At 35.4% G+C, this 238875-nt stretch overlaps 4 protein-coding genes and 1 long non-coding RNA gene across 6 annotated transcripts in view; 4 read left to right on the top strand and 1 right to left on the bottom strand.

Annotated features, from left to right (window-relative positions):
- Positions 1-4514: 4514 nt before the first annotated feature.
- On the bottom strand, positions 4515-42268 carry LOC136043971 (uncharacterized). The gene is made up of 3 exons (XR_010621765.1): positions 42213-42268; positions 23523-23635; positions 4515-4593 (listed from the first exon to the last, which is right to left on the bottom strand). It is a non-coding gene; the product is annotated as an uncharacterized LOC136043971 (long non-coding RNA).
- Positions 13421-177979, top strand: LOC136043969 (ATP-binding cassette sub-family C member 4-like). The gene is made up of 25 exons (XM_065729052.1): positions 13421-13624; positions 30354-30464; positions 38351-38485; positions 42991-43195; positions 47620-47842; positions 64280-64436; positions 79254-79392; positions 86469-86579; positions 94938-95135; positions 97592-97765; positions 100253-100365; positions 115969-116152; positions 118840-119009; positions 128428-128530; positions 131924-132099; positions 138279-138607; positions 144788-144867; positions 155165-155315; positions 160242-160472; positions 165411-165578; positions 166224-166351; positions 170138-170383; positions 172899-173071; positions 174666-174795; positions 177576-177979. The coding sequence occupies exons 1-25, from the start codon at positions 13551-13553 to the stop codon at positions 177780-177782; spliced, it is 4116 nt and encodes a 1371-aa protein (XP_065585124.1). The 5' UTR covers positions 13421-13550; the 3' UTR covers positions 177783-177979.
- On the top strand, positions 56425-58921 carry LOC136043970 (uncharacterized). Its single transcript, XM_065729053.1, has 2 exons — positions 56425-56710; positions 58300-58921. The coding sequence occupies exons 1-2, from the start codon at positions 56664-56666 to the stop codon at positions 58919-58921; spliced, it is 669 nt and encodes a 222-aa protein (XP_065585125.1). The 5' UTR covers positions 56425-56663.
- Positions 177980-192183: 14204 nt separating the features above from the next.
- Positions 192184-208657, top strand: LOC136043966 (uncharacterized). Of its 2 annotated transcripts, none has more exons than XM_065729047.1 (2): positions 192184-192311; positions 207025-208657. In XM_065729047.1, exon 2 carries the CDS (start codon positions 207038-207040, stop codon positions 208565-208567), a length of 1530 nt encoding a protein of 509 aa, XP_065585119.1. In that variant the 5' UTR covers positions 192184-192311; positions 207025-207037; the 3' UTR covers positions 208568-208657. The 2 variants fall into 2 exon arrangements, with proteins under 2 accessions (XP_065585119.1, XP_065585120.1); XM_065729048.1 differs by lacking the exon at positions 192184-192311 and adding an exon at positions 199584-199653.
- A 12524-nt stretch (positions 208658-221181) lies between these two features.
- Positions 221182-238875, top strand: part of LOC136043967 (sodium/hydrogen exchanger 7-like) — a gene marked incomplete in the record, with an annotated part of 164858 nt that continues 147164 nt past the window's right edge. The window contains 2 exon segments of the mRNA XM_065729049.1: positions 221182-221312; positions 238630-238875. Of these exon segments, the coding sequence (XP_065585121.1) occupies positions 238716-238875 (160 nt within the window).

The following is a 238875-nucleotide window of genomic DNA, read 5'->3' as shown; positions in this document are numbered from 1 at the left end:
TCACCTCAAAAGGCCCTGTCAAGATTGTGGCCTCTATTAGGTTTTCCATTGTTTTTTTTACGGCAAGTCGAGTGCCATTGCAAAGCTTCGGTGGGTTTATTTTCTTAAAAGTATTATTGTTACGCCTATTTTTAGCTGTAGCATGTGTGGTGGAAACCCTGAAAGATCTATGGAATTTAAAAATTCAGATGGATAATTAACCGCTTCATTTGGTTCCAAAAATGTGTCGACTGACTTGTAAAGGACTGCCTGGTCTCGAATCTTGGTCAAAACAATATTGTTGATTTCGTGGACGTCTATATTTTTGGGTGCGAGAATCGCTCTTTCACTTAGCCATTTATTATTTTTATAATTTTTTAGAATATTCGGAAATACTTTTTCAATCAATTCATTTTTGGACGTCACTAAATTACAGAAATCAGCAGGTAGTTGTATACGTCCTGAAATTGAGTCTACTGGGAGCTTTCCGTTTCCCATTGCCAGAAATTGATCTGAAAATGTTTGACCAGAGTCATCGTTTTATAATCGGACACGCATATTTGTAGTTAATTTTAATGTTTTTACGTGTGCCCATAAATTAGAATTTTCAGGCAAGCATTCATTTCGTCTGCAGGAGTTGATCTAAGTATTATAGGTAATGTTTGCCTGAAATCTCCCGCAAGCAATATAATGTGCTGCCAAAGGGTTTCGACTTCCCTCGCAAATCTTTCAAGCATTGATCCAGAGCCTCGAGCGATTTTTTGTGTGCCATTGTGCACTCATCCCAAATAATAAGTTTGCATTGCTGCAATACTTTACCCATCCCAGATGATTTGGAAATATTGCACGTGGGAGTTTCTGTAGAATGCAAGTTCAGAGGCAATTTCAAAGCGGAATGAGCAGTTCTTCCACCAGGCAGCAATGTTGCGGCTATTCCGGACGACGCAATTGCCAACGCTATATCATTTTTGATCGAATTGATGCCAGAATCAGTTTTATCACAAACGTTTTACCAGTACCTCCTGGCACATCCAAAAAGAAAATTTCTCCAACGTTGTTATCGACACAATGCATTATCGTATCATAAATGTCTTTTTGTTCCGATGTTAACTTGGAAATGTTATTTTGTACATACGACAATAGATCACTCGTACTGTAACTTTGTTCACGATCCAATTCTACACATGTCGAAACAGCAGCGATACGGTTAGGTGAAGGCATTCCCAAATCCTGAAGAGGTTTGTTTGCCATACGTACGCACAAATCTTCTATAACAACTAAAGTGTAGTTATCAATTTCTGATGTAAAATCAAAAGTCATATCTGACGTCTCTAACTGTTTTCGATGGAGTATATCTTCGGACATTTATGACTTATATTTTTCCCATAACTCTGTAGGAGCTGATGGAGAGCAAGTTGTTAAAATGATGTCAAACAATGCACGAATTTGACTTGGGGTTGACGTTTCGCACGCGTCATTGATGCAGTTATCCCAGTGTTGGTCATTCTCCAATAAATTCAGAGCTTGGCATGCACTACGGTAAGTGTCATGTATAGTACCATTTACAGTCCTCAAATACTCAAAGGATGTCGGACCGGGTACATTCACCAAAAGCAGGCGTAGAAAGAAGCATTCATGTTGATTGGGGTGAACGGTGTAGAGTCTTCCTATCGTGGTATCTTTGAAGATGGTAGGTTGGCCGTCGACTGACTTACCCTGTTTTTGACGTTCAAATACTTTATTTTTAGTATTCCACGTGTAATACGAAGGCACTTCAGTATACAGCAGTTTTTTTGCAAAAGAATCATTTTTGCAAAGCGAAAAAAAAGCTGTTAATGTTGTATCCGGTGGATTCAGGACTCTTTGTTGCACGTTGGTTTCCGTGAAATAAACACGTTGACCTTTATGTAAATGTACCGCTAAGTGAACAACAGCTGGACTACGTTCATGTATCGGAAATGAAAGAATTCGCCAAACAGCTTCATTACTGCTTATGTATCTTCCAGCCTGATATTGTACGATTTCATCGAAATCTTTGATTTCGGGCTGCAAGCCAAAAACTGCCTTGTCACTGCCTTTGTTGACGTATTTACATATGTATTTGATTGCCTTTACGGAGTTACAGTATTCAACGTTTATATGTGCATTAAATGTTTTTGATAATAATGGGGAATATGGAACAACCCACTGGTTATCTACTTCGATGGTGGTACCGTTACGCTTCTTTATTATTGCTGTTTTACCGCCATCTTCAGTAGATCTTCTTCTATATTGTGTGTAACCATCATTGCCAGTAATTGTGTTTGATACTAAAAGTCGAGTATATTGCTTTGTGCACCTTCCTTTGGCCATGCATGGTGAATTTTCGTTCAGTGCACCGCAAGGTCCATGTATCATATTTTTTACAATAATATCATGTAACCCCTTATCGACATTTTTATCAGGTATTTCAGCGGAAATCACATCATCAATTTCGTTCGAAGTAATTTTTTTATGTAGCCAGATTAGTATATGTGCGTGTGGCAAACCTCGTTTTTGCCATTCTACTGAGTACATCCAGCATCGCACTGACCCAAACACTTCAAGTTTTACAATGTACTTTATCAGTGATTTCAACTTTTGCCGGAAGACACGGGCCGTAATGTCATGCCTATGAACCGCCGATTGTCCTTGAAGTAAAAGCTGTAGTATCTCGTCCCAAGATTGATTACATGTGAATGTAATAAATAAATCTGGACGACCATAGAGACGAACATAGGCAATAGCATCTTGAGCATATTCATGCATATGACTGGGACTGCCAGCATATGACGAAGGTAAAATTGTTAATCTTCCAACGTTTGTGGTATTACCGTCATTTATAACTGCATCTCGCAAATGAATGTATTGTTCAGAACGGAGCTTGGTCTGATTCAGGCAGATATATAGTAAACGTTCTGATTCAATTTTAGCACACATATCAACGACGAATTAGTGAAACAATTCACGGCATTTTAAAATATATTTTTCTTCATCCTGCCGAATCATTAGTCTATAGGAATAATAATGCATTGCACTGCATTTCTTATTCATTTCTTTGTTAGTGGCTGGATTCATCAATTTAATATTAAAGTGATAGCCGTCGGCTCCATCCCAAAAAATGATAGGATATTGTAGGGCATCGTAGCATCGATGAGTTTCAGCAATTCTTAACAACTGAGCGTTTCGCTTATGAAGAATAATATCTCGAGGTAAAAACTGATCACCGACCATAACGATTGCCACTTCGTCGATAGTTGGAGCATTGTATCTACGCACATGTTGGCCAGGAGGCGTTTTGTCAGCGGAAATAACAATTTTATGCGTATCAGTAGGCATCAAATCGATGGCTGTTTTGAACAGACGCACTAAATTATTATTTTCGTGGAAAAGATGTTGCAATTGGGAAACGATTGTCCTTTCAACGTTGGGAGAAATTTCGCAACGTGCATTCAATTCAGAATTTCTATCACTGATGAAGTACAATTGTAAAAATTTATGATTCTCGCCTGAGAATGGTAGAAGGGACCCTGCTCTATGATAAATTTGCCCTTTTACTTTGAAAGTAGACATAAATTGATCTGGATTTTCGATTTGGGCTCCAAACGACGTCATTTGGAAACATGAGTTGTATTTTCTGATTTTTGACAAAAAACGCTTAGATTCTGTAGTTCGTAGTTCCAGTAAGGAAAGTCTTCAATGGCTCTGGTGGTGCAGCCAATAGAGGAAGTTTAACTTTTCCTGAGTCGCAACACATTCCCATTGTTTCACCATTGAGTTTCAAGGCCTTGCAATAGGGACAAATTTTAGACATTGTCCCGATTTGAACACATCTACTCAAGCTATAATCATCGACTGGGTTGTACCTGAATGCGTTCTTGTAATTCCTCTGCACGCCTTCTTTTTTCACTTTCTCTTTTAGCAGCAAGTCTGCTTCCACGTTGCTCTGGTAGTTCCTCGGCACGCTTTCTGTTCTTTCTTTCTCTATCAGCCTCAAGCCTGTTTCCTTGCTGTTCTTTTGATTCCTCGGCACGTCTTCTTTTTTCACTTTCTCTTTTAGCAGTAAGTCTGCTTTCGCGTTGCTCTGGTAGTTCCTCGGCACGCTTTCTTTTCTGACTTTCTCTATCAGCAGCAAGTTTTTTGGCATAGACTCTTTGAGCATCTTCATCGGCTTTTGCCATGGTAAGTTCATCAGTCATTGTAAACTTAAGCATTAATAGATTTCTACGTGAACATATGTCTTAGATATCTTGAATGACGTCACCGTCAAAGCAAAAATGACGACAACTAATTTCATGACGTCAGTCAACACAGAAACATGACGTTACCTGATCCACAGACAGACACACAGACAGACAACTTATTTTTATATATATAGATATATATATATATATATATATATATATATATATATATATATATATATATATATATATATATATGCCTATACCTACTACATATTCTCATTCTATATACCTAGCCTAGAAGAGAGTAAAAACATATAATTGAATTATTTACCTGTATAATGCACTGGCTCTGGTGAAATTCCTGGCAGTGGTAGAATTCCTGGCTGATTTGTAATGACATCAGTCGGTTCTAAAAGCAAAGCAATAGCAATATCAAAATAACTAATGCCAATTGAACAAATCTATTATTATTTTAGAAACACAATGAAAACATAAATATGAAAGTTTTTCAACTGAAAGTAAGAAACAGCTTTAAAATTTAAAACAAAAAGAGATTATTACGCATATGAGGGGTTAATTTCTTTCTATATACCTTGCTCTTTACGCTAAAGTACTTTTAGTAATTTCAACAGTTTATTCTACGGCCTTTGTGATTTAGGGGTTATTCTTGAACAATTGGGACAAAATTTAAGCTTTAGTGTAAAGAGCAAAGTATTGACGAGGGGGCAAACCCCCTCATATACATAATAAGAATATATTGCCCTAAGTCTTAGATACGTTATTGACATAACCAAAACGGATCTGCTCTGTTTGGGGAGGGGGGGGGTTAATTCTGAAAAATAAGAAAAAAAGAGGTTTTTCTAACTTACGAAGGAGTGATCGGATCTTAATGAAATTTGAAGTTTGGAAGGATATCTTGTCTCAGAGTTCTTATTTTAAATCCCGGTGGGTTCCGGTGACACTGGGGGGAACTGAGGGGGGAGCCTTAAATCTTTTAAAAAGCAGTAAACTCCGCCATTCCTCTAATATCTTTCATCCATCCCTCGACAGTGCACCATATCTCTGTCGAATCTTGTGCAGAAGACGAATTGCCCCTATATCCAAAGCTTTTGTACTGTTAAGGATCTCACACAACGTAAACAGTTCGTCCTCAACGAGAATCGCTGCTTGATTTGCTTCACGGCCTCTACATATAACTTACGAGCACATTCACAGATGACTTTCACTTCACTTTGATCTGCTTTTGTACTCAGATTTTACAGCATGGTTTGAAGAAACTCATGAGCTGCCATCCCCAAGAACACATATTCAGCTGGAAGGTATTCACTTACTTTGTCAGGGTTGAGATTCAAAGGCGAGGTTGACCTAATGTAGCTAGTCTTCATGAAATTCATGGTCAGATATCTCAGAAGTTCCACCTCTAATTTTATTTTGTAAAACATCGGTTTTTCACATGGAGAAAGAAGATTAAAATCTGGAAAAAAACTCCAGCACATAGAGGTATAACTCAAGTTGAATCTGAAGCAGAGGATTTTTTAAGGCTTGCGATGCCCTGTCATTCGCATGAGTTAGATCATCAGCTGCTACTTCCTGAAAATAGCTACTAAGCGCATCCCAATTATGCAATAGTCGCACAACGCAGGTCCAAAGAGACAGCCAATATGTCTGACCTGGAGCAAGCATGTTCAGGACTGGGGTGTCTGTAAACTCCTGTTACAATTCGGATTTGACGCTTATGCTAAAGTGATTGTATACTCTGCGACACAGATCTTCGAATTGCTTTGACAATTGTTTGCAAGCTTAAGAAGCAACTTAATGAATTGAATGACCGCTGCACTTGAAATATATCACAGATGGGATTTGTCTTTGATTCTGCTACCAACCGAGTTATCACACCCAAATATAGTATTACGCGTGCCCGCAAAGAATCATATATATATATATATATATATATATATATATATATATATATATATACTAGCTGTTGGGGTGGCGCTTCGCGCCACCCCAACACCTAGTTGGTGGGGGCGCTTCGCGCCCCCCCCCGTGCGCGTAAGTCGTTACGCGCCATATTAGTTACGCGCCATTGTAGTTGTGTCCCTATGTCCCACCTGTGAATATAGATATATATATATATATATATATATATATATATATATATATATATATATATATATATATATATATATATATATATATATATATATATATATATATATATATATATATATGTTTTTAACTACGTAAAACTTGCGAATATACAACATTCTTTGCTGTCCCATTGTCTGTGCATATAAATAGATTGTCAGGTTTACTGACTCTTGAACATGCAACATATAATGGTCCATGGGAAAACAATCCGTATTCAGATCTATACCTCATGATTCTAATGATTGCCCTTGAGCTTTGTTGATGGTGATTGCTAATCGACCATTCCCTGAGTCGCCATCGTCATTTATGTATCCCCCTGTGCACCCCGGCGTCCCCTTTGTAGTTATGTCCCTGTGTCCCGGTCGTCATTTATATTCCCTGTGTCCCGGTCGTCATTTATGTCCCGGTGTTCCAGTCTGTGATTTCTCTTTGAGTGTCCCGGGCGTCATTTATATTCCTTGTGTCCCGGTGTCCCGGTCGTCATTTATATCCCCCTGTCCCCCCCGGCGTCCCCATTGTAGTTGTGTCCCTGTGTCCCGGTCGTCATTTATATTCCCTGTGTCCCGGTCGTCATTTGTATCCCGGTGTCCCGGTCTGTATATACATTCGTTTTTTAGTTTTGTTTTTCTCCTTTATTTTTTTCCTTTTTTCTTTTTTTCTTTTTTAGTTTATTTAGATTTTTAGATTTTTTAGTTTTTTTATTAGTTTTTAGTTTTTTTTGTAGTTTTTACCATTTTTTTAGTTTTTTTAGTTTTTTTTTTACTTATGTCCTGGTCGTCATTTATACTCCCTGTGTCCCGGTCGTCATTTGTGTCTCGGTGCTTTGTTGATTGCTAATTTATATTATATTTATATTTATATTTTTTATATTTATTAATATTTTTTTAGTTTTCTTTTTCTCTTATTTTTCAGTTTTTTCCTTTTTTTTAGTTTTTTCTTTTTTAGTTTTTAGTTTTTTTTTACCTTTTTTTAGTTTTTTTAGTTTTTTTAGTTTTTTAGCTTTTTTAGTTTTTTTATTAGTTTTTAGTTTTTTTTTAGTTTTTGCCTTTTTTTAGTTTTTTCAGTTTTCTTTTTCTCTTTTATTTTTCAGTTTTTTCCTTTTTTATAGTTTTTTTCTTTTTTAGTTTTTAGTTTTTTTTAGTTTTTTACCTTTTTTTAGTTTTTTTTAGTTTTTTTAGTTTTTTAGCTTTTTTAGTTTTTTTATTAGTTTTTATTTTTTTTGTAGTTTTTGCCTTTTTTTTATTTTTTTCAGTTTTTTTTAGTTATTAGATTTTTACCTTTTTTTAGTTTTTTTTTAGTTTTTTAGCTTTTTTAGTTTTTTTTTCTTTTTAGTTTTTTTTGTAGTTTTTACCTTTTTTAGTTTTTTTCTTCTTTTGTATTAGTGTGAAATAATTCAGACGTCATATGCGAACAAACATGACGTCACCTGATCCACACATCCACAGACAGACAGACAACTTATTTTTATATAGATAGATAGATAGATAGATATATGGTTTTAACTACGTAAAACTTGCGAATATACAACATTCTTTGCTGTCCCATTGTCTTTGCATATAAATAGATTGTCAGGTTTACCGACTCTTGAACATGCAAAATATAATGGTCCATGGGAAAACAATCTGTATTCAGATCTATACCTCATGATTCTAATGATTGCCCTTGAGCTTTGTTGATGGTGATTGCTAATCGACCATTCCCTGTCCCGGTGTCCCGGTCGTCATTTACATCCCCCTGTTTCCCCCGGTGTCCCCGTTGTAGTTGTGTCCCTGTGTCCCGGTCGTCATTTATATTCCCTGTGTCCCGGTCGTCATTTGTATCCCGGTGTCCCGGTCTGTATATACATTCGTTTTTTAGTTTTGTTTTTCTCCTTTATTTTTTTCCTTTTTTTTTCTTTTTTAGCTTATTTAGATTTTTAGATTTTTTAGTTTTTTATTAGTTTTTAGTTTTTTTTTTCTTTTTAGTTTTTTTGTCCCGGTCGTCATTTATATCCCCCTGTTTCTCCCGGTGTCCCCGTTGTAGTTGTGTCCCTGTGTCCCGGTCGTCATTTATATTCCCTGTGTCCCGGTCGTCATTTGTATCCCGGTGTACCGGTCTGTATATACATTCGTTTTTTAGTTTTGTTTTTCTCCTTTATTTTTTTCCTTTTTTTTTCTTTTTTAGTTTATTTAGATTTTTAGATTTTTTAGTTTTTTTATTAGTTTTTAGTTTTTTTTTTCTTTTTAGTTTTTTTGTAGTTTTTACCTTCTTTTTAGTTTTGTTAATTTTTTTTTTTACTTATGTCCTGGTCGTCATTTATACTCCCTGTGTCCCGGTGCTTTGTTGATTGCTAATCGAACATTCCTTTTGTCCTGGTCGCTTTCTCTTTGAGTGTCGTCATTTATTTTTTTTCTTTTTTAGTTCTTTTAGTTTTTACCTTTTTTAGTTTTTTTTAGTTTTTTAGATGAAAATTTTTTTTAGTTTTTTCCTTTTTTTCTTTTTAGTTTTTTATTGGTTTTTACCTTTATGTTAGCTTATTTTTCAGTTTTTTCCTTTTTTTTTAGTTTTTTTTTATTTTTTATTTTTTTTAGTTTTTTACCTTTTTTTAGTTTTTTTAGTTTTTTTAGTTTTTTTAGTTTTTTAGCTTTTTTACTTTTTTTATTAGTTTTTAGTTTTTTTGTAGTTTTTGCCTTTTTTTAGTTTTTTCAGTTTTTTTTTTGTAGTTTTTTATTGGCTTTTACCTTTATTTTAGCTTATTTTTCAGTTTTTTCCTTTTTTTTAGTTTTTTTTAGTTTTTAGTTTTTTTAGTTTTTTACCTTTTTTTAGTTTTTTTAGTTTTTTTAGTTTTTTAGCTTTTTTATTTTTTTTATTAGTTTTTAGTTTTTTTGTAGTTTTTGCCTTTTTTTTAGTTTTTTTAGTTTTTTAGCTTTTTTATTAGTTTTTAGTTTTTTTTGTAGTTTTTGCCTTTTTTTAGTTTTTTTAGTTTTTTAGCTTTTTTATTTTTTTTATTAGTTTTTAGTTTTTTTGTAGTTTTTGCCTTTTTTTAGTTTTTTCAGTTTTGACGTCACCTGATCCAGTTTTTTCAGGTGACGTCACCTGATCCACGATCCACAGATCCACAGACAACTTATTTTTATATATATAGATAGTTTTTTTTTTTTACTTATGTCCTGGTCGTCATTTATACTCCCTGTGTCCCGGTGCTTTGTTGATTGCTAATCGAACATTCCTTTTGTCCTGGTCGCTTTCTCTTTGAGTTTCGTCATTTATTTTTTTCTTTTTTAGTTCTTTTAGTTTTTACCTTTTTTAGTTTTTTTTAGTTTTTTAGATGAAAATTTTTTTTAGTTTTTTCCTTTTTTTCTTTTTAGTTTTTTATTGGTTTTTACCTTTATTTTAGCTTATTTTTCAGTTTTTTCCTTTTTTTTAGTTTTTTTTAATTTTTTATTTTGTTTAGTTTTTTACCTTTTTTTAGTTTTTTTAGTTTTTTTAGTTTTTTAGCTTTTTTACTTTTTTTATTAGTTTTTAGTTTTTTTTGTAGTTTTTGCCTTTTTTTAGTTTTTTCGGTTTTTTTTTAGTTTTTTATTGGTTTTTACCTTTATTTTAGCTTATTTTTCAGTTTTTTCCTTTTTTTTTAGTTTTTTAGTTTTTAGTTTTTTTAGTTTTTTACCTTTTTTTAGTTTTTTTAGTTTTTTTAGTTTTTTAGCTTTTTTATTTTTTTTATTAGTTTTAGTTTTTTTTGTAGTTTTTGCCTTTTTTTAGTTTTTTTAGTTTTTTAGCTTTTTTATTTTTTTTATTAGTTTTTAGTTTTTTTGTAGTTTTTGCCTTTTTTTAGTTTTTTCAGTTTTGACGTCACCTGATCCAGTTTTTTCAGGTGACGTCACCTGATCCATCCACAGACAGACAGACAACTTATTTTTATATATATAGATATATTTAATCACTAAGAGAGCTGTCCGCCCATTTCCCTAGTTTGAAAATCCTTCTCCAGTAAAAAAAAAAAAAAATAGAACAATTAAAAATCCGACAAATATATTTTATACTAAAAATCCGATAAAATTCCGACATCTGACACATTTTTTTTTGTCTGACAAGAGGTCTGAAAATCCGACATAGTGGAAGCCCTGGTTTATTTGTTTTCTTTTTTTTTTGTTTTTGTTCTTTTCCTAGGGGTGATCGTATCAAACCAGTGGTCCTAGAATCCCTCTCACGCTCATTCTTTTCCCGAAGTCACCAGATCAACACTTTGAGATAGCCATTTTGTCCAGCATAGTCGAAAAACCTAATAGCTATGTCTTTGGGGACGACATAATCCCCCACAGTCCCCGAGTGAGGGGCTGCAAGTTAAAAACTTTGATCATTATTTACATATAGTAATGGTTATTGCTAAGTGTACAGCCGTTTTTAGGGGGACTTATTCGCGTTGGGGTGGGGTGGCTCGGAGGAGGGGTTAGGCTACGTGGGAGGATCTTTCCATGGAGGAAATTTTCACGAGGGAAGAAAATTTCCATGAAGTGGGCGCAAAATTTTCTAACATTATTAAAAAAACAATGCGAAAATAAATAAATAAAAATTTATTTCAACTGGAAGTAAGGAGCAGCATTAAAATGTAAAACGAACAAAAAGTATTTTGCATATAAGGGGGTTCGTCTCTTCCACAATATCTTGCTCTTTACGCTAAAGTATTTTTAGTAATTTGAACTATTTATTCTATGGCCTTTGTGATTCAGGGGTCATTCTTAAAGAATTGGGATGGAATTCAAGCTTTAGCGTAAAGAGTGAGGTATTGACGAGGGGGCGAACCCCCTCATATACGTAATTAAAATATACAAATATTAAAGTTCGTTACGTTAGATAATTCGTAAGTTACGTATATTTATTACTAATAAAAACGTTCGTAAAAAAATGAAAAGTTCTAGTTGAATTTTTAAGTAACCAAAAATCAGTGGGTAACTAGGCTTCCTCCCCCACCCTTTTTTTCAAAATCGTCCGATCAAAACTATGAGAAAGCCATTTAGCCAAAAAAATATTAACATGCAAATTCCGTTTTAAACATTCATAAGCGGTGAGCCAAAATTAAAACATGCATTAATTTGAAAATGGTCAGGAATTAAATAAAACAAGAGCTAAGAGCTCATATGGAACTTTGATGAGGCTAGAAGAGCTAAAAGCCAAGAGCTCATATAGTCTGAGCTCTAACAAAATTCTAAGAATCAATCGAATGATTTAAAAGGAAAATCAGAGGCTTAATGCCGGTCAGGATTTAAAATAAGAGCTCTGAGTCACGATGTCCGTCTATATATCAAAAGTCATTAAGGTCCGATCACCCACTTGTAAGTTATAAATACCTCATTTTTTCTAATGTTTTCTCTCCCTTTATCCCCCCAGATGGTTGAATCTGGGAAAACGACTTTATCAAGTCAATTTGTGCAGAACCCTGACACGCCTACCAATTTTCATCGTCCTAGCACGTCCAGAAGCACCAAATTCGCCAATCACTGCACCCCCTCCCCTAACTCCCCAAAGAGAGTGAATCCAGTACGGTTAAGACAATCACGTATCAAGGACATTTGCTTATTCTTTCCACCAAGCTTCTTCTCGATTCCTCCACTCCAAGCGTTTTCCAAGATTTTCCACTCCAACTCCCCCCAATGTCAACAGATCTGGTCGGGATTTGAAATAAGAGCTCTGAGACATGAATTCCTTCTAAATATCAAATTTCATTAAGATCCGATCACCTATTCGTCAGATAAAAATACCCCAATTTTCACGTTTTCCAAGAATTCCGGTTTCCCCCTCCAACTCCCCCCAATATCACTGGATCTGATCGGAATTTAAAATTAGAGCTTTAAAGCACAAGCTCCTTCTAAATATCAAATTTTATTAAGATCGGATCTGGTCACCCTTTCGTAAGTTACAAATACCTTTATTTTTCCTAATTACCCCCCCTCAACTCAACCAAAGAGAGCAGATCCGGTCCGGTTATGTCAGTCACGTATCTTAGACAGTTTTTATTCTTCCCATCCAGTTTCATCCTGATCTCTCCGCTTTAAGTATTTTCTAAGATTTCCGTTCCTCCCCACTGCCCCCCGAATGACGCTGGATCCGGTTGAGATTTAAAATAAGAGATCTGAGTTACGATGTCCTTCTAAATATGGAGTTTCATGAAGATCCAATCATTCCTTCGTAAGTTAAAAATATGTCATTTTTTCTAATTTTTCAGAATTACCCCCCCCCCCCCCAAACAGAGCAGATCCGTTCCAATTATGAAACTTAAGTATCTAAGACTTCTGCTTATTCCCCCCCCAAGTTTCATCCCAATCCTTCCAATCTAAGCGTTTTCCATGATTTTAGGTCCCCCAAACTCCCCCCAGTGTCACCAGATCCGGTCAGGATTTAAAATAAGAGCTTTGAGACACGATATCCTTCTAAATATCAAATTTCAATGAAATCCGATCACCCGTTCGTAAGTTAAAAATACCTCATTTTTTTCTAATTTTCAGAATTGAGCCCCCCCCCCCAACTACCCTAAAGAGAGCGGATTCACCCCGGTTATGTCAATCATTTGTCTAGGACTTGTGCCTTTTTTTCCCACCGAGTTTCATCCCGATAACGTTTTAATTAGTAATAAATGTACGTAACTTACAAATTAATTAACGTAACTAACTTCTGTATTTGTATATTTTCATTACGTATATGAGGGGGTTCGCCCCCTCGTAAATACCTTGCTCTTTACGCTAAAGCTTGAATTTCATCCCAATTCTTTAAGAATGACCCCTGAATCACAAAGGCCATAGAATAAATAGTTGAAATTACTAAAAATACTTTAGCGTAAAGAGCACGAAAAAATACTTTAGCGTGGAGGAGACGAACTCCCTTATATCCAAAATATTTTTGTTTGTTTTACGTTTTAATGCTGCTCCTTACTTCCAGTTGAAAAAAAACTTTGTTCTATTTATTTTCTCATCATTTTTTTTCCAAGAAAAAGAATCAAATCCCGTTTTTATTACATGATAAATAATAATAAAATATTTTTAACGTTACATAATACTACTTTAATTGAAGACGCGCTTGCGCAGAACATAAACCATTCTAACAAACACATGGGAACAATGATTTTTCAGTATAGTCTCTGCTCCTGCAAGACTGACATCATTATATGGTTGAGACAAATTTACGTGAATTCAGTGTAAAGGCTCTTATTAGAAAAAGTGGTTCTTGGCTAATTTGCTATCAATAATGGATCAGGCAAAGCTGAATGTAAAAATTAATCCGCGAGAAAAGGCAGGAATTCTTTCAAGGATGTTTTTCGTGTATGTATTTGTTTTTGGTTGAAAAAATTCAAGGTGAGGGGCTTTTAAAAAGTTAGTTTGGTGAAGGAAAATCTCGAAAGTGGATCCAAATCCTCTGGCAAGGTATCCTGAAGTACCCTATCCCAGTGGCGGTTCCAAGCCCACGTAGGGGGGGGGGGAGCTGCCCTCCAGTTTTTCTCACATCAATTTCCTTTTATTTAATATTTGTGCACTACTATTAATGTACTTAATTGACTAAAAAATTTTCGTAATTTTTCGTGTGTCTTGCCCCACCCCTCAGTTCATGAGGCATGAAACTGTTACTGGCCTATCTACCCTTTCCTCCTTTACCCTAAAGGTCATTGACCTCTCAAAATCTTGGTGTGATTGAAGCGAAACGTTGAAAAAATAGAGTTGCGTTCAATTTAACAGAACTTACTTAACCAACAAGTCTACTGTCCTCACCTTTAGGGTTTTATTTGCAAAAAAAAGTGAACTAAGAAACTTTACTGGGCTTTTGGGAAATGGAAGGGAAAATTTGGCAGAAAATTCGAAGTTGCAATAACATAAGCCATACAAGAAATTAGGAACAGACCATCAGGCTTAGGAAGGGGAGGTCTGAAACAGTCAAAATAATGGAGATGTCCAAAATCGTCTTGGCTAACAAGAAATCAAACCTTTTGCGAAAATCTTCCACAACTTGTTTCATTTTACAAGAAAAAAAGTAAACTCCACATTAAAATTACAGCCCCTGAGTGAGCGCTGTTAATAAACAGCCACGTTATTTAATCTGTGTAATCCTGAGTGAATCATCATATTTTACAAAAGCCAAGCCTTTTACCTTAGAGGCTAGCATGAGCTGCCGATTTAGAGTTTTCGGCCAGGAATTCTTGGTAAAGATCTAACAACGAAAAATTCTTAATAGCCTAATAATTTCATAGTCAACTTTTCAATTAACTAAGAATCCGTTTGTTAAACAAAACGTTCAAAGTTAAGAATTAAAAAAAAACCGGCAAAATCTACTTATTAGTTAACTAATGAAGTAACACGATCAAGGCTTAGATTTATTGCTAAAACTAGGGACAATGAAAGAGCAAAAAGTGTTTTTAGGCTTAGACTTTTCCCGAGTCGTGATTGATAAGGTCTTAAAGATTTATAAATCTATTTTGGTAACAGTGGGAATATTTGAGGTTAATGTAAAGTAGCTGGCGTCTTCTGAAGGAAACATGCTAAACAAATTTATTTTATGCTATTTCCAAATATCAAGGTTGCTTTTCTGACTATGCTGCCCCCCCCTACTTCTGATAATCCCAGATATTCATCTAGAAAGATATTAGAAACTAAAATGAAGCGCGGCAAAGGTCAAGAATTGGGGTTATTGAGAAGGAAACATGTTAAGAAAACAATTTTTACTTCTTAATATGCAGAAATTATAGTTATAATGCGCTTCCACTGTACTTTACCCCTCCAATTTGCAAATAAATGGCCCAAGTTATATATTTCCCATGCGTCACTCTTGTTTCAATCTTTGTGGCAACAAGAATCGATGCTTAAGAAATCAAGAAACTGAAAACACATGAGAAATATATAATTTGGACTAGCCTATATATTTGTTCATTAGGGAAGGGGATTGGGTAAATGTTTCGCAGCTCATATAACTGACTTACCAATAAAGTGAACATACCATTCGATGCCTTTTTGTATGTTCTTTACGAATATAATAATTACTTCTATCGCAAATTCAAATTTAAGTGCTTTTTGAGCTCTTAAAAATGACCAAAATATGGGGTATAAAAAGGGTAAAAACATTGGTGTCAAACTTTGACCTTTGTTCTCAGCATGTTCACCTTATTGGTAAGTCAATTATATAAACTGCGAAATATTTACCGGGGATTGGGGTAAAATATAGTGACAGCGCTTTCAAAACTGCAATTTTTCTGCATATTATGAAGTAAGAATTGTTTTCTTAATATGTTTTCTTTTCAACCCGAAACAACCATAATCAGTGTTGCAGCTGCAGTAGGTGCAACCTATTGAAGAGCCAATCACAGCGCATAGTTACCAAAAACTGAAACACATTTTGAAAAAAAAATAACTAAAGAGAAAAAATTGCCATTTGACTGATTCAAGAATGGTAACCATTATTTCAGTTAATCTCAAAAGTAAAAGTTAATTACCATCTTTTGTATATTGATTTCGAAAAAGAGTCCGAAACCCCTCGAAAAAAAACGTCGGATGGAAATAAAGGTGGCACCATTGGAATCAGGATGGTCGAAAACATTGTGTAGGATAATTACAGTTATCCACCTTGAACAACAAGGATTCACTTTTTTACTTGTATAGCACTGATGTGCTATCTTTTTTTCTTCTACCAGGGTTATCCGGTTACCAGAGCATCATAGAGTGATGTTTAATGGCTTATTTAAAATCTAATTCTCATATTATGAAAAGAGAAATCACCAATGAGACAGCACAAACACATAAAAAAAAAAAAAAAAAAAAAAAGAGAGAGAAAAGGAAGACTGTTTTCCTAAATTAGTGATTAATATAGACCAGTATTTGAATGAGGCCTTAATCCTACTCATCCATACAATCACATAGGTCAAACAGCATAGCCATACACAATCAACCATAAAGAATAATCCATGGACAGGCAGTCATGTCGTCAATAAGTATAAGTCGTCATTTACCAAACAATAGAAACATCTAAGTTCTATTTGTAAACTTCACCATCTTCAAGTGTAACAGGGCACTAAAAATGACTTAGTACCATGTCTCATGTGGAAAACTAAGGGCTAGCGGCCTACCCGAACATCGTAGAGATGCTTAATATTTAAAAGCTAAAAGCTTGGGAGTATAAAAAGGGTACCATTTCAATACTTATGGTCCGAGTGTAACACCCTTAACTGGACGTTTACAATTATACTCTCCCTCCCAGCCCCATTAATAAATTTCATAAATCGTCTACTCATCAATAGGCTACTATAAATTAGCAGAGTTAGCAGGCAGCCCCCCAGTAATTGGAAAAAAAACTATAATTTTTAGTAATTTAAAAAACCGGTGCTCGTTTAAGTTTCAACTTTGATGTTTGCTTACCTGAAAAAACTTTTTTTTTATGAAAATTAAAAAGGTATCATTATATTCTCTATTTTACGCTCCTTTTGAACACAATAGTCCTTAACCTGAAAATGCACCACCCCCTTCCCCGATGGACACATGTAAAGTTCTGATTATATGCATGTTTTGTGTTTTTGTTTCTTGATTGTTCCGTTGTAAAATCAGTTGTACTGTGTAAACTAGGGTGACTACAAAAAATCGATGTCGGAATTTTGTTCATCTTGCCCCCCCCCCCAAAAAAAAGCGGTTTTCCTTTCTACATACTGAGATAGCCGGAATTTGAGCTTGATTAAACGACGTTAGCCCTTGCCACTAGTCACTCAAAGTTTTAAAAAAAATCCAGATTTTTTACGGAAAGCTGACATATGACATATGTCATATGTCTATATGCTGACATAGCCGCCCTATCATAATTCTTTTTATGAATTTTATAATTCTCTCACAATAATTTTGAACTTAAGTATTGTATTTTCATCATATTTTTGTGTATTTCATTAGGATTAACCTAACCTCACTTCTCGAATGTGTACCATATAATACAAAAGTACCGGACGGTGAATCTAATTTCTATTTAAGGGATGGTGATTTGTCTTCTGTGTACAACCGACCTTTACCTATTGGACTGTGAAATATCCTCCACATCAGGTGTTCAAATGATACAATATTTCTTATGGGCTATCCCATTCACCTAGTACCAAGTTGTAAACTAACCCTCAAATTCTCAAGTTCTATTTCATAATTTGCGTGATGTGCAATTCACTGTATGAAAATACTCCCAAACTGACTCCTAATGGTACCAGGTCACGTTTTTGGCGCTAAAGGCTGTCGTAACTCTGTGTGACTTAAAATAACAAAAACTATGTGTAGACTAAAAGTTTTGTAGAACAACAATAGTCCCGCTCTATACGCTAAAGTTTGACTCTTTCTCTCGATTCTACTTTATTAAACAGCAAAAAACTTTAGCGTAAAGAGCAGGGCGTTGAGAAGGGAACAGCCCCTTTCATACACGGTTTAATTTCTGTTCGTTTTAAGTTTTAATGTCGCTCCTTACTTTCAGTTAAAAAAAACTAGTTTTTTTTACTTAATTTCTGAACGTTTTTGAATTAATGCATGTTTGATTTTGGCTCTCCGCAAGTAAATTATTAAAATGAAATTTGCATATTAATTCTTTTTTTTTGGCTAAATGGCTTTCTCTTAGTTTTGATCAGACGATTTTGAGAAATAAGGGGTGGGGAAGGAGGCCTAGTTGCCCTCCAATTTTTTGGTTACTTAAAAAGGCAACTAGAACTTTTAATTTTTAACGAACGTTTTTATTAGTAAAAAATATACGTAACTTAAGAATTAACTTACGTAACAAACTTCTATATTCTTATATTTTTATTATATATATGTGGAGGTTTGTTCCCTCGTTAATACCTCGCTCTTTACACTAAAGCTCAAGTTTTGTCCCAATTCTTTAAGAATGACCCCTGAATCAGAAAGGCCGTTGAATAAATAGTTGAAATTACTAAAGATACTTTAGCATAAAGAGCGAGGTATTTGGGAGGAGAAGAACCCCTCATTTGCGTAATAATCTCTTTTCGTTTTAAGTTTTAATGCTACTCCTTACTTTCAATTGAAAAAACTTTTTCATATTTATTTTTTCATTGTTTTTTTTTTATGGTAATGCTAGATAACCCTGCGCCTTTTCATTGCATTTTTCTTCTCCCATGACATATTCCTCCAAGGAAAGATCCTCCCACGTAGCTCCCTCCCCTCAACCCCCCCCCAAACCCAAAGAATCCCCGTGAAAACGTCTGTACACTTCCCAATAACCATTACTGTATGTAAACAATGGTCAAAGTTTTTAACTTGCAGCCCCTCCCCCGGGGACTGTGAGGGAGTAAGTCATCCTCAAAGACATAGTTATTATGGTTTTTGACTATGCTGAACAAAATGGCTATCTCAAAATTTTGATCCGTTGACTTTGGGTAAAAAATGAGCGTGGGAGCGGGCCTAAGTGCCCTCCAATTTTTCGGTCACTTAAAAAAGGCACTAGAACTTTTCATTTCTGTTAGAATGAGCCCTCTTGCGACATTCTAGGACCACTTGGTCGATACGATGACCTCTGGGGAAAAAAACCCAAATAAACACGCACCCATGATCTGTCTTCTGGGAAAAATACGAAAATCCACATTTTTGTAGATAGGAGCTTCAAAGTTTTCCACTAGAAGTCTCTGATACACTGAATGCGATGGTGTGATTTTTGTTAAGATTGTATGACTTTTAGGGGGTGTTTCCCCCTATTTTCCAAAATAAGGCAAATTTTCTCAGGCTCGTAACTTTTGATGACAAAGACTAAATTTGATGAAACTTATATAATTAAAATCAGCATGAACATCCAATTCTTTTGATGTATCTTTTAGTATCAAAATTCTGTTTTTTAGAGTTTCGGTTACTATTGAGCCGGGTTGCTCCTTACTACAGTTCGTTACCACGAACTGTGGCTGGCTGGAACTTTTTGGCTGGAAATGAATTTTCACAAATGTGAATTTAACCACAAATAAAAAATGTTAGATAATTGACATAAAATACCATAGTAAGAAAACAAAATAATACATGATTCTTGCACACAAAGATGTCAAATAAATAGAAATTTTTGGAAACTGTTGGCCATTATAGGTTTTACCTCATATGTCACTTTAGCTTTACGACAAAAAATTTTACCATAAATTTTTTTTTGAGTATTTTGTAAACCAAAATCCCGTTTTTCAGAGTTTTGTTTACTATTGGGCCAATTCGCTAAGTGATTTCATGGCCTATGAAAGAGCCTTGAGAAAGAGAGCCTTTGAGAATTGAGAACCTTATAAATTTGTTTTGATACTTGTGTTTTATACGCCACTCAATCAAGTTTACGCTGTCTAAAACTCGAGAACGAACCGGTTTCTTTGTTAGTCTCTTTCAGCTTAGCGTGAGACAAGACAAGAATAGATGGGAAATATATATTTCTGGCTATATATTCGCACAATAGGGGTGGGGTGGGTGGTGGTAATGTTATTGGGCAGCTTGTAGTTAGAACACAATTTGCACTTCATAATTTGTAGATAAATGTGCCTAACAGATATTGCAGGCAGACCCTCTATACTTTACCCCAACCACACCCCCGTAATATTCAAATATGTAGCACAAATTTGTTTCTAAAGTAATATATTTTCATCATATTTTGTGATATTTTATTCGAATTGAGGGTCAAAGAAACAGGTTCCGAGTAAATCAAGCATGTGAGTGAGTAACGTATACTACACGAGTATCTTAGTTCTTTATTCTCTACGCGGTAATTAAGGATTTTTTTTTGCTCCTGATTGTGTCGTTGTGTCGTTGATTCTCGATTTTCAGTCTAACGCTAGCTTTTTAGAACTCTACGAATTTAGGTAAATTATTTTATTTTGAACCAATATTGCAGACTTGCATTGTATAAACGGCTAAAGAATAGCTTTGTTCGACTTTCATCTTCACTCTTTACTTACATCAGAAAACTTTTCTTTTTAACTAATCAGTCGTAAGAGTCCTCTTTATGGAATCAAGTTTAATACCCTTTTGAAATGTAACCATGGCTATTCTGCCTATTTCGTAGGATTAGGTAACTATAATTCTTATCTAAACTAACTGTTGCCATTTTATTTGTTTTCAGAAGGAATTCAGTCATATAACTATGCAAACATTGAGAAATTTTCAGGTGATTGGGACTATCTTGTGGCTCATATGTTGTTTTTGTGCCTATTAACTTGGCTCCATCTTTTGGGGGTCTAGGTATCCCCCCGGAAAATTCTCCCGCATTTTTTCCCAGGATAATTTTGGATGTTCATTGGAACGGAAATTGAAAACTATACTCACCTGTTTAAGTCAGAGGCAATGCTGTAGCGTTGACCATAGTAAAAAGGCATAAGGGTTCAATGTGTTATTATTTTTTTTCCCAGAGGAACTTCGTCGGAAGGGAGGGTCGTTTGGAGGGGTCTTATTCAATTCCAAATTAAAAGTTCTAGTGCCTCTTTCAATAGGGAAAAGTGATTAGAGGGCAACAAGCCCTCTCACTGTTTTTTCAAAAAATATATCGGATCAAAATTAGAGATAGTTATTTTGTTCAAAATAGTCCAAAATTCAAATAAACATGCCTTTGGGCAAGAGCTGTAAGCCGTGCAAGTTGCTCATTGTTAAGATATAAGGTTTTTTATGGGAAGGGTTGTCGCATAAAGTTTGAAGGGGGCTCATTCAACTGAAAATCTAAAGTTACAGTGCCATTTTTAAGGTTCAAAAGTGTTCGAGGCACTCATCCCCCACCCTCGTTCTTTTCTCTGTTGTTAGGGATGGGATAGATGCCTCAAAGGGTACATTTTAATGCCAAAACATCTTAACTCTCATTGAGTATTCAGGTGAATACACAGCTAGTTCTTAGTTGGGGGGGGGGTGCTTGGAGGTAGAAATCGATATTTAATTCCACTTGATTTCTTGGAACATTTCTGGTCTATACTGTTATTATGAAAGTGAAGAGGAATATTAACCCCCAAAATTAGCAAGATTTGTTCTCTATAGAAGGGGGGCTGCCCATTCCTCATCCACAACCTCCCCCTCGTCGCTGTATAAACTTTGGAGAATGCCCTTTTGGATTGGAAAACGAGAGTTCTAGTCGTTCTTTTTTTTGTAAACCGAGAGTGGTTGGGAACCAACCAGCCCCTGTCCTAAAACTGTTTTTGATATCTAATCCTTTTGTGACCCCTTAAGACATCTGACCGACATTCTGAGGTATCTATTTCGAACTTTCTCTGTGGGTGCTTAATTTTACGTGTGAGGAAATTTTTCATGGGGGAAATTATCCCAAGGGAATTTTCCCCGGGGGAAATTCTCTGGTGAGGGATTTTTTGCAAGGGGGTTTTCCAGTAGGACGCCGGCTCCCATCTCTTTGGTACCATGTCGTGCATGGTTTTGACAAGAACCAATATATACCCTATTAATGTCTAAAAATATTTCCGGGAAAAGGGGGGCTAGGTCTTGGTGAGTTTTCAGAAATGTGTGTGTTTTCCTGACAGAACTTCTCACTTTTTTTTAATACTTTTACTGGCCTGAGAATAGGCTGAACCGTTCAAAAAATTCCGTGATTCCATGTATAAATCATTATTTTTCAATTTCCTTACTCGTAGCCTATCATATAGGTCTTTTTTCGCCCCTTTTCCTGACAGCAAGATTTTTGTCTGTTTCAAACAGTTCGTTCTGTAAGTAAGGAGTGACCCGGCTCAATAGCAACCGAAACCCTAAAAAAACGGAATTTCGATACCAATAGGTATATCAAAATAATCGAGGTTTTATGCCGGTTTCAAATATATAAGTTTTAATAAATTTAATCTTTTCTATCAAAGGTAACGAGCCTGAGAAAATTTGTCTGCTTTTTTAAAGAGGAGGAAAATATCCCCTAAAAGTCATAGAATCTTAACGAAAATCACACCATCAGATTCAGTGTATCAGATAACCTTATTGTAGAAGTTTCAAGCACCTGTCTGAAAAAATGTGAAATTTTGTATTTTCTGCAAGAGGAAAGATCACTAATGCATGTTTATTTCTTTTTTTTTTTTCCTAGTGGTGATCCTATCAACCCAATGGTCCTAGAGCATCGTGAGAGGGCTAATGCTGTCTTTAATCGACCAAAAAATGGAGGGTAACTAGGCCTCCTCCCGCGCCCCTTTTTTCTCAAAATGGTCCGATCGAAATTTTGATAGCCAGTATGCACACATTTTTTTTTTGGGGGGGGGGTCTCCTGGTACTATTTTCCGCGGGGATAATTTTCAATGGGAGGGAAGTTTCTAGGGGTTGAATCTTTCAGGAGAAATTTTACGCCGGGGAATTAGTCAGAATTACCATACAAAATTCTTCCTATGTCTTGCTCTCTCCTTTCACTCTCAATTTTACGCGTGGAGATGTTCAGAATAATTGCCCGGGGTAAATTTTCATCAGGATTGAATTGTATAGAGAATAAATCCTTGAGGAGGAGGGATTTTTTCGTGGAGGAGCTGGTAGATTTGTTGGCATTATTAAAAAACGATCAGAAATTATATAAACAATAGGTTTTTTTCAACTGAAAGTAAGGAGCAACATTAAAACTTAAAACGAATAGAAATTATTACTTATATGAGGGGGTTACTCCCCCACAACACCTCGCTCTTTATGCTAAAGTTTGAATTCTATCCCAATCTTTTAAGAAGGAATCCTGAAACACAATGTTCGTTTAAACAGAAAAATAAGAAGCTTTTTTTAAGTACTAGAAACCTTTAGCGTAAAGAGCGACGTGTTGTGGAGGAGCAACCCCTTCATATACCTAATAATGTTTGTTCGTTTTAAGTTTTAATATTGCTCCTTGCTTTCAGTTGAAAAACTTGTTTTGTTTAATCTTAGGCAAAGATGGACTAAATTTTAGATTTCCAATGTCTGTTTGACATGTAATTATGTTGAACAAAACACGATGAAGTAACCTGGAAAAAGAATTTTATAAAAGCTAGCCAATTGAATCACCAAAAAGAGGAATTGCTCAGCTGGCAAGTATATATGCCCACCCTTTTGGTAAAAAGATATTAGTATGTGGTAAATCTTTAACACATATAATAAAGAAAAATATATAACACAGGCAAACCTAACCTGGAAATAAGACTTAAAAAGTTTGGTGATTGAATGTACACAAAGAAGAATCTTTTATGAAAAATGTTACTCTATCACATCCTTTAACGTGTTAGATTTTGATAAGCCATGATTATATTGATAAACATTGAATATTACTTACATTGTACAGAGCTTCAGCTATGGACGCTTAACAGTCTGTAGCTGCTGTCGAGGAGTTTACTCTTTTTGGTGATTACTGTTGTTAACTTGCAGCACTTATGACGTTACTGGTTTCTGCAATAGGGAGTTTCGCTCTTTTGAGAGATTGTTGATCATTAGTAGTAGTATAAACAGTTCCTGGTAACGAACTGCCGTAATGAACAACGCGGCACAATAATCACCGAATCTCTAAAAATTTGGATTTTTATATTAATAGATACATCAAAAGAATTAGCTTGTTATGCTGATTAAAATATATAAGATTCTTTAAGTTTAATGTTACCCATCAAAAGATACGAGCCTGGGAAAATCTGTCATATTTTTGAAATGGGGGGAAACACCCCCTAAAAGTCAAGGAATCCTTATGAAAGGACACCATAAGATTCAGCGTAGGAGAGGACCCTACTGTAGTGGTTTCAAACTGCTATCTACAAAAATATGGAATTTGGTATTTCGTGGATCACTGTCCTTGTTTTCCTTTTTTTCCCAGGGATGATTTCATCGAAGTAATGGTCCTAGAAGATCGGCAGTAGCTTTTGGTGGTGATGTGACCCTATTGTGATATAAGGGGAACACTATTGAACCAATTGTTCTTGAAGATTGGCAGACAGCTGATTCGGACTATAATTAAAAGTTCTAGTGCCCTTTTTAAGTGACCAAAAAGATTGGGAGCAGCCAGCCCCGGTCCCACCTCCCCCAATGTCGTCCGATCAAAATTTCGAGATTGCCATTTTGTTCAGAATAGCTGTTTGGTCCAATAAATATGCATTTGCTGATAGCATAACCCTCCACATCCCCTAGAGAAAGACCTTTAAGTTGAGAAATTTGCCGATATTTGTCCACTTACAATATTCGTAATTGTTAGCATAGCTCATAGCCTCCTGGTAAAGCATTTGACGACAAACCAATAGGTTACTAGTTCAGAAACCGATTCTTCTTCTTTTTTCTTCAGGAAAATGAGGAAGACCTGCCTTGTTGAGAATCAGAGAAAACCTGCCTTGAATGTTGAAGTAAGTAATGTACCGGGGGTGGTGGTATTTCCCGGGAATAAGTTGAAAAATTTGCCGATATTTGTCCACTTACAATATTCGTAATTGTTAGCATAGCTCATAGCCTCCTGGTAAAGCATTTGACGACAAACCAATAGGTTACTAGTTCAGAAACCGATTCTTCTTCTTTTTTCTTCAGGAAAATGAGGAAGACCTGCCTTGTTGAGAATCAGAGAAAACCTGCCATGAATGTTGAAGTAAGTAATGTACCGAGGGTGGTGGTATTTCCCGGGAAAAACTTTCAAGGAGGAGGATTTCCGATTTGATTTGACAACGTCCGTGAGAAATCTCCATAGAGAATTTTCAGCGAGAATAGAATTGTTTGGGTAGTATTCTCAACGTAGGGGTATTTTGCGTGAGAAGAACATTACTTTGAGGAATATTCTGTGGGGGAAAGAATTCTCCATGGAGGGAAGGGTGATTTCAAGGCACTATTAAAAAAAGGTCAGAAACTAAATAATAAAAAAACAAGTTTTTTCAACTGAAAGTTATGAGCAACATTAAAACTCAAAACGAACAGAAATTATTTTGTATATTTGGGAGGTTGCCCCCTTCTCAGCACCTCCTTTTTACGCTGAAATGTGACTTTTTGTCCCAATCCTTTAACAGTTACTCCAGAAACACAAAGGTCGTTTAATTACAATAGAAAACTGTTTTAGAAGTAATAATGAACTTGAGCATGAAGTCGGTGAAAAGTGAGGTTTTGAAGAGAGGACAACCCCCCTAATATACGAAATAACAGGTATGCATATGTTAGTCTAGCAACAGCAGGGATTAGGCCTACTATGTTTGAAAAAAAAAAACTAATTTTGCGAATCAAATGGTATATTTCTTTAACTTGTATCTAATTTATATCCTATAAATGTAAATAAATAACAAGGCCTAGATTATCCTTCCAATATGCTGCTATACCTTAGGCAACACGGTGATCTTGAATTAAGATCCCAAACATGAAATAAGCAGTGTGGTAACAAAGGTGTTGCTTTATTGATTCCTGATTTTACATTAAATAAAAAAAAACTAGTTTTTTAACTGAAAGTAAGGAGCGACATTAAAACTTAAAACGAACAGAAATTACTCCATATATGAAGGGGGCTTTTCCTCCTCAACGCCCCGCTCATTGCGTTTAAGTTTGACTCTTTCTCTTAACTCCACTTTTTGAAACAGTAAAAAACTTTAGCGTAAAGAGCGGGGCGTTGAGGAGGAAAAGCCCCTTTCATATACGGAGTAATTTCTGTTCGTTTTAAGTTTTGATATCGCTCCTTACTTTTAGTTAAAAAAACTTGTTTTTTCTTTTTAATTTCTGGACGTTTTTGAATTAATGCATGTTTTGATCTTGGCTCTCCGCACATAAATAATTAAAACGAAATTTGTATATTAATTTTTTTTTTGGCTAAATGGCTTTCTCATAGTTTTAATCGGAAGATTTTGAGAAAAAAGGAGTGGGAGAGGAAGCCTAGTTACTCTCCGATTTTTTGGTTACTTAAAAAGGCAACAAGAACTTTTAATTTTTTACGAACATTTTCACTAGTAAAAAATATAGGTAACTTACGAATTAACTTACGTAGAGAACTTCTATATTCGTATGTTTTTATTGCGCATATGAGGGGGTAGCCCTTCCCCATAAAATCGTCCATTGAAAAACACAGTTGTAGATGGTGTGCTGAAGACTAAGTAAGAGCAAATGATTGATTATAATTAATGACAGTAGAGTTCTGGAAGTTAAAAAACAGACAAATTATATTTCTCTGTGTTATACACCCCAAAAACTCTTCCCTTGTATAAGTTAAACTCGGTTAAACCTCGTCAATACCTCGCTCTTTACACTACAGCTTAAATTTTGTCCCACTTCCTTAAGAATGACCCCTGAATCACAAAGGCCGTAGATTAAATAGTTGAAATTACTAAAAATACTTTAGAGTAAAGAGCGAGGTATTACCAGGAGGTAAACCCCTCATATGCCTAATAATTTCTGTTCGTTTTAAGTTTTAATGATGCTTCTTACTTTCACTTGAAAAAAACTTTTCATATTTATTTTTTCATTGTTTTGTTTTTAAATAATGCTAGAAAATTCTGCGCCCCTTCATTGAAATTCTCTTCCCCCATGACAAACTCCTCCATGGAAAGGTCTTCCCACGTACCCTTCCCCCTCAACTTCTCCCCCCCAAACGAAAAAATCCCCCTGAAAACGTCTGTACACTTCCCAATAACCTTTACTATATGTAAAGACAGGTCAAGTTTGTAACTTGCAGCCCCTTCCACGGGGAGTGTAAGGGAGTAAGTCGTCCCCAAAGACATGGCTATTAGGTTTTTCGACTATGTTGAACAAAATGGATATCTCAGAATTTTGATCGAATGACTTTGGGGGGAAAATGAGCGTGGGAGGGGGCCTAAGTGCCCTCCAGTTTTTTTGTCACTTAAAAAGGACACTAGAACTTTTACTTTCAGTTAGAATGAGCCCTATCATGACATTCTAGGACCACTGAGCCGATACGATCACCCCTGGAAAAAAAAACAAAAAATAAATAAACACGCATCTGTGATCTGTCTTCTGGCAAAAAATGCGAAATAACCACATTTTTGCAGATAGGAGCTTGAAACTTCTACAAAAGGGTTCTCTAATACGCTGATCCCGATGGTTTGATTTTCGTTAAGATTTTATAATTTTTAGTGGGTGTTTCCCCCTATTTTTTATAATTAAGAACATTTTCTCAGGCTTGTAACTTTTGATGGGTAACACTAATCTCGATGAAACTTATATATTTAAAATTAGCATTAAAATGCAATCCTTTTGATGTAACTATTGGTATTAAAATTCTATTTTTTAGAGTTTCGTTACTATTGAGCCAGGTCGCTCCTTACTACAGTTCGTTGTAATTTCTGTTCGTTTAAACTTAAAACGAACAGAAATTACTCCGTATATGAAATGGGTTGTCCCCTCCGCAATCCCTCGCTCTCTACGCTAAAGCTTTTAATTGTTTTAAAAAGCAGAATTGTGGCAGAGTCAAACTTTAGCGTAAAGAGCGAGGGATTGCGGAGGGGACAACCCATTTCATATACGGAGTAATTTCTGTTCGTTTTAAGTTTTAATGTCGCTCCTTACTTTCAGTTAAAAAAACTAGTTTTTTTTATGTAATTTCTGAACGTTTTTGAATTAATGCATGTTTGATTTTGGCTCTCCACGCATAAATTATTAAAATGAAATTTGTATATTAATTCTTTTTTTGGCTAAATGGCTTTCTCTTAGTTTTGATCAGACGATTTTGAGAAATAAGGGATGGGGGAAGAGGTCTAGTTGCCATGCAATTTTTCGGTTACATAAAAAGGCAACTATAAATTTTAATTTTTAACGAATTTTTTTATTAGTAAAAAATATAAGTAACTTAAGAATTAACTTACGTAACAAACTTTTATATTCTTTAATTTTTATCATGTATATGAGAGGGTTTGTACCCTCGTTAACACCTCGTTCTTTACACTAAATCGTAAGTTTTGTCCCAATTCTTTAAGAATGACCCCTGAATCAGAAAGGCCGTAGAATAAATAGTTGAAATTACTAAAAATACTATAGCATAATGAGTGAGGTACCCCTCCTAAATACATCGCTCTTTATGCTAAAGCATTTTTAAAACCCCTCATATGCGTAATAATCTCTGTTCGTTTTAAGTTCCAATGCTACTCTTTACTTTCAATTGAAACAACTTTTCCATGTTTATTTTTTCATACTTTTTTTATAGTAATTTTATAAAATCCTGCGCCATTTTCATTGAATTTCTTTTCCCCCATGACATATCTCTCCAAGGAAAGATCCTCCCACATAGCCCCCTCCCCTCAACCCCACCTCCAAAACCAAAAAAAATCCCCTGAAAACGACTGTACACTTCCCAATAACCATTATTATATGTAAACACTGGTCGAAGTTTGTAACTTGCAGCTCCTCCCCCAGGGACTGTGGGAGAGTAAGTCATTCCCAAAGACATAGTTATTATGGTTTTTGAATATGTGGAAAAAATGGCTATTGCAAAATTTTGATCTGTTGACTTTGGAGAAAAAATGAGTGTAGGAGGGGGCCTAGGTGCCCTCAAATTTTTTTGGTCTCTTAAAAAGGGCACTAGAACTTTTCATTTCCGTTAGAATGAGCCCTCTTGCGACATTCTAGGACAACATGGTCGATACGATGACCCCTGGGAAAAAAAAAAACAAAAAAAAACAAACAAATAAACACGCACCCGTGATTTGTCTTCTGGCAAAAAATACGAAATTCCACATTTTTGTAGATAGGAGCTTGAAAATTATGCCATACGGTTCTCTGATACGCCGAATGCGATGGTGTGATTTTCGTTAAGATTCTATCACTTTTCAGGGGGTGTTTTCCCCTATTTTCCAAAATAAGGCAAATTTTTTCGGGCTTGTAACTTTTGATGACAGACTAAATTTGGTGAAACTTATATACTTAACATCAGCATGCGTGGGTGGTATGAGGCGCATATACTACAAAATGACACTAGTTGATGCTAATAATAAGGTTATAACCACTGGTAAAAAAATGTTGGGTTTGTATGGAAGAGATTTCTAAGGAAAGTAATGCTGTCAGAGACCTAGAAGGTACGCCAACTCGGGGGAGATAATCCCCATGTGGAATTTTAAAATTACTGAAAAATGTGAAAATAGTCATTGTCCCCCACCCCTTATATTTTGGTAAATCAGTGTCCCTTGGACCCAGTCTAATGAATCCCGATTCCACTGGGCATAATTTAGTAGATTAGCTCATAGCTTTTGAATTGAGAAATAACACAGCCACTCTTTTCCCCGTTTTCGCGGGGAATTTCATAATTCAAATTATGATTTCAAGTTTACACTGCCAGACCTTGTATGGTTATTCATGTGTCAGTGACGAATAATCATTTAACATCGTACCCAAGTCACTGGAAGAGCTACTTGCTATGAAGTTCCTCACTTGGTGATAATGAGAACGGGAAGGGAATTTCGAATAAAATTCGTTTTTTAGATTTGTTCAGTTTTTTGTGCAAATAACTGAGTGTTATTTTTCAAGTTCAAAAGGCATATCACTACATTAGCATCCCTTTCGTGCTTTTTTTTTCATTTTTTTTTTTTTCGTAAGACTCGGATTTTTGTACCAGTGGTTATAACCTTATTATTAGCATCAACTAGTGTCATTTTGTAGTATATGCGCCTCAAACCACCCCCGCCAACTCTAATTCAATAATAAAATGGTAAAGATCATTGGGTGAGTTACTTAATTTTGATCAAACATGTTTAGCTGTATTTAACCTAGTCACATTTTTTTTTTTTTAAGAAAATCTGAATTTTTTCCTCCGTTAATGTTGAAAAGGTAAAAAAGTAAAAAAACATGAAAATTATCAATTATAAATTAACAGAGTTCATACTAGAGGCCTACAGATTCAGGAGAACACCCGAATTTTCGGTACCAGGTTAGGCGTGAAAATACCTGGTCCTGCTAGAAGAACAAGAACTACACATAATGACCATACTGTCAACATATATTTAATTATACTGAATAAAAACAAAAACCGATTCGTAAGACTCGGATTTTTTTCGTAAGACTCGGGGCATTGCATTTCTGATGGACCAACTTTCGTTTATTACGGGCCGCTTGCATATTAAATTAGCTTACAGCTTAAAATTAGCTTACAGCTATTGCAGCAACCGTGATTTTATGTGCGATATGGACCATATTCTAAATTGGATTTGTTTTCTTATAGGTGGTTAAATCCTTTGTTCAAGCTTGGCTCCACAAACGATTTAGAGCTCCAGGATTTGTATCGAGTCCTCCCAAATGATCGGTCCTCTGCTCTTGGGAACAAGCTTCAAGAGTAAGTTCGTTGTATATATTCAGCCATCTGGTTACCTAGTTCTAAACCATCCAGGATGGAACTGCATTAGACTGACACTGGTGAACGCATCTCTTTACTTTCACCTCCTTTTAGAGCTTTCCCTTTTCCCCAGTCTCTTGTAATCTTTATAAATTTAAGGTATTTATCTAATCACATCGTAGCTCATCAAACGCTATGTGCAGGATTTTTAATTGGGAATATGGGAAGGAACGGGTGGGGTGAAACGGCAGTTACTTCTCAGGTTTTCTATAAATCTCATAATAACTAAATCCATCTTTTACGGACTTTGCATCGTTCGTTTTTTAGGGATAGAGCATGAAACCTGCCAATGCGTACAGCCTAGCTAAAGTTACTCTACTTTTCTCTGTTACCCTGATGGGGAACTTTACAAAATCACCTTTAAGACTCTATAATGGAGGTTTAGCCCTTCCGCACCTGTGGAGATACTCCCTGGGAAAACAAATTCTGGGCCCCTCCTCCTTGTCGTTGAATTTTGTGGCTTATATATCATTCAGATTCATCAAATGAGTTTCTATTTGAATTTATTTATTGCTTGCATCTCTCTTAATCTTTTTTGTTTTGAATTAGGGTCTAGTGTTGCAATTGTTGATCTTTGATAAAGAAATTTATTGGGGTGTTTATTCCCAGCCTTATGAACTATGGTCTTTGTTGACACAGTTTATTGTCTACGTGTTATATATTGTTTTTTTCATCAATTAATTAAAAAATAAAAAAAATTCTCGTTTTGTTTTTTACTGAAATAAACATCAAAATTGCAACTTAAAACGGAAACAAATTACTGGTTTGGAGATTGCTTGAGATACATATCTACAGTACTAGGGCAAATAAACCAACCAATAATATTTTTCAATATATGCGGGATTCTAAAACCTATTCCTTAACTTTGAACACGGGTTCTATTGCAACTGAACCTTCTTGTAACTGAACCTCGTGCAACTAAGCCCTCGTGTGACTGAACCCTTGTTCAACTGAACACCTGCGTAACTTACCCCGTGCAAATCAACCCTTGTGATACTGAACCGTCGTACAACTGAACCCCGTTCAACTCTAGCCTACTCAACTTAGCCATCATGCAACTTAACCCCTGTGTGACTAAATCTTTGTTTAACCGGACCCCGTTCAACTAATCCCTCGTGCACCTCAAACCCCGTTTAGTTGAAACCTTGTTTAATTACACCCCTTTTAAATTAATCATCGTGAAACTCAACCCCCGTGTATGGGTCTTATCTTTACCAGAATTTAAGAGATTAATTATTTTAAATTATTAGTAAAATCTACGTAAAGATTATTTTTTGTGCAAATATTTTTTTAATTTTCCTTTTGTCAATAAAATAATTAACCGTAGAATAAAAAGACATTCTTGTAAAATCGAAGAAGATATTTCACAATGTGAGGCTACTGATAAGCCCTCAAATATTGTCTATCTTCCGTAGCCTATATCCCAAGGATCACAACAAAATTAAAAAAAGATGTTCTGGTAGTTCTGGTAGCCCGCTAAACCCAGCTTTTCCACTTGAGACATGGCACCATAACTGTTGTTTCTAGTGCCATTTGCCAATTGCATAAGGTGGAATTTATAGGAAGAACTTAGATATGAACAATAGCTTCTATATGAGTTATTATAGGAGATGTCTAAGATTTTCTGGTAGCCTGCTAGCCCCACTCCTTAAAAAATTATCTGAAAATCGCCTGTTTTAGTGCCATATTTGCAGATGATGAAATTTATAAAAAGCACGTAGATGTGGGAAATAGCTTTAAATGAACCGTTAAGCATCTACTTTAAATGAACCGTTAAACATCTCTGTATGATGTTCTGGTAACCCACCAGCTCTCTAACAAAAAAGGAGGCATCATCGATGCCGATGCAAAAAAAGAAATGATTTTCCTTGCTGCTAAAGGAGGGGACTGTAATTGCCCAATTCAAGGTTTCAATCATGCTGACTCCAATGACACTTTGTTTATTTTGATCTGACGCCATTTCCAAGGGGTTTCGTTCCAGGCTTTTTTTTTAAATCAATAGTAACCGAAACTCTAAAAAAAATGGAATTCTGATACCAATAGTTACATCAAAAGAATCGCATTTTAATGCTGATTTTAAATATACGTTTCATCAAGATCAGTTATACCCAACAAAAGCTACGAGCCTGAGAAAATTTGCCTCATTTTAGAAAACAGGGGGAAACACCCCCTAAAAGTCATACAATCTTAACAAAAATCAAAAAATGAAAACGTTTGTAAAAAATTAAAGTTCTAGTTGCTTTTTTAAGTAATCAGAAAATTGGAGGGCAACTAGGCCTCCTCTCTCGCTCCTTTTTTCTCAAAATCTTCCGGATAATTGCAATTAATTAATATGCAAATTTCGTTTTAATCATTTATGTGCAGAGAGCCAAGATCAAAACATGCATTAATTTAAAAACGTCCAGAAATTAAACAAACAAAAAACAAGTTTTTTTAAATGAAAGTAAGGAGCGACATTAAAACTTAAAACGAACAGAAATTACTCTGTATATGAAAGGGGCTTTTCCTCCTCAACACCCCGCTCTTGACGCTAAAGTCTGACTCTTTCTCTCAACTCTACTTTTTAAAACAGTAAAAAACTTTAGCGTAAAGAGCGGGGCATTGAGGAGGAAAAGCCCCTTTCATATACAGAGTAATTTATGTTCGTTTTAAGTTTAATTTCTGGACGTTTTTGAATCATTGCATGTTTTGATGTTGGCTCTCGGACAATTTGCGTGGGAAGGGGCCTAGTTGCCCTCCAATTTTTTGGTCACTTAAAAAAGGCACTAGAACTTTTAATTTCCGTTAGAATGAGCCCTCTCGCGACATTCTAGGACCACTCAGTCGATACGATCTCCCATGGGAAAAAAACAAAACAAATAAACACGCACCCGTGATCTGTCCTCTGGCAAAAAATGCGAAAATCCACATTTTTGTAGATACGAGCTTGAAACTTCTACTATAAGTTTCTCTGATACGCTGAATCTGATGATGTGATTTTTGTTAAGATTGTATGACTTTTAGGGGGTGTTTCCCCCTATTTTCTAAAATTAGGCAAATTTTCTCAGGCTCGTAACTCTTGATGGGTATAACTGATCTTGATGAAACATATATATATATTTAAAATCAGCGTTAAAATGCGATTCTTTTGATGTAACTATTGGTATCAAAATTCCATTTTTTAGAGTTTCGGTTACTATTGAGCCGGGTCGCTCCTTACTACAGTTCGTTCCCACGAACTATTTGATTACCACAAATTACCTTTCGCAATAAACTTTTCAAACAGTTTGTAACGAACTGTAGTAAGGAGCGACCCGGCTCAATAGTAACCGAAACTCTAAAAAACAGAATTTTGATGCTAAAAGATACATAAAAAGAATCGGATTTTCATGCTGATGTTAAGTATATAAGTTTCACCAAATTTAGTCTGTCATCAAAAGTTACAAGCCCGAAAAAATTTGCCTTCTTTTGGAAAATAGGGGAAAACACCACCTGAAAAGTGATAGAATCTTAACGAAAATCACACCATCGCATTCAGCGTATCAGAAAACCCTACAGCATAAATTTCAAGCTCCTATGTACAAAAATGTGGAATTTCGTATTTTTTGCTAGAAGACAGATCACGGGTGCGTGTTTTTTTTTTTTTTTTTTTTTTTTTTTAAATCATTGTTTTGTGCCTTCTATATGAATTTTTATTAAAAATATGCAAAAATAAATATAAAAAAGCAATTTTCTGAGAGCAATAAAGAGCGGAGTTGAAAATTAAAACGAGCAAAAAATAAAACTTCACAGCTTATCGTACAAATATCGATAAAACTAGTGTAAATAAAATGGAGATATTTTCCTACGTTTGTAGGATTATAGAAAACAAGCACTACGCAAAACACAAAAGTTAAGTATAAAAAACAAGAATATCGATTTAGGGAGCTCATAGCGTCTCAACAACAAACTAATACGTTTTTCAGTTTTACACGAGCTTTGATATCAGTAACTTTTAGCATAGAATTAAAATTATCTTAAAAACCTGTGATTAGGAAAAACCTAGATAAAAATACAATACTTTAGAAAAAAATTGGGCTGTATATTGCATATTAGGGGGCGAGGGTTGAAGATAAAGTATTATGGGTCTGCCTGCATAATGTGTTAGGTACAATTATTCTGCATTTTATTTAGTAAGAATTTTTGTAACTTCAGACTGTCCAAATACTTCATCCCTCTCCTAATGGGCAAATATATAGCTCAAATTATATATTTTCCACCTATTCTGTCACTTCTCTTTGTCTTGTTTCACGCTAAGCTAAAAGATTCTAATGATAAAACTGGTTCTATAATGCGTCAGTAAATGAACAACTTGAGCGGTAGGGGGTTTATCATGCAAGTACTGTTCTTTTTCCGCTTTTCATTTTCTGTTGGTAAGGGCAGACCATGAACATTGGATTGGAGTGCGTCTTTTTTGCTGTTGCTCTTTTTGTGGAAAGATTAGTCTTTATTTATTTTTGTTTATAGTTTTCTAATTTTCAGTAACATTATTTTAACAATGAATTATATAAAATTGAAGTTGTTAAATTACGGTAATGTGAAGTTACATAAATATCTTGTACCAACAGACATTAATCTACATTAAAATCACAATCACTGTTTCCGCTCAAGTGCGCTGGCGTAAACCGGACTCGTTCCTCCGTTTATAGAGATGGTATAATAAAGTAATCTGGTCATCAACTCACAACAGCATGGTAACGGAACTAGTTTTAAGAGCCAACGTAATATTCTTTGTACGTCATGAAGACCGTATGTGGACTAGACAGCTGTCAGACATAATGGCAGCAATGAATATTTTGTCTTAGAAAGACAATTGCTTCTACTGGTGATTAATTGAAAATGTTCTGATGAAAATAGAGAGCAAAATTCAGACTTGGAATGTGCCTAAAGGTCAACGTCGCTGCATATGCGATATGTGCCTATCAAAGTAGCTCAAAGAAACCGACCCATAACTTTTTTCCATACTGGTTTATTTGGAAACCTTGTGCTTTACTGGAAACGTAATGTTTTACCGAATTTTTTTTAACATCTTTTTCCCATTTGGTGGTGTTTAGACTATATACTAATGAAACTTCGTTCCAATCATAGAAAAATGTCTTTAGAGGGGACCTAAATTTTGCTGGAAAGCAAAAACATGTTTAATTACGATGCTATTGTAAGAAGGTGTTGCTTCTGATAAAAGGTAATAGAAACACAATCTAGTTTTCACCTTTAGTGATAAAAAAACTAAAATTTTGAAACAAAATTACGTCTTAAACATTTATATGTGAAACAATAAGAGTTCAGCGATCCAAAGAGACGTTAACAAGAATTCAGCAATGTCCAGGTTTAGTGTCACTTGGCCTTTGATTTACATTCATCCAACACAAACGAAATTCTAATTTTCAGGTTATGTTTCTTTTCTATTTAATTATGTACTGCGAAGCTTTAGCTGGGTCAGACCCTAAGGCTTTTCAGGGCAACAAAGGTGCAGTTCCAGTCCCACGGTAAAGGCTGTTATGTTCATAAAGTGTGTTGAAGCGCAAAGTCTCGGGGAGGCCAACCGAGTGGGTGCCAATTTTGCACCACCTGGTATAGTCTTAGAATACCATGTGTATTGCACAATTCTGCCCTGCATGCCATTATTTCCACCATGTTTTTCACAGTTTCTGCTGCACTTGGCATACTTCCGCCACGCGTGGCACGCATTCCATGTTGTACCTGAACAATAAGTGTGCGTAGCCCTCCTGGCTGACTTTTACAATTTGGAGCTCAAATAGTAGGGGGGAGAGGGCAGTAATAGCCATGAATAGCCATATAGTTTGGTAGCATAGAGTATACACATACTTAAAACTAGCACATTGAGATGGTGGTATTGTGCCAAAACTGTAATATCCGTAAGAGGAAGTTTGTTGTTAACGGAATTTTCCTTATATTTCCAAAACTGATTTTTGGGGGTATGTTATAGGAGTATAATTGGAGAAGAGCTGTTTTTGGGTTTTCTTAGCCTTTCTCAAAAATTTTCATATGCCCTTTCTAAAGAAGAAATAGCTGTTTTAATTCCTTTTTTTTTATGCCAAATGACCATGAAAAATGCGAAAATTCCAATATAAAATGATGAAAAATTAGAACAAATCTTATCATCTTTTGATAGTTAAAAAATTGTAACCATCAACAGGCGTTTTGCTATCTTCCCTCGGCAATTATTGTAATTAATGTTTGTTTCTACGGTAATTTGTAAATAAGTTAGTCAATCTGTCACACTGACTCTACGGCACTCAACTTTTAATACGGTTTTTAGTCGGGGAATACCGGATAGTAAAAAACAAACCTCTTGTTTTTACTAACTACACAAAACAGAATTGGAAGTATTTTTTAATGTTTTTCAATAGATCACTCAGTCCAATTTTGTCTATGTGTTTTACAGTTGCTTTGGTACTCCCGTGCAATCCAGAATACATTCAAAAAGTTAGGTTAATCATAATGAAATATACCAAATATGATGAAAATATAATGCTTTAGCTTAAATAGTATTATATTTTTTGTTATATATTTGAATACTAGGGGGGGGGGTGACGCAACCTAACATAATCTTACCCCCTCTTCCTAATGTGCAAATATATATATTCCAAATTATACAAGTCCAATTGCATTCTGTCACCCGCCATTTGTCTTGCAAACTTCTCGAGTGTGATCTGGATTGTACGGCAGTAGGCCTACCGTTGCTTTTTATCCATTCTTTATAGTGGTTGGTCTCACTACATTCACTTTTGTACTTTCCTTTGTCAGAGGTAAAGGACGAAAACTAAAGCTTTGCGGACTTTGAAAAATGTCTATTCACAAAATAAGAAGAATTTGCGGTATTTTTTCCATGAAATTGTCTCGCTTAAAAATTATTTTTCACATTTTGGTTGCAAAGAGTCGCGATTGGCTCTTTACTAGGCTATCGCTACCGCTGATATTATGAAAAGAAAAGAAAGTTACCAATTAGTTTTTGGGTAACGGACTGTTAGCACTGAGCCAGTAGGTGAATGGCAAAGTATGCCACTTGCGTAGCAGTCTTTTTATTCCTGTAAATAGGGCTCTAGAATATATATTTTCCACTTGATTGAGCCCTCTCTCTATCTTTTAGGACTATTTGTTCGATATGATCTCTCCTGAAACAAAAAAAAAAAACAAAAACAAAAACAACAACAATAAAAAATATGCACCGTGATCTTTATTCTTGAAAAAAGGACATTTTTATAGACACGAGTTTGTACCCTCTACAGAAAAGTTCCCTGGTATGATGAATCTAATGGTGGGATTCCCATTGAAATAACTTAATTTCTGGGTATGTTTCACCCCTTGTTCGAAAACCACGCAAATTTTCTTTGGGCCTTAGCTTTTGATAGGTAACTTTAAACTTGATGAGTTGTATATAATTGAAATCAGCATACAAATTTAATTCTTTTGACTGAATATTTGCTATCAAAATTCCTTTTTAGATTTTTGGTTAATATTGGCCCAAGTTACTCTATACTTATAGTTTGTGACCACAAACTGTTTGATTCCCGTTCCTTTTGGGTTTCACTTGTTTATTGATAGTGACAGTATTTTACAATATGATTACGGTTTGACTTTATTTTCGCTCGTTTTAGGTTTTTCGTCTTTATTTTTCATTGAAAAACTTCATTTGCGGATTTTTAAAAATTAATATTGTCTGCAAAGACACTGACTCCAAAATTAGACACACAAAAAAAAGAAAGAAATAGGAAAGGTTAGTTAGAGGTTTTAAATGATGTGTTAAAATAATACTATGTTTACTTTTAATTACTATTTAATTTCAGGAAATGGGAAGAGGAACTCAAAAAGTCTAAATTAAAGAAAAGTAAACCAAGTTTAAGCCGTGTATTAGCCATTTGCTTCGGAGGACAATTTGCACTCTGTGGAATTTATGTATTTATTGAAGAGTGCTTTACTAGGTAATTTATTTAGTAAGTTTTTAACTGTCGTAAGGTTTTGGTTACTATTGCGTAGGCTACATACTTCTGTAACAAGACTGTCATATGATAATGAACTTACGCATAATATGAAATGGAACATCTTTATTTAATCGTCACACTCCATGCCAAGTCTTGGAAAAAATCCAGGATATTGACGAAAAGGATTTTTTATAGTTTTATCTCTCTTGATTGTTTATAGGATATTGACGGGAGAAGGTTGGGGGGGGGGTAATTGAATTATCGGATCTGAAAATGATAAAATAGTCCGCCAGTGAAAGTATGAAAATATGAGACTTATCACACTCTAATGATAATTTTTGCCAGTTTACTATAATTGGGCTCGACCATTCAACGCTGGGTGCTTTTTATATTGAACAGTGAATTACTTTTTTTTTAGCTAGTTACAAAATTTGAATTTTCTTCATATTGAGAATTAAATTCAGTTTAAGAACGAATTCAAAACAGAAGAGCCTTTTGACTAGTTTCCCCTCCTATTTTTTTACGTTGATTTACTAAGGCGCTTCCATAGAATTCTTTTACAGAAGATGGGAATGTAACGAAAATAGTATAAAAAAGATTTTTTAGATAATCAAATAAAAAGTAATGTTAAGTGAAAGTAAGGAGCAAGACTAAAAGTCAAACTGGGTAGAAATCATTCTGGAAATGACGGAGGCTAAACCCTCGTTCCTTACGCAGAAGTTTTTTATTATTGTAAAGTATCTTCTTATTCCGATTCAACAGCTGTTGTGTTTCAGTCGTTTTAAACAATTGAAACAAAATATGGTATCCCGCTTTTCAGCTGTTCTGCCTAAGAATAAAAATTTCGATTGTATGTAAGATTTGGGACAAAGTTTGGATTTTTGCGGAGCACGTATTTAATAATGTTTTTATTAAAGAATTTCAGGTGGATGGAGAGGGACGTCATTGTTCTTATGAATGGAAATTTGGCTTGACTTTTGATCTTATACGTGGGTGAAGCCATCGCGACCTCTACAATGGGGTTTTCTTATGTTTAAATACTTTGTATGCATATGTCTCAATACACTGAGAGAGTATATATGAATATTAAAAGAAAATTACTACATTTGAAGTCGCTGAAAACAAAGAATTTTCTTAGTAATTGGATATCACCTCGTGGCACCCATGTGCAAGCTTAGGCTTAAATGAAGAGAGATGAGAGATCAATCGGAACGCTCCTCCTCACACCCCTTTCTATATATATATATATATATATATATATATATATATATATATATATATATATATATATATAGAATACATCCTTAAGAACAGCTGATATAATACTACAATAGCTCATGAAATATAAGCGGATCAACTTAGTTAAATGTTAGTTCATAAAAATTAAATAAACCCTTTCGACAACCAGCATAGACATTGTGTGTTTTGATTGTGTTTGGTATTCCTCTCAACATTTCCTTAAAGTTTCACCCTAATATCCTAAATTGTTTGGAGAGCCAGGATCAAACATTCCTTCTTTTATCAATATAAAACCTTATTTATATTAACAATATGCAACTTGCTGAATTTACAGCCCTTGCCCAGGGGCTGTTGGAGGTTTGTCACCTCTGGAGGCATAGTTATTTGGCCTTTTGACTATATTGATTTTCTTTGTTTCTTTCTTTTTTTTTGTTGATGTCATGACAAATAAAACCTCACAGCTTGAAAAAGTGACGGTCTGGTCTTTAAAAGCCGCAGGTCCTGTTTGTGGTAGTTTCTGTTCGTTCCAAGTTTGACTTCATTATTTATTGAAATTAAATAAAAAAACAAGTTTTTAACTGTTTTAAAAAGTAGAGTTGAGAGAAAGAGTCAAACTTTAGCGTAAAGAGCGGGGCATTAAGGGTGGAACATTCCCTTTTATGTACGGAGTAATTTCTGTTCGTTTTAAGTTTTAATGTCACTCCTTAGTTTCAGTTAAAAAAACTTGTTTTCTTATATATTTTTTTTCTGAACGTTTTTTAATTAATGCATGTTTTTATTTTGGCTCTCCGCATTTGAATAATTAAAACGAAATTTGTGTATAATTTTTTTTTGGCTAAATGACTTTCTCGTAGGTTTGATCGGACAATTTCGAGAAAAAAGGAGCGGGGGAGGAGGCCTAGTTGCCCTCTAATTTTTTGGTTACTTAAAAAGGCAACTACAACTTTTAATTTTTTACGAACGTTTTTATTGGTGAAAAATATACATAACTTACGAATTAACTTACATAACGAACTTCTATATTCATGTGTTCTTATCACTCTTTTCTCTAAGCATAAATTTTGTCCTAATTCCTTAAGAATGACCCCTGAATCACAAAGGCCGTAGAATAAATTGTTGAAATTACTAGAAACACTTTAGCGTATTAGGTATTATTAGGAGGTGAACCCCTCATATGCGTTATAATTTCCGTTCGTTATAGTTTCCGTTCGTTAATGCTGCTTCTTACTTTCAGTTGAAAAAAACTTCTTCATATGTATTTTTTCATTGTTTTTTTTTTATGCTAGAAAATCCTGCGCCCCTTCACGGAAATTCTCTTCACCCATGACAAATTTCTCCATGGAAAGATCCCCCCACGTACCCCCCCCTCAAACCTTCCTCGCCCAACCCAAAACGTTTCCCTGAAAATGTCTGTACACTTCTCAATAACCACTACTATAAGTAAACACTGGTCAAAGTTTGTAACTTGCAGTTTCTCCCATGGGGACTATGGGGGACTATGTCGTCCCAACTCCCACAGACATTGGTTTTCGACTATGCTGAATAAAATGGCTATCTCAGAATTTTGATCCGGTGACTTTGGGAAAAAATGAGCGTGGGAGGGGGCCTAGGTGCCCTCCAATTTTTTGGTCACTTAAAAAGGGAACTAGAACTTTCAATTTCCGTTAGAATGATTCTTCTCGCGACATTCTAGGACCACTGGGTCGGTACGATCACCCCTAGAAAAAAAAAACAACAAATAAACACGAATCCGTGATCTGACTTCTAGCAAAAAATACAGAATTCCACATTTTTGTAGATAGGAGCTTGAAACTTCCACACCAGGCTTTTCTGATACGCTGAATTTGATGGTGTGATTTTTATTAAGATTCCATGACTTTTAGGGGGTGTTTTCCCGTATTTTCTAAAATATGGCAAATTTTCTCAGGCTCGTAACTGTTGATGGGTAAAACTAAAATTGATGAAACTTATATATTTAAGATCAGCAGTAAAATGCGATTTTTTTTATGTATAACTATTGGTATCATTTTTTTTTTTTAGCTTCGTTTACTATTGAGCCGGGTTGCTCCTTAACTTTCTGATTTTCTCTTCGTTTTGGATTACACATTTGTATATCTTTGGTTCATTTTTATTTCACGCTTGAATTGCTATTTGACTTTATCTCTTCTGTCTTAGACTTAACACAGCTCTTTACTTCTCCTTGAAAAACTTGTTTTTTTTATTATAATGAGGAAAGGGACGTAATTGAGCTAAGGTGAGAAGTAAAAGGACAGAAAAGAGAAGAGAAGCGAGGCATTGAAAATCGAAGAAATAAAACTAATAAATGTGGTTGAAAAATTAAATAAAGATGAGGGTACTTATCTGTTAGAGCAATAACACTCAAGCTCTTCATCTAAATAGAACCGGTTTTTTGACGCTCAATCCTAATGAAATATACTCAAAAATGATGAAAATATAATGCTTTATTAACAAAATTATGGAACCTCACCTGACCTAACATAACCGAATTTTCCTTTTAACATCCACGGTTAGACACTATTTTCTATCAATTCAGATCGCAAACTAAATGAATTTCATACATGGTCAGAAAAAGCGGTTCTACTTGATGAAGAATGTGAGTGTTGTAGCTATAACAGATAAGTACCAAGATGAGTACTAAATGCCTTAATCAATCTTAATGATATGCAAAACAATATTCTTATTTATTCTAAAGTCTTACTTTCTTTTCAAGTCCAACCCGTCACTCAAATTTGTTTTGATGCGAAAACTGACGGAAAAAATCCTTTTTTCCAGCCACCGTGATCCCATATCTGTCATATATTAGCTTTCCACGCTAAAGGTCAACGGTAGCTTCTTTGGCCCCAGCTATGCTAATTATCAATCGTGTACTTGTTTTGATTTCAACAGATTAGTGGATGAGGTTGGACAAAACTTTCTATTCATCGATGAATTTTTATCTTTCGTTTGATAGCAAAACATATTTTATCAGGAATTTAATCTTAGGTCATTGATTAAATAAATTAATCCTATTGTAGTCAATGGCAAATTATAATTTATTGCTTTATTCAGGAAAGTGTTAACCTAAATTTAATGAAATAGCATTTAGAAATAAACTTTATTGTATTTTATAATTATGAGCTTTTGAATTTAATCATTAATTAAATTTTGTACATTCATGCGCTCCTAGTAAGTTAAAAAAGAAATAAAAATACGATAGAGGTTGTTTAGCTGATTTCGGCGCTGAAAATGCTTCTTATATTTTCTAGGGTTGTGCAACCTTTACTTCTTGGCTTTTTGATTAGATGTTTAGAAGCGGACCAATCTTGTGAGCCCTGGGTACCTTACCTCTATGCTGCTGGAATTGTTTTCTGTTCTGCGTTTTATACAACCACTCATCATCCGTATTTTTTTGGTGTTCAACATGTTGGAATGAAACTGAGGGTATCCTGTTGTTCGTTAGTTTACAGAAAGGTTAGTGGAATATAAACTATTGTTATATGCTACTTATGTAGGTTATGCCCAAATAGGAAGAAAAGTATTGGTGTAATAAAGGAAGACATCTTTTTTATGGTCAGGGTGTATTCACAGACTCATTTATGTGCTGCAACTTATGATTTGCTTTGTGTTGTGAAAATAAAAAACAATTTATAATTCATTGAGATTAAATTCTAATAGCAACTTTTCTAACAAGTGATTTTATAAATTGTTATATTTAAAAACGTTAGAGACGTTCTAAAAGAAAGATAAATTAATTTAAATTCCAATTATTTTATACTCCTTTCAATACCCTTTACCTTAGCCTCTCGGATTGGTCAGATCCAGTCCGATCGGATTGGTCTTGTTATGTTTGATGGTATAGGTTCTTTATTTGTCCTCTAGGCATTATAATTGCTCTATTTACTTGTTCTTCTTTAGGCATTATGAAACTACTTAAAACGGTTTTTGCAAATAGACTAATTGCACTTGGTCTTTTATGCTTATCCATGTTCCTTTTGTAATGCCGTATGGGTCATAGATATAAAAACGATACGTTCACTCTTGGAGGGGGGGGGTGAATGATATAATTTATTGCCTTGAAATGTACTCATATATATGACGTCAATCAAAGTATTTTTCTTGTCAATCATTTGTTTCTTGTATAATTTTGTCTGTATCATAGACACTGAAAACGATACAACCTCTACTGAGGCAAATATGACGTTCGTATGCTTTTTGAGAGTATTCATAAATATGACGTCACTTACATAAATATTTTTTTTCCAAAATTGAGGCTTTTAACGAGTTTTCTCAAACTTCTGACCCATATAGATTGTTTTTTTAAAGCCAGAGAATCCCAGGATACCGATTTTCCCGAATAAATATGGAGCCGTTTTCGAGAAATTATTGCTCATTTATAAAGATAGTATTATGCGCTATTAAAAAAATAAAGATGTAACACTGAATTTTGCTAAAGATTGTATTGCTGCAACCTTTCGAAATATCGTCTAAATAGAAGTCACTGAAGCTTGTTACATCATTATGTAAGCGACACTACTAGACAAAAAAAAGCTGTACATTAGCCGGCACGATTTATGGGTTTGACCATACCTTCAACTTCAAAAATTCCAAACTGGTCTCTTTGGAATTTACTGTCTTTATTTGGTTACTTACCTCCTCTCATCAAATAAATGAATGAATGTATGTACGACCAGAAGCCAGGCCTATTAAGTTGTAATTCTATTAAGTGTGAATGCATTATATTAGATATATGTTTTTTGCCAGTTTCAGATTAAAATAGCTAATAAAAGGTCGAAAAATAAAGCCTAAATATTACATGATGTTTTCACTGGACTTGTGTAAAAATAATATAGGCCTATGGGGATTAGTGTCCTTTCCTCCGCTTAATTATTTATGATTACAATCTTATCTTGCATAAGTACTAGAACAAAACCATTTTTTAATGTAAAAATCAAATGTAAAACAGGCGATCACTTTTTTTATGGCACTTGGTATCTACCAATTGACATATAGCGATCGCAAATTCTGTCGGTCTGTCTGTCCCGGTTTTGCTACTTTAGGCACTTCCAGGTAAGCTAGGACGGTGAAATTTGGCAGGTGTATTAGGAATCAGACCAGATTAAATTAAAATTGTTGTTTCCCTGATTCAACCATCTGGGGAGGAGTGGGTAGGGGACGGTTAAATCGGAAAAATTAGAAAAAATGAGGTGTTTTCAACTTACGAACGAGTGATTGGATCTTAATGAAATTTGATGTTTGCAAGGATATAGTGTCCCAGAGCTCTTATTTTAAATCCCAACCGGATCTGGTGACATTGGGGGGATTAGGGGTGGGGGAACCTAAAATCTTGGAAAACGCTTCGAGTGGAAGGATCGGGATGAAACTTGTTGGTAAAAATAAGCACAAGTCCTAGATACGTCATCAATATAACCAGAACGGATCCGCTCTCTCTGGGAGAGTTTGGGGGGGGGGGTTAATTCTGAAAAATTAGAAAAAAAGGTTATTTTAACTTCCGAGGGAGTGATCGGATCTTAATGAAATTTGACGTTTGGAAGGATATCTTGTCTCAGATTTCTTATTTTAAATCCTGACCAGACCTGCTGACTTTGGGGGAGTTGGGGGGGAGCCTAGAATCTTGGAAAACGCTTAGAGCGGAGGGATCGGGATGAAACTTGGTGGAAAAAATAAGCACAAGTCCTAGATATGTGATTGACATAACTGAAACAGATCCGTTCTCTTTGGGGGAGTTGGGGGGGGGGGGAATTCTGAAAAATTAGAAAAAATGAGTTATTTTTAATTTAAGAAGGAGTGAACGGATCATAATAAAATTTGATGTTTGGAAAGATATCGTGTCTCAGAGCTCTTATTTGAAATTTTGACCAGATCTGGTGACACTGGGGGGAGTTGGGGGGCCTAAGATCTTTGAAAACGCTTAGAGTGGAGGGATCGGGATGGAACTTGGTGGGGAAAATAAGCAGAAGTCCTAGATGTGTGATTGACATAACCGGAATGGATCTGATCTGTTTAGGGGAGTTGGGGGGAGGATTAATTCTGGAAAATCCGGTGACACGGATCCGGAACCTAAAATCTTGGAAAACGCTTAGAGTGAAGGGATCGGGATGAAACTAGGTGGGAAAATAAGCACAAGTCCTAGGTACGTCATTGACATAACCGGAATGGATCTGTTCTCTTTGGGGGAGTTGGGGGGGGAGGGTTAATTCTAAAAAGTTAGAAAAATTAGGTATTTTTTTGTTACGAAGCAGTGATCGGATCTTAATGAAATTTCATATTTTGAAGGACCTCGTAACTCAGATCCCTTATTTTAAATCCCGACCGGATCCAGTGTCATTGGGGGGGGGGGACCGAAAATCTTGGAAAACGCTAAAACGGAGAGATCAGGATGAAACTTGGTGGAAGGATAAGCAAAAGTCCAAGCTACGTGACTAACATAACCAGACCGGATCTGCTCTCTTTGGTGCAGTTGGGGGGAGGGGGAGTAATGCCGAAAAATTAGAAAAATGAGGTATTTGTAACTCGCGAACGGGTGATCAGATCTTAGTGAAATTTGATATTTAGAAGGATCTTGTGATTTAGAACTCTTATTTTAAATTCCGACCAGATCCGGTGACATTGGGTGGAGTTGGAGGGGGAAACCGGAATTCTTGGAAAACATGAAAATCGAGGTATCTTAGGAATGGGTGATCGGATCTTAATGAAACTTGATATATAGATGAATCTTGTGTCTCAGATGCTGAATTTCAATTCGAATTGGATCCGGGGACATAAAGGGCTGGGGGGGACCAGAATTCTCGGAAACCAGAAATCTTGGAAAATGCTTTGAGTGGAGAGATCATATGAGCTCTTGGCTCTTCTGACCTCTTCACAAGTGCCATATGAGCTCTCTGCTCTTGGTTTATTTGTTAACCCTGGTCTTTTTAATAGGTTGATTATGATAGCATCATTAGAAAATCGTTTGTATTAGTTGTATCACTAATTCATTGTTCGAAATGATTTAAGATAAATTATTGCCTTATACAACAAAGCAGCGAAGGAAAATAAAAATAAGGCAACTTTTCCTCCTTAAGACAATAGAAACCTTCTTTTACTGTCTGCAATTACTGCCTCATATTTATCAAGAAGCATTCAAAGTTCTAAAAACTAAAACAAAATTTAATTCAAAATTCACTTCACCTGTTGATACTAATTTTAGCGTTTTCTCTATTTGTTAACAATAAAAAAATTATTTGTGTGATTACGATACAATTGTTGAAATCGTCGCTTCCAATTGGCCGCTACAAATAGATTGTCGAAAATGATTTCAGCAAAACTTTTCCTCCTGCTCCAAAGGAGTAAAGGAAGAAAAAAAAGACTTGCCGTTCCTAAGATACTATTCCATCTCGTGGAAACGAGAATTCCCTTTTGTTAGCTTTAAATACCGCCTCACATTCATTAAGAAGCATACAAAGCACTAAAATCACGTACCAAATGTAAAATTAAAGAAAGAATAGTTTTTCTTAACAACTTGAAGATAGATTGATTGGGATAGAATTTTAGGCTATAGGTATAGTTTCATCAAAACAACAAACAAGGTAAAGTATTCGAAAGTTGCTGCATAATAAAACTATAGCAGTTGAAAAATCTCTTGTTTGTAACGCTTGGCCTTTTCCCCATGGCTTCGTACATACACACCCAATCCCATCTACTTTGCTAATATTCTTCAGTTTCGGAGAAAATTTAAAACGCGTTGGGAACTTGCATTTATTATTCAAAATCTATATTTGTTTTGTTAATTTCTTATGAAACTGTAATTGTGAATTTCTTAGCCGAATTTCTGACTGGGAGTGTTAAGTAAAAACATTACCCATTATACTTATACAGTTCTTATTTATTCATTTCAGGCACTGAAACTAAGCAAAGCGGCTCTTGGAACAGCCACAATAGGTCAAATGGTAAACCTACTTTCAAACGATGTGAACAGATTCGACCAGTCTGTTTTGTTTATCCACTATTTATGGGTGGCTCCTCTACAGACAATAATTACGTTAGGCATTCTTTGGAACGAACTAGGACCCTCATGTCTTGCTGGGCTAATTCTCCTTGTCTTGTTCGTGCCTTTTCAAGGTGAGTTCTTTTTAAGTTTGTGACGGTTCGTTTTCAAATAGTTCGTGGTAACGAACTGTAGTAAGGAGCGACCCGGCTCAATAGTAACCGAAACTCAAAAAATGGAATTTTGATACCAATAGTTACATCAAAAGAATCGCATTTTATTGCTGATTTTAAATATATAAGTTTCATCAAGATCAGTTATACTCATCAAAAGTTACGAGCCTCAGAAAATTTGCCTCATTTTAGAAAATAGGGGGAAACACCTCCTAAAAGTCATACAATATTAACAAAATCACTACATCAGATTCAGCGTATCAGAGAACCTTATTCTAGAAGTTTCAAGCTCTTATCTACAAAAATGTGGAATTTCGCATTTTTTGCCAGAAGACAGATCACGGATGCGTGTTTATTTTTTTTATTTTCCCAAAAGTCACCGGATCAAAATTCTGAGATAGCCATTTTATTCACCATAGTCGAAAAACCTAATAACTATGTCTTTAGGGACGACTTACTTACCCGCAGTCCCCGTGGGAGGGGCTGCAAGTTACAAACTTTGACCTGTGTTTACATATGTAATGGTTACTGGGAAGTGTACAGACGTTTTCAGAGGGATTCTTTTGGTTTAGGAGGGAGAGTTGAGGGGGGGGGGGTTACGTGGGAGGATAGTTCCATGGATAAACTTCTCATAGGGGAAGAGAATTTCAATGAAGGGGGCGCAGGATTTTCTAGCATTATTTGAAAAAAACAATGAAAAAATAAATATGAAAAGTTTCTTCTACTGAAAGTAAGGAGCAGCATTAAAACTTAAAACGAAAAAAAAATTATTACGCATATGAGGGTTTACATCCTCGTTATACCTCACTCTTTACGCTAAAGTATTTTAAGTAATTTCAACTATTTATTCTACGGCCTTTGTGTTTCAGAGGTCATTCTTAAGGAATTGGGACAAAATCTAAGCTTTAGTGTAAAGAGTGAGGTATCGACGAGGGTTGAACCCCCTCATATACGCAATAAAAACATACGAATATAGAAGTTCGTTACGTAAGTTAATTTGTTAGTTACATATATTTTTTACCAATGAAAACGTTTGTAAAAAATTAAAAGTTCTAGTTGCTTTTTTAAGTAATCAAAAACTTGGAGGGCAACTAGGCCTCCTCCCTCGCTCCTTTTTTCTCAAAATCTTCCAATTAATTGCAATTAATTAATATGCAAATTTCGCTTTAATTATTTATGTGCGGAGAGCCAAGATCGAAACATGCATTAATTCAAAAACGTCCAGAAATTAAATAAAAAAAACAAGTTTTTTTAAATGAAAGTAAGGAGCAATATTAAAACTTAAAACGAACAGAAATTACTCCGTATATGAAAGGGGCTTTTCCTCCTCAACGCCCCGCTCTTTACGCTAAAGTTTCTTACTGTTTTAAAATAGAGTTAAGAGAAAGAGTCAAACTTTAGCGTAAAGAGCGAGGGGTTGAGGAGGAAAAGCCCGTTTCATATACGGAGTAATTTCTGTTCGTTTTAAGTTTTAACGTTGCTCCTTACTTTCATTTAAAAAAAACTTGTTTTTTTTATTTAATTTAAAAATTAAAACCAACATTGCACACAATGACACCATCTTTGAGCTGGTGGAAACAGTGTTGCCAGTTGCTTTGTCTAAAGTTGCGTTAATTCGGTTGCTGGTTAATTCGGAAAAAATAGAAAAAATGAAGTATTTTAACTTACGAACGGGTGATGGGATCTTAACGAAATTTGATGTTTGGAAGGATATTGCGTCTCAGAGCTCTTATTTTAAATCCCGACCAGATCTGGTGACATTGGGGGGGGAATTGGAGGGGGGAACCTAAAATCTTGGGAACGTTTAGAGAGGAGGGATCGGGATGAAACTTGGTGGGAAAAATAAGCAGAAGTCCTAGATACGTGATTGACATAACCGGAACGGATCTGCTCTGTTTGGGGGAGTTGGGAGGGGAGGTTAATTCTGAAAATCTAGGAAAAATGAGGTATTTTTAAAGTACGAAGGAGTTACTAGATCTTAATGAAATTTGAAGTTTTGAAGGATATCGTGTCTCAGAACTCTTATTTTAAATCCAGAACAGATCCGGTGACATTGGGGGGTTGATGGGGGGGAACCTAAAATCTTGGAAAACGCTTAGATTTGAGGGATCGGGTTTAAACTTGGTGGGAAAAATAAGCACAAGTCCTACATACGTGATTGACATAACTGGAACGGATCAGCTCTTTTGGGGTTGTTGGGGGGGAGGGTTGATTATGAAAAATTAGAAAAAATGAGGTATTTTTAACTGACGAACGGGTGATCGGATCTCAATGAAATTTGATATTTAGAAGGATATCGTGTCTCATAGCTTTTATTTTAAATCGCGACCGGATCCGGTGACGTTGGGGGAGTTAAGGGGGGACCTTAAATCTTGGAAAACGCTTAGAGTGGAGGGATCGGGATGAAACTTGGTAGGGAAAATAAGCAGAAGTCCTAGATACGTGATTGACGTAATCGGATTGGGTCCGTTCTATTTGGGGGAGTTGGGGGGGGGGGGTAATTCCGAAAAATTATAAAAAATGACGTATTTTTAACTTCCGAAGGAGTGATCGGATCTTAATGGAACTTCATATTTAGAAGGACCTCGTAACTCAGATCTCTTATTTTAAATTCCGACCGGATCCAGTGTCATTGGGGGGGGGGGTCAGTTGGGGGGGCGGAAATCTCGGTAAATACTTAAAGCGGAGAGATCAGGATGAAACTGGGTGGGAAGAATAAAAACAAGTCCAAGATACTTGATTGACATAACCGGACCGGATCCGCTCTCTTTGGTCGAGTTGGGGGTGGGGAATAATTCGAAAAAATTAGAGATCCTGTGACATTGATCCAGATCCTGTGACATTGGGGGGAGTTAGAGGGGGGAAACCGGAATTCTTGGAAAATGTCTCAGATGTCTCAAATGCTCAATTTTCGATTCAAATCGGATCCAGGGACTTGGGGATTGGAGGGGGGAAACAGAAATATTGGAAAACGCTTAGAGTGGAGAAATCGGGATGGAACTTGATCGGAAGAATAAGTAAAAGTTCTAGATACGTGATTGACATAATTGGAACGGATATGTTCGATTTGGAGGAGCTGGGGGGTGTTAATTTGGAAAATTAGAAAAATTGAGGTATTTTTAACTTAAGAATGGGTGACCCGATCTTAATGAAATGTGATATTTAGAAGGAACTCATCTCCTAGAGCTCTTATTTCAAATTCCGACCAGATCTGTTGGCATTGGGGGAGTTGGAGGGGGAAATCGGAAATCTGGGAAAACGCTTAGAGGGGGGGGGGGGGAATCGGGATGAAACTTGGTGGGTAGAATAAGCAAATGTTGTAGGTACATGATTGACGTAACCGTACTGGATTCGCTCTCTTTGGGGGCGTTAGGGGGCGGGGTTCAGTGCTTTGGCGAGTTTGGTGCTTCTGGACGTGCTCGGACGATGAAAATTTGTAGGCGTGTCAGGGAGCTGCACAAATTGACTTGATAAGGTCGTTTTCTCAATTTGACCATCTGGGGTGCTAAAGGGAGAGGAAAAATTAGAAAAAAATGAGGTATTTATAACTTACGAGTGGGTAATCGGATCTTAATGAATATTGATATTTAGAAGGACATCGTGACTAAGAGCTCTTATTTTAAATCCTGACCGGCATTAAGTCCCTGATTTTCCTTTTAAATTAATCTATTAATTCTTAGAAGTTTGCTAGAGCTTATACCATATAAGGTCTTGGCTCTTCCGGCCTCGTCACAAGTGCCATATGAGCTCTTAGCTCTTGTTTTATAGTAGTTTTGTAGATTACTTATTGTTTTCCGAAAAAAGGCGTATGCTTTTGTTAGTTAGAAAGTAAGAAAATTCTTCTTGTATTTTTCTCTGATGTTAGTATTTGTCCTTGCTTACTTTCTTCTTGAGAGGCATGGGAGACCAAGCATCATAATTTTTTTTTTACCTCAAGTTGTGGTGGACAACTTACTCTTGGTGCTTCTTCTACTATCGGGTGGTGCTGTAATCCAAGTATGGCATAGATGCATAACTGTTCTAGAGCACTTCTATTGGTGAGGATTGATATTAAGTTCTTCTGCTCCGTTACCCGAGAAATGTACTGGTTCTCTGAGTATCTTGTGAATTAACTTGTTTAGAATGGCCGCCCTGTATAGCTTTATACCTGGTTCCATAATCGCAACTGAATAAGTTCCCATAATCGCAACTGAATAAGTATGTGATCAGACTCACTGCTTCTAAATGACTTTCTACTTCTCTTCGAACTGCAAAGAGGAACCTCTGCAATAGAAAATCTTTGTCTTAAAAGAAACCTTCATTTGGTTCACAGGATCTAGCTTGTCAGAAAGGTGTTTGTCACTGAGGCTAACATCAAACGATGCTTACTAAATAATGATATTATCATTCATGAACACACAATTCTCAGGTTAGATAAAACACCGAGATGATAACATCTATTGTAGAGGATGAGTTACAGTTTACCTACAAAACCATATTCTTTATACTTGCTCAAATGTCCCAAACTCAGAGGGCCAGTAGGTGCTGTGGGTTAAACTAAACTTGAGTCTGTTAATATAATGTACAATCCCCCAAATTTTCAGTTTCCAGATACCTTGAAGCCTCCCTGGATTAAATAAGAGACATGTTCCCTGAAACAGACATTATTCTCTATATGGAATTCAGCGTCTACCACAAAATATGGTCTTGCAGGAAAATCGTAAGCTAACTCTCTCCTGGCCATATAGAACCAATGGGTTGACATGATCACTGCTGAGGGCGGGGGGGCAGATAAAAATGCATCCGCTATCTTTCTTCTGCAAAAGAAAAATATTCCACATTTTAGTAGATAGGAACTTAGAGCTTCTACATTTGTTCTCTGATATGCTGAATTCGATGGCTTGGTTTTCAGTTGGATAGTTTGAATTTTTAGGGGATTTCCCCCTTTTTTCAAAAATAAGGCAAATTTACTCAGCTTTGTAACTTTTGAATTCATTGTTAAAAAGATTCTGTTTTTTAGAGTTTTAGATTCTATTGGAACGAATCGCTTCTTTCTTTTAGTGCGTCACCATAGGCTGCTTGATTAGTCTAAGTCATGGTTAGGTCTAATCGTGCTTTTCTTCTTTTGTTTTTTCATGTTTTGACAAGCAAACCCACACTGTTTAAAATTCGCACGTTTTTGTAGTACAGAACTAATGACACTTCAGGTGTTTAGAGGGTTGGACGGGGGCAGAATAGCCCTGGGCTTCTTTGTGATAGCTTCTATTTACAAACTTTGATTAACTTTATGATTTGATTGTATTGCAGTTTATATTGATGCTATTAAAACAAGAAAAATGCTGCTTGAAATTATTTCGTTTCAGCAAATGAAACTCTGAAGACTGAACACTGAAGAGTGTTCAAGAGGGCGGTAGCCTTTTTGCTATTTATGATAATGTCTGTTTGTTTCAAATATATATTGATTTTTCATTAATTGTTTGATCGTTTTCCACTTTGGTCGGATCATCGACATAAGTTTTTGTTTTTTTAAAGTTTCATTCGTTTGCACGATCCACATATTAAATGGTGCTTTTGTATTGGGCCGTTTGTGTAAATCATTTTCGTAGAGCCTATCCCTGTTCTAATTAGTATCCTCATTTGTTTCATTAATCGTAACATTTAATCATTAATTTTTTTGTTGCATTTTTGATCTCTTTGATCCTGGCTACTTACTTTTTATGTTTTACTTTGTTTAGTGTCGCTTCATGTTATTTGGGAACAGATTAAATTAGAAATAGTCGTTTTCCCGATTTGACCATTGGGGGGGGGGCTGGTTAATTCGGAAAAAATAGAAAAAAATTAAGTATTATAACTTAAAAACGGGTGACGGGATCTTAATGAAATTTGATGTTTTGAAGGATATCGTGTCTCAGAGCTCTTATTTTAAATCCTGACCAGATCTGGTGACATTCGGGGGATTTGGAGGGGGGACCTAAAATCTTGGAAAACGTTTAGAGTGGAGGGATCGGGATGAAACTTGGTGGGAAAAATAAGCAGAAGTCCTAGATACGTGATTGACATAACCGGAACGGATCTGCTCTGTTTGGGGGAGTTGGGAGGGGAGGTTAATTCTGAAAAACTAGAAAAAATGAGGTATTTTTAACGTACGAAGGGGTTATCAGATGAAAACGTTATCAGAGAAAACGCTTAAAGTGGAGGGATCGGGATGAAACTTGGTAGGAAAAATAAGCAGAAGTCGATTTTTAACGTACGAAGGAGTTATCAGATATCAATGAAATTTGAAGTTTGGAAGGATATCGTGGTCTCATAGCTCTTATTTTAAATCATGAACGGATCCGGTGACATTGGGAGGAGTTGGGGAGGAGACCTAAAATCTTGGAAAACGCTTAGATTTGAGGGATCGGGTTGAGACTTGGTGGGAAAAATAAGCACAAGTCCTAGATACGTGATTGACATAACTGTAACGGATCAGCTCTCTTTGGGGTAGTTTTTTTATTCTGAAAAATTAGAAAAAATGAGGTATTTTTAACTGACGAACGGGTGGTCGGATCTCAATGAAATTTGATATTTAGAAGGTTATCGTGTCTCAGAGCTCTTATTTTAAATCACGACTGGATCCGATGACTATGGGGGAGTTGGGGGGACCTTAAATCTCGGAAAACGCGTAGAGTGGAGGGATCGGGATGAAACTTGGTAGACAAAATAAGCAGAAGTCCTAGATACATGATTTGCATAATCGGAACGAATCCGCACTATTTCGGGGAGTTGGGGGGGGGGTCTTAATGAAACTTCATATTTAGAAGGACTTCGTAACTCAGATCTCTTATTTTAAGCTCCGACCGGATCCAGCGTCATTGGGGGGGGACCAGAAATCTTGGAAAATACTTAAAGCGGAGAGATCAGGATGAAACTGGGTGGGAAGAATAAAAACAAGTCCAAGATACTTGACTTACATAACCGGACCGGATCCGCTCTCTTTGGTGGAGTTGGGGAGGGGGAATGATTCGGAAAAATTAAAAAAATTGAGGTATTTTTAAGGTACGAACGGGTGATCAGAACTTAATGAAATTTGATATTTAGAAGGATATTGTGCATTAGAGCTCATGTTTTAAATTCCGACCAGATCCTGTGACATTGGGGGGAGTTGGAGGAGGGAAACTGGAATTCTCGGAAAACTTCTGAGATGTCTCAGATGCTCCATTTTAGCTCAAATCGGATCCAGGGACATGGGGGCTGGAGGTGGGAAACAGAAATCTTGGAAAACGTTTAGAGTGGAGAAATTGGGATGGAACTTGGTTGGAAGAATAATTATTTGTTTTTGTTTTGTTTTAAATTTTGTTTTGTTTTAAAAATTTGTTTAAATATATATTGATTTTTCATTAATCGTTTGATCGTTTTTCACTTTGGTCGGATCATCCACATAAGTTTTTGTTTTTTTTAAGTTTCATTCGTTTGCACGATCCACATATTAAATGGTGCTTTTGTTTTGGGCCGTTTGTGTAAATCATTTTCGTAGAGCCTATCCCTGTTCTGATTAGTTTCCTCATTTGTTTCGTTAATCGTAACATTTAATCATTAATTTTTGTTGTTGCATTTTTGATCTCTTTGATCCTGACTACTTACTTTTTATTTTTTCTTTGATTAATGTCGCTTCATGTTATTTGGCTTATTCACCTAAGACAATAACAGGCAACTCTTTTCATTTTGCCATATTGATTGAATAAGATTGTATATTTTAGCGTTTACGCTTATTTTGTGCAATATCTAACTTGGAGACCATTTGCTGAAAATCAATTGGGCTCTAAGTCCAGTCCTCTGGGATTGTACCATCACTCCAATAAACACACTCGATAGACGAAGATGATAAACGGTTCCTCAAAAGATTGAATCATTAATTGATTCAACGATTGATCAAAAGATTGAATCAACCTAACCTAAGCTGGAGGATTCATGGAGGCACCCACTTTACTGGCATTAATGCAGTTTACTTTTGCTGATTCTTCGCTTAGGTTTATAGAATACAAAGTCAAGAAAAAAAAACAAAAGCTTTGCACAAATGTGCCACCGCACAAATATCCAATTTTCAGGCAATACGGTTGAAATTAAGTATCGCTTTTATAGATTATGGTGCAGAGACAGTTAAGGCTAATGGTCTTAATTTGTGTCCAATGCTATTTCTCCTATGATAGAAAATCATGAATAACTTCTGCGATTTAGGTGATTTTGAACTGATTTTTTTTTTGATGACTCTCGAGTTAAAAAGGAAAAAAATGTTGGTTTCACTTTTTCTGTATATGCTTTACCTATTGTGCAAAAAAAGAAATCAAGTTATTTTGGTTTGGTGAATAAAAATTTAGTGGATGGGAAATGACAGTAGATTTTTTTTTTAGTTCATCCTGCCAGTATTTAAAAAAAAATGTTGGTTGCAGAATTGTTATATTTTTATTTTTAACGGTGCAAAAAATTATTTTTAATTTTCAACATTTTTATTGCTAGAAGGTATGAAGTTGGCTCCAGAGGGTAGAATTTTGGATCATATGTAGATTTTATAATCTACAACCATTACAGAAAATTTCTGATGTCTATCATAAATAGTTTGAAAGCAAAATCAGAAAAATACAATTTCAAAATGTGCTTACTTTTTACTTATTTTACCCCTGTTTCCGGCTTAATAGCGTTCTTTATCAGCCAATAGAAAAAAAGGCGGGATTCTTATCCAATTTTAGACATTACGCCTAGAAGGCATTGTGTCTCTGATTAAAGCTGTTGACTTGTCAACTGAAGTCAATAAGACATTTGAGCTATGAGGAAGAAAATTATCAACAAAAGGTGGCTGAATTTAAAATACCGGTAAGTAAAAATTACATATACAAGTTTCATTCCCTCTTGTCCATTAAATAAAAAAACAAGTTTTTTTTAACTGCATGTAAGGAGCGACATTAAAACGAACAAAAATTATTCCGTTTATGAAAGGGGGTAGTCCCCTCCTCAATGTCCCGCTCTCTACGCTAAAGTTTGACTCTTTCTCACAACTATACTTTTTAAAACAATAAGAAACTTTAGCGTAAAGAGCGAGGCGTTGAGGAGGGGACTACCCCTTTCATATACGGAATAATTTCTGTTCGTTTTAAGTTTTAATGTCGCTCCTTACTTGAAGTTAAAAAACCTTTTTTTTTATGTAATTTTTGAACGTTTTTAAATTAATGCATGTTTTGATTTGGCTCACCGCACAACGAAATTAGCATATCTTTTTTTGTCTAAATGGCTTTCTCATATTTTTGTTCTGACGATTTTGAAGAAAATGGGGTGGGGGAGGAAGTCTAGTTGCCCTCCAATTTTTCGTAACTTATAAAAGCACCTAGAACTTTGTATATTTGTATTACATATATGAGGGGGTTTGCCCTTTCGTCAATACCTCGCTCTTTACACTAAAGCTTAAATTTTCTCCCGGTTCTTTAAGAATGACCCTAGAATCACCAAGTCCGTAGAATATATAGTTGAAATTACTTTAGCGGAAAGAGGAAAGAGCGAGGTATTTAGGAGGAGATGAACCCCTCATATGCGTAATAATTTCTGTTCGTTTTAAGTTTTAATGCTGCTCCTTACTTTCAGTTGAAAAACTTCTTCATTATTATTTTTTCAGTGTATTTTTTTAATAATGCTAGAAAATTCTATGCCCCTTCATTGAATTTCTTTCCCCCGTGACAAATTCCTCTAAGTAAAGATCCTTCAACGTAGCTCCCTCCCCTCTACCCCCCCCCCCTCAGCCAAAACCCCTCAACCGTTGACTTTTAATTAAAAGGAATACTTATGGGAAAAGTCAAGTCATGGCCAATTGTAGAAAAAGCCAAGACAGATTGTCCAATTGAGTGGGCATCAGGTCAAGGTAAACACTGGTCAAAGTTTATAACTTGTAGCCCCTCCCCCGGGAACTATGGGGGAGTAAGTCGTCCCCAAAGACATCTTATTATGTTTTTTGACTATGCTTAAGAAAATGGCTATCTCAAAATTTTGATCTGTTGACTTTGAGAAAAAAATGAAAGTGGGAGGGGGCCTAGATGCCCTCCAATTTTTGGTCGCTTAAAAAGGGCACTGGAACTTTTCATTTTCATTAAAATGAGCCCTCTTGCGACACCCTAGGACCAATGGGTCGATACGATCACCCCTGGGAAAAAGAAAACAAAAAACAAATAAACACACACCCTTGATCAGTCTTCTGGCAAAACAATTCTATGACTTTTAGGGCGTGTTTCCCCCTTTTTTCCAAAATAAGACAAATTTTCTCAGGCTCTTATCTTTTGATGGGTAGGACTAAATTTAATTAAAATCCGATTCTTTTGACGTATTTATTAGTATCAAAATTTCGTTTTTTAGACTTTCGTTTACTATTGAGCCGGGTCGCTGTTTTTTTTTTCTATGGTTCTTTTCATTTTTTTTAGAAAGGTGCTGCTTGGAGAACAAGATAAAGATAATTTGTCAAATGGATCAAAAATTTCAGAAGAATTTTCAGCAAATCCTCTCATAGACGATTCAAATAAATTGGGAAACGGTAGTGGTTCTTACTGTGTTGATTGCCCCGATACGAATACTGAGATAGACTTATCTGGAATTCCAGATGGAAACTGCATTGTGAATCTAAGGTATTTCCTTGCTGAAGTAATTTCAGCATTCAGACACAAAATCAGTTGCGATCACGGAAAATTGATTATAAAGCAATTAGAAAAGAAAGGCCTGAAAACTGAACTGAAAGTTAAGTGTAATAAGTGTAACTGGGAAAAGAGGATTAAAGGTGAACCAGAATGTCCAGCAACAAGCGTAAAAGAATATATTTCAAGTTTTACGGACCAGACACAGGTTGCTTTTTCCGAAAAAAAATCAAGTCTTAAAGGCTGCTTGAATTCGAAGGCTGTTTGGGGAGCCATGGGTAGTGGAGGAGGGTATTCTACACTGTGTGAATTCTTCGGGGTGCTTGGAGTGAAACCAATGTCACGAATAGTTTATTCCCGTATGGAAAGGCAGCTTGGTAATGCTTGGATGAATAGTTTATCGGAAATTTGCTAGAAAATGGACGAGAGGCCTTAAAATCAGCCATTCATGATGATAGGTATAAGGAGGACTCATACTGGACAAAAGTGATATGTGATGGAGGCTGGAATAAGCGTAGCAAAGGACACGATTATTCGGCCAAAGGATGTGTTGCAGTTATCATAGATGCATTTTCGAAAAAACTGTTATATGTTGGCATAAAAAATAAATACTGTTATATATGTTTTTCTTCTGCAAACGCCAAAGTAATTCCCAAAGATCATTTCTGCTTTCTGAATTATAACGGAAATTCAAGGAGCATGGAAACAGATATTCTAGTTGAAGGCTTTCGTTCCAGTGAGGAGATGCACGGATTACAGTTTTTAGAGTTTATCGGTGACGGTGATTCCAGTGTTTTTTATAAGCTAAAACAAAGTGTTTCCTACGGTTCCAACATACGGAAACATGAATGTGCAAATCACGTCACAAAAAACTATACCGCCCATCTATATAATTTGTGCAAAAATAAAAAAGGTTTGTACACAAAATGTCTTCCCCGAGGAATTATACAGCAACTGACAAAAAATTTAAGGGGCGCGATAAAAATAAATTCTGAAAATAATGGAACAGCAGAAGAATTGAAAATCTTGTTAAAAAGAGGTCCGTACCATGTTTTCGGAAACCACACAAAATGTGATTCTGGCTGTCCTAAGATTGCTGAATTGGCCGTGAATAGTAAAATAGAAGATCGGTGGAATAATTTTCCCCTGCAGGTGTTTGAAGATGTTATGACAGAGGTCGATATTGTGTGTCGAAAAGCAGAGCAGCTTCGAAATGACGCAACTACAAACTTAGCTGAAAGCTACATGTCAGTTGTTGCTAAATTCATCGGAGAAAAGCAAATAAGCCGGTCTAAACGAGGTTCATATCATGCAAGAGTTCATGGAGCAAGTCTTGCTTATAATTCAGGTCCAAAATGGCATCAATTAGCTTGGAAAAATATTTTTGGGCTTAGTCCTTCTAGCGTAACAAAAAAATATTGTAATAAAACGGCTAAGCTCCGTGTAATATCTAAACGTAATTTGACCAGTTATTATAGTGCTCTTGGAGGAAAACACGTTGCTAAGTTAAAAAATAGAAACTATAACTTTGGTAATCGTGACTATGGACCAAATTGCAATAAGCCAGACATGACTTCTGATGAAATGAATTTGGCTATACAAAAATATACTGACGAGAATTTAAAATTGGATTTTGCCAGTATAAGCTGTTTGTTCAACAGTACCAAGGGTCAATCCAAAAATGACACTTGGGTTGAAGAAAGATCTAAGAGAATAACTAGTAGTTACTTCCACAGAATTGCAACCAGAAAAAACAGCACCAGAGTTGCTCCAATTGTTAAGCAAATTCGAAACTTGGGACCTAGATTCTGCTCTGCCCTAATGAAAAAGGGCTTAGATTTAGAAGTAGTGGCACTAGAAGCATATGAAAACAAATTCAACTTAAAAGTCGTAAAGGGAGATCAAATAGGACTCAGTGTGCATCCACAGTATCAGTATCTTGCTGCATCTGTAGATGGACTGCTCCCTAATGGCACACCTATAGAGATAAAAACGGTGCATAATATACCAGAGTTCAAAACCATTTATGATGTGGCCCAGTCAAAAAATTTAGTTAAAGCATTTTTTCTTGAATTATCCAGTGAAGGTCTTCAGCTAAAAAAAAATCACAGGTATTTCGCCCAGATACAAGGCCAACTCGGGATACTGGATAAAATGGTACGCCACTTAATAGTTTATAACTCTATTGAGGATTGGGAAATAATTACAGTTCACCGATCGAAAGACTACTGGGAAAAAATATTTCCGAAGCTTGAAGCCTTCTGGAATGAATCCTTACTTCCTGAAATTTTAGACTCAAGGGTTGCAAGGAATATGGAAATCAGAGAACCTGTGTCTGTAAAATGTACAACAGCCCACCAACCGAAGGACTCAAGCTTGTCTCAAGAAATAAAAAGAGGAAAAAAAAGAAGGTTGAGTCGAGTTGAAGTGAAAAGCAAGAAAAAAAACGCACAGAAGGGATCGGGGGAGAACAGTGAATTTACCAGGAACTCAATGCATGAAAACAGTGATTTTGAAGAAATAATTTGGTCTGATTTGTAATAGATAAATCTTCGTGTTTGATAAAAAAAATGTGTTAAAAAATATTGGCAAGGAAAATTCTTTTTTCCTCCATAAATTTCTGTCTCATTCTTCGTCAATGTCCAAAAATAATGAAGTTTCTTATCTGGTCTGAAGTATATTAAATACATTTAATACAAACAATTTTAGTTTTTTTTATAAATTTCTTGTATGTTACTTGGGCTTAATATTTGTGATTTTTATAGTTTTTCCTACAATTATTACGTTTTCTGTACAATTCGTTCATTTTTGGTATTTAATTAAAGCGTCATTAAGTTTCTTTCCGAAATCTTGTGCATCTCGCCCTAACACAAAATAACGTTAACGCCCTAATCTTATTACAAGGAAAATAGCTTTCATTTTATTAATTCCAAAAAAATGACAAAAAAAAAACCCTATAAAAATCAAGGTGACTGGAAAGATATTGAAAATGAACTGAATGTGTAATGTATAATTATTTAGTGTTTAATATACTAATTACAGGAAGCGTCAACAATTAAGGTTTACAGATTCTATTTAGCGACAATTTTTTATTTTGTTTTACGATTAGAAGGGAACTCTAGCCCAACTCCTATGGGCAGTAATTTGTGTCCTTTTTGGTTTAACTTTAGCACTCATTTTAATTTTCAATCGTTTAGGATTTAATTATTTGTATATAGCAGTACCCATTTCTTTTATGTTTGGTATAATTATTTATTTTTATTTCTCTTCATTTTCAGTCAATTATGCATAGACAGTAATGTTTGACCGTTTCACATTTAGATCATTGATTTTATTTTCTGTCCGTCTGTTTCAAATGGCTCTTTAATTTTTGATTACTTAACTCACTAGCCTAATTGTATAATGTACATTCCCAGATTGCTATGAAATCACGATCTTGTATCAGACTTAGCAGACATCTGCCATGCTTGGGATACTTATGTCATGCTTGGCACAGATCATTCACTCTTAGTACTTTTCTCACAGTTCCGCTATGCTTGGCACACTTCTGCCATGCTTGGTACTAGCCACCTGAGGTATATGATTTCTGAGAGTGAAAAACCTGTCAAACATTCATCCTTTTTCTTTGGGTAGTTTACTTTTGCATGTGCGGACTGTTTGTTTTCGTTGTTGTATTTTAATGGGGGCAGATACGATGGACAAGGGTTTTTAAATTCCTTTTGGGAAATCCCGAACTTTTTCTTCTATTTTTATCGCTTTTATTCTATTTCAATAAAAATTATTTTTTATGTGCTTTAACCTGTATGCGCCTGAGAGGCTATATTTCTTCCAAAATAAGTTCATTAGTACGGGTATGCATTGAGTTTTTCGTTTTACACAAACTTTTCATCTTGTTATCTTCCCAATAAATTAGTTTTATTTCCATCAATTCTGTTTATATGCTACTTTTTCATAGTAAATTTATGATGGAATGGCGGATTAGTCTTCTTAGTTATTTAGCAGGATGAGATTGAGGAGCACAAAAACACAAACGTACGCAAACACAGGAACAAGTCTACACACACACATCAAATTACCAATTACGCCCTTATTGTTTGATGCAAGCTGTGCTAGAGTTTTGTTCGCAGGAATTCTTCAATTCAATTCAATCATATATATTTAAACAAAAAACACATAATTACATGTACATAATCTGCCAGGAAAGCACAAAAGTGCTTGACTAGGGCAGAAACTTCACTAAAGAATAATTAAACAATCAACTAACAGAAACAACGAATCAACTGGATTTATCAAAAAAGAAAAAAAAGAGAAAAAAGGGGAGTGACGAAGAGATAGAAAAGAAAAAAAAAGAAAAGAAAAGACCGAAAAGAGGAGGACCGCATATTCAAATCCAAACAGTATTTCTGTAACGACCCTTCACTGCTCGCTTGAAGGTAGTAAGGCTATTTGAGTTCCGGATTTCCAAGGGGATTGAATTCCAGATAGCTGGTGCATATCCGTAGAAAGTCCTTTGCGAAAGCCAAGTTGGGTATCGCACAGAAGATTCTACTCCTGGAGGTAATCATACATTCTTTCATGGACTACTTTCTCGTAAATCTTCGAAAAAAAAAGGTCAAATAGAAATGGATCGGTAATTACTCGGTTCATTTTTTTACTTCCCTTTGTGAAGGGGTAGCACTCGGGCTAATTTAAGTCTTTCTGGAAAAGTTCCCTCTTCAAGTGATAAATTAATCAGATGAGTCAAAATAGAAATAACAATTGTTTTTGTTGCTTTAACAACTTTTAACGATACTTCATCTACTCCACAGGATTGTTATTTCATACTCATAATTATTTCATTTTCATCACAATTTGTAAAAAGGAATTCAGAAGTAACATGACGAGGTTTAAGTTTGGGGACTGGTGGACTTCGAGAACTGAAGATTAAAAGAAAATAGCCAGGTGGGTGTTTCACCCACCTGGCTAACTGCTTGCAATTCTCAATACCCAAGGGTTCTCCCAATAGCCAAACAATTTTCATTTCCAAACGGACTCGGTCTCGGTTGAGGTTTGGGAGAGTTCACGCTTTACATTTCAAAACAGACACCCATCTCGAAAATAAAAGATTTGTCTACTTTTCGTACAAGTTCTACCATTTGCATTCAATGCACATCGAATCAAAATCTCTGAGCGAAAAAATATAGGATTACCCTTTAAATTGATGTGCAAAAGAAAACACTATTTTTAGCTCAGCAGTGGGTATATTTTCTTTTACATAGCCTGTTCATCTAAATTAATCTCCGTAGAATCTAACGTGCTTTTACTAAACAAACATCTTTTGTTTTTTTCTCCCACTGGTTTATGTTTTTGTCAAGTCTCATAAACGAGTTTGCTATCGAATAGATACTAGCAGTGGCGTTATTAAGATTCTTAGAATCTGTTTCAGAAATTGGGCGGGAACAAAAAAGACCATTAGCCTTAACGCAACTGATTCAAATTTATTATTTCCTGACAATTTTAGCTTTGGTATGCCACACAAAAATAGAAGGAAAGCGAAGCCCCCTTCCAAGCTAACCGAACTACTAAAAATCATTATAAAAGGATAAATAAGTTGTGATGCATCTATAAAATGCTAAAAATAAACTTTGTTTTATTCTTTTGTAGTTGCTTAACGTCAGTCGAAGTCAGTTTTACATTGCTTGCTCTTTTCTGTTTGTCCAGTTTTATCGAATTAGATTGGCATGTTTTAAAGATCAGTGATCTCATACGGTTTTTATTTTCTTCTTTCTTCAAGGTTGGATTGGAAAGGTTTTTTCAAAATACAGACTTGAAACTGCTGGTAAAACTGACCAACGGATACGACTTATGGGCGAAGTCCTCACGGGCATGCGAGTCATTAAAATGTACACCTGGGAGAAGCCCTTTGCCGCGCTCTTAGGAGGAGCAAGAAAGTAACATATAGTTTTTCTTCCTTCTTTTAGATACTGTCTGATTATTGCTCATTATTTGAAAAAGAAAACTTTCCATTAAAAAGAAGTTTTTCAAAGAAAAATATAGAGCCATTCTAAACTCAAGACCAGTCGAAATAAGAGCTTATGATAATTCAAAGTCGAAACGACTACAGATTACTTTTAAAGGATAAATGAAGCCCAAAATGAACCGAAATTGAAATGAATGATCATAGCAAACATAAAGATAACAGATACTAATATAGATTGATTAATAAATCTAAAAACCATTAAAATTTAAATCGAATATTCAATTCGAACTTAAAACAAACGAAAATCACTACAAACAGATGTTTGGCTACTGCCCCCTTCCCCTAACTTCGAAAATTCTAAAGCCTATTGCGGCATTTGTGTTTCGTTGAAAACTAAATGAATTTTAAACCTTGTGCTCTAGTTTTTCGAAGCATCGACTACAAATGACAAATACATCACTATAATGATCAAGATAATAGTAAAGAACTAACGAAAATAAATTGAATAATTAACGTGTGATTATATTAGTTCTTGGAAATCTCTCAGCATTTCAAGATTTTATTTCACTGTATTTTATTTTTCAATGTTATTGTATATTTCTTTTTTTTTGTTTAGCATTTCAGGAAAGTTTTAATTTATTACCCCTAGCAATTTCTGATGTCAATATATATAGACAAGTTGATATAAGCCTTTTGATAACTTGGATACACCTGATGTATTTTGATTTACTGCAAAACCTCCCTCAAAATTCAAAGAAATTTGCAATTAACCTTAGTCATTCCTGAAATCTTGCACATAAAATCTTTTGACAACCTCAATGCAATATGCTATTTTGGCAAGCAGGATTTAGTTAATCTTTTTTGATTTAGATCAATAATATTAGTTGTAATAGTAGAAATTCCTTTATTATTTATAGTGACAGTCGCTATTGCCGTAGCAGTACTAATAGTAGTAGTCACAGTCGAAAGCAGCAGCAGTTACAGTCACAAGTTATCGCACTCGCAGTTGCAAGCTGCCGCACTTGCAGTCGCAAGTAGTTGCAGTTGTAAGTATTAATAGTCGCAATTAGCTGCAGTAGCAGTCGAGTTGTAGTCGCTGCTATAAGTTTTTGCGATGGCAAATAGTCTCAGTCGCAAGTATTCGGAGCTTTAAGTACTCAAGAGTCACAATTAGTCAAATGGGAAGTAATAGCGGCCGCAAGTTGTGACAGTTGCAATACGCAAGCAATGTCGTAAATAAGATTTATGTAAATGGTCAATTCTAAGCTATTGATCAGTGTGTTTTTCCTGTTGATTTATGGTTTAAAAGGCCATTAAAAATCTATAAGGGCTGTCAAAAGCCAGAAACAGCAAAAAGTATAAAACAAAATTTAATACGAAAGGATCTATAGTCTTGCAGTAGCGGTAACAGGTCTGTCTTGTCGCGTCATCCGTCCGAATCTTGGATAAGACCATCTTCTTGAACTACGTAAGCGCCGATTCATTTCTTTTGATTAAATAAAAAAAAAACAAGTATTTTCAACGAAAATTAAGGAGCGACATTAAAACTTAAAACGAACAGAAATTACTTCGTATATGAAAGGGGCTGCTTCCTCATCAACGCCCCGCTCTTCACTAAAGTTTGACTCTTTCTCTCAACTCTTCTTTTTAAAACAGTAAAAAACTTTAGCGTAAAGAGCGGGGCGTTGATGAGGAAGCAGCCCCTTTCATATACGAAGTAATTTCTGTTCGTTTTAAGTTTTAATGTCGCTCCTTACTTTCAGTTGAAAAAACTTTTTTTTTATTTAATTTCTGAACGTTTTTGAATCAATACATGTTTTGAATTTGGTTCTCCGCAGAGGAATTTACATATTTTTTTTTTTTTTTTGGCTAAATGGCTTTCTCATAATTTTGATCGAATGATTTTGAGAAGAAAAGAGCGGTGAGGAAGCCTAGTTGCCCTCAAATTTTTTGGTTAATTAAAAAGGCAACTAGAACTTTTAATTTTTTATGTATCTTTTTATTAGTAAAAGGTATGCGTAACTTATAAATTAGCTTACGTAAAGAATTTTTTATTCTCATGTTTTTATTACACATATGAGAGGGTTCGCCCCCTCGTCAGTACCTCTCTCTTTACACCAAATCTTAAATTTTGTCCCAATTCATTAAGAATGACCCCTGAATCACAAAAGCCGTAGAAGAAATAGTTGACATTACTAAAAATACTTTAGCGTAGGGAGCGAGGTATTAGGAGGAAGTGAGTCCCTCATATGGGTAATAATTTCTTTTCGTTTTAAGTTTTAATGCTGCTCCTTACTTCCAGCTGAAAAAACTTTTTCATATTTATTTTTTCATTGTTTTTTTTTAAATAATGCTAGTAAATCCTGCGCTCCCTTCATGGAAATTTTCTTCCCCCATGACAAATTCCTCGAAGGAAAGTTCTCCCAGTATATCCCCCTCTTCTCAACCCCTCCCCCAACCAAATATCCTCCCGAAAACGCCTGTACACTTCCCAATAACCATTACTATATGTAAGCACTGGTCAAAGTTTATAACTTGTAGCCCCTCCCATGGGGACTGTGGAGGAGTAAGTCGTCTCCAAATTCATAGTTATAAAGTTTTTCGACTACGCTGAATAAAATGGCTATCTCAGAATTTTGATCCGTTGACTTTGGGAAAATAATTAGCGTCGGAGGGGGCCTAGGTGCCCTCCAATTTTTTTGGTCACTTAAAAAGGGCACTAGAACTTTTCATTTCCGTTAGAATGAGCCCTCTCGCAACATTCTAGGACAACTGGGTCGATACGATCACACCTGAAAAAAAAACAAACAAATAAACACGCCTCCGTGATCTGCCTTCTGGCAAAAAAAATACAAAATTCTACATTTTTGTAGATAGGAGCTTGAAACTTCTACAGTAGGGTTTTCTGATACGCTGAATCTGATGGTGTAATTTTCGTTAAGATTCTATGACTTTTAGGGGAAGGTTCCCCCTATTTTCTAAAATAACGCAAATTTTCTCAGGCTTGTAACTTTTGATTCGTAAGACTAAACTTGATGAAACTTATATATTTAAAATAAGCATTAAAATCAAATTCTTTTGATGTAGCTATTGGTATCAAAATTCCATTTTTTAAAGTTTTGGTTTCTATTGAGCCGGGTCGCTCCTTACTACAGTTCGTTACCACGAACTTTTTGAAAAGAAAATAATTCGGTATTTCGGGGCTTCTGACATTATTACTCCTTTGCGGAAGTTAGGCTCAAAATTGGAAAAGGATTATATTTTTTCTCTGGGCCCCTTCCACCTCTTAGTTCGTTTATATTCCCGTTAGTTTTCACCTGTTTTCGCTTTATAGTTGTGTTATCTCTTAGCAGTTCTTTCGTTAGTTGAGTTATGGTTATGGTATATATGTTTTATCGCTCGTATAGTTGTGTTATTTTCAAATTATACTCCATAATAGAGAGGCTCCGAACACCCAGCATTGTATATTAAGCTCTGAATTTGACGTTTTTTTCTAACGTGACCAGATTCGTCCTGCGGCCTGCGCCCTTTTCATTGAATTTTTTTCCCCCATGACATATTTCTCCAAGAAAAGATCCTCCCCCATAGCCCTCTCCCCTTAACCCTACCCCCAAAACCAAAAAATCCCCCTGAAAACGTCTGTACACTTCCCAATAACCATTATTATATGTATTAAATAAAAAAAAACAAGTCTTTTTAACTAAAAGTAAGGAGCGACATTAAAACTTAAAACGTCCAGAAATTACTTCGTATATGAAAGAGGCTGCTTCCTCATCAACGCCTCGCTCTTTACGCTAAAGTTTGACTCTTTCTCTCAATTCTTCTTTTTAAAACAGTAAAAAAACTTTAGCGTAAAGAGCTGGGCGTTGATGAGGAAGCAGCCTCTTTCATATACGAAGTAATTTCTGGTCGTTTTAAGTTTTAATGTCGCTCCTTACTTTTAGTTAAAAGAACTTGTTTTTTTTATTTAATTTCTGGACGTTTTTGAATCAATGCATGTTTTGATTTTGGCTCTCCGCAGAGGAATAATTAAAACAAAATTTGCATTTTTTTTTGGCTAAATGGCTTTTTCATAATTTTGATCGAATGATTTTGAGAAAAAAAAGAGCGGGGGAGGAAGCCTAGTTGCCCTCCAATTTTTTGGTTAATTAAAAAGGCAACTAGAATTTTTAATTTTTTACGAATATTTTTATTAGTAAAAGATCTACGTAACTTATAAATTAGCTTACGTAAAGAACTTTTGTATTCTCATATTTTTATTACATATATGAGGGGGTTCGCCCCCTTGTCAGATCCTCGCTCTTTACACTAAAGCTTAAATTTTGTCCCAATTCATTAAGAATGACCCCAGAATCACAAAAGCCGTAGAATAAATAGTTGAAATTACTAAAAATACTTTAGCATAAAGAGCGAGGTATTAGGAGGAGGTGAGCCCCTCAAATGGGTAATAATTTCTGTTTGTTTTAATTTTTAATGCTGCTCCTTACTTCCAGCTGAAAGAACTTTTTCATATTTATTTTTTCATTGTTATTTTTTTTAAATAATGCTAGTAAATCCTGCGCTCCCTTCATGGAGATTTCTTCCCCCATGACAAACTATCGATGGAAATTTCCCCCAGAATATCCCCCTCTTCTCAACCCCTCCCCCAACCAAAAAAAATCCTCCTGAAAACGCCTGTACACTTCCCAATAACCATTACTATATGTAAGCACTGGTCAAAGTTTGTAACTTGTTGCCCCTCCCACGGGGACTTTGGGGGAGTAAGTCGTCCCCAAAGACATAGTTATAAGGCTTTTCGACTACGCTGAATAAAATGGCTATCTCAGAATTTTGATCCGTTGACTTTGGTAAAATAATTAGCGTGGGAGGGGGTCTAGGTGCCCTCCAATTTTTTTGTTAACTTAAAAAGGGCACTAGAACTTTTCATTTCCGTTAGATTGAGCCCTCTTGGAACATTCTAGGACAACTGGGTCGATACGATCACCCCTGGGAAAAAAAAAACAAAACAAAAAAACAAATAAACACGCATCCGTGATCTGCCTTCTGGCAAAAAATACAAAATTCCACATTTTTGTAGATAGGAGCTTGAAACTTCTACAGTAGGGTTCTCTGATACGCTGAATCTGATGGTGTGATTTTCGTCAAGATTCTATGACTTCTAGGGGGCGTTTCCCCCTATTTTCTAAAATAACGCAAATTTTCTCAGGCTCGTTACTTTTGATGGGTAAGACTAAACTTGATGAAACTTATATATTTAAAATCAGCATTAAAATGCGATTCTTTTGATGTAGGTATTGGTATCAAAATTCCATTTTTTAGAGTTTTGGTTACTATTGAGCCGGGTCGCTCCTTACTACAGTTCGTTACCACGAACTGTATGAACACTGGTCTAAGTTTGTAACTTGCAGCCCTTCCCCCAGGGACTGTGGGGGAGTAAGTCATCCCCAAAGACATAGTTATTATAGTTTTCGACTATAGCTATTGATATCAAAATTCAATTTTTTAGAGTTTTGGTTACTATTGAGCCGGATCGCTCCTTACTACAGTTCGTTACCACGAACTGTTTGATAAGTACTTCTAAAGTATTGAAGTCAAATAAGCAATTGAAGTATACTGATGAAAAGTATCTGATGAAAAAAAAACTTTTTGCAATATTGCGGCAGAAAAATCGCCTTAATTTATATCAACACATCGTACATTAGCAATGCCTATCAAATTTTCCTACCGTCCTTCGGGTCTGTAAAATCTGTGCATATTTTAAAGAGGAAAATGTTTAATAGATTATGAATTTTTTTATGTACAGCTCCTCAAAGATGTCATGGGTAATATACCCCATGACTCTTTATGTGACAAATTTATGATTTTCCAAGGCAAAGTTTAAAGAGACATGCGAAGTTACATGTATGCAAAAATTCCTGTTGACTTCCTTAGTTTCTTTGCCTAGGTTGGAAATACATCTTTTTATAATGTTTATTCTCTATGTTTGCAAATACCAAGAAACGCACAAAAATTGATTTGAAAAACGCCTGTTTTCCTGACGAAAGTAAATAGTGAAGTTGAAACTTAAAACGAATACAAAATTTCTGCTTCGCTGTTTATGCAACATATTTTTGAAAAACTTGTGTTATTTTGCCTGCATTATAGACACTGAAAACGATAAAACCTCTACTGAGGCAAATATTATGTATTTATGCTTTTCGTGTGTATTCATAAATATGACCTTACTTATATATATATTTTTTTCCAAGTTGAGGCTTTTAACGAATTTTTTCAAACTTATGACCCATATAGATTATTTTTAAGGCCAGAAAATCATGTTGAAACTTAAAACGAAAAAAAAATTCTGCTTCGCTGTTTATGCAACTCATTTTTGAAAAATCCTTGAAATTTTGCCTCAAATAAACTGTTTCAAATAAACTGGCTCGTGATATTTCTTATATTTGTCGGATTTTTTAAGTTTGCGCTTAGTTAAAAAAAAAAAAAAACAAAGAAAAACATTTGACGCAAGGAAACAGGAGTAGAAGCAGAAAAATCCATAAGTAACTTCCAGAAAGTGAAAGATTAATTTATAGACCTCACAATAGCCTTTTACCCGCTATGAAATCAATAAGTTTTAAATCACGGTTGTAACTCCTTAAAAACTCAAGAAATCTTAAGATTCAGCAAAGCTTTTTTTCAGAAGTTTTTACAAATATGGTGAAACATCACGAGCCAGTTTATTTGAAACTTTTTTAAAAATATGTTGTCTAAACTGCCAAGCAGTAATTTTTGTTCGTTTCTAACTTGCCTCTTTATTTTCGTAAGAAAAACCTTATTTTTTAAAAATTAGTTACAAAAATGAATTAACACAAAAGTTGCTTGTTTCGCCCTCTGATTAGCTATAAGGGAAAGACTTAAAAACAAGAAACGACAATAATACCAAAAGTATTAAAAGTGAAAGTCTGCTGCATAGAATCACCTTGAAAATTTTGCGTTTTTTGTATCGATGAATGAGATTTTGAAATCCTTTTTGTATTATTTTGGTGCTAATAATTTTGAGTGCCATTTTTTGCAATTTCTTTGTAAAAAGGGAAGCGCTTCCCCTCCCCAAGACCCTTCTTCAGCTAAAGGAAGAGGTGCTAGTCTTCCAGTCCTTATCCGGGATGATATGGGGTTTGTTCGAAATTATGTCATTTTAATAATTGAAGGAAATGTTGAGTTACAAAAGCACTGTAAGGACGGGCATCGGCACGGATAAGAACAGTTCTCTAAGTTACCATCTGGTAGTGTCTAGGGTTAATTTAAAGTTGAAATTTCGGAAGAGTAACTACCTCTTGGGAAGTTTTGATGTTAGTAGACTCCAGGATGAGAATTTATGAGAAACTTTTCAGGAACAGTTAAAAACTAAATTGGAAAGTTTAATATTGGACATTGTGTAAGATTGAGGGAACTATTTTAGGAAACAAATTTGAAGTGTCTGATGGTGTCTTAGGAAAGAAAGTTAGGACTGCAGCTAGGAATATTCTAAAAAAGCTTTATGTTTAATAGTAAAGAGAAGGGGCTTGTACAAGAATTATTTGAGTGATACATCATATGAACACAAAAGGAATGTAAAGAAAGTCGAGAAAGCATTAAAATTAGAACATTTTAACATTTTGAGAATGTGCTAAAGTGCTAAACCGAGATAGAGCTGCAGGAAAAGAAACAGAAGAAAATGACAAAGTTTGTGACACCTTGGATGTGAAGGAAGATTTGTTTTGTGAGGAAGATGAGACAGTACTCAAAAGATTAAAAAATAATAAGGCTCCATGTGCTGATAGTGTGGTAAATGAGTTTCTTAAATATTGTGGCTCTCAGGTTAGAAATGAGTTAATGAAGATTATGAATATGATTTTTGAAAAAGGGGAAGTACCTAGCAACTTTAGGAAAACCTCAATTAAGCCACAGTATAAGAAAGGTGATAAGAGTAAGTGTGATGATTACCGACCCATTAGTCTGGTCTCTCTAATTAGCAAATTACTTAGTAATATGATACTTTTTAGACTGAGAGATGCTGCAGAAAAAGTTATAAGGGAAGAATAGTGCGATCTTAGAAAAGGTTGAGGATGTGTCGACCAAATTTTCACTCTTAGGTTAATTATTGAGAAGTGTCTAAGTCATCAAACACCGTTAGTTCTCATTTGTTTTTTAATTATGAGCAAGCGTTCGATTCTGTTGATAGAACAGCTTTAGTAAAGGTTTTATCTTTGTATGGAATCCCCCTCAATATGGATCATTTTGATGGATTTGTCTAAAGAAGCACAGGAGAGGCAATGGGAGACCTTGGAATCAAATGGGGTGGAAAAAATCTCCTGGATTTATATTATGCGGTTGATTTAAGTATCCTAGATCAAAATACGAGCAAAATGAATGAGCTTTTAGAGGTTTTGCGAGTTCAGGGTTCTAGAATATGTTTGAAAATAAATGTTAAGAAGACTAAGTCACTAAGGCTAGGAATAAGTGAAGATGAATAGGTGACGTTGGGTAACGAAAAGATTGATCAGATGGACATCTTCACTTACCTTGGTAGCTCTATTAGTAAAGACAGTGGGAGCAGTGAAGATGTTAAAAGCAGAATAGCCAAGGCTCAGGGTGTTTTTTCACAGTTAAAAAAATTTGTAAGAATAGAAAGATAACTCTACAAACCAAGATTAGAAAATTGGAAGCTACTCAGATGACAGCGATCAAATATGTCTGGGAAGCATGGGCGCTCTGAAAAGCGGATGAAGGTTTGCTAGACGTTTTCCAGTGAAATCACCTACGGATTGTTCTGGGCACCTGGCTGACTGATCGTATTTCAAACAGTAGGCTCTACGAAAACTGTGGTTCAATCCCCTCTTCTTGGGCTATAATGAGAGACAGGTTGAGGATCTTTCATCTACGTTCTGCGGATGGAGGATGACAGATTACCAAAGGTTGTCCTTTTCGGCCAACCGTCTTGGGCTAAACGGAAAACAGATGGTCCGGGGTTGGGATGAGAGGATGTCATAAAGGTAGATTTAAAGGAAATGGGAGCTTCCTGGGAGGGTGTACAGATGGAGGCTTTGAATAGACTGGGTTGGTGCTGCGGTGAGTTGTTAGTAGTAGTAGCAGTAGTAGCATTAAATTTTTTAAATGTTTTAATAACAAACACTAAATTGTTGAAAACATCAGTGCCGGCTCGGAAGTATTACGGTTTCTGCCGATTTTTCATGTGGAGATGTTCCGGCGGAATTATCCGGGGGAACTTTCCGCATGTTTGGGTTTCTGGGAAATAATTTCCTCAGAAGGGGGCATTTCTGGAGTTGTCGAGGAACCGATTAGAGATTAAAGTCTTATTCACATGAAAGAATGCTAAGGAAAATTTTTCAGGCCGAATCGTCCGCAAGCAATTTTACAGGGAGGAGGGATTCTCAGCGAGGATGGAACTGTAGGGAATTTGACTGGGGGAAGGTGTACTTTACGTTGAATGAAATTTCCCCGATTTCCTGAGATTTCCTTGAGGGGGAGGGTTGTCCCTCCATACATGTAGGGTGTCCCCCTCCTTAATGCCTTGCTCTTTACGCTAAATCTTGACTGCTTGTCCCAATTTTTATTGTTTTAAGAAGTAGAGTTTTGACAAAGAGTCAAACTTTAGTGTAAAGAGCGAAGCGTTAAGGAGGGAACAGCACCCTTCATAAACAGAATAATTTTGTTTTGTTTTAAGTTTTAGTGTCCTATTGCCTACTGCTTACACATAGCATTTGTTATTGGGAAGTAAATAGATATATTTTGGGAAGCGACTTCTCTCTGGGGGAATTTTCAGTGTTGGAATGTGGGGGATGGCCCCTCTTGAATACTTTGCTCTTTTCGCTAAAGTATGACTTTTTATCCCAATCCTTTATGGACAAAAAGGGAAACACAAGGTTCTTTAAACTAGAATGATACAGCTTTTCGAACATTCTAAATAAATATAGCGTGAAGAGCGAGGTATTGTTTAGGGGGTATCCTCTTCCCCATATCGTAATAATTTCTGTTCGTTTAAGTTTTAATGTTGATTCTTACTTTCAGTTGAAAAAACATGCTTTCTTTGTTTAATCACTCAAAGGCACAAACAATTCTCAGGGGAAAACATTGAAATGCCGCTAATTTTTAATAGCCGAAAATAACCAGTTGTTTATTTTTCCTTATCCAGAGGCTGAGCCCGTGTAATTTCAAATCTATATTTTTGTGGTAAGCATTTATATCGTCGAAGCTTGTTTTATACTATTCAATGATTGGAAAAATTATGCAAAAAACTATTTAATTACAATTTTGTCATTGAGCTTCGGCAAAGCGAAGGTGAGCAAAAAAATGATCGCAGACATCGAAATCATTATAACAAATATAGAAAGTGAAAACATCGATATATCGTTTTATTAAATTGTTGCCCAATCCTTCCAATTTAAAGCGAAACATCTTATCGTAAAACTCATCTAATAATGGACTTGAAAGTAAAACAGGGTTCCCTTTGGATGTGTGAGCTAATTGCCTGTACGCTTTTAGATTGCCTCTGCATCGCTTTTGTCAATGTAGCGTTAATCAGCGATGCAAGGATAGAATGTGACGTAAATTATGCAAATAAAGTCCGCAATAATTCTGGGGTTCTGACTATAACTGATTTTTGAGAAACTCATTTACCACACTATTAGCACCTGGGGCTTTATTATTCTTTAAACCTTTAAGTATTGTCACTAATTTTTCCTCGCAAAATAAATCTTCCTTCACATCTAAGGTGTCACAAACTTTTTCATTGTCCTCTATATCTTTTCCTTTAACTCTTTCTTTACCACTGATTGTAACCACATTCCGATCTTTAATTGGGACAAGTCCAGATTGACTTATCCCTCTCAATTTATTAACATGGCAGTACAATATTTTTCAATTATGCCGTCTTCCGGGTGTTCGGCAGTTTTATCCATGCCTCCACTTCACACCTCTTTAACTCGTATTTAGTGCTTTCCCTACTTTTTTAAATTCCTCTTATTTTCATATGATCTGTCACTCGGTTGACAACAACATAATCAATAAGGCTAGCTGTCTTACAGTCATGTATTCGGTCATTTTCTGACCAAATACTGTATTGGTTATAACTAGATTGATATACCAACAAATTTGCAGTCTGTAGCCATTACTGTTTTCTTTTAGTTTGCCAAATTTACCTGGACTAGGATACCATCCATCCCTACTTCTACCGACATCGGAGTTAAAATCTCCTAATAAAACGCTATATTTCATCCAGGAACCTTGTGTATTTACTCCTGTAGCTGTAATTAAAATTTGTCTCTGTTAGTTGGTTCTACAGGGGCATATTGTACTATGACTGATACCCTGCTCTATTTAGTAATAAAATAAGCGATAACTCCTTCCCAGCTGAAGCAGGACTAAGAAGCTTCCTTATTCATCACAAGCCCTACATCCTGTCTATATACCCCGTCCTTCCTGTCTGTGTAAATAAGTTCTATATCCCCTAATTTCATTTTTCTTACCCCTGTGATATGAGTTTCTGAAACTCCTAATAAGTCCAGTTCGAAGCGTCTGAATTCGTCAGTAAAATTTTCAATATGACAGTTATTTCTTGACGTTGTAACATTCCAATTTACAATTCTCATATTTTTTAAATAATTAAAATTATTTTGGCGACAGGAAAGGTAATGGGCTCAAAACCAATGCAGGACCAGGACTAAAATATCTTCTCAAGTCTTCAGTAGCACTAAAGCCGGCTTAGAACCGGATAGCAAGAAGTCCCTGGGATCTCCAGCTAAATGAAGGCTTTGTGTAATCCAGGGCCCATCTTGGTCACAACATAGTTTTAAGAATTTGACGATGCTCTTCTGTCAACAAGAGTCGAAATCCTGCACTGACAATCTCAAGCCTATTACCCTCGACTCATCATATATTCTTGCCAACAGATATTATGCTACTACAGGGAAGCAACTCGCAGTAGATAAACTAACCATGGAGAGCTTTTTCAGCCCGAAAACACCCACCAAAACAGACCGAATCCATGATTTATTTATAAAACTACTGCCGAACAAGTCATCTATTTTCTAAGAGTCAAATAAGCGGCTTGGACGGCAGCACTTCCACACTGACGACAAACAAAATGAATTCGTCAAAACTAACTGGATTTCTCTAGTGGTGATGTTTTATGAAAGGGCTATTAAAAAGTTCGTCAAACCCTACAACATTTGACCAATAAGATAAGATTTATTCATCACGAAACACACATACAATATTACATTTTACTATTCCCCCAAAGGCTCTTTGGCCTGTAAGAAAAGGGGGAAAATAAACGAGTCACTTACTCAGAGAAGAAAAAAAAATTAAATAATCACTTACTCACAGAGAGAAGAGCAAAAAGGAGAAGAGAAGAAAATATAAATAAAATAAAAACTATTAAAAACAAAATTAAATAGACTAATAGATTGAATAGACTAAATTAATTATGTAGATCAGTAGATAAAATAGACTCGAATGAAATAATAAGGAAATATATATATACATATACATACATACATGCATATACAAATATAAAAATCGATGAAATATTTTCTAAGAAGCCAAAGAATTTTTAATAATTTTTTGAACAAAACGAATGAGTGGCACCTTCGAGCTGATTCGGGCAACTTATTCCATACAATATGACTCGCAATGAAAGGATTAAAATCTGACCTTACACAAGGAGTAAAAGGAACTTGAATATGATTTTTAGTATTGCGAAGATTATAATTATCCTGATCAGAGGTGAAAGATGGCGGAACACTTAGGGGATGGGTGAGGTCACTATGAAGTTGAGAAAAAGTAAAACATGCACTGGAAAGAATATACCGTGACTCGAGATCAAGTAATGGGATAACTCTTGAACGGTTAGTTTCCTTAATGAGGTTAAACAGTGAAGGAAAGGGTGACATCCATACTATTGGACAGTTGGAAACGTAAGATCGGATCAAGGAGTGAAAAAGGATTTCCAAAATTGATCCAGGGAAAATTGTTTAAGTTTCCTTAAAATACCGAGACACCTGCATATCTTCATTTTAATCAAATGAATGTGACGCTTGAAAGACAAGTTTTCATCAACAAGAATGCCCAAAAAACGAACATATCGAATTATTCCATGAATTATCCCATTTGGCTGGTAAATTTCTGATAACTTGGGATAAATCTGAGAAACATGCGAAAATATCAAAAAACTGGATTTGAAATAATTTAGGGTAAGATAATTAGCTTCAAGCCATAAAATTACTCTCTCAAACAAGTATTCCAAATTTAATCGAAGCTCGGATTCACAGTTTCCCGAAGTGCCAAGTGTGCTATCATCAGCAAAACAAACAAGGACATCAGAAGATTGCGAATTATAGCTGGCACTATGGACAAGGGGAGGTTTAGGATGACAGAGTCTACAACAATTAATAGGTTTCTTCTTTTTTACTGCGTAAAAAAGATCATTTACATAAATCAAAAGTAGCACTGGCCCTAAAACTGATCCCTGAGGGACGCCAAAATTCACTTGTGAGGGTGAACGGAAAAGTGGATCGACAGAAATTAACCTATCATTCAAATAAGACTGAAACCTAGAAAATGCATTACCCATAATGTCAAAATGAGACATCTTCGATAGAAGAATTTCATGGGTTAAGGAAATCGAATGCCTTGCGAATATCCAGGAATATAGCAGCCGGAATTAATCCATCCCGAATCCAATGCAGAATGTATAAAATTCAATAAGGAAAATCATGAAGAAACTTTCAAATTGAATTCAAATTGAAAATCATGAAGAAACTTTTTAGATTTTAGAAATTTAAGGAAACGAGAAAGCATAGTCATTACGAAGATTTTACTAAATACTGATAAAATCGAAATTGGTCAATAATTTGTTGGATCATTTCTTGGTCCACCTTTATACAGAACAATAACCCGAGCACGCTTGAAGGCTTCCGGAAAAACACCATATTTAAATGGAAGATTAACAAGTTTTGTTAGAGGCACAACTATTGAAGGAAGAATAGATTAACTACCTAAGTAGGAATAAAATCTGGCCCAGATGAGGACGAGTTTTTCAAGCCATTAACGATTTTAGTAATTTCACTTTCTGTTATTGACTCTGGAGACATAGACTTAGCACAAGACGGCCCGAGGTAAGATCTAAAGTCCAACTCAGACCGAGATAAAGTAGCTGTGGAAGCAATATTCTTACCAATACTAGCGAAGAATGAAGTGATTGCTTCTTGGTCATTAAGCTCATCCTCTACAGTTTCATCACCAATGACCTGACTCATAGGTAAAGAGCTAGATTGAGAGCCTGGTTTAACCACAGAATTTATTACCTTCCACGTCTTACGAATATCCTTGTCACATGCAGCAAAGCTAGTTAGATAATAGAGAGATTTGGCTTTCCTACACAAGGAATTATTTGGCTTTCCAATGATTTGTTATTTATTGCCGAAGGATAAGAACGTACAATGTAACTATTTTTACATTCGTTTTAAGTTGGAAATTTTTTTTTATATTAACAAGCTAGCATTTAACTACTGGAAATCTCCCGCACCAACCATATTTTTTTACTATCTAGGTTAATTTGAGTTAAAAATTTTCATTTTTTTAATTAGTATGAGCTGCCTTCCCGCTCAAATAAAAAAGAAGAAAAAAAAATAAATGAGAAGTGGTGTTAATTCGGTTGTTTCGAAGTTGCTGAATTGGCTTCCAAAACTGAATTGGCTTCTAAAAGGGGTTTTGCTTATATTACTTACTGAGTTGATAAATTATTTTCTAGGAAGGAAGTGGATGTGATTCGGAAGACAAATTACTTTAGATCACTTAACCAGACTCTTTTTTACACCTCATCGAAAATCGTTGTTTTTCTCACCCTACTGGCGTATGTCCTGACAGGAAATGCTCTTACGGCTGACAAGGCAAGTCAACTTCAAGTTGGTTTTTATTTGCTTCTCTAACCGCGGGAACTACTTCTGAGCAGCAATGTCACTCTAGGGTAGGAGAGGGGGATGCACCCCTCTAATGTTTTCAGCCAATCAGTAAAATACTTTACTGGCTCTTTTGTACTTTTTTTTTAATATTTGTTATTGCTGATTGAACTATATGACATAAAATACATGAAAGAAGACAATTCTCAGTTGGTAAAACCAAAATGAATTAATCTTAGTAGCAATATCACCAAATTTGGCAGTATTAAGAACTGCCAGTTGTTACAATTTACTGCCCCTCACAACCACTCCCTCCCCTACCCCAAGAAGTATGGCTAATGACGTCTGTGCTCCCTAGCCCTTTGTTTTAATGAGTATTCCAAGTAATAAATTGTCCACTTATAAGTTTATTTCTACTTTCAATTACTGTTCTCTCATTGGCTTTCTCTTTTCTCCTGGTGCACATGCACGGTCAAACAAAGAAAAGAACAGAGGCGCCATTTTGACCAAATCTTGGGGTGGGCATGAACTCCATCTTGGCCCCCCCCCCCCGACTCACTTCGTGTCGCGTAATCATCTAGGAAATGTGCATTTGACAGAACTCGAGAATTTTATTACATATCTTACCTAATTTCAAAGTTTACAATAATTAATAGCAAATAGCGTAATTACCACAAGGGTCGTCAAGTAATTGCGCTCTTTGATTAATAGGCGTGCAGTAATTTCAAATCATTTGGACAGAATGGATTATGTTGGACATAACGGATTATTATGGCCGGCGAAGGGCCCTTTGTGATGGAAGCTTGGGCCCCCTGGAAAATCTGGGGTGGGCATTTGCCCCCCCCCAATGGCGCCTCTGGAAAAGAAGAGAGACTTGTTTCATAAACTCTAGGGTAAAATGTAGACCTGGTTTTGCTTGATTTAAATCGATGACTTACTATTCGTTAGAACGCTATTCACTTTTTGGGGAAAGAAAATAAAGCGTCCTTTTTTCATAACTTATTGGCTTTGGCAAATGAAACTTTGCATCTTCAATAGTCCCTTAGTTTCTCAATGGTTCAATGGAAGCACGATTCAAGAGCACTTTCAAGTACATCTGTTTGGCTTGTAGTGTGACATATTTTTTTTTGGGGGGGGCAAACAGAGGTGCCATTTGGGGGGGTGGCAGGGGTGGGCAAATGCCCACCCCTGATTTTCCAGGGGGCCCAAGCTTCCACCACAAAGGGCCCTTTGTCGGTCATAATAATTATGCTATTTGCTATTAACCATTGTAAATTTTGAAAGTAGGTTAGATACATAATTAAGTTCTCAATTTCTGTCAAATGACCGTATCCTAGATAATTATGTTAATATTGTAGATTTTGAATGTTTGCAGTAATTCCTCTATGTTGACAGATCAAGGTAGGTCAGGTTCTGGCAAATGTTTCAATGTTTGTTTCCTTGTTTTATTGAACATAAGCTACCGTTTTCAATTACTCGAGTCTGTTCTTATTCTGTTTCTGTCCTCGTCGTTTGTGATCTTGTTGATTCAACATCTTATATATTTTTTTATCATGAGTTTGTCAGGAGCTCAAAAGCGTTAATTAGCAGCCTTGAAGAAGGAGAAAGAGGCAGAAAATCAGTCTTCTCTGAGTAGATGGATTAAGAAACAGAAACCGTCACCATGTGAACCGGTTCAGCGAGTAAGTGCAAGTTTGTGTTACTGTTCGTTTGGGTTTCAATTTTCTGCGCCACTCACAGTTTCGCGGACTAAAAGAGCTGAATTTGGACGGAAAAGGATTTTCTGTGTTTTTATGGCACTTGGTATCTACCAAGTGACATATAGCGATCGCAAATTCTGTCGACCTGTCGGTTTGTCCCGGTTTGCTACCTTAGGCACTTCCAGGTCAGCTAGGACGATGAAATTTGCCAGGTGTATTAGGAACCAGACCAGATTAAATTAGAAATTTTATTTTCCCGATTCGACCAGCTATGAGAGGGAGTAGGAGGGGGGGGGGGGTGTTTACGGAAAAATTTGAAAAAATGAGGCATTTTTAACTTACGAACGGGTGATCGGATCTTAATGAAATTTGATGTTTGGAAGGATATAGTGTCTCAGAGCTCTTATCTTAAACCCTACCGGATCCGGTGAAATTGGGAGAAGTTGGGGGGAGACCTAAAATCTTGGAAAACTCTTAGAGTGGAGGGATTGGGATGAAACTTGGTGGGAAAAGAAGCACAAGTCTTAGATACGTGATTGACATAATCAGAACTTATCCGCTCTCTTTAGGGGGTAGGCGGGGAAGGGTTAATTCCAAAAAATTAGAAAAAATGAAGTATTTTCATTATTTATGAAGTATTTCATTATTTATGAATTATTATTTATGAAGAGCATCGCCGGTCCAGCGGCCCTAAGGACATTTCTTTTTCCTCTCTCGATCCACCATCCCAACCAAAACTAGTACAATACCCTGCGCAAGTGACGGCAAACGGCAAGCTGAAACGGTCATTCAATGCTTCATATTATGGAAAGCACCCATGGCTGGAGTACTCCGTCCAGGATGATTCTGTTTACTGCTTCTACTGCAGACACTTTGGTGGCACATCTACTCTTCCCGGGCAGAGGTACGGGTCTAGACCTTTCATAGACGTCGGTGTGAGAAGATGGAAAGACATCTCTAACTTCCTCGAAAAGCACACTAGAAGTGACCGCCACAAAGACAGTGCAGTTTCATGGACGAAGTTCAAAGCCATACAAACCAAGGAGTTGCAACCAATCGCGTCTGTTTTAATGACAGACAGAGACAATGAAATCAAGGACAACAGAGAGCACGTAAAAGCCTTATTAAAAGTAACAGCTCTATTGGGGCGACTCGGCACTGCCTTTAGGGGGCACGCCGAAACAGAATCCTCGACAAACAAGGGAAATTTCGTCGAGACGTACAATCTTCTCGCAGAGTACTCTCCTACGCTCTTCAACGAGCTACAGAGACGCTACGGTCACTACACATCCCATGAATACCAGAACGATCTTATTTCGGTGATCGGTTCCAGGCTTCAGCGCACGATAGTGCAAGAATTAAAAAGCGCCAAATACTTTGCCGTTCTGGTCGACGAAACGAAAGACAACTCGAAGAAAGAGCAACTCGCCATTCTTCTTAGGTACTTCTACGAAGGAAAAGTAAAAGAAAGGCGTTCGGATGCTATCACATGAAGAGTCTGGATGCTGAAAGTCTAGCAAATTTCATTCATGACACAGTGACAATAATTGGACTCGATTGGAAATACTGTGTCGCGCAGTGCTACGACGGAGCAAACGCAATGAGCGGACCATTCTCCGGTGTTCAAGCTCGTCTGAGAGCGAAATCGCCACAGGTGTTCTACATTCATTGCTAAGCACATGAGCTAAATTTGGTCATTGCGAGCTGCGTTGAATCTGTCGGCACTGTTGGTTCTTTTTTCTCACTGGTCCAGACTCTATACACATTCATTTCCAACAGCAACACTCGGCATCAGTTGTTTGTTGAGGCCCAGAAAGCTGCCGAACTGCAAGTTCTGGAGCTGGAAAGAAGTGCAGCCACACGATGGTCTTACTGGTATCGATCTATATAGAAAGTTAGACTCCGATATGAATGCATTTTAGCTGTACTGTCTGCTTTAAGCGAGGGAGCTGACGGCGAAGCACGGGCAGAGGCAGCTGGGCTCCAGAAGAAGATGTAATCGTTTCTTGTTATCTTCCAATTGCACTACGTAGAATCAATTATGCGAGTGACGAACTTGCTGTCTCAGCATCTCCAGGCTGTCGACTTGGTTATTTCTCGATCGCGCACCCTGATTCAGGCCACAAGAAGCGAACTCACCGACCTGCGTTCAGATGCTTCATTTGTATCGCTTTCCGAGAAGGCTAAAGAATTAGCAACAGAGCTCGAAATCGAAGTACCTGCTGTGAATGAACCAGCGACTAGACCCTCCTCTGTTGGTCAGAAAGGACGACCTCGAAGAACTGAAAAGATAACCAAGCATCTGAAACAATTTGTGACAACTTTGACGCTAGGAAAGAATTTCATCGAATCTGGAAATCGGACTACTACTTTGGCGGATGAAATGAAGCGAGAATACTTCGAAACTTTTGACTGTCTACTAGCCGAATTTGACAGAACGTTCACAGATAACTTGCCAGTGCTGAGTACACTCGAATCCTTGGATCCAAGCTCAACCAAGCTAATGGACACAGAGCTGCTCAAGCATTTCTCTGCTCTTTACGGCGAGCTGGATATCGACGACATTCTTCTTGAATCTCAAGCTGGTATTGCCAAGCGTTTCTTGCTCGATGAGGAGAAAAAGCTGGAAAATTCCTAGACATTGTCGACCATCTTCAGGCATAACCAGTGGCTTACTCAGAATTAATTAAAGTACTTCGTATTGCCGCCACACTTCCTGTGACAACAGCGAGCAATGAGAGTTAATTTTTCTAGCCTAGAAATAGTGAAAAACTACCTGCGGTCTACAACAGGAGATCATCGTCTCAGTCACCTTCTGTTGATATTTGCAGAGAAGGACTTAGTAAAAAATTTGGACTACGACCAGCTTGTTTATGATTTTGCAAAAATGAAACCTCGGCGGTTCCCCTTGTTACCTTGAGTGTTGTAATATTTTTTTTATCTTGTTATGTTTTTCCTTTTTGTAAATATATTTGATCTGGAAGTTTTCTACTGAAGGAAAACCGAGATTTTGGTTACAATCTTGTAATTTTGGTTACATAGCAATGAAGATTACTTTCACCGACGTATTGTTTACTTAAACAAGAAAGTTTATCGCTGAGGAATGCCAGCCTGTAGTCTGGTTGAATTTTCCACTTTCAGTTTAATCACTTAACCTCGTTGATTGTATTCTTTGTTGTTATAATTAATCTTAGAGGTCTGTGTGGCTGAGTTCCCCCTTCGGTTACAGTACATTTCCAAGCAACACACGGGTGCTGAAAATGCGTTTTTACTTAGAATATTTGATCTATGTGCTGCTAAAACCCGCATTTTTTTACGTTACACGAAGTGAATCGGGGGGGGGGGGCAGATGGAGTTCATGCCCACCCCAAGATTATGCCCAAATGGCGCCTCTGGGGGCAAACCCGGTACCCCTTTCCCCGGATTCAGCCTCGCTTGTCTGCTAATAAAATTGGTGGAAACAAAAAAATTAAACCAGTGCTCATTTTGATGGCAAAACACTAAAAGTGACGAGGCTTACAAGTAGATTCTGGTCAGATTTATTACTAAACGGCTGAGACAAGAATTCAAGATGTATTTCTGGTATGGAAATACCAGAGAGCCAGAAATGCCTAAGAGAGCGAAAGAAGTTTTATAGGGTCAGAAGGAAGCCAATGGGCTAAACTTAACACAAGTAGATTCATTTATTGGATTGTAACGCACAAAAATCAGCTGGTCTTGGGTTGGAGTGCAAGCTATAATGATTTTTCAACTCTTAGGGTCAGTAAGATTGACACCATAGCTTTCAAAGATGATGTTTTATGTCGAAAAGGAAATAATAGAATCTAGGTTTGTTGGAAATCATTGCCTCCCATTCTATAATATTCCAGTTTCCTAATAGCGGTAGATAATACACAAAAGAAAAAAGTGATTCTCTTTGTCGCTCAAGATGGGGAGGATGTGAATACTTTTTTTTATGTATAACCATTCTCGAGTCAACTGAAATACAATTTCTTTGCCATTTTCTCACAACTATGGAATCTGAGTAATTCTTGACTGGAAGTTACAGACTAGATTAGTCTTTTCCATCTCTCATCTGAACATACCTAACATGGTGGTGATGATGGGACAAATTATTTAGCAAAAATTGAGAAAGTTCTGCGGATGTAGCAAATCAATCTTTGATTTTCATTTGATTGTAGAGACAGGGACAAAAAACTATCTGTAAATAATCAACAAAACGACTCTTTCGATAATGATACAGTGAAGTAAATGAAAAGACACGATGTTTACTCAGGATATGAAAATAGTTTGTTTGCGGTATAACAGGGATTGTGTGGGGTATCGAGTTGGAACTTTCGTCGAATATGGATAAAGAGGGGATGGTAAAAGAACTTCAAATTTTATGTTTTGGAGAGCTAATGCAAGACTTGAAATATGTGTCCGAACTTGCTTCCCCCGAAAATGATACCCGTAAAAGGTCATAAATTTTGTTCTGAAAAGCTTAGAAAGGAATCATTGAAACAAAAACTTGAATTTTTTTCTTTAGGTCAAATTGATAAATTAGTTCTTAGTATTTTATTGTGACCTAAAGAAGTGATTAGACTTCAAACGTCGTTGACGATCTTAAATTTCAAGTGTAAAGGCTCGTGGCGAACAAAAAACATTGGCATTAATTTTGTTCGTCCGATCAGATTGAAAATTGCATTCAATAGATCCCGGACAAAATAAACTCTAAAATGGAAAATAAAACTGAAATTGGTTTTGGCTTTACCGATTCGTTACGACTGGAAATGGACTCCATTTTTTCTCTGATTGGCTGGGTATATGGGAAAAACCAGACAGGCCTCAAGGATAACAAAAGATTAGCAAAAAATTGGCTAAACCAATGAGACAATAGGAAAGAGCCAAAAATTGTGCTTACTCCCACAGACTTAACCTTCTAAGGCGTGTGGCCAAGACAAAGAAAATAGAACGGAGGGAGCCTTTTGTTGCAGTGGATTGAGACAATATAAAAAAAAGAACGTATTGGTTGCGTCAATTTGTGACGACAGAATATCTGAGGGAAGTTTCTTTTTCCCTGTCATCGATTTGAAACTCACAGGGAACTGTTGAGAGGGACAAGAGGACCTCAACAACAGCAAAAGTATTGAAAACATGGTTGAAAAATGGTTGAAACTCTCAGTAGTCTCTGGGCTTTTTTTTCTGCTCCTTCTTACTTAAAGAAGGATCCCTTGTGAACGTGTATATTCAAAAGTAAATCAAAGACTAATATAACATCTCTCCTAGTTCTTCCCCTAATTGTCAGATTTGTTTCTCAGGATACATAAGTCGGTTTTCAGTGCGCATGTTGACTTGTATTACAATCATTGTATCTTTTATTTCTAGGTTTTTTTGACGATTTCGTTGTACAACAATGTCCGCTTGGGAATGACACTCTTTTTTCCTTTTGGTGTGTCATTGTTTGCCGAAATGAATGTATCCATCAAAAGAATTCAGGTAAAAGTTTTTTCTATTATACAAATCCTTTCTCAAATAGTCAGGAAATCACATAAAAGGGTTAATCGAAAGTGCGCAACATCGCTGCCAGCACTTCGAAATAAATTGTTCCGATTTATCAATTACAATAACAGGTAAAATAAGCCCAAGAGAACTGCAACCTCATAATTTGAAATATAAAAAAAAAATTATAGGCCTTCTCAGTTTAACAAAATAACAGCCACAAATGACCGAAAGTATTTAGAAGAAGGTTTCAGTGACATTTTTTTTTCAAATGATCTCGAAGTTCATTGCTGATGTTAGTCTATTTATTGGAAACATTGGTTATTAAGGCAAAAAATAGATAAGAAAAAATGCCTCTAATATAATATCAAGAACTCAAAATCACATATAGTACGAGAAACGAGTGCCCGAATCTGCAAACAAAATATTTCTGTAATCATGTCCTAGAAGTAGCTAAGACACCAGGCTCCCATGGTCCCAAAGACTAGGTTATTCACCACTCCCCTGCCGTTGAGCATTGTTTTCACCCCGTAATTCGTTGGTCATCACATATCAGTTCTTGGTCGTATGTAATTAGCAGAATTAAATTAATTTAACAGAAGTTTTTAAATGCATTGCTCAAGTTACTTCACCTTACTTCGACCATATCAAAATCAAGTTCAGCTGTGCAAAGATAATAAAGCTGAAATACTAAAGAAAAGGTCGAAAGTGAAATTTTGTTCTAGTTGATTTTTGTTCATTCCGGTTCCTCTTGTAGCCCAGTATTTTCATTGCTCCTTTCATATTTTTTCCACTTTGGATGGAGAACCATTTTCAAAGGGGGTTGCTTTCCAATCCTTCGAAATGATTATCTTTGCTCTAAGTCCTCTTCAAGGTGAGGAAACTGGGATGGTTTTGAACGCTTGTCTACTAGGATTGAAAACTGAGAAAGCTTCCTTGGCAGCTGCAAAAATATGCAGGATAACAATTAGCCTTAGAGTGAAGTGTCAGAAAAGAGGAGAGCGCTTTGACCCATGGCCATCCTTTTGCCTGCAAACCCGAGCCAAGACATAGGTGGATCTAAGTCATTCCCAATGCCATGCCCAGGGAAAAAAGAAAGCTTCAACTTTTGAATGATGTCTCTCAGGTTATTGCCAATCAGTAAGTTGGGAAACTGAGCCAGAAGCGGTGTTAAGTGTTTCTGATCAAACCTTACTTCAATAGCGTAGCGTGAACGAAGTCTGTTGAAGTTTCTTCTTACTGACAAATATTTGGAATTAAAAAGAACACTTTCGTCCGAATTGAAAGTCCTTTATATTCTGTTCGTTTCTCATCAGTGAGCATGATCAAAAGTGTCCTATAACTTCTCTTAAATCTTACTGCAGCACATTGAGATACATTTTGTAAGTAAAAGTTATTGGTACTCTGTCCCAAAAATCAATGTCTTTAACATTGGCTAAGTAGGAATATTAATTGAAATGGAAGGGGTTTGCTATTGTCCTGTAAACTTCAGAAAAACTGTTATAGACAAGATGAATATGGATCCCTTTTGCCTCAAATTGCCCGTTTTTGATCTTCAACATACTTCAAAAGATCGGTCAGGGACACAATGAGCCTTAAAAAAGCCATTTAAACCGTTTTTTTTTTTAGCTTGACTGTGGTATCGTCTGGGTTTTTGATCTCTCTATGTCCTATCACACGGGAGAATTATAAAAGCAATGCCACTGCTCCAAATTTAACGCTAAAACAGCTTGTCTAGACAGTCATCCAGTAGCTATATATGTCCGAATTTTAGTGTTCTTTCGATTCCATAATCTTTCACAATTCTTAAACCTCATTGGGCTGCGACATTTTGAGCTGTGACTAATGTATTCGTATACATCCTGAAAAAAGTCTTTAATTTCTCTTGGCAATTGTTTTAATATCATCAGCTCACCTTTGACTTGAGAGGCAAGAGCGACCAATGACTAATAAACTTCAGCAGTCTTTTGATAGCTTCGCCTGCCTGCATACCACTCTGCTCCTCAATCATACACGAGAAACTGTCTGCAACAAATCCTACTAGGTTTGCCTTAGGAGCTCTTGTTTCTCCAAAGAGTAATTTAGTTATGGATTGGTAAATATCTTCGGCTATACATTGCCGAACTCTATAAGTTTCAAGAAGTAATCTCTTAAACCAAAATGTCTTCTTGATCACCAGCATTCATATTCAGGCGGTGAATAAATATAATTAAGCTTCTTTTTACTACTCAAGTATATACTTTCATCAACATTTCTAGAATTTGCATTATTGTCTAAAATTTCTGCTCCTAGATGGTTATGCACAGATCTTCAGAACTTCCGTCGTCAACTTTTCCTCCGACATCTAATCTTTAATCTATAATTGCCCATTTATACAATTGTGTCTCACTCCTCAATGAATTCCCCGTCCAGAATAAAATATTATGTAGATCAAAGCTAGTTCAAAGCTTGATTTAGATAGGTTATGAAATAGGTTGGATAGGTTTTAGATATGAAATCAATAAACATATATTAGGCCAAAACTGAATAAATACATCACCATAACCTTATAGGTGTATAGGTGGATAACCTCATTGAACTTTCTTAACTAAGCAAGGTCACTAATAGGAGAAAACTAATTACCCAATAGAATCTTGAAACATATTTTTGGGTTTTCAACCGTTTTAAAAAAATCTCCATAAGATTTGAAAAAGTAGCCTTATTAATCTTAATTAGAAAATCGATATATTTTTGCTCCCACCCCTATATTTTCATGAATTGATATTCCTAAACTAGCCGATCACTACTTTAAAAAATGAACTAGTGCCAATGAACAATATTGTTGAATACTATTTATGTATTAAATGTCAGAGCTTTAGTAAGTCGGGTATTTAAATAATCAATACTGCTTTATGAAAATTGCTTTGAACAAATGTGATTAATCTAGTTTTGGAACGTTTAATAATAGTCTTGACGTGACTTTTAATCTCTCTTGTATCAGAGAATACCGGCAATGTAGAGACTAAAGTGAGGAGTCTAATTTTGGCAAATTATGAATAGTATTTTCGTTAAACTTGACGTGGTGTCTGATTTAGAAAAAAGTGAATAAAAACTAAATGTACCGAAAATTTGTATTTTACCAGAAAATTTCCAAACATACTGCATTGTACCAGGACGTCCTAATTGTACCAACTACGTTACAATTGTACTGTTTTGTCAACACTGGTGAGTAACATCCAAATTTGCACTAAGTGTTATAGTGTCGCTTGCGTTACAATTTTGGTTAAATTGGTGTAAAAGGGGCAAATCATTTTGAAGACTAACAGTGATAGAGTTGTGGGAAATGCTGTCGTGGGAAAACGGAAAGAAAATATCAAAAAGTTTGGAAGTAAACGAATAATTAAATTGTGAGGGGAAGTCAGAAATAGCCTTCAAGTATTAAAAATCAATCGAGAAAGGTACCCGTCAAAGTACAGTTCTTTTCCCTTGACTCTTCAGCAATGGAGTTCTCGATGCACAGTCTGTTGTTCCCTCGTCTTTCATACTCACTGGTCTCAGTTTGTCTATTGTCTATTATACTTACGACATTTTGAACTTAAATCACACTACCCAGCGCATTAATTACGTTTTCACATCGCTAAAATCTGAATATGCAAAACTTGGTCCTGAATTCAATGCTGAAAAGTTGGAAGTTGTACACTTCAGCTGGGAGCACACACTACCAGCAGATGTTACTCTCGGGAATAGCAGGGTCAAGCCAGTTGATCACATTACTTACCTTGGTCTCTCCATTGGCTCCTCAGTAAAGCGCACACAACAACTCTTTATAGCTCATATTCGAACGCCGAGTAGGGCTGACGTATACTACTTTTGTGACAAATAAGCTACATTTCAACCGCCATCTTCTTTCGAAACTTTTTAATTCCGTTGCTCTGCCACATTATTCATATATAGCACCGTCTTGGAAAATAGATAAGCCAGAACTTCTCCCGGTTTTCTTTCGTTTCGCAAAGTGTCTTCTATCCCCCCCCCATTGACCCGCAATTGTTATATTGTGAGAAAATTCAGCTGGGCTGACCCTATTATATTTTTTCGAAAAGCAGATCTCTGTATTTAATGCACGTCTTCGGAGCTGGGGCGTCACTGGTCTCTGATGCTATCACAGTGATTTATGGAAGTGGTTGATGTGTTCTATATTTGTCTGGGTTTACTTGTTTTTTTTTTCGTTTTTATGCTCTGTCTTTCTTTTTCTGTATGACGGGGTTTTAAAATAAATAATAATAAGATCACACTGATGGGACTTTCTTCAAAACTCCAATTTTCAGATTGTTTCCATTAAAGTCTCTTACAAGAAAGTTTTATTCTAACAGACCATTTGAAACAGGTTTTCTAAAGAAGAAACCATAATAATGTAACATAATTGTATGAAACTGTAGGATAAAACCCATTAAATATGGGCTTTCTACAGAAGAAACGCTGACAACATAATATAAATGCTTGTGAAATTGTACGAAAAATTATAAATATTAAATCATTGGGGGGGAGGGGGGTATTTACATATCCTGTGCCTACCTTTACTCAACTAGAATTTTGGGATAATAATAGAAGATGTTTCTTGACTGAAACTGGGGGATAGTGTAAACTCCAAAATGTATGTCTTTCCCATTGTTTGTAAATTATCCTTCGGGGTCCTTCAAAATAATCGTAGAAAAAGGTGTAGTGTGACTATTCCTTTATTTGGCACAATATGCTGCTTGATATTTTAACAAACACGAAGCTAAATGTTGAATCTTTTTATGAACATGAGTTTTCGAGAAATAACCGCAATAAGTGGTAATCATCAAAAGAAAAAGAAAACAAAGAACGTCTTTTTGCAGGGGGTCTTTTGCTTGTGATAGGTATTATTAAACTTAATATATACTATCTTTATAAACGAGCTTATAATAGTATATATATATATATATATATATATATATATATATATATACATATATATATATATGTATTTATTTATGTATGTATTTATTTATGTATGTATTTTTTCCTGAAAGCGGCTTATTTTTTTCGGGAAAATCATTACCTTGGTATATTCTCGCATAAAAGACGATCTAGATAGGTCAAAAGTCTGAGAAAATTTGTTAAGAGCCTTAATTTCGGTGTTTTGTAAATGGCGTCGTGTACTATGCTAGTACATCATATAAGCATTTCGTATGGCATCATATAAGCATTTTCTTATGTGATGTCATGCATAGCATAAATGATTGTTGAGTTTCCAACGCATCCGTTATTTATGTAATATTATGTCTGTTGGTAGGCCAAAAAAACGAAAATTAGCATCATCAATTGCGATAACATCAATACGAGCAGCTAAAGCAAAGGCGTTACTAAATTGTCTTAAGTAATCAAAATCCAAAAATGTGTCAAAAATGAAAATGAAGAGCAAAGACAAATGCGGTTAAATGGCATGTGACACCGAGCATGTGAGCGAGTCAAAAATGAATATGCTGAGCAAAGACAAACGTGGTTAGAAGAAAAGCGATGGTGTGTCAATAATGTAAATGATGAGTAAATACCCACGCCGTTAGAAAACATGCGACACCGAGCATATGAGCAAGTCAAAAATGAAAATGAAGAGCAAAGAAGCATGTAGTTAGAAGGCATGTGACACCAAGCATGTTAGCGAGTCAATGCAAATCAACCTGGACAGCGAGAATCAAAACATTTCAAAATTGGAAATGATAGCGATGATGATTGGGTTTGGGGTTTTGGCATGGATAAGGTCATCAATGCTTAAAATACCTTTGTTAAAAAATACAGGTTTGGTGATATGTATTTCATAATGACGAAAGACAAGCTGAGGTGTATCTAATCTATGATTTTCGTTTTAAAAATATGAACTTGAGGATTATTTTGGATACTGAATCTCCGCACAGCAGGTAGAGAATTTCTGTGGTTTTTACCCCGGGTGAAGACGAGTTGGTCGGGTTCGAGGCAGTCCTCTTCCCAATCAGCCTAGTACACAGCACCTAGTTTTTTCCAAGTTAATTATGACTAAAAATTACTGCCCTGAGTGTAGAAACCCAGCAACTAGTGGGACAGTTCAGTGCACCAAATGTAGTCAATGGTGGCATCCTAAGTGTGCAAGGATCACGCTTTTAGCAAGTGAGAAACTACTGGTATGGTTGTGCTTAAATTGTGACTTCCCCACTTGACCTTCAGTTACTAGCGGTATGAAAATTCCGTGCAAAGTTACGCCACAAGTGAGCCCTAGACCTAGATCCTTTGTCAAAAACACACCCATAGTCACACCAAGGAATTCTAATCCCAAAACTAAGACAGCAACTAGGCCCAGCAGTGAGGATAAAACTCCATGCACGAATTGTTCTGAATACGTTAATGAAGTCTCAGCTTTATCTAACAGATGTTCCGTTCTTGAGAATCAACTCTCAGCTATTCAAAATGAACTATTACCCTTAAGAAATGCCCACGAATCACTCCAATCTGATATACGTAACCTTCAGAACTTAACTGACGAAAAAACAACAATTATTGACACCCTAATGATGCAGTTAAATCAGTTGGGAATCCTTTCACCCATGCCATCCGTGAAATTACGCTCGTCTCCCTTTAGGTCTGAAATGAATAATTCTATACAAGGCCCGAGCATGGCTGAAAGACCGTATTCTGGACAAAATTGATCCAAGGCAGTTTGGAAATATTCCAAACACATCTACATCTCATTACTTAGTAAGTATAATTGACAGTATTTTGCAAAAACTCGATGAACCAGATTCTTGGATTAATCTTATTGCAATAGATCTAAGAAAAGCTTTTGATTTAATTTGCCACAATATTCTTGTAAAAAACTTCTTGGACTAGGTGTAGATTCATTCCTTATACGTTTAATTGCTAGTTTTCTTTATGGTAGAAGTCAACGGACAAAATATAAGTCCACCTACTCCGACCCACTGCCCATTTTTTGTGGAGTTCCCCAAGGTACCCTCTTGGGACCACTTTTGTTTCTTGTCATAATAAATGATTTGGCAACAACACTGGATGACCGCTGGAAGTATGTCGACGTTCTGTCGCTCATTGAATGTTGTCGAAAAAACCTACCAAGCAGAGCAGGTTCATTAATGAAAGATATATGTCAAGAGGCAAAGGTGGACAAAATGACTGTCAACTTTGATAAATCTGTAATTTTAACATTTTCTTTTTTAAAATCTGCGCCAGTTTTTAATCCACCTATTCCCAGCGCCAGTCACGTGACCCGGCGTTCATATCACTTCAGATCTGAAGTGGAATAAACCTGTTGATGGCATGTGAAAAAAAGCTAATTTGGCCATCAGGTCTCTGAAGTTGTTGGCTCGCCATGGAATCCCTGCACCACACCTCCTACGCATCTATTTCTCTTTTATATGTTCCACACTTGAATACTGTTGCCCTGTATGGCATTTCGGGCTGACTAGGGAACAGTCGGACCGGGTTGAGAGGGTGCAATACCGTGCCCCCCTAGTAAAAGCCCCAAAAATACCGTACATATCCATCCTTAATCAGTTTCAACTTCAAACCCTTAAATCTCGTCGTTTAAAACTAGCCCTATCCTTTGGTAATAAACTTTTGTCCAGCCCTATACACCGAAATATCCTTCCTCCCCAACATCAACCGGCACGGGTAAGGCCACTCAGGGCCGTTGCAGAGCCTGTACCAAAACTTCAACCTGTGACTGTGTCACATGCTCGTTATGTGCTTAGTTTTGTGCCCTCGTTTGTTAAGTTGTTTAATGCTGGGTCGACTTTTTAATCCGGATTATTGTTGTTAATTGTATATATTACAATTTTGTGTATACTTGTTGACTTATTTTCGTGTGTATGTGACAATTATTATTGTTAATTGTATATATTATAATTTTGTGAATGTTAATTTTGACTTGTCGACGAATTTTTGTGTGTGTATGACAATAAAAACTAATAATCGGCTCTGTCCGTCGAATGTTTTTTAAATAAAATGAATTTGAATTGAATTTGAACCAAACAGACTGAAAATTATAGTGATGATGATTGGGTTTTGCATTTTGACATAGATAAGGTCATCAATGCCTATCGCATCTTTGAAAATCAAAAACCTGTACTAGATAAATCATTAGAAGAAAAAGAAATTCGTGCCCCACCACGTGAGCAATTAAAAGAAAAAAAGGTATCGGCGGTTTGTTTTTCATAATGACAAAAGACAAGTTAGGGTAAAAGTTAAAGGTCCAAACACATTATGGAGATTCTTTTTTTTTCAGTTACAAGCTAGAATTCTCCTCTTTTTTAAACTTTTCTTCCGCATTCTCACAAACCTTAAGTTTCAACTTGTTTTGATTTTCTTTTCCAGAAATTTTTACAGCTTGAAGAACGAGATGAATCTGAAGTTCCAGTATCACCTCAAAGGAACAGCCAACCTAGCTTAGCTCTTGAACATGTCACTGCAAAATGGTCGTCTAATACGGAAGAAAATACGCTTAATGATATTACTATTAGCGTCAAAGGAAATGAACTGTTAGCCATAATTGGTCCTGTAGGATCTGGAAAGGTAGGTTAAACCTATCTGCATTACGCACAAAAAAAGAGAGGCTAAATTACGAAAAATAAATAAATGAACCATTTAATCACCGTTATAGTGAGAAAATAGACTGGCATTGAATTGTGCATTAACTAAGAGACTTAGTAAGATGGGACATTTAATTTAAAAATTTTTATCACAAGCTATGAAAGGCTAAATTTGAATTTTGGGTGAATAGATAAAGACATAAAAAATAAAAGTTCTGTGGTGGCGCAGTGGATTTGACCTTAGCTTGGTAAAATGAGACCCAGAGATCGAATCACGCTGCAGGAATGCACTGCAGGGCCGACGCAGGGACCATAGTAGTCAAGAAGCGTCGTTAATTCTTAAATAATAATAAAAAATAAAAACTACATAAAGCAACAAAAATTAAAATACTACACTAACAAATACCAAAACTAAAAAAAAATCACAACAAAAACTCATTAATTAGTCATTACTCAAACAAAGATTCGTCATAATGTCCTAAAACGATAGAACAGGTAAAACTCTATAAAACAAACTAAAATGAATACAATTTTAAGGATAACTTAAAAGGAAGATAAAAAGAAGAGGGGGTAAAAGTAAACAAACAAACAAAATACGGAACCCTGGCCAGCCCCTGTACTAATTAGTACGAAGAGAGAATAGCGAGATGTTTTGTTTTTTTCTATTTATTCTTGAAGGAGACAAAAGTTATTTCAAATGTAAAGGTGTAGTATCGAAAGAGAGACAAGACAGAAAGAGGCTATGCAACAGCTTGAGAGGGGGCAGAATTTTGTGGGAAGTGTCTTCCAGTAAAAATGTGAGGGCTGGTCGTTGTGTCTTTCGGGAAAATGGAGGCACAACATACCCCTTCTGCACTTAAGCATTTCTGACCTAACTTTATTTATAAAGGAAGACTATGGAGCTTTCCCTTTTTAGAAAATTATAAAAAGAAAATAATTATAAAATAGAAAGGAGGTGATAATTTTTACCCAATGGAGGCAAGGCTAAGGGAGGCACTTTTGAAATCAATCACAATATAAGAATGATGTCAAGAGAGGTGATTTTCCTATTAGCCTATTTGGTATTTTAATTATTTGCTTGACTTTAAGAAAGGATTAAATTGAATCCATCTTAATATCATCGGTGTCCCCAACTGAGCAAAAGTCAAGCATTGATATATTTAGAAACAACAAAGTCAACTCTTGTCTGTAATTTCTAAATGAATATGCTTTCACATCAATATTTTGGCTTTGTGAGCAATAAATGGCTGTTATTGCAATGTCATTAAAGAGACAGGGGGGGGATTCTGGCATGATAGTTAGAGAAATGATTTCATAATATTCAGATAAACCAGGGACTAAAACAATTTTGGAATTAAGATTATTCTTTATAAAAAGGAAATTCAAGATACCATTCCCTTTTTTCAGAATGGGTGACCTGGAGCTCAGAGCTGAATAAACTGAATATTTCGACAGAGGAAAGGATCTTGATCCGTGCTTCAGTAACAGCTACAATACTCGTTTGAAAACATACTTGTCTCAAACACACCTGCAAGAATGATCTCAGGACTCAAAATTACGCACAAAATAAGACAAAATGAAGAAAAATCCCCCAAAAATCTAACCCCCTTTTCAGAAGAAAAAGTGTTTCCGCACAGGTTTAGTTTTGTGCCCCTGAGCTTCTAGCAGCAGTAAATTTAAAAAAAGTTCATTCCTTAACTTGTATTTTCTAACAAATTGTCAAGCTAATTTTCTTCGTTATAGTTTGAACACGGAGTTCGAATCTGGGGAGGGAATTAAAGAAAATAGTGATGCAGTAGGAACTTCTTATTTACATGTCAAATGTAGCAGAACGTAAACTATGGGTATGGAGGCTTCAGAAAGCTGATCATTCTAAAGTGAAAATACAGAAGAAAAGCAGTGTTGTCTAATTCGACGTCAGACCTTTTTTGCCCATAATTATCAGTGGGATACTGCTCAGAAGCCTGAATATAACTAAAATCCAATCTAAGAAACTTACTTGAATTAACATTTCTTTGTGTAAAGAAGTTAAATAATTATCATTCCATTAAGTAAGATGTAACGAAAACTGAAATGAAAGTCAAGAGTGACATTTAAACTTATATTAAAACGTTGCTATGATTTATAGTACTTACAGGATAAAATATTTTTGGGAAAATTACTTGAATTAACCTATATTCACGACGGATTGGTTGGACATTGGAGTGGTGGATATCATTCAATTGGTTTTAAAACTGGTATTCACCAGTTAAACTGATTTTCACCAGTTTGAAATGGACAGAGTATACTATCTTCAAGTAGAAAGAATCAAAGATGGGAAGTTTTTTCATATCCCCTATTCGCCTGTTTCATTTTTCGATGATGAACTTTTGAATTGATATCTTTTATTTTTTACATCACAATGGTGAAAACGATCTCATCAAAGACTATACATTTTAGGGATCTTTGCTGCAGGCGGTTCTTGGAGAGTTACCTATTAATGACGGGAAAATAAGAGTGTCTGGAAAAGTTTCTTATGTTGGACAAGAACCTTGGGTATTTGGAGGGTCTATCCGCCAGAATATTTTGTTTGGTGCTGACTATGACAACAGCCGTTATAAACAAGTTATAAGGGTAAGTGATGATTAATCTAATTTTAGGTTTGAGAGCTGACATTATATATATATATATATATATATATATATATATATATATATATATATATATATATATATATAGATATATATATACTACTAACTACTACTAATAACTCACTGCAGCACCAAGCCGCCTGAGGCCAACACAGCTACGCACGCTCCTCCTCCAACCTAATCTATTTAAAGCCTCCCTCTTTACACCCTCCCAGGAAGTTCCCATTTCCTTTAAATCCTTATTTATGACATCCTCCCAACCAAGACAAGGACGACCTGCTTTCCGTGTAGCCCCAGACGGTTGGCCAAAAAGGACAATCTTCGGTAATCTGTCATCCTTCATCCGTAGAACGTGGCCTAGCCATCTCAACCTTTCTTTCATTATAGCCCCAGAAAGCGGGATTGAACCACACTTTTCGTACAACCTACTGTTTGAAATACGGTCAGTCAGCCGGGTATATATATATATATATATATATATATATATATATATATATATATATATATATATATATATATATATATATATATATATATATATATATATATATATATATATATATATATATGTGTGTGTGTGTGTGTGTGTGTGTGTATATATATGTATGTATATTAGTGTTCGTGTGTATATACCAGTGTTTGAATAAAATTTTGCAAACAGAGTAAAATTAATAAGGATTAAACCTGAACATTAGTATAAGACAAACACAAATAATGTAAACCGCACTCCCGTGGAGTATTTCTCTGCTTCCATTCTCGCGAGCTCGTATTGAACCATTCAATTTTTGAAGTTTCTAATTTTAATTCTACTCGAAAAACAAAATGGTAATATGCTTTAGCGCGTGAGATTAAAATGATGCTGTTTTTCGTTGGATGGAAGACGAAGAACATGAAAGTGGGTTCTGTCAAACCCTCTTAGAGCAAGCTTGAAACCACTGAAAGAAAACCTGTCTAAATCAATGCCTATCCTATCAAACAGACTGAAAATAACCATCACACACTAACATAAGACTCTGTTTATGTATCTTTCGTGGTCAAGTCCTATTTAACGGTATTTTTTATGTTTTTCAATATATTGCACTTAACGACGAAACTTAAGATAAACTGCTACTTTCTGAGCATGTATTCTTATCCGATTGGTCTATATGCATGTAACCAAAAAAATGGTTATAGTTGACATTTTATTTCAGAAACAAACTATTTTTTTGTTATGCATCTAAAAGTAAAGTTGCATCGACGGTTGCTTGGCATACATGTTTGTTATTGCATCTGTTCTTGTGCAATAATTTTATTGTTCTTTTATAAAAGCCGTTATCGTTTTACAACTCTAATGCTATAAAAACGCAGCCATTGATATTTTTTATCAGAAGCAATTACATAGAAGTGATTTAGTAGTTCTCAAAATATGGAGCTCATTTTGAGAAAAGTAGGCCTATCGTTTTAAATTTAATAAATAACTATAAAAATAGAGCAGCTATGAGTGTGTAACTGTTGAGCCTAGTTTTGTTGATACTAAAGGGGGATTGGAGGGAAGTTTCCAATATTCTTTTCAGGCTCTAGTATTAATTGTTTTAGTAATTTAGCCAATTTTGTACATTTCATTTTGATGCCTTGAAAGAGGAATTACCCCCCCCCTCCCAAAAAAATCATGGAATGGTAAATTATGCTCTTCAATCAATTTTCGATGAAAGGAGTCCCCAGTATTGATGAACTTCTCTTCCTTAGCAAGTGGGGCAAGAAAAATAAAAATATAGATGATACGTCACTGTCCACTTTCACTCAGTGCTCATTTTGTTCATAACGAACAGCTTAGTCATAATCTAAGCAATCAGTTTTTGTTTAATTTGTACACTTATCTTTTAATTTAAGCAGAACTATGTCAACAAAGAAAAAACATTATTTGCTATATTTGGACAAAATTGTAATAATATTTTGTCGTAAACATATATGTTACTTTGAATGTAAAATCAAATTGTTATTTGTTTCCTTAGATTATATTCTGGTTTTTGATTCTTACGTGTCCCTCCCCCATCCTGCATAAGATTTTCTTTGAGTCCTATGATAAAAGTTCATATTTTTTTTCCCTATTTTTTATTCCCACCATAATTGGTCTTATTCTTCACAATCTACTTATTTTGTATTTTTGTAGTTCCCCTCTCCCCTTTAGCAATGGATTTTTACATAAATGCTTGACTTTCGAAGTTAGTATTGTCATTCATGTTGCTATTTTTGTTGTTCTTATTGCTTAAGTTTTGCATTTCCATTTCGTATGCCTTGTTCGATTTTTGGCATTGATAAATGATTTCATAATATGTCGGTTAGTGTGTTAAATATTGCATTGAACTGTTTGCCAGTTTTACATTCTGTTTAAGAATGCTATTCTTACCGACGACTATTATTGATGCCAACTATCAATATAAATACTAATTCTTTCAAAATTACAGTTTACAAAAAGTTACTAACGTTTTAGGTGTGTGCCTTAGACAAAGACTTAAGTCGGCTTCCGTTTGGAGATATGACCCTAGTTGGAGACCAAGGTGTTGTGCTGAGTGGAGGACAAAAAGCCAGAGTCTCTCTTGCAAGGTAATTTTTAGCTACTTGTTGCTTAAGATGTGTTACTTCTATGTTGGTTCTCCAAAAATTATTTAGAAAACAAATCATGAAAAGTTGGTTTTTTTGAAGGGTAGTATCGGGCCTTCTATGAAGTTAGACTTGATTTTTTAAAGTTGGTCCCTTGTAAAAGGTCCTTTTTTTTCCACCTACACAAATATAACTTGTAAGCAACTATTGCCTACTCGAAATGGCATGTTTGTGGGGAGTGGGAGGTCTTTAAGATTTTCTCTTCTTGTATTTTTTTTATGTTTTTTTTTTTCTAATACTTACTTATACATTCCCATTTAGCTTGCTTGGTCTAGCCTTTTTGAAAGTTTGACCTAACCCTATCCGTCCGTTTGGACATTTTTGCAAACAGTTCCTGTTCCTTATATCCCATTTGAATTTTTTCCTCAGAAAAATGTCAAAACTAAAATCATCTATTTTCAGTATTTTTAGTTTTTTAATGAATAGAAGTTTTTCAATAATAGATGTGGAAGGCTTATTTTTTACTCTCCCCTTCCCCTCAAAGTTGATCCTGACAAAATGCCCGAAGATTATTTGATCGCTATCATGGATAAAACGTATTATCGAAAAGCCTAAAAGTTTTTGTTTGATTTCTAAATTTGCAGTGAGCAATGTTTTAGTCCCTAAATCAAATTGTAATATCGAATAAATAGAGCCCTCAAATGCTCTATTCTTAGCGTGTCAGTATAAAATAATTAGAAGGAGCTGTGTGCCTTCGTGTCTGTCTTATTGGTTAGACAATGGATGGAGCGCAATAGGAGAAAGCTTTAGTGAAGGAGGTGAATTTATGTACTTATCGAAAACAGTGGAGTAGATTCAGAGGAGACGGAGAAAGGTCACTTTCTTAACAGCTTCATTCGTGAAGATGAAGTTGGGGTGTTTGCGCAGAAATTTCGATCGGGAGATCGTCAGCTCCTTTTGTTTTCGATACATCGAAACTGTCAATCCATGCATTGGACCACTTTTCAATTTATAAAAGAACCTTGTCTAGGGTCAGGGGGCTTTGGGCTGGATCTCCATGTCTTGGAATGACAGTGTGTGCCGTGCTGTCATTGGCGAATCGGTATAGAGGCCTTGCAAATTAGCAGACTTAGTTGTGAATTTCATGGCGACACAAAATTACCATTTTAGAGATCATGCCAAAGCGATATGAAAAAATAAAGAAAGAATAAAAGCAAAAGGCTGGCCTCTAAAAAAAGACAAATATTTGTCATAAATAGTGTTCTATTAGGCTCTTCTATTGACTATCCCTTTATTTAAAATGCTCAGGAGTGTTTAAAGATAAAACATTTAAGCAAATCATATTGTTCTTAAAATTTTTTGATGAATTCAATAGGGGAAAAAAAAAATCGAATTTGTAGGCGTTATAATCGAGATTTTGGTAAATGAACACAGGACTCCATAACCGACAGTAATAAGGTGAACATATTATTTGATTCCTTTTTTATGTACTTTCTAAAGATAATAATGAGTACTATATAAGTGAAAGAAGTACTAGTCTTAACCGGGATGCTTTCTGTGTAGCTAGCATCTTATTGTCATGAAGTGTACAAGGAAAAGTAAGTAAGGTAATTTGTGAGTCTTGTGAGGTATTTTACTGATGCAATTAATTTTCAGTGATTAAAGCGGATCATTCAAGGCCATTCCTATTGCATCTATTTTACTTTTTTTGCGAAAACCTGGTTCGATTTGTTGTAATTAAAGAGTATGGTTGCCTTAGGTGCTCTTTGCCATAAAGGACGTTTGGTAAAAAAAATGGCTAAGAATTGGGCCTGTGGGCATCTATTGGTGATCTAACTTTATAAATGCTTAACTTTTATAATTTTACACAAAATACAAGGATGTGACTGTAGATTTAAACAAAAAAAATATTATTTTGGAGCTAAAATTCTTGTAATAAAAACAAGTCTAAAGTTCAACAGAGAAGTAGTCTTAAGTTTGCTTAGGTTGTCGAACCCCAGTACTTGTTTGGTTGCCTGCCATGATTAGCTTAAGCTTTAAACCAACTCAGTAGTAATTAGTCAGTCCAAGCGGTATAAAAACATGTGAGTGTAAAGGAAATTGTATATTTGTGGGGATGGTTTTTTAAAGGTAGCTTTAGCCTTGGGTATATCAGACAGTCTAGATCCTCATGTGATATTTTCAGCCAATCCTCTGCTAAGCCATCGTCAGCCGTGTTTGAATTTGAATTGCCAACCTAAAAAAAAAGATGAATAATTACACTTTTCTAAACTATCATTGTGAACTCGACATATTACAATTGTATAAAATTTGCCAAGTCATATTGCCTTTTTCTTTTTCAGATATATTCAAAAATCTGTTTTTGAATACAATTAGACGCTTATTAAATAATACATTTTGTAAATCAGTCATGAACTGTCTTTCAATTATCTCCTTAGAGTTTACGATTTCGTGTTAATGAATATGTAAACTGTTTTTTGGGCTACTGTGATTGTCTTGAAAGCCCTCATTTTAAATAATCTATTGTGTTTTAAATCATGTATAATTCATTAGTATTTGAAAGAAATTGTCCGGTAATTGTGTCTGATCCATTATGGTGCCTTTGAAATAAGTGCATAAAAGTACATTGGATGGCCCACCAACCGCTGAATGAGTGGGTACATGACCTTAAAGAGGCTCCAGAAAAGGACAAAATAGCAAAACCCCGAGATAAAAAAGGGGCATAGGTCTGCAAACCTTTCTCCATCCTTTTTACATGTCCGACTAGCTCATGCTGAATTTTGTAATCACAGAGTGTCTTCCGTTATTTTAGAATCAGTATCATCCGGAAATTATATTTAATTTTCTAAAAAATATAAATCTAGAACCTTAATTATGACTGAATTTCTTGGACAAATTTTTACTCGGATTTCGTTTCTTCTGGGTGGAGTTTCTGCGTTTTTCTAAGATTTTGGAAATTTTCTAATGTTTTTAACTTTTATTGGATTTTTCTAAATTTAACTTTACGCATTTAGTTAGAATAAACTTTGTAAATATCGTTTGTTCAGTGCTATGCTTACTAAGGACGAGGACTGCTCTTTACTTACTGTTTCTGGCACGCATAGACTGATATCAACGTAAAAGTCAACACGCAACATATATATATATATATATATATATATATATATATATATATATATATATATATATATATATATATATATATATATATATATAGTTGTTTGTTTGTGTGTCTGTCGACCTACGTCATGTTTGTGTGTCGACTGACGTCATGTTTTTCGACTGACGTCATTATAAGGATTGAGCTGTACGTCGTCATGAAGTTGTTCGTCGACTGACGTCATGTTTGTCAACTGATGAAATTACAGACCGGGACACAGGGACACAAATGACGACCAGGACACAGGGAATATAAATGACGACCGGGACACTCAAAGAGAAATTACACACTGGGACACCGGGACACTAATTTACGACCAGGACACAGGGGATATAAACGACGACCGGGACACAGGGACACAACTACAACGGGGACGCCGGGGGCACAGGGGGGATATATAAATGACGACCGGGACACAGGGAATGTTCGAAGAGAAATTACAGACCGGGACACCGGGACACAAATGACGATTATTATATTAGGGTGGAGCTTATTTTAAAAATTTTGGAAATATTATTTTCTTACCCCCCTAAGTTGTTCCATATCACCTGAAAACATTGTAGAAAAAGTTTGAGCCATTTATAATAATGTTTAGGGGTAGCTCAAGTACCTCAAAGATTAAGAAAAAAAGTAAAAAAGAAGGAAAAAGTAAAAAAGAAGGATTTCGAGCAACTTGTATTTTGCTTAAAAACACATAAACAAAATTGTTTAGTTCCTATTTATGGTTGACCGGATAGAGTCTGTTTCCTGCTATCGGGATAAGCTCTGCGGTGTTCATTGACAACTTGCAGCAGAACCAGACATAATTTAGCCGGCAATGCAAAATTTCCATCCTTCAGAGATGAACGTGTTCAGACTTGTTTGCTTTTGACCGGTTGCGCTTACTAGAGTCTCGGACACCAAGACTCAGTCTGGTGTAGTTTTTTGCTCGAGGCGATATTGTATCAGTTCTGTTTTGTTATCAGTGTTGTTTTTTCTACAATAATAAGCTAATTGTGTATTAACTTGTCTCAAGACAGTAGATTTCTATAACGTTAATGACTACTGAGCGTTAATTGACGAATTTGAATGTAACTGAGCCTATTCTTTTGTTGGAGAAGCAATGAGTTGAACAATTTTTGCTCTTTTTTCTAAAAAAAATTCACCCTACCTAAGTTCATGATTATAAATTCTGTTTTCTTTTTATTTCAGACCCAATTGAGACTGAAAATGTTAGCAAATGCAACTAGATCTCGAACGGAGTTATATCTCATTAGTAGCTCTGTGTCTGAATTAAGAGGTAGCAAGCTGCCTTCATTGCGAATGGCTCTTGGGTTCTTCCTTCATCTCCACCTTGAACTGAATGAGACCATTAGGCACTCGTCGGCTGCTGCTGTAACCGAACTAGCAAAGTTTTGGCGGAAAGCTCGAATTCCAATGAGAGATCATCAAAACTGTCAAACCAAGCTTGAGCAGGCATTTGAAGAATGGCGTCTTCTCAAGAAGAACAAAGCACGAAAGTCATCAACTCAACAGGCGAGAGAGGCGGCCTTCGTATCTAGGCTCGAGGATCTTTTTGACATCGCTCACGCCGATGCCCTGAACACGATGTCAATACAAGAAGACAAAGATTTCTTGTTAGAGCAGCGAGAAAAAGGGAGACAGGGGTCAATGGTTGGCGAAGATGAAACACTAGCTTGCAAGGAGAAAAGGGTGTCTGAGAGAGAGCAGCAAACACTTAAAAGACGACAGCAAACAAAGAACATACAACAGATAGAGGCTTCCACAGCCGAACTTACCACATCTATTTCAGAGATCAGCGCAGCAGAAGACGTTGACAGTGAGGGGGCTGTTGGAGGAAGCAGAACTCAAAAAAGAAAGAGGGGCCGAAAGCTGTAGTTACACCTGAACTAGCAGCAGCTCTTGATCGTACTAAAGTATCAGACCGCAAGGCTGTTTTTGTCATAGCAGAAACTGCCAAAAGCTTAGGAATGACTATTGACCAACTAGCTCTAAATAGAGATTCAGTTCGCCGACTCAGAGCAAAACATCGAATTCACAGTTCTGCAAGCATCAGAGCCAAGTTTCAGAGTGATGTTCCCTTCGTTGTCCACTGGGACGGCAAACTGATCCCCGACCTCATTGGAAAAGAGAAGGTTGATCGTCTGCCTGTTTTGGTTTCCGGAAAAGAAGTTTTCCAGCTACTCACAGTAGCCAAGCTTCCATCCGGAACAGGCGAGGCTCAGGCTTCTGCTGTCTTCGGAGCTATTGAAGACTGGGGCATACCCGGCAACATCCGAGCCATGTGTTTCGATACTACAAGCTCAAACACTGGCAGGATCTCTGGTGCTTGTGTTCTGTTGGAGCAGAAGCTAGGTAAGGAACTCTTGTCACTGGCTTGTAGACATCATATTATGGAGCTCGTCATTGGTGCTGCGTTTCGAGTGTGCATGGGATCGACATCTTCTCCTGAGGTTCCACTCTTCAAACGCTTCCAGGACTATTGGGGATTCATAGATACAGATAAATATGAAACAGGAATTGCAGCTGATGATGTGGCGCGTCTAGTGGATGACATCAAACAAAGTACCATCAATTTTGCTAACAAGCACCTTGAACAGAGCCAGCCGAGGGATGATTACAAGGAATTCCTGGAACTTGTGCTCATCTTTCTTGGTGCTACTCCTGCGAGAGGAGTACGATTCATGTCACCCGGAGCGATGCACCATGCCAGATGGATGAGCAAAGTGATATACAGTTTAAAGATCTGGATGTTCAAGGCTCAGTTTAGACTGACTCTCACAGAAGAAAGAGGTTTGCATGACGTGTGTGTGTTTGCAGTACGTGTGTACCTGAAAGCCTGGATCTCTGCACCTTTAGCCTCAGGTGCTCCGTACAGTGACCTACTACTGCTGAAGTCGCTGCTCGAGTACTCGTCCATCCATTTGGCAATCTCAAAGGCCACATCAAACAAGTTTTCCGGTAACTTGTGGTATTTGTCACCCGAACTCGTTGGCTTGGCTTTCTTCGACAGTCGCGTCAGTTCGTCGACGAAGAGACTGATGGTGAGTGCCATGCAGAGTGAAGACGACCAGGAACAGGAACATACCAAGCGTATCACCATTGATCTTGATTCAGCCAAGAATAAAAACCTGGAACATTTTGTTACAGCAAAGTCAGCAAAACTTTTTCAAATGATGGATCTTCCGGATGGATTTCTCACAGTTGATCCAGACTTGTGGGAAGATAGACACGACTACAAGCTAGCGTCAGAAACTGTGAGGTCACTCAAAGTCGTCAATAACCACGCTGAGCGAGGAGTGGCACTCATTCAAGAGTACAGCAGTTTTATAACCCAAGATGAGTCGCAGCTGCAATTTCTGCTGCAAGTTGTCAATGAACACCGCAGAGTTTATCCCGACAGCAGGAAGCAGACTCTGTCAGGTCAACCATAAATAGGAACTAAACAATTTTGTTTATATTTTTTTAAAGCAAAATACAAGTTGATCGAAATCCTTCTTTTTTTTCTTTTTTCTTAATCTTTGAGGTACTTGAGCTACCCCTAAACATTATTATAAATGGCTCAAACTTTTTCTACAATGTTTTCATGTGATATAGAACAACTTAGGGGGGTAAGAAAATAATATTTCCAAAATTTTTAATTTTAAAAATTTTTAATCGAAATCCTTCTTTTTTTTCTTTTTTCCTAATCTTTGAGGTACTTGAGCTACCCCTAAACATTATTATAAATGGCTCAAACTTTTTCTACAATGTTTTCATGTGATATGGAACAACTTAGGGGGGTAAGAAAATAATATTTCCAAAATTTTTAAAATAAGCTCCACCCTAATATATCTATATATATAAAAATAAGTTGTCTGTCTGTGGATGTGTGGATCAGGTGACGTCACCTGAAAAAACTGGATCAGGTGACGTCAAAACTGAAAAAACTAAAAAAAGGCAAAAACTACAAAAAAAACTAAAAACTAATAAAAAAAATAAAAAAGCTAAAAAACTAAAAAAACTATAAAGGTAAAAACCAATAAAAAACTAAAAAAAAAACTGAAAAAACTAAAAAAAGGCAAAAACTACAAAAAAAACTAAAAACTAATAAAAAAAGTAAAAAAGCTAAATACTAAAAAAACTAAAAAAAGGTAAAAACCAATAAAAAACTAAAAAAAAAAACTGAAAAAACTAAAAAAAGGCAAAAACTACAAAAAAAACTAAAAACTAATAAAAAAAGTAAAAAAGCTAAAAAACTAAAAAAACTAAAAAAACTAAAAAAAGGTAAAAAACTAAAAAAAATAAAAAATAAAAAAAAACTAAAAAAAAGGAAAAAACTGAAAAATAAGCTAAAATAAAGGTAAAAACCAATAAAAAACTAAAAAGAAAAAAAGGAAAAAACTAATAAATGACGACACTCAAAGAGAAAGCGACCAGGACAAAAGGAATGTTCGATTAGCAATCAACAAAGCACCGGGACACAGGGAGTATAAATGACGACCAGGACATAAGTAAAAAAAAAAACTATCTATATATATAAAAATAAGTTGTCTGTGGATCTGTGGATCGTGGATCAGGTGACGTCACCTGAAAAAACTGGATCAGGTGACGTCAAAACTGAAAAAACTAAAAAAAGGCAAAAACTACAAAAAAAACTAAAAACTAATAAAATAAATAAAAAAGCTAAAAAACTAAAAAAACTAAAAAAAGGCAAAAACTACAAAAAAAACTAAAAAACTAAAAAAACTAAAAAAAAGGCAAAAACTACAAAAAAACTAAAAACTAATAAAAAAAATAAAAAAGCTAAAAAACTAAAAAAACTAAAAAAACTAAAAAAACTAAAAACTAAAAAAAAACTAAGAAAAAGGAAAAAACTGAAAAATAAGCTAAAATAAAGGTAAAAACCAATAAAAAACTAAAAAAAAAACTGAAAAAACTAAAAAAGGGCAAAAACTACAAAAAAACTAAAAACTAATAAAAAAAAGTAAAAAAGCTAAAAAACTAAAAAAACTAAAAAAACTAAAAAAAGGTAAAAAACTAAAAAAAAATAAAAAATAAAAAAAAACTAAAAAAAAGGAAAAAACTGAAAAATAAGCTAACATAAAGGTAAAAACCAATAAAAAACTAAAAAGAAAAAAAGGAAAAAACTAAAAAAAATTTTCATCTAAAAACCTAAAAAAACTAAAAAAGGTAAAAACTAAAAGAACTAAAAAAGAAAAAAATAAATGACGACACTCAAAGAGAAAGCGACCAGGACAAAAGGAATGTTCGATTAGCAATCAACAAAGCACCGGGACACAGGGAGTATAAATGACGACCAGGACATAAGTAAAAAAAAAAATTAACAAAACTAAAAAGAAGGTAAAAACTACAAAAAAACTAAAAAGAAAAAAAAACTAAAAACTAATAAAAAAACTAAAAAATCTAAAAATCTAAATAAACTAAAAAAGAAAAAAAAAGGAAAAAAATAAAGGAGAAAAACAAAACTAAAAAACGAATGTATATACAGACCGGTACACCGGGATACAAATGACGACCGGGACACAGGGAATATAAATGACGACCGGGACACAGGGACACAACTACAACGGGGACACCGGGGGAAACAGGGGGATATAAATGACGACCGGGACAAAAAAACTAAAAAGAAAAAAAAACTAAAAACTAATAAAAAAACTAAAAAATCTAAAAATCTAAATAAGCTAAAAAAGAAAAAAAAGGAAAAAAATAAAGGAGAAAAACAAAACTAAAAAACGAATGTATATACAGACCGGGACACCGGGATACAAATGACGACCGGGACCCGGGACACAGGGAATATAAATGACGACCGGGACACAGGGACACAACTACAACGGGGACACCGGGGGAAACAGGGGGATGTAAATGACGACCGGGACACCGGGACAGGGAATGGTCGATTAGCAATCACCATCAACAAAGCTCAAGGGCAATCATTAGAATCATGAGGTATAGATCTGAATACAGATTGTTTTCCCATGGACCATTATATGTTGCATGTTCAAGAGTCGGTAAACCTGACAATCTATTTATATGCAAAGACAATGGGACAGCAAAGAATGTTGTATATTCGCAAGTTTTACGTAGTTAAAACCATATATATATATCTATCTATATTCACAGGTGGGACATAGGGACACAACTACAATGGCGCGTAACTATTATGGCGCGTAACGACTTACGCGCGCGGGGGGGCTTGGGGGGGCGCGAAGCGCCCCCACCAACTAGGTGTTGGGGTGGCGCGAAGCGCCACCCCAACAGCTAGTATATATATATATATATATATATATATATATATATATATATATATATATATATATATATATATATATATATATATAGATTGTCAGGTTTACCGACTCTTGAACATGCAACATATAATTGTCCATGGGAAAAACAATCCATATTCAGATCTATACCTCTTTATTCTAATTTATTCTTTTTACAACTTTTTTGGTTTTTACCTTTTTTAGCTTTTTTAGTTTTTTTTTCTTTTTTCTTTTTAGTTTTTTTTGTAGTTTTTATCTTTTTTAGTTTTTTTTTATTTTAATTTTTATTTATTCTAGTTTTCTTTTTCTCCTTTATTTTTCAGTTTTTTTCCTTTTCTTAGTTTTTTTCATTTTCAGTTTTAGTTTTTTTAATTTTTCGTTAGTTTTTAGTTTTTTTTCTTTTTAACTTTTTTTTTAGTTTTTTTTTGTAGTTTTTACCTTTTTTAGTTTTTTTTTCTTCTTTTGTATTAATGATAAAGCCAAGGTTCGAACCTGGAACCTCTCGGACCTAGAATCTGGAACATAACGCTTTACCAACTCAGCTACTTCGGCTTGAATACATTTACCTTTTTTATTTTTTTTTTATTTTAATTTTTTTAGTTTTCTTTTTCCCTTTATTTTTCAGTTTTTTTCCTTTTTTTAGTTTTTTTAGTTTTTTTTTATTAGTTCTTAGGATTTTTTTCCTTTTTATTTTTGTAGTTTTTACCTTTTTTTTAGTTTTTAGTTTTTTATCTTTTTTTAGTTTTTTTTTAGTTTTTACCTTTTTTAGTTTTTTTTCTTCTTTTGTATTAATGCTAAAGCCAAGGCTCTCACTGGAACCTCTCGGACCTAGAACCTGGAACATAACGCTTTACCAACTGAGCTACTTCGGCTTTAATACATTCGTTTTTGAATTGGTATATGATGAAATAATTCAGACGTCATATGCGGACAGTGACGTCACTCGACAGACAGACAGACAGACAGACAACTTATCTATATATATAAAAACCAGCTGTTGGGGTGGCGCTTCACGCCACCCCAACACCTAGTTGGTGGGAGCGCTTCGCGCCCCCCCCAAGCCCCCCCGCGCGCGTAAGTCGTTATGCGCCATATTAGTTACGCGCCATTGTAGTTGTGTCCATATGTCCCACCTGTGAAACTTGCGAATATACAACATTCTTTGCTGTCCCATTGTTAATCCGTATTCAGATCTATACCTCATGATTCTAATGATTGCCCTTGAGCTTTGTTGATGGTGATTGCTAATCGACCATTCCCTGTGTCGCCGTCGTCATTTATATATCCCCCTGTGCCCCCCGGCGTCCCCTTTGTAGTTGTGTCCCTGTGTCCCGGTCGTCATTTATATTCCCTTTGTCCCGGTCGTCATTTGTGTCCCGGTGTAACCAGTATGTGATTTTTTTTTGAGTGTCTCGGGCGTCATTTATATTCCTTGTGTCCCGGTGTCCCGGTCGTCATCTGTGTCCCGGTGTCCCGGTCTGTATATACATTCGTTTTTGAATTGGTCTTTTTTTAGTTTTTAGTTTTTTACCTTTTTTTAGTTTTTTTAGTTATACCTCATGATTCTAATGATTGCCCTTGAGCTTTGTTGATGGTGATTGCTAATCGAACATTCCCTGTGTCCCCGTCGTCATTTATATATCCCCCTGTGCCCCCGGGGTCCCCGTTGTAGTTGTGTCCCTGTGTCCCGGTCGTCATTTATATTCCCTGTGTCCCGGTCGTCATTTGGTGATTGCGTGATTGATGGTGTTTGCTAATCGAACATTCCTTGTGTCCCGGTCGCTTTCTCTTTGAGTGTCGTCATTTATATTCCCTATGTGCCGGTGTCCCGGTCGTCATTTGTGTCCCGATGTCCTGGTCTGTAATTTCGTCAGTCGAAAACATGACGTCAGTCGACAGACACACACACACACAGACAACTTATTTTTATATATATAGATAGATAAGTTGTCTGTGTGTGTGTGTCGAGTGACGTCATGTTGGTGTGTCGACTGACGTCATGTTTGTCGACTGACGTCATTATAAGGATTGAGCTGTATGCGTCATGAAGTTGTTTGTCGACTGACGTCATGTTTGTCAACTGATGAAATTACATATCGGGACACCGGGACACAAATGACGACCGGGACACAGGGAATTTAAATGACGACCGGGAACCTCAAAGAGAAATTACAGACTGGGACACCCGGACACAAATCACGACCGGTACCCAGGGAATATAAATGACGACCGGGACATAGGGACACAACTACAACGGGGACGCCGGGGGCACAGGCGGGATATGTAAATGACGACCGAGACACATGGATTGTTCGAATAAAAATTACAGACCGGGACACCGGGACACAAATGACGACCAGGACACCGGGACACAGGGAATATAAATGACGACCGGGACACTCAAAGAGAAATTACAAACTGGGACACCGGGACACAAATGACGACCGGTACACAGGGAATATAAATGACGACCGGGACACAGGGACACATCATTAGAATAATGAGGTATAGATCTGAATACGGATTGTTTTTCCCATGGACAATTATATGTTGCATGTTCAAGAGTCAGTAAACCTGACAATCTATTTATATGAAATATATATATATATATATATATATATATATATATATATATATATATATATATATATATATATATATATATATATATATATATATATATATATATATATATATATATATATATATATATATATATATATATATATATATATATATATATATATATATATATATATATATATATATATATATATATATATATATATATATCTATTCATTCACCGGTGGGACACAGGGACACAACTACAATGGCGCGTAACTAATATGGTGCTTAACGACTTACGCGCGCGCGGGGGCTTGGGGGGCGCGAAGCGCCCCACCAACTAGGTGTTGGGGTATTATTTATATATATAGATACTAGCTGTTGGTGGCGCTTCGCGCCACCCCAATACCTAGTTGGTGGGGGTGCAAAACTAAAAAAGCTAAAAAAACAGGTAAAACCAAAAAAAAAAACTAAAATGAAAAAAGGAAAAAAACAAAAAAATTATTTCAAAACTAAAAAAAAAACTTTTTTACCTTTTTTACTTTTTTAGAGAAATTACAGACTGGGACACCAGGAAACAAATGACGACCGGGACACAGGGAATACAAATGACCGGGACACAGGGACACAACTACAACGGGGACGCCGGGGTGCACAAGGGGATATATAAATGACGACGGGGACCCAGAGAATGTTCGATTAGCAATCACCATCAACAAAGCTCAAGGGCAATCATTAGAATCATGAGGTATAGATCTGAATACGGATTGTTTTTCCCATGGACAATTATATGTTGCATGTTCAAGAGTTGGTAAACCTGACAATCTATTTATATGCACAGACAATGGTACAGCGAAGAATGTTGCATATTCGCAAGTTTTACGTAGTTAAAAACATATATATATATATATATATTTATGCATATATATATGTATTTATGTATATATATATATATATATATATATATATATATATATATATATATATATATATATATATATATATATATATATATATATATATCTATCTATCTATCTATATTCACGGGTGGGACACAGGGACACAACTACAATGGTGCGTAACTAATATGGCGCGTAACGACTTATGCTCGCGGAGGGGGCTTGGGGGGGGGAGTGCCCCCACCAACTAGGTGATGTTCAAGAGTCGGTAAACCTGACAATCTATTTATATGTACAGACAATGGGACAGCAAAGAATGTTGTATATTCGCAAGTTTCACGTAGTTAAAAACATATTTATATATATATATATATATATATATATATATATATATATATATATATATATATATATATATATATATATATATATCTATCTATATTCACAGGTGGGACACAGGGACACAACTACAATGGCGCGTAACTAATATGGCACGTAACGACTTACGCGGGGGGGGGACGAAGCGCCCCCACCAACTAGGTGTTGGGGTGGCGCGAAGCGCCCCATTGTCTGTACATATAAATAGATTGTCAGGTTTACCATAATTGTCCATGGGAAAAACAATCCGTATTCAGATCTATACCTCATTATTCTAATGACTGCCCTTGAGCTTTGTTGATGGTGATTGCTAATCAAACATTCATTGTGTCCCCATTGTTATTTATATATCCCCCCTGTGCCCCCTGGCGTCCCCGTTGTAGTTGTGTCCCTGTGTCCCAGTCGTGTCCCGATGTATAGATCTGTCCCAGTGTCCCAGTCGTGTCCCGAGGTATAGATCTGAATACGGATTGTTTTTCCCATGGACAATTATATGTTGCATGTCCAAGAGTCGGTAAACCTGACAATCTATTTATATGCACAGACAATGGGACAGCGAAGAATGTTGTATATTCGCAAGTTTTACGTAGTTAAAAACATATATATATATATATATATATATATATATATATATATATATATATATATATATATATATATATATATATATATATATATATATATATATCACAGATGGGACACAGGGACACAACTACAATGGCGCGTAACTAATATGGCGTGTAACGACTTACGCGCGCGAGGGAGGGGCTTGAGGGGCGCAAAGTGCCCCCACCAACTAGGTGTTGGAGAGCTAGTATATATATCATGAAAAGAGAAATCACCAATGCAACAGCACAAACACATAAAAAAAAGAAAAAAAAGAGAGACGTAAGGAGAAAAGGAAGACTGTTTTCCTAAATTAGTGACTAATATAGACCAGCACTTGAATGAGGCCTTAACCCTACTCATCCATACAATCACAATATATATATATATATATATATATATATATATATATATATATATATATATATATATATATGTTTGTATTTTTTCTCGAAAACGGTTGCCTAATTTTTTGGAAAAATTGGTATCTTGGGATATTCTCGCATAAAAGAAAAGCAATCTGAATAGGTCAGAAGTCTGAGAAAATTCGTTAAGAGCCTTAAGTTTGGTTTTTGTAAATGACATCATGTACTATGTTAGTACATCAGATAAGCATTTCTTACGACATTGTATAAGCATTTTCTTATATGATGACATGCATAGCATAAATAAAATTGTTGAGTTTCCAACGCATCAGTTATTTATATAAAATAATGTTTGTTTGAAGGCCCAAAAAAAAAACGAAAATTTGCACCATCAATTGCGACAACACCAATAGGGACAGCTAAAGCAAAGGCCATTGTTAATTGTATGAAGTAATCAAAGTCCAAAAATGTGTCAAAAATGAAAATGAAGAGCAAAGACACGGGCGGCTAGAAGATATGCTGAAACGACAATTAGAGCTTGTGAAAAATGAAAATGGAGGGGAAAGACACACGCGGTTAAAGACAGGTGATCCCAAGCATTTGAGTGAGTCAAAAATACAAATGAAGAGCAAAAACACACGCGCTTAGAAAAAAAGTGGCGACGTGTCAAAAACGAAAATGAAGAGCAACAGCGCGGTTAGAAGACATATGGCACCGAGCGCCTCAGAAAGTCAAAAATGAAAATGAAGAGCAAAGACAAACATGTTTAGAAGAAATGCGACACCGAGCATGTGAGAGGGTCAATGGAAATCAACCTGGGCACCGAGAATCGAAACGTGTCAAAATTGGAAATGATAGCGATGATGATTAGGTTTAGGATTTTGAGATGGATAAGGTCATCAATGCCTACAATACCTTTGTCTAAAAAACAAAAGTTTGGCGATATGTATTTCATAATGACGAAAGACGGGCCGAGGTAATACGAACCAAACAAATTGAAAATGATAGCGATGATTATTGGGTTTTGGATTTTGACATGGATAAGGTCATCAATGCCTACCGTACCTTTGAAAATCGGAAACCTGGACTTGATAAATCGTTGGAAGAAAATGAAGATTTTGTCCTCCCCCCCCCCCACCTGAACAATGAAAAAAAAAACAAAGGTTCGGTGACATGTCTACCGTAATGTCAAAAGACAAGCTGAGGCAAAAGTTAAAGGTACAATAAAGAATCTAATTTTACAAAGGTACTACTTCTAATTTAAGGTTTATTTGGATGTCATGACATCAAAAAAAGGCTCAAATTGTCTGCTTTCCCGGGACTATATATACTTTAATTTCTAATTTAAATTTGTTTTTAGGGCATTGTACATGGATGCTGATATATATTTGCTTGATGACCCTCTGTCGGCGGTTGATGCACATGTTAGTAGAGTCTTGTTTGACGAGGCCATCAAAGGATTTTTGAAGAACAAACTGAAAGTACTTGTCACACATCAAATTCAATACGTAAAGGAAGCTGACAAAATTCTTATACTTAAAGAGGTACAAGCATTGTAATTTCTAGAGGTATCTTGTACACTTGCAAATCTTACATTTCTAATTTTTTTCACCTTTATGAGATCTTTTTTCTCTGGATAAATAATAACCTGACAGAATATATTTTAGTGCATCCTTTGCATTCATATGGTTTAATCCTTTTTTTCTTCATCAAGGCCTATTTTTCCTGAATTTTGATCTACTGTAATCTGAAATAGGTTTTGACTATTTTGTAATTCAAAATCGTGAGATAACATTATCTAATCTACTATGACAAGTTCTATTTAGCTCCACTAAATGCATATGACTAAAAATTTCGATGTCCTACTCATTTGGAAAAACGACAAGAAGAGGTCTTCATGCCCTATGGTAGTAGCTTTGTTGGATACTCTAGAGAATTTATCCATTTGTGAAAACGAATGCGTTGAATGATCACTGGTAAATTTGAAACTGAAATCAATTTTATTCTTCGTGAGGCCTTATATCTGGGAGAATAAATCGTGAATTTGGCCAATTTATGGAATTCTTAGGAGATGAGAGTGGAGCATACGCGTCTCTGTTGGACTTCTTACGATGATGACCTGCCATCAGTAAATCAAAAGAAGAAGAGTAATAGACACAGTTTATAATTAGAGAGTGAAAGAAGCAGGTTATTTAGGGTCTTGGGAATAAAAATATGATTAATTTCTTAAAGATAAAGCCCAAATAAAAGAATGTGAGATTTGAAAACTAACAGTCTTAGAAGTTAAAAATCGTCTCGAAAGAATATACAGTGGGAATTAGAGGAGATCAGATTACAGCAGGAGTCCGATCTTTTGTGCTTCCATTTTAATTAAAAAAGATAAGGCCAAGCTCGAAGCCAAATTTAAACATATATAAAATATTATATGAAGTGAATGAAAATGTTGAGCAGGGATTGGGGTATTACTTACTGGGTAAGTCATTAATAAAATCTTAATTTTTGTGTAATAAAGTGGAGCTTTTAATTGGGGGAGATGGGTATTCGAATCCACTGTCTGTGTGCTACCACATTGTAAAACAAACTGACTTAAATTCAAATATGACTTTCTAATAGTAGCCTCAATCCTTAGTAGCTAGAAATGCAAGTTTTTACCAATATTTCTATAGACTTCTTTTATCTTTTCCCGCCTTTCCGACTTTGTTTGATCCCGTTGAGTTTCTTTAGTTCCATCCGACTTCAGTTTGTTGTTTTTGACTTTTTGTTAACTGTTCTAAATTTTTGTTTTTATTCTTTTGAACTTCCCTTAGCCTCTATCGACTTTCTTACTCCATTTTGACTTTATTTACTCCATTTAAATTTCCTCTAGTTCGTTCTGACCCTCTTTATAAGCTTCCTACTGTGCTTGTTCTTACTGACTTCCGTTTGTTTCTTCTGACTTTCTTAGTCACTTCTTGCATTCCTCATTTCTTTGACTCTTCTTACAGTTTTTTTTACTCCATTAGTACTTCCTATTATCTGTTCTGACCCTTTCAACTTTGTTTGGTCTCTTTGAACTTCCTTTCGTTCCTTTCGTGCCTTCCGACATTCTTAGCACCATCCAAATTCGATCCCTGGGCCATCGTATTTTCATATTTTTTAAATTTCAGTGTTTTTACCAACCTCTATTCGTTTTTTCGGACTTCCTTTAGTCCATTAAGACTTGCTTAGTCCCTTCCAGTATCCTCCTATTCCTTTGAAATTCATTTAACCCCTCCGGACCTTTCTTAGTCCCTTCGACTTTATTTACTCCATTCGGACTTCCTTTAGTTCTTTCTCACCGTCTCAATTTTCTTTGTACTTTTGATTTTCCTTTTGCCCCTTCTGACTTTCTTTACTCCAGCTAGATATCCTTTGCTCCTGTCTGACTTTTCCAACTTTGGTCAGTCTCTCAGCTTTTTTTCTACTTTCCGACATTTCAACAAAAAGTACTCCAAATTCATATTTCAGGAAGGGGTGTAGCCGGCAAACCAGCAAGACTTTTCTAATGTAATTTGATATGCTAAAAATGCAGATACAGATTTCATATTATGTACAGTAATATAATTCTATCACCTATTAGTTTCTTAATTACATAATTCAGCGATTACATAAGCTCAAGCTGGTAATAACCCCTCTGTCAAATCTGTTAAATTGAATTACAGTGAAACAACGGGTGTCTGTGTTCACCTAATTCTGTATTTTTAAAAAAAAATATATAAAAAAAAGGCTATAGAAAAGTGGCACTATGCGCCACTATATTACCAACTTAATTTTATTATTCGACTCGTTGAAAACATTGAGGGGATTACCCTGCCTCCCGTCACACGTGACGTTCCTGCTGTCAACTTGAACATTTCACACCAGAACAGCCCTTGTGATTGAAAACTCTTCATCCAGGTGTTCTTCAGAAGATTTTCCTGTCTGAACTACCTTTAAGTTTTTTTTCTTTTTTTTTATAGATAACTTGGAACCAAACTCTGAGTCAGAACCAAGTAAATTTAAAATTGGCCTTTGGACTTGATTTGGTGCCGACAGCTATGCTGCTAATTTTATATGCGTGGATAATTTGGCAGGTTTCCCAGGGGGGTACAATAGACCCACAAAAAGGTGTTGTTTTGCCATTTCGATGTCGCGGATATTGGCATTAATTATACCAAATATGTAAAAATTTAATGTTTGATTATCTGCAATGAATTTATCAATTTATTTTAAGGGTCGAATTAAAGGTTTTGGGACTTACAGTGAAATGTCTAACTCAGGAATTGATCTTGGCCAGTTTTTAGAGAATAAAGAGGCAGAAGAAGAGGATTCTGAAATTGAAACGGAAGATATGAATATGTTTTCTGATGACACCTATTCATCGGTCGGAAAACATAGCCTCAGGTATGTTCCATTTATTATGTTTTCATTTTTAATGTCGTCTACCCTAATAAAATTTTGTCACTAAAAGATGTTTTTCTGCGAGAGCCAAACTATTTCTAACACTGTTAGTCAAAATTCTCTTATTTATTCTTTCTTTTATATTTTGCAGTGTACTGAAATCGAATATAGGTTGATTTTCGATATTTTATTCTTTATTTTTGTGACAGTCTGATAAAATGAATGATAATTACCCTCTATATGTACTAGCAAAAAATGCACCATAGCCATTCTCCTCCAAGTATTTTTAAGAGAATAAGTTTTTCTTGAGAAATATTCTAGGAAGACTTCATAGAACTTTGTTTTCAATTATATCGTGCTAGTCTTCACAAATTGGCTTGTAAACATTGTGTTTTGCAGATTAGATTTTCAAACAGAAGCTAGATTGGGCAAACCAGTTGATTTGGTGCTATTTCTAACAAACTTTTTTTATAGTGAAAATTTGTTTAGAATTTAATGGTAAAACAGAGGCAGCTGCAAATTTTTTCCAAGAAGATGATTTCCAAATTTCCAAATTTCCTCGGAAATTTTTTCCAAGAAGGACGATGAGATGCCAAAATTCTTCTGATGGCTGAAAGGATTTAAGGAATCAAATTTTGCAAAAGCCGATTTTTTCAGAAAATTGGAGTTTCTGTGGATGCTGTAAAATCTCTAACTTCGATCACCTAGTAGGGAAGGGGAGGGGGAGTGAAGCTTTTTCTTGCAGGTGTTACAAGATATTTTTGTTCAAATGAGATTTGTAGTCCTTGATTTTAAACTCAGAAGCTTCTGTCGATTAGATGATCTGTTTAGCCATTCTAATTTTGTCCTCTAAAGTTTTGAAAGTTTTGATTTTGTTTTAACTTATTTTTTCCAAGATATGTTCAATCCACTTTTGTCAGTTGAGTAGACACTAAGAAACGATGTTTAGATACCAATACTAAAGCTTCAACATAGTAAACAGCGAGCCACAGCCCCTGATAACCAGAAGTTTCAAAAAACATTTTCGCGGTTAGGTACTGGCAAGTGAAAAAATTGCCATTGGTTGTTCATTCAGGAATGGTAACTATTATTTTGATCAATCTTGACATTGAAGTGTATTTTCAAACATGGTTTATTAGAATTAAAAAGAAAGTCTGATACCCTCGAAAATCCATCCAGTCCAAATGAAAAGTTTTGTGGTTAAAAAACCTATACATGAGAATTACATTTCTCTTGATATTGACCTAGAAGAAAAAAAATCACTTTTTTCAATGGGAAAAACTGAATTTCCTCGTCTTTTCCATCTCTTTCCGAGTGATCACATCTAGCCAGTGGTCAGATCCCCACCCTTCCCTCTCCAACTTCAAAGACCTTAACATAGTAGTGTTTTCTGCTATTTTGCTCCAGAAAACATAAGTGTTTGCCCGAAAAAGGCAAAATTGATAGAGAATGGACATTCAAGGATTACCAGTGAGTTTTTAATTCTAAAACTGTCCACAAAAGATGTTGAATCTCTTCTGCCATCTTAGCAAACAACATCAAAGGGCGTTTTCTGTCACTTTGTATCGCAAAATCTCAATCTTTACCTAAAAAGGCTCAAAATTTTGAGGAATGCAAATTGTAAGGGAGCTAATCTATTCTTCATGGTCTAAACCCTGTACAGAAGAGTTCTTAAGCTCTTGCTGTAAGAACGTTTAAATAGGCTTTTACTGCTATCTGTTATCGTCTGTTGAAATTAGAGACCCCTGAATTTTGAAATAGCTTAATCATGGCTGGGCTAAATTTGAGAACGCGTTACTCTGGACGTTCCTTCTAGGTTAGGATGAAGTAGGCCATCAAAGACACTTGCAAAAGAATCACGGTAGAAAGTGCAAACAAATATCTATCTGATACTTCTAACATCATCTAGTTTCTGAAGTCTCAATTTTCTTTTCTTTAAGGACTAGAAGATTACCCAAAGTCACAGAGAGATATTTAATTCCTTTATTAAATTCCACTACTTCTTGAAAATTTGTCTTTTTAAGTTTTTATGTAATTATTTTTTAACTGATTTTTAGCATACTACTGAGAGTATACTAGTGATTACCGACCCTTTACAGGGTCGGTATACAACACCTTTTATGCAAGGCCACCCATTCTTACAATTCTATTATGTACCTATTATGCTCTTTAAATGCATATGAGTGTGACGTCATTCACACTTTTTTTCAAGATCAAGGCTTTGAAGTATAGTCAGTCGAAGGGTGCACGTCCTGTCTATAATCCCCCAAAATATTACCATGTCCCACCGGTAAGGCCTACATCCCACTTTCGTAATCACGGGGGTAGAGTCTTATCTAGGAAACGGGGGATAGGGGGGGTTGCAAAACAACTGAAAGTGACTATAAAAAAAGGTAAAAGGATACGGCATTAGACTTTACAGTCCCTACCGGCGGTGCTGATCTCCGTTTCCTGGCCCTTCAGCCAGGAAGTGCAATGGGGGGTTGGGGGCCAGCTATCCTGTGCTTTCGCACACCCTCCCTGTTTACCTTCCCCAGATTTCTCCAGGTACCCATTTAGAGCTGGCGACTCTGGCTAAGTTTACAGAGTCACGCCACTGACCCCCGTCCCAAACTGAAGAATTGGGTACACCGGGATTCGAACCCGCGTCCTCTCAGACAAGGGATCTCGAACCCGGCGCTCCAACCCACTCGGCCAGGACGATATAGTAACTGTGAGTGACTGTAACTATAACTGTGAGTGACTGTGATATAGTAACTGTGACTGTAACTGTAGTGACTATAGTAACTACAGAAGTACAGTTTCTTGTGTAGCAATGGAATTAGAATTTTGTTGATAATATTACCGTAGGTTACTTAGATCATAGCATTTACAAAAGATAATCTGATCATCGTTGGTCTTGATGAATAATCGATGGTGGTCAGGGAATTGCCCCTTCGACTTTCAATTGTAGTTTTAACTGAACTTGATAAGTATTTGCTGAAACTAAAGGGGGTGAAAAAAGGAAGACAATCACAATGTCAAGTAAATTTTCTTCTTTTCTTAGTTCCAATAATCAGTAAAAAATGGATTGGTCAGCAATATCCTCAAAATAGAAGGAATTTAGATGGTCAAACAATTTTCTCATGGTTTATTGTTTCATCGATAGTGAATCAATCTTCATAGTAAATCATAAATTAACACATAATAAAACCCTAGCAATCGAAACAAATGGAAATTAATGAAAAAAAAAATTATTTATCAGAGCTTAAGACAAGGAGAAATAAAGTCATATAATCTACCATTGAATCTTAGAATGAACAAAATTAAATGATAGTCAGAAAAACAGAAATTAAAACAAATAGTTACGTTCAACGTAAAGATAAAAGGCGCTTGGATAGAAGTATCAAACTGTTCGTGGTAACGAGCTGTAAGTAAGAAGCGACTCGGCTGGTCGAGTTTCAGTAACTGAAACTCTAAAATACTAACATTTGATACCGATAGATGTATCAAAAGAGTTGGCTTATCACGCTGATTAAACAAAAAAAAAAAATGTCTTTAACTGAAAGTAAGGAGTGACATTAAAACTTAAAAAGAACAGAAATCATTCCGTATATGAAATGGTCTGTCCCCTCCTCAACGCCCCTCTCTTTACGCTAAAGTTAGACTCTTTCTCAGGACTTTTCTTTATAAAACAATAAAAAACTTCAGCGTAAAGAGTGGCGTCTTGAGGAGGGGACAGTCCCCTTCATATACGGAATAATTTCTGTTCGTTTTGAGTTTTAATATCGCTCCTTACTTTCAGTTAAAAAAACTTGTTTTTTCTTTTTTAGTTTCTGAAAGTTTTTGGATTAATGCAGGTTTTAAATTTGGCTCACCGTACATGAATGATTAGAACAAAATTTACATATTAATTTTACTTTTTTTAAACTAATAATAACCGTATAATAACCTAAGTTTGATTTTTGTTTCAGTTGTTTAAGAATGGCTCCTGAATCACAAAGACTATTTAATTAGAATAATAGCCTCTTTTAAAAGTTTAAAAAAGAAACTTCAGCGTAAGGCAACTTATCTCATATACGTAATGTTTTCCGTTCGTTTTAAGTTTAATGTTGCTTTCTGCTCTTAGTTGAAAAACTTGTTTCTTTTATTGCTGATCGTTTTTAAATTATGTCAGGAAATCCAGCTCCCCCTCTGTGTAAAATTCCCTTCCCCCACGAGAAATTTCTTATTGGAGAGATTCTCACACGTAACCTAAATTAGCAATATTTGTGGAATTAATTTTGTAAGGCATAGTAACAAAACGACCAAAGAGGTCGAAACTTATGAAAATGAGAGTCACAAGTTGAGCAATTTTCAAATGACTGAAATAAATATAAGAAAAGATCTTTGATATATATATACATATATATATATATATATATATATATATATATATATATATATATATATATATATATATATATATATATATATATATTTATATATATATATATATATATATATATATATATATATTGTGTGTGTGTGTGTGTGTGTGTAATAGTTTATGTTCGTTTTAAGTTTTAATGTTATTCCTTACTTTCAGCTGGAAAAAACTTTTTTTTGTTTTGTTTTTTAATAACAACCACAAGCCGAACACATACAATATCTTTGGTTTATTATCACATAAAAATCATATTTATGAAGCTGCTTAAGGTAAAATTAAATGCTATCATTGGCTGGAAAATAACACAAACAAATTATTGCTTATATCGGCCATTATTTTACAAAATTCACACTTTAGCGTAAAGAGCGAGATATTGTCGAGGGGGTGAACTTCCTCATATGCGTAATATGAGGGAGTTCGCTCCCTCGTCAATACCTTGCTCTTTGTGCTAAAGTTCGAATTGTGTTCCAATTCTTTAAGAATAAGCCCTGAATCACAAACGTCGTTTAATTAGAGTAAGTAGCTCTTTTGAAATTACTAAAAATGGTTCAGTGTAAGGCATTGACGCATTGACGAGGGGATGAACCCTCTCATATGTGTGATAATTTCTGTTCGGTTTAAGTTTTAATGTTACTCCTTACTTTCAGTTGAAAAAATCTTGGTGGGGACTGAAGGGGGGCTTGATATCCAGCCCCCCGCTCCTTCATGAAAATTATCATTCTCATGAAAATTTTTCCACGGAAAGATTTTCCAACGTAACGTAATCCCCCTGGCACCCCACCGGAAAAAATACCCCCTGGAAATGTCTGTAAAACTTACCAGTAATAAAGGCTATACGCTAACAATGGGGAAAGTTCACAACCTGCAGCCCTTCCCCCTGGAACTGAGGGGAATTAGTCGTCGTCAAAGACATAGTGTTAGATATTTCGACTATGCTGAACCAAATGGCTATCTAAGAGTTTCGGTTGGGTGACTTGGGAAAAAATCTTGGGAGGGTGCCTAGTTGCCCTCCAATTTTTTGGTCACTTAAAAAGGGCTCTAGAACTTTAAACTTCCGCTTGAATGAGCCCTTTCGCGAATTTCTACGACCACTGGGTTGATACGATCACCCCTGAAAAAAAAAATAAACACGCATCCGTAATGTTTCTTATGGAAAAAAAGTGCAAAATTCCACATTTGTGCATATAGGAGCTTGAAACCTCTACAGTAGGCTCTCTGATAAGTGTGATTTTCTTAATTTGACGGTGGGATTTTCATTATGATTCTGTGACTGCTAGGGGATGATTTCCCGTTCTTTCGAAAATAAGACACATTTTCTCAGGCTCGTAACTTTCGATGGGTCTGACTAAACTTGATGAAACTTATATATTTAAAACCAGCATAAGAATCTGATTCTTTTAATGTATTTATTGGTATCAAAATTATGTTTTTTAGAGTTCCGATTACTATTGAGCCGGGTTGCTCCTTACTGACAGTTCGTTTCCATGAACTGTTTGATTCCAAATATACAAGTTTCATTACGTTTCGTCCTACCCATCAAAAGCTACGAGCCTGAGAAAATTTGTCCTATTTTCAAAAAGGGAGAAAGACCCTCAAGAAATCATAGAATTCTAATGAAAATCACATCATCAGATTAAGTAAATCAAAGAACCCTTACAGTAGAGGTTTCAAGCTCCTATCTTCAAAAATATGGAATTTTATAATTTTTGCCAGAAGAAAGATCACAGATGCGTTTTTTTCAGGAGTGATTATATCGATCCAGTGGGCCTAGAAAGTCGGGAGAGGGCTCATTCTAACAGAAATGAAAAGTTCTAGTGCCCTTTTTAAGTGACCAAAAAAATTGGAGGGAAACTAGGCCCTTCCCATGCCCCGTTTTTCTCACAATCGTCGGAGCAAAATTTTGAGATAGCTATTTTGTTCAGCATAAACGAAAGGCCTAGCAACCATATCTTTGAAGATTGCTTGACCTCCCCTAACCCCTGGGGAAAGATCTTCAAATCGTGAAATTTACACATTGTTTATCTATAGTACTTGTTATTGGGAAGTATTCATTCATATTAAGGTTGGGGATAGGGGGACGAATTTTCTGCTGGGGAGATTTTGCAAGGAAAGAAAATACCTTGGAAAAGAAAGTTTCCAGAGAATGAGCTTTTTAGGCGTAATTTTACACTGGAGGAATTTGTCAGAATTCCTACACTAAATTTCTTTACATGTCTTGCTTTCTCTTCATCGCTTCAATTTTACGTTTGGAGATTTTAAGATTAATTGTCTGGGGTAAACTTTTGCCAGGATTAAATTTTCCAGAGGATATTCCCGTGGGGAGGGGATCTTTTCGTGGAAGTGGAGCCGGTTATCCTGGCGATATTTTAAAAACGACCAAAAATTAAATAAAAAATAAGATTTTTCAACTGAAAATAAGGAGCAACATTAAACCTTAAAACGAACAGAAATTATTACGTATATGAGGGGGGTTTCCCCCTCCTCAAGACCTTCCTCTTTACGCTAAATTTTAAAATTTGTCGCAATTCTTTAAAAACGACTCCTGAAACACAAGGGTTGTCTAGTTATAACAATAAGTAACTTTTATAAAGTGCTGAAAACTTTAGCGTGAAGAGCGATGTGTTGAGGAGGGGGAAATCCCCCTCATATACGTAATAAATTCTGTTGGTTTCAATATTTACTGTTGCTCCTTACTCTCAGTCGAAAAAAAACTATTTTTTTATTTAATTAATTACCAAAAACGAGTTTTTAGTTTGAGCAGTGTTTTTTTTTTCAATTACATCAACAACAGTGCACAAAAGGAATGACATCACAGGCCAAATTCCCTCTCTTCTTTATTTGTGTCTATTCACTTATTTTTGTCCCCTCTCTCCTTTTTTGGCCAGTTTTTATCTTCTGAACTTTTTTATTGACTTTATGCAGTTAAATAATTAGCACCTTTTAGTGTCCCTTTTAATTATGGCACTTGGTATCCACCAAGTGACATATAGCAATCGTAAATTCTGTCGGTCGGTCTGTCAGTCTGTCTGTCCCGGTTTTGCTAGTTTAGGTACTTCCAGGTAAGCTAGGACGAAAAAGTTTGGCTGGCGTATCAGGAACCAGACCAGATTTAATTAGAATTAAATTGTTTCCCCGATTCGACTATCTGGGGGGGGGGAGTGGGGGTATGGTTAAATCGGAAAAAATAGAAAAAAACGAGGTATTGTTAACTTACGAACAGGTGATCGGATCTTAATGAAATTTGATATTTAGAAGGATATCCTGTCTCAGAGTTCTTGCTTTAAATCCCGACCGGATCCGGTGACATTGGGGGGAGTTCGGGGGAACCTAAAATCTTGGAAAACGCTGAGAGTGGAGGGATCGGGATGAAACTCGGCGGAAAAATAATCAGAAGTCCTAGATACGTGATTGACATAACTGGAACAGATCCGTTCTATTTGGAGGAGTTGGGGGGAGGGTTAATTCTGAAAAATTCAGAATTTTTGGAAAACCTGAAAATTGAGGTATCTTATGAATAGGTGATCGGATCTTAATGAAACTTGATATATAGAAGGATCTTATGTTTCAGATGATTCCTTTTCAATTTGAATTGGATCCGGAGAAATAGGGGACTGGAGGGGGGAAACAGAAATCTTGGAAACCGGAAATCATGGAAAACGCTTGAAGAATAAGCACAAGTTATAGGTACGTGATTGTTATAATTGGAATCGATCCGTTCTCTTTGGGGGAGTTGGGGGATGTTAATTTGGAAAAATGAGAACAATTGAGGTATTCCAACTAGATCTGTTGATATTGGGGAGGAGCTGAAGGGGAAAACCGGAAATCTTGGAAAACGCTTAAAGTGGAGAAATCGGGATGAAACTTGGTGGATAGAATAAGCAAATGTCATAGATATGATTGACGTTACCCTACTTGATCCGCTCTCTTTGTGGGATTTAGGGGAGGTTGGGCTCAGTGCTTTGGCGAGTTTGGTGCTTCTGGACGTGCTAGGACAGTGAAAATTGGTAGGTGTGTCAGGGAGCTGCACAAATTTACTTGATAAAGTCGTTTTCCCCGATTCGACCATCTTGAAGGCTGAAGGGAGAGGAAAAATTGGAAAAAATTATGTATTTATAATTTACGAGTGGGTGATCGGATGTTAATGAATTTTGATATTTAGAAGGACGTTGTGACTCAGAGCTCTTATTTTAAATCCCGACAGGCATTGAGCCTCTGATTTTCCTTTTAAATTAACCTATTAATTCTTAGAATTTTGCTAGAGCTCATACCATATGAGCTCTTGGCTCTTCCGGCCTCATCACAAGTGCCATATGATCTCTTAGCTCTTGTTATTATTCAAGATGATTGGAAAGAATTAGTGAAAGGTGACTGATTGTTTAATATATAATAACATTAATTATTTGTAATCTCAGTAAATCTTGATTTTGTGAAATTATAATTATAAAAGAGGAAATCTTTGCATTGATTTTTTTTTTCAGTAAAACGCAAATGGTACTATGATTTTTAGAAAGTTTAGGGGGGTGATATAGCTCAACGTCTGTTTTTGTGCTCTCTGTTCGCTCTAAATTGGAATGGATTATTCACTTCATTTTTTTTTCTCATTTTTTAGTTAACATAATATTACTTAAATCCTACTTAGATTATCTTACTTATTTTATCTTTGTTTTGGCTTTAATTTTTTCATTAGTAGCAATTTAAGTTCAAGTTAAGATTGAAATTTTCAAGACTTTGTTTCTATTCACCTTAGTCTTTTTTTTGTGAAACGCTTTTATGTAATAGTCTGTGAATATTCGTTGTTTTCATTGAAGATTTTATGTTTGTCGTGCTTATGAAAATATTATGGATGTTATGCCTTGTTTCATATTCATGACTAACAAAAAAAAGTCCAAAGTTAGACACTTCCATATCCAGAAAATGTAAGATTTTTCAACGAAGGAGTTACTTAAGCTTCGAATATTTCACTTACCAATAGACCTTTGTTTTCGACTTCTTAAAATTATGATTTTTTTTCAGGTCTCTGAGCGGTTCCATCTCTAGTCAAGGAATGAATTCAGCAAAATTTGCTAAAAATGGCAGCTTGATAAGGAATGGATCGGTCAAAAGTGTGTCTGATAAGGTGAAGTAGATAAACTCCAGCCACATTTGTAGTATCTTGAGTTAGTCCCCTTAAAAAATGTCGTAAAAAGGGCTGGTTGATTTTAACTATATAACGGAAAATATTTCAGTATTATGATTGAATGATTTTTAATGCTTTGGTTGTTACTGTGGGAATCTGCCGTAGTTTTGGTCAAGAATTCCTTGTGACCAGGTAATTCCTTGTGAAACTTTGGAATGTATGTAACATCCCGTGAAAGTTTGGAATTTTTTCCCCTCCCTCCTCCGCCCTCTTCAAGTGAACTAGATCTTAAATTGTTTCTAAAAGATACTTTAGACCGTAGCTTTTGAGAAAGTAGACAAAAAATTAATTGATGAAAAAAAGGAACAACGAAGATAGAAAGATTCAAAAACGAAGAATGAAGAAAGAATATAAAACAAACGAAAGTGCCAAAGAGAAACTAGCAGGAATTGCTAGATTTTAGAATATAGTTTATTTAGGTCAATAGTTTGAAAAATTTAATTTCAAGTAGAGTTGGGGGGGGGGTGAGATTAGAAGGAAGAATCTGATTTCTAGATTCTTTGTTGGATTGTCGTTACAGATCAAATTACTTATTTTGTTAAAAAAGTAAAGAAAAGGTTGGTTATGAATTTGATCAGAGTTTGATTTTAGCTTCGTACTGAAATTATGGACAACATATGCGCAGTAATTTGATATGCACAGTAATACATAGCAATTTGATCAAATTGCTACGTATTTGTTAAATATAAAGTGTTGAGAATTAAGAAACTATCAAAAGTATAAAATTTTGTGTTTTTGGTCCTAGGCTAGTCCCAGCGGGGACTGGTTAGACTCTCCTCAACCTGGCAGGTTAAACGGGCCATAAAAGTACCGCCGTTTCGGTCTTTGTGCACGGAAACGCAAAGTTATTGCTTACATTCCCTCCTTAAGGCACGAGTAGGGGTAGGTTAAAGCATTTGTAATAATAAGGAATCGAAAGACACACCAGAATTTTGTCTGTCAAAGGCATACTGATTTACGTTCAAACTTGGATAGACAATTTTCAGTCTAAAGTATTACTTCGAATCAGACAACTATTCTGGAGTTATTATTTATACTCTTAGAATAGCTGGAGCTCACCCTCTCAAAGAATATTGCGGGTTTTCCCCTCCCTCCTGAACAGGTTCAAAAATTTTATTCAGAGGCAAATTTTTGATCATCTTTTCTGGCGCCGTCAGGATTCTACTTGAGAGGCAATAGAATGCTTGTTTTAGCCCCCTTCTTGACTTCCACCTATTTGGCGTATCAATGAATCCATAGTATCAATGATCGTTAGAGACAAGTTTATCTTCTTAATTGACCAGACCATCCCACTCCTTCTCAAGGCGTATTTTATTTATCTTTTCGCTGTTACGTAAATTATGTTTGTCTCTGCGATTATGAGGATTAGTATATAGTAATAAGGATCAATGTAATCATGACATAGGAACAAAAAACAACTGAAGAAATGTTATACAACTTCAGAAAGATTTAAGATGTTTTTTTTTTTTTTTATTTAGGTCAGATATTTGTATTTGATTGTCCTAAAAAGATAAAGAAATATCGTCTTCCTTTAGCTTCTTATATATTCTGAAACTTTTTCATATCAATGATTTTCCCTGCTTGTAGCACAATTTTTATCTTTTCTTTTAATTTTTTTATGTTTTTGGTTTTAGGTCCTTCCTTATTAAGTCTCTACATACTTGGATGTGCCTCACTTAAAATGAAATCAAAAACGATAAGGGATCCTCTCTAGGCTGAATTATAATTTTACAATTTGCTTATTGTGCTCTCTAAGAATAATATTTTTTTGTTTTATGCGAAATAATTGATTTTGGAAAAGGAATTTAAGCAATGCTTCATGTATAAAGAATAGCAAAGTTTCGTAATTAGTGTAACTAGTTACCACAAATTAATTGCAAAAAAAAATAATTTTAGCTATTGGACATAGTGCTGATGAAGCTTGATGTTGTTAAATATGGACGATAGACACAAGAATTTAATTGAAATACATCACAGCATCACTGATTTGATGCTAATTACCAGTAATTATAAAAGCTAAATACTAGGCTATAATTGCTTCTAACAACTATCTAAAAATATGTGTCAGTAATGTACAGATGCAAATATGTAATGACACATTTTTTTTGTCTGATGATAATTGAGACTGAATGTTGCCAGTCTCTGAACATACAAGAAAAATATAAGGAATTAATGTAGTTGTATTGACCTTCTTCTCTTAAGAAGAATTTTTTAAAAACATTAATTACGATCATTGAGTCTTAAAGTTAAAAAAGAAACGCTTGAGAATTTATTATTATACATAAAAACAGGAAAAATTCAATTCAAAAACTTTATCTTAAGAAGCAACTTTTTTTTGCAGGGGCCAATTTTTGGTGGAGAGATTTATCCAATCCTTAGATGTTAGAAAAATGTATTTTAAGTTTTGAAGTTGCTCTTTACTTTCCAACATTCCTCCTTCAAAAGTCCCTGAAAATTTCATCCCAATAAGTTCATCTAATCTTAAGGTATAAAATTGAGTTACCGAGAACTCTTTAAGAGAAACTCTTTAACGAGAACGGTAAAAAGTAATACCATTGATATTGAGGGACCTAGCTCAAGATCTTTCAATAAAAAGCTCATGGACGTTGGTTGGGATATCGTACAAATTACTGTGGTCCTTGCCAATATTATCTCAAGGTCATTACTAGTCAGGGAGCTAGGCTAGGGCTATTCGTACAAAAGCTCCTTACCGGTGTGCTGGAAGCTCTCAATAGACCCTACAAAGTCGATGCGAGGTATACTACTAACTAGATGTGTATCGACTTATTTTCCAGAAATCATTTGAAAAGAGAGATCAAGCCTTAAAGAGATCAATAAAATTGATTGAATTTATTTGTAACTTATAGTATTTGTTTTTGTTCAAAATTCTATTTATTTATAATTATAGCATTAATGTCTTATGTAGAAATATGGAGACATTCGTTTATTTTGTAAAATAACTTGTATCATGTTCGCTTTCACAGGCTTATTCTGTATAATATTTGCTTTCTTGTTTTGACATAGTGGGAGCTATGTGGGAGCCATGGGTGATTGCTTCAAAATTTTGTAACTACATGCATCAACTAATTGAGAGGGTCGCAAAGTTATCTGTGAATCAGGTCCTTAGAATAAAATGCAACTATTTAAGCAGGAAACTGCTCATTCACATGATGATAATTACTTTTAAATTATTAAATAGGCTATAGAAAATTATCCCAGACTGGAATTCCCCCCCTCCCACACTAACACGAACTCGTAAGTTTTTTCTTCTTACCCTTTTCACTTGTATTTCATGCCTTTATTTGATGCTTTGTTTTTTTTCTCTTTTCTTAGCAAAAGGATGAGCCAATAGTGATACAAGAGATGCGCACAAGAGGGAATATTACGATGGCAACTTACAAAAACTATTTTTTAGCGGGCGGAGGATGGATAGTTATGGTTCTTTTAGTCATTTGCAATCTCATTACGCAAGTCTTATTTAGTGGCTCTGAATATTGGCTTACCTATTGGTATGTATAATTAAACTTTCTGTTGAAAAGATGGCGCCCTAATGGCTATAATAATAGTATATTCACAAGAATTTGCACTAACTGGAACCCAAATGAAGCAAAAGAGATGAAGTTTGGGAAACTCCCCCTCCCTCCTACACACGCACATATCAAAAGGGAGAAACGATGGGGAGTCAAAAGCTATCCCATGAGTATTTTCTTTTCTGGCAACTTCGATTAATATGATGATTTGATTGTTTCCATTTTAAACCTGCTACTTTGATATAGAAGAAACCTAAGCTTCAAGATACATACTGTTTATAGTTAAAAACAAATGACGATAGAGCATTTTTTGTAGTTCTTATTTATAAGAACTGAAGTTTTTATTTACCATCTTAAATCTTTTAATTAATATCCCTGCATTGCTGATATACAAGTAGATAGTTATGTAGTCAAGCGCAAAATTGTTGCTGAATGCCTTAGTTTCAAAAATCATGAATCTTTTATTAGTTGAAGGATTGGAAGGAACGTTTAAGTAATGAGAAAGTTAAAGAATGCATTCTTTATGTTTTTTCTTCTGTAACATTCATAGGAATATATTCTTTATGAAAGTTGAAGTATATTATGTGAGTATATGGTCTAGCAGGTTTTCAGTAAGAAATAGATGACCTATTTCCTTAATGATAAGACTTCAAAGGCAGTATATTTGCATAAATATTAATGAGGAAGCGCAATAGACTACTATTTTTCGCTTTTTTACATTAAAAACGAGCTGGGATTAATTAAAAAAATTGTATCGAAGTAAAGACTGAATTTGAAGCTTCAAACGAGCAACATTTTTAGTTACTTAATGAATTATTGTTTTTTCTACAAATTATTGGAGGAGGGGGTAATGCCCTCTCCCCCCAAACGACGTCAAGTATTCTTTCTTACTAGCTTATTGCGCTTACCGCCATCTTCAAAATTCTAGTCTTCCTTCTTTTGGTATGTGGCTGAATACTGACGATTGGTCTGATTTTTATAGGTTAAAAAACCCCTCTAAGTCCTTGATAATGCCCATTTGCTTCCTCAAACCCTCGCCCTATTTTCTTAATCCTATGTCTCGTGAAATTTCTGTGTCCTCATTTAAACTACTTAGTGTCACAATTTCTTCAAATTTTATATCCACGTTAAAGACATCATCTACAGAGCTAATGTGTTTATCTCCCTCCTTAAGCTCCTAAGTAAATTTAGCGTCCCCCTTCCCACTCCTTAAGGATTTACACATCTTTTGTCCGCCCCTATCTCGAATATGCTTGTATGGTTTGACACTCTAGTATCTCTCGCGAAGAATCAGAAAAAAATGAATCAATTTAAAAAGAGCCTTGCGAATAATTTTCAAAGAAAGCAAGGTGCCATACTTTCTGCTCCTAAAAAAAGCTAGTTTGGAAACACTTGAGCGCACGAGGGTTTTGCTGTGCCACCGTTTTGCAAAGAGTGCACTAACAAACTCTCTGACGGCAAGTATTTTCCCCAAACATCACTCCCCATCCAGATGACGACCGCTTCGAGCTGTTTCTGAGCCCTTCCTATTTCGTCCCCTTCATCACAGAAAAAATGAATAAATATCCCAAAAGTTTCTCCCTCTTCTTTTATTTTTTTATTGGCTTATGGTGCTTCCCATGCACTTACTTGCTTGTTTTACCCCCCACCCATTCTTTTTTTAGTTTTTCTTTTAATTTTTGTGCATTTTATATTTTGTTCTCTTTATTTGTCTCTATCCACTTATTTTTGTCCCTTCTCCCCTTTTTTTGACCAGTTTTAATCTTCTTAACTTTTTTATTGACTTTATGCAGTTAAATCATTAGCACTTTTTAGTGTCCCTTTTAATTTTTATATATACTTATATCTTGTTCTTTTTTCGTATATATTTGTTTATTTTGCCCCCCCTTTTTTAATGTCTCTTTTAATTTTTTTCTGATGTGTATTTGTTATTATTGACTCATAAAAGATTATTCATAATGATTTTTCTTGTTCGGTGTTGTTTTTTGCTTTTTTTGCCAGTTTTTGTGTAACCATATGATTTGTTGGACTCCTAAGTCCAAATTCGGCCCTTTGTGGGCTTGATGTAGAGATTTTTTGAAACAAATATGTTATCTTATCGAACTTAACGTCTCTGCCTAGTAAAATACTAGCTGCAGTCATATTACAACGCCTAAAAACAGCACTAAACTCACACATCAGCGAAGAGCAACACGGGTTTTGGCTTTGTTGGCCTTGCTCTGATCTTGTTTTCATTCTTAGACTCATCGTTAAAGAATCCAGGGAATGGGACAAAAATTATATATATGCTCTTCATTGATTTAGAAAAGGCATTCGATTCTGTTGATTGAAAGACTTTTTAAAAGATTTAGAATTGTTACGGAGTACCTGATAAACTTGTCAAAATGATAATCGTGCCCTATGAAGATAGTAAATTTTTTGTGCGCATAGAAAATTGGAACGCGCATTTCTTCAAGCTAATATCTGGTGTCAAACAGGAATGTGTCCTATTCCCTCTCCTGTTTGTTGTAGTCATGGAATACATCCTAAGGCAGTGTCCGGGCCCTGGAGTGAGGATTTGCAGCCGACAGATCTCTGAACCGGACTTCGCTGGCGTCGTTTTTCATCTCTAAGAAGTGAATCAGTGACTTCAGCTGCTACTCGACGCCATAAATGAAAATGCCAAAAAAGCGGGGTTTATATTGAATGTCAGTAAGACAAAATGCATGGCTACATCTGACTGTCCGCTGTCACTGAAATGCAAAGATAAAGCAATTCAACAGGTTAATGAATTTAAGTACCTCGGGAGTCCGATTGATTATAATGATGAAATAGTAAACAAAATCAAGAGAGGATCAAGAGGTACATCAGCTTTGATAAGTTGAAACTAATCTGGCGCAATAGGAAATACTCTAAGCGCTTGAAGCTCCGCCTCATGAATAGCAATGAGACGTTCATTCTCCTCTATGCAAGTGAATGCTGGAAACTAAATCTTCAACCGGCGGAACACGTCCTATCTTTTAATTAAATACAAAAAACAAGTTTTTTTAACTGAAAGTAAGGAGCGACATTAAAACTTAAAAGGAACAGAGATTACTTCGTATATGAAAGGGTTGATGAGTCATCAACGCCCCGCTGTTTACGCTAAAGTTTGACTCTTTCTTCAACTCTTCTTTTTAAAACAGTAAAAAACTTTAGCGTAAAGAGCAGGGCGTTGATGAGGAAGCAGCCCCTTCCATATACGAAGTAATTTCTGTTCGTTTTAAGTTTTAATGTCGCTCCTTACTTTCAGTTAAAAAATCTTGTTTTTTTATTTAATTTCTGAACGTTTTTGAATCAACGCATGTTTTGACTTTGGCTCTCCGCAGAGGAATAATTAAAACGAAATTTGCATATTTATTTTTTTTTGGCTAAATGGCTTTTTTATAGTCTTGATCGAATGATTTTGAGAAAAAAGGAGCGGGGGAGGAAGCCTAGTTGCCCTCCGATTTTTTGGTTACTTAAAAAGGCAACTAGAACTTTTAATTTTTTAGGAATGTTTTATTAGCAAAAGATATACGTAACTTATAAAGTAGCTTACGTAACGAACTTTTGTATTCTCATGTTTTTAGTACATATATGAGGGGATCACCCCCTCGTCAGTACCTTGCTCTTTACATTAAAGCTTAAATCTTGTCCCAATTCATAAAGAATGACCCCTGAATCACAAAAGCCATAGAATAAATAGTTGAAATTACTAAAAATACTTTAGCGTAAAGAGCGAGGTATTAGGAGGAGGTGAGTCCCTCATATGCGTAATAATTTCTTTTCGTTTTAACTTTTAATGCCGCTTCCAGTTGAAAAAACTTTTTCACAATTATTTTTTCATTGTTTTTTTTTTTTTTAATAATGCTAGAAAATCCTGCGCTCCCTTCATGGAATTTTTCTTCCCCCATGACAAATTCCTCGATGGAAAGCTCCCCCAACATATCCCCCTCTTCTCAACCTCTCCTCCCAACCAAAAAAATCACCCTGAAAACGTCTGTACACTTCCCAATAACCATTACTATATGTAAGCACTGGTCAACGTTTGTAACTTATAGCCCCTCCTACGGGGACTGTGGGGGAGTAAGTCGTCCCCAAAGACATAGTTATAAGGTTTTTCGACTACGCTGAATAAAATGGCTATCTCAGAATTTTGATCCGTTGACTTTGGGAAAATAATAATCGTGGGTGGGGGTATAGGTGCCCTCCAGTTTTTCGTCACTTAAAAAGGGCACTAGAACTTTTCATTTCCGTTAGAATGAGCCCTCTCGCAACATTCTAGGACCACTGGGTCGATACGATCACCCCTGGGAAAAAAAAACAAAAAAAAAACAACAAATAAACACGCATCCGTGATCTGTCTTCTGGCAAAAAATACAAAATTCTACATTTTTGTAGATAAGAGCTTGAAAATTCTACCATAGGGTTCTCTGATACGCTGAATCTGGTGGTGTGATTTTACTTAAGATTGTATGACTTTTAGGGGGTGTTTTCCCCTATTTTCTAAAATAAGGCAAAATTTCTCAATCTCGTAACTTTTGATAGGTAGGACTAAACTTAATGAAACTTATATATTTAAAATCAGCATTAAAATGCGATTCTTTTGATGTAGCTATTGGTATTAAAGTTCCATTTTTTAGAGTTTTGGTTACTATTGAGTGGGGTCGCTCCTTACTACAGTTCGTTACCACGAACTGTTTGAAACATGTGCCTTTAAAGAATACTGAACTCTTCATAGCAAGAAAAGGTAACGAATATAGAAGTTCCCTCGTCAACTAATAGTTACTCACCTTGTGAAACGTAGGAGATGGACGTACCTTGGCCACGTTCTTTGTATGCCAGAGGGTTGACTCCCAGGTATAACATGAGTGGTGCCCTGAAGGGAAGCGCAAAAGAGTTTGACCAGGACACAACTTGCGACGGCATTATGAACAGCATTTGAATAGAAGGGTCCGTATTGAATTATCTATTATATCTTTGAGTTCGTGGAACAACTGAATGGGATCTAATTATCGCATTATTTACTTTTATTGCTTCTTGCTTTTATTTTCAAGAAATGATGATGAAGATATAGGAAAAACGAGAATCTTGGATTCAAATTGCTAATACGTACTGCCAACTGCACCCTCCCCCTGAATTTAATAAAAAATATTCCAGAAATCACAAAAATTATTATAACCGTTAGATTATTTATTTGAGATTTTGTGCCCCTTAAATTTTTGTGCCTGAATTAAGCGTCTCCTTGCCCTTCCCTAAAACAGCCTCTAACTGTCGGGTATTGGAAAATTATCTCGTGCACTATTCATGTATAAGTATAGTTCCAAATTTGTTCCTAAGTGTTTCCTAAATTTATTTATTTCTGGTGATGAAGCACAAAATTATCCTACGCGATATGCGAGTAACATAAGGATACTTCCAGTCGTTAGAACTAGATCTTTATTTTCAATGCGTCGGTTAGGCCGAAAGTTTGGAGTTATCTTTAAAAAAACGGTGAATATGTGTGATTTTCTTTGAGATCATAAAACAATTTGTCTTCGGTTTTATGATTTTTGAATCATAGTTGAATTAAAGTTCATTTTCTCTCAAGTTCGCTAAATAAAATAAAAAAAAAAAGAAAAAAAAATTGTTTAATTTTTGTTGAATAGAAGAAGGGGTTTTTTGGGTTTGCTGGTAAGTGTAATGAATCTTATTAAGGAAGGGTTGGTGCGACTAGGAGTTGCATAAATTCAGGTTTCTTTCTCTTTCTTTTTTTCTTGTGTTTTTCAAATTTTTATTCCTATATTTAAGGGGTTACTCAAAGCAAGCGAAAACCTAAGGAGGGTTATGTATTTTCCCGTATTGTTCTTTTTTGTAATCTTTTCTTTCTTTTTTCTTCTAATGAACCCTGTATATAAGTTGAGTTGAAGTTGATATCAACCTTATTATAGGAATTTGTTTAGTAATGTTCCCACCCTTCTTGTTAGTTGGATTTGATTGTTATAAATTTTTTCGTACTTTCGGGATTTACTTATATCGATTTTATATTTATAATATCATAATAGGGGGTTTTCATTGCTACATTTTAAATACTGATTTGATCTTTTTCTGTAAAATAACGGTTACTGTTAGACTTTGTTCCTTCAGTCTTAATTTCTTAAAACCCATCTTGATTTTAGGACGAATCAAGAAGAATACCTTGCAAACCAGAGAGAAAATGAAAGCTCAATTAGTACTGTTTTAATGAGAGACAACTCTCTAGGTGATTCGTTTGCTGTTATTGATAATAGCACAAACGGCAATCTCACGCTGCCTGGGTATTTCGGAACGGACCAAAACACCAATGTGTTGATCTACACTGGGCTGATTGTTGGCCTTTTTATATTTTCAATGACGAGGACCGTGGCATTTTTTCTCGTTTGCATGAAATCTTCCGTCAATCTGCATAATCGGATGTTCAGAAGTGTGGTCCGTGCTCCTGTTAGGTTTTTTGACACAAATCCAATTGGTATGTTTTGTCTAAGCTTTTATTTATATATTTTCTCTATTCATCTGTTTGTATTAAAACTGGAGGTGGGAAATAAGGTAGGTGAGACCAAGCAGAAATTAGATTTAGCAATATTTAAATTGTTGCCTGTTTATCTTTCCACTTAAAAAGAAAAAAAAAGAAATCTTCACCAATAGGTAGAAAACTTATAGCGCAACGTAGGTACAATTTTCTCAGTCTTGCCCAAAGTCGCTCAAGTTTACTTGTTCTTTATTTTCTCACAATATGAAAACAAAATACTAGTTGTCAATATAAAAACTGACTCAGGTCCGGATAGCGATTTCAAGATATTATAGATGAGCTATATTGATAACCCGGTTTGACTAATACGCTCATATTTATTTTACCGTGAAATATAAGTTTCCATTGAGGCATATAAAACAGAATTTTTAGACGAACTGGGACAATAAAAATTAAGGTGTCTTTGATCTCACTGACATTCCCTGACAATTTAGATTTAATCCGCTGAGCTTTTTCAGAGATTTTACTGATATACTCTTTTGATAACCTATTTACACATAATATCCTTCAATTTATCTATTGATTTGAGCTTGGATGGACACTAAGTTACATAGGGGCTCGTAGTCTGTTACTTTTAAGTGGATTGGAAAAAAATTTAATGTATCTCTTTTTCTCTGATCCTTTCCCACCAAGTTTAAGTTTTGATCAGTTCCTCTTAAAACTTCCTGAAAGTTTTCACTTAATCCCCAAATTGTTCCAGAAACATGAACTGCTTATATAACTTAGGGTTTCATAGCGTCTGATTTACGTTGGTTACATGTGCTATATTGCCTTAAATATGTTTTGTGCTCAACATAATTTTGAACTCCAAAATCTTTTTGACAAACTAAAGAAAAATTTTAGTTCTAGCGAAAAATTTGCAGTCCTCTTTCCCTTAACCCCATAAAAATTTTAAATTGATATTACAAGCCATTCCAGAAATATTTCACTTATGGTTTTCAGATAAGTTCACTCATGCTTGTAGACTTAATAAATCATGTAAATAAAGTTGTAAGAGAAGAACAATGTGCTCTAGAAAGAGGAGAGGTGGCAAGAGTGAGTGGAGTAGTTACATGGAATTTTGATTTCTGTAAAAAGTAAATTACTTATTTTACTCATTTGTACATTTAAAAGACCATTTAAGTAAAATTGTAAGAGACGAACGTTCTAGAAAGAGGAAAGATGATAAGCGTGAGTGGCGTAAATAGATTTATTGGTTTGATTTCTGCAGAAAGCAAATTACGTAGCTTGGTCATACTTGCTGATTCGAAAGATCAGCTAGATATCAATAAAAAAAGATAGATTTGAAAATTTCAAATCGGTATCAAAACTGAAACGACGAACCTCCTATAAAAGCCAACAAATTGATTTGACATTTATTTCGTTTACCACATGTCTCATCCCCCATCAAAACATTTTTAGTTAAGTTTACCAAGATTTAGATTCTAATTTTTAGTATATAAAATAATCTACCCTTTTCCCCTCTCTTTAAGTCTGTCATGCTAACTAATTTATTTACCCTCAAAGTCATTTAAGTCAGAATAAAAAGTTTGATTCTTAGTTTAGTTGAACATATTTAAGATCCCTCCTTACTTTTGGGCTTTGTAAGCCAGTTTTTGGTTTACACTAGCCCCTATCTGATTCTTCTTACCCCAGCTCTCGATATAAGTTTAAGTAATAGCTCGAGTTTTGCTTCCTTAGGTGTAAAGGATGTCAAAAACGTCTTGAATTAATACCTTCGTCAATTGAACTATTGTAGAATTGAAAAACTAATCCGTATGTTTGTAAACGACCTAGAGCAGATGAAATTAAAATAAAATCTCGTAAAGATACACTTCCTGGACTCAGTATTCTTGATTCCTGTGCAACTTTAACTCGAGGCTCATCTCATTTATGACAAAATCATCTGTAACTATGTACCTGGATGCATCTTTTCTAACTATGTCCATAATGCTACTCAGTTCATTGAGACTTATTTTGGAATCAACCGTTCCATTGTTGGAAGATAGGGGAAATGAGGTTCAGCTGCATTGGTAAAGCGGTATTAAATGCCTTGACCATATCCAGTAAATTACCTATTAAAGAAAGCTCCGTATATTGAGGGAAATATGTGTTATCATCCCTGAATATAATTTCATCTTTTTCAGCAATATCTTAGTAGTTGAAATCATTTTGCGTGACATTAAGATAAGAATGCCCTCCCCCAAATACTTTGTCAATATGTTGATTTAGTTTTACGCATCAAATTTCGCTAAAAAATGAAGCTTAGTACTCTTTACTGTTCCTAGGACTTTGTATCTATGCTATTTCATACACTTGAATGCACCTATACCCTTTTGATTTGTCCAAGAGTAAGAGCAGAGGCAGTGATAGTAGTAGCCCCTGAAGCTTCAACTTATTTCCTTCAGTCGTTCGAGGGATATTGCTTCGACGAATCATTGACAACCAACATACAAATAGGTCATTTTAATTAAAGAAAAATAAAACATCCCTGAAAGTTTCTGTTTATACTACTCGTAATCCAATCCTAAAATATTCTGCCTGGATATCTGGAAAACCAGGTCAATTTTGTTAACATGGATACACTTAAAACTATTTTTATTCAGTTAAATAGTAGCGGTAAAAGTAGCAATAATAGTTGTACAAGTAGCAAAAGTGGTAGTAATATTTGTAGCCCTGGAAGATTCAGCTTAATATCTTAAGGTGTTGTTGGGATATTGTGACCCACAAGCATAGAGTACGTTTTGATTCAATTCAGCACCACCCTCACCATTCTCTGGAAGTTTTACCAATACCCTTAGTATTAGCAATTGTAGTGGATGGTCATAGAAGCAGAAGTAGTACTAGAAGCATCAGGAGTAGCATTAATGATAGCCATAGTAGCATTAGTAGTAGTTGCAGCAATAGTATTCACGTTTTGCCTTTTTGGTCTACTTCAACATCCACTCCTTATTCCCTGACAATTTCTACTCAATCCTTGAATCTATTTCTAAGATATTACTGATATCCATTTTGATAACCTGCATGCATATGGTCTGTTTTGATTGTGACAAACGTCCTCCTCAACAGTCTGATAGTTCCATATTAATACCATCAGCCATAACTATAGTAGTGACAAAAGCAATGGCTGTAGTTGTCCTACTACTGCTTATAGTTGTAATATTCACACAATGCATTTTTATTAGTTCAATTTACCCCTCAACATGTCCTAAAAGTTTCATCCTAATGCTCTAAGTCGTTTCTAAAATGCCACTGATGCGCTCTTTGACAGTCTACATACACATATGCTGTTTCAATTCAAGTAAAAATCCCTCAAAATATCCTGAATATTTCTCTTTAATACCCTTGGCCTTAATAGTAGTAGAAGTAGCAGGAGTAGTATGCACATAGTACCTTTTTATTGGCTTTAACAATCTCCCTCAATATGCACTGAAAGTTTCAACTTAATCCTCTAAACTTTTTCTGGGATATCGATTTTATGCCCTTTTACTTGCTTGAATCGACATAGTGTTTCGATTGGATTCAACACCCTCGCCAACATACCTTGAAAGTTTCATTTTAATGCCCTTTACTTTAGCTGTGCTAAAGTGTTACTTTAGCTGTGCTACTAGTAATAGTGTTAGTAGTAGCAGTAGCAGTATTAGTAGTACTACCAGTTGTAGTACTATTATGCAAATAGTTTGTTTTTGTTAGTTCAACATCCCCCTTAACATGACCTGAAAGTTTCAGCTTAATACCCTACACAATTCCAGGGATCTTCCTGATACACCCTTTTGACAACCTGTATGCATAAAATGTGTTTTTGAGTTAGTTTAACATCAACCTAAACGTTCCTTGAAAGTTTCATCTTCATACCCTTAGCTTTAGTTGCAGCAATTGCATTAGTAGTATGCAAATAGTGCCTTTTTAGTTCAACATACCTCTTACTACGCCCTGAACTTTCCAACTTAATACTCTAAGTTGTTCCTGAGGAATACATACATATTTTTGGCGCCCTGAATGCACGTATTGCGTTTTGGTTTAGTTTAACATCCTCTAAATATTCCCTAAAAGTTTCACTTTAACACCCTTAGCCGCAGTTGAATTAGTACTCTTAGCAGCAGTAATTATAGTAATATGGGTAACGTGCAATTAGTGCCTTTTAGTTCAACATCTCCCTAAGCATGCGCTGAAAGTTTCAACTTATTACCCAATGCTGTTCCTAAAACATTGCTTATATGTCATTTTGACAATCAGCATGCATATAGTGTGTTTTGGTTTAGTTGAAACACACCCTATACATTTCCTGAAATTTTCACTTTAATACCAGTAGCCTGACTAGTAGCAGTAATCGTAGTAGCAGTAGTAGTAATAGTATGCACGTAGTGCGTTTTGGTTAATTTGAATTCCGCATCAACATACATTAAAAGTTTCAACTTAATGCTCTTAGGCGTTCCTGCGAAATTGTTCGTAGGCATCTACATGCTCATGGTGTGTTTTGATAGTAAAATTTATAAAACAAATTTTTTGTGTCGATTTGGAATTTCAGTTGTGTTAATTTTTCAGAATTTCACGAACTTACTAAAACTGCCAAGCAATAGTTATTTGGGTTTTTAATTTTAATCTTTGCTATTTTCTTCCGGAAAAACTTTGTTTTTGAGCCATTAAAATAAAATAATAGTTCCCTCAATGAAAGCAAGAAGGATTGTATATTAATTTCCATCACCATCATCCCCTTCCCAAAAAATAGTTTTTATATTTATCTGAAAGCTCAATAGGGAACTAAGACATTTAGGGATTTATTTTCTCTTTTTTAGGTATATGTCCCCTCACCTCCGTGCCTACAAGAAGATCCGCTGCTCCTCCTTTGCGCAGTTCCGCAACATTTTGAACAATTTTATGAATTATGAAGCAAATCAATTTTAATAAGTAGAAAGCCCTTTATTCCCCAGTTCCATCGTTCAGTCTTTGTCTAAATAAAAAAAAAGACGAGAGATTCACTCTTATATCCTTCCCTGCCCCTGTATACAACTTTCTTTTTATGTCAGAAGGATCATGGCTATTTGTACAGTTTGAGTACTGTGATGTAGTTTTGTAGGGGTCTGCCTCTCCCCTTGCCTGTCCTTCATAATAGCTGATGCGTAATTACACATCATTAAATATGAGTTCCTGAAAAATGTAGTGAATCAACGTAGTTAAATTAAGTATTAAGATAAGTGGCAATATTAACCATAGGACTGTTTGCTGTTCAGGAATGAATGTGCTCTTTTGCAAGTATTACTGCCTTTTTAGCTTAAAAGCTTTCTGTATGGTTATTTGGTACTTGTGTCTTGAAGCAACCACGCTCGGAGATTTTTGTATCGCGAACATACGACAACAACCGGTTTTCATGGTCTTTATACCAGACAATATTAGCTTCGCCTCCGTGGGAAACTACACTGTAGCTATATTTTAATTATGTATTTAGTTGATATTTTGGTTAGGTTAGTTTAGATTACGTATTTAATGTAATGCGGTCTGGGTGGCAACCTTGCATAGTTCTATGTTGTAGTTTCCATAGTTTTGTTACTAAACTATTATATTTTATCGTATTTGGTATATTTCATTATGATTAACCTAACTTCAATTCTTGAGTGTGTACTAGCTTACAAGGAAGTACCGAAACCATTTAACATAATGCGTTCTGGGGGCCTTGATTCCATAATTCTCTGTTGTAGTTTTCATAATCTTGTTACAAAAGTATTTTACATTCATCATACTTAAGTATATTTCATTAGGGTTAACTCTACTTCACTTCTTGACTGTGGTGGCTATAAGACAAAAATACCGGTTATTTTACTTTAAAATCGAAATGCAGTCTCAGAATTTTCGGTCGATAACAACTTGCTCCTCTTTGGGACAAAATTATAGTTTGCCCAAAAACGGGGGCCATTTTGACACTGCAAACTGGCAAAAAATATCACTTCTCCATCACTCAGTATTTTTGTTCGCTTAGAAAAGGGCACTTGAACTTTTGATTTCCATTTGAGTCATCCTCTCCTGACCCTCTTGGGCCATTGGTTTGATATGATCACCCCTTGGGGAAAAAAGCATTTCGTTGCCGTGAACTCTCCGAATATTAATGCATATCTTGTCGTTTGAGCTAAGGTCTTTTTTTTGTAGGAAGAACTCTCAACCGTTTCTCGAAAGACATAGGGAGTATGGATGAACTTCTGCCAATGACTATATTTGACTTTTATACCGTAAGTTATTTTTTTTACTATATTTTTTACAAGATGAGCAGTCTGACTGGTAGAGGGAGATGAACTCAGCTTTGTCTCGGGCAAAGCTCAAACCGTGACCTAGTTCACCAAAAATATCAGCACTTTTTCGATTTTTATTGCGAAGTTTTCACATGGGTATATTTTAATAAGGTATCTGACTGTCTGAAATATGCTTTTGGAAGTCATTTTTTTTGGAAATACGCCAGGGACCCCAATACTTTGGTAAGATTTAAAATAAAAACTTAGTCAGTTGCGAAACCAAAAAGATGTTATCAAATACAGGTAAACACCTAATCTTTTTGGCTAATTAGAACATTTTAGTAAAACTATATGTTTGGATGTGGAGTATTTTAAAGGGGAATGGGCCTAGATAAATTCATGACAATTTCGTGCTGACTCTAGACCTCAAGCAGAGTTTTAGATTTAGTTGAATGTACAAGGCTTGTGATTATTCAAGGCTATCTAGTTAAAAACAAGAGCTAAGAGCTCATATGGCACTTGTGACGAGGCAAGAAGAGCTATGAGCGAAGAGCTCATATGGTATGAGCTCTAACAAAATTCTAACAATCAATAGACTGATTTAAAAGGAAAGTCAGAGGCTTAATGCCGGTCAGGATTTAAAATAGGAGCTCTGAGTCACGATGTCCTTTTAAATATCAAAATTCATTAAGATCCGATCACCCACTCGTAAGTTATAAATACCTATTTTTTTCTAATTTTTCTTCTCCCCTTAGCCCCCCAGATGGTCGAATCTAGGAAAAAGACTTTATCAAGTCAATTTATGCAGCTCCCTGACACGCCTACCAATTTTCATCGTCCTAGCACGTTCAGAAACACCAAACTCGCCAAATCACTGAGCCCCTCCCCCCAATTCCCCCAAAGAGAGCGAATCCAGTACGGTTACGTCAATCACATATCAAGGACATTTCATTATTCTATCCACCAAGCTTCATTCCGATTCCTCCACTCATAGTGTTTTCCAAGATTCCTCCCCAACTCCCTCCAATGTCAAAAGATCTGGTCGCGATTTGAAATAAGAGCTCTGAGACATGAATTCCTTCTAAATATCAAATTTCATTAAGATCCGATCACCTATTCGTAAGATAAAAATGCCCAAATTTTCACGTTTTCCAAGAATTCCGGTTTCCCCTTCCAACTCCCCCCCCAATGTCACAGGATCTGGTCGGAATTTAATATTACAGCTTTAAAGCACAAGATCCTTCTAAATATCAAATTTCATTAAGATCTGGTCACCCTTTCGTAAGTTACAAATACCTCAATTTTCAAAATTACCCCCCCCCCCCCCAACTCCACCAAAGAGAGCAGATCCGGTCCGGTTATGTCAGTCTAACAGTATCTTAGACAGATTTTTATTCTTCCCATCCAGTTTCATCCTGATCTCTCTGCTTTAAGTATTTTCTAAGATTTCTGGTCCCCACAACTTCCCCCCCCCCAATGACGCTGGACGCGGTTGAGATTTAAAATAAGGGATCTGAATTACGAAGTCCTTCTAAATATGAAGTTTCATGAAGATCTGATCATTTCTTCGTAAGTTAAAAATACGTCATTTTTTCTAATTTTTCATAACTAACCCCCCCCCCCCCCCAATAGAGCGGATCCGTTCCAATTATGTAAATCACGTATCTAAGACTTCTGCTTATTTTTCTCACCAATTTTCATTCCGATCCCTCCAATCTAAGCGTTTTCCATGATTTTAGGTTCCCCCACCCCAAACTCCCCTCAATGTCACCAGATCCGTTCGGGATTTAAAATAAGAGCTTTGAGACACGATATCCTTCTAAATATTAAATTTTATTGAGATCCGATCTCCAATTCGTAAGTTAAAAGTACCTCATTTTTTCTAATTTTTCAGAATTAACACCCCCCCCCCCCCAACTACCCCAAAGAGAGCGGACCCGTTCCGGTTATGTCAATCATTTATCTACGGCTTGTGCTTATTTTTTCCACCAAGTTTCATCCCGATCCCTCCACTCTAAGTGTTTTCCCAGATTTTAGGTTCCCCCTCCCAACTCCCCCCAATGTCACCAGGTCCGGTCGGGATTTAAAATAAGAGCTCTGAGACACGATATCCTTCTAAATATCAAGTTTCATTGAGATCCGATCACCCGCTCGTAAGTTAAAAATGCCTCATTTTTTTTTCAGAATTAATACCCCACCCCCCTCCAACTACCCCAAAGAGAGCGGATCCGTTCCGGTTATGTCAATCAAATATCTAGGACTTCTGCTTATTTTTCCCGCCAAGTTTCATCCCGATTCCTCCACTCTTAAGTGTTTTCCAAGATTTTAGGTTTCCCCCTCCTAACTCCCCCTAATGTCACCAGGTCCGGTTGGGATTTAAAATAACAGCTCTGAGACACAATATCCTTCCAAACATCAAATTTCATTCAGATCTAATTTACCGTTCGTAAGTTAAAAATACTTCAATTTTTCTCTTTTTTCCGAATTAACGGGCCCCCCACTCCCCCCCCCCCCAGATGGTCAAATCGAGAAAACGACTATTTCTAATTTAAGCTGGTCCGATCCCTGATACGCCTGCCAAATTTCATCGTCCTAGCTTACCTGGAAGTGCCTAAAGTAGCAAAACCGGGACCGACAGACCGACAGAATTTGCGATTGCTATATGTCACTTGGTTAATACCAAGTGTCATAAAAATTGGAACAAAACGATATAAAAAAAACAAAACAGAATATTGGCTAAAGCTATGCATAATATAAAAGGCAGATAGAAAAAAATGTATTTTACTGGAACGGTGAGAACTTAAAAAAAAGAATTATTCTATATTCATGAGTGATCGTTTCAGTGAAAGGAAGCTAGGAAAAGCATGTAAAGGGGACGAATAAGGTGATGCTGGTAGTTTTGTCAGGGATCCCACCTAATTCAGTTCGTTCAAGCATAAAATGCATCAAGAAACATAAATACGCTTTAATTCTAAAACTGTCAGTACGGATTTAATTCCTAATGTTTTTTACTCTAGTTTTTATTTAAAAAAAAGGAATAGTTGTGGGAAAAGTCAGAGTCATGGCCAATTGTAGAAAAAAGCCAAGATAGATTGTCCAACTAAAGTCTATTGAATAAAAAAAGAACAGTTTTTCAACTAAAAGTAAGGAGCAACATTAAGATTTAAAATGATCACAATATGAGGGCTGTTGCTCCTCCTCAAAACCTCGCTCTTTAAGCGAAAGTTTGAATTATGTCCCAATTCTTTCAGAATGACTCCTAAAACACCATATTCGTTTAATTAGAACAATAAGAAGTTTTTTTTTGTCAATACGGATTTAATTCATATTGTTTAAAAAAAAAACGAACAGAATATGAGGGTTGTTGCTCCCCCTTAAAACCTCGCTCTTTAAGCGAAAGTTTGAATTATGTCCCAATTCTTTCAGAATGACTCCTAAAACACTATATTCGTTTAATTAGAACAATAAGAAGTTTTTTTTAAGTACTAAGAAACTTCCGCGTAAAGGGCATGGTGTTGAGGAAGAGAAACGCCATAATTTCTGGTCGTTTTTTAAATTATGCTAGGAAATCTGGCCTAACCTCCATGGAAAAATCCCTCCTTCCCATGGATTTGTGCTCTAGACAATTCAATCCTGGTTAAAAAAGAATACCCTGAACAATTACCCTTAACATCTCCACGCGTAGAATTGACTCGGCAAAGAAAAAGCAAGAAATAGGACAAATTTCGTAAAAGAATTCTGGCAAATCCCTCCAGCGTAAAATTTCTCCTGTAAAATTCACTCCCTGGAAACTTCCCTCCAAACGGAAAATTATTGCCGTGACAAATCCCATCAGCCGAAAAAGTACCCCCCCCCCTCTCTCACCCGAGAATTGTAACCATACTTCAAAATAATGAATACTATGCGTAAATAATCGGCAAATTTTGTAACATAAAGACTTTTCTCCAGGGGAATGGGAAGGGGTTCATAATATATCTAAAGGCATAGTTATTTGGCCTTTCAACTATGTCAAACAAAATAGCTATGTCAAAATTTTGATCGGACGATTTGAGAAAAAAGGGACGTGGGAGGGAGCCTAGTTGCTCTCCAATTTTTCGGTACCTTAAATTAGGCACTAGAACTTTTAATTTCCGTTCGAATGAGCCCTTTGTGGATATTCTAAGACCACTGGGTCGATACGATCACCCCTGAAGAAAAATAAAAATAAACACACATCCGCGATCGTTCTTCTGGCAAAAAATACAAAATTCCACATTTTTGCAGACATGAGCTTGAAACCTCTATATTAGGGTTCTCTAATACGCTGAATCTGACCGTGTGATTTTCATAAAGATTCTATGACTTAAAAGGGATATTTTTCCCTTTGAAAATAAGGCATTTTTTCAGGCTCGTAACCTTTTATGGGAATGACTAAACTTATTGAAACTTATATATTTGAAATCAGCATGAAAATTCAATTATTTTGATATAAGTATAGGTATCAAAATCCCGTTTTTTAAAGTTTCGGTTACTATTGAGCCGGGTCGCTTCTTACTTATAGTTCGTTACCACGAACTGTTTGATTACGGATCTGAGCTCAGGGGAAATAATCAGGTAGCGTAGCTATTCAATACAATATCAATACAGCTGAAACACATATAAAAATTACTTTTTCTCCATGGAAAAACAGATAATCAGGCTATAAAAGATGGCAAGTTCAGACGAATAGTATTTTTTGAAAACCTAATGAGGATTTTTTTTTTTATTGCAATATATTTGTAGGTTGCCCTTAAAGGGTGAAAGGACTGGAAATTTTTGCACCCTGTCCTGTACACTAAAAAAAATCCTCTTTTTGGTATTTTCTTTGACGAATACCTATGTGGATATTTTCCTTATAGGCAACATAAAAGTATTGTCTAAGTAATGTGTGATACTTCACTGCATTAGTTTTTTCGGAGCCACTTTGTATGGAAGAAGCCTGAGAAACCTCGATGGAAGCTGTAGAAACTGAAACTTCTAATACCTTTTTTAAGAGTCAAAAGTTCCCTCCTAAGACCATTTTGGCAGCCATTCCTTCCAAAGATACCCAATCAAAATGTTGAGATAACTATTTTGTTACAAATACTTAAAGATCCAATAAATATGATATCGCGATGACTTGCTCAACCCGAAGCCCTTTTAGCAAAGACTGTAGGCTCTGCACGTCGTCCATTGTTTGCGAATAGATTTTGTTATTGGGAAAGAAGGGCAAGTTTGATCTTTGGTTTCGAAAAAGGCAAAGGGTATTAAGGTAACAATTTTGGAGAATGTTGATGGGGGTATTGAACTAGATCTATACACTACATCTGTGAAGACCGTATCTGGAATATCTTAGGAATAGCTTCGGGATTGTTTTGAAACTTTCAGGTTGTTTTTATGGGTGTTCAATCAGCCAGAAAACGGCTACTGCTGTAACAACTACTACTGCTACTACAATAATATAAGCATGATGGTCATAGCCCAAATCCTAATATGAATGTGCTTCACTAGTTCACCTGTAATAATTAATCTGTCACATAATTCCGTAAAGGCTTCGAACGTATTTATGTTTTTGAAAGTTGCTTAAAAACTGGTGGAATGTCCTTGGTAAGCAAACGTTCACCAAGTAATATGTGACTATGAGACTCAGAGATCGAACCTTGTAGCAACGCACTGCATGGGCCTTAGTAGTCGAGAAGCGTCTTTAATCCAATTACTTACTTACTGCTAAAAAGTTATTATAAAACTAATGAGACTGTATTGCTGTACAAACTGAAATTAAAAGTTTTATGCTGTGCAGTAAGGGGATTCTGACTTCTTCTCCTAGACTATTGTAAAGACGTTTTTGTAAAGACGTTTTTTTAAAGTTTGTCATAAACCGTAAATATTGAATGTTGTGAAGATGGGAAAAATGTAATAATATTACAGTTCCGGAAAAATCAGTTTTTGACTTTGGAAATAGTTTTGTTTGTTATACAGAAAACATAATTTTTTCTTGTATACAGAAAAGAGTGGTTTTACGATGCTAAATATTAAGCTAATAGACACTGAAGAAATGAGTTCAAGAGTTCTAGATGTGATACTAATACTGCAATGGATGCCGGTTGATTTGTGAGTGCAAGGAAATGTTTGGTAGATATGGAATATTTTTGAGTGTAATTCAGCGTTGCAAGAGGGTTTAAGTGTAATCGTAAAGTATGTTTAAGATATGGATTGAGGTACCTATTGAAAAAACTCTAAAATAATTGTTATTCTCGGTTATAGTACAATATTAAACAAAAATGTCTCTATATAGTGAAAACGGTTTCTTTTTTTTTTCTTTATGGGCGGACATTTCAGTTGATTTGATGACGTCACACGAGTGCCTGTTTCACTTTGAAAAAAAAAATCCAATAGGTGAATTATTTTAAGCTAGTCTTTTATGTTTGTCATAGCAGAGTATTTTTTTTCTCATACTGGTTAGTTATTACACAAAATTTTCCGAGTTGCCAATGAAAAAAAAATTCCCATACACTTTTTCTATTTTTTATACATTGGGAAGTAGATCCTGTGTAAATTACACGATTCCCAAAAGTGTTAGTAGTAAGCTGGCACGTATACAAGGGGGCCTTCGGGCCTGCCCCCTCCCCCGAAATTTTGTGAAATGTTTAATTTCCCCATTGTTTCTTGGGATTTCTGGCAAAAGTAAGACCTTTATTAAGAATCTAGATACATGTGTGAAGCCTTTTTTGGGGGATTTTACTACATGCAATAATCCGGTCAAGTCACTGCCCAATTATTAACCAATTTTCTGTCTAACTTTTTACCCTCTTTCAAGTAAGTACCAATTGTACTGTTATTTATTTTTTGTAAAGAGAGTTTGCTTTCCACAGCAAAATAGAATTATCCTTGATATTAGGGCGTCTATCCCCCCCTTTCCAGGATAAAGTACAGCTTTTAATGGATCAGTTTTGGAAACTATCATTTTTCATTAAAATCTACGTTTTTGTAATAGAAGAACTACCCCCCCACAGCAACCATATTGCACTGTTAACCCTAAAATTTCCCTTTCAGTGGGATATAATAGATTAATCACTGGTTCTAAATCACTATGAACACAACATGAGTTTAAAACGTACTTTTGAGGCTTCAGTCTTCTTCCTCCCATCCGCTACAATACTACAGATTAAAGTTAATCTGTATTTTCCGATATACGTGCTTTTTGCATTACTAAATAAAAAAAAGTGCTACTTTATTTCTGCTTTTTTGAAGGTTTTGCCCCCCCCCCCAAAAAAAAAAATCATGCGTATGTGCCTGGTAGTAAGTGTCATTATAGAAACCCTTGTCAGCTACAGAAGGGATATGAAGCTGAGGATTGCAATTTCTATGCTGAAGAAGTTTGTGATTCTCACAGCACTGGATCCTTATGTTCCAATTGCCATTAGAATTAGTATGAACTGTCAATGCCTCAGAAAAGCCTATTCTAGGTGCATATACCTGGTTCTTACAACTCTCATCTTTTGAATTCGTAAGTGCGGTAAAAATATAGAACCGGTTATTCCGTTTGCAAATAGGCTAGTTGTGAATCAAGACTCTTAGACTGCAGTGTCATCAAACAGTTCGCTGTTGCGAGTTGTAAGTAAGGAGCGACCCGGCTCAGTAATGACCCGAAACTCTAAAAAAGGAATTTGATGCCAACGAAGGCTTCAAAAGAATTGGATTTTTATGCTGACTTTAAACATATAAGTTTCATCAAGTTTAGTTTTACCCATCAAAAGTTATAAGTCTGAAAAAATTTGCCTTATTTTCGGAAAAAGGGGGAACACCCAATGAAAGTCATAGAATCTTAATGAAAATTAAACCATCGGAGTCAGCTCATCAGAGAACCCTATTGTAGAGGTTTCATCTCCTATCTGCCTATCTGCCACATTTTTGCTCCTATCTGCAAAAATGTGGAATTCTGTATTTTTTGCCAGAAGAAAGATCACGGATGCGTGTTTATTTTCCCTGTTTTCTTTCCCCCAGGGGTGATCGTATCGACCCAGTGGTTCAAGAAGGTCAGGAGAGGGCTCATTCGAATTGAAACCATAAGTTCTAGTGCGCTTTTTAAGCGACCAAAAAATATGAGGGGTAATTAGGGCCCCTCCCATGCTCATTTTTTCAAAATTCACCGATCAAAATTTTGAGATGGCCATTTTGTTCACCATAGTCAAAAATCTACTAACTTTGTCTATGAGGACGACTTAATCCCCAACACTCCCGGGGGGAAGGGCTGCAAGTTGTGAAATTTGCCCATTGTTTACACATAGTAATAGTTATTAGAAAGTTTACTGACATTGTCATAGGGATTTTCAGGGGGAGATTTTTTTAAGGGAAGTTTTACACGAGAGAGGGGGATTTCGTGTCATGATTTGAAAACTGTCAAAAAATTAAAAAAGTCGTGTTTTTTCAACCAAAAGTAAGGAGTAACATAAGAGGAAACGATATTTTCGATATATGAGGGGATTCCCGTTTCTTATCCCTCACTTTGTTTGCCAAAGTTTGAATTTTGTTTCCCTCTAAGAACGACTCATGAGATTCAAGGGCCTTTGAAATTAAGAATAGTATTTTCAAAGAACGCTCATACTTTATTGGAAAGAACAAGGGATGAGGAGGGGGCTGCCCTCCTCACATAGAGACTAAGCTCTAATCATTTTAGGTTTCAATATTGTGCTCTACTGGTTGTCGCAAAAAAAAAATTGTTTTGAGCTTGTTTTAGAAAATGTGTTTTGTTGCTACTTTCATTGAAATAAACCCTTTTTCGAAGTTTGCATTTGCAAAATAAGACAATAAAAACACCCGCTTCCTAAGTTTATATGTTTTACCTCTAAACCACCTTCCTCCCCTGCCCTTCCGTGAATTGAAACTCATGGGAAAAAAACCATACGTAACGAGATATCCGAGGTCGAAAGAGATACATTTTATCTATTCTCATGCACTAACCTTCGTAAAAAAAAGAAATCCGTATTTAGATAAATACAAATTCAATTTCAATAGCTTGAGAGTTCATCGTGTATCCTCTATTACTAGGCTTCAAAATAAAAATCTTCCACATTTGACATCTTATAGATTGTTATCTCATTTACTCTGAACTTGCTAGCTGACGGCTAAATCACTTTAACCCAGAGCCAAGTAGAAAACTTGTTGTATTTATTTATGCCGTAATTTTATACCTATTCATATTTGTTGGTTGTTTACCCATTTGGCGAGCATATGCGCATGGTATCTGAAGGGACTGGGCTCATTAAATATATATTATAAACTAAAAATCCAAGCTATCTATAGTTGATTTATTACTGTTTTTTATAGTGTTTACGAGAATATCAAATGTTTCAGTTTAGAAAGTAAAGATGAAATCAGTTTTGGAATTAATCTGAAATTGCAGAGAAATTCTGTGTCGTTTTTTTTTCTATTTTTTCTTTATCACCTCTTTCTCTTTTATAAAACAAGACAACGGCAAAAAAAATCGCTCAAGTACTTGTCAAAGCTAAAAAGCCTAACACAGAAGAGATATGAAGTTCCTTCTGACAACCGTTTGCACTGAATAAAGAAAAGATTGGCCTCGAATATGGACTATTCTTGTCCCAGATGTAATTTGGAAGTTCACGCTGTGTCCCACATTCTTGCAAATTGCTAAAAGCTTTCTCAATTAAGAAATAATCGTTATAGTGAGGTACCTTTGAGTTTATGAGGATCTTGCCAACAAATAAACTGCACGAAGGACAATCGTTCAGTTTTATAAGTACGTCAATGAGGTGCTTATCAAAAGGTAACAACCTGTATTTTTAGGAGAGGATGGAAAAGATTAATACGCCTGTTACTTATTTTGTGTTACGTATAATTGAAAGCTGTGTTGTATGTACATCCAGAAAGTTTTTTTTTTTTTTTTTTGGGGGGAGGGGTTGTATTCCTGAGGCGGTAAACAGATGTTTTGTCTAGGCTGGTTGAGGATAACTATAAAATAAATAAGTGTCTGTATAGTTTTCTAGCTACTCAAATTGGGTATTTTATATAAAAAAAGAACCTTTTCAGGAAAGCGACTCATGCACCATCCATTCCCAGGGTGTAAGCTTAGGAGCATGGACACAGGAAACTTTTCTGTTTTCTTTAAGATTGTTTGCATTTGGGCTTTTATCTCTACGATTGAAAGTACTGCTTTCTTTTGTAACTTTAAAAGATACAAATGAGTTTTCACAACTGGTAAAGGGGTCAAGCATAAATATCATAGCTAGTTTTCCAACTTATCTTCTTGATTAGTAATACTTACATTTTATTTTTTCAGATTTTTCTGACTGTGATTGGAATTTTCGTACTTGTTGGTGTTGTAAATCCTTATTTACTTATTCCACCGATTCTGTTGGCAGTCCTTTTTGTATATTTAAGAAGATATTATCTTTTGACTGCCAGAGATATCAAACGACTGGAAGGAGTTGGTAATTATTAAAATCAAAAATCATTTTCTCTCTCTCTCTTTCTTTTATTGGCTCGTTTTTATCAATCTACCAGCTTGCATTTTAGGTTTTTTTTTTCACATAGAGTTGCTATATTTGTGAGTCATTTTTCTCCAAATGTTGGATTAGTTCCGATTTTTACCAGAATATGTGCTTCCAATGGCAGTAAAACAATAGAAAATCAAAATTGCTCTTTCTTACATACTTTATACCCTTTTCTTTTACTTTATCAATAAAACAGCTATATATATATATATATATATATATATATATATATATATATATATATATATATATATATATATATATATATATATATATATATATATATATATATATATATATATATATATATTACGAAAAATGTTTTTATTTAAGGTACCAAAAATTCACTTATATATATTTTTCTACTTTCTTGTGAGCCTGACTAATTTTCTTTGTTTGGGAGGGGGAGTTTAAAATCGTTACCCCCTCCGCCCCCTCTTGACACGGCCTTGGACACAAATGATTGATTAAGTATAACGAAAGTTATAAAAGAAACACTAGTGTACAGTTATCAATAATACAAAAGGTTAGAACACTTAGAACACCAAGCTACCACAGCCTCTGGCCGTGGTAGCTTAGGTTTTAATCTTAGATTAGACAAATTTTTGTCTTGGAGAAGACAGATTTTAGTCTTTAAGAAGTAGAAAATAATCAATTTTTTTTTTAAGTCATTCTCAAAATGACCTAAAAAGTGACAACAATTTCATCTCGAAAACACCCAATGTTGTCGCTGTGAGACCAAAAGATTCAACTTAAGTGTGATTGTCCATGTCGCAAAATGTTTGTGCATATTTTTGCCTGTGTGTTTCACGAGCGAGTTTTTAATATAAGTGCTCATTTATATCAAACAAATAAGAATAATTATGAAGCTATTTATTTAGTACTTAATAAACTTTTCAAAGTTTAATTTATCATTTCATTTTCTCAGGGTAAAGCTCATCTATTTCAACGTTACCCATAGCCTGTTTGGAACTTGTTTAGGATTAAAAAGGCAGACGTGACCTACGTTTTTCGGTATTTTAGCTTTCAGAATAAACAAAACCAGTATATGAATTATATGAATGAAAAAAAAGAAAAGGCTTAGATACACGCTATTGTATATTTTTGCAGAACTTTGTCGGTGTCAAGGTAATAATATAGGTGTTCCACAAACTGTGTATCAGTTGATTTTTCCAAGTTACATTCCTGTGGCCTAGTTAGCTTCAATGTATCGTTTGAAAACCAACCATCAAGATCAAAAGATAAACACTAACTTTGATTACGTCAGGAAAAATCAGGGGCGCTGCTAGAAAAGTCTTCGTTTTTTGGTGAGGGGCTGCAATTAACTATTTCTTAGGTTGGGCAATGCCAGCTAACCTGGGTCTGATACAGGTGTGCTTATATCTTTTTCTCAACTAATCTACTGAGACTCCCATACGCCATATTGAAGAAATTTGAATTCTTATGTAATTTGAATCTGCAACAAATTGGTAAAGGGTAGTTTTTAGGCACAAGGAGTTGTATGTTAAAAACAAAAGCTTTTTCCCGAAGTATATATATATATTTTTTTTTACCACTACCAAGCATATCTATAAGTTGCACATTTAAACTATTCATAAAAGAACTAGGCGTGCATTCTCCTAGGTGTATCTAAAGAATTATTGTTGTTTTATTTAAGTTTAATTTCCATTGCCTCTTGAACAATTTGTTTAAAAAAGGTCATTGCCAATTAGAGTGGTCTTCAAAAGTAATGAACAATCAAGTTTTCGAAAATTTAGTTGCTCAAAGCTGAATCGAAACAAACCTGTAGAACACTAGTAGAATTCTGTGATCAAACAGTTCGTTGTAACGAACTGTAAGTTAGGAACAATGTGGCTAAATAGTAATTGAAACTCTGAAAAAAAATGGAATTTTGGTATCAATAAGTATATCGCAAGAAATGGCTTATTATCTTGATTCCAAATATATAAGATTCATTAAGTTTAGTGTTACCCATCATAGGCTACTACTACTACTACTACTACTACTACTACTACTACTACTGCTGCTGCTACTGCTAACAACAACTCACTGCAGCTACCTGGGGTCAACACAGCTACACGCTTCCCCCTTTATCCCAATCTATATATATAGGCCTGGGAAAATTTGTCTGATTTTAAAAAAGGAAGGGAAAACGCCCCCTGAAAGTCAAGGAATCTTAACAAATTTCACACCGTCAGATTTAGCGTATCAGAGAACTCCATTGTCGAGGTTTCAAGTTCCCATCCGCAAAAATGTGGATTTTTTTCCCCGAGAAGAAAGATTAAGGACGCGTGTTTATTTATTTTTATTTATTTTTTCCTCCAGGGGCAATCGTATCGGACCAATACTACTACTGCTGCTACTGCTAACAACAACTCACTGCAGCTACCTGAGGTCAACACAGCTACACGCTTCCCCCTTTATCCCAATCTATATAAAGTCTCCATCTTTACACCATCCCAGGAAGTTCCTATTTTTTTACGACATCCTTTCACCTCAACCGAGGACGACCTGCTTTCCGTTTAACCCTAAACGGTGGGGTGAAAAGCACAATCTTTGGTAATCTGTCATCCTTCATCTGCAGAACGTGCTCTAGCCATCTCAAACCTTCTCTCATTATAGCCCTAGAAAACGGGGTTGATCCAAACCTTTTATTCAGCTTACTGTTTGGAACACTGTCAGTCAGTCGGGTACCTAAAACAATCAGTAGGCAATTTCTGTGGAAAATATTTAGCAAATCTTCAACTTTTTTTCAGCAACTGTTGAAAACAGTGGTTTCTTTTATTTTATGAAGTTAATCTTTTGTCAAATATGGAATTTTCGCATGTAATCAAAAGCTGTCGGTAACATGTCACCAAATAAACAGCTACTCATTGTATGTCAGAGTCAGTTTGTTTAATTGACATTGTTACCGTTTTCATTTTTCTTTGTTTTTCTTGGGGGGGGGGTTAAACTCATTTTAGCCTGAACAGTATCTAGCTTTTGATAGAATTCTTTTTTAGAATTACATAGGCCTCTAAAAAGACTTTTTTATGTATCGACAATCCTGTTGACCTCCTGACAACACTAACAGCACAGCCAATAAAGATACTCAAGGGGATGAGAGCGAAACCCCAAAATACGAAAGTGCTCTTTGACAATGTAGTGGATGCTTTAATGGGTTTTCTCATCTCTTCAGCTACTCCTTATCAAATTTATAATTAAGTTGAACATCTCCTAAAATGAAATTATTAACTGTTTCTGTACTGACTACAACTCAACAACTACCAAATATTACTCTAACTTCGGGGATTAAATTTTCTTTTCCTCTGAATTTCTAAAATACAAAAGAGTATATTCAGTTTTGAAATAGTGCATTTCTGCTATTTAAGCGAAGCCTTTTTTGCGATTTTGACTTCTTCCGTGTTCCGATGTATCTAGAGCTTTTTTTTACAGATGTGCCGGTAAAAATGGTGGGGAGGAGGAGGGAAAGGTCTTTCAACGCGTCTCATTGCCTCATTTCCTTGAAACAATTTTCTTTGTTTGTGCTTGTAACTTTATCTCTTGTATTAGCTAAGGTGCTGCAGCAGTTTCTTTACAGTTGTAATTTTCTTCTAGTTTTTTTCAGAGCCACAGAGAACAAAATTCATTTGTTTTCTCGTCGTCAGTTGTTTCTAAAAATTAATCAAGCTTTCCAGGTCACATCAGTATTGCAACTTTTTGTTTGCATTAAACATCGAAATTGAGAGTTAGCAATTGAATTTTAGTCAATTCACTATAATATAGAATAGAATTTATTTGCCATAGAAGCCCATAGATCATGGCAAAAAATATAAACAAAGAGAAATTACAAAGACATTGCACAAATCCTAACATAATCCTACAGAAATATACTTCTATGATTCATCACGAGACGATGGAATCGTGCCAAGCTTCTGATACCCATAAAACACTTATCCGCTCGCACTCTCACCAACCATTCAAAATCATAATCCCCCCTACCCAACACTTCAAGTCTCCAGTTACTCAGCTCCTCACATTCACACATCAAGTGATCTATGCTCTCATCTAAACCTTCCCACAAGAGACAAAAATAAGAACCAGCCTTTGACCTTTCCCTCCCGATAAACCTTTTTCTTTGGCCCAGTGGCAAAATATCAACCCTCATTTCAATTAATAACTTTATTTCATTTTTATTTAAACCCACCTTAAAAATTAAAACTTCACCCCAGATCATCTTCGACCAACAATAAAGACCCAGTGAATTTGAAAGCGGACGCTTTGTATTTCTTGGTCCTTTAAAATCCTTTTCAACTAATCCTCTTGCTTGGTCCCCCATATCCTCAAGCCCTAAACCAATCTCCTACATGTGACTTAGTCCACACTGATCTAATACATTCTTAATTTAGTACGGTCACCCTCTACCTGAGCTTCCCTTCAACATTTCCAAATAAGGCGCCTTCATCACTCACACTCTAGGCACCACTGAATTTTTTTCCCAAAGCCTAACCATTCTAATTAGCCTACGACTTCTTAAAGAAAACAAACCTCAATGGCCTCTAACTACTAAACTATTTGTATGCTTAATTATCCTAGCCACCTCAAATAGTATCCTAATTGCACTTTTTCTAGCCTCCCGTCGCATACCCCAAACTTCAGATCCATAGTGCATCACACCTAAAATTTTGGCCCTGAAAACCTCTTTAACTACTTGGATCTTTTTGATATCTTTAAGCTGACTTCTTAATACCATATTACAAGATACCTTGCCTTTTTCGATCCTACTTTGTATATGGCTACTACATACTAGTGGCCACTACGGGCTTGGTTTGTTTTAACACCGAACCGTATGTATGTTATGTCTAAATGAAGCCTCATTTTTAGCAAGAAGTCCTGTTTTCTCTCACCTAAGTGCATCGCTTATTGGACTTACCACAGTACGTGCTCACCGTGCTCAAGATGCATTTACAACGGAATTTGACCTTCATCAAGACCTTCATAGCTCATCCTGGTACCTATTTTTGGCAACTACTCGGTGGTTTGGAATTTGGCTTGATTGGCTATCAGTTCTTTATGTTGCCAGTGTGACGATTGGCGTTATGGCTATGAAAGATAGTAAGTTTGTGTTTTCTGTGCCTATTGCAACTCTTAATGGGGTTTCGTTTTCCATTTACGGCATTTCTGCAAAAAAAAAAGTCTTAGCAAAAACAGACATGTATTCCATCACCGCTTGTGCAAGGCTTTCACTAATATATTTACGGTTCCAAAGAAATTATCCTAGCAAGTAGTCCAGAAAAATCATCCAAGTCCTGACAAAATAAGCCTTTTAACTGAGGGGGGGGGGGGTCAAAGCTTACAGTTTTCTTGAATTAAATACTATATCGGAATTTTGTTTCTTAGGGTGTTTCAACCTTTTTATTATGTTCCTTGTATATCTGCTTAAGATGTATGTTCAATTTTCAGCCCTGTTATTGCTCAGCTGATGAATAATCCAAGATCCCACAATGTTTTCTTTTATGTTTCTCAGTGAATATCTGGGAAAATAAATTCCAGTGGAAAACGGTTCTCTGGCTTAGGAGCGGCTTCTGTCTCCGAAAATGGAGGGGGTCTTAAAGAATCTTTAAGCCCTTTAATATCTTCTATGTATTTCTGTGTCTTGAATCTATCTTTCTAGTTACACCCCTAAAAGAACTAGTATTTAGTGTTTAATACATCTTTACGAATACAAGTTGTATCTTAAACCTCATTTCCTACTCTTCATTAATCATAATTACTAAAGCAATGCCATAAAGTTAAGCGACATGCTAAATTATTATGACCTATATAAATAGTCACAAAGAATCCACTACACCCCAAAAGAAAGTTCAAGCTACATTTTGTTTTGACAATTCAAAGCTTAGCTTACTTGCTATAGTGGTCAAAAGTGCAAAGGCGAAAAATTCTGCAGAAAATTCTAAATATCACATTTTTTATAGATGGTAAACAGCTTTTTATTTTTTCAAAGTGGGGCAATTTTATAACCTACTATTTTTCATATCAATATATTTATACCATTTTTATTTCAACAGATTTATTAGAACTTTAACTCTCACCACATTTGACATTAAATTTATGACCATTTCCACTACCTACCTACGACGCATGATATTCGAGGTTCCTTTTAAATTGCTGGTATTTCTTTAATTTGCAAGTTTATCAAAGCAATCTATTATGCGCACCTCACTAAAGAAAATCCTGGATCCGCCCCTGTTAAAGATCCTTTAAAAGAAAAAGTGGTAATGTAGAGCATGGATAAGACTATCATATTGAATTAATTCGGTAAATTTTGATTGCGAAATCGATTGTATTGCAAAAAGTAAAAAACAAAAATTAAGGGAGAAGTTTTTTAAATGAAAAAGAAGGAAAACAAATTCAATATCTTAATAATTGAGGGTGATATCTGCAAATAGAGAGAAATGAAGGGATTTACTTGTTGCAGGTAGTAAATGGATTTGATTGGTATAGTTTCAATTCGAGGGTAAATACCCCATAATACCGATCAAACAACAATCTCCAGTTACTAAATTGACTAGTGATTCTTTAAAAAGACACGGAAAGTCAGAGAAAGTGTAAACTTCTTCTCCTCTGATTCGCGTTACCATTTGAAATGATTATGCTTTTTTATGGCATTTTCATTCTTTTATTGATGTTTATGTCTTCTGGGAAAACTAAACATGGGTGAGAGGATGCTTGTTTGAAATAACTTTATTTCTGGACTTTTACTTTCGGGTAATTAAATGAACAAATTGACCTAAACGTACTGGTTCGATAGTTCACTCCGAAATACTGTTTTGACCACCTACCCAAATCTGTTTCCTTAAAATGGCTATATACAACTTTTACACAGTTGAACAAATACGAAACATTGTTTCTTTTTTTCTTTAATAGTTTTTTAATATTATTCAAACTTTAATTCCCCTTTAAATAGAAAAAATTAAGGTATTTTTGACTACCATTCTTTAGATAATGATCAGCATGGTTGAGTTGTTGTAAATTTTTGTTGTATTTTGTTGGAAGCTTTGTTATGTTTACTAGGCATAGTAACTGGGATGTAACTTCAATTGTGGTTCCGGGAGTCACATTTTTCTAAGTGAAATAAGACATAAAAGTACTGTTTTGTTTTATTTTTAAGATTTTTCGCTTTAGAGTGTATTTTTTTTTTTATTCTACTCAAAGATAAAAAACTCACCCCTTGACCTTCCTTTAAGTGATAATGTCAGTCTTTTCTTTTTTTGATTATATTTGTATCCTTTTCCTAAGTAGATTCAACTTGTTCATACACTCAACACTTAAGTTGTGGAAACTCATCACAGCCCTGAGATCGCTACTCTGCTATCTCGTAAAACAGATGTAACCCTTAAAAAAAATGCAAACGCCATGTCCTTTCCATTCTGCTAAGAACTCTCTCATCTCTTCCTCTGAGAAAGTTTGCACTTTCTTGAAGTCATTGGATGAATTGTTAAAACCACGATTGGACAAATCCAGCATGTCTTCCTCAGATTCTTAAAGCACCCGTATTTAAATACCGCACTCCAGTATCTCAATCTCGGCTCTAAGACATTTCTATTCTACGTCTTAAAAGTATATTAAAGTTCTCTCACAGTAGTATCTCCCCTACATCTGTTCCTTAAATGTAAAATGAGTACATATAGTGTAGAGATGAAAATAGTTTATCTAAAACCCTTTGAAGCTCCTTAATTAATAACTTCTTGACTTGGTGTGTAATTTAAGTACCGTTTGTTTCAGCATGAATGAGCGTGACTAGTAGTTGCGTAACTTGATCTAAACATAATTTAGAGAAACATAAATAACATTCGGATGATAAAATTTTCGCTTCATTTATAAATTGATGATTATTGAAAGCTAAAAATAGAAAGTCATTTACTAAAGCACTAATTAAGGGGTAGTATAAAATTTTGAACGTTGAGTAGTTCTAAAATTTTAGTGATCATAGAATTATTCGGTCCATTTTCCATACTTTCTCAACTTTAAACTCCCCAGCTTCATGGCTCACTTTCTAGAAAAATTCCTCTCAAATTTCCATTCTGGATTCTATTAACGGCTGAAGTACCAGACTGCTAGTGACCCTCTCCAAATTACAACTGTAAATTGCCTATAATTAAATTAAATTGAGATCGACAATAACTTGTACATGTTGCAAGTTCAAGCTGCACTCAGCTCATCGTGTCATCCAGCAGTCGACGAAATGCTTCTTTCCAGATGTTTTGCTTGAGTGTGATAGGCTCTAGGATGTTAAGCTAGTGACGATCCTAACGTCGCCCAAATTTCCTGAAGCCCCCAACAGGCAGAAGGTTTTGACTCGAATGTTGCGAGCCACGTTTTCTTCTGTCCTCCTGCTTTCTTCTTCCATGCTGGTAGTGGAAGGGATTTTTTGAGTAGTTTTTTGCTTGTTTACTCTTCTGATGTCCGCCTGGTGTTGACAGAGCAGCTTCTCCTAACTTTGTCGTTTGAGAATATGTCTTAAAGGGGAATGGCTAGTATATATCGTAGGCATTTTTGTTGTAAAACGTTTAAGGTTTGACGCTTCCGCTGCTTTCGGAGACCCAGTTTCACAACTCATAGAGAAAAAAAGAGAGCACCAAGGCTTCGTCAATTCGATACTTTGTGCGTAGTGAAATTTTGCTGCGCATCCAAAGGGAGTTCTTCAGCTGCAGAAATATACTCCATGCTGAGGATATGTGGCTCTTAATCTGCTCTAAAGATTTCCCAATTACATCTATCATTGAGCTAAGGAATTTCACCGACTGAACATTTTCGATTTGACGACCATTTTAAGTCACATGGGTGCCATCCATCCCAGTCATCCGCATCGTTTTTGTCTTTGGTAAACTTATTTGGAGGTCAGTTGGGAGTGCTCTACTTGTTACTTCGTTAATGATAGCCTGGGAATCTGCAACAGATATAGCAGATATTCCTACATAATCGGTATAATCAAGATCCATGACGGAGAAGATCGGGCTCACTGTTTTACTTTTATACTTGCCGATGGCCGTAAGAACTCAATCGACGATGAAGTCGAATAAGGTCAGTGAGACTACGCAGCCTTGACGTACACCCTCCTTAATCAGGACCAAATCCGGGACTACTACATTGACTCTATTTTGGCCCTTGGTTCCATTATAGCATGTCTTGAGTAAGCCTGATGATGCTTTTTGGGACGGATCTTTTCAAGCAGCGTTTAGACACTGCTTTATGGTCGTTTTTACTTTTATCATCAAGAACGGCACTCCTAATTACCCCGCCCTGGCGCCTTGTATCGATCATGGGAGTCTGGGATTTATGATAATATAACCACTAAAGTTGGCCGTTATATATGCCTGTGATCTTAATGCCTAAGTCTCAGTTTATGGGCCAATAGCATGGACCCACTTATGATGGGTTGTGACTCTTAATGAGAATTGACTTTAAGACACAATGCCTTTCAAAGATGATAAGTAAAATGTAATTTAATAGCAATGTTGCAAGTTAGAACAAACAAAATTCAGTTTTTTTTTTTACTGAGATGGGTTAAATATTATGGGTAGAACCAGAAGAGCCTCTTCCACTGCCTCAAGTGAAGACCTCTGATATATAAAAAAATTGAAAAACTTTGAGAATGATAGCATAGTTAACTAATCTTCAACTCTCCCCCCCCCCTCTCCCACGTCTCTTATTTGCCTTTTGTATAAAGTAATTGATCATTGAACATTCTAAAGGAATATTAGGGTAGATATCTAGAATTAATATAGGTACTTCTTCGAAATCTAATGCAGTATCCCACATTTAGGAATTTTTTTTATCTTAACTAATGAGGAATAAATACTTTGGTGACAGGAATCAAATCTTTTAATGCTTGCTGTGAGATAATCTTTACAAATTTACCTATTATAAACATTTATCTAAATAACCATTCCTTTGCTGAGACCAATGGTTTTTAATCTTACCTCTCATCCCCCAAAAAACTTCGTTTGCTCAATTATTAGCTTAATTTATTTCCTCTTGTTTGTTTTTCAGCGCTTGAAGGGGGTGATGTTGGACTTGCTATTTCTTCTGCAATGCTAATGACAGGGATGTTTCAATGGGGCGTTCGACAATCTGCAGAAATGGAAAATCAGATGACTTCCGTTGAAAGGGTACTAGAGTATTCGAGGCTCACGCCTGAAGCACCTTTAGAAATTCCAGGTTAGTCATTAAGCAACATGGAGGTCTAACGTTGGTTTATACCCTCACATATACTGAGTAATTTCTGTTTGTTTTAATTTTAGTGTTGCTTTTTACTTTCAGTTGAAAAAAAAGTATTTTTTATTAATAAATATATAAAAAGAACCTTACTTTGAACCTTAATCAAGGAGATTCACCCTCTACCATCTTCCATTTGGAGCAATTTATTTGGAATAAGAATATAAAAGATATGTTAAAAGATGAATTATTGCACAAGATTTCACATTTTTAGATAGATGCTTGTAACCTGTACATTAGGGCTCTCTAACATGCTTAATATGATGTTTTGATTTTTTGGGGTGGGAGGGGATTTCTCTTTTTTGAAAATCAGGAAATTTTCTCTGGTTCTTTGCTAGTAATTTTACGAGCTCGCTTGCATTTTATGCATTTGGAATTGACATAAAAAGCCGATTCTTTTAATGTTCTGAAAATTAATGTATCTTTTATAGGGTTTCAGTAACTATTTGCACATGAATCTCATATTTACGTTGCAAAAAAAAAAGAAAAACCTTTCAGGATAAGGTGACGACCTTGGTGTTGTTGTTGTAGCTCTTTGGTCTATTTGTCTTGCTCGATTTTTTAATAGTCATTCATTTTATTTTTCAGAAGTAAAGCCCCGAGATTCTTGGCCAGAAAAGGGAGTCATCGAGTTCAATAGAATATTTTTACGCTATGCTGAATCTGAGCCCTATGTTCTTCGAGGCCTATCATGTCAGATAAAGTCAAATGAAAAGGTAAGCGTCTTAGCGGATAATTAAAATAATTGTGTTCTTGCAAAGCGAAATACTACGTTCCAATCGAGAAAATTTCAACGAAGTTCCACCTTCAAATCCAAATCAAACAACATATTCTTAGAGCTTTTTTGTGAAACAACATTGTTTCTTTTTATTTCTGCTTATTTATTAAGCAAAATAATATGAAAATGGGATCTTCTTTTCTTGTATTTATGTGTAAAAAGGTAAAGGTAAAGGATATGGCATTAGACTTTGAAGTCCCTACCGGCGGTGCTGATCTCTGTTTCTTGGCCCTTCAGCCATGAAGTGCGAAAGGGGGGTTGGGGGCCAACCATCCTGTGCTTTTGCACACCCTTCCTGTTTACCTTCCCCAGATTTCTCCAGGTACCCATTTAGAGCTGGGTCGACTCTGCATCATAATGCGGTATTATTTTCGTTTTAGAACTTAAATTGATTTTGGTCTCTGTCTACGTTGAATTAAGTCTTGAGTTCTACGTTCTCAAAGAAGAAACTAAAATGAGGCCTCAACCTAGATTGCTGGGAAAACCTTTATTTGGCTAGATATTGATTAAAGAATAAGAAGATAAGAGCAAAAACAAATTAAGAAGCAGACAATGCACACTAGTGCTCTTAGAAACAGCCTATAATTAAAACTGACTATGGGCTTAAAGGCTCAGATCTATACCTTAAAACTTAGATGGGCAGGAGTAAAATATAGTTTAGAGATTAATTTTGCTTAAGAAATTTAAAAAATTCAGCTCAAGAACTTACGAGCCGTGGAACAAAGGAGCATTTAATAATGGAAAGCCGGTTTCTTTCCGGAAAATATAAAAAAGAAAGCGCTTCATTTCCAAGAAACAAAAGCACGAAATACCATTTAGTCTTTCTCAACTAAATTATAAAGCTAGATATGAAAGCTAAAATAAATGGGTTTCACGTTCGGACTAAAAATACAGACTAACCAAGCCCTAACTTTTTCAAACTTCTTTTGTGTGGAGTATGTATGAAGCTTTTTTTTTCTTTAGTTTTCATTGATATTTTGAAACGACGAATTTGCCAACTTTAAGTTTGAGATTGGATTCAAGAAATGTATAACTGTAGTTGAATTTAATCGAAGCTTCTACTAAATTTCTCAAGTTTTTTTGGGTAATGTTACTGGATCAGCAAGTACCATTCAGAAGTGTATATGGCTCCATCAATAATATATCAGAGGTTATTTTTACCCTGAAAGTGGAAATGTTTATGGAAAGTGAATTGGATGGGGTGTTGCCCAGCGAACCATGCGCTTACCGTTTTGTACAAATCGGTAGCACCATGAAAAATTAACTTCTTATGTAATTTCTAAAATTTGATTTCTTATTATTTTTCAAGTCTTTTCGGGAAATTCTACACCTCCCCCCCCCCCAACTGTGGAAAATTTTCCGCCAGAAATCCCATCCCCTCAAACAGAAACTTCCTTTGCGGAAATTTTCCCCAATTCTTTCCACGTAAAATTCACCCTTCCGGAAAATTTTCTTGAATGATTCCCTCCTAAGCGAAATAACAAACGAAATGCAAAATGCGAAATGCAAATCTGCGACTTTGAAAAAGGTTGTTTCGTGAAAAAGGTTATTTCTGCAACCTTGAAAAAGGTTGACCTTGAAAAGGGTCGTTTTTCGTTTCTTGATAAAGAAACGAAATGTACAAATTCCCAAGCTTCTGAAGATAGGAGTTTGAAACCTCTACAATAGGATTCTCAACTGCTTAAATAAATTGTAGCCTATACATATTTTAAATAAATTGATACGTTATATATAATTAGAAAATGAGAAATATTACCAGATAATATCGGTGAAAACAAAGCTCCTTGTATCACTTGTCACACCCCTCCCCCACTCTCCAAAGATTTTTTTGGGAATCAAGAGGAATTAGACAACAATTTTCAAATATTTATTGGAAGGCTCAATGGGACTTAAAAATTAGGCCATTAAAATGTACTCTTTGAAAGCATCTGATAAATAGAAAAGCATAAAATAAATGAGAAAGACATATACGTTTAAGACAAGGTTAAATGAAAAATTCCTGACTTACACGGGGAAGGGAGGGAGTATACTTCCTCCGAGAAATTCTCCTGTGGAGAATTTCCCTGTGGAAACTCCCCCTCACCTGAAAAATTATATAATTTGGACTATTCTACCTATATTTCAAAATATAGGGAGAATGTATGGTATAGAATATCCTATCATGAATAATAATTTAACGTTAAAATTTAAAACGAATCGAAACTATTCTGCATATGCGGAAGCTTCCCTCCTCAATCTCTTTCTCGTTATGCTATACTTCTTTAGTGCTTTTATAAAAGCTTCTTTTTCCAATGAAACGGCCCTTGTGTTTCAGCAGTTGTTTTTAAGAATTGTGGCACAAAGTTAAACTTTAGCGTAAAGAACGAGGAATTGAGGAGAGGCCAGCCCTCGTTTACGGAATAATTTCTGTTCTTTTTAAGTTTGAATGTCGCTCCTTACTTTCGGTTGAAAAAAATAGTTAATTAAGCGTAGTTTCTTGTCGTTTTTCAAGCCATTTGAAGAAATCCCCCCACCCTCACCGTGAAAAATTTCCTGAACCCCCCCCCCCCCCCCCACATAAATCTCCTACTGTGGAAATCTCTTTCACGGAATATTCCTCGCCCTTTTGAAAAATTCTCCCAAACAATCCCCTCGTGAAAAAAAGCCAAGCAACAAACACACGGAAGTCTGTGACCTGGCTTCTTAAAACAAATAAAAAAATTTATAAATTTTCAAACTTCTGTAGATGGGAGTTTGAAACCTCTACAAATGGATTTTCTACTGCATAAGTAAATTGTAGCCTTTTATATATTTTTAAGTAAATTGAAACATTGTGTACAAATAGAAAATGATAAATATTACCTTTCAAAATTGCTGAGAACAAAGCTCCTGGCATCACTTGCTACACCCTGATCCCCCCCCCCAAAAAAAAAGAAAGTGAAAACTTTGGAAAAGGTCATAGTGTGCAATCTCCCTTTTTTCACCTCTGCGTCTTATAGGCATGTGGATGTAACACTTTATTCTACTTAGTTAAAGATTAGAAAACAATCCCTAAAAAATCATTTTATATTAAACGGTTCGTGGTAACGAACAAAGAACCCTACCCTAGAAGTTTCAAGTTCCTATCTGCAAAAATGTGGAATCTTGTTTTGGAATTCTTTCTTACAACTCTACTTTTTAAAACAGTAAAAAACTTTTTAGCGTAAAGAGTGGGGCGTTGATGAGGGGTCATCTTCTTTCATATACGGAATAATTTCTGTTTGCTTTAAGTTTTAATGTCGCTCCTTATTTTCAGTTAAAAAAAACTTGTTTTTTTTATTCGATCTGTCTGAAGGCTGCTCGATTTTACATTGTGGAAGAATTTTACAGGGTTTAATTGTCATGGGGGGGGGGGTGTTTTGGGATGGGATGTTCAGGGGAAGAGAAACCCCCTTGGGGGGAATATCCCGGATCCTTTGAAAAAAGATTAGGAATCTATTAAATGAACAGCTCAAGCCTCACCCCCTTCTTTTGAACAATTTTTCAGTGTTGTTTTGAAAAAATTCCGCGGTCATTCTGAAAATCTTTTATAATCCGCTCCACCATTCAAAACCAAGAAAAAATATCTCACTGATACTGTTTTTGTTGCTATTTCGTATTTATGAAGAAAGTGTTGTCGAAAACTTTACATCTTTGCTCTCACTGGTAAAGGAACAAAAAAAGGATCAAAGAAACAAACAAAAGCCTTTTACTGTTTGTATTACAGATTGGGATTGTTGGTCGTACAGGAGCGGGAAAATCAACTTTAATCTCTGCCATGTTTCGCTTAGCTGAATTTGAGGGTGTTATATCAATAGATGATGTTAACATCCAAGATATTGGCCTACATGATCTTCGTTCGAAAATATCGATCATACCACAAGAGCCTTTCCTGTTTTCTGCTACTGTGCGGAAAAATCTGGATCCGTTTGATGAATTCAAAGACAATGACTTGTGGCTTGCACTTGAAGAGGTAAATAACGATTTTTTTTGTAGTACCCCCCCCCCCTTAGTGGCTAAGAGTAGTTTGAGAAAAGTAAGAACAAGTTCTAAAAAGATGAGCTGTATGTAATCAATTACAAGCATATCTACTAGGTACTAATTAACTCTAGTAGTCTTTTGTAGTTTTTGGTAAAATAGGGATGTATTATATAACCTTAGGAGATCTTAGAGACGCTTTGCCATAAATGACCATATTTAAAAAACAACAACACAAAAATATGATTGATCCATTAAACTATTTAAGACAGGTGAAGATGTAGGAATAAAAAGATATTAGAATTATATATCAGAAACTAATAATCAAAGAGTATAAATTCTTGAAACATGATTTTCCGGCATAGGAAGCTTCGGTTAAATCCTACAAGTTTCGATGTTCCATTGTGATGAGGATATCGGTTTAATTTCAGCATACGATATGAAATCTATGTACAATCGTAAAACTTTTATCCAATACTAGGTTATTCTGCTCTTTGGGATTCTGTCCAGTGACAGAGGACCTTTTGACACTTTTGAGCTTCAGCTCAAGTTTCTTGTAGATGGCAAGTTTGGTACAGTAAAACTTCTGTTACTGAAAATTCATTTTCTCTGTTTTTGTTTCGGGGGTTGGGGTTAAGGTTATTTAATACTTGATCTAAACAGGAACATAAATACTACTTTCCTATAATTCAATCCAAAAAAGCGTGTTCCAGTTTTGTAGGTTCACACGTGCGACGTTTTTTTTTCTTAAGTCAGTCATATCGTTCCTTATTTCTGGAAATAGCCTATCTAAAACACAATTTTAAAACGTAAAAATTTAAGCTGAAGAAATATTTTTTACGAAGTGTCCATGTGTCCATCTATATTGAGAAACCTTTATAATTGTTGTCCTTTAGGTAACCGGAGACCATGTGTTTTTTGTATGGAATGTTTTGCATTTCTATGTAAATCCAACCCTAAAGCCCTCCTTGGTGTGGGACTGTTATGTATTCTCACGCTGATTGACAACTTACTGTCTTAAATAGTAATATTTATCCGGCGTTTTAACTAATAACAAAATAAAAAAATGTATTTACATTCAAGAAAGACAAACTTTTAGTGATTTGTCCTTGAAAAGAAACAGGACAAACCAAGTCCAGCTATTGTAAATTTCGAGGTTGTGGAGATACTTTGAACTTTGTAAAGTATTAACCATGGCAAAAAGGCTTTTAGAAGAAACGGTTTAGTGTTGGGTTTTTTTTATATTCCATCGTATACCCCAACATGAAAATACTAAACAGAAAACCAAAAACATCTTGAGGATATTTCCTGTTCTCATTAACTTAAAAGTGATAAAAGTGCCTTTTTGAAGAATCAAAAGTGTTTCGGTCTATGCATAAGCCAAACTTATGCATAAAAGGGAAGAGTTGCAATTAAAAGTAATTTTGGCAGGTAATTTAAGAAATATTTGTTTTGTAAATGGAAATAATTTCACGAAATAGGAGCCTAACTCTTAGCTATGACTCGATTATACAAATAGAAACCTGAAAAGTGACGATCCTTGGTCATCTTTGCCTGACAAAATTTACCGTTTTCTCTAAGAAGTTGACTTTAACACTACAGATCAAATCAAAAATGTGTGGTTTAATCCGCTGGTGTTCGATCATATGCTTTACAGAAATGTTTTCTTCGTTGTTTTTTTAATTGCTTGTTTTCACATTTTTATTCTTTTTTGAGGCCATGCTAAGGATCGGTGAAATTTTTCAGTAATCTTACCAAATTTGCTAAACAAGGTCAGATTTTGCACCATTAGATGGCTATAAACTAGTATTATTTGTAGAAATAATCGCCATTTCTTAAATTGTAAAGTTTTCTTCGATATCAATTAATAAACAATAGTCGAAGAAGTACAATTATCAAAAATAACTTCCAAAACAGGTACTTTATGTATTAGTATTAAAGTAATGGCTATAACCGAAGGATTGCAAACTAACTGCTGAAAAAATAATAATATCATCCAAACAAAGCATGCCCTCCCATCAAAATTTTCTTTCTTTTGAGATAGATGGGTACGTTGGAGTTTGGAGTGGCACCAATTTTGCTGAAACGGAAAAAAAACGAAAACAGTTGGGGTAATAAGGTAATTTAACAGGAAATTACTGACAAATTTTGCATCTATCTTAGTGAGAAGCTTGTTTTGAAAAATGTACTTGATGTATATTTGTGGGCTGAGTTTCCCATATACTTAATTTATACATTTTTTGGCCAGTAGGCTGTCTAGTCAAAAATATTGTATTTGCCCTAGTTTGTTTTTATTGTCCAATGTAATTTTTAACAGGAATTACAGAAATTACTGACAAATTTTGCATCTATCTTAGTGAGAAGCTTGTTTTGAAAAATGTACTTGATGTATATTTGTGGGCTGAGTTTCCCATATACTTAGTTTATACATTTTTTGGCCAGTAGGCTGTCTAGTCAAAAATATTGTATTTGCCCTAGTTTGTTTTTATTGTGCAATATATTTTTTTCAGGTTAACTTAAAAGAGGCCATTCTTGACATGAACGGGAAGCTAGACGCAGACGTGGCTGAAGGTGGAACAAATTTGTCGGTTGGCCAAAGGCAATTAGTCTGCTTGGCCCGTGCCCTCTTACGGAAGAACAAGGTGTTAATACTGGATGAAGCGACGGCAAATGTAGATCCTAGGTATTTAAGTATGGCCTAGAGAAGATTGGGTAAAATGCGAAAAATAGAAGAAGAAAAATCATTTTTCTTCTTCTATTGGATAGATCTATTAATATCAGATCTATCTATTCATCGAGTTAGAATTTTTTTTATTAAACTTATAGTTTTGCTTTGATAATGACCTAAACTTGTTTATTTGATAAGGACCTAAACTTGTAAAAAACAAATAAAAAAAAATGACAATTGTCTCTTTTTCAGGAGTGTCTAACTAATATTTAAAGTATTTTCAGTGTAAAAAAAAAATACAAAAAATTCGAGAATCTAATTCGGTATATGGATAGAACTGAATTTCATCTAAAGAACAATAGTAAAAAGGCTATCTTTTAATGATATATTAATCTTATAGGAGAGTAGAAGATACTAAAAATGTGGGAACATAAACCTGGGAACAGGGACCTGGATAGAGGATTGTGGAAACGGTGAGGTTTAAGCGAATCTTATCAAAAACAAAAGTTCTTTTTATTCAACTTTTTCCTTATCAGCTCTTTAAGAGTTGTTTCTCTGGCACAAATGCAATATTACGAAAAAGCTGATTCAATCTGCGAGGATGAAAAGACTTGACATAAATTTGCTTTTAGAAATTAAAATTTTCAGTTCAAATTTTATGAGCAATAAACGATTAATAAATACTCACAATAGCCAACTGGCTGTGATTGTTTCAAGAGCTTCGCAAAACTTATAGCTAAACTTTAGCGTGAAAATTAATGCTTTGAATTAATTTTCGAATAGTTTCATAGAGGCACTATCAAGGTTATCGATTTTGACTACTAAAAATTACCCTAGAAATGGAAAACTCTGTATGAAGAAATTTCTTGCATGTTTCTATGACCGTTAGCTAAATATGTTTTGGGGTGCTCCCATAATACAGGGGATGCTCTTTGCTTGGGGGGTGCTCCCCCTAAAGCAAATTACGGGGGCAAAGATTTTTGGAGTACCAGAAAGATTAATTTTTTCTTGGAGGGGTTTGGAAAACAATCTGACATTCTCCAATTTTTGGTTCTCCTTCTATATACTTAAATATTTAATATAAGCTGCACTTTTCATTCAGAATCTGTGCATAATAAAAGCCGAATTTCAGCTCTCTTCGAACCCCCATATTAACAATTTTATAGACACATTCCTTCAAATCGAAGGAGGTTAAGGGGTATTTTTGTTCCTATAATTTTCTGTCGATAGATTTAAGCGACATCTCACGAAAGATGGCAAGGTTGACCTTTAAAAGCAATGCTTCAGCCTCGTTCCTTTCCCCCAAACTGATCTGATAACGTCCCTTTGAAAAGTGGCCTTAATTCACTTTAAACGGTTACTAGAACTCAAACTGTTCAAACAAGCTCTATCAATATCGGACGTCCACTAGTCTAATATGATCATCTCTTTCAATAAAATTTGTGTTAGAAATCTAGGAATGGCAACTGTAACCTACTGTTTTGACACCCTGTGTTCCTAAAGATATAAACTAGGTCCTTTTGAAACTATTATATCCAGGGGAAAATGCTTCAGTGTGTCCACGTATCCTATAATATATTTGTTGACCTACATCTTTTTCTTGTTTAAGGACTGATGAGCTAATTCAAGAAACTATCCGGACGAAATTTAAGGAATGCACTGTCCTAACTATTGCTCATAGATTAAATACAATTATGGATTCAGACAGAATAATAGTTTTAGAAGCTGGGACCTTAAAGGTAAGCTTTCTTCCCAAAGTTTATAGTTCAGCAGCGGTAATTAAAACTTTTCCATTATTTGAACTTTTCAATTATTAGTCTAATAGTGAAGATTTGATCAGCGTATCCTCTCCCCTTCCTAAAACCATGATTTTTTTTTTTAGCCTGTGTACTGAACCTCTGAGTCTAAGAAGTACCATCATATTAAGTAATATGCTCCCTACTCGAGGGAAGCTCTCTCCTCCGACACGTAACGCCCCTGCTGACAACTACAATACATGATACCGCCGGACCCCATGAGGTCGAGAATGCGTACATCAAAAGGTTTTCCAGTCTGGAGTTCCTTTATGGGATTTTTTTTCTCATTTAGTTTAAATCACAAGCAATCAAACTATAAGTCAGAACCAACCACATTTAAAATTGATAGAGCTCCTTATTCCAAATGAGCAAGCAATAGTCTACGAAGTTGTCAAAAAAAAAGTTTTGAGTGTCGTCCACTAGACGTACATCAGAAGGCTTTTCTGTCTGTAGTACCTTCAATTGTGGGAATTACGCACTTTTCAGGAAAGAATGCCTAACCTTACGGTATTAGTTTCTCCACAACTGGGAAGCTGAATATACAGTTTTTTTTAGTTTTTTTTTATATTATTAAAACGATATGCTGTCTCAGTGTTTGTAATTGAATGCAACTTGGTCCTCCATGTGGAAAAATCGTAGTTTGGCGCCACAAAATGGTAGAAGACCCCACTCCTCTGGGGCAAAATCTTTTTCATCTCTGTAAATGGGCTGTACAACTTTAAATTTTCGTTCAGATGAGGCTTCTACCGAGCTATCAGGACCATCAGTTTAATGTGATTATTCATGGAAAACAAGATTAAAATACAATAAACATACAGCAGTGATCTTTTTTTCTGGGAAAAAAATCTGGGAAAAAATTTTCTGGCAAAATTCCACATTTGCGTATTTAGGAGCTACAATTCTTCACAGCAGGTGTTTCTAATATGCTGAATCTAAAAGTGTGATTTTAATAAAGATCACTTGTCTTTTCAGGTAGATTTTTACCCTTATTCGAAAATCAAGCAATCTTTTTAGGCTCATAGCGTTTGATGGGTAACATTAAACCTAATACGTTTTATATATTTAGAATCGACATAAAAAGACAATTCTTTTGATGTAATAATCGTTACCAAAACTCTTTTTTCAGAGTTTTGGTTATTATTTGACCGAACCGCTCCTTACTAACTGTTCGTTACCACGAACTGTGGGATACTATACCATAGATTCTGCATTATTTTGGAATATAAGAAAATTCTTCATTCTTTTAATATGTCTTGATTTCCCTTTGGCTGGTCAATTTTACATATGGGGAAAATTTTTTGGGGGGAATACCTCAAACCCTCACTCCTGTTTACATAAATATCTTATAAGAGTCCTGCCAATCTTCGATTGGTAACATATTCGATAATGTTTGACGTCTTACTGTCATTTGAGTACCGTACTAACGTGTGGGCTGTTTTATGACCAAATACTGTAATGGTTATAATTAGATTGTTATACCTATGAAATCGTTGTAGTCTATAACCGTTGCTGTTATCCCTTCGTACTACAAATTTACCTACTTGTAACTGTAAGCAAAATTTATCTTGGTTACTATTGTCTCTCTCTGTCGGTTCAATGGGACCTTATTACTCGTTCTAATTCTTTAACTCGTACCGTAGATCGTGGTTTAAGGAAGAGCAGTATCTTGCCGTCCTTAATCAAAACCCTTTCTGCTGTAAAGGTTGAAACTGAATGCAAAAAAATTACTTAAGAAACAATATAGCATTGTTACTTGGCTAAGAGAGTTCTCCTAGAGTAAACTTGCTCCACGAGCCTTGAAAGTTCCTTTGCAAGCTCAGCCTTCGATCTCTCACCAATGTTACTCGTGGTGCTAATACTTTTGGTCCTCGCAGAATGTCAATTCGAATCAAGTACCACAGACCCAAACCTCCTCGACAACATCACTACCCTTTTAGGGGTAGTATTCTCATGTGATCTAACTTGGTATGAAAATACAAGGTTGATTAATCTAAAAAAAGGGGCAAACAGAACCATCTAAATGCTGAAAACTTTTAACGAAAAGAAGCTTTGACACTTTGACGAAAGAAAGAAGCGATAAAATAGAAAGCGTTCAGAGGAGAACACTACAAATCATCCACCGTTGCCTTAGAGTTTAACTGAAAATATTTTCACCTAAACCCCTTTTTTTCCCTTGTGAGAAACTGTGTCTGAAACTTGGTTCAAGCTTCAGTCTCCATCCATCAACAAGAATTTCCCCCCGTCTATATTTGCCCCTGTTAGACCCAGACTCCTCAGAGAAGCGGCTGTCAACATTTCTAATCTAGCCACTTACTCCTGGTTAAAGTATTATTCGTGAAGCTTTGCGCCGAGTCTTGTTTGGCCTTTTGACAGTTCATAACTTGTACGTTTTAACAAATATTCTTGCAACTTCTGTGTCGTCGACAAATTGTTCTTGTGTTGACGATATTTTAACTGTCATAGTGTTAGGTTTTTATTTTTTATGACCAGTTTTAACTAAAAGTTATCAGGTTTGGATCATACTGGTCAAAGCATATCTTTTCTTACTATAAATGATTTGATTTGAAATATCTTTGATCTCTTGCACTTCCGTAGTTTGTCATCATTCCCTTAATTCGAAGACTGTTCTGGAAAAGTTCAAGTTTATACCTTGATACTTTCGCTGTTCATAAATTGTAAAGACAGAAAGAAAGAGCGACGAGTTTATTTTTCCTTTATTTCAGGAATTTGATTCCCCTGCCATATTGCTACAAAATCCAGAAGGATTGTTTTACTCCATGGTCCAACAAACTGGGAAAGGAACAGCCGAAGTCTTAATTGAAATGGCAAATGTTGCCGAAGCAAAAAAGAAAACCAACCAACTAACATCTGAAAACGATGACTCGGAAATTATGAAGAAGTGCTCGATTACAGAAAATACAATTCTTTAAGCAAGTTGTACTTAGGAATCATTTCAAGTGCCTTTTATATGAAATTTAAACAGTTGACCCATTCTTGGACTTAGTCGATTTGCACCTTTTTAAGTGTGTCCAGTGTCATGGAACTCTGCCTTTGGTTTATTGTCGACCTTTCTTTATGTTAAATGCTCAAAAAATCACCAACTTTGAAAAACAAATATATATATATATATATATTATATATATATATATATATATATATATATATATATATATATATATATATATATATATATATATATATATATATGTATATATATATATATATATATATATATATATATATATATATATATATATATATATATATATATATATATATATATATATATATATATATATTGTTGAAACGATAGGAGTCACTGAGAACTTCGTGGATCTTAAGGATTTTATGGTGCCCTGGGCTAAGTGAATCTGGCTTGCCCATATTTTCAGGATTGGGTAGTAGATCTACAAAAGAAATAATTTTTGGATTTTGTGTAGTAAAATGAACTATGAAGCGGTATTGCAGCAGAAACTAGTCAAATTTCAATATGTTGGTACAAACATCAATTGCTTCAGAAATGTTGTGACTTGGCCACCATATAGGTAGTGACCCAAGAATATGTATTTTCTACCCAGTGAGTACGGCTTTAGGATTTTTTAAGAGTACGATTAGATGATACTGCTATCGAGAATGGCCCAGGATCCTTGGTTCCATTGACTTTTTAAAATAACTATTAAAATTAATTATTGAATGATTTAAGTGAAAAACTTGTGTAACAAAATCCACAAAAACTTTGAGATAGCCAGATTTATATATTTAGTTGACGTTTCTGGTACACTTTTTCTATTTATAAGCCCAAATTGTTTTAACCGGCTTTCATTTAAAGGAAGGACTTTTTTCATAAGAAAAATCTGTAGTTTAAATTAGGGTTTTGTGGATAATACTGGGCCATTTCATTGAGAGAAAAAGATTAAGCTTGGAAAAATAAAATAGCGAATTTTGAGCATATCCTTTGCTGAAAAAGCAAAAGGGAGTGCTAAAATTAACAAAATCAGATGTTTTTCTCTGATATTTAGAATCCTGCTTTATAATATTAGTGCCCACTACTGCAGCTATCTCCATAGGTGGAAATTCAAAGCCTTCTTCGAGAAAGAAACAAAGAATACCTGAAAATAAAGATATTGGTAAAGAAAAATCTGAGTTTTTTGTTCCTTAGTGCCAATTAGTGAGTTTTGGCTTCCAGCCAACAAGAAGTACCGGCTATAATATGGCTAAATCTGGATAAGTTTATTTTAGTGCCTAGTGACTACCATCATCTGCACCAAACTGTTATTTGTATCAAGGTTGCCGACAGGGAAGGGTCAGTGATGTCAGTTGTGGGAAATGAGAAGACATAGAATAAATTTATCAAAAGAAAATTTAGAGCAGATAATAAATTAAAAGACATTGAACAAATGAATCAAAAGAAAAAAGTCGAGGCAAGTTAATACCAGTATTAAGATCCAAGTTGAATAATTAACTCCTGGTTGTATTTCCCACCGTCCCTTCTCAGGGAAATTTTTAGTGTTGCTCTAGACGGTAGTGATTTGTTCCTATTTGTGCTTGTTCCTAACTGTGTAACTTTCGAGTATAGTCTTCATGTATGGGAATATTTTGATCAAAGTATTATTTGTATATCTGAATATTTATAAATAAATGAAACAATGAATTATGTTTGTCATATTTTTTGGCTCTCTTTATTCTGGTTGATATTTTAATGGGTAAGAGCCACGAAATGGGATTTGTGCCAAGCTGTAATGGTTGTCAATATTAGGACTGGTGCATTGCCACATTTACTCCAAAACGCAAGCTAATTTCAGGTGTCAATCCATTTCAGAAAATTTTCAGTAAGTCATCCATTTCAGTAAGATTTATGGTATGAAATGTAACCAGGACAAGTACTCACCTGAAAGGCCTAGATGTGTCCTTCTCTCCCCCCCCCCTCCGGGGAAAATACGAATTGGTTGCCCTTCTTAGACATGTTGTTCTAGAGTTTGTAATTTAGCACTAACGTTTATATATATATATATATATATATATATATATATATATATATATATATATATATATATATATATATATATATATATATATATATAATGCAACAGCAGAAACACATTGAAAAAAAAAGGAGACAGAAGGAGAAAAGGAAGACTGTTTTCCTAAATTATAAGTCGTCATTTACCAAACAATAAAAACAGTAAAGACAAATAATTCAGAGGCAACAACCCAACACAAGGGCTCATCAGGAGAATACACTTGCCTATAGAATTTCGGCATTTTAAATTCTCTACCCAGTCAAGTATTGCGCCTACCACAGAATACCTATGGTATCCCCTTGTCAGGTATCACCCCCAAAATATATACCTATGAAAAAAAAAACAAAAAACCAGCAAATGTAGAACAACCAAATAACACCAAAACAAGCTTATCCTGTTAGCATATTCCTCTGTTTAGCAGCAGTAGGTAAACTAAATGTGATAAAATTTACCAAATCACAAATATTAACTCTTTGCAAAAAATCTGAATGAACTAAAACAATCCCAGATTTTATCAGTACCATGTGGCTATTTTTGAAGAATCCGCTCTTAGATACACAACTCACAAAATAGATGGCGCTGCATCAACTTTTCGCGATCCTTCAAAATTAACCGAAAATTTCCCTAAGTATTTCCAGATAATTCTTTTGGTATTTATTTAAAAGTTCGTTATAATGAAACTAAATTTTTTAAAATGCCAAGTTAATTTATTTGCAGAAAAGCCTCTTAAGATTTTACATCTATTTTTAAAATCAATATAATTACTACAAATCCTTGCATATCGAAGTAACTGTGAGAAAAACCCCGAATATGTGATATTTGAGTGCATATTACTTTCAGGGAATGGGAAATTAATCACTTTAAAATCGAAATCATCCGTTTAGTTATACATTTTAAAACTTAATTTATTATTATCAGAAATATTAATATTTGAATCTAAGAAATGATCTTCAAGACCAGCGCCATGTCTAGGTTCAAGAGTAAGCTCCGATGGATATATATTTTTAGAAATATCAATGAAATCCTTATAATTTAAGACCAAAATATCTTTTATTATTTGACTGAACATTTTTTAAATTATTTGGATTATTCTTATCCATCATATAATTATATTCTAGTTGACTTAAAAACAAGTCAGCTATAAATGGGCTGGCATTCCCCCCCCCCACGGGAATTCCCAAAATTCGCTTGTACAAATTACCATTAAATCCTATATAAGTATTATATAAAACAATTTCTAATAAATCAAAAATCATATCCAAGCTGTAACATCTCAAGTTAACTGCAGTCTTAAAGCAATTTGTCCATATAGCTTTTTTTTATAAGTGTCTATTTTTAAGAACCCCTTACTAGATAAGAGAAAAGATTTCTTGATAACCGTTTTTATATTTTCTAGCACTACATTAAGTGATAAATTAGTATACATTGTCGCAAAATCGAAAGACTCAATTCTTTTAGCTGAAACCATTGTTAAAGAATCTATCACCTGCAGTGAATTATTAACACTCCAATATGGATTAAAATTTGAATATTTTTTAATACCAGAACAATAGGTTTTAAGTTTATTTATAATTTCCTTTAAAATTAAAGAGAGGTCAGTAGCAGCAATGCGGGTTGGACATTTAGCTGTCCCAGCAATAAACCGTGGTTTAGGGGGATTCTGATGAAATTTTACACTCCAATATAGGAAAGGGAACTTTTTATCATTGTCATTTATTTCAATATTAAAATTTTTTAAAGTATTTCTTTAGTCTTTTCAATTAAATACTCATCCTCTCAATTTACCTTTTCGTAAACATTAGTTGTGCATAACTCCTTTTTTAAGATATCACAATACAGCTTCTGATAAATTATGGCAAAATTATTATTAGCTTTATCCACCGGCACAATTACAAATTCATTCTGTAGATTAGCAATTGCTTGTTTTATCTTAGCATTATAAAATAATGATTTAGTGTTACTATTTTTTAAGTTAGAATATATTTTATTTCGTATTTTACTAATAATTAAATTCTTCCAACTTTGAAAACTCTCTTTATTTTTATTCTCTTTCTTACACCACTTATCAATAAATAAATCAAAATCATTTTCCAAATTATCAAGAATACTCGGTGGTTTCAAATGATGAGAAAGACGGAAATTAGCCCCTTTATTCATTATGATTTGAAGATCATCTTGTTTTATTATTGATAAGTCCCCTGTTATAACATGTCGGTAAGTGGGATTTCCAAATGGGCCAAGTTGCTTACAGTTACAAACAGGTTTCCAATTTATATCACTATCTAATCTTTTAAGTATTAAATTATAATTAAAAATCACTTGCCCAATAGCTTTTGAAAATTTATAAGTTAAAACTGGACTATCATTATATAATTCAAATTACTAGGAAGGGCCTGTTTCACATCCCGCTGATTTAAAATTTCCGATAAATTAATATCTTCAATCTGCTTACAAGTAAAATTAATAGGTAAATATAATCTATTGTCCTTATTACCAATCTTATCAAACTTTTTCTTTTTTGAAATAAATTTCGTTTTAGTTAGAATGCAAATTGTATCGCATATTACTTTAAAATTATATTCAAGAGCTGTATTATTCTTAACAATCCAGAAAACTTTGATTAAATTCCTCTTGGATAAATTATTTAGACATTTTATTACAGAAATCGTACCCCTAGATTCAAGTAGCTGGCATAGATCTATAGAAAGCATATGTAAATCTAATTCTTTTTTTCTATTATTTTCCCTATGTCCTCTCGATCGTTTTTTACGTTCAGTAGGACAAGTAAAAGAAGGATGGTCCATAAAACCATCAATACAATTAACAACAACATGAGATATGTCACCATATTTTGCTACACGATCATTTAGCCCAAAAGAATAAATTGTACCAAGAGTATGGATCCAGAAATCCTCCTGTTTACGTAGTATATATATATATATATATATATATATATATATATATATATATATATATATATATATATATATATATATATATATATATATATATATATATATATATATGTGTATATATATATATATATATTACTTTGTTCCACTAATAATTTTTAATCATGCTTTAAAAACTGATAAAAACAGGAAAGGCCTTAGGTCAGTTGTTGCAAATAGAACGTTCAGCAGAAAATTAAGAAAATCAATAAAAAAAAAGTTGTTATTCGAACGAGGGCGATTCTTAGCCAGTGAATATCTAACGAAATACAGTGCAGATACCTATGCCTTTTAGTTGAGATTGGGGGAACGGTTCTTTGGACCAGTTAATCAAGGAGGTTCTTCTCTTGCATTATTGATAGTATTTTGCCGAGATTTTAGTAGTGATGCGTCTATCTATTTCAAATATGCCATAGCCGCTACTTTTTCTTTCTTAGTGGTTGAAGATCGCGAAAAGCTTGACGGCGATTCCGTCGAAACGCGGATTCCGTCGGAACGCACGATTTTTCAAAGAATCTCGCCATTGATAAATGACGAATCGGTATAGGTACGTGAACCCTTAGCAATATGTGGTTGATTCGTGATTGTATGTGGAAGAAGCAGTGTGTTATTTTTCCAACTAGCTCTTGATTTCTTAATTGCAAAAGCAACAGAAGTTGTTTTCGTACTTGAAGTATTGTCGAAGTTAGAGAGAATGTTGCATCAAATGCAGTGGTAAGTACTTTTTGCAAAATAAAATGGAACGGAGGAAGTTATTTAACGAATTTTTCAAGAAATTTAAGTATGTCGTGTATTCGTTTGAGTACAATGGTGAAATAGCCAACGAAATCAATGGTAAAATTAGACAAGCGACAACGACTTTTAGCAAGTTAAAACCCGTCTGGGGTAGTAGTAAATACTCTATGCGCTTATAGCTCCGTATCCTAAATAGTAATGTGATGTCCATCCTTCTCTATGGTAGTAAATGCTGGAAACTAAACACCCAACTGGAGAAACGTGTTTTAGCTTTTGAAAATATGTGCCCTAGAAGAATTCTGAACATATTGTACAGGAAAAGGTCACCAACTTAGAAATTCGCCGACGAACGAACCGGTCAACCATTAGTTACTGACCTTCTGAAACGTGGGAGGTGGACACACCTTTGCCACGTCCTCCGTATGCCAGAGGATCGACTTCCGAATACAGTGTATGAGTGGTGCCTCAAGGGGAGCCGAAAAAGAGGTCGACCAAGACACACCTTACGACGACAGTACAACCGAGACCTGAGTAATGCGTAGTTATCCCTTCAACCACAGTGGGTGGAGGTCACTACTGCAGCTCAACTGCAAGAAATCTGGCAAGGTTTCGTAGAAGGCCTTTGCGCCACTCCTGGCCCTGGAGGACCTAAGGTCTAAGGTAAGGAGTAAGTTATAGCTTTATATCAATTTTAACACTGATGGAGTGTTAGGCAACCACTGACGTATGTTAAATATTTCATGATTTATTTTCCCAACCAATTGTAAATCACTAGTTGCGTTTCTGAGTATATTAGTAGTGTCAGTGGCTGTTTTTTATTCATATCCAATGGATAAGCCTGTCAGGTTCATACGGGACTCTGGAGTCATCAACGTGAATTGGGATAAGGTGATGAGATATGGACGTGAATGAGTGATGAGGTGTTTTTTTGCCCTTTTTATACCTTTTCCGCTTTATTATAATTTCAATCACATGCCGAGGGATCCTGCGCCGGACCTGAGATTTTGTGAAACGCTTTCTTTAAAATCCTTCCCAGAGCCTAAATCATGTAATATAGAGGATGCAAATCCGCGGCAACCGAAGCAATATGTTTTCTAGCCAGGGATAATTCAGAGTGAAACAACTTAGAAAACCAATTGCCCGGGCCTTAGCCTGACATGAAGGAACGACTCCTGCAAGAATCCATTCCATGACCCAATGGTCGTGGTCTAAGCCTAGCAACATAGCAGTAAATATCAGGACAGGCAAAAGTACTTTTTCTATTAGCCATATCACTGAATGGGTCGCAAATGACATGTAATCACAGCCAAACCTGTTGTTATTGCTGATCGCTCAATCAACTTCTTAATGTTAACTGTTTCAAATATGAAGTGTTTACAAGAATATATTGAAGGTGCTTTATATTATAATTGTGAATGTGCTCGGGAGTTGTTTTTCACTCAAGAACACAAAGAAGGGGGACATTGGTTTTACTGACTTTCGATGTCTCTACAATAGACGCTTTTAAAATATACATTGGTCTGAAACTGGAAATGGAGAATTGGGAGAAGCCGGGTAAATAGTCTGCAAAAATAACACGTTCCATTTCACTGATGGTACCAGAACCTGCAAAAATAACACGTTCCATTTCACTGATGGTACCAGAACTTTTGCCCTCGATCTTATCAAACAGTTCGTGGTAACGAACTGTAGTAAGGAGCGACCCGGCTCAATAGTAACCAAAACTCTAAAAAATTGAATTTTGATATCAATAGCTACATCAAAAGAATCGTATTTTAATGCTGATTTTAAATATATAAGTTTCATCAAGTTTAGTCTTACCCATCAAAAGTTACGAGCATGAGAAAAATTTCCTTTTTTAGGAAAATAGAGGGAAACACCCCCTAAAAGTCGTAGGATCTTAACGAAAATGACACCATGAGATTCAGCGTATCAGAGAACCATACTCTAGAAGTTTCAAGCTCTTATCTACAAAAATGTGGAATTTTGTATTTTTGCCAGAAGACAAATCACGGGTTCGTGTTTATTTGTTGTTTTTTTTCTTTTCCCCAGGGGTCATCGTATCGACCAAGTGGTCCTATAATGTCGCAAGAGGGCTCATTCTAACGGAAATCAAAAGTTCTAGTGCCCCCAAAAAATTGGAGGCCATCTAGGCCCCCTCCCACGCTCATTTTTTTCCCAAAGTCAACGGATCAAAATTTTGAGATAGCCATTTTGTTCAGCATAGTCGAAAACCATAACAACTATGTCTTTGGGGATGACTTACTCCCCAACAATCCCTGGGGGAGGGGCTGCAAGTTAAAAACTTTGACCATTGTTTACATATAGTAATGGTTATTGGGAAGTGTACAGACATTTTCAGGGGGATTTTATTTTGTTTGGGGGTGGGACTGAGGAGAGGGGGCTATGTTGGAGGATCTTTCCTTGGAGGAATCTGTCATGGGGGAAGAAAAATTCAATGACAAGGGCGCAGGATTCTCTAGCATTACTATAAGAAAACAATGAAAAATAAACATGAAAACGTTTTTTCAAATGAAAGGAAGAAGTAGCATTGAAACTTAAAACGAACAGAGATTATTACGCATATGAGGGGTTCTAAAAATACTTTAGCATAAAGAGCGAGGTATTTAGGAGGAGATAAATACCTTGCTCTTTATGCTAAAGTATTTTTGTAATTTCAACTATTTATTCTAAGGCCTTTCTGATTCAGGGGTCATTCTTAAAGAATTGGGACAAAACTTACGATTTAGTGTAAAGAGCGAGGTATTAACGAGGGTACAAACCCCCTCGTATACATAATAAAAATATAAGGTTATGAAAGTTTGTTACGTAAGTTAATTCTTAAGTTACGTATATTTTTTACTAATAAAAACGTTCGTTAAAAATTAAAAGTTCTAGTTGCCTCTTTAAGTAACCGAAAAATTGGAGGGCAACTAGGCCTCCTTCTCCACCCCTTATTTCTCAAAATCGTCTGATCAAAACTAAGAGAAAGCCATTTAGCCAAAAAAAGAATTAATATATAAATTTCATTTTAATAATTTATGTGCGGAGAGCCAAAACCAAACATGCATTAATTCAAAAACGTTCAGAAATTAAATAGAAAAAAACTGATTTTTTTAGCTGAAAGTAAGGAGCGACATTAAAACTTAAAACGAACAGAAATTACTCCGTATATGAAATGAGTTGTCCCCTCCGCAATCCCTCGCTCTTTACGCTAAAGTTTGACTCTGCCACAATTCTACTTTTGAAAATAATTAAAAGCTTTAGCGTAAAGAGCGAGGAATTGCGGAGGGGACAACTCATTTCATATACGGAGTAATTTCTGTTCGTTTTAAGTTTTAATGTCGCTCCTTACTTTCAGCTAATTGTATTTTGTTTCGATGTATCGAACTGAGTAGGTTATTAAAATCAAATTCGTGTAGACCATTTTCATTAGCATTTTTCATTAGCATTTAATTGGTCTTGCAGTGACTGCGGCAGTAACCAAAGCTGAATCGCCAGCAAATAAAGCAACTGAAGTTCCTGGAATGGAGAATATCATTATGTCTAGGAATAGCAAGTGAAACAGAGGACCTGGATTAGAGCAAAGAGCAACACCGCACCTTATAAAAAAAAAATAGTTATTAGACCTAGTGATTTTTGTAAACAAAATTGCAGCTGTGTCAACAGTAAACAGTGGGGGATAAGCTGTCTTTTTCGTCTGTAAAGTCTGAAACCTCATTTACAATTGGGTGACGAGAAGAAATAAAATCATTGAGATTTATTCAAAGTAATAAAGAACCTGAAAATAAAGGACCCTTATGGTACATCACAACTATTAAGAACTGGATGAGGTATTAACTCTTGTAATTTTATACTTTGCAAACGACCTGAAAGGAAGCTAATAATAATGAAATTGAGAAATATTCCATTATCTCAATATCGTAACTTTTTAACTAAATAATGTTTAAACATATCGTTGCAGCTGAGAACCTGTTCAAGAGCTGGATTTGTAAAACTAACTAATTATACCCATTGAAGGTATGTCAGATGTTATTTGGAATATCAAATTGTGTAAATTTTAATTTTCTTTGTTGTTACATGGAGTTTGACCCAATGTTATGGAAACAAAACCCAAGAACTAATATAGCACTTCTGACAAGGTCGGAACCTAAAATTAGACTCAGTACTAGAGTTATCGATTTTGCGATTCTTTATTCAAGAGTAATATAGAGTTATTAGATGGGTTTCGTAGCCTACATTTTGAGGCGGGGGAGAGGGCTCAAATTAACAGATAACAAAACATTTTTAAACAGCTAATGTGCTAGTCGTCCAACCCGAATTGAAAATGGGGCATCTAAGACACGAGATCCTTTATATATATTAAATTTCATTAAGATCCGTTCACCCATTCCGTAAGTTAAAAATACCTCGTTTTTTCTATTTTTCCGAATTAACCCCCACCTCCAACTCCCCCAGTGAGAGCGGATCCAGTCTGGTTATGTCAATCACGTATCTAGGGCTTGTGCATAATCTTCCCATCAAGTTTCAACCCGATCTCTCTACTCTAAACATTTTCCGATATTTCTGGTTTCCCCCTCCAACTCCCCCCTCCAACTCTCTATCCCCAATATCACGAGATCTGGTAGGGATTTAAAATAAAAGCGGTGAGACACAAGATCCTTCTAAATATAAAATGTCCTTAAGATCCCATCACCCATTCGTAAGTTCAAAATATCTCACTTTTTTCTATTTTTTCCGAATTAACCGTCCCTCCCCACCCGTTGACCGACAGGCAAGTGCCATAAAAAGAAAAGCAAACCTTAAACACACTTCTGAAGGGAAAACTGGATTTACGCCTAGTGGAGACGTTTTCGGTGACAAGGAGTGAACTGGTATCGGAAATCTATGTAGATTGCTTCATAATCTGCTCATTTTCGTTTCAAAAGTTCAATTTGAGCATCAGTTTTCTATTCTTAAATACAAGAGAATCCAAAGGAAAAGATTTGACATCAATTTTTTTTCTTACAACAGAAAAATTAGATCGACAGTGACAAATATTAATTATTCTGCGACATATATTTTCCTTTCCTTTAAATTTGATAAGCATGGTCATTTTATTTTGCTGCTGTTGATATTAAAAAAAAAAAAAAACAGACCATTTTAAAAATGTGTCGTGGTACTTGTTTGTTAAGCGAAACCCATTCAAGAAGTAAAGTAAGGTTAATCCCAACGAAATATACCAAAACATGATGATAATATAATAGAGTAGAAACAAAATTATGGTAACTACGACAAGGAATTATGGAAAGCAGACCGCATTATATTAAATAGCTAACACCTAATCACCCCTAAATATTTAATTAAAATATATCTACATCAGGATTTTCTCACTCAGGATACACCAGTTTTTGTCAGATCTTAGACACCGTAATGCTTGAGTGTGTTTTGTTTAACTGACAAGAATCGTGTTTAAATATCTGTCGTTTTTAGGAAGTGCAAATGATACTCTAGTCTTTCCTATTTCTGGTAGATCGTATCTGTAAACATTAATTAGCATTATGGCTTAATGTTGATTTTAGATCACAAGTAAATTCACACGGCTTGAAATAAAAATATTTTGTAGTACATTCTGTCAAACAGTTCGTGGTAACGAACTGTAGTAAGGAGCGACCCGGCTCAACAGTAACCGAAACTCTAAAAAACGAAATTTTCATAGCAACAGTTGCATCAAAAGAATAGCATTTTAATGCTGATTTTAAATATATAAGTTTCATTAAGTTTAGACTTAACCATCAAAATTTACGAGCCTGAGACAATTTGCCTTATTTTAGAAAATAGGGGGAACACCCCTTAAAAGTCATAGAAATCTTAACGAAAATTACACCATCAGCTTCAGCGTATCAGAGAACACTACAATAGAAGTTTCAATCGTCTATCTACAAAATTGTGGAATTTTGCATTTTTTTTTTTTTGCCACAAGGCCACGGATGTGTGTTTATTTGTTTTTTTTTGTTTTTTTGTAATTTTTTCCCAGGGGTGATTGTGTCGACCCAGTGGTCCTAAAATATCGTATGAGGGCTCATTCTTACGGTAATTAAAAGTTCTAGTGTCCTTTTAAAGTAACCAAAAAATTGGAGGGAACCTAGGCCCCCTCCCATGCTCTTTTTTCCCAAAGTCACCGGATCAAAATTCTGAGATAGCCTTTTTGTCCAGAATAGTCGAAAAATCTAATAACTATGTCTTTGGGGATGACTTACTCCCCCAGAGTCCTCGTGGGAGGGGCTGCAAGTTACAAACTTTGATTAGTGTTTACGCATAGTACCGGTTATTAGGAAGTGTACAGACGCTTTCAGGGGAATTCTTTGGTTGGGGGAGGGGTTTAGGGGAGGGACGTATGTGTGGGGAACTTTTCATGGTGGAATTTGTCATCTCAAAGTAAGGAACATCATTAAAATTTAAAAAGAACAGAAATTATTACGCATTGAGGGGTTCACCTCCTCCTAATACAACGTTCTTTACGGTAAAGTAATTTTATTAATTTCAACTATTTATTCTACGGCCATTGGGATTCAGGGGTAATTTTTAAGGAATTGGGACAAAATTTAAGCTTTAGGTTAAAGAGCGAGATATTGTCGAGGGGGTGAACCCTCTCGTATACGTAATAAAGACATACGAATATAGAAGTTCGTTACAAAAGTTTATTCATAAGGGACGTATATTTTTACTAATAAAAACATTCGTAAAAAATTAAAAGTTCTAGTTGCCTTTTTAAATAACCAAAAATTAAAGGGTAACAGGGCCTACTCTCCCGCTCCTTTTTTCTCAATATCGTCCGATTAAAACTATGAGAAAGCCATTTAGCCATAAAAATAAATTATTATTCAAATTTCGTTTTAATTATTCATATGCGGAGAGCCAAAATCAAAACATGCGAAAATTCAAAAAGGTTCAAAAATTAAATAAAAAAACAAGTTTTTTTTTTAACTGAAAGTGAGATTAATAAAAGTTTTTACTGTTTTAAAAAGTAGAGTTGAGGAAAAGTGTCAAACTTTAGCGTAAAGAGCGAGGCGTTGTGGAGGGAACAGTCTCTTTCATATGCGGTGTAAATTCTGCTCGGTTTAAGTTTTAATATGGCTCCTTACTTTCAGTTAAAAAAAACTTGTTTTTTTTATTATTTAATCTTACAGTCTAATTCGTGGTAATTCATATGTGTTTTAGATATGACTTGGTTAGTTATTTCCTTTCGTTCTCAATATGAGCTATTATATGATTTTATTCTTGCTGATTTTAAGTTTTAAGATGGCTCTTCACTTTTCTATAAGAAAAAAACATTTTGAAGACCTTATCATTGATTCGTATCAAGCAAAGAGCTTATTCGTTTCATCGGCTACTGCAAAAAGTACCATTAGAGAAAAGTATTATTTTCATCGCGAACCGACCTGAAAAATATCGTTGCTTTCAGAAGTGAACTGCTTCACTTTATTTGTTTTCATAAGGTAAAGTGTCATTTCTCCTTCTCAATGTCATTTGAAAAAGTGTCCTTGCATTAAAATCTGTTAGGGAAGAGTGTCTTTCTTATACATCGTTTTTATGTCTCTTGAGGTTAATTTTTTCTGATACTGCTAGAAGGATTTTGTTTTAATGTTAATTGTTCTAACAAATGGGAACATGATATAGTCTTAGAAAAAAATCCAATGTAGAAAATTGTTTTAATGCTCGATTACGATGCTATTAGGTGACACCTGTGGAATATTTACCCACAACAATTTCATTCAAAAAACACGGCTGCCATTTGGTGGAATTTTTCCAAGAAACCAAAATTCAGCAACGAATTTGAAATTTTGGGAAATTAATAATAAAAATGATCGATTTAAAACCTCTATAATAAAAAGTATAAACATTCTAAATATTAACCAGAATTTGGAAAAACACGGTCATCAAATATTACCCAGAATTATATAAAGTAGATGTATTTTCCTTATCTAATTTATTTTCAAACATTGGCAATTTATGTAAGTGAATCATCTTAGACATTGTTAGATCCTCAATATCAGCCCTGCCAAAGAAGATTGAAGCCAATTAAGGTTGTATTGTCATAAAACTGAGCTCTCAAAAGATCTCACTCAATTCGGACCATTTTTTATTGTTAGAATTTCCTTTGGTGGAAATTTTGCCCAAGCTACAATCTTTTGTGGGTGCAATTCTCTAGGTTTGGCACAATTGTTAAGCTGCAATTTTCCTAAGAATGTAGAAACTGTTGAAGGGAAGAATAAAAACATTGGAAAGAAAATACTGCTGGGGAGGGGTCAACAATCTTATCACAACGACTAGAAACGATCATCCTACTCGGCTGCAAAAGCATTGACGCTTTTCCCCCTCGCAGACAAAAACAGTGACATCTTTTTTCTATCAGCTTTTGCGAAATTCAAAGATCTTGCCTTTTTAATGTCAGCGTGTATGCCTGGTGTGGTATCTATATTCATTGGTAAGTAAATTTAAGTTGTACAAAAACCTTTATTGTAAGCATTTATAGCAATTATCTTTTAATTATGAATCGGATAATTTTTTAATATGACCGACTAACTGAGAGACGGGTTGTATGAAAATAGAATTTGGGTCAAAATTCTGTTTCAGTAGCGATTCAAGCCCAAGGCTGTCGCCTCAATGAAAAGCATTAATTTGTCAGTGTATCACCAACAGAGAAGCAACATGGATATATTTATTGGTTAAATCCTACGATGAAATAAGTATGATACTATCACAAAGTCAGGTAAAATATTTTTCAATTTTTCCAACAAAAATAGCAATGATGAACCGTTGGCAAAATATTGGGTAAATTTATGGCAGTTCGTATTATTGAATTAGGCTACTATAAAAGTGAACATACCACTCGATGCCTTTTTTATGTTCTTTACGAATATAATAATTGCTTCTATTGCAAATTCAAATTTAAGCACTTTTTGAGCTCTTAGAAATGACGAATTTTCAATTAAAGTACAGGTTATAGGTTGTTTTCCGACAATATAATAGTTCATTTTCTCAGCGCTGTATTCTAGGTCGTTTTCGACAAAATAATACTACATTTTCTTAGTGCCAAAATTATTTATAATGAGATTAGGTTATGCTAGGTTAGTTTAGGTTATGTCAAAAAGTGCTTAAATTTGAATTTGCAATAGAACCGATCATTATATTCGTAAAAATCTTAAAAAAGGCATCGAATGGTACATTCACTTTATTAGTAAGTCAATAATATGAACTGTCATAAATTTACCAAACATTAGCGATTATTCTTCCTTTTCATCTGTTTAAAGCCTCTGATTTCATCATAAGCCTATTCGAAAAAAAATCAAAGGTTTTGTGGAAATTCTTGGCGAGGGGCTTTTTGCTGTTGGGGTGATTTAGAAGCTGAGTTAAACTACTTGAGCAGTTAAGTCAGTCAAATGATATTACCAAGAACCGACATAGAGAAGGCAAACATTAAATTTGACAGCATTAAATAGTCTGGACATATCACTCTTATATAAAGATTCCAAGTTATTAGACTTATAAGACTCCAAAATACTTCATGCTCATAATATGCAGAAATATTGTAGTTACCACAATTTTAACGTGCTTCCACTACTCCCCCCCCCTTATGTGTAAACATATAGCTCAAATCATATAGGATACATCCCATTTGTTTTCCGTTTTGTAATCTCGTCAGGGTTGGTTCAAATTTCAGATACATGAGTCGAAACAAGAGTGATCCATGGCAAAATGCATGGAAAATATATATTACAGCCCAGACGTATCCCAACCTCAAGTATTTATTTTTTTTCTGTTCAAGTGATCTGACAATTTGACGTTATAAGAGTACATAGGTACTTTTAAGACATTTCTTCCCGAATTATTAATGGTGACCAAGTGGTTCATTCTGATGACCTACAAAAAACCATGGCTAGGATCATCCTTCTTGGTCAGGTTATTAACTAGAAACAGCCAGCAAGTGACTTACTCTTAAAATAATTATTAAGTTGTTTTTAATTTATCATACGAAAATCGGAACTTATATCACATTGATTGTCCAACAGTCGAATTATCTGACTAAAATTCGCTTTTATGTCTATTTCTAAGTCAGAAACAGTTTGAATTTGACAGTTGATGCCTAAAATGTTCCGATTTTGAATGCATCAGTAAAATTAGCATTATCATACTTTTATTTAGTAACTGTTACTTAATGATGCAACTTTGTGGTTTGCGTGCACTCTGTGCAAATAAACCTGAATCTCATGACCCTACAATTGCAATTGAGCATTATATTTTTGCGTAAGCATAGGAACATCGCACGTCTTGTCTCTCCTATTTTGGCAAATGTTCATGATGAGACACTTTGGCTCCTTTTGTAATTAAATAATTAAAAAAACAAGGTTTATTCAGCTAAAAGTAAGGACCAATATTAGAGCTTAAACGAATAGAAATTATACCGTATATGAGGCGAGTTTTCCCTTCCTCAACCCTAGCTCTTTACGCCTAGGTCTTAAAATTTTTTTAAATGCTTCTCATTCAAATTCATCGCTTCTTCTGTTTCAGCAGTCTTTCGTAAAGAATTGTGACAAAAAGTTAGACTTTGGAGTAAAAAGCGAAGGTTGAAGAAGGGACAACCCCCGTCAAATACGGAATAAATTATGTTCGATTTAAACATTGATGTTGCTCCTTACTTTCAGTTGAAAAAAAGCTTGTTTTTTCTTTATTTTTTGACAGTTTTCCTAATTATGCCAGAAAATTGCCTTCTCCCCCCTTGTAAAATTTCTGCTGGAAATCACCCCCAGTATCTTTGCTCCTCACGGAAAACTCTCCCCGTGGAAAATCACAACCCCCGCATAAAATTCCCGCGGCAAAAAAAAATTCCTGTATATTTCCCCATGATAAATGTCGTAGCTTATGTAAACAATGTGCAAATTGTTCAAGTTAGAGCCATCTCCCTTGGAGCTGTGGGGGGGTTATACAATTCCCAAAGACATAGTTTTTGGTCAACCAAGTGTCCATCTCAAAATTTTGATTTGATGTCTTTGGTGGACTTTCCCAATATGCTGCGTATGATGGTGGAATCAAACAGTTCGTGGTAACGAACTGTAGTAAGGAGCGATCCGGCTCAATAGTAACCAAAACTCTAAAAAATTGAATTTTTGATATAAATAGCTACATCAAAAGAATCGCATTTTAATGCTGATTTTAAATATATAAGTTTCATCAAGTTTAGTCTTAGCCATCAAAAGTTACGAGCCTGAGAAAATTTGCCTTATTTAGGAAAATAGGGGGGAAACACCCCCTAAAAGTCGTAGGATCTTAACGAAAATGACACCATCAGATTCAGCGTATCAGAGAACCCTACTGTAGAAGTTTCAAGCTCCTATCTACAAAAATGTGGAATTTTGCATTTTTTGCCAGAAGACAAATCACGGGTGCGTGTTTATTTGTTTGTTTTTTTGTTTTTTTTCCCAGGGGTCATCGTATCGACCAAGTGGTCCTAGAATGTCGCAAGAGGGCTCATTCTAACGGAAATGAAAAGTTCTAGTGCCCTTTTTAAGTGACCAAAAATATTGGAGGGCATCTAGGCCCCCTCCCACGCTCATTTTTTTCCCAAAGTCAACGGATCAAAATTTTGAGATAGCCATTTTGTTTGGCATAGTCGAAAATCTTAATAACTATGTTTTTGGGGATGACTTACTCCCCCACAGTCCCTGGGGGAGGGGTTGCAAGTTACAAACTTCAACCAGTGTTTACATATAATAATGGTTATTGGGAAGTGTACAGACGTTTTCAGGGAGATTTTTTTGGTTTTGGGGGTAGGGTTGAGGGAGGGGGCTATGTGGGAGGATTTTTCCTTGGAGAAATATGCCATGGGGGAAAAGAATTCAATGAAAAGGGCGCAGGATTTTCTAGCATTACTATAAAAAAAAAACAATGAAAAAATAAACATGAAAACGTTTTTTCAAATGAAAGTCAGGAATAGCATTGAAATTTAAAACAAACAGAGATTATTACGCATATGAAGGGTTCTAAAAATACTTTAGCATAAAGAGCGAGGTATTAAGGAGGAGATATATACCTCGCTCTTTATGCTAAAATATTTTTAGTGATTTCAACTATTTATTCTACGGCCTATTTGATTCAGGGGTCATTCTTAAAGAATTGGAACAAAACTTACGATTTAGTGTAAAGAGCGAGGTATTGACGAGGGTACAAACCCCCTCGTACACATAATACAAATATAAGAATATAAAAGTTTGTTACGTAAGTTAATTCTTAAGTTACGTATATTTTTTACTAATAAAAACGTTCGTTGAATATTAAAAGTTCTAGTAGCCTTTTTAAGTAACCGAAAAATTGGAGGGCAGCTAGGCCTCCTTCCCCACCCCTTATTTCTCAAAATCGTCCGATCAAAACTAAGAGAAAGCCATTTAGCCAAAAAAAAATTAATATACTAATTTCATTTCAATAATTTATGTGCGGAGAGCCAAAATCAAACATGCATTAATTCAAAAACGTTCAGAAATTAAATAAAAAAAACTAGTTTTTTTAACTGAAAGTAAGGAGCGACATTAAAACTTAAAACGAACAGAAATTACTCCGTAAATGAAATGGGTTGTCCCCTCCGCAGTCCCACGCTCTTTACGCTAAAGTTTTTAGTTGTTTTAAAAAGTAGAATTGTGGCAAAAAGTCAAACTTTAGCGTAAAGAGCAAGGGACTGCGGAGGGGACAACCCATTTCATATACGGAGTAATTTCTGTTCGTTTTAAGTTTTAATGTCGCTCCTTACTTTCAGTTAAAAAAACTAGTTTTTTTTTATTTAATTTTCATTAAGATCACTTGACTTCGTAGGGAAATTAAATAAAAAAAACAAGTTTTTTTTAACTGAAAGTAAGGAGCGACATTAAAACTTAAAACGACCAGAAATTACTTCGTATATGAAAGAGGCTGCTTCCTCATCAACGCCCCGCTCTTTACGCTAAAGTTTGACTCTTTCTCTCAATTCTTCTTTTTAAAACAGTAAAAAACTTTAGCGTAAAGAGCGGGGCGTTGATGAGGAAGCAGCCTCTTTCATATACGAAGTAATTTCTGGTCGTTTTAAGTTTTAATGTCGCTCCTTACTTTCAGTTAAAAAAACTTGTTTTTTTTTATTTAATTTCTGAACGTTTTTGAATCAATGCATGTTTTGATTTTGGCTCTCCGCAGAGGAATAATTAAAACAAAATTTGCATTTTTTTTGGCTAAATGGCTTTCTCATAATTTTGATCAAATGATTTTGAGAAAAAAAGAGCGGGGGAGGAAGCCTAGTTGCCCTCCGATTTTTTGGTTAATTAAAAAGGCAACTAGAATTTTTAATTTTTTACGAATATTTTTATTAGTAAAAGATTTACGTAACTTATAAATTAGCTTACGTAAAGAACTTTTGTATTCTCATATTTTTATTACATATATGAGGGGGCTCGCCCCCTTGTCAGATCCTCGCTCTTTACACTAAAGCTTAAATTTTGTCCCAATTCATTAAGAATGACCCCAGAATCACAAAAGCCGTAGAATAAATAGTTGAAATTACTAAAAATACTTTAGCGTAAAGAGCGAGGTATTAGGAGGAGGTGAGCCCCTCAAATGGGTAATAATTTCTGTTTGTTTTTAGTTTTAATACTGCTCCTTACTTCCAGCTGAAAGAACTTTTTCATATTTATTTTTTCATTGTTTTTTTTTAAATAATGCTAGTAAATCCTGCGCTCCCTTCATGGAGATTTTCTTCAACCATGACAAATTATCGATGGAAAGTTCCCCCAGCATATCCCCCTCTTCTCAACCCCTCCCCCAACCAAAAAAATCCTCCTGAAAACGCCTGTACACTTCCCAATAACCATTGCTATATGTAAGCACTGGTCAAAGTTTGTAACTTGTTGCCCCTCCCACGGGAACTGTGGGCGAGTAAGTCGTCCCCAAAGATATAGTTATAAGGTTCTTCGACTACGTTGAATAAAATGGCTATCTCAGAATTTTGATCCGTTGACTTTGGGAAAATAATTAGCGTGGGAGGGGGCCTAGGTGCCCTCCAATTTTTTTGGTCACTTAAAAAGGGCACTAGAACTTTTCATTTCCGTTAGAATGAGCCCTCTTGCAACATTCTAGGTTAACTGGGTCGATACGATCACCCCTGGGAAAAAAACAACAAAAAAACAAGAAAACAAAAAAACAAATAAACACGCATCCGTGATCTGCCTTCTGGCAAAAAATACAAAATTCCACATTTTTGTAGATAGGAGCTTGAAACTTCTACAGTAGGGTCCTCTGATACGCTGAACCTGATGGTGTGATTTTCGTCAAGATTCTATAACTTCTAGGGGGCGTTTCCCCCTATTTTCTAAAATAAAGCAAATTTTCTCAGGCTCGTAACTTTTGATGGGTAAGATTAAATTTGATGAAACTTATATATTCAAAATCAGCATTAAAATGCGATTCTTTTGATGTAGGTATTGGTATCAAAATTCCATTTTTTAGAGTTTTGGTTACTATTGAGCCGGGTCGCTCCTTACTACAGTTCGTTACCACGAACTGTTTGATTTCTCCCCTTTTCGAACATCAAATCGAGCTGGAAGTGTTTTCCAGCTCGTAGCTTTTGACGGGTAGCATTAAACTTACTGAATTCGATAGGTTTGGAATCGTAATAAAAAACCAATTCTTTTGATGTATCGATTGTTATCAAAATTCAGTGTTTTAGTTTCGGCTATTATTGAGCCGCCTCGCTCCTTATATACATTTGTTTACAACGAACTGTTTGACAAATGTCATTTTTCAGGTTTACAATTTATCTTTTTTCATTTGCGATAAAGAGATGGTATAGAAGAAAGAGGCACAGTAGCCTCCAGCATTTGTGCAATGTAAAGGAACCTAGACAGTTTCCCACCTCATATTTTAATATTTCAATTTTTGGAATGTCCTGCTATATTTTTCATGTTAATTTTTATCTGGTTTTGAATTCCTAAATTGGAAAATTATAGAATAGGTAGTTAGTGTGAATGCAAACGAGGGACCGCCTCAGAAATCATGGGTGAAAAGCTTGGCAAAAGTGTGCCAGCCGTGGTGGAACTTCGCCATGTGTGGCGGAACTGTGCCATAAAGGTGGCACTCCATAAACTTGGCGAAAGTATGCCAACCGTGTTGGAACTGTGCCATGTGTGGCGGAGCTGTGTCGTAAAGGTGGCACTTCATAAACTTGGCGAAATTATGCCAACTGTGTTGGAACTCTTCCATGTGTGGCGGAACTGTGCCATAAAAGTGCCACTCCAAGATGCACACCAGGTGGTGGAAAGTGGGAAACCTTTGCAGCGCAAGTAAGATGTATATAGGGAATAGAGGTTGTAAAAAGAAGTAAAAAACATCAGACTGAAAAAATACACCCGATGTGCACATAAATACAAAAAATCTGTGCATAGGATAAATAAAATTATCCATAAAATGGCTTTATGCATTATAAAATCTATGTCTTTAGCGTAAAAACAGTTTTAGAATCGCTCCCACTAGTGTCTTAGAAATATCATTGGTCCCTAGTATGGATTAAACCTTTTATGACTTGTACACTCTGGATCGGTCTCTGGCATTGGGTCCTCCTAAATTCCACACTATCCATGGTATCTTTCATAACTTCCAATAGTTCCCCCTTAAGTCACTTCACATTTGCCATTACGCCGAACAAGTTTTCTCCTCCCTTCTTCCCACCAAATGCATCCCCTCAGAAAAGAAAACCTCGTACGAGTAAATAATCTAGTTTGATGCCTTATTTAATGGTTTGAAAATGTCAATATGACAATTAATTCGTAGATTATGCATTACTGAATACGATAACTTAAGATTTTCAATTATTTGGTCGTTACAGACCTTACAAATTCCCACTTAAATGCAACCTAATGAGGCAAAAGTGCATTATTTTGGTTAGAGTTGTAAGCATCTATTAACCTTTTACTATCCAATGACTTGAAGGATTGGCACAATAAACAACTTTCTCTTTTTACTGACGGATCATCATTAGTTTCGCTTAAGAAGTCGGATTTGGTGTGATAAATAGGACTGGATAATATTTGAAGAATATCAAAGTACGTAAATTTGTATGGGCAAATTGCTGTGGGGAAAAGCAAAATCAGCTCAGGTCAAATGCAGCTTCCTATGCAGCTGTTTGAGACCTTATTTTGATCTTTGCAAGCTTTTTAGCAAAAATAGAAAGTTTTTTGTAAGCTGAATAGCAAAAATTACTAACACTGAGTTTTTTTCTTTATTTCTGAAGTCTTTTTTTTATTTAGCTCAAAGCAATAGAGTAGATTCCATAATTTCCCCAAAACTGAGATGTCTTTAAAATTATCTGGTGGGTCTTCATTCGCTGGTCACTACTTACGAAAGCTTTCTCATGACATTTTTGGTCAAATTGACCAGACTGAGAGAGAAACAGCTCATCAACCAGTGACGGATGAACTGTTTCTCTCTCAGTCTTGTCAGTTGGTCATCTGACGGACCGTTACCACGCTTTTTCATAAAAAAATGAAGTTTTGCATTTGTATAGACAAACGACTAACTTTTGTCTGTCGGACGACGCTTTAAAATTTGCCACTGTAATTTATTATCAAGATCACACTTTGCTGGGAATGTTTATCCCTTTTCATAGTAAAGGTAATATACATTACCTCTGCTATAATCCTTTTAAAATTCTGAAAACATCTTGTTTAATAAATTTTAAATATGCATCTCTAAATTTTACATTTTTGGAATCAAAACAATGAGTACCGTATAAAAAATTAGTGAATCAAATTAGGTTTACTGACCACACCTCTACGGAGAAACCCCCTCACCATGGATATATAATCTGGAAATTCGATTCCGCTGAAACTTTACCCGGACAATGACTCTTAACCACTCTGTGCCTAAAATTGAGACAGAAAGGTGAAAATAAGACATATAAAAAGAATTTTGTGTAAGAATTCTGACAAATTCTCGCGGTGTATAATTTCCCCTGACAAGTTCAATCCCTGGAAACTTTCCTCCCCATGGAAAACTCCTCCGCAGAAAAAATCCCAGCAGAAAATCTCCCCCAACCCGAAAATGTATGCACGCACCCCAATAACAAATACTATGCGTAAATAATGGGCAATTTTTATAACTTAAAGACCTTTCCCCTGGGGCTTGGGGGGCCATGTTATACCCAAAGCTCAGTTATTGGGCCTTTCAACTATGATGAACAAAATGGCTGTCTCAAAATTTTGATCGGACGATTTTTAGGAAAAAAGTGATTAGGGAGGTGGCGTAGTTGCCCTCCAATTTTTGGTCACTTAAAAAGAGCACTAAAACTGTTAATTTTTGTTTGAATGAACCCTCTTCCGACATTCTAGGATCTTTGGGTTGATAAGACCACCCATGGAAACAAATACGCATGCGTGATTTTTCTTCTGGCAAAAAATACAAAATTCCACATTTTTGCGCATAGGATCTTGAAACCTATACCGTAGGGTTCACTAATACGCTGAATCTGATGGTGTGATTTTAATTAAGATCACTTGATTTTTAGGGGGCTTTTTCCCCTTTTTTTAAAAAATCAGGAAAAAAAATTTCAGACTTGTAACCTTTGATGGGTAAGACTAAACTTAATAAAATTTATACATTTGAGATCCGCATAAAAAGCCAATTCTTTTAATAAATCTATCGGTATCCAAATTGGTTTTAGCAAAAAACATTTTTTAGAGTTTTGGTTACTATTGAACCGGGTCGCTCCTTGCTTACAGTTCGTTACCACGAATTATTTGAACCACAATTTTCTCAGATTTTTCTGTTGGTTGTTATTACATATATGAGGGAGTTGTCCCCTCCTCAGTACCTCGCTCTATGCGCTAACGTATTTGTGAACTTTTAAAAAGCTTATTATTCTAATTATACGGTCCTTGTGTGTCAGGAGTCATTCTTAAATAATTGGGAAAAAAAGTAAAACATTAGCCTAAGGAGTGAGGCACTGAGAAGAAGGCAACCCCATTTTATACGTAATAATTTTTGTTCGTTTTAAGTTATAACGTTGTTTCTTACTTTCAGTGGGGAAAAAAATTGTTTCTTTGTTATTTAATAACAACCACAAGCCGAAGATATTCAATATCTTTGGTTTATCATCACACAAAAATCAAAGTCAAGAAGCTACTTAAGATAATTTAAATGCTAAGATTGGCCGAAAAACAACCAAAGATTGGAAAAAATAATCAAAGATTGGAAGAAACTCCCTCATATATGCAATATGAGGGACTTCTTCCCCTCGTTAATGCCTCGCTCTTTGCACTAAAGTTCAAATTTCGTTCTAATCCTTTAAGAATGCCCCCTGAATCCCGAAAGGCATTCAATTAGAATAAATAGCTCTTTTGAAATTGCTAAAAATACTTTAGCATAAAGAGTAAGGTATTGACGAGGGGGTGTATCCCCTCATATATGTAATAATTCCTGTTCGTTTTAAGTTTTAATGTTGCTCCTTTTTCCAGTTGAAAAACTTGTTTTTTTCTAATTTAATTTCTTTTTTTTAAATAACGCTGGGAAATTCAGCGCCCCTTCTCGGAAATTCTCCCCCCACGAAACCATCTCCCCGACCCCCTCCCCTATCCACCAGAAAAAATCCCCCTGAAAATGTCTGTATGCTTTTCAATTGCCAATACTGTATGTAAACAATGGGCAAAGCTCATAACTTGTAGCCCTTTCCCCCAGGGACTGCGTGGGATAAAGTCGTCCTCAAAGACATAGTTATGAGGTTTTCGACAATGTTGAACAAAATGGCCATCTCAAAATTTTGATCCTGTGACTTTGGGAGAAAAGGAGCATGGGAAGGGGCCTAGTAGCTCTCCAATTTTTGGTCACTTATAAAGGGCACTATAACTATTAATTTCCGTTCAAATGAGTTCTCTTGTGACATTTTAGGACCGCTAGGTCGATGCGATCACCACTGACGAAAACAAAAAAACAAACAAATAAGAACGTATCTGTGACATTTCTTCTGACAAAAAAAAAATTACAAAAATCCACATTTTTGCAAATAGGAGCTTGAAACCTTTACAGTATGAGGAGCTTGAAACAACATCTCTGATACGGTGGACCTGATAAATTGATTTTTCATTAAGATTTTATGACTTTTAGGGGGAGTTTAACCCTTTTTTAAAATAAGGCAAATTTTCCCCGGTGCTTAACTTTTGATTGGTAGGACTGAACTTGATGAAACTTAAATACTTAAAAGTCAACACAAAAATCCAATTCTTTTGATGTATCTATTTGTATCAAAATTTCGTTTTTAAGAGTTTCGTTTTACTGACAGTTTGTTACCACGAACTGTTTGATACGTGTACCATTGCTAAAGCTCCCTTGTTTATAGCATTTCCAGGTATTTTAGTTAGTCACCTGCTTAACTTGATCAAGAATGCTCGGCAATATTGTGCAATATTTCATCAAACAGATCCTTTCTTTCGTATCTCCGTCGCCACAAGAACTCACATAAACAAAAGTCCAACAATGACCATTTGATCCCGCATTGTCAGGTTTTTATGCAGTTTTGTAACGGAGGCGCTACTCTGCCGTGTCGGTGCGATCCTTATGTAGACATTTCTTTTGCTTAATCCACGAATAAACGACAAAGAAAAAATAAATTTGTAAAACGAAAAAGATCTCTTAAAAAAAAGAAATTACCAGATACAATCGTGGGTATGACGCCCCTTCAATCCACTAAAGGCCAGATCATCATTTGCGCTTCCACTTAACATAATCTAGATGTATGATCATGCCTTCCATACGAAGTAGTCTGGAAAAAAGAAGCAAAATAATACAAGCCTCGTACATGACTCTTTACTAAGACAAAACTGGTGTGTTTTATCTAATGGAAAACTAACTATTCCTTAAAATCGTATTTTTCTTAAAATCAAAATCATAGAATAATGCAAGATTAAAGTGTCTTACCTTTTCTCTTGTGCCTCTGATACTATTTATATATTGTCCATCAGGTATTTGTTACCATGAACAAATAGATTAGATCATGAATGGATACGTATTTTACGTTCCCCACCTGACAAATTTGTTACAACATGGAATTGAGCTGCCAGAACCTAAAAAGCAGAGTGACATACCATTAGCAAGGTGGAGACTAAAGAGGAGAGTAAAACAGACAAAGCTAATAGTTCCTCACTTGTTCTATACTTCCCCCTGCTGACGACTTAATTATATAGCGATTTGAAAGGGAATAAATGTCATCGATTCAAGCTTTGAACTAACCAAAGGCTTGTTTAGCCAATTCTGTAAAAAAAGGAAGGAAAAAATGTAGACAATTCAAAAGATTCATTGCTGGTTCAAATATCAATTATATTAATTACAGGTGGTCAAAAACATTTATAGTTGGTATCTTGTCCTCTGTTTTAATTAAAGACCGCTGAATACATTTTTGGTATCAATATACTGGGAAACCATAAGCAGTGAAAGTTCTTCCAATGAATATTTAAAGTTTTTACTCACCAGTTCCTTAAAAATTCCCGCTAGAACTTTTCTGTGCGGTCATAGGAAAGCTATTGAAGTTGATTATCAGAAAGTAAAAAGGGATTAAGGATTTAAAGAATAACAATTTATGTTTGTTTGTTCAGTTTTTATGTTATATCTGGTGTGCGTGAAACTGACCCCCAAGCAACTAAACTCTTGTACCTGAAACCTTGTATATCTGAACCCAGGGGCAACTGAGCCACCGTGTAACTCAACCCCAGTGCAAATGAACCCTTATCAACTGAATCATCGTGTAACTAACATACAACTAAACCCCCAGTGCAACTCAATCGACGTTTCATTGAACCCTGCTCAACTAAACTCCGTAAAACTGAACCATCGAGCACCTCAGCCCCTGCTTAACTGAGCCCCGTTATAACTCAATCCCCATAGAACTGAACCCTAATGCAAATCAACCCTCCCTCAACTCAATATCCATGCAACTCAAACCTGTTCAGCTCAACTCTCACTCGAGTCAACCTCTGTGTAATTAAATCTTCGTGCAACTAAGCCCCTATTTATTTCAATCCCCATTCAACTCAGCCTCCATGCATTTTAACCCTCATTTAGCCAAATGCTCATTCAACTCAAACCCGTTTAATCCAAACCTGTCTCACTCAGCCCTCCTAAAATCAACAGTACCACTAGAAAATGTAATTCAGCCTATTTTGTCGGAGGTGACGAAAGCTGACTCGAACAGAATGGTTTTTATTTTTTGGTTTGATCTTTTGTGGTTTATGCACTAGTTACAAGACGATTCAGCTGCACGGGATTCAGTTTCATGGGGCTTTAGTTACAAGAGGTGTCAGTTACACGGGTTCAGATGCAAGGGGGTTCAGTTGCACGAGGTGTCAGATCCAGAAGGATTCCGTTTCAGGGGTTCGGTTGCCTGTGGTTCAATTACACTAGTTTTCAGTTGTCGTTATATCTAGCATCTAGTATAAACGTACAGAACTGTTATATATAGTCACCTGAAACTGTTTATAGTAGGAAATCAGGCGCATTTTTGCTGATCAAATTGGTGCATATAGTCGATAATTGGCTAATTTGAGAACTTCCTTTTTAACGAAAATGCTCAGTAACAATCCAATATCCTGATAAGTTTCCTCCGGGTAGGCTTGATATCCCCACCCAAAATCATGAGATTTACAGTTCGTTCTATACTTTGTTATGTTGTCCGTATTATTCATCCATTTTTGGGCTTTTCCAAGTTGTGTTCCCCTTCCAACAAAAATCCCATCCATGTGGCAGACAGACATTGACGCCAGATCAAAGCAATTTCTGCATATTAGACTTTTTCTACAAACTAATACGAAAAACTCTCCGAAAGAGAAGTTTTTCAAAAAAAAAGAAGAAAATCAAATATTGAAACTTAAGACATGCAGAAATAAATGATAAACAAAAAAATAAATATAACTCAAATCGAACAGAAATTAAATTAGATAAACTCATGAAACATAAGGATAACATAACATTATACTGATAGAGTGAATAAACAAATTCAAATTTCTTTCCATATGAAGTGGCTCTGGGGAAAAATGTATTGAAGACTAATGGATATTTACACAGGCAAAGCTAGAGCAATGCCTCTGATACATATTTGACAAATCAATTTAATTAAAAATAATAATATGTTTTAATGTCTGCTTCGTAAATGAAAATAAGAAGCACCACCACATGCAAAGCACGCACGTGCGGAAAGGAGAAATTCTGGAACAACACCCCTCCCCCCTTACCGACTCATTTGTATGTATATATATGACAAGTAATTGAGGAGGGGAGGATGTTGAGGGGTCTTAAACTGTGATCCTACATAACAGATTCCTTTAGAAGTGTTTGCCACATTGCAAGTTCAAAAGTTTATATGAAATTGCAGCGAAGACTCAAATTGATTCTGGTTCCTGCAATTGGCAAAACACTAGAACTTGAGGGAACAATTAAATTGAATCACAATCGATCCCAGCCCATATTTCTTCTGTTTTTTGGAGGGGGAATGTAAAATCTAAAAAGTGCATTTAGGCCCAAATTTTAAAACTTCCATGAAACAAATCTAAAGGGGATATACCCTCTACTTTTCCTTTATTTGGACGAATATATTTTAGTTTAAGCGTGCAAAGTTGGTGTTAAAGGGCTGATATATTTGTTTTTATTGTAGGAATGGTTTTTTTTCAGGGGAATGATTACTAAGCTGGAAAATTTTTCTCGTCATTTTAACAACTGTGGCCGTGAATTTTTCTCATTTAAATCATTTATTTATAGATATAAACAAAAATATAATCCAATAATCTAGCGCTTCGACAATGAAGGAAATTATATCTTTATGGCTAGACCATGCTTCTCCAAAATTAGCCTAACCGTACTTTACATGTTTAATCAACCACGTGTCCTCAGCTAAAAAAAAAAAAAGAAGAAAGCTGCGCTAGAAAAAAATGAAAAACGATTAAAGAGACTGAAGAGGAAACAATTTAAGAAGATAAAAATCAATAAAAAAACAGAGATTTAAGACATTTTAAAAATGCTTTTAGAAATAAAATAAAATCGGATTTGAGCATACAACTCCTTTTGTCCAGTTTCTAGAACGTTAATAGAACGAAACAGTGTTATAACTATGAAATAAGATAAAACTAAACAAAAAAAATAACTAGAAAAAAAAACATATGGGAAAATCATCCACTTATTAGTGTTGACATATTGTATTCTTCCTATCTTTTGATTTTTTGTTGATATCCAGCTGATTATTCATGTCTTTCATGATGTTTAAGGTTGGATTAAGACCCCTAGAGAACTGGCATCCTCTTTCAAGTAATATTCGAATTCAGATTATTGCCTAAAACTGCACTTTTATGTTTTCAACTCTTTCCTGTAAATTCAGATCTGTTGGTGGCTATATTTAAGTAAATCATTGATTAATTTTAATAAAGCTTCTTTTTTTGTAGGTTTTGTGGTGAAATGATTGGGGCCTTAGCCATATGGCCCTGTAAAGCTCTACTTTTCCTAGTTGTATTGGTACAAGAACGGTCAGTAAATGGAATTTTGGAATTCAATGGGCGATCGTTCTCCCCTCCAAAATTTGTAGAAAAGGGGAACTGGATTCCTAGCTCCCTGCTGACTTTTTCAGAACACTGGATATCAAACTCGGATGCCGACGATACATTTCAATCTGGATCGGATTCAAGTGAAACCATAAATTTCCAAAGTTCTGCACCAAAAGGGGCTTTGGTTTCACGAACTGACGCGCCCAGTAATCCTTCTGAAGGTGAAATAGAGACTGCAACATGGTATGTTAAAATAGACAATCTGAAAAACCATAGGTTTGAAACTTCAAATTTAGAACCACCACAAGATAGTAGCACCGTCTATGCACAAATAACTGAAAACCCTTCTTTGCCTCAAAATGTGTTATATAATAACTCAATGATCTCCCAATATATTCCTGATGAATATGGGGAACTTAGAGAAGAATTAAAAGGGTACTATTTTGTGCCATCTGATGCATTAAAATCCAGCCCAGTTGGTGCGTCATTATTATTTGACAACCCACAAAAAATGCTGCTTGAAAAACCAAATGTTTATAATTATGAATATTACCAAAATTTTGGAACTAAGGAAGAGATGCCGAATACACCGAAGAGGAAAAATATCCCTCACTACCATGATCCAATTGTAGACCCCGATGGATACCAAAATAGTGGATATAAACCGTATCCACAGCAGCTTCCTATTTATATTCGACACAGAAAGCCTGTCAAGTCTGTTTCTTTCTATAAAAAACCGAAGAAACCAGTATTTAACCGAATGATGGATTTTCTCAATGGATTCCAGGATCGAAAAGCATCAAATCATCATAAAATAAAGGAGATTCAATCCCCAAATTACGAAAATTCGGTGGGGTTTCACAGAGAGGCGATCAATACTCAAAACCAATACACTGGCTCAGACACCCCTTATGAGCAATACGGCACAAGACAGCCAAACATTCCTACTCAGTTAAAAGATAAGCAGTCTACACTACAGTCTTATTTTGATCAGTCATCTTCAAGTGTCGGACAAATACGTTATAGAGATCCGACAAAGCAAGTGAAGAATACTCAGAAACCAAGTAGTTTAGTTGACAGGATGGTGGAGTCTGTCCACACTTACTTTCAGCGTGGCTATGCTGCGAAAAAACGGAAACCATACGAAAACCAAAAGATAGCAGACGGGAGCATAAGTACTGCGCCAATTGGGGGACTTGGATTAGCTGCTGCTATTGCAAGTGTAATTTGGTACGGCATATCAAAGGGCACAACACCTGTAGTTACAGCTAGAACTGAAGGACGTTTAGCAGATACAGATCTCTTGTTTAGGAATATAGATAACCTTGAAAACATTTTGGACGACGAAAAATTTATAGAAAAATATAGTAATAACAGCTCAACGTTTGCTGATATGGTTAAAGAGCTGGTAGTTTATTTAGCTAAAAAAGAGCAAAAGAAATAATGTAAAATAGTTAAAGTGCACATATATTTATTACTAATTTAATAAATCATTGACTATTTTAGTATTGAATATTAAATTTTTAAAGAAAAATAGATTCTAAACGTACTATGACAGTGTGTTAGATTTAGAGTCTTCAAATCAACGTATGATCGCCAATTCTGATTATCCTAATAGGATCCCCTACTAATGGATCTAATGGATCCCTTACTATGCCAAAACATACCGTGAAATCGATAACTAAACATACTTCATCTGATTCAAGACTAAGAAAATATACACAGACTATCCCATTTATCTTGACAACACTAAATAGCATAGGCCATGTAATAGCGTTGGCTAAGTACAAAGCATTATTCCCTCAATTTACTATTTCTTTTTCTCAGGTAAATTTCCTAGCGAAGGAGTGGTCGTAGAAACTTCTGATCATTCGATTGGAAGTTAAAAGTTTTAGCGTTCTTTTTAAGAGTTGAAAGAGCTTTCACTTTCCTATTATCCTCCTGTTCATTATGTATATATTCCTACAAATATACTATAATGGGAGGGTGGCCCGAAACAGACAACTTAGCCAGGTAGAGGTTATGTAAAAGGTCTCTTATTTTACCGACTTTTTTCATTTTAAATATAAAAGTAAAGATTATACCTGTAATTCCTAAACTTACTCTTATTACTGTTCTTATGAAGGCTTTTAAACAAATTGTTCCAAAACAACTCTATTCCTTTATTAAATACCATATTCATAGTTTTCCGCAACTTACTTGTAACTTTGTAACGACCATATTCCAAATTCTTATTTCTAACTTAGAATCCTTATTATCTTTAATCATTTTAGCACCATTTTTAACCCTTTTTCACAAATAAGCCTACCTTCACTTAAAAGCTATCAAAATATTCTTATTATTTTTTATATTATTTTCTATCAATATATCACCGATTAACAGACTCACAAAATGTTCTGCCCATTTCTCCTTAACACTTTGTTCACTAAATTAAATAAAAAAACTTGTATTTTAAATGAAAGTAAGGGGCAACATTAAAACTTAAAACGAACAGAAATTACTCGTATAGATAGATAGATAGATAGATAGATAAGTGTATTTCAAAAACCCGTGGGCCATATACACACAAAATATAAATAAATAACAGACAAGCAAGGAAATTAACAACAGTACGAACACGCACAAAAAAAAACAGAATTCGACGCAAAAAGTACCTAATCTAACTACAAAAGAAATTAATCATATAAAACTTTTTCTTCTTATTAAAGATTTTTCTATATATACTCCCACTCGAAATATTGTGGTTGGGTTACTATTTTGTAGAATACCCGGAAGCATCAAATTAATCCCATGCAAATAAATTTCCCGTAAATCCAAGAGCACCGGGCATTTCCGGAGAAAATGATCCAAGTCTTCATCATCATCTTTACAAAGAGGACAAAGATACCGCCTATCAGGACTAACTATCATTTTATTTTTGTCGAACGTTTTTTGCCTGTTCTGGATTGGAAGACAATTTGCCCTAAGCTGAATCCAACGACGTAGAATCATAGCCGGTAAATTAAGTTTAAAATAAACTTCCTCCCCAAAACTAGGTTTTGCCTGATTATAATGTTGTAGGGTTGTAGAATCAAGAACCAGCCCTTGCCAATGCTGAATTTCCTGACTCTCTAATATAAATCGTACCTGGCTTTCTAAATTTGCTGGTACATCGCGAGAGCAAAGACCATTATTCCATAAATAAGGCATTCCTACTTTTTCTAGTAATGATTTAATTTGGGATGGCCACGAGGTTTTTAAACCACATTTCAACATCTCTTCATATGCCACTCTTACTAGTCTATCTTCATTACTCTTAGTTAACTTCAACCAGAATCTAAGCATTAAAATATACCTACGTAGCTTTAAAGAAAACAGGCCCATATCACCTTTCAGAATCTGTGAATGAGTTGTCTGATGTAAACCAAACACTCTTTTATAATACTGGAGCTGAAGGGACTCCAGTTGCTGCACCGTTTCTCCACCCCATATCTCTGCTCCATATTCTATCACGGGTAAAATTTTTGTGTTAAATATTCTTTTATGCATTTTTAGGTTTTTGATCCCCATTATCGTCGGGTTTCTAAATATAGCTGACATGGCCACCCTACCTCTCTTAATTATTTCATCAACATGACTCCTTAGGCTTCCATTTTCCGATAAGATAAAGCCTAAATATTTTATTCTTTTACTTATAAATAGTTCCTTATTATTAAATTTAAACGTATATTTTTCATCGTCCCCAACCTTCCTTTTTTTTAAAATAACAACTTCGCTCTTTTCAGTATTCAGCCTTAACTTTTTTATATGCAAATATTCTTCTATGAGATTCAAAAGAGTCTGTAGATCTTGCGGTTTATTAGCCACCAAAGCAATATCATCTGCAAATAATAAGAGAGATAGTTTTTGAGTCCCTAGGCTAACTTTCGGAGCCCATCTATTCTCTAGAAAATTAACAACATCATTAATAAAAATATTAAACAACTTAGGTGAAAGGGTGCTGCCCTGTTTTACTCCCCGCTTAATATCAAAAAGCTTCGAAAACCTATTACCAACTTGAATGATTCCACTCACACAAGTATACATGCTCACTATCAATCTAACAAATGAATGGGGAAGGCCAATATTTAGCATGGCATCCTTCAATAACTCTCTGTCGACACTATCAAAAGCCTTATGGAGATCCAGAAATCCCACATAAAGACAAGTTTTACCCTTTCCATATTTATCTATTAATGCCTTTAAAATAAACACACTATCTGTCGTCCCATACCCTGTCCTGAAACCTCCTTGTTCCTCATGTATTAAATTATTTGTATTTAACCAATTGGAAAGCCTGGTATCTAATATTTTCTCCAAAACCTTACTTAAAGCAGGGACAAGTGCTATTAAACGATAATTTTCATGAGCCTTCGGGTTTCCTCTCTTAAAAAGTGGTATAAACAATGATGTCTTCCAAGCGCTTGGCCATTGCCCTGACCTTAACACCTTATTACAAAGAAGAACAATTATCGGTATCAAAATGGAAAGAAAATTCTTAAATAACAATTTTGGTATACCATCAACACCCGCAGCAGTACCACATTTTAACTTCTTAAATATTGACTTAATCTCTTGGCCATTCACATCACCCACTAAATCGTAATCATGTTCTCTCATTGGATAAATAACCATCTCTGGGGTATGCGCTACCTCCTGAAGATCTGCACAAACACCTTCTAAATTATTTAGGTAATCAGGCCATGAATCAGCTTCCGGAACAGCCTGGGTATTAACATTTCTCCTTCCACTATCATTCTTTATATAGCCCCAAAACTTTTTAAAATCTTTATTTCTAAAATCATCAGCGATATCCAGTTTCTTCTTATGCTCGTACTCTTTTTTTTTCTTTTTATTAAACTTTTATATTCTCTTCTTTTATCTTTATAATTAGCCAATTTTAGACTTTGATCTTCCACGCTATCAAATTCATTCAAACGATTTAATAAATATTTTGCTTCATCTTTCATTAACTTGCAATCCAAGTCAAAATATCCCTCATTCTTTTTTAATTTTTTAGTTAGGCCACATGATTCTGCACAACTGCCCATTATTTCATTTAACAGCATAATTACACTATGTGTATCTTTTTCATTGTCTTCTAACGCTTTCAAATTATTTTTTACATGCGAGTCCAATAGCTCCCTTCTAAATGCCTCAATATCTTTATCTGTTAAATCATTTCTAATTCGTTTTCCTAAACCTATTTTTCTGTAATCCGCATTATAGAAATTTCTTAGTCGTGAACCGTGTTTCGCAAACTGCCCAATCTTCACCTCAAGCATAATAGCTCTATGATCGGATCCAACTAAATCTAATACTCCCATATTTATTGATTCAGGTACAAGTTGCGTATTAATTAGCACATAATCTACAACACTTGGAGTTGGACCCGAAAGGCAAGTGAACTCGCCCCTACCCTTATCCTTCCCAAACCTACCATTCGCAATCATCAGACCATGTTCCCCACAAAACGCCAGGAGCTTTCTTCCCCATACATTTATTTTTCTTTTTTCATCCTTGTTGCTTCGTGGTATTCTACAACAAATTGGGACAAAATCACCTAAATCTGGGATCAACACATCTGGGATCTCAGCCTCCAGGCCGGTATAAGCATTGAAATCCCCCATTAACACACAATCCAGATCTTTATAACTTTCTTGTATTAACGAAAATTCTTCCCCTAAAATTTCCCAAGTATTTTCTCGATTATACGAACTATTCTGTGGAGGTATATACACTACACCCAAAATTAATTGCTTCCCACATTTCAAATAAATAGACAGCCAAAGCAAGTTTTCAGATCTACTACTAATTCTCTCATAACCGTCAATAGCAGATGCTTTAACCAAAACCAAAATGCCACCATAATGTCTATTATTTCTTGCTACATTACGCACGGTCTGTTCAACGAAATACCCGGGGAGAGGTGATATAGGAGAACAATCGTTCCATGTTTCAATAAGCGAAATCACATCAAACGAAAATAAATCGTCATATAAATAGGTCAACTTATCACGTAATCCTTGTATGTTCCATGACACTAGACTCAGTATATGGCCCTCTATATCCTATGTTTCTACACCTTCTGTTAGCAAGTTAACATCACAAGCCTTTGGTTGAGATTGCTCGTTACTAGTCTTAGTCGGGGGAAAGGCAACATGATAATACTCACGAGTGCGGTTATTTATATCCGCTAACTCACTTCGGTGTTTATTGTAATAAAAATCACGTGAAAAACCACCACGATGTCTATCATTAAACTTCTTTCTTGGCGAATGGCTTCCTTTGGGTGCTACATTACGAGTACCTGGTCGAAACAAGTCATTTGGGCTGATAATAGCACTAGAAGGTCTTTTAGCTGTCGATACTGCCTGAGGAGTGGTGGTCGATGGTACTAATGTCTCAGTATCACTATCACTGGCATCACTAACTAGCCTCATCGGAATATTATTGGGATCATTTGGGAGCCTAGCACTAAAGGGTGGACCAGAATTTTGTACTGGCTTCAAATTACGCTTAATCTCGACTATTGAATTTCCATCATACCTGAATATTCGGCCTTCGATGAACAGTTTGTCACCTCGTAATTTTGCATCACGGCCATCATTTTGCGCAGTAGTTAACATTTCCTTTAAATGTTTACGGGCCTCCCTTTGTATAGCTGTGTAATCCGGAGCCACCGATAAACCAAACCTTCTTAATACGGAGCTGTTTCTTAAAATATAGTCTCGAATTTCAACCGAGTTTAGCTTTACTACTATCGGCCCTGATTTCAATCTAAAAATGTCACGTATATCACTTCGATTTTTCCCGAGAGACGGCATAGTACGATTTAATAACCCCGTTATTTCTTGCTTCAGAGTATAATCGCCGAGTTGTTGAGGGGTGTAATTATAGAAGATTAAATTCGTTCTTTTCTGCTCTGCTTCGAGCTTGTTGGCTCGTTCATAAGAGACTGCTAGGTTAGATTTCACATTTTCCAGCTCTTTTTTAATTTCATCATTTGTCTTAGCATTGTTAGATAACTGCGTAATAATGTTACTTAACTGTACTTGTATGGCATCAATTCTATCCGAAAGTTCAGGAATCGTATTAACTTTCTGCGAAAGCACCGGTAATAACTCCAGTTTAAAATTAATTTCTTGCAAGAACTGGGCACTTTGCATTTTCTCGGCCTCTCGTGTTTGGACTGCCATTTACACCCTTATAAACTTATCAAAGTGCAAAATGTAAAACCTTTATCACTCCTTGATTTGATCCAGTATCGTTAATTAGCAATAAGACTTTTTTTCACTATTCGAAAAAAATCACAATATTGGCTCAAAGCCACGCGGGAGAGAAACGTTATTTCAATCTTGGTTTAAACTAGTTAGTTACACAATTTGTCTAAATGTAAGCATGGATGTTATCCGAAAGAAATGAAATCTGGTTTTGTTGTTAACTCCTTGAACTCTGAATGAAAACTGAAAGAGGCTTTTCCTCCTCAACGCCCCGCTCTTTTCGCTAAAGTTTGACACTTTCTCTTAACTCTATTTTTAAAACAGTATGTGACTGGACCTTACAACTGGAACAACAACTCCCTACAACTGGACTGTCTTCTAAAATCTAAATTTTTTTTTATTTCAGACTACCCTCAAAAATGAAATACAAAACAACAGGTAGCATCACCTTTCCAAACTCCTCAGCCCACCAAAAAAAAATTCAAAATTTTTTACCAACTTTATTTAACTCATCAGAAGGGAAAAAGGGGCGAACTTCCCCATCCCCCAAACACGCCATAGAAAGAGAGGTGTGCCAATGTATGTACAAGCACATATCCATACTTATATCAATGCATACATATATATATGTACACATGCACATACTTATTAACAAATTACAACATCATTAGGCATTCCTTAATTTTATTTTTTAGTGTTGATAGAGGAAGCGATTGTTTACAATTTGTAACGAACTTATTCCATACTGTAACTAAACTGTTTCTCGGTGAAGAATGCGATATCTCAAATTTAATTAGCGGCTGACAGGCCATCCATCACCTTCTGGACTGTCTTCCAAAATCTTCAATTTTCTATTTGAGGCTACCCTCAAAAATAAAATACAAAACAACAACCACCAAAAAAAAAAACGAACTTTTTACCAACTTTATTCAACTCATCAGAAGGGAAAAAGAGGCGAACACCCCCCTTCCCAAAAGCACCATAAAAAATAGGCGTACCAATGCATGTACAAGCACATATACTTACTTATATCAATGCATACATACATTTATGTTCACATGCACATACTTATTAACAAATTACAACATCATTAGGCATTTTTTAATTTTATTTTTTAGTGTTGATAGAGGAAGCGATTGATTACAATTTGTATCAAACTTATTCCATATTGTAACTAAACTGTTTCTTGATGAAGGACGCGATCTCTAGGATTTCATTAGCCAGTGACGGACCATCCACCACCTCCTGTACTGCCGACAAGAATCCATCAATTAAGGCAATAATTAAGGTAAGAATGTACTAAGCTAAAATAGACGGACCTCAATGCATTATAAGTTAAAATAAACTTCAGGTGACGCATCATTCCCACATTTTTGCTTAATTTCAACTGAAGATGGCTAATATGATGCTTGAATGACAAGTCTTTATTAATGATAGTTCTTAAGTAGCCTACAAAGCTAACACGCTCAATACGCACATTGTTTGAAGCCTCAACTGACTGGAGTCCAGGACAAGAAGAAGAAGTCCGAAAGTAAATAATACATTTCTTCTTCTTAAAATTCGGTGTCAGGCGATTAGACTGTAAGTACGACATAATTAAAGAGCAGGCTGGTCCTCTTTTTCAATGATGGGGCAGTTTATGTTCCAGAATAATACGGGGAATTGTGTCGAATACTATTTCATGTGTTGCTGAAATAACACCCTTATCTAAAATGTCATTAATGAACAGAGTAACAACTGAAACTACGTGTTGGGTAGAATGGTTTCACCTGAAAACAAATTGTGACTTAAGAAAGGAATTAATCTTCTCTAGAAACGGAACTAAACGATTATATAAACAACGTTCAATAAGTTTAGAAAAACCGATAAAACTGAAATTTTACGATAACTATTTGGATCGTTTGAATCATCTTCCTTATGTAATGCAAATATTCTTGCCGCTTTTAAGCAATCAGGAAAGTTGCCGTACTTAAAACAAAAATTAATAATATGAGCTAAGCACTCCGCTTTTTCACGAATAATCATCTTCAGTAAATTTGTACTAGATACATCCGGCCCTCCAAACTTTCCGTTTTCAAAGGTTCAAGGTTCAATCGGGTTTAATTAAAAAAAAAGAAATAACTAAACTTAAAGTACATTGCTCTGTGAAAAAACTCACGTTGAGACCCATAAACATAAAATATTCTTCACTAACACGCAGTACGGCTCCCACTTCTCTCTTCGACACAACCACACGCCTCTTCATTATATATGTTTTTAATCTTAACTATAGGGTTAAGATTAAAAAAATATTTATATTTTATTACGAAAAATAATTAGGAAATACGAAAAATAATTTTCGTATTTCCAGGTTTTGGAAAACCAAAAATTATTCGTAATTTCCAAAAACCTGGAAATTACGAATAATTCTGAAGACAATACAGGAGAAGGAAATATTGATAGGTTTTTGAAGATAAATGCTTCTGGAAATCAGTATCTACACCTGACTGCAATACAGCTGTTTGTGCTGAAATTATTTCACCCATAATAGGAAAGTGGCGGTTAAGCAGTGTAGTCACTTCTTTTTTTCCTTTTTACAGTTGTCCCATCTGTTGCTGTCATTTCTTCGGGGATTTTATTTTGTTTCGTCCGACTCACACGATCATTAATTAATTTCCATGTCTTTCTTGGCGACCCTTCCGCTTCCAAGAACGCTTGTTTTAAATTGCTCTGCTTCGATGCCCGAATAATTTTGTTATTTTTTTTTTTAATTCTTGAAATTTTGCTTATTTTCTTCAGTCGAATTTGATAAGTATTTCCGATACAGCTTATTCTTTACATTTATACACTTGAGTATACTTGATGTAATACAAGGTTTAGTAGGCTGTTCAAGTCTTTTGTTTTTAATTTAACAGTAAGGGATTGCCTGTTCAAGCGTATTTTTAAAGATTTTTAAAAACTTCCTTGCAGCCTCATCCAGATCTTTGGACTCATAACAGGGTAAAAAAAAACTGCCGTCCCTCAGCAGCTCCTTCAGTTTAGCGGTATCCATAACTCTTACTTTTCACTGCTGCCTGGTAACAGTTGGCGTAATACCGATAATTAGATCACAAACCACCATAAAATGATCCGATGTCTGATCTACGACGACCTTACATGTTCGAACTTAAATATTCATACTAATATTGTCAATATGAGACTGAGAACTTTCGGTAACTCTAGTCGGTATACGACATGCAGGGAGACATTCGGTGGTTAAAAATGTAGACAGTATATCCGATGCTACGCTATAGATGTGTATATTCTTCGCACTACGGCTACACAGCAAAGATATATCAATATTAAAATCACCCATAATGATAAACTAAAGTTATTTATGCGACAATATATCAAGAAATTCCTGTAAAATTTCAGTATACGTTTCTGGGCTTCCACTTGGAGGACGATAGCACACACAACAAACTATTGCTCATTGTTACCCTCCATTTCTACCATTAATATTTCAAACAAGGATCTCCATGCTATAATGTTCCATTTCACTAATAACTTCAACAGGCATTGATGACTTGACAAAATGTCCAAGTCCTCCTTGCTTATTATTCTGGTGGTTCTTACATACGAGCTTATAACCGGGAAGATTAACTAACGTCCAGTTATATAATTTAGGAATACTTCACACAAACCAAATATGTCCAATTCACAAGACGAAATAAAAGAAAAATATGATCCAATTTACCAACGAGATCACGACAAGTTCAGGAACGCCAACCGAAAATTACCATGAAAATAATATGCAGTAAACAAAACATTAGGAAAAATATACTTATTACTTTTTGTAGTAATTACTTCCAAATCCAGGTATTCTGTTTCAGAAGACGAATTAGAAAAAAAAACTTTGAGATCAAGTTGGCTATTCTGATGAGTATCTTCTCAAGTCTTCATCCCCTGCCGGCGAATTGAATTACTTTTAATTAAAGTCAACTTACCAAATATCCTAGGTGGGAGTCTGAAGCAGTGAGTGAAGAAGATAGTTGATACGATATATATGTTATCAACGGCTCGTTATCAGTATCATACTGTTTTCCTAAAAACATGAAAATACACGCCAAAAATTGAACCTTGAGTAATGCAAAGAATAAGGAAGAAAAACCTAGAAGTCAGACACAAAAGAAATAAAATACTTATAAAAAGAAAATCGCAATAACAGCAACCACTTGCGAATCCCTCAATTTTAGAATATTCAACCACTCCACCACTTCATGAAGGAAACAAATGAGTAACGAAATAGAAGAAAAAAGAGATAAATACACATAAAATTTACACAAAAAAGAACCTGCAAAGCTTCCACAGGCGGGGCATTCTTCATCTTCACTCAATCACCGCGGCATTTCACAAATGGATATGGAACTACACGTATTCACATCAACTTACTTAAACTAACTTATCAAACATACTATACACCATTCATTATCGATACTGACTCAAGCATCACGCACGTTCTTCTTTACTTGGAGCCTTAAATCAGTCTAATTTTGTTGCAGACGATAGAATTTATAAGTTTTTGAGTCCTTCATTGTTTTCATTTTCTTTATAAGTTCAGCTGTTATGGCGTTCAAAGCCAAAGGTGGATCAGTACATTATCTTATGCCCGAACCTTTCAGTTGGCGAACAGACTTTAAAACGGTCTGTACATCACGCTCTGACGCAAACAATGTTATAACTGTGGGAGCCTGTTTTCTAGCAGACAACGGGTGCCCAGAAGCACTGTCCGGTTTGGGGTAAACCCTATGTGACCGAGAAAGTACAATATTTTCCGATACCAAAAATTTATTTTCACTTAGATCTTTCAGTTTCCTTTCGAGAGCCTTTCCTGGCCGTTCTTTTTCCAGACCGTGTACTACTAAGTTTAGTCGATGATCTTTAACTTTCAGCTGTATTCTAAGTAATTTTTAATCCGTATTCTAAGTAATTTTTAATTCATGAGACGAAAACTTAATTGCAAGGTGGGCTTTTCTCGTATTCCAAAGGCCCCCCAATCTCAAACACCTCCTCTAGATTTGTCTGAAAAATTCAGTTGACAATTGTCGCCTGTGTTTCCTGCTTGTAAACTTCTTAAATTAAAAGATTCTGACGTTACAACTATAACAATTCACTTAAAAACAGTAGCGAATAAATTAATTGGTTACGCAAGCTCTTGAAATTTAAGCATGTGTTTTATCCGATTGAATTGAAACTTATTTAGCTGTTTACCTTTTGAACTCTAATTCAGTATTGATGTATAAGCTCTGTATTGATGTCATAAGACACTGCCAACCCTTATCTCCTAAAAAAAACGCTTTTTAATGATCAGAAATTACAGTGTTTGGAGGGACATACTTACTTAGACTTAGGTCCTCCCACGCCTTAGGGCGCATAAGGCAGCAACATTGATTCGCCACGACGACCTGTCCTGAGCCCTCAACCGAAGCTCCTCCATCGAAGACCTCGCCAGCTCGCCTGTTTCTCTAACATCCTGCCAATGGTCATTTTGGGTCTCCCTGACTTGCGGAGGCCAGGAGGTATCCAACACCGTATGTCATGAGGTAGCCTTCCATCACCCATTCGCACCATGTGCTCCCAATATATCCATCGTCACTTTCTAATGGCATCAAGGATGGGGATATGATTTATCATGGTATAAATTTCATCATTTCTTATTCTCTCAGCCCAGTGTATATTCAAAATAGATCTTAGGCAGTTATTATCGAATGCCCGTAGTCGTTTTCCTAGTTGCACAGTGATGTTCCAAGTTTCACAGCCATATGTAAGGACGGAGAGGACATTGGCCCTCCTGCATGGAAGGTTATCGGAATCAGCTTTTTATCGTTTATCGCCACATTATCCTTTGTTCCGTGTGTTTGGCTAATCTCATTGTAGCGTAGTGTTTTTTTCTATTTGTAGTGTATTTTACTTGCTTCATTTTTTTTTCTTTTTGTTACTCCACAAGTGCCATAACTTGCTATGATGTGGGTTATAAATAAATTATTACTATTGCTATTATAAATTCTGAGTTTTAGCTTCTGGGAATATTTGTTATTTCTCCAAACATTTCTGAGACAATTGAAGACAGAGCCAGCCAATGCTATTCGGCACAAAATTTCTCTTTCAGGATTAGCATCTCGCGTAAGAATGCTGCCGAGATATTTGAACTTTCTTACTACTTCAGTTTCCTCATTCTTGACCAAATGTCCCTCAGCTAAGTCAGGAATGACCCCATTTAACATTGATTTAGTCTTTTTAGCGTTTATGAAGAGTCCAACAGCATTTGCCACACGCCCATGTTCATTTATATTGTGTTGTACAGCTTCTGATTCGTGAGCGAAGAGTGCAATATTGTCCGCAAAAACACTGTTTGGACGGACTGATCTTTGTATAGTCTCTGAGAAAATTTTCTTGGATGAAGTTGTTATATTACACAGTTCTTGATTAATTTCCCCCGAATAAATTGAATAAATTCAAATGAATAAATTCATTGCAAGCGTTTTGCGTTTTCTCACATACCACATTACCAAAACTGTAAAAAATAAAATGGTTCGTGGACTTTGGCTGTACCAAAAATTTTACTTCAGTTAAGTTGGGAAACCATCTTTGCCGTTCATTTTATCTTGAGATATCAACTTTATATGTTATTTTAAATATTTTTCATTATGATATCACAGGGAAGGTCATGTTTGGATGCTTTTATTTCCCAATTATGCTACACTCTGCATAAACATGATACGTCTGGTGTCACAGTCAAACACAGACAGCAAAATGAGTAGTTGCCAGGTGAAACAAAATATTGGCGGCTCTGATCGCATTGTGTTGACAATACTGGCATATGCTTATTCAAAATTATCTGAAAAAATCTACTAGCCTTGAATATCGAGATATAACATTCATGATACTTGCCTATTCTTTCACTATTATCCACGACAGGCTGTTTGAAAGGTATGATGAAATGTACACCCGGTAAATCGAAAGATAACTACCATCTCTAGACTTAGACTAGCCTAGGCCTACTTAGAAAGTTAACTTGGTAAAATTATAGTTTAAGGCCTTCTTGTCACCTTAAATATAGTTGGGTTAGGTGAATCAAAATTTGATACAAGTCTGCAATTGGGGCTCTTGAGAAGAAACATGTTAATAGAGCAATTTTTACTTCATAATATGCAGAACAATTGGTAAATATTTTGCTGTTCATATTATTTTCTTGTGAATAAAGTGAACAAAATACTCAATGCCTCATTATATGCTCTTTCCAAATGTAATAATCACTTTTGCTGCAAAGGAATTTCACCCCCACTCCCATATATATAGCAATTCAGGGTATATATCTGCACATTAGGGGGGGGGGGGAGGTAAAGTTTAAAATTATAACTCATTTGCATTAGAAATAAAGTCTATTCACCCCCCCTTCCCTAATGTGCAAGTATACTCCCTGAATTGGTATACATATGATTATGGGTAAAATTCATTTGTTGCTAAAATGACTAATAAATTTAGAAAGAGCCTAAAAAAAGGCATCAAGTGGTATACTCACTTCATTTGTAAGTCAATAATTTGAAAAGCAATATATTTTTGTTGAATAATTACAGTTAATATAGTTCGACTGGGCTTCACCTCCACTATAGTTTACCCCCTAATTTGCAAATAGGCCTAGCCTATATAGAGCCCAATTTAAACATTTTTTTCATGGTTGATTCAATTTGTGATTTCAGAGGTTGAAACAGGCCAAGAGTGATGCATGGCAAAACATGTTGAAAATATAACATTTTATTTGTTATTTTAAAATTGTATATAGTTAGGCTATTTGCTATTTGAGCTATATCAATAGACATTTCTAAATTTAGGGAATCTGTTTACAGATATTTGAAGCCTTATAAATGAGCAAAGTTGTGAAGCTGAAAACAGTTTTATTGTACTTCATTTGTGTAGAATATATATTTTGCCAGGACATACTTCATATCAATGAAATTTATTCCCAGGGCATACTTTAGTCTGTTGACCCATCCCTGAAAGTTTCATTTTCCTACCCTAATCCCTTTCCAAGATAGTGAAAAGTAGCTAAACTGAGATTTTACTTATTTTGCATACATGCTATACTTTACACCCCCCCCCCCTAATGTTCAAATATAGAGCCCAGATAATATATTTGCTATCTTAAGAAGGTAATTCTTACTTCATAATATACAGAATATTCATAGGCCTAGTTAACACATCTTGCATCCAGCCATGCTATACTTTACTAACACCCCCCCCCCCCACCTGATTTGCAAATATACAGCCCAAATTATATATTTCCCATCTATTCTCCCAGTATGTCTCTGTGGTTTCAACTCATGTACCTATGAATTGAATCAACTGTGATGAAACAGCAACTAGAACAACAATTTATGGATTACAGAGTACAATAAAAATATATCATTTGGGCTCTATATTGACATTTTAGAAGAGGGGTTAGGGGCAAAGTATGAGAATGCAGCATATAAGGTGTGTAGTTTATTAATAATACATTTCTCCATTACATCAATCTAATCATATGTTGTAGGCCTCACATCTCCTCAGACTGTAATTTATGTCTGTGTGTGATTATGTGCATAATTTGCCTAAATATTTAAAATGATTTCTTAAAGGATATTGGCTAATAATGAAAGAAAACATGATAATAGAAAGACATTGCATATTATAAGGTAAGAAATTAATTTTTTTAATCTTTTTTTTAAGGTTTTATATATTCTTTGGGATGATATGGGATCATCAGGAGGGAGGGATGCCAATATGAGTGAATTGATGATTCTATTGGAAAAGAGCATTTGTATGTTCTTCTTGTGCCACTTATGAAATCTCATATATATTTGCTAACTTCCCCCTAACCTCCTAATAGACAAACATATAACCTAAATTACGTATGCTCTACAAATTTTCAACAGCATGAATCTTTTCTTCATATTATTTTTTCATTGAAGATGCAGTAGGGAGAAAAGAGTTATAATATGGGCTATGAATTTATCCATGAATGGGTAAAGATAAGTTTAATAGTCTGCATTTAAGTAAGTGTTGGATAGAAATTTTAAAATATTTAAAGTAGTTTTCAAAATTTTATTGTGATTTCTTCTGCAGAGTAGAACAGATACAGAGTTTCAATATTTTAGTTATATACATTGCTAACTATTTAACAGATACAGAGTTTTGAATATTTTAGTTATATACAATGCTAACTATTTTAAATGCACTAATAGTTAATAGTAGAGTCTACCAAAAATATAAATTTTTAGCTTGAGCTGAACCTAATTTTGCAAAATACATTTGGTATCAGGAGAAATTAGAACTCTAAAAGTAGAACCATTAGATTCCTTGGTTAATACTATTTCCAATCATGTTCACATTTCTTATAATCAGGGCTACTACAAGGTCTTTAAACTGATCTCTTTGATGTCCTGTCTCTGGAGTCACTCCAATTGATGTGCTCTTTTGCATTAATTTTTTTAAGATACTGTATTCCTAGAGATTTGACATTTTTTCTGAGCTTGCTCTTGATAGACTAATAGCTTCACAAAAGCAGCCATTTATGTCAAACCCTTGTGTACAACACTTAATCCTTATGTCATTGTTGTAGTGGTAGCTGCAACCTGGTAAAGATTAATCCCTGGGCCATAGTAACCAAAAAAAAAAAATTAATGCTTAAAAATACTGAACTAAAATAAATCCATGATTGGTAGGCTAAATATTATTCACTTTTAATTTGACATTAACCTGTAGCCTTGAATTTTTTTTTGAATAAGAAAAACAAAACACCAGAAATATATCAAAAATAGCCTCAGATTAAAAAGTATGCCACTGGAATGACCAGGTTCTAAAACCCTTTGTTAGAGGTATATGCCCCTCTCTCTAAAACCATAAAGCCAATAGCATTGTTGTGCCTCTATTTTATCCTCATGCCCTTAGCTAGTATAGATTGCTATACTTTTGTAAAGCCTCATGTCATATTACTCTAGGCCAAAACTACAAAGTGTCAGGTTCAGAGTTTAAGTCTTGTTCTTGAACTTTCTTCCACAAATGATATAAAAGCAAGTAGAGCATGGACAGGCTACTTTCTTTAGCAATTAAGCACTCTCCCCATCATTAATTGAAACAATAACTGTGAAATAAGAATGTCATTTCAAGCTACAAGAGTTATCTGGAGAACCAGAGGGGGCTAAAACAAAAAAGTGAAGAAAAAGCATGATATAAAAGCAAGTAGAGCATGGACAGGCTACTTTCTTTAGCAATTAAGCACTCTCCCCATCATTAATTGAAACAATAACTGTGAAATAAGAATGTCATTTCAAGCTACAAGAGTTATCTGGAGAACCAGAGGGGGCTAAAACAAAAAAGTGAAGAAGAACAAGAGAAGCTTTCAGAAAAAGAAAAGCCAATGCTTGCTTTACTTTTTTCCAGCAAGCAAATAGTGGAAAGTCATTACAAGAAAAAAACAAGCCTCCAAATGCAAGGAGCAAGCTGCTGACAAAATGTCTGAAGAAGCCAGAATTTTTTTTTTAAAATGAGCATTGAGAAGAAAAATCTGATTGACATTCAGCTTGCCCCAAATCCCAAGATGGCACACAACAGCAACACCTTAAGAAATTAAAAAAAAAACTTTTTGTGAATATTTATCTTGATTTATCAGCAGTCAACCCAACCATTTGTGCACCAAACCATCTTCTGGATCACACTGTGGTGTTTTTTTGTGGATGGTGAAGTCCCCCCTTTACAAGAGTGCAGACAGTCTGGTATTCTAATCTCCTTTTATTAGTGTTAAAACTTATTCCAATTGGCAATGCAAAGAACACCCCCCAAAAGGTCCCCCCTGACCCTACTCCAAATACTACCAAAAATGTTCCACATCTTGGCTGGTCAAGCTCACAATTCAAATTCAACAGATAACACAATGATGGAGGTGAGAGCCTTTGTCATTATCAATGATGATAATGAAAATGACTTTCAAGAGGTCCAAAAAAAAGGAAAGATCTCCCTAATCAAAGATAATTCCCCAACCCTTGCTCCAACTCTTCCTTCATAAAATCTTGAAATATACTTAAAAATTTCTCCTAATATCCCCTTTCAGATAAATAAGATACATCTAATAAGGGTTGCAATCTTCAAATCATTAAAATCAACGCTTTCTTTCAACATTAACTGTGATGGATCTTGGCTAATAGCTCTTCTAGATTCTAAATCACCAGAGATACTACTTAACTTAAAAACCCTTCTTAACATTCCAATAAAGTCTGCTCTATGGCCCCAAGCCACTACCCAGCTAAAATAGCTGTGTATGACATCCCTCCAGAAATACTTATTCAGGAGTTAAAGGAAGGACTCACTGACAGAAATGGTAACCAAATCCCAGTTGTGGATGTCACCCAACTGGGCGAACCAGATGCTAATGGCTAAAAATCAAGCAAGTCTTTCTTACTCACACCCAAGAAAAAAATAATATCCCAGGCCAGATATTCCTCTTTGGACAAATGAAAACTCACAATCCCTGCAAGCCAAAATCAATCAAGTGCTAAAAATGTCTAAAACTTTGACACACAACAAATAAATGCAGTGAAAGCTTACAAACCTTCAGTAAATGTAAAAGTTCCCATCCCAAAAGAATGGCAAATTGCAAAAACAATCAACCCACATGTATAAACAGCAAATGCCCCTATGATTCTTCGAATAAAACACTATGCCCTGCAGAGAAAGCTATACCTTACCCATATTACACCAGACACTAGACCCTTTCTGAAATCAACTAGTACTTTCACTCACAGAACACCCAACCTACCTGAAGCAACAAGCCTCCCCCACAAGACTCTTTCCTCAAAACACCCCAGCTTGCATTCCTATTGGAGAGAATCCCCAAGGCTGAGTCAACTAGGCCTCTATCAGAAACATTGCTAGGAATTAATCCCCTAATTAATGACAAACAGGATGAAAAATTAAACAAGATAGGACCTAATATATGCTTCTTTATACTAAACTCTAATGCACTTCACTCCATGAACCTACAACAGCCACAGAGAGCAAAATCATAAATGAATTGGCAAGCATCTACCTATCCAATTGTATGCTTATTCAAGCAAATAAGGATCTGACTTTACTTCTAGCAAAGCTAAATATTGACACACAGTCATATGAAACAAGAGCAACAAAGCAGCACATCTCAATACTTCAGTGTATTGTAAGGTCACTTCCAGAAAATAAGTTGAATGAAAAATCTCTTATGAATAATAATTCCATTGATATTGCTTGCCTTCAGGAAACCCATTTGAACAAAAACCAACACATGAAATCTTCAGGATATACTATCCAAGAAAGGATAGGTCATCAGAGAAAAAGGAGGCGGTTTAGCTTTAATAATAAATAATAATACCAAATTTTGTGGCATTAACTTTCCAGAATTTTTAAATGATGTTGATACAATTGGAATTAATGTTTGACTGAATATTACCAAAGTTAAATAATAAGCTTTTATAACCCTAATGGCCAAACTACAAGGCCATGGATTTCTTCAGGTATATAAGTAATTCTTATGTGCTAAAACATAATTATTTGTGAAGATTTTAATGTCCAGAGCCTTTTGTGAGGGGATAAGCCAGCAAATAAAGCTGGTAAGTTTATTGAAGTTTTGATATCAAATAATAATTCATTAGCAGTTGCTACCCCTCCAAATCTAAATACGTATTTTAACCCCAAAAGTTGCAAACTTTCCCCAATTGACCTGCAAATTGTGTCAAATAGATATTTTGAATGAAATTTATGTGAAGAAAATTGATAGCCTTTGCACAGACCACTTTGCCATAGTCTCTTCAATAAACAAACCAGCTAAAATTCTGCCACATGTCCCCAAATATATTAACTCTAAAGCAAATTGAACCATGTTCAAAAATAAGCTTAATCATAAAACTATAAGTGCCACTCAGGAATCATATTTCACTTGTATCAGCTGACATACATGCTGAAGTTTTGGCATCCATACTAACAAATACAGCTAATCATGCTATCGTCAAGACCACACCCAGGAAAACAATCCCTAAAAACACTCCTAAAGCATGTTGGACAAGTGAGTGCAAAAATAAATGAAGAACAAGAAAGGTAGCTAGGAGCAAATATCTAAAAAAAAAATGTCTCCTGCTGCATATTTAAATAAATATCAAGCAGAGGCTGATCTCAAGAGGACTATAGTAAACGCTAAATATAATTACTAGAATAATTTTGCAAATAGTCTTTCCAGAGAAACATGTGAGCCAATTATACATAAACGTATAAGCCACATCCTGTAGGAGCTGTTATATGATAATACCCATTATAATAATGATAATGAAAAGGAAAAATTGTTTGCAACTCTTTTCTCAATTAATGACAGCATCACTGCCCCATTCTTGATAAATCCCATATACCAGCCTTAAAAGGGTAAAGGTAAAGGATACGGCATTAGACTTTGCAGTCCGTACTGTCGGTGCTGATCTCCGTTTCTTGGCCCTTCAGCCAGGAAGTGCAATGGAGGGTTGGGGGCCAGCCATCCTGTGCTTTCACACACCCTTCCTGTTCACCTTCCCCAGATTTCTCCAGGTACCCATTTAGAGCTGGGTCGACTCTGGCTAAGCTTACAGCGTCACACCACTGACCCCATCCCAAACTGAAGAATTGGGTACACCAGGACTCGAACCCGCGTCCTCTCAGACCAGCCTTGCCCAGGATCAGAGTATATAACCTGTCCATTCTCAATTAATGAACTTAATTATGCAATAGAACATATTAAGGCTAAGGCTACTAGTAGCTACAGTAACATACACCCTATATGGATGAAGAATCTCACTCCTTCTTATAAACAGGTACTCCTAATTGCTATAATCATGCATGGGCTACATTCACATTCACCAATATTTGGAAATGTTCATCCCTCATACCAATATTAAAGAAAAATAAACACAAATATGTGCATGAGTTTTAAAGGCCTATAATGATTGCTCCTGTGCTGAGAAAAGTAATGAAATGATTTACCATCAACTCCTTTGGTTTGTTGAGAAGAATAATATGCTTCATGCTCAAACTGGTTTTAGGAAATACTGCTCCTCAACAGATGCTTTTGTATTGTTAACAAATGCAATAAATGAATCCCTACCTAAAAATAATGTCCTAGCTACTGTATTCCTAGACTTGGAAGGGGCATATGAGATGTGAACCACCAGATCCTTTTAGCTAAACTTGCATATCTTGGACCACTCCCATAGAAAATCAAAGTTTATTGTTTGTTTAGGTTCAGCCTCCTCACCCAAACTGCAATAACCAAAGGTCTTGCACAGGGTGCAGTCCTAAGCTGCCTCTTCTTCTCCCTATTTTTGTGGGACATGAGCCTCCCAAACACCAATTTACAATATGCTGATGATCTGGAAATATGGGCAACTGGCAACACCTTTGAGATTACACATTCAAAGTTGCAAAAGTCACTTTTCCAACTTGAAAAATTTTCACAAAAATATGATCCCATTGCACCCACTAAGTCGAAAATCATCCAATTTCAACATAAGTGAAATAACGTTAATACAAGAATAATTCTATATGGAATGATTATTCCAGTGGACTATCAAATTAATTACCTATGTCTCATATTTGACCAAAAACTTAATTTCCACCTTCACATCTCAGACACAATAAAAAATGCTATAGAAAAGTAAGGATAATAAAAAGACTACTATCCATCAGAAACACTAATATGTTATTTGGAAAGAGCTTAAAATAGAGATTGTAGTGGTAGCCTACTGATGGACCCACTAATATCCCCTATAATTAACTAACACCAAAGAACATTTGCTAGTAATAAGGACAAATCCTGTAGATGCAGGTCAGTGATGATAGTGACACAGCTTATTAGAGATGAATATAAACTAGATCTGTAATCAAACAAGGCATATCAGGAATATAAACAAGGTGGAGAATGTTGGTGCCAGACTCTCCTGATATTTCAATGTTTACACAATTTCCCTGAATTTAACTGTTTTCGCCACAATTCACCAATGTTTTGGGCTTTTCTCAAATATATGCTCATCAGGTGATTTCAGGAAAATAATACCTGGAGTCGGTGTTTACCAATTAAGGAAACTGCAGATCCTAGTTATTTAGCTACTAAGAAAGGATGGATGACAGCAGACCTCTTCTATAACTACTTTTAAGGTGTTGTCCTGTCTCGGGTGAAAGAAAATCCAATTCTTATTCCTGATGGCAATGGCTTCTATATCCTTAGCTTTTACAAAGTTTCTCCAGAAAAGAGCGTTACCATCCTCAAGTTGGCAGCCCATGCATTTCATGTTCTGTAGCCTGTCAACAGGGTTATTTAAAAAGGGTTGACATCATTCTATGAGCAGAAGCTCATGAACTATCAATATGAACTGGCTACCCAGATGACAATATACCATGACAAGGCTCATGAAAATTTCGTGTCACATTTGGGACACTTACCTTACCCCTTCACTGATTCAAAAATTATTTCAAGTGACATGGATTTATGATTCTGCTAGTCCAATGCGTATTAACTGTGACCTGATAGACAAGAAAAAGTTTGATTGAGGTAAGTTCAAACAATATGTTGAGTTTAAAAAATCGGAGACTCAGAATTCAAAAAGAGTAGAGTCATTTTCATTTCATATTTATTAATTTAAACGTAAAAAATATATGACATTCCTGCCAGGAAAGCGCAAAATGAGTGCATAGCTAGGGCAGGGAACTAAGTAATATTAATTAAACAGCAAACAACAGGCAGAATAAACTAACTGAACACTAAAAAAAAGGAAAGAAGAAAAAAAGGAAAAGAAAAAAATAACATAAGCTATAACCTTACGTAAAAAGAGAGGAAATTGTGGAAACAGGTAGCTAGAAAAAAATGGGGGGGGGGAGTCTAAGTGAAGAGAACACTAAACAATTTTCTTGTTATGACCTTTTGCTGCTCAATTGAATGAAGTAAGACTATTCTAATTCCGGATATCTAATAGTAGAAGATACCAAATATTTTACGCAACAAATCTAATTAAAAAAGAAGCTCTTTTGTGTTAAGGGTGCTTCTTGGATGATGTCACAAGAATAAGGTCTTTGGATGAAGTCATAATAAGAATACAGGTCTTGATTTATTGTGAACATGTTTTGGAATTCTGACGGAAGGAGGATATTGAAATATTTAAAGCAAAAAGTTGTGATCTGGAAATCTCTAGTCTTTGACAGATCAAATATCCTTACAATTTTGAATTGAAGGTTGATATTACCTGCGTGTTGAACCGGAAATACAATTTGAATTGCTTTACTTGGATGATTTGAAATCTTTTTATCAAGGAATAAAATTACTTGCCCATATGGAGCTCCCATAAGACAATTGAGGATGAAAAATAGAATGATAAGTAATTTTAGCATTTTTTAGGAAAACGGAATTTAAGGTAACAGATGACCCCAAGGGACCTCGAAAGTTTGTTACCAACTAACTTTGTATGTTATTTCCATGAAACTTTCTCATCAACTATAGACACAATTCCTAAACAAAAATTCTGAAGTTACATTTCGAGTTGGGTATATAAGGACAGTGGGACTTATTGATCTTTTAAATGCCTCATGACACGATTTTTATTCTTCCTCAGAAAAATATTTACACAGATTTTCCACAATTTCTTTTGGATAATTCACAATACCATATCCAAATTTCATTTTGTTGATTTGCTCTTTTTCTTTTATGGCCCATTACTTCATTAATTTTTGTCCATGTCTTTTTTATTTCCTTTAATTTGTTCGAAGTCTCTTTCATTTCAGCATGTCTTTCAATTTTATTTAATTGATTAAAGTGTCCTTTAAAATACTGGAGTTTCTGTTCAGTAGGGTCATTTAGATAATGCTAATACAGTTTATTCTTCAATTTTACAGCTGCAAGTATACCAGACGTCATCCATTCCTTCCTTGAAGTATTTTTTTCTTTCTGTTAAGCTCCTCAAGAAATGTCTCTACAAATAAATCATAAGCCCCATTTGCACACTTACTTTTAAGAACTCCCTAAAAATCAACGTGATCTAAGTTTTCAGCTAGTTTTTTTTAACTCTTTTCTGGCAAATCTCTATATTAATTTTATTTGTTGGTGGCTTACTACTGCAACTATTAATTCTACTAATTAGCATAAAGTAGTCTGATCCATCACTTATTAGAACATCAGCCAAGCAACCATTTAGTAATCGACCATCAACAAAAATGTTATCAATTAAATTTCCCAAAGACTGCGTTATTCTTGTAGGAATAGATACTAGAGAATATAAATAAGATAACAACACGCTGTTAAGGTAGTCATCACGCCCATCCGAATTCAAGAAATCTGTATTGAAATCACCCATCAAAACCATCCTTTTATCCTCGCTTGTAATTTGAGTTAAACACCTTCCAATGCATCTATAAAATCATTATCCGAAAATGATGATACTTTATATACTGTTCCCAGTATCAACTTTTGTGGGCTAGAAACCTGTTTTTCAATAAATAAGTTTCAACTTTACCTTCAAGCCAGAGCGAAAGGTCATGCCTTACTTTAGCCGATCTAAACCCTTGACACTTCCAAAAAAGTAAAGAGTGAACTTTATTAGCATCCCATTCTGAAAGACTCTCAAGTTGAATAGATGAACTATCCTTTGCGGATTTTATTAGATCATCTTTACAATCTGATCCCTCAATCGACAAGTTTGAAAATACATCATCTAGAACTAGCATATTTTTTTTCAAAATTCTTCAAACGATCGTGAGACCCTGACGTGAACTAATAGATAAAAAAAAACTGATTAAGGAGAATGAACAGTAAATGCAATGAAATAACAATAAGAGTAAAGTTTGCAAAAGCAAAAAAGGAAACAAAGAAAAGAGAAAGGAACATAAACAAAAGAGATGCACGAGAACGAAATTAATCCGAATAAACACAAATTTTAATTCGTTTATTTTTGACCAATAAGATCACTAGCACTCCGAAGTTTTCTTATGTTCAGACCGTGTTTAACAAAGATCATTCCTTCCACTGACCATGTATTCTTTGGACCGTGTTTATTGCGAACCAGGTGAAGCAGCTGCTTCTGCTTTTTAGTAAGGTACTCAAACACGAATATAACTGTTTTTGCTAGCTTAGATTTAACCAAGAACACGGTTTTTGCAGCGTCTGTATTACTGAACACGACAATTACGGGAGGTACGCTGGAGGCTTTATCAGCGGTGTATTGAAATCAACGAGTTTTAAATATGCGTGAATTTGCAATCTCTGTTAGTCCCATTTTATCACTGACAATTCGCTTAACCGCCGTCTCAACACTAACTCCTTGTGTTTGCTTTACACCACTAAAAATAAGTGTGTCCATTCTTGTCTTCTGGTCCATCTCATCTATTGAAACTTTCAACCACATTGAAAACTTTAATTGATCAGATTAACATTTCAGTGTTGGTTAATCCGAAGAAAAAAAAACATACACAAAAAAATCATACACATGAGAAACCATTTGAAGAGCTTAGCTTGGACTCAGCATGTCACCCTTCTCTTAATGCCCCAACATCTGGGACATCTGTTAGTCAGAGATTTGCCCAGCAAGATGAAGTAATCTAATAGGCTTTGAGAATGCTTGAACAAAGAGAGAAAGAGAAAAAAGAAAAGCTTGAGAACAAAAAAGGAAAATTAAAAAAGAACGCACTCAAGACAAAATGAAAAAGAAATTTGATATTTGCAGTGAAGACTCTGACACTGATGTCTCGTTGAGCTCTTCAACTGACCAAGTGGACATCTGTTATTGTTATACTGTTGAAAGTGAGAAAGAAGAAGAAGATGAAAAGAAGCTAAACATGAAGCTAAATGAGTACTAGGCCATATTGTAGCATACAATGCGAAACGTGATCAACAGGACATATCAGAAGGGTGCCTTATTTTACAAACGAAAATCTTGTTTGTATAAAATATCTTTGCTTCCTGAGTCTAGCTGACTATCCATATGAATGACAAAAAAAGATGAAATTGAAGAAGTTGAAGAAGACTATGTCTTTGCTGGACCATTGGAGCCTTCTTTTTCCTTTACAAACAAAAATCAGATATTTCTCTTGTGTATGGTGTGAAGCCATTACTGTCAGAGTTACCCCCTTATAAGCAGAAAATTAGTTCTGTTATGGCACATACCACCTAATAACGAGAGTTTTTGGTTTGTATGGTTTTTCTGTACATAGTGGGATCCTCTGTCTTGTATTAATGTGAAATAATGTTTATTTCTTTATATATAGGACCAGGGATTTGGAGTTGGAGTTGTAGGGTCAGAGTTTTAGTAAATTTTTACTGAATGGAGTTCGAGTTCTGGAAGCACATAAAGAGGGAGTTAAGCCATATACTCTTATACTATTAAAAGGACGCAATAATAAACAAAATCAAAGTTATAGGCTAAATTATAGAGAATAGGATTTTTTTTGCACCATATTACTACAGTACTACTACAGAAATAATTGGAATGTTTCGACGTTAAAAAATGACTATCGCATCGACATTTTGACTGACGAATTCAGACGGTTTGAACTGGATTTATTAGAAGTTTCAGAAACTCATATTCCAGGGGTAGGAAGCATGAAATTAGGTGACATAGAATTTTTCTACTCAGGCAGGAAGGATGGGGTACATAGACAGGGAGTAGGGCTCATGGTGAATAAGGAAGCTGCTAAGTCTTGTTTAGGCCGGGAAGGGATTAACAATAGAATACTAATTGCTCATTTTATGACAAAAACGTTCAGGGTATCAGTTATAGTAGTATATGCCCCTGTTGAAGCAACTGACGGAGATACTAGTGACTCAGATGAATTTTACATACAGTTACAGGAGCAAATAGACAGGGGCAAATAGACAGGGTACCAGGTAGAAATATGGTATTTTTGCTAGGAGATTTTAACGCCCAGGTTGGAAGAAATAGGGATAGATGGTATCCTAGCCTAGGTAAATTTGGTGTAGGACAAGAAAACAGTAATGGCTATAGACTTTTGTAATTTTGTAGGTATAACAACCTAGTTATAACCAATACAGTGTTTGGTCACAAAATGGCCCATAATGGTATTCAGGTGATGGTAAGACAGCAAACCTTATTGATTATGTTATTGCAAACCAAAGGCTAGCAGGATCAATACAAGATATTAGGGTGTATAGGAGTGCTGTTGTTGATGTTAAAAGTAAAGATCACCATCTAGTAGTGTCTAAGGTTAATTTAAAGCTGAAATTTTGGTGGAGTAACTGCCTCCCAGAAAGTTACGATGTTGATAGACTCCAGAATGATAATTTGAGATGAACCTTTCAAGAATAGTTAAGTCCTAAACCTGAGAGTTTAAAATTTGACAATGTGGAAGATGGATGGAATAATTTTAGAAAACAATTTGTGAAGTTGCTGATGGAAGAGTGCTAAGACTGCAACTAGGAATATTAGTGAAAGGATTTATGTTTAATAGAGAGTAGAAGGGGTTTGTACAGGAATTATCTGAGTGATAGGTCGTATGAAAACAAGAGGAATTTAAAGAAAGTGGAGAAAGCATTAAAATATGAAATAAGGAGATGTGAAGAATAGTAAAATATTATACTGGCATGTTAATAAATTGAAAGGGATTAGTCAATCCAGACTAGTCCCAGTTAAAGTTAGGAATGGGGCCACAATTAGTGATAAGGAAAAAGTTCAAGAAAGATGGGCGGAATATTTAGAGAATGTGCTAAACCGAGATACAGTTGCAGGAAAAGATATAGATGAAAATGAAAAAGTTTGTAATACCTTGGATGTGAAGGAAGATTTGTTTCGTGAGGAAGAATTAGCGGAAGCACTAAAAGGATTAAAAAATAAGGCTCCATTTGCTGATAGTGTGATAAATGAGTTTCTTAAATATGGTGGATCTGAGGTTAGGAATAAGCTACTGAAGATTATGATTATGATTTTTGAAAAATGGGAAGTACCTAAGGATTTTTATGAAAACCTTAATTAAACAACTGTATAAGAAAGGTGACAAAAGTGAGTGTTGTAATTATCGAGGCATTAGTCTGGTCTCAGTAGGTAGCAAATTACTTAGTAATATGATCCTTTTTAGACTAAAAGATGCTGTAGACAAAGTTATAAGGGAAGAACAGTTTGGTTTCAGAAAAGGTAGAGGATGTGTCGACCAAGTTTTCACTCTTTGGTTAATAATTGAGAAGTCCCTTCGTTGTCAGACACCTTTGGTCCTCTTTTTTGTCGATTATGAGCAAGCTATCGATTCTCTTGATAGAAGAGCGTTAGCAAAGGTCTTATCCTTATATGGTGTACGAGAAAAACACATTAAAGTGATTGTGCTATGTACGAAAATAATACTGCTGTGGTTAAGGTAGGAGATAAGGTTAGCAACTGGTTTTGTATTAAATCAGGAGTTAAGCATGGTTGTGTTCTATCCCAATTTATATGGATCATGTGATCCATGGATTGGGATTGGGAGTGATGAGGAGCCTGAAAAAAGTGTTCCCGGTAGCAGTTGTCAAATTGTTATACAGTGCAATTGTGCACCCTTACATCATGTACGGTTGTTCTGTTTGGGCAAGCAATTTTGTGATGATTTATAAAAGAACTCAAATAATACAAAACAAAGCACTGCGTCTGATAGGAGAATTTCAAAACTGTCAGAATACTGCGGAATGTTTTAGAAAGAATGATATTTTGAACATAGGCGAGCTACGTGATTACCAGCTAGCGATTTTTGTTTTTCAAAGTGTAAATAAGGTAAGCCCTGAGTACTTTTATGATTTTTTTAAAACTAACTCGTTTTATCACCCTTATTTTACCTGGAATTCGGAGGATTTGACTCACGAGAGAAGAACTACAACGAGAGCAGGATTTGTTCTCAGGAACATTGGTGTCAGCGTCTGGAATGACCTTCCAGAATCGGTCAGAGCGGCAGTAAGTCTGGCACCATTCAAGAGAATGGTTAAATTCTATTTTTTAAAAAGGAGAGAAGTGTGATAAGAGGAAAGGGTATTTATTTATTTAGTATTTAATATTAATTATTTTGTTTTTTACCCCCCCCCCCCAAAGATTTTTTTCTCTTTCTTCAAAATCATTTGAAGAAATGATTTAGCAGATTCATGGTGGTTTGAATTGCGGCCACAGTCAGGACTCTTTTGTCTTAAGAGTGGCCGTTAATTGTGAATTCTTTGTTTAATTTATATGTTTTGGATGAAAATAAAAAATGTCTATGTGTCTATGTGTCATTTTGATGGACTTTGTCTGAAGGAGCACATGAAAGGCAATTTGAGACCACGGGATCAATTGGGGAGGAAAAACGCTCCCGGAGTTAGATTATGCTGATGATTTAAGCATATTAGATGACAGTGTGAGCAAAATGAATGAATTTTTAGAGGTTTTGCGAGTTCAGGGTGCTAGAATAGGTTTGAAAATTAATGTTAAGAAGATTAAGTCACTAAGGCTAGGAATTAGTGAAGACGAAAAGGTGACGTTGGGTAACGAAAAGATTGATCAGGTTGATAGCTTCACTTACCTTGGTAGTATTATTAGTAAAGACGGTGGGAGCAGTGGAGATGTTAAAAGTAGAATAGCTAAGGCTCAGGGTGTTTTTTCACAGTAAAACAAAAGTTTGGAAGAATAGAAAGATAAGTCCGCAAACCAAGATTAGAATATTGGAAGCTACAGTGATGACAGTGGTCAAATATGGCTCTGAAGAATTGGCACTCCGAAAAACTACTAGAAAATTTACTAGATGCTTTCCAGAAAAATTGCCTGATGATTGTTCTGGGTACCCGGCTGACTGACCGTTTTTCAAACAGTACCTAGGTTGTACGAAAAATGAGGTTCAATCCCGTTTTCTTAGGATGAAAGAAAGGTTGAGATGGCTAGGCCACGTTCTGCGGATGAAGGATGACAGATTGTCGAAGATTGCCTTTTTGGCCAGCCGTCTGGGGCTACACGGAAAGCAGGTCTTCCTCGTCTGGGTTGGGAGGTTGTCATAAATAAAGATCTAAAGGAAATGGGAACTTTCCGGAAGGGTGTAAAGAGGGAGGCCTTGAATTGATTAGGTTGGAGGAGGAGCGTGCGTAGCTGTGTTGGCCTCAGATGGCTTTGTGCTGCAGTGAGTTATTTGCTGTAGTAGTAGTAATATCACTTTGGAAGAATTTACACATAATATTTGCAAATACATTACATATAAAATGCAGAAAGATAGACAAATGCCGAATAGATTGACAGAGATACCTCTTTTGTGCTCTACAGCAATTCTGGCAGAGCAAAATATAAAATCTTTAAGATAAATATTATCTTTTATTTATCATAATTAAATTTAGAAAAGAATTAGATAAAATTATCTACTTTTTACTAAAAGGGAGGAAAAGGGGCCTTTATGGAAAGAGAAATATTAAACGGTTCGCGGTAACGAACTGTAAGTAAGGAGCGACCCGGCTCTATAGTAACAGAAACCGTAAAAAACAGAATTTTGATACCAATAAAAACATCAAAAGAATCAGAGTTCTATGCTGATTTTAAATATATAAGTTTCATCAAATTTAGTCCTACCCACTAAAAGTTAAGAGCCCGAGAAAATTGTTAATGGCAACATTCACCAGTGAATTTTAGAAATCCCCTTTTCTCTGCTTGGGTTCAATTAGCTTTACGAGTCGGTCTTTTCAGTCTGATTAAAGCTATGATGGTAAAAGTTAAAGCTAGGTTAGATTATGTCAGTTTAGGTCAGGTTACATTAGGTTGGGTTATGTTAAATTTGGTTCTAAATATCAGAAATGAGTTAAAAACCTAATTTAGGCTAACCTAACATAACTCAACCAAACCTAACGTTTTCTAACCTTACTTGTCATCATTAAACCTTACATTAAATTGAAAAAGTTGAACTGGCAACGCTGACTGAATCCAAGTAGAAATAAGGTATTTTCGGACATTCACCAATGAATGTCAACATAATTTGCGGACATTATATATATATATATATATATATATATATATATATATATATATATATATATATATATATATATATATATATATATATATATATATATATATATATATATATATATATATATATATATATATATATATATATATATATATATATATATATTCTGATTGGAAAATTGACTTTTTTCGTTTTTGCTGGTTAACATTGGCATTGTTTTCTAGCTTTAACATTTCAGTGCTTTATTTTTTTTAAAGCTGTACAAGTTCTTTTTTGACATTAAATTTTTCAGGTATTCTAAAGGAAATTTAGTTCAAACCGTTGATTACAGCTTGAATATCAGCTAACTCGAAGATCATCCGCTTGCCCATATTAACAATGAAATTAAGACGTGGACTGTCATTTGTTATTGGTGGATTTATTGGAAATTGCATAGTGAAAACAATTTTTTCAGAAAGTGATGCAGCCCCAACAGATAGTGAATTCGATGAAAAAGCGCTTGATACACATCGAGTTGACAGTTTAAATCTGTTGTTGT

Source organism: Artemia franciscana, chromosome 2 (assembly GCF_032884065.1).
Source record: "Artemia franciscana chromosome 2, ASM3288406v1, whole genome shotgun sequence".
Classification (NCBI taxonomy): domain Eukaryota; kingdom Metazoa; phylum Arthropoda; class Branchiopoda; order Anostraca; family Artemiidae; genus Artemia; species Artemia franciscana.
Note: the sequence above shows the minus strand (reverse complement) of the source record. Positions and strands in the feature narration are given on the sequence as shown.

What these genes read in the sequence shown, in the direction of transcription:
- LOC136043970 (XM_065729053.1), top strand. Translation starts at nt 56,664, where the DNA reads ATGAGGAAGAAAATTATCAACAAAAGGTGGCTGAATTTAAAATACCG. An exon ending in TGGCTGAATTTAAAATACCG is followed by an intron (nt 56,711 to 58,299) that starts GTAAGTAAAAAT and finishes CATTTTTTTTAG; the next exon opens with AAAGGTGCTGCTTGGAGAAC.
- LOC136043966 (XM_065729047.1), top strand. Translation starts at nt 207,038, where the DNA reads ATGATTGGGGCCTTAGCCATATGGCCCTGTAAAGCTCTACTTTTCCTA.
- LOC136043969 (XM_065729052.1), top strand. Translation starts at nt 13,551, where the DNA reads ATGGATCAGGCAAAGCTGAATGTAAAAATTAATCCGCGAGAAAAGGCA. An exon ending in CTCTTAGGAGGAGCAAGAAA is followed by an intron (nt 64,437 to 79,253) that starts GTAACATATAGT and finishes ATTATTTTCTAG; the next exon opens with GAAGGAAGTGGATGTGATTC. An exon ending in GTCCTGTAGGATCTGGAAAG is followed by an intron (nt 95,136 to 97,591) that starts GTAGGTTAAACC and finishes TATACATTTTAG; the next exon opens with GGATCTTTGCTGCAGGCGGT.